The 288,358-nt window shown below is 45.2% G+C and overlaps 2 protein-coding genes across 2 annotated transcripts; both read left to right on the forward strand.

Annotated features, from left to right (window-relative positions):
* Window positions 1–30,807: 30,807 nt before the first annotated feature.
* LOC115911152 (protoheme IX farnesyltransferase, mitochondrial) lies at window positions 30,808–127,241 on the forward strand. Its single transcript, XM_030961893.1, is given in 8 exon segments — window positions 30,808–30,850; window positions 32,056–32,165; window positions 32,167–32,181; window positions 33,651–33,975; window positions 40,958–41,082; window positions 93,268–93,338; window positions 111,512–111,744; window positions 124,955–127,241. Coding segments are annotated over 8 exon segments (1,365 nt in total). The 3' UTR covers window positions 125,398–127,241.
* A 9,359-nt stretch (window positions 127,242–136,600) lies between these two features.
* Window positions 136,601–162,587, forward strand: LOC115911306 (heparan sulfate glucosamine 3-O-sulfotransferase 3B1-like). The gene is made up of 2 exons (XM_030962188.1): window positions 136,601–137,184; window positions 161,582–162,587. The coding sequence occupies exons 1-2, from the start codon at window positions 136,742–136,744 to the stop codon at window positions 162,198–162,200; spliced, it is 1,062 nt and encodes a 353-aa protein (XP_030818048.1). The 5' UTR covers window positions 136,601–136,741; the 3' UTR covers window positions 162,201–162,587.
* The last annotated feature ends 125,771 nt before the right edge of the window (window positions 162,588–288,358 follow it).

The raw sequence follows: 288,358 nt of genomic DNA on the forward strand, positions 1-288,358 counted from the left end.
GTGAACAAGGAGGGTGTGATGCACACGGCTTGTCAGATCTCTGAATCCTTTAAAAGAAAATTATAGCAAACAGATGGGGAAGCTCCACTAGGTCCCCTGCAGACAGCACCTCTGGTGAGATCCTCTGTGAAGGGGCAGCTTCAATCCACACCCTGCCAACAGGCCCTTAGTGCCCCTGGTGACTGAAGTGACCTCTTCTTTCTCCATGCATACTTTTGAAGTCCTGCTAGGGGATGAAATGTACTGCTATGCAGAAGGGGTGCACAGCGGGGGGGTGTCTAGGAGCTATAGTTTGTAGGTGAGATGAACGTTGTCTCTACCCAAAGGTGCTGCTATGGTGAACATCCTTTGGGCTTTGGTGCAGTCATTTTTGCAGGGCTGAGTTGAGATTTTTCAGGTCCCAGCTGAGATAGCAGGCACTGTTGTATTCTCTATCTGAGTGGTATTTTGCTAAATCAAGGCCAGCTGTGAGGATGTGGGGCAGGGAGGTGGAGGGGGAGGCGCAAGGGAAGGATGCACAGGATGCATGTAACAGTTTCAGAGCATGGCTGCATGCAACGGGCATATCCACGTTTGTGTCCTGTTTCTGAGTCCCTGGCTCAGTTGGACTGTAACAGTGTCGTGACAGAAGGGGTACAAAGGCCTTCATATTCCAGGGTCCCAGGGAGATTGTGGTGTGAGCAGTAGGATAAAATGGAGAAGGTGAAATGGGACATGTACCAGTGTTCAGACAGCAGAGAAATGACCAGAACTGGGGCAGAACCTGGATGTTCTGTGGTTCCTGTCCCACTTTTGTGCAAATGTGGGGTTTTTTCCCTAACAAATGACTTATATTCATTTTCCACAAAGCAGCCTGGTCTATGTGTGCTGATAACTGGCCCAGGAAAATAAACTCCAAATAAGCAGTCACAGATCCCCTTAACCCTGAGAAAAGATCCCTTGACCTTGCCTGGTAGATAAATGTTTAGTCCAGAAGGAGAGGGGTCCCATCTCCCTTCCGCCAGGTGTGTTTGAGGTGTTTAGTTCTTGGAGCTATGGATGCTCCTTGCAAATATACAGGATTGAAGCTCTTGGAGTGTGATGAGGATTTGGCCTAGCTTATGCATGTTGACATGCTGGGAAATGGTCAGCTTTCCCAATCTTGCTGCTGGTGGACAGGAGCTCTGTGCTGAAGCTGTGTGCTGGGACTGCCAGGGTCAAGGGTGTGCCTGGCTGTGCAGACCAGGGCATAAGCAGGGCAAGACAGATGGAAATTAGGGAATGGCACAGCAGTGAGGTGTTTGTAGGCACATATGACTGCAGTCAACAGGCTTGAAATACTGACATTGGTGCTTAGTTGTGACAGAAAAGGGTCAAACAAGTGGTCATACATGTAGGTTGCCTCTCAATCCCTGTTTGGCTTGGAGCAAAGGAAGCTGGAGGGTCAAGGTGGGCTGAGAGTCACTGCTTGGCATTTGTTGCCACCAGTTAATAACACTGTTTCCTGGCAAAAAAATCCCTCTAGCAGGCAGAGTGCCTGGAAGTGCCTCCATGGCTCCCCTCCAATGGACGTGAGCCAGAACAATAGGCATTGCTCCCAAAATAAATAAGTTCCTTGGGATACCCACTGCACCTGTGTCAGTGCAAAGGGAAGTTGCTCTCAGTGCAGGAGCACAGAAAGAACAGCAAACGTGATGGAAAACACAAGAAACAGCCCAAGTTAATGAGACAGACCACTGGGGATTAGCATAACTATGTTGCTTTAATAAAAACAGTTTAAATGCCAACATCAGTTGCTGAGCATCTCTTCCCTCCCCACCCTTGCATCAAATAAGCTCCCATTTTCCAGCTCAGTGGATACGCTTTGCAAAGACTAGATGAAATTATGGACTTAGGCCTCCTAACTAACCTTAGAGGAGAGTAAAATATAATTTACTGGTATTTAGCAGCAGCTGTTTTGATGGTGCATAATAAAGTGATCGGCAAATATGAAAGCAATTTATCCAAAGTAGTAACTGTGAGCTGCTATTTTAAGTTCATAAAAATGTAGTTGCAAAATATGATAGCACACCGAATGCAACTATTTTATGATCTCATAAAAATAACACTGAGATGTGTTGTCCCACGGTGCACGAGGGCTGCTGGCGGAGCTGGGGGGGGCTGTGTCTGTGGGAGCAGGAGTCCGAGCAGGCACCACTGCCCTCAATTGCAGCTTATTCCAAACTGCCTTCCCGTAATTGCAGGGCAGGTTACATGTCATGGCTCAGCATCACATGGCTTCCAGCACCATGGTCAGACAAGGGGGTTGGATTCCCCAGACCTAAATTGGAACAACCAGTGGCCCTGGTCACGTAGTACAAAGGATGAATCTTGGGAGATTGCTGCCAAGAAACATTTTTCTCCTCTCTCTTAAGTTAAAAATACACTGAAGGTAGTGTAACCCTTTGGGTATAGGTAGTAGCAGCAGCAGCAAGAGTCATGTTTGAAGGGCTGGGGACCTTCCTTAAAACTAACAAAAACTTTGGCTTGAGCCTGACCTAGAATTTCAAAATACCTCTCTTCAGTGCTTCCAGCCAGCAGCATCAGCCCCAGCATCATCAGCAACAGCCACCTGCCTGTACAACTGGTAATTACCCCAGGCTGCCGTGTCTGCAGGCAGTGGTCTGTCAGCTAAGTACCTCCTCCAGAGGCTGTGTCCAGTACAAATACATGCTTTCCTTTCCATATTCAATTTAGTGTTTAATATAGCCCCAAAGAAAATGCTCATCCTTGTGCTGCTGGGCTTGTGGCTTAATTGTATTTAGACAAAACTCTGAGCAGGACAGACCTCATTAGAAATATTCCCTACCAGCTGGAAACCCTTGTCTGAGGTAGAACTAAGAGCACTGACATGCAGCTGGGATGGCTGGGAGCTTCAGGCATTACCTTGCAGTTTGGGAAAGAAAGACATTAAAACCAGCAGCTCTTTCACTGGATGTACCTGGGAGTGACACAGTATTATTTTAGGTGCAGTATTATCTTTGCAGCTAACCCTTCCCAAGAACCTGTTCCCCACTGCCCATGCTTCAGGATGAAAAATTTGGCCCAGAGAGGAGTCAGGTCTTGATGGGTGGAGGGGCCTTTGATTCAGCCATAGTCTGGGGCTCTGACCAGATCCCAAAGCTGCTTACACCTCTGGGCAGACCATGGCACCTTCCAGTATGGCTCCAGGATCCACCCATGGGAGAGCAGCTCCTCCAGGAGAGGACACGCTTTTTGCCATAAGGCAAAAACACCCGAGGGCAAATCCATCAGAAAAAAGCTGCATTACCTCCAGAGATATTTCATCCAAGTCTGTGTGGAGTGAATTTCACTGAGCATAAGATCAAATGGCACACGAGTTAAATAAATGGGGATCTGGGGATTGCCTGACTTTCAGGGGATGCAAACAAGAAGATGAAGCAGTAAATATGTTGTTTGGGAAAATTTCTGAGCCTTTGTCTTGTTGCTGTCTCAATTCCTGAACAAATCCATGAATCATCTCCTGTTTAAGGAGCCCTACTGACCAGCCCTAAAGTATCAGGATTAATGTCAGCCTTAATTTTCAATTGCCACTTGCAGGGAAATATCATCCCTCCATATTTCATAAATACAGGCTGAATTTTGAAATCCTGGAGAAAAGAAAACACTCTCAGCTTTTCATAACATTCAGGAAGGCTCATGAAAAGCAGTAACTTCTCCAGCAGAAGGCAGGATGGCCTCCTTCACAACTGGTTTGCTGTCATTTATCCAGCAAAAGCTGTCCCACAGATAGGGAATAAATTGTGCAATGCGCTCTGTTTCTTGACATCCTGATAATGAAAATCTAATTAGTGTGAAAGTGTAGTTTGTTGGATCAGCTGGTTCAACAAACATCTTCCCCTCCAGTTGTACTTGAAATTAGGAGCAGGAGTGAGGATGAGAAACTCTCTCTGTGGCATTTCCCACTGGAGCAAGAAAATATACAGCCAGATCTCTGCATTAAGGCTGTTGCTTACAAGATTGCCAGCTCATTTCTGCAAAGTACCTAAACAGCAGCTGCACATCCCAGCTGAGGAGCCAGCTTTAACATACTCCAGGATGTTTAGGAGTGGTTGGGACCCGGGGGTTTTGGCCATGTCTATCTCTTGGTCCTGCAGGATCCTCCCATGCCCATGTTCATTGGGGTTTTGATTTAAGTCTCCGTATAATGAGTCCCAAGCAAGGATGGAAGAAATGACAGTCTCCTTTTTAATGAGTGATGGACCTCAAATTAATATCAGAGTATGAAAAGGAAGGACTCTTGAAAGAGTGTCTCATTATTTTTGATGTCAAATGCTTTACAGGGGAACCCAAAATCACAGAAGATTTGGGGAGAGTGAGTGTGAAGTTGGGTTTGTGGGTCCTTCATCAGTGGTCTGAGTGGGGAGGTGATTAGCTGAGAGTGCACAGTGATCTATCTGGGCTTTGACTAATTTGTTGATGAGCTAATGATAGCCAACACCATGTCTATCTCACATGTCACCCTTGCTATGTGTAATTTATCCCTTGAAATTTAAATCAAGCATAGATGCATTTTAACATAATTTTGGACTTGGTGTGGCAACTGTGGAAACAGTTAATTATCACTGATTTTCACTGAAATTCTGAACTGATTCAAAGTTCAGGATCCTCCTACAAAACTAGAAAAATACTTGAAGCACCACCCTATTATTTCTAGTTGTCAGATTTTGATAGAACTGGACAGTTAATAAATGCAAGAACCTAAACTCAGCAGCCTGTAAAACCAAAAGCTACTGAAAGTTCACAAGCCTTGAAGAAGAAAGTTTGATTTGGAAAGTTTTGATAAAGAAATGATTGAACTGATTCTTGCCTGGACAAAAAGCATTCCTGTGGTGCACATTTCACATGAGAAACAGTGAGGGTATCTGAGCTACCTGGCCCTGGAGCTGCAGTGATGTCGAGCTGCCCACATCCAAAAAGCATCACCTTTCTGCTCATTGGTCATTTTCTAAATATGAAATTTTCTGTTGAGGCAGATTTAAGCCAAAAATATTTCTCTGACAATATGCATCAGATTTGGCAAAAAATACTTCTGGCCAAATGCAAAGGAAAAGCAAAAATCTTCCATTTGGAAACTAAATACTCCAAATCTTCATTTGGCAAAGATTTTTAATACTTGAACTTACTTCCATTTACGTTTCTTTTAACAAAATCATTTCAGGTTGGGCAAAATGACCCAAATTGATGTCTCTTTCTGGTATTTCATTTCTGAGCATCTATAATACCATTATCTGAGAAAGGATTTGTTTAATACACTGAAACAGAAGTCATACTCTCAGAGCTCTCTTTTGTGTCACAATGTTAGTGTTCGGAAACATATAACCACGAAAATGATCATATGTCAGTGCTTGTATTAAGAGCTCTGGGTGTCAGGGGTATTTCAACCCAAATCTGACTCCGACCATACATTCGAGATGAACATGTTTTTATATTCTGTCGTTATATAACTTTCATGTTAATTATTAAACTTATATTGTTCTATTGTATACATAGATTTCATCCAAGCATGGCTTCTCATGGTTCCCTTAACATAGTTTCTCATGATTCTTCTTATGATTATACAATAATTATATTTAATTACTAACCAATCATCACATCTAACAATTATATCATTTATCATACTGCTTACGCAGGTGCAATGATCTGGCAAAACACAAAGCCTAACATTTTCAGAGTCTATATTAAACATTTTACAGGGCCCCACTATCAACAAGATGGACTATAATAACCCATCATCCAGTAAAATGTCTGTAATTCACATCAGCACTAACAAAGTCAGGAGGTTCTTGATGTCTCTAACAAACCTGTGCATTTCCCAGTAACTCTTCCTGCCTGGAAAGAAGTTACCAGCCTCAAAATTGCACTACTCATCCTTTTCACTTACTTGTCAGAACATGATGGTCTTGGCATAAAACCCAGGACTCAAACCTCTGGTAACAGTGTGAGATTTCAAGACATCTCCCTGAGGCCAGGGAAGCTAACAAACTTTGCCAAGGCAATGGCTAAAAAACTTTGCCAAGTGCCAGAGCAGAGGACTATGTATCTACATTTGCTATGGCATGGAGCGGGCGGTGGGGAGCACTGGTTATCCCAGTCTGATTCCTCCCTGCAGCGGTGGCAGAGGGGCTGCCCATGGCAGTGATGGGTTTTCTGCAGCCCCCCGGGCAGAAATCCCCCATGGCTCTGTGGAATGACACAGCAGTTTGGGAAGGCACATCTGGAGTTTTGTTACATACTAAATCAAGGTCATGGCAGGTGTGTAAAGCTGAGATTTCAGAGCCATTCAGACAGCTAATATATGTGGCAGTTGTTTATGCAAAGGAGTGACTGCTGAAATGAGGTCTGGAATGATTTGTTTTGGTTTTTAAATCCCCTTCTCTGAATTCATGTGATATTTGCGCAGCCACGAGGGAACAATCTAGTAGAATTTTCTGAGATGTGCCATCTCACTACAGGAAAGTTGCTCTACAAATTCTTCTCTGAAGGCAGAAATGGTCTCAGTTTCTTCTCAAAGCCAGGTCACTCCATCATGGTCTTCAAGATCCAGAAAGAAATTGCAAAGGGACTGAAATATTTTGAGGCAGAATTCTGGTAATGCATTCCTTTAGAAAAGAAATATTATGTATTTGCAGTTTGAACAGCCCATAGTCAGGCTGTCCTCAGTCACAGTCCCTGTTCCATTCCCTAATGCCACTTCAGTTATTCTACGTGTTCTCCAGTGACAGAAGCATTTTTGTGGTTGTTTTAAAAGCTGAGCAGACCAAGATGATGTCCTAGAGGATGATAATCCTCTCTAGGAAGAGATCTCAACTCATATAGTGGTTGTTTGTCTTCAAGGAACATGAGTTGGGGCTGAGGGAGATTTTGATGAGTGATCTAATGGGACCACATGTCTGAGGATTTGTTTGGCAGCTGCCTGGAGGCATCTGCTTTCTTGGCAAACCACACTTAATAGCATTTTCTGTGTTTTCCTTTTAAGAAGAAGCAACTGAGACCTGCACAAACCAGTGACATTTGTGCTTTCCAGAGTCTGGTCCTGTGTCTGTGTCAGCGATGCTGTAGAAACAATGACAAGTTCTTGGCTTCACCAGTGTGGCCCTTACAAACCTGGAGAATGAGTGTCACTGTAAAGATAAGTGCAGCCATGAAAGAAAGCAAACTAGGAACAACACAATTTAATAGTGCATGCTCCTTTCCAACACCCCGACTTGTTTTCCTTTCCACAGCAGTAGCAAGTGCTCCTATACTATTGCTTTGCTGTCTTTGTTCCCCTCACTGCCTTAATGTGTGAAACCCACAGGGGGTGAACCACTAGCTGTGCTAAACTGGTGATTAGGAAGAAAACTAATTATTTCAAAAACTGTTACAGTGCAAAAGCTATTGCTGGGTGACATCCTTGAAGCAGGCACATCTTATGATGACCAAGACATTCACCTGAATAGGTGTGTGCTGGAGACTGTCTGTGGGGTCACACCTCAGTAGTGATGTGCAGAAGGGTGGTGGGAGTGTGGGTGTCCAGGGTGAGCTGCTCAGAAATGCCCCCTCTGTTGACAGCCTTCACTTCTGTGACCTACTTGTATCGCACTCTGTGGGCATTAACAAACTGAATTTTAGAAAATTCAAGAGGTAAAGACCACTGTCCCTGCTCTAAATTGAAGCTGTAAAAGCAGACTGAAGTGCACATCAGCCACTTCCAGACACAGAAATTCCCTGTCCGTACTTTTGTAATAGCCTGGGGAATGCCATTCATTCTGTGAAAGTGTGTGATTATTTGCGGAAAGAAAAGCTATCGAAGACTTACTGCCAGCACTGGCTTTATTACAAATGCAGAAAGGAAACTGTCAAATAACTGTGTTTTCAGATGAACCACATGTGACTGAGGCCATGTTAGAAAACATGATCCATCCCATGTAAATCATGAACCACTGAACAAAAGTCCTATTTGTAAATTTGAATATTGGCAGCCAGCTTTCAAACTCTGTCTTGAAAATAGTTCTGTGATACTTTGAGCAAGCACAGAAATGCAGTGGGACTTCGCCAGATTGCCTGGACCTTGCCAAATTTTGACTCAAACCTTCTTTGCCTGAATAAACTAGGAGAAAGACCAGAGTAAGGACCCCAGACTTGGCTTGACATACACATGAAGCAAAATCTGGCTGTAGGAAAATTTATTCCAAACAATATTATCTGTCAGTTGACTGTATACTGTAATTCGACGAGTCAGTCTATCACTTTTGTAAATTATTCCTGTTAATTTGCCCATTTTGAGAACACATAAAAGAGAGAAATCCCATAAGTGAATTGAATCACAGTTTTTATTATGAGGGTTTTGAAAACCTCGGAACTCATTAGGCTTCTTATTGTGGGCAAAAGGCTTAAGCAAAAAGGCTTGAAGCCAGAATACCATGCCCTGAGATACCATGACATCTAAGGAAACAATTTTTTATTTAGTGTTCCAAGAGCATACAAACTGAGCATTCAAACTGAAAGAAGAGAAATTTAGGTCAGATACAGGGAAGAAATTCTTCTCTATGAGGATGATGAGGACCTGGCACAGGTTGCCCAGAGAGACTGTGGCTGCCCCATCCTGGAAGGGTCCCAAACCAGGTTGGACAGGGCTTGGAGAAACCTGTGTAGTGGAAAGTGTCCTTGCCCATGGCAGGGGGTGAAACTGGATGAGCTTTAAGGTTTCTTCCAACCCAAACCATTCTGTGTTTCTGATTCGGATTTGAACCCAGTGATTTCCCCATCCACCTGCCATTGCAGACCTCTCATGAAGGTTTGGTTTTACTCTAGAAAGGAACAGAAGCAAATTTTTATTCTTCAACCAGCTGTCATCCTCTGGGAAGAGCTACTCATCAAAAGGAGGATTAATACGGGCAAGCCAGCACTGAGCCATGAAAGTGTCACATCGTCAGCTCCAAGGATGAAAAGAATCCTTCCTGAACACTAAACCTCTTTCTAAAAATACAACTGAAGTAGAGATCAGTGCTTTTTTCAGAGAGGCCTGTGATCTTGGAGTCAGATTGCAGTGTGAAAGGTATAAGAATGCTGGGTCATCACCCAAATTGCACCTTGCATGTAAACTTAAGCAAGTTATTTTTTCCTCTCCATGCTGGTATTTATGCATGGAACTCTTGAAAGGTGATAAAGTTTTCTACTTATATGCAAAACCCATTTATTCCAAATTAAAAATAATGTAATTTTTGGAGATTTATATTTTAACTTCAAAGAAGCATTGCACAAACTTCAGCCAGGAGGGGGTTATTTCCAAAATGCATCCAGTAGCACCTAGGGGCTCCAGTGGCACTTGCTGAAAGAGTCCAGTTTTCTTTAGTGTATGGTGGTAGGGCTGGGCTTGAGACCCTGAATGCTGGGAGATTTGTTCTCTTCAGTCATTATTTGAGGTGTTTCTCTGGTTTTGTTTTTGAGTCTCTGGAGAGCTTTTGAATAACGAAGTAATTAAAAATCAATTTTGAAATATCTTAAGCTGACTTGATGGGCTCTTTATTTAACAAACTGCTTAAACAGATCATTGAGTAAGTTATCTACTCCAAGTTTCTTCCCCTTTCCTTTGGAGAATGTCACTACGGCCAAGGGCAGGGAGCATGATGAACCCACGGTTTGTCCTGTCCTGGTAATGCCTTGACTTCCAGATAACACAATATTCATTTTATATTACAGAAATTCTTTTTATGGTCAGACTTTGCCAGGATAAATATTTAGTTCCTGGTAAACTTGCCAAGATCCGGAGGCAAGTGTGCTTTTATGTCTTTTTGCATGTGTAATAGAGTCTGTGTAAAAAACGTGGATTATATTTTACTACTGTGTTGGAAGTGGCAATGATAACACCAGCAAGGCAGCCAATACACCACTTCTCACCTGTTTTCAGTAGCAGCCTTCTCTCTCAGGCAGGTAATGGTTTCCCTGATGTTATAAAGTCCCATAAGGCAAAAGAAACCATCCCCAAAAACCCCCCACCAGTCACTTTGAGATAAAGCTGAATTGAATAACTAAGCTTTTCATCTGACATGAAAAGACCAGAAGCTACATTTGAAACAAAAGCTAAAAGTTTAACAAGTTACATTGATCAAAGAGTTTTCAAAGGAACATTCAATTTTATCTGCAACACTTAAATGCAAGAGTTGTTCTTTTACTTATTTATTTTTTGATAAAGAGGGTTATTAGGTCTTATTATCTCTCTTCATTTTAATGCATTCTGCTGAAGCTCTCAGCAAAAAAAAAAAAGCTTTGTGAACAGCAAAGTGACAAGTGAAAATTAGTTCAAGGATAAAAAAGAGTATATATTTTACAGTCAAAATCTCCTGGTCTAAGCATTGATGCATGCAAATGAAGAGAACAGATCTTAATTATGATGCCACTCCACCTTGCTGCACTGAGTGCCAGGCTGTGATCTTGCTGCAGACAACTAAAATGGCTTCAGAACTCAGAATTTGGGGAAAAAAACCCCCAAACAACCCAGACCATACAAAAAGAGCTTACTGCTTCTGGAGTCATCATGTGCATCACAGGAAAACTGAGAAGGTTGTGCCTGCTGGAACAAAACTGACAAGGGGAAACTGGGATTTTCATTCCTGGGAAGATGCTGTATCCAGATGCCAGGTTATGGTTTAAAGTTACTGAGCAGTTGTGGTGAGAAGGCTCTCAAGTTTTACAGCCCTTGGTCATAATCCTTTCCTACCTCCAACCTCCATATCTTTTTTTCCATGGACTCGTCTTATTAATCACGGTTTTTCACTCTTAGAGCCTGATGCAAAGCCCAGGAAAATCAATGGAAAATTTTTGGTTAACTTAGCTGATCTGTAGTTTAGGCTCCAATAAGCTTTTAGTCTTTGACTCAGATGATACTTGCATGTTTTGCTAACACAATTGTGAAAGAAATTCCTTCCCTAAATAGATATGTGAATCTTAAGTTTGTTCTTTGTCTCTTTGCTTTGAAGCCTGAAAAGAAAAAAATTCTCTGACTCCAAACCAGAGGTTCATATTCTGTTTTGCAGAGCCAAGTCTTCTCATACAACAGAGTTTAGAGCAGTGGTACAGGCACACAGCACCTATAGCAATTCTATAGCTGCTTTCTACCAGCCTTTGTGATTTCCTTGGGCTCCTCCAGGTGCCAGGAATACCTAAGCATGAACAACACAGCTGGTGAAGAGTCTGGAGCAGGAGTCTCATGAGGAGCAACTGAAGGATGGCTGGGGGCCTCAGCCTGAAGAAAGGAAGGCTCAGGGGAACCTTCTCACACTCCACAACTCCCTGACAGGAGGGTGCAGCCAGGTAGGGTTGGAGGTCTGCTCCCACAAAACTAGGGACAGAACAAAAAGAAACAGCCGTGAGTTGTGCTAGGGGAGATTTACATGGGACATTAGGGATTTTTTTTTACTGAAAGAGTGGTCAGATAGTGACACAGGCTGCCCAGCACAGTGGTAGAATCACCATTCCAAAAAGTGATGAAGAAAAATTTAAATGTGGCACTTGGATGTGCAATACAACACTTGGGGACATGGTTCAGTGGTGGACTTGGCAGTGCTGGGTCAGGGGTTGGATTCAGTGGTCTTAGACAACTTTTCCAACCTAAACGATTCCATGGCTCTTTCCTGGAGGCTGAAATCCTCCAGGTGCTGGTCCTCTACCATTGCCAGTGGTGCAGAAGCACCCAAGATGTTCACGGAACCTCTCCTCCTGTATGTGTAAGAGCAAATGTTCACAGGGCACAAATACTGACTTGCTACTATTTTTGGTGCTAGGTGAGGACAGCAGGTTTCTGGAGGCAAAACATTCCTCCAAAGCTCTATGACATTTCAGGGAGCAGAAGAGTGCTTCCCATACAACGTTGTCCTTGCTTGGTGAGGACACTGCATCCTGTGAGATGATAAGCTCTCATGGTTTGGACTGTCCTCCCAGCTCACCAGAGGCCATGGCAGGTGGAAATATCACCCTTCAGATCACACATAGTCACAGCAACGTGGTTGCTGTTGTCAGTGTGAGCTTGGGAGGAGACAACATTGAGACATGGGAATAATGGCTGCATTAACAGGGAAAAAATGCTGCTCACTGCATTGATAGTTACACTTGATTTACCTACTGAAAGAAGAAGGAGAAGCCATGAAGACATTAAACCTCTTATCATCCTGATGGAATGAAATTGAAAAGAAAAAGAACCTCAGTTTCTTGGCAGCAAATGGGTTTATTAACTTTTAAAATGGTGTGTGTTTGAATGTGATAGGGAAAGCAGCATTTGTCAGTGTTCCCCACATCAAAAGACAAATTAATCCTTTGAAGAAAAGTAGCTTTTAAAAATCTCCCTCATTAAACAATCTATTAGGAGACTGAGCTGTGGAGCTAGGCACTGGTTCCTGTGCAGGAAAAGGACCTACAGGTGACACATATGGCTGTCCTCCTGTGTCAGGGTTTTCTAGCTGAACCTTACAAGCCACAATGCCGGTCCCATTTACAGGCTGTGTTTTCCCTTCCAGCTCTATCTTAACTCCTTTCCTGCTACAGCACCCACAGGGCCTAGGCAGTAGAGTCTAGCTGATGTGGCATGCGGCATTTTGATGGTTTCCTCCCACCCCACCACCTCCCCATCACAGTCCCACCAGATGTCTCATGTCTCTGCCACCTTCTCCCTTTGGCAGCTGATCAGAAATAACTGTTGGTGGCTTTGTAAATATTCTTTGAAATACTTCAGTGAGTCACGTGTTGTAAAGGACTCTCAATTTCTTCTAATAATAATGTTCAACAAGACTAACTCAATTTTCTGTCATGGAAACTGGTGTTCTGGTTTCAGATTTTTTTAGCTAGGATGCTCTGTTTTTCCAGTTTGCTGCTTCCTGTGAGATGCCTTCTCCCCTCTGGAGCATCCTCTGAAAGGCAGCCTTTGAGCTGCAGTGGCACAACACCCTCTGTCACACTAAAAATTAAATACATGAGTGGCGTCTCTCCAGATGGGAAAGTAACATCAGATATTGTGTTAAGAGGGATGATGCAGAAACTAAAGATTTTGCTACCTACTTCCTCTTGCGTCCTGGAAATCTCATAGATGCTTTCAGGCATCTTTCTATGCACTTATTGAGCTCCTCAGCTACCTTAACAGCTGCACTTTGTCTAATACAGAGTAGTGACAGATAACACTAAAATCTCCACACCACAAAATGAGCTCATGCAACCACTACTTTGCTGGCAGGTAAACCAGGCAAACGTGTGAGATCCTGGTGTATGTCCACAGTTTGCTGCAATTCCTGGTTGTTTCAAGGTATCTACACCTCTTAAATCCCTTCAGGAATCGTGACTCCACCTCTTCCCTGGGCAGCCTGTTCCAATGCCTGACAACCCTTTTGGTGAAGGTGTTCTTTGTAATATATAATGTAAACTGCCCCTGGCACAACTTGAGACCCTTTCCTCTTGTCCCATTGCCTGTTACTTGGGAGCAAAAAAATGCCCTAGAGCCTTTGGTGGTGCTGGGACACCCTACTGAGGCAAAGATTGTGTCCCTGGTGGAGATACATGTCCTCTGTTTGGACAGGTACAGAGCAACCTCTTACAGCTCAGGGTATCCTCATACCTTGTTCAGTTGTATCTGACATTTGTCTGTAATTAGCACTCAGGTTTCAGATGATGAATGAACAGTGTTTTGTCCAAAGGGCCAGCAATGAGGACAGAGATACTACCGGACTCTTTTTTTCAGCGCCAAATCTAAAGCTTGGCAAGGGTAAAATTATTCATTGTTCATTAGCTAAGCTTCCCTTTAGGTTGGAGGACAGGCAGTGGCTTCTCTTCCCATTTTACACATGTGCAGACAGGATGCACTGGAAAAGGGAGAGGCAGAATTATATCCCAATCCCATGAATTCCAGGCTTCAACTTCCAGACAGCTTTGCCAGGCATGGATAACAGGATAAGACCACCCTTTTAGAAGAACTGCTGGGAGAAACAGATTTATCAGTTTTCTTTCTTTCTTAAGATAATGTTCCAAACATGTTAAATCAGCTTTCCTTCTTTTGAGTGGGGGCTATTACAAAAAATGAGGTCGAAACTGAAGCGTGTCCCCTTCCCCTATTTCTCACTTACTATGCATTGGAATGGCATAGGAAAAAAAACCCCAGAGTTAGTGTCTCCAGCCTGGAAAGACTAGGAGCCCTTGAAGCCCTGGCCGTGCCAGAAGAGATTTGGGCACCATGTCTTTCCTGAGTCCATCCAGGCACACAAACAGTTCTGCAGGAGCTCAGCAGTGTCTGGTTTCTGGGGTTTGAAATATTCTTCCCCTGCTGCCAAGGAAGAGAAGAAAACAGCTCTTTGAAGAGGCTCTGAAACCCAAGTAGAGCGAGAGGGGGAGCATTTACTTTAAAGCACAATAATGTTTAGGTTACAGACCCTAATTCCTGAGCCCTGTCCCAGCAGGGTGTCTCAAGGAAAAGGGCTTTCAGAGCAGGGCTGGTTGCAAGTGTGACATATGCAAAAGGCTCCCAGGGAAATGCTCTCACATTTTTCTGTACAAAGTTATTTTAAAAGCAAGAGCGAGATGTCCTGGGTGGGAAATACATCCTAACAGATGTGTAAGATCACTAAAGCTGATTCTAATATAATCTAAGCTTCAGTTTGGTGTATTAATGCTTTGTTTCTCTTTAAGCACAGATGGATATTTTAATTAGCATTACTTTGTTGAAGCAGCTTCTAGAAAGGCTAGTCCTGAGGACAGATGTTTGTGTATAGACAAAGTATTTATGCTGGGGCAACTGATCAGAAAGGTGCAGCTTTTCTATGAAATTTCAATTAGAAAATTAAACCTTGTAAGCACAGGCAACTGGGAACCGCTGTTCAGTCCACATGGCCAATTAGAATGAGTCACAAAAGCCCCTCCTCCACAAACCTATGCTTTGGGTTGGGTATCCTGGTCACCCTTGAGCTCTTCTGGGATTAACTCTGTGTCCCTGCTGTGAGAGGAAGGCTGGCAGTGAAATGGGGTGCTGAAGGTGCTGGGGAGCCAGGGAAGAACAGCAGATACTGGCAAAGAGGATGGGTGCCCAGGGTCTTGGGTTTTTGGGACCTGTGATGTTATAATCAGCTATGTAATAGTTGGCTTTCGCTATAATGTATTTGCTTTTGCAAGATATTATAAATTGTAATTGCTTGTAGATGATTATTATTCATTGTAACTGGTTTTAGATATATAGAATATATTGATATTTAGAATATAATTTGTAATCACTTTTGTGGGTAGTGTAACTAAAGGTATGCATGAAGCAAGGCGATCACAAGATGTAAATGGGCTTGCAAAAGATGTATTGCAAGATGGGACTGCTTTGGCAAAGTGCTATTGGGGGCTGTACATTTTGCAAGAGCAGTCATTTCATAAGGTATGGCTGGTCTTGTGAAGTATATAACCAAGATAGCACAAGTGGAGAAAAAAATACCATAAAAGTAAAATACCAAGTCTAAAGTGGCATCAGAGGATCATCAGAAGACTATCCTGGACTGTCCCCCTGACGGATCCTTGGACACTGCAACTGTGGACTTATGCAATGCTGTGGCAACCTGAGGTAGAGTTGGGGTAAACCAGCTTTGAAAATATGCTAAGTAATTCAGGGAAATGATGCTACTGCAACAGTAAAAGTAAATGATGCTACTGCAACTGCTCGCTAAAGAAGGGGGTGTGGGGTGTGCCTCTGGCTGCTGCCATGCACCCAGCACTGTTTTTTGCTTTATTGATTTGTCCTTTATTATCTTGTACTAAACTCTTAAAATTTTAAAGGAGTGGGGTTTGTTTCTCACATGTGATTTTAGGAATGAACACAGCTGATGCACGGTCCTGTGATGTGATGGGACTGAGACTACAGAGATGAAGGGACTTAGTTGAATGTTCACACTGGAAAGAAATAGTAAAACAGCTCTTAAATACAGGGCAAATTGGCTTTTCACACCCACTGGTCTCTTCTGGAAGTAGAACTCAAAATAAAATGTGCTGAAGGCACCTGTATTAGATCCAGACTCAGATGACTCACTTTGCCAAGCATGGATAGCAGTGTCCAGACCCATTTAAGTCTGAGGTGGCTGCTTATTAAATTAGATCCTCAGCTAGGGACTGCTGCTAGTTTCCTCAGAGATTTCATTGTCCCTGTCTGAAGAGGTAATACCCGCTCCAACCAGAGCAGTGGGAGACCCCCTGAGCTTTCTCCAAGCCCTTGAAAAAGCCCCTAGTGCTGGTGATGGAGGAGCACAATGCTGATTTTGGCTACTCTTAGTGTGGCTTTCTCCTCTGCAGTGTCCATGGGAGCTAGGAAGTGCCACAGCACTACCACATCTTCTCCTGTACACTGGGACAGGAGGCAGTAACTCAGGTAGAAGGGAAGGAAGAAGTCTAAGCTCTGGTTGTGTCATTTCAATGTCTGAAGGAAAAGGCAGCTATCGCCCATTCTCAAGAGATTTTCCATTTTATTTTAATTTTCTTTTCTTTTGCAACAATCTGTTGGGGTTTGAGGAGACATGGCAGAAGGGAGAGGGAGAAACTCCTCAATAATGGATGATTTTGAAGTCTGGGGAAGCTCAGTGAGAGAGAGGAAGTAGGAAGTTGGGGGAAATCAATGAGCAAGAGTTAGAATATTTTGCCTGGCAGTCACTCATCACTCAAGCCAGGTGATTATTAATTATCTCCATGCATTCACACAAGTTGTTAGTTTTCTGGGTAGGTGGGTCCTGTGCTCAGTCATCTTGGCATTTTTAAAGATGAATGAAGAATTACCCAGGATGAAGGGTCAGGAGTGGAAAAGATAACACCAAGAAACTGATCGCTGCCCATCTGTTATAAAATTTCATTAGTTTTGACAGTCTGTACATAAGCAATGAATGATTGCTAACTACACTTCCTTTGCATCTGCTTTCACTCATATTGCTTACCCTGGAAAAAGAGCTGGCCAGACAAGCCTTGAGGATGTAAGGAGGTGCTGGATGATTCAACTGAATCAGGATGATTAGGGATGAACAGGGATAGCAAGGCTATTATTTATTAGGCAATTTATTAGGCTTACTTTGCCAAGGGCATTTTTCACTGGGCACCACTAGAAACAACAGATATTGGTCTGTGGAGGTATCCCAGAGGATGGTTCTCCTCACAGTCCTGCAGGAGAATGAAGGAGCTGAGACTGTTTGTCATCTCAAAGCCAGATCTTTTGCTGCAGTAACACTTCCCTCCGATTGAAAACTTTGGGAAAACAAAGTCAGAGAGAAGGCAAACAGGACCCCAGCCATATCCAGGTTTCATGATAGTGTGTTTCTATGTTCTTGGTCCATGCAACAGCAGCTGGCCTGAAGCCCTGGCCTTTATCATCTATGCTTCAGGTGAAAAGTAACAATAGATACCTGAGACTTCACTGAAATATCCATCAGCCCCTCCTGTCAGAACTTCTCTTTATTTTGGGGCATGGAGACATATGAGACAAGTGAGGATTCTCCCAGCAGCTGTATGTAAGACCTGCTGCTATCCCGTGCATCTTTGAAGTCGTTAATAATTAAATAAATATTACAATGTCTATAATAATGACATGAAATTAGATTTTTTGATCATATTAATTGCTCAGGCTGTTGCAATACAGGATCACAAATCAATGTTTCTCCTGTGACTGGCTCAGCCTCCCCATGCACGTTTAAGCAGATGTGACCTTGTTGAGCATAAATATGGGGGCTTGAGGAGAGCTTGCACGACAAATGAATGTGCTCTGGCAGATTCATGAGAAGTTATTCTTCAGTGTAGGAAAGTCTATCCACTTTCACTTAACTGCTCCTCCAAAAGTGACTTTTCCCATGTACAAAACATGAGCAATCTGCAGAACTAGAGAAAATGTCAAGAGGTCTTTAAGGAAAAATGTTTCCAGGGGCCTGGAGCAGAGAGGCAGCAAAGTGGAAGCAGAGATGTGATTCATGGAGAACAAGGTGTCCTCATTCATTTATGGCAGTTTGCTCTCCCCATAAATGATATCCTGCTCGGACAATATGGGTTCTTTCTTTTAATTTGTCTCTGCATCTGAAGAGATCTTGCAACTGAGACTCTTTCATTTCATGTCACATTCCATCATGCCAAGAATACCTGCAGGTTGAAAGGGGTGTTTGTAAACACTTGTTTACTGAAACTACAGGTAAACCAGCCCCTGAGGAATCCCCTCCCACAGCTCTGTGTTTCAATTCTTCCTATTCTTAGGCAATAACGTTAGGCTTTCACTATGTCTTGATGGAACTAGCAACAAGAAACCCAAGCACTGTGGGTATGTATGAGAGAGAGCAAGACCTGCTTGGGACCAGGAAGAAAATGCTTTGCCTCTTTAACCTCCTGAAAAAAAAAAAGCTGAAGTAAATCAGTAAATACAAATGATAGATAGGCCTAAGAATGAGAGGCTTGTTGGCATATTTAAAAACTCTAATTAGCATCACTGCTGCTGGCATGTGGGTATTCCAGGGACCCATCTGGTTCTAAAGGTCTGGAGAAACCCTCATAGACTTATGAAGGTCCAAACATTCAACAGAGCATGTTCTTCTGCCATGTTTCCCCTGGGGCCCCTATCTCTGTAAGCCTCATGCAGCAGCATCTCACAACTTCAGAGCCCATCTTTCGGAGTCAAATCCAGACTGGTATATCCTCCTAAAGGTCAGCACTCATATGGTCTCATAACCATTAAGGGGCCATTGGGATTATCCAGGACTTCTCTGGACTCATCATGTCAGAACCACAGTATGGAAAAGCATACCACCTGGACCTCAGAAATTCCAGTGATGGGAAAATCCATCTTAACTTTTGAAAATTCTTCCAATAATTAATTACAGTCATGGCTAGAGATATTTAAAAAAAAAAATCTTGATTATGGTCTATTTTTTTTTTTCGTTTCAGCTTTCAGGTCATCTGAGGAAAGTATTGGTAAATGTCTCAGGATAACTCTGGTTGAGAAGCTTTTTTACCACTACCAGGTCTGAGAGGTTGAAACAAGTCCTATTGGTCAGGTAACCCCTCCTTGAGAGGCCTAATTAAGATGATGGATGGTGTTATAAAAGGTTAAATCTCTGCAGGAGAAGACAGCCATCCTGGAGAGGGAAGCAGGGATTCCCTAGCTTGAGGGACTCTGGCACACAGCTTTGAATGGAGGGTGGCTGAGGTGTAGTTATGAAAGAAGGGGTCAGAACTGGATATCTCTCTGAGGGGATGCAGTGAGGGCTTGTGCTAACACACTGTGTTGTCAGCAGAGAGAGAGTAATAGAAGAAATTGGGCTGGGATTCAGCAAATGGGGTTGCCTGTGTTCCTAATTCATGGTGAGTCCTGCCTGCAGCTGCTGGGTAAAGGTGTTTCTACCTCAGCACCTGAAAGCAGGGTATCTATGGCCAAGAGCAGCAGAAGGACCCCCATCTGCTCCCCATCCCAGCTAGAGCACTCGCAGGGACACCAAGTGCTTCAGAGAGGGATGCAAGGACACAGAGAGATTCCAGGTTGTTGATCACACAGAGGTAGAAAACTCCCAACGTTTGTAGACTGGGAACAAGACTGAAAAGAGCTACACTGATCTCATAAGGAAGGTGGGAGCAGCAGTTTTCCACTGCGTATGGTTTCTGCGGACTCTTGGTTCATGCTAACAAGTACCTGAACACAAGCTGGGCTGGCCCCAATCTCACTCTGCCAAGGCAGAGTAACAAAGGCAAGAGCAGAAAGGGAACTTCTTGCACTTCTTCTTGAGTGCAAAATAGGCTTGGGTCCTATGATAATAGACATGGATTCTGTCTGCAATTGTTGTATCCAGGTGTCTGGACCAGAAGGGAAGTTCTTTCCAAACACTTCTGTAATTTATTAACATATACTTTACCACTGCAAGAAGCAACATCCCTTCTAAATCCTAGTTTTCCCTACTCTTTACTGTACTATCTCAGGAAGGCTGATGTTAATTCACCCCACCTTTGATCTGAATCCTGAACAGTTCATTTCCTTCATCTTGTGGAAGACTTCCCCATGCACTAACTCTACCATGTTACCTTATCCAGTGTAAGAAACAGCTGATTCTGATTATCAAAAAAAGTAGCCCAGCACAAGTCAAAACAAGGTAGCACATTAGACAAGGCGGATTCATTAATTACCCAGTTTTTTCTTTAAACTGAAAATATCCCTAATTAACACTTTTCCACTCATGATAAATATCTTTCCCCCAACAGGCTGCAAGTTCATCAAGTAGGGGTAGAGACAGAGTCTTTCCTTATGATCACTGTGACTTCCATGAGCAAATGTTTAATTATCAAAACAGTAAGTTGTCAAATGTTGAAAAACTGAAAGGAAAGACAGAAAATATATTTACGTTTGACCTTGGTCAATACATTTGACCTTGCTTCTGGGAGAGAAACTCCTGGTAGCCATTACAAGTCAGCTGTGGAAGTAGCAACACACTGATTTTAATGGATGTGTCTTAAACAAATTCTTTCCAAGAGCCAACATTCTTCTGTCCTTCAACCCACACCTAAAGAAACAGGGAATGGAGGTTGTCTGCCACAGCAAAAGTCCTTTGCTTCCTTGGTTGTCTGAGAAAAGAGCAGAAGGATAAGTGGAAAGCAATTTATCAGACCTGCAGGGAAACAAAGTTCATCAGGATTTCCTTGCAGTTGCAAAGACAGCAGCAATATATTCAAATGTGGTTAAATGACACACTCATTTTTCTCACTTAGGTCGTGGTTCTGGAAAACATCTTGGAAAAGAATTTCAGTATGTGCTGATGTTTAAACCTGGATGTGAATCCCATGCAGACTACTGAAACTCAAGCATGTGCTTCACACATAAGTATGGATCCACTCAAGTGCTGTCCTCATTAGAGGTGGTGTTTAAGTGGCTCCTTGAGCTAGAGCCTCCAGTTTCAAAAAGGCTCTGCTATTCTTTGTGTGCAATGCAGAGAGAGCTAACTAAATACTTGCTTGTTTTCTATAGCACTGACCAGAACCACCTCAAGTGCCAGGGCAGCAGACACAAGCAGGAAAATTTACTCCGATCATCCCTGGAGTCATTTAACTAAAACACACATTTCAGTGGAGCCAAGTGTTCAGTGGAGCCAAGTGCTTTTCAACTCCCATAGTGTCAAAATAATTAGCAGATCACAGTACCACTGATTCACTGGTGCTCCAAGAAAAGCATCTGGCCAACATATGGAAATTTAACACAAGCACTGAATAACCTCCTCCTTGCACCGTCAGCTGCCTGCAGGACAGAACCATTAGGATGATTCTTATATCATAGGTTTTGCAATTCAAGTTATCCTTCTGAAAAGACATCACTGCAGAATTCCAATTACATATTTATATCATAAGCCCGCTTTCCATGCATTACCCCTGTTAGAATTCAGAGAATATAAAATAGCCTGAGATGGAAGGAACCCAAGAGGATAATCAAATCAAATTTATTTAGCAAGTTGGGGATTTTGACTTAGATTAGATGTTTGGAAGAAATTCTCCCCTGTGAGGGAGCCCTGGCACAGGCTGCCCAGAGAAGCTGTGGCTGCCCCATTCCTGGAAGTGCTCAAGGCCAGGTTGGATGGGACTTGGACCAACCTGGAATAGTGGAAGGTGTCCCTGCCTATGCCAGGGGTTGGAACGAGATGATTTTCTAGGTCTCTTCCAACCCAAAACATTCTGTGATGTTTCTAAATTCAAGAGCTTCTGTTAATTTGCTATTGGTTACATCCCTATCCCACCTTGACAATTCCAGAAAGTATAATTTGGTACTAAAGCAATTAATACTCTTGCTGACTGGTGGATGAGATCATGGCTGTCAAATTGGAAAAAAGCTGTAACACAATAATGAGCCTGATCATTTAAAAGGCAAAGGCAAGGAAGCAATCTCTGTATGGATAGTAGGTAGCTTTGAGACAGTTATGCATCTGATATTATCATACAGAAACAGAAAAAAAAATGGGGATGTGGAGGATGCTTAGTGTTCTTGAGGGTCTTTCATTAGGGAGGACTACAAACCCTGATGGCAACATGGTCAGTGTGTTTCCAGTTAATGCACTTGTCCCCTTCAGTGGAACTACCATGTGTTCATCAAAGAGATCCAAGGACCCCAGTGCTGCTACACAGGGGAGTTACCCCAGAGTTCCCTGTGTTTCCAGCAAAAGGTGTCAGACAGGGTAAATGGCAGCACCAAATATGTTCCGTGTCTGGTTCTGTGAATACTATTCCCTCACAACGAAAAGCAAAATGTATCTCATCTATTTTGGTGTAGTGTCTATTTCTTCTGATGCTCAAATTATTATTCTAGCATGGGTGGAGCAAACTCTCTGCAGACCTTGCATCAACTGCTGGGTGACTTACTATGCTGTTCCCATCTCCAAAGAGGATGAAAGGCTGCAAGTGACCTCCAACATCTCCCATCAAGCCACTTATGAAAAAGGCCAACCAGAGAGCAGATCTTGTCAGACACGTCCTAAAAAGCTGAGCTGCAAATGCTTGCCCATCAGGAGTAGGACACAGATGGATTTTCAGATGCCTATAAAAGTCCCATTCAGTCAGAAATGGATTTCATTAACCAAATGCATTTTTTACATAGCTTCAGACCTGGCTGAAAATGTTCCTTCTGATTTTATTTATTGGCATTTATTAACACAGCTATTAGCTATGTTAATGCAACCTCAGTGGTATTTTCATTGACTCCTAACAGACAGTTTTTGCATATACCACATAGCAAATGTGACCAGAAGGAATTTGACACAACCAATCCCCTTCCTTTGGAATCAATGTGGGATCCAAAACAAACTTCTGGTGATCTCAACATCACTGCCCAAGGAACCAGGCATTCTACAAATAAATACTGAATTTCAAACTTGTGGCTAATTGAGAATAAATCTGCTTCACTGGAAGTGGAAGACAAAGCAGAGTTCAAGGCTGCTACTAAATTGGTGGCCAAATGCCAATACCATTCACTTTAGGGCAGTATAAAATCGTTCATCTGACAGGCTGACCCTCCAGGCTGGGAAAATAAAGCCATGTAACTACCCTCTAAGTTTGACAACAGTGTTTCTATGCCCTGTTGAAAGGCAGACATCTCTTTCCATGGGCTATTCACTCACGCAGAGCCCATGCAGGACCTCAGCAATACTTCTGCAGCCCCATGGTGGCACATTTTTGTTGGTCCCTGCAAGACAGGCACAGGGATGGTTGGGCACAAATGTCTCCTGAGCCTTTTGGGATCTGCAGTTGAACAAGGACCCTGTCTTCCATCCCCCTCCCATGCCAGGCCCTTGCACCTTTGAAGATGCCCTGTCACGTGCCCAGAGAATCCATCCTTTACAGCTCCCTGGGCCTGCTGTATTGATTTCATCATTACACCTCTGAAATACACTCCAGATTTTGACACTCTCACTGTTCTTTACAATTCCCTTCTGCTTCTATTTCTACATTTACAGTTGAAGGTTTTGCTGTTAATTTTTTAATTAACCTGGCACCAGGTCAGATTTATCCCTAACAGAAGGTGTTTGTTCCTGATCTGGCCTTACGGCTCCTCTGTGCCCTGCCTGAATTCAGGTCTTACTTTGCTGTTTTTCAGATGTGCAACTGTTACTGTGTTGGATCAGACTGGAATCTGTCTAGCCCTAGCATCCTGTCTGTCACTGAAGGCTTTGGAGTTGCAAGAAACCCCCAAATCAACATTTATAGGCCATCAACTCTCATCCCCCCAGTCTTGCCAGCAATAAGAACACATTCAGTGGCTCTGTCCCACTGCACTGCTATTTTTGCTCTGCAGTTCACACTGGCTCCAGTTCAATTTTAAATTCTAATCCTTTCAAAGAGAAGTACAGATGCAGTACTTCTCTTTGAAAAGATTTACTATTAATCTCTCTGGTGTCTGTGACAAAGGACAGTTTCTCAGCATTACCTCAAATGTTAAAATATTAATGAGGGAAGAATCTGGTGTCTGGCAAAGGTTGTCTGCTAGCACTGGAGATGGACTTAATGATCTCATTGCCTTTGCTACTGAAAAATGAACATCTTACACAGGAGAGATTAGACAGACCTGACACCTTTAATAAAATAGGGCCTCTATTTCTACAGATGTATTTAAAGTCATTTTAATCCTTTCATGTTTTATGAAATAGCAAAGCTTTGAGTGAATCTATTTAGAATGGCCTCTAAGCAGTGTAGTAGGGTTTTTTTGACCCATCTCCCATTTGTAATGTGCTTACTCTTTATATCATGTTTATATATATATATATATATATATATATATATATATATATATATATATATATATAATTCTTTTCTACCTAGATGACTTTTTGAAATGAATGGCCATAAAAAGCACATGGTTGATAGTGCAACACACCAAGAGTTTGGAAACAGGCTGCCTGTGGGCATCTTCAATCTCCACTTATGAGCGGAAACAAGCAGCCTGGTTTTCCTGTACTCTTGGCATCAGCGATCCCACTGAGCCCCGTCTCTGCTAAGTGTCACCTTGTACCAGGACACAGCCACTGTGAGCACAGACATCTTTGAAGAGACACTGGCCACCTCCAGACAGTGCTTGGTGACCACTCTCAGCCTGAGTCAGTACCCAGAATGGTCCACGGGAGAGCCTGGAGGCCTTGCCTGAGTATCTGTACTGGTTTCCCTAGTTAGGGATGAGAACAAACCTGCTGTTGTTGAAAACTCTGAACATTCCATCTATTTCAAAGGGGGAAGGCAAGGCAAGGTAAGCTCTAGGTTCCTTCTGGCATCTCCCTGCCAATCCTACAGTCAAAACACACTTTTGGTGGCACTGGGCTTCCACTGCTTCTGCTACAGTGTAATATGCCAGTAAGGTGGATCCTGCCCCTTGGGGAACACTGCCAAACTGCTCTTGAACAGAATATAAACATTTCAGCCACTCACATAGAAAGTTGTGGCTCTGAAATGTCTCAACAAGCAAAGATAGGTCTGGAGCAGAGAACCCGTCAACCACCTCCCTATCCACAGGTCTCAATCATCTCCATGCTGTGGGAAGAGAACAGAGAGAGCACTGGTGAGAAGTATGCTCATGTAAGCTCTCTGAGCTCACTGCAGAGAGGTCATGGCTTTTTAATTCAAGGGCTTTCCTTGTCCCTGCTGGGGTCCTGGTACAGTTTTCAACTGAAGAAGTGGAAGAGCCCACGCTTAGGGACAGGGAATGGAGGGGAAGGCATTTACCTAGCATGCATTAAGGATAAGAGAGGTAAGAGTGAGGTCCTCACCCAGGAGATGGTTTGACCTCTCCCTCGAGGAGGCAGGGGCTGTGTTGTCCCCACAGTGCAGAGTCGTCCTGCATGGACACCCAGGGCTCAGCTCCATGGGCTGGCCTCAGTGAAAAAAACACTGACTGTGTAACCCCACTGTGTATCACCAGGGGCTGCCTGTCCTCAGCCCTGAATCAAACACTCCTCAACCCTCTGCCCATGCAATACTGGGCCAGGTGGATGTCTGTGAATAACTGATCTTTTAGTTAATGGCTAATTCTCAAAAAATCTAAAAGCTCTGTGGCTTCAGCTGTGTTCCTAGAATTTAAATATTTTTTTCATAGAAAAGGAATATAATGTGCCCGAAAACCTACGTGAAGGATGGGGACTCTCCCATTTCCCTGCAGCAGGTTAGGAACATGGGAGATTAAGTTCAGTTCCCACAACTGCCTGGTTACAATTTGAACTCTTTTCTCCCACAAAATAACTCCAAGAAGCAGACCATTTATATGCGTTCAGGCAAGCTCCATCCATCCCATCAGTGGCACCAGTTTCACTTAGCGCAAACTATTTACCTGGTCACAGGGACAAGGACTGACCTCATGGGTATCATGTTTTAGACTTTCCTGGGAGGAAGTTACACAGCACATGTTCCCCCTGACACACAGGACACATGAGCTAGGGCTGCTCACATCCCTTGTGAGCAGTCCCAAAATTCAAGATGCTGGTAAACCAATTCTCAGTTTCCCACCCTCCTTTGAAGTTTGATTTCCATTTCACTTGCTTTTGTTACAGTGCCTAAAGTGAGCTTTCTATTTCCTAGAAGAAGGTGAATGAAGCATTGCACAGTCACACAGTTTTGGTGGACTGGCTGAGAAGAGCAAGCTATAAACTTGGGCTTTGATTACCTCCAGCCAAGAGCTTGGGTTTTGAGAGCTGTGAGCTGGAGCTGTGCCTGTGTGTAGTCATACAGGCATGTGGAGCACTGGGTTTCAGTCCTAGACAGAAATGAGCCCCCTTGCACATGATTTGGTCAAACCTTCTGTCTTTTCCCCCAGAAGAAACACAGAATCACAGAATAGTTTGGGTTGGAAAGGAAAATAAAGATCATCCCATTCCAAACCCTCTGTCATGGACAAGGACACCTTCCACTAATTCTGGTTGCTCCAAGCCCTGTCAAACCTGGCTTGGGACACTTTTAGGGATTGGACAGTCACAGTCTCTCTGGGCAACCTGTGTAAGGGCCTCACCACCCTCCCAGTGAAGAATTTCTTCCTAATACTCATTTAAATTTCTCCTCTTTTAGTTTAAAACTCTTCCCCCTTGCCCTATCACTAAAACAGAAGTGACATCTGATCTGCAAACACAGATGACTTTTTTAAAAGAGCAGCTCCTGCCAGCAACAGCACTCTTGTTTCTATAGTTTGTTGCAACATCATAGGATAAAAAAAATATATATTTGCAGGTGACCTTATAGAGAGCTGCTTCATGTAGGCACAGCTTTGGTCTTTCATGTCTTTTAGGCACAGTCCATGTGTTATAAACACCAGGGCAACAGGTTAGCAGCTTTCCTCATAAAATGAGCTCAAAGCCTTTCCCTGTTGCTATGCTTTTATTTTCCATTAATTTCCACCATCCATTCAGAGCCTGGTGGAAATTAATGGAAAGGTGACCTGCACATGGAAACTTTCAATTAAACTACTAATACAGTGTTGAATCATTTCTTTTGGAGGTTATAAGCAGCCTGTGGAAGAAGCAATGAGTTCTGGGAGAGGAAGACAGTGTTTGTCTCCAGCCCTGGAATTTGTCCATTCATCAGTCATCCCAGGACTTGTAGATGATCTGACTGCATATTAACAACATTGGCCATTCCTCACTAGAAATCAGTTGTAAGAAGTTCTTTAAAAGAACATTAATTCATCTTTCTCTTCCCTGCCCCCCCACCCCTTTGCTGCAGATTTTTATCACCCCTAGTGAGAATTTTAGGGGAAATTGTTTTGGAATGGCTGTTTTCCAGGGGAAGAAAGTCAGGCTCCCAAACTCACAGCCTAATTTGCAAGTTGAACAACAAAAGGACACACAAGGAGCTCAGGAAATCCAAATATCCCCCGGTTCTTGATGTACATTACCATGAACTCTGGAGTTCCCTGTTTTTATCACTCCAGCTTAGCCTCGACAATGCAATAAACCATTGACAAATAGCTCCAGTCAGAGTTTCTGAATTTTCTTTGTGACACTGATTCTACTGCAGACAGTATATCAGGTTACCACTTGGGATTGGTGCTGTTTTACTTTATCTTCCTTATGCACATATAAATGGATGCATCAACCCTAAGGAACTGAAGGGTATATTTGCAGGGAAATCTTTCACATACCTTCTCATCCCTGTGCAAATGACTGTGTGGGCCTCACACTGGTGGCTTTTCCTCACTGCAGCTCCACTGACCTCAGCAAAAGTGTCTTCTAACTTACATTATGGAGATCAGACCCAGCCTAAGTTCACTGGCATTTTATGCCCCTATTAGTTGCTCATGCTCATCCAAGGGGACATGAATCCCCCTTGTACATGAGGACCTCAGAGAACCAGATACTCCCCACAACAGGGGTTTGCATGTTCCTGGAGGTGCCAGCAAGCACCTGAGCACTTCCTGAGACTTCTGAATTCGTATCTCTTTTCTATTGGGCTGCAATGGAAGCTTTCCTAACACTTTGTATGGAAGTGGGAGCCATCTTCATCCCAGCCCACTCTACAGTGGGGAAGCAGGGAGTGGTCCCTCTCTGCCATACACCAGAAGAGTTCTCCAGCCAGGAGGCAGGACCCTTTATCTATCTCCCATAGAAGCACTACCATAAAAAAATTCTCACTCACAAAGGCATGGAAGAAATCAAATGTCACACACAGTCACTGTTTCCCAGTGTTGGCTCCTGGCCACGGGCATTCACGTGGGGATGTGCTGTGTGAGACTATGAGTGATGAAGAGGTACTCACCTATTACTGGGAGGTACTGAACAATTACTTACCATTCTTTGTTCCTGTTCATATTCAAAAACCTCATAGCATTATTTTGTTAAATGAGTAGTTGCTGCTCCTCAAAGAAAATACTTAATTTTCTATAGCAAGTGCGTGCTTCTAACACATCCAGCCCATCTGGTCACACACTCATATGTTTGAACCCATTTTAACTCAGCTAAGAAACAACATTCTGTTCCTTCTCGAGCAAGTACTAATATTCTCTGGCTCTGGCTTGCAACTTACCTTTGCACAGTAAAGAGAAATTCAGCAACTATCAGTTTGCTACTGGGATTTCCAAGCAGGTGTAAATTTAAGGGTAGAAAAAAGGGCAAAAAGTAGAGATGCAAATAGGAACTGCGAAGTAATATATGCTCGGTGATGAGAACTTGAAGTAAAACCGGATATTAACTGTAAGAAATGTGAAGTCCTAATTTCTCCCTAGCTCCCCAAATAGAAGGAAATAAATGCTTTGAAATAGGATATTCTCAGTGAATTAGAGTGAGTGTTTTCATTTTATCTTCCTAATAATGATTTAAGATGACTTTTGCATGAATTTAAGCACTATAAAGAAATGAAAGCCTGGGAGGAAGATGGTTCTGAGGAATATTTCCATGAGAAAATATTGAGAATGACTTTCAAAAGCATTTAAGTGACTTATAGCCTACATCTTCTGAACTTAAACTCTTTGGAGAAAACACTTTAAAGATGCCTGGGGGTGCAATTATGCCTTACAGCTGGAGCAGTCCTAACCATTCCCTTCTCTTTTTGTTCAGACGCTGGTCCAAGGCCCTTTCTCTTTGCCCTGCTTTAGCTTTTCAACTTTTACAACGGTGCCTGTGCAGGACCAGTTCAATCAGTATAACCAGCAGAATTAGCAATTTCTCCCTTTCAGTTTAGCAAGTTGAATCAGCTTAGCAAAGGATCCAGCCACCCCCAGAACATGTATGAGGGCATGGTGCAACAGGACAGCTGCAACAGCTCTTCAATATGACCCCCTGAAATGCATATTTTACCCAAGGAGTATAGAAACCAAACCTTCCATTTCAAAAATGACTTTAGAGACTAAACACTTTTTTTTTTTTTTTTTTACCAAGAATTTGGCTCGTTAAAGCTCAGGTTCTTTTGGGAACGAGACTCCATAGAATTACAGCAGTGATTCATTTTTTATTAGCCCTCTCTTGGCTGTTTTACAAGGATTTTGCAATGTCCCAATGCACTCCTGGTCACCCTCTTGCTGTGCTAGACTCCACATCCTGGCCACAACTTTTCCTTGGGGATGAGCATGAGGATGCACAAAGAGAGAACAGCCCCCATGCCTGGCAGAGAGGAGGCTCCAGGCACTTCCTCATGGGAAAAGTGACTGAGATCTCCCATCTGGCCCTAGCTCCCACTGAAAGCTGTCCCCTGTTGCTGTACCCCAAAAATGACACCCTGGTTCTTCACTCAGGCTCACTGGCTGGTTCACTGGGTGAGAAACTGCTCTGGCACTTGTTCTGCAGGAGCAATCTCACCCACATCTCCCTCCAAGAACTGTTTTTCTTTGCCATAACAACTTTTTATAATAAAAAGTCCTTAATTCAGTTTTGAAACTTTTTGTTTCATTGCAGTGTGCTGACCACATAAACTGTATAATGGTCATTTACATTTTCATCTCAGTATTGATGACACATCTCATGCTTTGGACTTGCACAACTGATCTTGTTTGTACATCTAAATTTTCTTCCTTATTATCTGGAGTCTTGTGTCCAGTTCTGCGCTCCTCAGAAGAAAAAAGACAAACTGCTGGAGAGGGTCCAGTGGAGGCCACAAAGACGATGAAGAGTCTGGAGCATCTCCATATGAGGAGAGACTATGGGAGCTGAGCCTGTTTAGTTTGGGGAGGACTGAGGGGAAAATCTCATTAATGCATATAAATAGCTCCAAGGATGCCAAGAGGATGTTGCCAGACTCTTCTCAGTGGTGCCCAGTGACAGGACAAGGAGCAGTAGCCATGAACCAGAACATATTTAATTCCACCTCAACATGAAGAACTTCTTTCCATGGAGGGTGGCAGAGCCCTGGAACAGCTGCCCAGGGAGAGCGTGGAGTGTCCCTGTCTGGAGACATTCCAGTGCCACCTGGATGTGTTTCTGTGTCACCTGCTCCGGGTGGCCCTGCCTGGGCAGGGGGCATTGGGCCGGGCGATCTCCAGAGGTCCCTTCCAACACAAACGATTCTGTGATTCTGTTATTTTAGGTCGTTTATTTTGTACCTGTAGAGAAAAGCCTTTTGACTCATTCCACGCCGCTTTTATATATTGGCCTGGGGAATTTCAAACTTCGGTATAAAAAAAACTCCCACGCCCTCGGGACACAGCCACCCGCCCTCGGCGACCAGCCCAGGCAAACCTCCAGGACGGCCAGGACACGACCGGCCCCCGGGTCGGGACAGCCCCGGAGCGGCCGCTCCGCCTCCACGGCAGCGCCGACCCGGAAAGCGTTTGGAGGTCGCGCCGGGAAGATGGCGGCGCCCCGGCGGTGAGAGGAGAGCGGCGCAGCAGCCGCGGCCATGAGTGCCGCCCGCAGCTGCCGCCCGCCCCGGGCGTTCGCAGGTACCGCGGAGCCGTAGGGCGAGAGGGCCGGTGTGCGGGCAGGGCCGGGGCGGCCCGGGGCTGCTCTGTGGAGCGGTCCCCGGAGCCTGCAAGGCTATGCGTGTGGGTGTTCCCGTGAGCGGGTGTCCCCGTGAGCGGGGTGTCTCCGTTTGCGGGTGTCCCCGTGTGCGGGGCGTCTCCGTGTGCTACACTGCGCTGTGTGTCCTCCACACGTGTTTGACTTTAGGGCTCTCCTATGGCAGCTGCTTCCTCTCAGTGCTTCTTTGCCAAGATAATCTTGTCGATAGTGTATATAGATGTGGGACAATATTATATTGTATGATGCTCCATCACCAAGGCTGCCTGAGCTCAAGCAGGGATTAGACAACCCTTTCCAGGTCAGGGTGGGATTGTTGGGGTGTCCTGTGAAAGGCCAGGAATTGAATTCGATGATCCTTGTGGGTCTTTTCCAGCTCAGGATATTCTGTGAAAATACGTCTTACTGGTGCTCAGAAATTTGGAAGAAACACCCAAAACCATTGGGGCTTCCCTACAGTTTAGTTTTGGGCCCCTTGGGATAAGAAAGAAAATGAGGGGTTGGAATGTGTCCAGGGAAGAGAATGGAGCTCAGGAAGGGTCTGGAGCACCAGAGGCAGCTGAGGAGACTGGGGGACCTCAGCTTGAAGAAAAGGAGCCTCAGGGGAACTTCCCATTCTCCACAATTCCCTAACAGGAGGGTGCAGCTAGGTGGAGATTGAGCTCTGCTCCCAGGAAGCAAGGGACAGGATAAGAGGAAGCAGCCAAAAGTTGGGCTAGGGGAAGTTTGTGTTGGATATTAGGCAAAATTTCTTCTCTGAATGGGTGGTTAGGCACTGGCACAAGCTGCCCAGGGCAGTGATAGAGTTACCATCCCTGTAAGGGTTAAAAAGCCATGTAGATGTAATACTTAGGGACATGGTTCTGTAGTGGACCTGGCTGTGCTGGGTTAATACTGAGATTTGATCTTAAAGGTATTTTCCATCTTTAACGATTCCATGATTTTGCAGTGTCATGTCTTTCACCTGGAGAAACAAACATTTTCCGTTACCTGACCCTGGTTCCCAGTTGTGGGGGTGTCCTGTGTCACAGCTGAAAATAGGCACTGTAGTCTCAATTAGAAGCAAACTCAGTGGCAGAGAAGAAACTGGAATCTGCTGTTATTTTTTTTTTTGTTTTCCGTTAAACAGGGTTATTTGTGTGGCGTCTGAGGAACACTGGTGCGCGGCAGATATCATGCCGGTTTGTGCACCTTTACCATGTGGCCAGCAACAGGTTGATTACTTTTCAGTACTTCAACTTTCCTCAAACGAATGGTAAGTCAAGGAGTGTATCTATCCCCTAATTCTCATTCATCCCATGTGATAAGTCAAAATGGAGGTAGTTGATAAGAGTAATTTTTCTCATCAGCCAAACTCAGCTTTAAGCATCTCCATTTTTCACTAAATCAGAGTCAAAGCACTTGGTATCCTAAAACGTCTCCGGCTGGAGGAAACCTTTTGTAGCAAGGACAGTGCCTTGTGTTGCAAAGTCTCCTCTGCTTGACAGGAGGCTTCTGTACACTTGAAATAGGGCACTCACCTCCTGTTGAGAAACTTGACATAAAATTATTTTTAAATCATTATTTATAAAAAAGTAATTTTTTATAGTAAAGTCGCATCTTGGCTAGCAGTCATACAAGTAGTAGATAGAACTCACTTGTGGAAGTGGTGTGTTTTCAGTTAATTGGTTTATTTGAGTCAAAATTCCTGAGCTCATTAAGTTAATGGGTTACATTTACAGTATGCTGTTAGTTTTAGGTATTAAATAAGCTGTAATTATCATTAAGGCCCTTGAAATTACATCTTCTTCTTTGACCAGTTGTATCATATGCTGGTGGATGGTAGCAATCTTTTGAAATTGTGCTGCTGGTTTGAAGTGTATTCACATTGCTCATTCAGAGTTGCAGACCACTCTTCCTCATTGTAATTATTACTGTGTACTTGAAATCAGGATTGGTTGAAAATTCTTTATTTCTATGCTTCTGGTGCTTGAAATAGAAATATTTGGGGGAAGAAAATATGAGAAGAGAATATAAATGCTCTTTTTCTTATTCTGTGTTTATTCTGTGAGCTCTAAAGAGAGCAAACAACTCTATTCTAATTTATTGTTCAATATATGTTCCTTTGAAATTTGTTGTCTAATTAATTAACAAAAAGTTTGGCATAAATAATAATAGACTAATATGGGAGATGATTTTATATCATAGGTAGTAGATTGTCTTTTTTTGGAATATTTTTAATTTTTTCATTTAATAAATATGCATAAGTTTAGTACTTATGTTTGGAAACTGAAGTTGTGTGGGCATTTGTATATTTCTCTGTTTAAAGGTGAATTTTGTTTGGTCAAAGGTTGGGCTCAATGACCTTGGAGGTCATTCCAACCTTTATTATTCTGTGAAATTGATCAGTTGTAAGTTACGTTGTATTACCTGGTGGTTTTGAATATGAACAAAGAGTTTGCTGTTGTAGCTATTGGGGGGGAAGTAAGCATTCAAATGCAATTTTCTGAGCTTACATAAACATTGATTCAGCTGTGAGTTGTAAAGCTGCTTTTGTAATAACTAAGCCAACTTCAGAAGTCTTTCTGTGTGTGAAATAAGTCTGAAATTCAGACTAACTCAGTTGTGTCATAGAAGTAATTCTCCTAACAAGAATAAAATAGTAATAATATTCTTGGTGTTAATAAAGTGAAATGGACAGAAATATCTTTATCTATTTGTTTTAACATTTCTCATTGTATTTAGTATGTAACACAGTGCAACAAAGACCTCAGTCAACGAGCCAAACCCAAGTCCGATTCAATTGTGTCTCCTTTTCATGAGCTTCAGCAATTGGATCAGGAAAAAAAGATTGTACACAAAATCAGCTCAGTTTCACCTGTTTATCAGTCGTGGTCTGAGATGTCAAGCAGAAATGAGTTGAGAGAAATTAAATCAGCTGCAGAAACTGAAGACTCGGTCATACCAGGGGGAGCTGAATCCAAGGAAGACAGACAATGGAAAGAAATGAAGCTACGGCTGGATGATTTGCCAGGAATTTTGGCACGCTTGTCCAAAATCAAGCTTACAGGTATTACTGGTCATTTTTTCTCATTTCTCTGCATTCTGCTTGAAGCAGAATTCTTTGGGATGTTACTGGTATGGTTTAGTTTTGCATGTGATAATTCCCACTTTATTGATGCTAAGTTGGGTCAATTTCAATCAAGTATGTGCTAGGAAAATTGTTTTATGGAAGCATTTAGTAGTTTTCCCATTAATTTTGTTTAAAAACAATGAGAGTCAGCTAGTTTCTGGGAAATAAGCAAGTGTTGGTAGACAGACTACAGTGAAACTGGGTAAGGAAGTGAATTTACAAATAATGTGTTCAGTATTTGAAGTTGTCTTGCTTAAGTTTTCCAGTGTTTTGTCTTATTTATATACCTTTCACTGTAGTACTGCTGGTTGTGAAATTAGCACTAGAAGTCCCAATATAAGATAATCCAAGTGGTTTCCTATATTAGAGAGGAAAATGTTTGAATCTGACGAATTGAGTTTTGTAAAAGAAGATCTGATTTACTTTTCAGTCATTGATAGTGTTGTCTTTTCAAACCGGCAATTTGTTAAGCAATTGCCTTGCAGCCTTAACTGCATTTTGTCTTGTTCAAATAATAATACTTAATGACTTTATGTAACTCCTTTGCCAATAGGGACAATTATAAATTACCCCTTTGCCAATAGGTAGTGCTATGTATACATTTATTTCTAAGGAGGCTCTAATTATCTGACCAAAGCCTTACATCTTGTCTATGATATAAAGTCCAAGAACAGAAATGTAATTTCCTAAGTCCTTGCCTGGGTGCTCTCCAGTCGGTCAAGTGAATTCCTCATAACAAGACTGCTCCTTGCCCTAAAAATTTGTTATAATGAATGTCCTGAATTCAGTTTACTTTTAAAAACTTTTTTGTCTTGCAATATATGAGTTTTCATTGTTTGTTTTTCTATGGAAAAATCTTGCTGACCACATAGAGTGTGTAATGGTAATTTGCATTTTCATCTGTGTTCCTCTGATACATCTTGTGTTTTGTGTTTGGCACAACTGATCTTGTTTGCATATCCTAATTTTTTTCCTCATCGTTTTTAGAAAGCCTTAGGTCATTTATTTTGTGCTGATTAAGGGACCAGAGAGAGAGAAAATTGACTATTGTTGAAAGCACTTGAGGGTTTTTTTTATGTTTGCTGATGGGTAAGCTCAGTGCTTGTACCACATCTCAGTGTTACTGGTGCTTCTTGAAATGGGAGTTTCGACAACTTCAGCAAGATGGGAGAGTGTCATTTGCAAGAGAAAACAATTTCATGAGATACATTTCTATGTGGCCTCAGAGTTGCTGCAAAACTCTTCAACAGTTCCTGGTAGCCTCTTTTAACTATGCAAGCACCACTCTGGATTTAAAATAGGGTATAGAAGGCAAAGGTTAAGGAATTTCATTCCCTTCAGGACTATTGTTTTCTAAGACAGTGCCTTTTGAAGTGTAAGCTTGACTGCTAATTTCTGAACAGCTGTACAATTTTTAATCAAGCTTGCAAGCCTGTTGGGAAAGGGACTGTGATTTTAGTTTAACTTCGTCTTCTCATGTGCTTGGAGGAGTTCTTGATCCTGGGTAAATGTAGTAAACTTCATCTATTGAGAATGTATAGAGAGATACAGGAAAAAACTTACCCTCTTTTCTCGTTGTGATCTTTAAGTGTTTGGTGTGCAGATTTTTTGTAAGTGGAAAGTGTAAAAGAGTAAGTTGGATGAAGACGATTTTGTAGAAAGAGAGTTCTATTGTTGTTCTTTATTGGTCATGGGATAGGATAGGACATAAGCAGGAATAAGACTGCGTGTAATATGTAGAGCAAGGAAAATTTCTAACAACTTGTATAATCATTTAGACAAATTATATATTCTGTAAAGACTGTAGTGTTGTAGTTCTTTGATTTTTTTTTTAAGAAGAATAAATTCTCTGAGGTCAGTTTTTAAGTTGCAAATGTCATACAACTCAGTTCCTTTCACCCGTGAAGTTGTGATAGATCTCATATCCTGTGTGGTTTTTTTGGCAGACACTCTATTTATACTTTTTAGAGTATGAAATAACAAAAAAACAAACTCTGCATGATGCCAAAATGGGACTGCCTTATGCTCTGTTCTTTTCCTGCTGCTGCTGGAAAGAGATTTTTTGTTTGTAGTATGAACTGTACTTCACCTTGGAAAGGAAATGAGTTTTGCTATTTCCATGCTTCATGTAAACTGCAGCTTTTGTGACTCTGCCATTAGAAACTCTGCCTTAAAAACAGGAATAGATTTTTGTTTATATTCTTTTGCCATAGAAAACAATTAGGGAACTTTTCATTAAATGTCACATAATCTACCTTTTTGGGTTCAATTTCCATCCATTCCCATCTCTGTGGTGTTTTATGTTGGCTGCTCTCTGAACAGCTGTATCCTACCACCCAGGCACTTGGAAAGCTAATGCATCTGTCTGATAGATTTTCAGAATTATAAATGCATTGTTTTTAACATGATCCTAAAGCTGCTGTGTAACTGAAAATAGGAGAGAGACAAGGGAAGGTGTGGGAATAAGAGGAAATTCCAGCGATTTATAATGCATGCACACACTAGGAATTTCAGGTCGTCTCGTCTTCTTAAATTTAACTTCAAGTTTAGATTTAAGTACTGTTTCCTCCAGGGATTACAGATGAAAACTCAGATGAACTGTATGTAAAACCACAGGAAAATCAAAGTTCAGTTTTTAGTTTGGGCAAACCGAGGAAAGCATGATATGAAAAATTATGAGTATTCCCTTAGATAACGCTCTAGGGTTTGTGAACATTTCCTTGTTGTTGCTCCTGTAGCGTGTTGGTCTTTCTGTGAGGACAAGCAGCTAAATTGGAACAGGCTGTTCCATCCCTGGAAGTGTTCGAGGCCAGGTTTGATGGGGCTTGGAGCAACCTGGGATAGATTCCACACCCCCCCCGCCCCCCCAGTAGGGGGTTGGAAATAGATGATCTTCAAGGTCCCTTGCAACCCAAACCATTCAGTGATTCCATGATTCTGTAATGTATAGCACCTGGTGTCTTTGAGAAAAGACTGAACATGGTGCCTGGTGCGAATGGCAGGGTGGTGATCAGTCAAAGGCTGGACTTGATGATCTTGGAGGTCTTTTCCAACCTACTTGAATCTGACTACATAGCACCTGTCTGACATGTGGATCAACATGTGCAGACAAATATGCTGATTTCTGAGCATTTTCAGTTTTGAAGAATAGACTGGAAATTTTTGTCATATATCTTGTTATAAGAAAATAATTTTGTTGTGCGTATGAGCAAAGAGCTGGAATTTTTTGGATGTATTGCTTCTGTATGGATTTCTGTCTGTGGAATAGTGATCCTCTAGCACAAATGTGCTGAACCTGAAACCAGAAGCCTGAGATATTTGGTACTGATTAAAGGTGTGATTGTGAACATCCTACTTCATCTCTTGTCTGTTGTGTATTGGTGACACGATGATGAAGATCCGGTTTTGCAGACTGACTCTTGACGCTTACCAAACTGCAACAATGACTAAATAAGGGGTCTGTGTTGTGTTTGTAGGCTGAAAGTCTGGTAATAGATGCTATAGTAAAAAAATGCATTTACTTTAGTGGAGGTCTTCTATGTTCCCAGTTGATTCTGGAATAATAGCATTTATTCTTTAAATGAAGCCTTCAGTATAGCCAGAAACTTTGAAAAATATTTACTGGTTGTTACTGTTCTGATTATTGCTAGTTTGCCTTTATTAACAGTTCTAAATACATTTAATATACTTGTCACAGTAGTCCTTTTGTGATTATTAAACCAGTAACTATTATCCCATCAAAGAAACTAAAGCATTCTGGCAATTGGTTTTCTGTGCTACAAGAAAAGTAAATGAAATTAAAATAAACCATTATTACAGTTCATTTTTAGCAAAGTATTTTAAAATTGTTTGATGGTAAGAGGTTATCTGCTCTGTTTGTAATATTGCACTTGAATTTTGCATGATTTGGTGCAGACTTGTTTCAAATGATTGTCCCAGGTTTAAATTTGCTTCAGGAGCGTGGCCTTTATTAATGTGCAGGTTGTAATCTGTATCAAAACTTTGATGTGCCCAAACAAACCTGGGTTTACAAAGGACATGTTGGTAGGGTGGGGATCTCTAAATACTGCTGCTACAGTTGGCTTTCCAGAAACCGAAGTGTGAAAACTCAGGAAGGAATATTTCTTCAGCTTTTGGGAAGCAACTTTCTTTTAAGGGCTATAGAAACTTTTGCAGTAGAGCAGTGAAATTGTTTGTTGAAAAAAAAGTAAAACTGCATTTGCTTTTCTCCTTCTTTATGTACTGATATATCACCAGTACAGGAGTAGAAGGGAATTCCAGAGCAGGATTGATTTGCTTTGGCTTTCTGTGCTTTTATTTTGCCTTGGCTACTTTTTAATAGTAGGTAAACAAAATATGGCATAATGATTCACATGCTATAAATACAAAGGATTTATATAGGCAGAGCACATTGTGATGAAGTGGAAAAGGAATGTAAAGAACACACTAAACTTTTGGACTGTGTTTTTATGCCAGAAACATTATAATTCACTCTTTGTCACCAGTCCATTAGCATTTTCTTTTTCATCTACATTGATGTGGGAGACAAATGTCCGCTGTTAATTTTTGTTAAAGCTAAAAATGTTTAAAAGACTGAAAATAAGGCTTAGGCTGAGATCATAAGTTTAAATCTTGGCTTCTTTTTGAAGAGCGTGTATAATGCCATCTCCCATCAACAAGTCTTGAAAGGATCGATTCCATCTATTATGCAATAAGGTGAAATTAATTTGGCCCCTAATGCACTAAACTAACAGGGATTAAAAAACACAGAGTCAGTGACCTCATTCCCTTGATGTGATCTCAATTAAATACACTTTTCCTCCATGAGGGAAGTTGAAGAGTAAATTATTGCTTCCACAGTTAAAGAAAATAAACTTTCCAATCCAAAGGGAGCATTTTCCTATTTACTGCTAATGTGTTGTATTGGAATATCTTGGCGATGAGGAAAGCAGGGGATGCCTGGTGTGCAAACCCTGCCCAAACAAGAAAAAGTACCTGCTTTAATGAGATATGGGAGAGGATGTACTGCAGCCTTTTTAAATGAGATCCTGATAAGTCATGCTCAAATGACTGGCTAAAATTAATCTGGAGAAATCAATGGGGACTTTAATTAGTGTTGTAACTGTACAGTGTTGGAATTTCTTTGGGGTCAGGGTAGTGGTAATGTTACGCTGACTGTTTGCCAATCCATTCTACCTTTCTTCTCCAGTAAATGAGTTGGTGTTTTCCCCTAATAAATTGGTGTAAAGTGCTCTCTAAGATAAGTTTTAATTAAATTCTTGTCTAGAAGCGAGCGTGTGATTTATTATGCAAAAAAAAAAAAAAAAAGAATGTAATCACTCTTGGAAATGCAAATGCCGCTGTTCACTGTCATTTTCAGTGCATTTTTTGAACTTTCTCAGTTGTACCAATGCATTTTGTGGTTTTTTGTGCATTCCTAAGGAGGATTCAAGAGTTTGGAAATTAACATAGTGTTGTAATTATATAATAAATAAGATATAGTCTTTCTGAATGATCAGTACCTTCATGTTCATTTGTCTGGTGAGGTAGCAGAGTCTGTGATTCTTTCAGAGCTGCTCAGAAGGGTGAAGTTCTGTCATAGATCCACTGTATTGTAGAAGTAGCCTGTGAATCCGTAACAAGGCTATATAATTAATACTTATTATAATATGCATATTATTATAATAATATTCAGCCATCAGTGGATTTTAATACTTGGAGAAAAGTTTTGATGAACAGCCAGTTTTCTCCACTGTGTTTTGAGGATTAAATCCTAAGGTTCTTAGGCAGGCACAGTTCTTGAAATGAGCACTTTGCATGTGCATCCTTACTGGCAGGTCTCTGCCATGACATTTGTTATTTCATCCCAAGTAGTGCTGCTTAATAGATAATCCAGGTATTTTCAGTCAGCAAGATTATTTATTTGTCATTTAACTTCAGACAAAAAGGAGACTTCATAGGAATCAGGAAGATAAGAAAATTTTTTTGCTTTGATTTAAAATAGCTGAAGTCTGAAGCATGCAACTACATCAGAACATACTTTAAATACCTTTTGTTTAATAACTAATAATTTCAGATTGTAAGGTTCAAGGTTACGAGCGAGATGTTCCATAAGTGTGCTGACTTTCATAGTATTTGTCATATCATACTATTTCTTGCCAAAAGTGAGGCTTTTGAGACCTATTATTTGGCTAATTACAATATTGGGATTAAAGCTTGGGTAATTTTTATTTTAAGGATGTGATTTGCAGTACTGTACTAAAGTTACAATGTTGCATGAAAAAACTGAAATGGATTTTTTATGAATCAACTCTAATTTTGAGGCCATTAAGTCTTGTTGGGTCTCTGTGATGATATAATTGTTCTTTCAGCCCAAAGTGGGCATGTCAAATAGAAGCAGTGGGAACAGAGATTGTGCAGTGAAACTACTGCAGCTACATGCCCCAAATCTCTTTTTGACTCTGCACTGCTTAAATTCCTGCTATAATTTGATACAAAGCATGTACCTCAGTGTGGGATTTTTTTTTTTACTCTTTTTTCTTCTGTATTAGACTTTGCAGTCATGTGTGAGTTACTGGAACAAATATCTGTCCTGTGCATGTTGTGTAGGGCAGTTTGGTCCCGTAGCAAATCCATAAAATTGGGAATACAGAGACACAAGTTGTATCCTCACATCTTCTGTTAATGTGCTGCTGCTTTTGGGTTTCTTATTTCATTTCTGGCAGTTCATTTTTGATTTCTTTATGTACAGTGTTTGTATTAATTGTACCCAGTTCCTGGAGCTAGTGTGAACCATAAAGATAGCAAAAAGTTAATCTGCACAAGAGTTTTTTCAGGGTTTGAAAGCCATAACTCTAGTGTTATGTACAAAGATGGTTTCTTGTTGATGCTTTGAACTGTGCTCTCACTTGCGTTGCAGCTCTGGTTGTCAGCACCGCGTCCGCTGGCTTTGCCATGGCCCCAGTCCCTTTTGAGCTCACCTGTTTCCTGCTTGCCTCCCTTGGAACCGGCCTGGCATCCTGTGCTGCCAACTCCATCAATCAGGTCAGTCCATCTCTTCATCTCTACAGCAAACTGGTGTCATCCTGGCTTCTGAAACGCTGCCAGAAGTGTGACTGGGTGGCCGGGAGTGCTGTGCCTTCAGCTGCTGCCTGAGCTCTGAGCTGCTAAAACTGACACCATAAAAGTAATATATGCCTGAGAATTCAAGTAGAGTTGCTAGGCACAGTTTGTTTATACAGAATGGAGTTGATGAGGTTTTAAGCCTCACAATAATAATGTTTATCTTGGTAATACCCGAGCCTGGGTCCCTGGAAATGACTGGAAGAACTGGGTAATTGGAGTGTAAGAATAGCCAGTGGGGCTCCAGCCTTATGGGCTAGATTCTTCAGTTGTGTTACTGTATGACCTTATTGGATCTGTCTTAAGAGTGGCTCAGATCCACTTAAAACATCTATAATGGGACTTCAGTGGGATTTTGTCCAGGCTGGGATCATGGTATCTCCGGCACATCTGCAAAATGAACTGGGAACCTCCATTTTGTGGAAGTTGTCCCATGCCAGAGATGTTCCAGGTGCCTGAACTTGAGCTTCCCTGTGTGTGTCAACATGCCTGTGGAGCTTGATGTTGATCTTGGCTCTCCTGCATTCAGTTGTGAAGCACAGTGGCTCTTAGGCTCTCCCAAAGGAAAGCCTAATTAGTGAACAGGTTGTAAAACTTGTGGTGCTGAACCATGTTTCAAAGTGTAGTAGCTATGGTCACTTTCAGTTGTAAATGTGGCCTGGAAAAAGAAGGAGCAGCAGCAGTGCCACTATAGACAGCACTTCATGGTTTCAGCAACCACTTGTGATTCCTGGAACTCCAGTAATGGAGGTTTCCTGGGATCCACACTCTGGAGTCAACTTGGTTGGGTTGGGCTCTTTGATGTTTACACCTTGTAACACCTCAGTTGTAGACATGTGGTGTGTTTTTCAGGATTGCACCCATCAGCACACATTTTGCTCAGCCTGGAGTAAGTCCTATTTACTGTTTTTACAGGTTTTATTGTTTCTTTCACTGAGCTTAAAACTGGGGCAGGCAGCTAACTCTGTTTTCTCTGCAAAATGGGAAGGACGATGCATGATGTTTAATTGCTTGGAAATGTTTATGTAGCTTGCCTAATTTGGAAACCCATAAATATCCTTGAAAAATAATTTTAAATAAGTCACGCTATTTTCTGAAGAATACATTTAGTTATCATGTACATATTTTTCACACAAAGGCTGGGAAGAAAGGCTGTCATAACTAAGGTGAAGTTTTGCTGGGTTTTGATATAATTTTGGATGTACCCTTTTTTCCTCCCTTTTTTCCTTTACTACCTTTTTAATATTAAAAAATAAATTTATGGGTTATCCTTTGAAATATTTACTGTCATATGTGCCTTCACTTTTGATGTGGATACTACTGGATGAAGAGAATTAATGATGGCTTATCTAGAGACTCCTGTGCAACTTGTCTTGAGGTTTTCCTAGATCTTCTGAGAGGTGACATCCCCACACAAGTAACTGATTTTCTTTGTCTTCAGCTTCCATGTATTGCTCATTGTATTTTGTCCCAAAAGCAGGCACTTTTTAAACTCTTGGAAGCCATTTCTTAAACTCTTGAAATACTCAGAAGTACAGGAATTCTGTGCTGTAATTTGGAATTGGACGCTTGGGATAGTAAAGGGAAGTTAAGGGGATGTTAAGAGGAGTTAAGAGGAGTGCAATAACTTTGTACTGGGTCTTGTAATTCACTCTTTACTCACTGCAAGTTACTCCAGCCTCACGGTGTGTCAAACTGCCTTTCACAATTTCAGCTGAACATTTTAAATTTTCACACTCGTTCATATTGACCCACTTTCCTGTGCAGAGAGACCTTGAAGGCAGATTACTCCTACTAAAAAAAAAAAAAGGTGCAGAGTTGGTAAGGCAGCAAAAGGAAAGAGCTGTGCTTGGTGATCTGTTTATCAATGGATCCTTTCGGTCATTGAGTGTCTTTTTCCCGGTGTTACTGTGTCTGAATTGGCTGGGAATTTAATTTTCCGTAAATACTTAAAGCTTGGGTAATCCATCTTGACCGTTGGGAAGGAGCACATTTGACTTGGAACTTCCTTTATTGCTACTTTGCTCTGTCCATTGCTCCCCATACGCATCTACTTCTCTGGCAGCTCATGACTCATGTTTCCCCTGTTGCTCCTCTCTGTCCCTTAAGGACCTTTTTATATGATAACCGTCTTTCCGCTTCCCAAATTGCTATAAATCTGTACATCTTTAAGGGCAACTCATCTTTCCCACTCCTCATTTCTCTGATAAATCTATGTGCACAATTTACAGTCCCCTCATATGTCGTGGGAAGGTGAAGTGTGAATTGTGTAAGATTCTTCCCTGTGATTTAGGACAGGATATGAGGGGCCTGGTCCCGTGACAATGTACTGAAGATTCTGTAAAATTCATAGAAGTATTGATAGAAACTTGTAAGTGGTCAGGTTCTGAAGTTTGAGGGAGTTTTGTTGTTTTTTTTTTTTTCTTTTCTCAACTACTTGATTTTAGCAATCTCGTAGGAGCTGAGACAGTTTTACCCCCAGTGCCTTAAGCTGAATTAACTAAGTTGAGTTAAGTTCTGGGGTTGGAGCTAGGCCTGTGGTAAGTCATACACAGACACCAAAACATTGTGTTTTATTTCTTTACAAAGTTGGTCTGAAACAATCTTCTAATTATCACTTCCTCCTTGTTTTCAGATGATTGAATGCCATACTTTAAAATTACTTTTTCCTGCCTGCAAGAGACAGAAAGTTACAAAAAATGTGCTTAAGTGGAGATCCTTGCCCCACTTTCACTTTTTTTAACAAGAAAAAACAGATCGACGGTGCAGATCAACAACTTTATATTTTTTCATTGTTTATAGAAAGACAGTCTGAATATTTATCCAGCTGTGTGTTTAGAAAAAAGTTTCACAATTCACAAATTATAAATTGTGGCATTACTTTCCAAGAAAAATAGAAAGAATGCATTTTGATGGTGGTTCTGTGAAATCGGACGATGATTTTTAAGGAGCTTGTGATTTATTGTTTTGTGACTTGAGAGTGAAAAAGTTGTATTGGAAAATACAGACAAAAAATAAAAAAGGGAGGTGTGGTGCCTGCAATACAGCAAGGTCATTCTAGAGACATTTGTTTAGAAAATGTCAAGAAAAGTATCTTGGTATAATTTATGACAGACAGAAGAGAAACAGAGAAACAGTAGAGAAACAGACTCGGGCTGGTGGAAAATGCTATGAATTCTGGGGATCTGGATAAACATCAGAGGGTCCTTGAGTTTTCCCTTGGAGTGTGTTGGGTCTGTGGGCTGTGAGGCAGGAATCTCCTATGGGAAGGTGCCAGAGAACAGATAGTGTTTTATTTCTCTTGTCCTCCACCGGTGTCTCTGCCTCTGCCTCACTCCTTCCTATGACAATACTTCAGAGTCGTACCTCACACCTAATCCAGCATTGCAGTGGCTCCCAGAGCCGGTGCTCCCTGGTTCTCTTCCGTATCATCCAACACCACGTTATGTCCTCCGGCCCTTCGGAACTGTACTACAACATGTCACCACTTCTCAGTCCCACCTGCTAAAAAGCCTTTTGTCTTTTTTCCCTCTCGTTCTAACAGCATTCTTTATTTTTTCCATTATTGAAGTAACTTAAAATTATTTCAGACAGGTGTTCTTTATTGGTATTCTGTCTTTTAAAAATAACCGTTATTTTACAGTAGGTTTTGATTTAAAAAAATCACTTGATGTATTTACCAAGGAGTGGATTGAGATACATTGTGTCTGTAACATTACTAAGCTAGCCAAAACCTCCAGAAAATCTCATAAGGAATCAGTCTTATTAGTTGCAGTTATGGTAAGAAAATAGAAATATATTCTGGGGTTTCATCTTGTAAACACTGCATATTAATCTTGAATCAAACAAATAAATGCTTTAGTGTTGTTGCTTATAAGTTACAAATAAATTAAGTAAACCCTTGGCTTTCTGAGTAGTGAAGACTAATTTTGTAACTTCTTTTTTTGCCATACTCCAGGCTGTCGTAGAAATGGAGTGGGAGAAATTTATATTAAGTTAGTTAATAATATTTTGCTTTTTCATAGCTCTCTTTTTTGATTTTTGAAAGCTCACTCAAGATTCAAGGAGTAGAGGCTTACATTTATATTAGGGAGAAAACATGTCATTTTTGAGACTTCTAAGATAGTCACCTCTGATTTATGGAGAAGGAGATAAAACATGAAGAGATGTTTACAACACAATACACAGCATTAAAATGTTAAGGAAATCACATGCACATTTTATATGTCAAGTACATTCTTCTGTAACTGCAGCATGGTTAAAAAGTGGGAGAGAACTATAAAGATGAAAGCAGGATGTTTAAAATGGCTTGAATTTAGTAACCAAGAGATAAAATTATGTGCTTGGGTTTGACTGATGGTGCCTTGACAAGGAAGTACACTGGGCTGAATATCTTAGCTGAAGTTAAAGAGCTGAAAATGAGGAATACTGTAAATATGTTATCCAGCATGAGAGAACGAATGTAAGTTAACATCCCTGTCCCTTCAGGGTCTGATCTGATGGCTGTTCTCCTGACAGTGGTGATTCCTTAGAAGTGTAGCTGTAAGGAGTGAGAAGGATGGGTTGTTGTTAGAATAGTGGAGTGAAATTTGGGGTTTGAGTTCGTTACCAGCCCAGGGAACCTGTATGCGATCTTTGGTGTAAGACAAACTAAGAAGGTCATTTGGATGTTGCACAAGGCTGAATAAAGTAAAAATAGAGCAGCCTTTCCTCCAGCTGTCAAGCCACTCACTGGATTATCCTCATTGAAAAAAAAAAATAAAGTCAGGTCTTCTTTTATCTAGTCTAAATCTATTGTCTTTTGAGTTTTGAAACCGTCACCTCTTGTCCTGTCAGAACAGGCCTTGCTAAAAACATCTGTCCTCATCTTACCCATCTTCTTTAAGAAAGACTGCAATGAGGATGGAAATTTGTAAGTGGTCAGGTGAACACTTCTCCAAGTGAACACTCTCACCTTTCCTAGCCTGTCTCCATGTCTCCAGAGCAGAGGTGCTCCAGCCCTTGGAGCATCTCCACGGGCTCCTCTGGACTTGCTCCAGCAGCAGCTCCACATCTTTCTTGTACTGGGGCCCCAGAGCCAGAGACAGCTTGCCAGGTGGTGTCTCACCTCAGCAGAGCAGAAGGGCAGAATACCTCCCCTTGACCTGCTGCCCAATTAAAAAAAAAAAAAAAAAAAAAAGAAACAAAAAGTTTTAAGAACTCCTTTACAAGAAAAAACCCACCACCCCAAGGGTTATAGTAATACATAGAAAGTGGTGGCTAGTGATAGATGCCTGGATTATTGATGAAGTGGAAAATAAAAATAGCATGATTCTGATCCCTCTGTTCCCTTTCTTTTTAATCCCAGTAAAGAAATTCAACACAAAAGAGAGCAGCAATAGTTCTGTTCCCCAAAACCAGCTGTGTTTTTGGCATTATCTCTGTGCCAAACTTCTCTTACCAAAGAAGTATTTTATTGAATATCCATGGAGTGAGAACTTTTTATTCTGATGCTAATGCTATTAATATGCTCTGCTCCAAGTTGGAGGAGCTGACCTTTGTCAGATCATGCAACCCACCTCCACTGAGTGCAGGAGGTTTTTGCTAAGTTAACTCCTCAAAGTTCTTTCTTGCCCAATGTTGAAATCTCTGAAAATTTATTTTTTTGCTCCTTCCCCTCACAGATAACTGCACTGTCATGTTGGAATGAGAGAACTCATTTTAAATGCCAACGAGATTTTCTCCATACAATGTATGTAAAAATGATATAGTTGAATGATAGAAGTGATTTACAAATAGTCCAAAATTACTTTCCAAGGTTTTTGCTTTAGCACATTTCCCCTCCTGCCTCTGGAATGATCCCACTGGCAGGCACTTACCCTTTTCCTGGGAATGACACTCGCAGTGTCAGTCAACTCAGTCAGGCCACACTCCCACACTCCCAGTTGCTCATTTGGGATTCACACCTGATGGAGCTCTGTCTCTCTCTGAAGTCCCTTTGTTTTGACTGAACTGATAGCCTGCGGGAGCTGCCTGGCCTTTCATCTGCGCCCCCTCCCCATTCCCACCAGTGATCAAACAACTGGCAGGAGGGGTTATTAAAACCTGGTGTTGAACTCTACACTTCAGGACTGTCAGTGGCAGAGGCAGCCTGGGATGTAATTTACAGTGGATAATAAATGTAGGAAAAGTCCAACACGGAAAGTATATCTCATTCTCTAAAGTGTGTTGATATATGCTGCTTTGATATTTTAACTGCTAGGCAGTCTTCATTAGTGGTCATTGAAGATCATAACTTACAGCTCCAACAGAGGATTCATAATTGCAACGGTTGGATCAAGTTAGTATGGTGGAATCATTGATATGGAGTAGGACTAACTCAGCTTGTGAGGATGTATTTCATGAGCAGTGAGAATGATGAGCACTAATGAGAATCAACCTCTGAAGAACTGATAAATTTTAAATGCAAAGATTATCTTTGCAAAGCATGAATCATTTGACCTACAACTGAAGCATGATAGAAGATCTTAAAAATATTATAAATTAATGCATATCACTGTTGAAAGAAATTCTCTTTGCTCACATGCATATTGTGTGAGTATGGTAGGCAAAGAGTCTTAAAGTGGATGGATTCACATGATCCTTAAGGACTTAGACCCCAGTCACTTCTGTGATGTTCAGCAAAGACAATGAAAATGAGTATAATGACACCTTTGTTACTACTTTTCTGCCCTCTGTGGCTCTCTTTATTAGCATAAAGCTTTGTATTTTAGTAGAGTTTGATTCTTACTCCTGTGTTGCCTCTCATATATATTAAAATCCAACAATGACATAAACAGTGGATAAAAAAATGAATTTAGTGTTGTGCCCCCTTTTTTATGGACCATCCTGCTCCTGATTTGATAAAGACAATTTTTGGTGAATGCACGAAGTATGTGCTCCCCCTGGTTGCATTTCTGATGAGCAGTTGATTTCCTAAATGAACACTGGCAAGGTGGTAGGGTGGTAAAGGGGAATTTTTGGAGATGTCAGTGCAGGGACTGCGGTCCCCTTTGTCCTGCTGGAACAGAGCAAGGGAAATGGCCTCCTGGTCCTCTGTTTTCTCTCCATCTGAAACCGTCCTTTCATCTGCACAGGTGTTGATGATAGACATGGGCTGGGAATGAACAGACTCCTGTTATTCTGAAATACCAATGTGATGGACTGGAACTTTTGGGTGCCAGCTTCAGAATCCTGTTAACTTCTGTGCATCCAGAGATCCTCAAGATGATGCATTTGGGTGCAATGGGATCATTTGCACCACACTCACAGGTTCTGTGGAAATACTGGGTGCAAGCAAGGTAGGGGGTAAGAAAGAAATAATTGATCAAGTGATGAATTGTCAGGAATATTTCAGTGGCATGGGGTTCCCTTTACATCCAATGCCAGATTTTCCCTGGAAATCCTGATCACATGCAGAACAAAGGAATTTCAAAGGGCTGAAATGAGGGAATGTGAAGAGAGGACTAGACAAAAGGGAAAACCTAATGCTTAATGAGATTTATCCGGCCTTTTGATCTATAGGGGTATTGCCTTTATAAGCTTAGAAGAGTGAAAATAACTATTCTTTTTTGCCAGTCTATAAGTACATGTTTTGACATTTCCAAATAGTTCAGAATTCCTTTAGCAGTGCAAGTACTAAATTCTAACCTTATTAGATAAGTAGTGAAATGTAATTTTCTTTTTGTAATTTAAATGGTGCCGTATTCAACCTGTATATTCCCTTGAATTAGACTCCTGACAGTTTCAGAAACAGAAATACAGGACCTAGTGTACGTGCTGTAGGAAAGGTAGCATCAATGACTCAGAAGGGTTAAGGAAAATTATTTCCTGATCCCTGAAACAGCCTACTGATACCATTTCTTTGGGGAATAGCTCATTGAAACACAAATCCAGAGCATTCTTGTAGTCCTTTTCCTTTTGAACTATTTTAGGGTTCTCTTCAATTTCCATAGTTAAAAAATATTACATAAATACCATGAGTTCAGATTCTACTTTGTCTTTTTAGGAAAGGACTTATGTGCAGTAAAACTCAGTAAAAGTCCTCTTGCTTTAATTTTCCATGACTGTTGTCTCTCTTAATTTTGAGTTTCACTCTGCTTTGACTTTTAACTTTGTTCCACACTCTACTTGGAAGAGTTGACCTGTCTAGGAGAGAGTTGATCATGCTTTGCTGCAAGCCTGGGCTGGAGCAAGCACTCAAATGCTCATTTATATGGGCTGCAAGAAATTTAGTGGTCCCTGTGTGGCTTTTGACTTATTTTTTCTAAAGCTGCAAGGCCTTACAGGAAGGTGTAGTGCAATGTTTGCTTTTCTGACCTGATCTGCCACAGCTTGGGACAGGCAGGTGTCCCAATCATCCCTTTCTCTGCTGTAGCTTGTAACAGAGAGAAGTTAAAAGAGGTACCTGTAGGATATCAGAAAAGGGACAGGGAGGGTCTTGGCACACCATGTCATAGGAAAGAGGGATTATAACACTGGTATGAAAGGAAAGCTGAAGTAAATTGTTTTTTAGAAGATTTTTATTTGTAGTGTTGAATAGCCATTTGCCGCTAAGTGGCTTTTTAAGAGGATTCTAAGCATAAGCTCTTTAATGAACAAGTGTACCACAGCTCTGGGCAGTAATCCATTTCTTCTGGCTTTTATGAGATCTGTATGGAAACTGAAGGAGGAGGTTAGTTTTCAATACCAAAATCATTAGGTACATCATCCAGATTGAAAAGCTCAGGATATGTTGGAAGTATCATTGAACTAGGACAAGAAATAAAATGGGACATGTGGATGGAGAGTTATAGCAGTTTAATAATATAAGCTTTGACTTTAAACCAGACATGTCTGCAAATCTCGGAGGTTTGGTATTCTTGGGTCACTAAAGGCTAACTCTGCCTGGATCTGTATAGATTATGTAAATTTTTGAAGTAAACCAGACTTCTAGAAGATGAAAATATGTCCGTATAGTTCTCCTTTTAAGACTTCTTATTACAGTCAAGATTTATGTTGGTGCTCCCAACAGAGACATGACAATCTGTTGTAACTTCAGAGAGTACTATAAAGGTGCTGGCATTTGAGAGCAGGCTGGATAGTTCAGCCTGAAACTAATTTTTATGTTCTGAAGTTAGATACTTTTAAAAATAATAACCTTTTACAAGCTGCTTAAAGGCTTGGAATGCCTTTTGTTTATTAAAGGGCATTAAAAGCAAAATATTATCTTTGAAGGGCATCCATTATAAAAGTGTTTATCTGAAATGGCTTTAGGCAGCAAGGGAGCAGAATTGGGAATAGAAAATAAAGTTACAATGAAGGGAAGTCTGTGCTGTGTTTCTCTTGCTGCTTGTGCTGGTTACAGCCTGACTGCCAAAGTTTTGTTACCATGATTCTTGGCCTCTTCCTGGCAGCAGGAGTGTGCAGCAGAGCCAGCCCTGCTTCAGGCAGTCTCCTTCTTCTCAGCTGAGTTTTCCTCAGTGAGGAAGGTTCCTGTTGGTGTGAGGGTAAGTAGCAGAGCTGTGTTTGGAAGGGACAAATGGAGAATATCACCTGGCAGAGTTCCAGCTGTAATGGGGAGATGTTGGACTGTGATCTTTGTGTTGAGTTCACGTTCTTCATCCCTGATTAAAGTCTTCAGGGCAAGGACCACTCCTTGTGGAAATCATTCTTGTCTCCCCTGTAAAATGACAGTTGACTTCAACTCCCTACTGATCTGGATGTTTCTAAAGTTTCTTTTGAAGTGGGGCCAAGAGGTGATGGAGAGGCTTATAAGCAGTGCAAGTTTTGTAGGGAGATTTCAAGCATTTTATTAGAGTTACTGCTGGAGTCAGAGAAAATTAATAACCTGTAAAGCACAAACTTTGTTAAAGTCATCATGCAGATGTGATTCCATAGCTCTGGTCATATCTGGAATTAACTTGGACTAGGGTTGAAGTAGAGCTGGTTTTGTGCCAGGACTGTGCAAGAATAAATCAATAGTATTATTACAATGTCATAATTATTACAATGTCATAATTCTGAGTCGCATGAAGTAGGTGACAGTGGGGCAGTGTCATGAAGGGCTGTAAAAACACAACTGGTTGGGAGAAGATGTTTAGGAGATGGTTATTTAGTGTCTCTTGAAAACAAGAATGAGAAAATTTAGGAAAAGGCAAGTTAGAAATGAACAGGCTTCCCGGGGAATGGTCATGGCCCCAAGACTGCCAGAGCTCCAGGAGTGTTAGGACAACATCTCAGGCATGGAGTGGGATTGTTGGGGTGTTTGTGCAGGGCCAGGGCTCCATGATTCTTGTGTCTCCCTTTCAACTCAGGATATTCTGTGACTGTGATTCTTCAAACAGTGCAGTTACAGTGCAGCTCCTCGCTCCAAGAGGTTTGGATGTCAAGGTTTTGGTGATGGTGCTTATGTCTCATTTGATATCTTTGTGATTTGCTTTGTTTATTTTTCAGTTTCAGTTTTGCTACTGACCACTTGAATTACATTGAGACATAAAAACTGAACACAAGTTATAGAAAAAAAAAATCCCTAACAACCAGAAACTGAAACCCTCAACAAATCCCATCCCTAACAAAGTGCTACTGAAAATTAAAGGTAATAGACAGCAAATAGCTTTTCTATCCAAACGTCCAGCCACTGCAGTTGCTTGACTCTCAAAATCTTTACTTCTGCTGCTGTCACTGCTAACCTTTTGTTAGGTTAGCTTGGAAAACTAAGTTTTTAAGTCTGGATTTTGCTGCAAGGGCTTGGGTGGCTTTTTTGTGTCTTCTATTACAGGTTGTGCAACTTTTTGTTGTTTTTTTTTTTTGTGGTTAAAAAGAGAGGTAGGAAAGGCTTATTAGAAAAGGCTGATTTGTCCCAAAGAGAGAAATAGAATAAAGAGCCAAGTGCTTAGTTGCTTTGAAATGAAACATCACAAATGGCTCTTTATGTTGCTGGAGAATGTGAAGAAGTGGTGCTTGGGGATGCTTTTGGAAGATCTGCCCTATTCAGTGAGATCTAGAGTAGAAGGATGAGTAGAAATTATTAGTTACATCTAAAAGTAGGCTTTGTCTCTGTTTCACATTTAATTCTCTGTTACTGCTGAGAATATAAACTTTTAACGTGCTTCAGGCAGTCATGGTAAAAGCTTACTATTTGCCACTCTTTCCAAGAAGATCTGTCCATAGGGGCCAAAATTGCAGAGTATTTCTTTAAGGCACTCTCTCCATGGATCAGTCTGTTCTGGTGCTGCTTTGGAGATAGAGATTCTGTGTATAATTGTGCCTGCCTGCAACACTTTCAAAGAAACCCCTCAAATAAGTTATCCCATGACCTATTAATTGTATAATTTTGCTGACTTTAAATTTGCAGCTCAAGTGCAGAAGACTTTTTTTTTCTATGTCTCCAGACATTGGAGATATACTGGACAGATATTCTTGGATATATTTTTTTAAATGCCTGTGAGTTCTGTGTGAGCATTCTTTCTGCAGGCAACAATCATTGTATTTCAGAAAGTGGCATTAATTGTGATTATGTAGCATGGAGCTCCTCTTTGTGAAATTCAAGTCTTTTTAACATCACCACCTTCAAAGACAATAAAAATTCCAGTCTACATTTATCTATTCCCATGTGAGGAGTTACTGCACTGTATATTGTATCATTCCATATGAAATTCTTCTGCTTAATAGTCTCATTTATACACAGTTGTCTGAGGTCAGTTTTCCATTTTGCAGTTGTCAAACAGCTGTCAAATTAAGAGACCAGATCCCAAAGTTCATTTACATTTTATGCCATTCTTTGGGTGCCTGTTTCATGTCTTAATATAACTAATGATTTATCTACATATCTTAGTCTTCTCTCTGCACTTGTTCTTCACAGATGTTCACATCCTCTCTTTCTTCAAGAGCAGCCCTTAAAATAAAACTTGTGTAACATTTCATTTGGTGAAGCTTAGTTATACAGCAAAAGGAGGACGGTTCTGCATCTTCAGTGTAGTCAATGAAAATGAAAACAGTTTAAATTCTGCCTTGTATTACCGATAATTTGAATTCTGAACTGAGAAATGGAACAATAAAAAGAAAGTTTTGAAATGTGCTGCTAGAAATTACAAAAGAGAAAAATCTCCGTTTCATTCATTTATTGTTGGTTTTGGCTAATAATTAGCCCAGCTATTGATTTCCTCCTTTAACTTTAGATTTCTTGTTCTTCAGTAGGAAACCAAAATAAAAAGGGCTTTGTTCAGAAATCATCTTTGTAGTAAAATGTATTCATTTTTCATCATGGGGAATATCAAAGCCTATCACATGAGTGAGAACATAGAGACTGAATTGAATACTATTTGTGGTTTTGTGGTATGATGATTCTTACGTTAGTGAGTTCCAAGCATAAATTTTTATGGTGAAGATTTAGGGGTTGTTTTCTTATTTATTTCCAGTGGTGTAATGATCAAAGGAATATCTCTATACATGCCATTGATGTCTTACTACAAAGTACTTAAACAGCCCGAGGTAGCCATCTACTTTATAAAAATTCCTTAAAGACAGGTAGGACTCTTGGGTGTTAAACGTATACTTTTGAGCTCGGTGTGTTGTCAGGGGAGGAAGGCAAGAGAGGTTGTGTTACAAGTCTCAGCAGTTCTCTGTAGTGCTGAGATTTAAAGAGCTGTTTTAAAACGTTGCCTTAAATTATGGTCACTGGGGGAAGTTTGTCTGGGATATGCCGGGCTAGAGAATGTTCCTGTGCCATTTCAACATCATTCACTAATGTATTCAAGAAGTGTAACTTGATTAACTCTTTCCAGGTTTGGGGGGAAATCATTTCTGGTCCACACATGTGTATTTGTAGCTGCTTTCCATTCTGGAAACAGACTGTTTCAAGGCTGTCGATCCTCCTTTGTGCCAGTCGCCTCAAGATGCTGTGCTTTGCTAAGGGAAAGGGAAACAATATCCACACTATTTGCTGCATTTCATAGGCATTTCATAGGCAATTATTAGTCTTTTCAGTTGATGGGATCCGCATTGGGATTGTAATAAAACACAAGTCAATGTGAAATTGGATGCAGACTAGGAGCGAAGATAAAACCAAGTGAAAATTGATGACAGATGTGAAAGATATTGGTCATAACGTAGTCATCTTCTTACAATCTTTTTCCAAACTATATTTTTATTTCAGCAGATGTCACTTGAAATCTTCAGAGTAAATAATCTCTTTGATTTTGATTATGATCTTCAATAATGAAAGTAGCTTAATTGTGATGTTTCTGACTTATTTATGAACAGGTTTTTGCATTTGAGGGCAGCTGCTGAGTTGTTCTGAATGGCTGGATGCAGAGTGCTCCAGAAAGTAAGTCTCTTTTAATGGCTTCAGGTACCCCTAGTGTAAACTCCAGAGTCTAGAGAGCATCTCTGAAGCTGGGGATCTGTAATTGTCACGGCTGGGACGTGGGGAGTGGTAGGGCTGATTTGCCTAATGTTCTCTAAGAAAATTTGGGAAAGCTCAACTTTTTGGTACTTGTTCAGCACTAAGCATAAACAGCACTTCTATAGGTGACTGCAAAAAGCCTTCCCCACTTGTTTTAAATAATTAGCAAGCTTTGTTTTCTTAGTTTCTCACATAAGAAAGACCATCCCTGGGATGGTCAAGCCAAAGGCTGTCTGGTGCAAGGATTCTCTATTCGGCAGGATTCATGGATGACCCTCAGTCTCAGACCCCTTAGGTCTTCTCATTAATCTCTTCCTGGCCCTGTTGCCTGTTGGCAACAATGGAATGAAGATGCTGGACATGGGAGTTCCTAGAAGCTGACAATTTCTTCTTGTCCTCCATGAAGCATAACTGGGCAGGTCCCAACCACTCCCCTGCGTGCCTGCAGGGATAGTGGGAATTCTTGGGGAGTGAGAGCCTGGAAAAGTCTGGTTGGTGCCTCCAGCTGTTTTCTGCTTCTGCACTCTTGAGGTTCCTTCTCCTTTTCATTGTCCCTTGAGCTTACCCTGCAACACTTGTTTGGAGTGGAGATGGAAAAGGGTATTTTTCTTTAGAAGGTGAAATTCCATAACAAAATTGTATGGTAGTGGATACTTAAGATGTGTATAGACATGAGGGGATAAGTCTCCATCCAGAAGACTTTCCAGCAGGTCTTTTGTCAGAGACAACGATGGTGTCTGTATGTGTAAAAACTTCCCTCCATGGATTTGTCCAATTCCCCTTTTTAGCACTGGGAAGGGCAATGGCCAGTCACGTCCCAGTTGGTTCTCCATGCCTTTTATGATTTTGTGGATATCTCTTGTATTCTTCCTCTCTTGTCCTTTTCCAGGCTGAGGAAAGCTTCTCCCTCCTGGTTGTCCTATATGGAGCTGTTCTGTACCTGTGCTTGTCTTCCTTGCTTGGTTTTTGAGTTTCTCTTTGGGAAAGGTGGACCCGAACTGCATTCCCAGAGGGTGGAGGCTCAGATACAGGATGGTGCAGGAGGGAAAAATAGCATATCCATTGGTGACCTCGCTGACAGAGCAAAAAAGTGTAAACATCAAAAAAGCTTAGACGTGTTAGATAGACTGGCTCTATTTGTTACGGTTAATTACTGAAATTTAAGGTATTAGAGAGGCAGGAACATTTTTCTCTCATGATTCATTTGGTTTGGCCCTGAAAATCCATGCTACTAACTGGATGCTGATAAATTTTTTTTGCACAGATCATAAAATTAACAGTAAATTTATATGAAAATGGTAAAAATGTATAAATTAGAGTGTTCAAATGTTATTTTTATGGCATATTAGGTTGAATTATTTTAATGTAAATGGTTTATTTCAAGGAAACTGTGAAATTGATAAATAAATCTACTCTGTTCCAGTGCTAAACATGTGAAATGTAATCTTCTTGAGTCTTACATCTCCAGGCCCACATCCTTGTGTTTGGATTGGATGTAGGTGCTACTAATGTGTGCAACAGGTGCATGTAATTTAGCTGTGGAACTAGTCAAAATACCTTTAATCAGTTAATGTTAAGTCAAACCATATGTGTCCAGGCTGTTTTTCTCATGTTCTCCTGTCAATGCTTTTGTGGCTCAGTGTCCTGCATCATCCAGCAGTGGGATGGACGAAGGACCTGGTTGCTGAAATTTTAATCTTTGTGCTCCAAAGTAACAGCTGTAGATTCTAGGAGTGCACAGTGATCTGTTTCAACTTTTCTGCTTTTATGTAGGCACTGGTTTGGGAAACTGCAGGGTTGTTAGTGATGCCCTGAGGAGCACAAAGACCAGCGTGTTCCTGGGACTGGGGAGCTGTTAAAGATGCGTCAGCATCAGTCTGTATGAGAAACATAGCTGAAACTTGAATGTGGAGAGAACAGGATGTTTGTATGGTCAATTGCTTTCAACACCAAGTTTCTGGAATATTTTAAAACAGATGCAGTGAAAACAAAGCATAAATATCATGGAGGATGGGACCACTCACCAAAAAGGCTTTTCCTGCACTGGAACTCCGTAGTAACCAGAAGAAAGCTTCAAATGCTTATCCAAGGCATGGATATGTTTTTATGCATGTAAAAGGCAAGTTGCTTTCTCAGTGTGGAATATTAGTTTTGCCAAAGACCATTTCAACTGGGACAGAAACAGATTTGCAGGTGGACTGGGGTAGTGTGAACATCCGACAGCACTGAGAAGTAAGTGGGTCTAGTTTGTCCTTTTTGCAATAGGTGCATTTCTGCTTGAAATTATTTGCGAGGATTTAATTTTTCAGGCAGTGTATTTGGTGTGTGTGTTCCCTGTTAGCTGGTACTACTGGAGGAGAGGTGTTCAGTGGAGTTGTCTTTCTGGGTGGTCCTTCCAAAGCCGTAATCAACGTATGCACGGCGGGTCTTGTCAGCGTGGGGCTCAGCGCCACAGATTTGTCATGTAAGATAGCACCAGCCAGAGCATGTGGCCAAGGAGCTGTTCAAGGATCCTGTATATAATTAATAAAACTAACTTTTGAAGTGGCCTTTTTCTTTCGTTTTATTGAAACAATTGGGAACATCAGGTTTTCCCTTTGAAGTTTAATTTCATCGGCTGTGCTAGTGGCCTTTATTTCTGTGGATCACAGATTCAAATAAATCAGATGATAAATTTACTCCTGAAATGTTTGTAGAATTTGTTTTCTGGAAAGCTAACCTTAATTAATGTTTAGGTTCATCTTTAGAGTCTCCTCAGCGACTAGGTGCAAGCAAATGCACACAAATAAAATGTTCCTTTTACAGGTATTTAAAATAGCCATGGTAGTAAGTACACCATTAAACATAAAAATACTGTCAAAAAACTTTTAGAGGCCATTTTTATACTTTTTTTTAAATCCTTTTACTTACAGTATTTTCAAGTCATTAATTTCATGACTTACTCTTTTTTTTCTGTTAATACAGTCTAAAAAGCAAATGTTGGTTACTGTTATTAAACTATTTTTCGGAAAACTAACTTGGGAAGCTGGAGAAAATATATTAGATGGCATACTTAGGCAGGATCAGAGAGACACAAAATCATAAAATAACTTTGATTAAACAATTACGGGAAAATAGCTTTTGTTGCTGGTTATAGTAAAGAAAAAAACAAGCCAACCCAGCAGAAACAAGGCAGAGCTGTACTACAGGGTGTGTGTGCAAGAATATTGGCATTTCTTTTATGCCCCTTGTGAAAAGATTTCATCTTTATTCTCTGCCCTCTGAGAAGACTTGAGCTCTAGTGTTCTGTGTAGCAGAAGACATCTGCTCTACTTTCAGCTTTTAAAGCATGCTCAGCACTTAAGTTGGGTAGACAGCAGCACTAATCACGTTAAGCACCGTCTCCAAAGGCCAGGCGAATGCAGAATTAATGCATTGTTTTAGGGTGCGGGGCTGGGGCGCAGGGCAGAGTGTGCAGCTCTCTGCCAGCGCTGGCCCAGCCTGGAGCTCCCTAAATCTTGTTGGTTACACCTCGAGCAGGAGCCAAGCCGTCAAGGAGCCCCCAGTCGAGTGTTTGCCACACCGGGCTCTGGGGTAGTAAATGCTAATTTGGTGTCAGTTAGAAAAATGCCAGTGACGGGGGGCGCTGCAGTTAATCAGAGGTGCTTCTTTTAATTCCTGGCTAGATGGGTTTATTCCCACTCCCTGTGTTTAGTGCATCTCTCACCACTTTGCTTTTTCAGTTTTAGGCAACATCAGTGCATTTTGCTATTTCATCTCTGTTGTAGACATTACTCCAGGTTTACTTTATGCAGTATGTCCTTTAGTCTCCTGATGCAATAAATGGTTGTATGCCCTCCGTTTAACCATTACATGGCAGTATAACCCTTGTATCTGAGGGCTGTTCATGGTTGTTTTTTGAAATCAATTACAGGATTGAGTGTTAAAAATGCGTGGCAGACTGTGCTACATGAACGTGTGGGTACTTTGCTGATAAATTTACTCCAAAGTGAATCCTGGTTTAAACTTTTATCCCCACCTTAACTTTAAAAAGGTGTAAAATATATGTTGCAGATACATGGTTGCAGTCTGGTGGTTTTGATTTTCTTTTTTTTTTTTTTTAACATTCCTGTGACAACATTGTTTCTCCAAGTTAGCCAAGTGTTAACCTCAAAAATGTTAGTTTTATGGGCAGTGTTGCCCTCATAAAACAGAAATGAATGGTTAACACTTTTAAGAAAAGTCTGCAGAGGAGAAGGAGTTTGAAATAACATTCAGCTCTGGATTTCTTGACTAATTTAAACTACTGTTATATTTTTGGTTAAAGGTTAATGTTCCTTTAATTGGCCTTTTAATCGGACATCTGTGTTTGGCTGGGGGGGATCACATTGAACAACGTGCCCTTACCATTCCCATTTCTCCCTCGAAATCTCGAGGGATTCTCCAGCCTTTCTGAAGAGTGCTAACAGAATTAATTGCCTCCATGCCTGGAACAGCTTTCTGCCAACAAATAGGATAATATTTTAGAAACTAGATAAATTCTAGCATTGACTAGAGTTTGAATAGCATATGTCTGATCTTTCAGATGCTCTTTATGATGACTTAGAGAAGGGGAATATAGAGGAAACTACTTTTAGTTAGCAAAATAAGATTTTAATTAAAAAAGTAACCTATGTATTTGTTTGTATCATATGAAAGGTCTGAGAATTTTTTTTTTATATTTGAAGTTTATTTATGTCTTGTGTAGTTCTCTATTCTCTTGCTCAGAGTAGTGTGTTAGTTCATTGTATTTGCATTTGCTTTAGTCAAAGTGTATTTGGACAGAAATCAGTGAAAGATTTATGCTGCATTTAACAGGCATTGATCCCACAGAGCTAAATAGGAATATTTTTATGTGCTGCTTGAAAACAGGAGGGCAGTGAACCTCAAAAGGAGACGTCTCATAGTGAAAGCATATTTAATTCATCCACCCATTGGCATCACTGCAAACATGCGAATGGCTTTGATTTTATAATTGGAGTAATCAAAAGTGCTAGGAGACAGTCAACTTAATTTAATTTTTAAAATTTTTTTTAGATCTCTGAATACTGATGTGCTTGGTGCGTAGCCAATTTCAGTTTCCTGTTGAGAAGTATGTACTGTATTTTCCATTTGATTGTGTAGGCCTTTCTTACATTAATAGAGGACAGAGAAAAGTTGGAAAAGGAATGAAACATGTTAGCAGGGAGTCTCAGTAATTTTGCAATGCCTGAAATAACTTCTAACTGACTTAATGCTATTTATCTGTTACAGAATAATAATCTCTCTGTAGCATAACTAAAATGTGAATTAAATCATCGCTTGTCCAAAAAGATGGAAAACTTGTGAAAACTCTGTGGTAATTGCTAGAAACAGAGCTTTTAGTTATAAAAAATATTTTGGGGTGCCTGTGTTTTTATGCCTGGTAAACACCAGGGGCTTTTTGGTTTTGAAAACCTGAATGGTTCTGCTTTGTCTCACAGATTTATGACTTGCATTACGCCTATGTTCTGCATTTCTTATCGGAATAATGATTTGTTTCTTCTAGTGAATATGGGGGCCTGTAAAATAAAAAGTTATCTTCAGTGTACTAAATAATAATAGGGAGAAAGATGCAAATCAAAGACCTGGTCTAAAGCTCTTAAAATTTTCTTCCCCACTAACATCAACAAATACAGCTGTATGTGAGTGTTTTTGCCCACACTGAAAATTTGCTTTGTGCCATGCGGGGCTGTGATTTCATCCTACATGTTTTTTCTGTCCATGGCACTACGTGCCCGACAGTGGCTGGAAGTCCTGCTCTGGGTTAGTTTATTACCAGTCTACTACTGTGCAGTGTCTGATTTTTTGCCAGTGCCAGAACAGCCTCCAGGAAGCCACATAAAAGTTCAGTTCCCCTTCCCACGAGTGTTCTTAATATATTCCTAAGTCACATTTCTAATAGTGGTCTAAAGATCCGACGCTGTGTGTGGTTTTGGAATTACAACAGCAAACCACAAAGACAAAAAGCTCCCAGCCCAGATCCTGCCGTTCCTGGATGTAAAGCTGACTGGCTTCCCTCCTTTTCTACAGTGGAGAACTTTAAAAAGATTCTGTCAAAATAACTTAGGATCACAATCTAGGTTGTGGAGTGTGGTGGAGGAAGAAGTGATTTCCTGAATAGTTTGGAAAACTTGGTTAAATAATTGCTGTAAGTCGCTGGGGTGTGTTGTGCTCTATTACCTGCGCTGTAAGTGTGCAGAGGCTTGTGGAGGTGCCCACACACCTGTTGCTGTCTGGAGCTGGGGGGGTGCATGTTGTGCTTGCACAAGTTGGATCCAGGCTAGAGCTTACTTCAAACTGAGAAAACTGCCCTGGATCCAAAATCCAGGGATTTTGGAGAAAAGTCAGGGCTTCTAGCAGTGTTTTCCCTATTTGTGTTAAAATACCCAAACACATTCTGCACACACTGCCAGAAACACTATGTTGTGTATTTAATGTCTGGGGTTTCTCAATACATTTTAAAACTTAAGGTACATTTCAAAATTTTTTTTTGAAATTAACACTTGCGCCTTCTGGGAAAGTGTGCATCTACTGCTTAAACTTCATCCTGTGCTGCTAGAAAGCTTCTTCTGGAAAAGGTAGCATGGCTTTACTATTTCAGCAGTAAGAAGCACAAGTTGTTATCTGATCAGGAGAACTTGGCATGTAGGATACTACACATTTAGAAAACTCTTATGAAGATTTTTTTTAAGTACTTTATTTTTATTAATAAATTCATTTTAGAAGTGGGTTTTTATCATGTATATAGTGGCTTGTTAAGACTATGACAGAGCTGTACTTTGCGGATGAAATTTGTTTTCTCTTGCCATGGTACCTCAAGTTGGCACTGCTGTGATCCCCACGGAGCCCACACTGAGGGGAAAGATGCAGTATCCAGTCCTTGAAATTTGTCCTCTCCCATCCCAGATGTCTCTTGCCGAGCTTGCAGCAGGGCAGACACCAGTGTCAGGATGGGTTCAGGGATATTTTGCTCTAGCAATGTGAGATCTTGAATCCATTCTTGTATGTTTTTCTTTGGCAGCCCCATCGCCTTTTGTGGTGACACTGACAACTGTGCAAACCAGCCTTTCTTGTGTGCACTTTGATACCAGTCACTGATTTAAATCTCTGAGTGAGCACTGGAGGATGAAAATCATGAGCTGGCTGGGTTAGAATACCAAAGCTGTTGCCCTACAGGGTGATGATGCCTGTGTCCTACGCCGCCGGTGTTGTGGCAGGGCTGGGGGCCCGGGCCCAGGGAATGAGTGCCGGGGAACGTGAGTGAGACACGCTGCTGTGGGCAATTATCCTGCTGTTGGGTGGTGTCAGCTTTTAATTCAAGTTAACAGGGTTCTTGCATGACAGTTGCAAAGTTATATTTAGACCACACTGGTGTATATTGCTCACAGGACTTCATTTTTCTATTTTAATTTATAGAAGTTCTCATCTTCACATATGGTAACATTTTCTCATTTTCCAGCAATATAGCAGTTTTGACTATTACATTATACAGGATATTATGGATTATGTACTTTTAGTTGGTACTTCTCAGAAGAGCCAGGATTTCTGCACTGACTGACTATTTTGAATGGTTAATTTGTGTGTGTTTTTGAGGCTGCTGGGAGGGACAGATTACAGCCAACCCTTAAATCATAGGTAGCTCCATACAGAATGAAGTGCACAGCTTCAAATTAACCATGTTAATTATCAGCTTCAGAAGAGAAAGTTCTTTCGTCTGTGATCTGACTTCTTTTATAAAGTCTGTTTTCTTATGTGAGAGGTAGTATTTTAATGGATAAAAGATGCACCAAAGTATTTACCATTCGGGCTTCTGTGGTTTTGCTTCACTGGCTGCTCGCTGAAACAGGACTGAATTTTAGATGAGAGCTGGGTACTCACCCAGATTTCTTTACAACAGCCATGGTGTAGGATTAAAAACAGACCACCTTGTTTATATCCTTATATCAGCTCGGTTTATTGAATCCTTATGAGTTTTAATTTACAAATATTTAGGAATTCCATCATTTAATCACAGAGGATGAAAGGAGAAATTCTGAAAATGGTTTAAAGGAGATTTTAAGGGAGCAGGATGCATCTGTGTAAATACTTGGATATATCTCATTGGAGGTCCATGCATGTGGGATACAGGACGAGGTTTCCCTTTGGCTTCAGGTGAACACACATTCACCTGCCTACTGAAGGACCAGAATGCTGTTCATCCTCTTTCTTTCATATCAACTCTTCTAAGGGATTGTCTGGACTGGGAAACTGAATCCCAGCTGGAAAATATTCTAGATTTGAGGGCTTCACAGGCAGAGTCACTCATGATGGACCACTGGAAGGACAGTGGTTGCAGGAGTTGAGGTCCTGCAGCATGTCTTCCCTGGAGCCTGTCCCAACTTCTCATGTGTTGTGCCAGCATTAACTTTACCCACCTATTTTACAAAGGGAGAATATTAAATAACTTGGGGTTCATTGCAAACTTTTCAAAGCAGCCTTGAAGTTTCATGGGTGTGGTTCAACACTGAGGTCCTGGATGTCCAGTGACAATTTTGAAATAAATCCTTTAGAAAAGTTTTCCATTTTAAGTAACTTCTACTGAATTTTTGCTCTTTCCCTTAAATCTGTTTCACATCCTGACTTGATGTCTCTGGGTTGTGGACAATGAAACCTCTATCTCTACTCCATGTAATTTGTAGTGAGAAAAGGAATCTATTTATGGAAAAACTCTGCAGAGAGAATGTGTAGGGATTGGTGAAGTTAATGTTTATTTAGTTTGCACTTTAATAATTGCTTTAAGAATGAATTTGCTTCAGATTTTAAAGAACTTTATAAACTAAGCTAACATCTTCTTGGCAAGGAGGCAGTTATCTAGATTTTGTTACTCATCGCAGAGTGGGTTTTTTTCCTTGGTGATTTTTTTCCCTCATTTGGGAAGAATTATTTGTTAAGCATGAAATTGCATTTAAGCTGAGAAATGTTTCTTAGAATTAGCTTAAAAATGTGTGAATATGTTAATGTTTTTTAAAGGATGGCATTATAGCATTTTTAATTAATGTAAAAGATGCATCCTATTACTCAGAATGCTGTATGGAGACTTCAGGTTCTGACATCTGTAAAATATACAGAAATGACATTTAATCAACCTCAGCTCTATTCTATATGAACATCTATCAGGAAAACAGGTTTTGTTCTTCTGCAGCCATAGGCTGGGAGGTGGTGTTGTTTATGCATTCTCCTGCTAAAAGTTTATAAGAAGTAAGATTTGAACATGAGGGGCCTTACTTGGAGCAGTCCTATGGTGAGCAACCACAGGTCTTGTATTTCCTCTTGATTAAGTAGCGTCAAGATCAGTTAAGCAGAACAACTTCTGAATTTTCAGAGTGCTGACCTAGCATTGGATGCCTAACTTCCACACTTCCACCAGACAGGAGCCTTTTTCATACTTGGTCTGTAGTCCATTGAAAATTGGGGATGGAAATCCTGCTGGGCTTCGGGGAGCTTGGAGGGCATCTCCTTTGTCATGCCGCATCATGTGTGTGCCAGCAAGTGTGAGCTGAAGGTTTCTGAGAGGGAGTGGTGTGGAAAAAGTGTTTCTTGGCTGTCCAGCAATGGAGATGAAAAGCCAGTTTCTCTCCCAGACATGGTTTCTGAGCACCTTGGGGCTCTGCAGGGAGCCTGGGTTTGGTTTCTGTGTGTCACAGACGCATTCAGCCCTGGAAAAGGAATGCAGCTGTACCTAGGACGGCATCAAGTTTGTGGAACTTGTAGGCACTGTACCTAGGGATGGGTTTAAAAAACTCAACAAGCTTAAAGCTCTGAAAACCAGCTCTGAATGTAATAACCTGCAGCTTAAGCATGGAAAAGTAAGTTCTCAGTGCCAATTTGATGGCTAAAGTAATTTTGCATCCCTGGGGTGTGAAATGTGCAGTGCTAAGGGACCTGCGCTGCTCTGCAGAGGAAGGAAAAGTGGCTTTTTTATCATTCAGGAGGAAAAGATGTGTCTAAAATCCAGATAATCATGTTCAAAGCTACTAGCATTTCTTAATTTAAAAGTTTAACCCTATAGCTGTGACCTGGGTAAAAGAGAAGCGTTTGAGTCTCAGAGCTGCTGTGGCAGCCCTGGTTTGTCAGACCAGATGTGTTTGTCACACTTGGAGTAACGCACGGCTGTGCCTGAGCTTCTCTGCAGTTTTAGGTACAAGTATTTTAATCACAGCTAATATGCTATTGTGCTTCAATTACTCTCCTTGGAATCTTTTGTTACTGCTCTGGAGTAATAAGGAATTTTTATCTCCATTCCTGAAGTAATGCATTTATGACATTAAATGGAGGCATTTGAGTAATTCAGCTATTCAACAATATTTTTTAATCACTGAAATCTCAGTTTTTGCAATCAGTCCTCTTACCCTTGCTTTCTGTTGGATTGATGTAGCTGTTACTTTGGTGGAAGCAGAGGAGTTATCTTTTGGGTAGACAAATGATTGATTTTACCACGAAGTTATAAATATTTACCTCTTCCTACTTCTACTTCAAAGTGACCAAGAGGCTTTCCCAAGCAGGTTAGTTGCCTCAAAAAACTACTAAAACCATCTTTATACTTTCTTTGCCATTATATTTTTGAAGCAGGTGGCTGGGCCGTTGGCTGTGTGGAGTAACTTTTCCTCTTCACCATATGTGCATAACTCTCATTATACTCATAGGAGAACTACATGTGCATTGAGGAGAAAAATAGGTCCCAAGTGTCAGCGCTGTCAGGAATTTTTTCTTCCACTACATTGCTTTGCTTTCTTTCTACCTACAGGAACTTCGCAGCTTTTGCACCTTGTTATCCGCTGCCAGTCAAATGTCATGTTTCCTAATTCCTTATTCTGATCTACCATGGTGCTATAAAGGTTTCAGGAGAATTTCTCAGCAATGTGTATGTTGCTCTGAAAATCCTGCACCACAACACAGAATTTCAGCTGTAATAGGAGAGAGAGAAGTCAGAAACACAGCAAATACAACATTATAATTTGGTCTTTCCTATTCTGATATGATGCACCTTTCTGATGCCCGCCTGCCTGACACCAAATGTGAACAGCAGAGCTTTGCTCCCTTTTCCGCTTTGTTTAAAAATGTGACACATGAAAATCTAAGCTATAAATAAACATCATCTCTCCTACAATGTTTAAGAGCTATTTTAAACATTCATATAAATAAAAACCAATCTGGTGTTTATTCAGCATCTTTACCCTCATAAGAACATTGGGGTCTTTTCAGAGAATCAGGCATTTGTGGAGGCAAGTAGAGATAAGTTTCAGAAAAATATTTGGCTTAGTGAGGATTGAAATTCAGTAGGAAAACTGAAGCTTGACAGAAGAGGAGAAATACATTTCTGTGATTGAAGGTTCAGTAAGAGCATTTTGTAATGCACCAAGTTCTAAATATTTTTTTCAATAGATGTGGATTAGTTTTTTAAAAGAAATGTGAGTTGTGAAAATCAGAGCTTTCCTTCTGTTGTCAGTTTGCTCCATTCTGCTTCAAAATTTTGTTAATATGTCCGACACAACTTTCATATTTTTCTCTCTTGCTTTCTTTGTTTCCTCTCGCTTTTCTTTGAGAAAGGTAAGATAGGATTGGTTAAGAAAATACATAATATTGATAACTGTTCACATTGCTCAGGAGAGTTCAATAACTTTGGTGGTTGTGCTGTTTGCTCTGGTGACCTTGGTAGACAAAAATGCAGTGGTTACTTTTAAAATGTCTTCATCTGGTTTTGCTGATTTGCCTTTGGAGTTTTGGGACTTAGGTGATGGACATGAAAGCTTTCTCTTTCTTTTGTTCACCAGTAGCTGTGATTGCCTGTGGAGACATGAAACCACCATATTTTCAGATAAATGCACTATGTGGCTTGTAAAAGAATTCCTCTCATTTGGAAATCGAGAAAAAAATCAGTTCTTTGTGGTTATCCAGGGCTTGGACTCAGTTAGGGATGGGGCATAAGGTGTTGTTTATCAAATGCCTGCTGGGTTTTGAGCTCTGCATTAGTATGACTTAATCTTGCCTTTTGTCTAATTTAACACTAAGCTTTTACACTGACCGCTTAGCTTCCAAATCAGTTCTAAAATGTGGCTGTAATTTTACTGGGGAGAGAAGTGAAGGTCCTGCTTTGGATGGCAAGATTTTCTAGACCTGCCTATGTGTGTGCTGCTGACAGTGTTGGTGCCCATTTTTAGCAATAAACACCTAAATAAGCAGTGTAAATTTAAATTCTGGATTTCTGCAAGGAATCAATGGTAGCACAGCTTTGTGTTGTATAAACAAGTATTCCTGGGGAAGCTGAGGTTCCTTGGGTGGTAAGCAGGGTAAGGAGCACCATTCTTCAGGGTGAGATAGCTGCAGGCAATTGAGCTAACAGAAAAATCAATACAATTTCTGGCCCTTAATGATGGTTGGTGAGGATGAGAGGTGCCCCCCTGTGTAATTGTATTAATTGCTGCAGAGAGAGCCTGCATTAACGTTTTGCAAGTAAGCTTTATTGAGAGGGGAGTAAATCTGACAGGAGGTTTTATGGAAACGCAGCAATTTCATATGTATAAAATGTTAGGATTTTTTTTTTTTTGTGTATGATAGTGTTGCAAGACTATCTTTTCAGTGCTGAGGATTTGTCAGGAAGGTCATGGCAGAGGGTAACCCTGCCTGCAGAGAACAGCTCTGTTTGCTCATCCCTGAGTGCTTACAGGATAGAGCTCCACAAATGTAATATCTTTAAGCCACTGTTAGATCCCACAAAGTTTTGGTGGTTTTATTTAGAAGTTAAATATGTGTGTTGCTCACATGTGCTCTTATATGTGAGATTTCCTTTAGGGTTTACTACCCATTGTTTATTCTGATGTTTTGCGAACACCTAGGAAACACAAATACATCTTTTCATGTTTGATTCCCAAAAGTTTGCATAAGAAACCAGATAATGAATAAAATGGCTTAAGCTACCTTCCCAGTCTGGCTAATATGAGCTTTTTTCTATTGGTTTTTCACTAACACAAAACTTGAAAAGTGTAGGTTCTTAGAGCAAAAAAGCTGATAGTGTAACTTCAGCAGAACCTTTCCTGTCATCTGTCTTTTTTTTCTACTTCTCTCTTTTCTATGAAGGCATGGCTTAAGAAATTCCAGGAAGAAAGCATGGATGTGAAGGGGCATAAAAATGTTTGCTATGTCCGTGATATCTGTAAAATTTATAATCTTGAAAAATCAATGAAATTCAGCCCAGAGATATTAGCAGATTACAAGCTAAGTGATTTTACTGAGGGGAAGATCACTACTACTACCTCTTCTAGGCAGTGATTGAAAACTGTGAGCAAAGTTTTATTTTAAGGCTTGGGTTCTTAGAGTGTACAAAGCTCTTGAAATCAAGAGTTTTTGTTGCCTGCATTCGAATCATCTGTCATGCAGCTTTAGATGAGTTAAATCAATAGTCAAAATCCTATATTGTGGTGTTATTTAATTAGAATTGTAAATAATTTGGTCAAAATCATAATTCATTATCAGCTCATTAGTGTATGTGCTTGTATGAAAAATGTCTTTAACTAAAGTTTTTTTAAATAAACCAAACTCTTTCTGTTGAGCAAGAGCTCTGGGAATTCCATTAGCCAACAGGAGAATCTTGTTCTGTATCTTCTCTGTCAGCAACTTGCAGCGTTTCTCAAAAATATGTGAAAATCTACTGTTCCTGTTAACATCTGCTACTTAATGTTTCACATGTTCTGCTGTGTTATAAATAATTTATTATATCTGTATATTTTTATTTCACTGTAATGATTGTATGCAGGGCATTATACTGTGAAGGTGCTATGTGGTGCAGTAGTGGAGGGGGTTTGGGTTTCAAGGATTTGTAATAGTATTGTAGGGCATAAATTCCAATCCAAGTGGAGTCCAGAGTGATCTTTTAATTTACTTTTGAACTGATATTTTAATTGCCTCCTGTTAGCTTTGAATTATTTTATAAAAGATCATATATTATTGATAACTCTTTGTTCTACATAATTTCCTTGTCAGTCTGTAACTGTTTCCAGCTGACTACAAGAAAGAATTGCTTAATATGTAAGCAGATGTCGTTCTCCCATATTATTTGTTGCAGTTTTTTCTTTGGGGTGTGTCATGTTGAACATAATTCCTTTTTAGCCTGAAACCTAGGTTTAAAACTATTGCAGTACCTACAACTGAAAAATTTCATTCATCCTTTTCCCTCTCCTCATAAAACTATTTAAGAAACCACAAAGACTTGACCAAGAACTTTAAAATTATAAAATTCATTGCAAGATTAGTGAATTTATACAAATCTGCATGTTGATTTTTAATACTCTTAAATTAGATCCATCTCCTTTTATTTACAAAGAGAAATCTCCTTCTTCACCAAAGCCTTGGCTGTAAATCTCTTTCTGTCTGTGTGACCATAACTTGATTGCACATGCCATCACCAGGAAGATTTCAGCACTGTTCTTCATTATTTAATGATTGAAATACTTTTTTTTTATCTGCTCCCAAGGGCCAGAAGATTTATAATCCTCCAGGGACCTCTGGAATGACAATATTTCCTTTCACAGTTCCTCCTACTCCGATTGTGAATGGTACTTGCAGGGTAACTCATAGTATTTCTTCCTCCTACACTTTCCTTTTCCTGAAGCCATCAGATTTGTTTGTTTACTCCTATATGCTCTTGCAAGGCACTCTACAGCTCTGGTTTGTTGACAGACCAGATTTCAGTACTTCCAGTTTGAGGGTTTACAGACAGTGATCCTTCTTTATCCTAAAATCTTTGTTTCCTTTGTGTGCCGCCTTCTGTTGCAATGGATGTGTAGGAAACAGCTGTCCAAAGTATCTTAGAAAAATGTCATGGAGTAAAACAAAAATCACTAGCAAATTGTCCTTATATATGAGATCTTTTAGTATCTTGTATGTGATACTGGAAATTTTATGAGTCTTTCTCCACTGCAGTTGAAAATTGGGAATCTGATGAGCACAATAATAATTGTATTTTATGATTGTCTTTAATGAAATACCTACATAGCTTTGCATTAAGTAATCTTCAGCACTTGAATCAAATAACAGTGCTTTTTACTCACTACAGTACCTGCGAATAATATACTAAAAATATTTGTAGCAGCTTCTGGACACAGTCATCAAATATTTTAGCAATCCTCTGAGGATTCCTGTTCCTTTACATCATGTGCTCTTTGTGTTTTTCTAAAGTCTTTCAAAATGAGAATGAGAAAAAAGAAAATGGAGAAAGTATGAAGAAAAGTAATAGAAAGTATTATGTTCAAGTTGGAGATTATCTCTGGGAGTGAAGTATCACCTCTTGGAAAACTTCATGAGATCCATGAAATTATGCAGAATTGAACATCTTAGGTGAAGCATTTTAGGAAAATAAGTGCCAAAGAAGTCTTTGTTTTGGCTGAACAACCAATGAGATGTCCTTTAAAGTATCTGTAATCGTCATCTCAATGGTTGAGCACCAAAATATGTTATCCATAAGCTGAGATTGTTTTGAATGCGCAGGAGTGGATTTAAGAGTGTGTGGTACTTAATTTCAGGACCTGGGAAATCATGTGTAATAAGGAAAAAAATTCAACATCATGTTTTGTATATCATAAACATATCATGTTTTCTTGAAGAAAGAGCTCTCACAAAAAAGCATTGTGAATTCAATCACTTTTCCCTTCTGCATCATCAAGAAACATTATTGTTAGAATCTTGAATCTTGTATATTTGTCTGGTGCTGTTTTACTCTTCTTTTTAGTTCACTTCTCAACTTGAGTGGTAGTGCATATAAATTTCATTTATTTTTAGTATTTTATCACTCTCAAAATCTGTTCTCCTTCCTTCCTTCCACATTGTGACACTGATCCAACCTAAACCTTGCTCTTGCGGGTTTTTTTATTTGATTTGGATTTGAAAAACTGGAGTCCTAAATATTATTTTGGGTAACTGGATGGCATAAAAAGCGTAACTTATTGAGCACTTCCCTTCCTTAAATTTTTACACTAATATATAGGATTTAATGTGTTTTTTCCTGTGTATTTTTTCCACTGCTTGTAAATTTAAGCATTAGTATGTGATACAGACTCCATTTGCTCATAACTTTTATGGATTTAATTACATGTGGGCTTAATTTGGTTTAAAAACCTCTGGTTTCCTCACTTGTGGAAACAGAGGATAATCAGTTTTTCACAGTTGCTGCTCCTTGTCCAAACTGTCATGGTACACAAGGAGACTTCCTAAAATCCCACTGAACCTTTAACCTGGTGCTTTTGAGTGTCTTCATTGTAGCAGAGGATAGGGGCAGAGACGTGGCGGTGTGTAACCAGAGCACAAGGGTGCACGTGGCTGAGAGTAGCTGGTCCCCAAATTTTTCAGAAGATGATTTGCTTTATTTGGGAATGGCAGGGGAAGGGCTGCTGCAACTTGGTTGAGGCTGTTGGATTGGGATGGGCAAATGCAGTACTCCCCTTGAGAAGCTGAATTCAATTTTGTTTGTTTGATTTGGTTTTTTATTTAAGTTCTGTTCCATTCCATTATGTGAATCTGAAAAGCTTTATATTTTTCTATTGGTTTTGCTCAGATCCCAAGCTGTCTATGAAAAGTCACAGATTCTTGAAGTTGTTTTGGATATTAGATTTCAGGCAGTAAGCTGCTGGCTGTTGCTGATAATTCTGTTGGTTGTTTTGAGTTTGTATTTTAACTTTTATACATGGTATTAAATAAAAAGTGGCTATGCCGTATTTTGAGGCACTAAAAAGCTCAGCAGGTGACCCCAAGATCTGTTCCATGCCAGTGGCATCAGGACTGGTGCATCCCTTCCTTGGGCAGGTCCCACTGCAGATGGGACAACCTTCCCCTGCCTTCACTCTTCTTTTCCCATTATTCTGGAAGATTGCAACATACAACCGACTCTTTAAAAACACAGAACCTGTTGTGATACCACATCATAGAATTTCACAGGGATTTTTTTCCTTCTTCTTTTCCTCCTTTTTTTGAGAAGTAGGCATCAAGTAGTACACAGGGCAACTGAAATACTGGGAAAATACTCAGCATCCTATTCATTATGCATGGCAAGTGTCCTTCATGCTGTGGGATATATCAGCAATTTCAGACCTTTCAGCAGCTCCTCCTGTGGTCCCAGTCCTGCCCGTCTGTCATGCAGGCTGCCAAGGTTGCCCCATCTCTCTATCATTTGATATGGGCTGAGAATGACAGGCAGGGGAGCGAGGGCGGCCAGAGGCGGGCGGTGGGACTCTGAGTACAGCTGCCGAAAGCTGTCAGGATCTTGCCAGCTCATCCCCTAAATCAAGATCTTCCATTATGGTCTTTCTCTGTGGCTAGAGACTTTTCCAAACCCACTAGGTGCTTTTCCAGAAGCCCTGAACAGAAGTTGCTGTTTGTAGGGATGAAAAGCATGTCAGAGATTTTCCCTTTTGTACCTTCAGCATTCAGAGGCATCTTAGCTGTCTCATCCTCACACACCTTGGCCTTGTTCAAAGCCACCTTTGTGTGTCCCTTTACATCATGTTACCACAGTTTGCTTTTCTGTTGTTTATTTCATGGCATCTCTTACATTCCGGAAAGCTTCCCCAGTGCTGTTGGACAGCCATACCCTTTCTCTTTTCCCCCATCTCCCCTCATCTCCCCAGACTCCCTTTTCTCAAAGTGCAATTTCAAGTGAGCTATAACATTCCCCCATATCCCGCTCCCATTTTGGCTTATCCTGTTTTGCCTGTTTGGGCAAAGCCCTCCTCCTCCTTTTTAATAACAAGCAGAATGCTGTCAATTACAAACCTTTCCATGTTGCCAAGAGTCACAGGATTACTTTATAAACCACTCTGTCAAAAAATAAAAATAAAAAAGTGGTTTGTGTTGATGTAGCATTAGAAATATATATTATTATTTATGTCATAATCCAAGGCAGTAGTAGCTGGCTCCCAGTGTGCAGTTTCTTTTTAAGCTTATGATATAGACACAGGACTTTTGAGCTGGAAAAAAAGCTTTAGGAAAGGCTCCCAAAATACCCAGCCTATGTGGTGTGCTGGAAGTGTTAATGGGGCACCCCTTAACAGCTTGTCAGGGTGAACCCAAACCTCACATATCCATAGAAAGAAATATCTCGTCCCAAAACATTTATTCATTAAACTGTGTTTATCCTGCCTCCCCTACTCACCCTGCAGACTAAGCTACTACACATGTAGTCCTATTTTTAATAGGAACATTCATAAATAAATTAGCCTCAGGGGAGGCCAGGAAGAGGTTACATCTGCGGTTATAGATGGAACAGCTCCGCAAGGCCAGGATGATATTATTTACTGCTTGGTTCTGTATTTCTGCTTACTGCTTTGAAGTGCACAAGTCACAACGACTTCAGCATTAAGGGTGGCTTGTTTTGCAGCTGGAAATCCTGATTTAAAATAACATCAGTACAAGTCCTGCATTTTGCTGGAAAATGGGCACTTGGTTGAGCCATTTTCTTCCCTGGGTGCCCCAAGGAGGTAATGCATGTGCTGATGATAAACCCAACAGGTGCCAGGGTTGGTGGGTACTGGAGCCAGTTGGCTTTGTGCCGGCAGCGCACAGTGGCTATATTGTGTCTCTAGGTTTTTGTGTGCTTCCATGTCCTTGTGAGGGATGGTATAACCCAGTTGAAATACATACTTAAACTCCTGAGGGATTAAGTGTGTTTCCTTTGCTTTACAGTTCAGAATTTTACAGTTTCTTTGTTTGGCGGTTCTCAGATTGCTTAATGATTTTTTTTCCTCGGTTTTGCCCAGATGTGTATAATAGCAGTATTTGAACCTTACTAGGTTTGCCAATTTTATTACTCAACATATGGTATATCCTTTTATTTTTGTCTAGTATATCATTCTTCTGCTGAGAAATCCCTTGGTACAGGCTTTTTCCTTACTATTCTTCAATGGTTCAGTTTGCAACTTGTCTGTACTCCAAAATTCAGCTTTTTGCTAATTATTCAGGGAGGCAAAATGTCAGATGTTTTGCTTCTGTCTGAAAAGTATTGTTTAAGCTGTCACATACTAGAAATACCACGGTCAATTATTGTTAAAAAAGCCCTTTTTCCCACCTCCCTGGGAAGCTGTTGCTCTCTGATATAGAAGCACCAGGAGAAGGCCTGAGAAGATGTGAGTGCTGCGGTGCTGCATCAGCCCAGCAGCCCAGCTTGCATCCCAAGCCCACAAGTGGCTCCTCTGTGGGTCTCCTATTGGCTGTGCTGGAGAGCCCAAACTTCCTACTGAGGAGGATGAGCCCACATGGGTCTGCTCAGCCAAGGTTGCTGGTGTTTCAGATGCACCATCAGCCCCAGCCTGGATTCTTGCAGAGGTTTGGGAAATCAGTGTTTATTTCCACTTTTAAAGTGTTCCCAAGCCCCGACTCTTATCTGTTCTTCTCTTGACCTTATGGGGAGGTTAGAAATGCAACTGACACGGGCAAGTTGGTTTCCCATGGTACAAAGATACATTCATTGCTCCAAGCATTATATCTGTACTTATGAGCACATTATAGTCCATCCAAATCCCTGCATCTGTGGCTCATCCTTACATATTTATTCTGTATTTATAGTCACCAGCATTTGCAGAGAATGTGAGATGGGATTGTTTTCCTAGTAGGCTTGGGAGCAGATTCTTTTGCAGTTTACATCTCTATAACTCAATTAAATGGCATTAGGATATTCTTACATCAGCTGAGTACTCTGCCCGGAGTCAAAGTATAATTCTTAATAATGATTTTTAAAAAAGTTTTATTAGTGTTTTCTTCTGAGCAGTTTCTTAAGCTTTTCTTCCTTTATAGCAAAGTCTGTGTGTAAGAGACTTCAGACTATTTTGTTTGAGAGTCAGAGACTCAATAATTTGTGATCTGCTGAAACTATCCCCAATATCCTATTTGCATAACTCTTGTATAAGCTTCCCAATTCAGTTGTAAAGACACAGATCAGTTGAATTCTAGAATTTGTTTCCTGTGCAATAGAAATAACACATGGCTTTCTCTTGGCAAATTGTTAAAGTTTGTATCTGAGTTTGAAAATTATAAATTGCTGTCTGGTGCTAATTGCTAACTGCCAGTAATAATAACAATAACAATAACAATAATAATAATAATAATAATAATAATAATAATAATAATAGCAACTGCTCAAGTAATCTTCCATATAATGAGAAATAAAAATTATTTCCTTAAGTCATGCCTGATATTCACAGTGGAGTGGTATATGCCTTTTGAGAAAAGGAATAAAATTCTGCAGCTACCAATTATGTCAGTCATGTATCAGACAGGAAGACCCAGTTAGAAAAATCCTTTTCTTTTAAATTTCTTTAAAGAACAGGCAGAATAAGTTGTGTTTTGTCATTAAATTATATATTTTGCAAAGCACTAATAATATCTGGCCTTCCCTTGTCTGGAACTCAACTGTTGACTTCCCAATAAGTCCAGTTGTTTGGAAGCTGATGCCCAAACCACTGAGCTGTCATTCCAGCATAATTAATTCCTAACCTTTCACCATGATTAGGTTGGCTGAGCTTTTGGTTGCTGTACTGGGGTTATCCTACTAGTGATACCTACTGGGACGTCTGCTGGCTCTTTCTGCAGTTGTTCTCACAGCAGACACTTGGGGTTAGGTTTTTTGCCAGACTTTTCTTTCCTACAGGCATTTAAATTAGTAACTGTGAATGAGGGTGAATACTGAATATGAGACATAGAGATAAGTGGTAAGGAGCCGGACAGCTCTTTTTTTAAGACATATTTCAGGGCAATATGTTGTTAAGGCAGACAACTGGAGTCCAGAGTGTATTTTAAAATCAAATAGGTCTTTCACAAAGGCACCAAGCTGGGGCAGTGTGACTGTGAAATATGGGGTTTGTAGGAGTGATAAGTAAGAAGGATCAGGATCAGCCGTTTCCTTCACTAAAACCTTACATTGAAATTTCTCCTTAAGCTTCTTTCTCGATGTTCCTGCCATCCTGAGAAGGTTTGTTTTGCCATTAGAAAGACACCCAGCATGTGTTGCAGTTGTAGCGGGCACTGTGCTGCTGGAGCTGGGCAGAGCTGCTGGCACCTCATGCTGCTCCCACCAGGAATTCCTCGGCATCTCCAGTGTGCCTTGGGCTGAGGATGGGATTGAACCTCTGTTACAGCTGAAGCAGCCTGGCGTGAATAGCACACAGGATACACTTTTGCTCCAATGATACGATTAAAAAATCTTTTAATATGTGTTCTGTTTTTAATGTGTCATTTGGAAATCCTCCTGCCCAGCTCTCTGAGTGGGGAAGGTTTTTCCAGCTCAGATTCTTGGGAAGGCTCATCTTCAGGTGCTGGTACAAGTGCCAGCAAAATCTTGGGTAATCCCACAGTTCCTTGCTGTCTATTGCTACTCAACTTGTGTTTTCAATGACTTAAAACAAAAAACCTCAATGTATTAGCTCTTAAAACTTTATATTCAGAAGTGCTTCTATTTAGTATAATTATACATCTCATACTATTATATTTTTAATTAGCAGTATTAGAGGCTGCATTTGGTGGAGACCTATTTTGGGTTTCAGTTGTCTGAATTCTGGGGATTTGTGTGTTGTGGCTAAATTACAACCTATATGAGTGATGGTAGTGCTGCACTCTCCTAGGAGACATTAAATTCCCATCTGGATATTGGTTGGTAGAACATAATTTGTCTCTGATAAACTGTTCAAGGCCAGGCTGGGTGGAGCTCTGGGCAGCCTGGTCTAGTGGAAGGTGTTGGCATGAGATGATTTTTAAGTTTCCTTCTAACCCAAACCATTCTGGGATTCTGCAATTGCTAATAATGCTTAGATCTCCCATGCCCTATGGCAAGTTCAGAAAGATTGGTTTCCTCTCCTCAATATATGTTTGGATGAGGGTTTTTTCTAGTGCCAAGGGTTTTTTTAACTTTATACATATTTTGTTGTGATGACTGTTAACTTGTATAATTTGTAAAAATTTCTGAAGAATATCCAAGAAGATCATCCTCTCTTCATAATTTGATTTTTATGGTGAGACAGCATGCTGGGAGCCTGGAGTAATCCTGACCAACACTGTCCCTATCTCTTCTGGTTTTACAGCAGACATTGCAAAGTGCTCAGTGGATTTTTATCTTTCCAAATCCAGCTTGCCTTCTGATTTTCAGTAAATCTCACAGCCACTGTAGTTCCCCAAAGGTTGCTCAGTAATGGACATTTATGGAAACATTATCAATAACAGCAGAAAACTTGCAAGGTCCTGGAAGTGCCTTTGAATTTTGCTGTAATTTGGGGAGCCATTAGCAGCTTGCTTTTTATTTACTAATACCACCCTATTTACATATACTTGTGTGGCTGTGCCTTAAAATACATGTCTTTCCAAACAATGACAAATCAGGAAAATAATTGAGAGCTAGATTCTTGAAACTTTCGAGCTTGGGAGGCATGAGGATTTTTTCCAGCCACAGGCAGAAGTGGTTTAAGGCACTGGGGTAATTTAGATTACAAGGTGATGCTTGGCCTCAATGAGTTCTGCATTTAAGTAGGTAAGTGTAGGAATGAAAAAATAACAACATGAAATTACTTCTTCAGGATCACTCTGTGGGTATTAACACATGACCTGGGTTAAAAGCCAGGTTTTTACTTTTTAGTTCAGAGTTTTATCTACTCTTGGATCAAGCCTGAAGGTTTCTCAGGCAGAAGGAACAGAAAAGGAAAAAAAAAAATCTCCTTTTCTTACAGCATGACTGTGCAATAGTGCGAAAAAGGCAAATGCAATCTTGACTCAAGCAAAGCATTTCTATGGAGGCTGGGAACCATTAATGCCATTAGCGGATAACCATCTGTAAAACTGCACTATTCTGGTCTCCTATATGCAAGAAAAATTAATTCAAATGGGGACAGGGGCTGAAAAGTACTTGCTGGGATGTGGGAGAGAACAAGGAGACAGAAGAGGCGACTGAAAGAGCTTGGCTTGTGTGGCCTGGCAGGACTAAAGCTGCTCTGGATCTGAGTGCTCCATAAATATATCCAGGGGTACGTACTAGGAGGAAAAGGACCTTGCTGTGGATGAAGAACAGTGTTGGCAAAAGAATTAGTGGGTTGAAATTAGCTGTGTGTAAATTTAAGCTGGAAATGGGATGTTGGTTTCCAGTTATCATAAACTTCTCTAGCTATTTATGAACCAGATCCCTTCTGTATCACGTAGTTCCTTGTGTTCCCGAGGCAGTGCAGCCCCATCCCCTTATTTAGCACTTTGTTCAGCCTCCACAGCAGGGTTGAGTAACCTGCTCAAGCTTTACACCTAGCTGTTTAAAAGAAAAAAACAAAACTCCCATAAAAGTGTAGATTATTGTCTTGAATTTGATGAAATTACTAAAAAAGTATGAAAGTTGTTTAATAGGTCCATTATTTGCCTGTTTATTCCTCTAATAAGGACTCATTCCATTTGGAAATCTAGTTTCTGGGGATTTTTTTCCCTATGAGTGGTCCTAGACTGAGTTTAAAATGTGATCTATTTGCATCATGCAGAGCAATAGCTATTCCAAACAGCTGAAATCTGTCATGTTTCTTCAGTCCAAAGAGCTGATGCACCTGCCTGGACCAAGATAATTAACTAGATAAAAACTGGGAGCTTGGGAAAGCTTCCCTTGAGCAGCTTTCTTGCGCTTCAGGTGTAGGGGTTTGCACATCTTCCAGATCATCACAACTGCCGTGTGTGAGGAGCCCTGCTCCCTGGCAGAGCTCGGAGCTACCGTCTCATCCATCCCCAGGGTATCCCTGGTGCCTCCTCCACAGGCGCCACGGCTGCTGCTTGCAGAGACCCGAGTGACTGATGGTGCCACCTAATTTTAAATTGCAATTGAAGACTTCTTTTGTTGGCTTTTATTACTCATTCCACTTTGTCCATATTAGTTACAGACATAATGTGATTTCTACTCTGCTTTGCTGATGCAGGACATTCCCAAGGGGTCCCCTTCACTAAAATCTAGATTTCTCTTTACAGCTTGACAAGTTACTGTTACAGCCACAGAATGCTTTTCAATACTTTATAGCTCTCAATGCAAAGAAACTTTATGTTGTGTTCATAGGTGAGGGTGGCATAAATGTTGAAGTGCCTCCTGTTGCTTGATATTTAATTATGGAAGCATCCACTGGAAAAATAGTATGAGCCTGGTGTAATCAGCACTGGGGTAGCCCTGCTAATCTTTTCATTTGGTTTAGACATCAAGGATGCTTTGTACTAGTCTGGCTGTAGCCTGATAATCTAAGACCTTCTGGACTAAATGTTTTGGTACTCTTTATGAAGGGAAAAACTCCTCCATAAAACCCCCTAGGTTTGCCTGTTCCTCGGGCTGATAAATGCCTGTTTGATTAGTTCATGGAAAAGTTATTTGGATGAACCTGACCATGGAGGCAGCTTGGCTCTGTGTTAGTGCCTTGATGTCTGGGAGGGCAGCAGCCCCTGGCTGTCAGGACAAGGGTGCTGCTCCTGCTTCTCATGGCTCTTTGAACTCAGATAATTCTGACTAGACATCATTTCCACGTTACTTAGAAAATATTTTTGTAATTAGTTACATTCCTAAAGAGATCCACAGTTCCTGACAATTGTTTGGAAGTGACAAATGGGTTTCCTTGCTCTTTTCTTCCCTTTCTGTTGTTAAGTAGCAACAGTTCTTCTTCTTACCTATTTTAAACCAATTCAGAGATTCTAAATAAACACCAAAATAATTGCCAACAGTCTGTTTTCCAAAACCTATCCACATGTCCACATTCTTATGTATCAAAGTCCAGTTTTAATCTGTAACATGGTTTATGTCAGACCTCTGCATCTTTAATTAAGGAATGGGTGGGAGGGCAGCAGCTGGAACCCCCTTCACCTGTAAGATGCATTGGGAAAGTCATTCAGGGTCAAAACAAAGAAATGCTGTCTCAACAGTGGCCAAAACTGAATGCCCGAGGAGGAGTATCATAACAGAAATGAGGTCCTGTGTTTTTGATGCGTATTTTAGTTCTTTGCATGGAAAATTTTAGATTTTATCTAGCCTGGAACAATTCCAGTACTGTTGAAAGAAAACTCGCTGTCTGAATAAAACCACTGTCTGGTCTGGCACAGTGCTGGGAAGAGCTGGTGTGGCTCCTCCTTGGGGAAGTGGTGATGATGTGAGTGCTGGGATGGGTGAAACACGATGTGCCAGAACTCGCCTTTGCTGGGCAGGAGCAGGAGCAGCTCCCGGTGTGCCCGTGCCAGTTGTGCTGACCTGCCCCCGCCAGTTTGTATTGAGATAAAACCCAAGTCCCTTGTAGTCTGATGTTACCCTAGAAATAGATATGTGTGACATTAAGGAAATACAAACTGGGAATGCATAGTGGAATTACTTTTTGTCCTCTGGATAGGAAGGCAAAGCCTGGCTGTGGCATTTCTGCAAATCTATCACCATGGACTGTGCCCAGTGTGGAAACCCAGGCGAGGAAAGAGTTGGAACCCCACAGGGGTGAGACGGAGCTGCATTGCCAACTTTGCTGGTTCATACTTGGTTTGATTTTGTGCTGCTTTCCTGTAGTACTGTGGCTTGGTGATGGTGGAAATACCAGTGTTCTGTGTTCAGAGAGTTCTGTGTTCATTTTTCTTTGTTCAGAGAGTTTCAGGGAAGGTGCAGATACACATCTGCACTCCTGGTCCCACTTGCCTTTTTTCCTCTCCTAAAAGGGTATCTTCTGTACAATGCAGATCATAATCTACTTATTTTTGGGGAGGAAAGACAAGAGGATACAGCAAAATTAAATAATGGTGGCTTTTTGTCTTTGCCTTATTTTGAACAGTGAAGCAGGAGAAACAGCCCTTCTAAAATATATAGAGATGGTGAGGCTCTTGGACTCTGGAAGTGTCCAAGGCTGGGTTGGTTGAGGCTTGGAGCAACCTTGTCTAGAGGTAGGTGCCCATGGTGGAGTGTTGGAACCAGATGGGCTTTAAGGTTCTTCCTAAACCATGCTATGAGTCTACAATTCTGTATCTGTAAATGTGGTTTGTTTTCCAGTCTATAACTTCTTGGAGCAACGTTATCTTTCTTTAATCAAAAGCTGTGTTTGCTTAGACCCAAGTGGTGTTGGGCAAGGGGATGGTTGACTAAGGTGAGGTTTGACTGAAGTGCTCTGGAATGAGAGGAGAAACACCTCAAGCAAGGGCTCAGAGCTTGACTAGGTCTTTCTGTGGCATCTCAGGATTTGCAGGTCATCCTGCCTCTCCCTCTCCTCTTTCTCTCCTCTCTTTTCCTCTTCTCTCTTATCAGATCTCAGTGCCAGATTATCTCTCTGCCAGCTTTTAGAAGTTCGGCTTAGTTGTCAGCAGTTTGTCTGCTAATAGGCACAACTGTTCTCCATCAGGGCTGTCTGACCAAAACATCTGGAAATGTGGAAATTCAAAAGAAATATCGCTGATGAAACCCAACAGAGAAAACCTGTGCAGGTTTGGAGAGGAAGCTGCCAAACTATAAATATTTATATACTAAACGCATATGCTGGTGTGTAAATGAAGTGCTTGTAAAGCCTGTGAGCCTATGAGCAATCTTCTAAACCTGCCTTGGGTATGGTTTAGTTTAGAAAATATATTTTAAACCTTTTTTTGTATGAGCATATGTTTAGACAGACACTGCCCAGGAGTGTGACAGCAGTGGGTGCCCAGCGTTCCCCTGGGACAAGACATGTGGTGCAAAGTTCCTTTTACCTCATGGCAGTTTTTGATTTTCTAGTTGCTGGTCCTGGGATCACAATTGGAGGTATTTTGTAATTTCTGATTGTTTTTCAAAACTGGAATTTTTTTACATAGTCAAAGTGAGTTTACCCCAACTTTTCAGAAAAGCACCTAAGGATAGAGCTAATAAAAAAATCGTATTTACTAAATCACACAATTCTGTCAGTTGTTTTCATTATTTGTTCAGTGTTTAAATGATTTGTAAAATGCGCTTAGATGTCTTTCTAATTTTAATACTTTAGTTAAATAAGTAGGTGGGCTTAGCATTACCTTCTGCAGCAGTTTTGGTAATATAAATAGCTGTGTCCAGATATTTATAATTTTCAATGATTATTTTATTTTTTTCTCCAGTATAACATACAGATATAGTAGCCATGTGCTTTGATCATTTTATTTCATGCTTCCTCGATAAATCATAGTTCATAAGGAGCATTACTGAATGTTGCAATTCATTTCACCACTTCATATTTAATGATTATCATGTAAGAGCATCTTGGGACATGTCTACACAGGAACTACAACTTAATTAAATGGGGGAATACATTTAAGGACTTGCCTACATAGGGAAATTCATTTGAATTTTAATATGATGTGAATTTTTAAGCATATTGTTTTTTTCTTGGGATGTATTTTATGGGTATTCTTATTTTGGCGTAAGAACTTCTTGTTACAAGCTTGTTTTATAATTGCAAAGCTAGTGTTTCTCACACACTTTCCTCACTGAGGAACTTGAAATCTGGTCAAAAGTAGATGTTTCGCCATGTATTTTTGGTCGTAGAAGTATGGCAATATTTATTTGAGTTTCAGTCTGTAATGTTGGTGGTTTTTTTTTTAATTTTGAGAGTTTCCGTTGGAGCAAACAATTTGATTTTGCAGTTCTTTTTTCAGAGGACCTAATAGATTTTTATATTTTTATTTTTGTAAATTTTCCTTTTTCATAGGTGCATATATGTGTTAGGTGGCACCATATATGGATCTGAGCTTAGGGATAAGCAAATTAAATTCTTTATTTTTTTGTCTACTTGCCAGCAATGTTCAGTGTAACCTTGATGCTGAACTGCCAGTACTTTGTTTTCTTCTTCTTATGCAGAATCTCAGGATAGTTTGGGCTGGAATGCACCATAAAGCTCATCCAGTTTTACCCCCTGCCATGGTGGGGGACACCTTCCACTGTCCCAGGTTGCTCCAAGCCCCATCCAACCTGGCCTTGGACACTTTCAGGCTTGGGGTAGCTACAACTTCTCTGGGCAACCTGTGCCAGGGCCTCTTCACCCTCACAGAGAAGGATTTTTTCCTAATATCCCAGGTGAGCCTGCCCTCTGGCAGTGGGAAGCCATTTCCCCTTGTCCTGTCACTCCATGTCCTTGGATGAAGTCCCTGTCTTTCTTTATGGATGTATCCTTACTTGCCTAAATAAAAAGTCTGATCCAGGGTGAGATACTATAATGCACTTCCATTACCACAAAAAGATTTTTCATGATTCTGGGTTTAGTTTCATGGAAAGTGAACACAATGTCCAAAACGCCCATGGTGCAGTCTGGCTTTAATGCCTTGCACAAAGTGCCTCAGTAAAGTGTCCTGCTGAATCCAGAAGATTTTTTTCCTTTTTTTCTTGTGATTGAACAAAGCACTAGTCCCAACCATTCAGCTTTAGCAAGACCTGTGTAGTCAAAGCTTCTGCATGCCTGTGGTGGCACCAACAGGAAGGAGTTGGAAATACTCCCCCCAGAAGCTCTTGGATGGGTGGATACTGGCACCCAGGGGAAATCAGCCACTGAGGTGCAAGGTTGGTTGGTTTTTTTCCCAATAGATACTCAGAAAACTTCATATTGGGCTAACACTTAGCAAACAGAGGTGACATTTGAGGCACCTGGAAGACAAACCTGACAAGAGTGGCATTTCTGTGTCAATATTAAAAACTGCCGGGAGTTCACTGCTCTGGTAATATCCATGGCATGAGCTTCAGGAGCTTGAGCCCTTTGGCTGGGCAGGGAGTTCCTGCTTTAATAACCCTTTTCTTGTGTGCAGTTTTGGACACTTGCTTTGATGTGGAAAAGTGCTGCTCTAACAGCACTCGTGAGCAAGAAGCTGCAGTGAGGCTGAAGGGAGCAAAAGCTACCCCCGGTTCATGTGAAAAGCACTAATTTATTCCAACATATTGATGCTCATGCAGTGCTTAGGACAAGTCTTGCTTATATGTCATTATGTTTCTTATTATGCTTATATTTTAAGAATGACCTTCTAAGATAGAGAGAGTTATCCTATTTTGTCCATATCTTTGACTGCCTTTTGGCAAAAATCCTCGTGTTGCCAGAAGTCAGATTAAAACTAATGATGTTTAAATTTGTAAGGCTTTTGAAAGGATCACTGGCACAAAATAAATGAATTTACGCAAGTGGATAGGTCATTGTACCTTAAAAAGAGGGGAGGTAATTTGATTTGGTTTCTTAATTGGTTTCCAAGCTAAAATTAATAGTGTGTGGAATCCCTCTTAGTAACACGACTCAGAACTATTTATTTTTCAACTCCTCTTTTCAGATTGATGGGTGTGTTATCTTAGCATTTGAGAGATGCAAGCAGTACTGGAATGACAAACATTTCTCGACAGCTTTAGAAAGATGGATGGTGTGATGACCCTGCAGCAGGTTTGGGTGTTTGTGCTTTCCAGTGGATCATTGTGAGACTCTTGCTTCACTTTCATTCTTAATGAGGGGGGAAGGAAAGGTGAGATCTAATTATGGGTTTGAGATGTCTTTTGTAATCTGACTTCTCTGTGTACATGTTTGTCATTCAGCCCTCAACAGAAGAGCATAGTGATGGTCATCCCCAGTTCATGGTCCCAGTTGGTGAATTTTGCTTTTAGAAAAGAAGATAGTTACTGGATTTTACTGCAAAGCTGGTGCCAAGTGATTAGCTACACCTTAGGTATCTGTTATTGTATTGTTATTGCATTGCTTCTTTATTTGGCAGTTCTACACGTTCTGCATAAAATCATTACCAAAACTAACCTATTACAGGTAAAATCCTTAGGCTTGACCGGGATCTTTATATCTCTTCCATGTCTTATGATCTGCAGAGTTGTGATAGGCTTAGGAGGAGAGAGAATGCCTTGAAAATACAACACGTGGTCTGCCACATCAAATATCTGTGAAAGAGATTGTAAGAGAAAAAATATATTATTAATATACTGATAGCTTTCTGATAAGTTCTATACAGATGGAAGAGAGTGATTTCCTTTAATTTGCTTTACTGCCAAGATTTAAAACTAAATGAAACCATTGTCATACAAATGAAGTTACAACATTGCACTCATCAATGTGCCTGTGATATTCTCCCCTAACAACTAAAACTCTCCAGTGTATTAGAAACTGGTCTCCTTTTGGATCTGGGAGCACACATTGCAGGGAAGCAATGAGGCCAGTGCAGTGTAAATCCTGAAATGCCCCTCAGAGTTCCTTTGCTCTCTTTTTAGATCAGACAGCAGATCAGATTTAGAGCAACAGGAGAAAGTTTGGTTTAAATTTTGTTGTAAACTCTCTCCTATAGGCTTGATTGATTCCTTAAGTGTGCTGTATATAAAAATATGACTTGAAGTTCTCCTTGATATCATCTCCTAATATTTAAAAGTAGTAATTACTGAGGAATTATTTTATTAGTAGGTTTGTGCTGTGGGTAAGTGGAGCAGGTCAGCTCTGTGACATTTGGACAATGTTGCCGTGCTGCATTGCTCAGGCACATCAGTAAAGGTCTATGCTACTTCACACCCTGGTTCACATTTAAACTTTTTTACTGATTCTGTTGCAGCATTCCTTCATTTCATCCATTGTGTGGTTTGGGGCTTTGAGGTTTTTAATATTTTGGCCAGAAGGAGCTGTAGATTTTCATTTTGCTAAATATGGCCAGGCCAAAGCAAATTCTCTTTCACTGATGCCAGGAACTTCAAGTATAAAAATTAATTTATTTCTGAAATGAAAAGATATTTTGAACAAGCAGTTTATGTGTTTGCATCTACTGAAATAATCTCTGCCTCCCCAAAAGCAGGCAAGCCTGCTGCTGTATGTACAATGCTACTTTTGTCTGTCTTGTAAGAGGAAAAGCCTCACTAATAGGATGTGTCAGCCATGAGCAGTTAAAACCGACACATCTCCATGTCATATAAGAGAGAAGTTTATGGGTTAATATTCAGGTTCCTGACAGGAAGCACATTGTGATGGATTAGTATTCTTATCATTTGAGTGACAATTTTTAAAAAGCTACTTAAAATGACCTGGATCTGGGACACATGGGTTGGAGCCAGGAGATGTGTGGAAGTGATTTAAATCTCACCTTCCCACTTCCCTGCTCTAATCTCCTGGGCAAGAGCAGAGCACAGTGTGGCTGCTTGATTTTATAGCTCTCTAGTAGTCGCAGGGGACTGGAAGCAGCTGATACTGATGGTCTGGAGGACTCGAGTGATCTGCTCCTTCTACATCTGCCCTGCCTAAATCCAGAAGCTCAGGATCCTACTGTAGTTACTAGCAGAAATAAAGTCTTTGCAGCTCCTGACTCTGTTCCTATTCCTCTGGAGGAGATTTGTGTCTCCTGGTTGACTCGGGATCTCCTGGTTGACTTAAACACTGCATTGAGCAGCAGAAATGCTTCCCCAAGAGTTCCTCAGTAACAACTTTATTCCGCCACAGGAATTTGTCTAAGCCATCTTCAGTATCAGATTTTATCTGCAGTGTTGCTCAAAGCAGCTGCACTGTATCCAGAGGACCTGGCCTGGTGTATTTTAGGACATACAGTAACTTAAACCAGATACTGACCTTGTGCAATACCTATCTTCAGCAAAGAGATTGTTATTTGAAGTTTTGTTTGTTTTTTAAATTATACGTTGCACTTGTGGCATGCAGACATTGTGACTAATATGATTTAATGCAAAAGAATCTCTTGAAGAAAATGTCTTTGCAAAGTGATTCAGGGGGATATTTTGGTAAGGCATAAAGGTGGTATTTTGTTTTTTGACCCTAATAATGGTTCCTAAAGTACATAGTAATAAAATAGTTCCTGAAGACAGCACATTACAGATGTCACATGCTTCTGACATCTATTTAGTGATAATAATTCTTCATTAAAAACTTGCAGGGGTAGGCAACAGATGTGGGGTGATCAGAGCTCAGTTGTGGAAGTGTTTGTGGGGAGGTGAAGTTTTCCATTTTATTCCAAGGCAGCACAACACAGATAAATGTTGAAACCCATTTTTTAGCACTTTTCCTTTTAAGTTGAAAAGGGAGAGCCCGACAGCAACAAAATCTGAAATGATGGGAAGATATTCAGTGCAACGCGTCCTGCACTTGGAAATTGCCTCCTTTGATCAAGAAGGCAAAAAGCATTGATGGTCAAGTGTCCTCCTGGAAGAGGGGCTCAAGAAATGCTTGGAGAAAGGAGCTTTGTTTGTGGATCCATTAATTGTGTGCTAAATAAAAAGGACTTGATGGTGGTAAATGTAAAATATTATTAGGCTTTAGCAGCTGGCCAGAAAGCGGTATTCCTTCCCATGGAGGTTATTTCTCCAATGTGGATCACATGAGGTGAAGCCTGTCTGTGTATCCAGCTTTCATTTCCCCTGAAGCCATGGCTGACCTCCGTGAGGCCTTGGGAATACACTAGTTAGGTGGCTCACAAAGTCAGCAGTTTTCAAGATGGAACGGCTTATAAAGGCCTGCTTTTATTTTTAATATTTCATTTTTGTTACGCTATCTTCCTGGCAAAATACGATTTTAATGAGAAGAGCCAGGCTCATCGGTGGTCACCTGACCTGCTTCTCATTTACTAAACCAGGAGATTCATGTCTTTTCTGCCATTTCAAGCTTTGGGCATCAGGTGCATTGAAAAAATTAGGTTAAATGAGCTAGTTTTTCATGCACTGGTACTAGAAAACTTGATTCGAAGATGAAGACAAGAAAAATTTATTATGCGGAGTAAAGCAGATAAGGAATTTTGGTACAAATGCCACGTTATTTAACGTAATTACTGTTAATTTCTAGCTCCTTGCGGTAGGCTTGGACAGCAGGCCCGGGGTCTTTCCTTCTATCCTCACTGCTCTTCCTCAAGTGAGTACTACAGGCACATCCACACCTGCAGCGCTCCTGGTTTATGCAGCTGGGCTTCCCTGGTTACCAGCAGTGTATTTCAGGATGTGTCCGTCATCCTGTCCTCTGTCCTGACCCCTCATCACTGTGACAAGCCCCACAGATGCAGCAGTGTTAGGAACACGTTGCTGTGACACTCCGCATTATCACAGCCGTGAGCTTTTCAAGCTCCCTGTAATGGCACTTGTGGTATCAGCAAAGGATGTTGTTTGGCCAAAGTGCTGAGGAAGAGGCCTAAGCTGCAAGAGCTCAGTGACCGCTTTTTTTGTTGGTCAGAGCCACTAAAAGGATTTGGATGAGCTGAAAACAAACATGGAGCACTGTGTCAGGCATGTGGCAGCTCCAGCCGCTGTTGCCAGTTAAGGGTACTGAAATACTAAATGCCATGGAAAGCCTAAAATGCCCAATTCTGGGTACAGTGTCTCTGGGAATCCTTGGAAAGCCACACTTGTGAGTGGTCAAGAGGATAACAGCATCACCTCTTGAGCACTCAAAAGCAGAGCTGGCATGACCGGTTGTTTGTTAGTCCAACAGGTCAGACAGGTGTATACCAGAGAGTCTGCCTTCTCCATCCTGAAAAATCTCAAAAGTCACAAGTATCAACATTTTCTTAGCAATTTCCTCCTGTTGTATTCCCTGTACAGAGCAACAGGCTTTTAAATGCTGGATAATAATGGGAATGTGTCTTTTGTGTGGAGAAAAGAAAAAAGAAACTGTCAGATCGTTTATGTGGCAGACCTTTCCAGTTTTGTGGGACATGACAGTCTGGGGTTTAGCTGCCCTCCTCTGTGAGTAAGATTGTTCAGGCTTGCATTGATCTCGTTTTTAATTAGAATCCTCTTTGAGATGGAAAATATCAGAGCAGATCTATAGTAAGACTAGGAACTTCACTGCCAGAGGGTTTTCAGATACAGCCGTAAAAAAAAAAAAAAAAAAGCTATTTCTAATCCTTAAAATATTTGCCTTGCTTTATTTTCATATCTTGAAGACAAACAGGTGCTGTGTGCCCTTTATGATTCTCAAATATACAATCTCCAAGCCAGCAGTCTCCAAAGCCTTCCCTTGTTTGTACAATTAGGGTGGGATTTTCAGAATCACTCAGTGTTGGTCTGTCTCTGCTCTCATTGAAGTCAAACTGCCATTGACTTCAGTGAGAATCGTGTTAGATCAGCACGAGTGCTTTTGAAAATCCTTCCTTCCACTTTTTTTTTAGTCACATCTGTGTACAATTGAGTAAAAAGACTTTTGTAATATGCTTTAATTATTCTTTGTTGTTTTCATATAAAAGTGATTGAAAAGAAACCAGAAGGAAACCTATAATAATCTTGACTTTGATCTTATTTACCATGAATTATATGTTATGTGTTTCTTCTCCATTTATGTAATTATACATTACTTTATGACAATGTAAGATAAATCACTGAAAACATGAGGAATAGGAATAATTAGGTAATACAGAGAGGAAGAACAGTCTCAGAGGAAAGTACTTGACGCTTCGTGGTCTGGTGGGTTTCCAGTGTTGCTTGAAGCTACTTTCTTTTGGCTGAATGGGAAAAGCAGGAGACTTCATGTGAAAGGCTGGTGCTGAAACCTGCTGAATTTGGAGGCTGCATGGCCAGCTTCGAGGAATGACTTTCTGGATGTCACCTTCCCAGGAAACTACAGGTTATTGCCCAGGTGTCCACGGTCTGCTCTGCCACTGTGCTTTCCACACAGTTTTGGTCCACCTGCTTCTCCTTGGTTCATTCACCTTTGTTTCCAGCATGTGTTTCAGTGGTGTTTCTGGTTAACTGTTTGCTCTTGGGAAATACCAAAGAAAACCATAGAGAATCAGAGCTTTCGGTAGCTCAGGGGAATTGGGAGAACCGCAGAAACACCTAATTCAACAAGATCAATATTTGCAAGATTTGCCCTGTACAGCCTGGCTTCTACCTCTGGCTGTAGATATTCATTGGAAGTGCTCTAGTGGGGCATCCAGTTGTAGTGCTTTTTATTTGTATCATATTACTGTTTGCTTAGGTCCATAGCAAGAGTTTTTAGCTGAGGAGGAGCTTTGGCCATCACCTATAGCTCATCTCCACCTCCCCATGTGGTACAAATCAGGGGGGATTTTGGAGACCAGCGGGAGGAGGTGACTGCTTCACTCATTAGTGCTGAAAATTTATCTGAACTGCCCTGCTGGGAGACTTTGAAGAGAAATATGTAGATCCAGAGGGCAATTCTGTTGGCAAAGAACACATGGAAGCCTCCTTGGATTCAGGAGTGGATTTACAGTGGGAGAACCTCAGAGTTACATTGAATTAAATTGTCTTCTAATAGCAAGGTTCCATTCCATCTTTAGACTTCTGGGATTATCAGTTCTGCTGTAAATACGTGTTTAGCATTAGAGTAAAATGTTATGTCAGTACATGGCATGCTGGTTGCCTGTTTCAGTTGCCGCTGTTTTCACCACATGTCATTGATTAGAGCTGGGCCAGCAGCCAGGCTGGTCCTTGATACACTTGAAATCCAAAGTAGTCTATGAAAGATGTTTATTAGCTGAAGTGTGGCAGATCTGTTTGATAAACTCTATGGCATATTGTTCCTCTTAGTGCGCTCTGTTGGTATTTTCATGTGAACAGGAGTAAAGGTGTTGGACTGTTGTAATTCAATAGATGTGATGTCTCTTGCAGGACCATGGGTTGCAAATGCAGCATGTGCTCAGGGTTCCACTGGCCTAATTAACTGAAAATTGTCAGGCCACTGTCTGGGAAACTAAATTGGTGGTCTTGGTCTTCAACACGCAGAGGGAGACTCCCCAAGGAATGGTGACAGCCCAAGGCTGCCATAGCTCAAGGAGTGTTAGGACAACAATCTCAGGCACAGAGAAGGGTTCTTGGGATGTCTGTGCAGAGGCAGCAGTTGGACTTGATAATCGTTGTGGGTCCCTTCCCACTCAGGACAGTTTGTGATTCTGTGAACTGATGGAAGGAGCAGAAGTCGCCTGCAGAGGCACTGCACACACTGTCCTCTTTCACTGTCAATAGTCCTGAAAGTGCCACCATCATGTAATCTGCACCTGCAAGGTGTTGTTATAGAAATCTTGGCATAGTCTTAATAAAATTATTAGTCCGTGAGCCCTCTGGAAGGTGTGAGTGCTCAGCCACCCTCTGCAGGCACTGCTGGTTCCAAGAGGTAGTTTGAAATTAGGCATTCTTTAACATTTCACATATAAACAAAGTGGAAACCAGTCTAAAGAAGCTGAAGGACAGAAAGGCTGTGGGAGTAAACAGCTCTGAGCAGTAATGTGACAGCTATGCTAGGAATTGTGAGATGCTTAAGATATAATTACTCTATATTAATGAGATGAGATCTGCACAAAAAGCATGATGAACCTGCCAGAGAAATAAACCACAGAGTACTGGCTAGCCTGATTTTTTTTTTTGCCATTGTCATGTTTTAAATGTTCATGCATGCTGATTAAAATTTAGGTTAGGTTCTTGAGAGCTGTTGCCAAGTTTTGTCACTCAGGGCTTTTTAGATGGTGTAGATTTGACCCTCAGTCTGCCCTTTTGGTGGCCAGTTTCCCAGATACTGAGGGCAGATAATATTCTGCCATGTCCAACTGAACTGGTGCATTCAGACTTCCTGGGGAAAAAGCCTCTTGAGTGCTTCTAAAGTATTTATTTATCTAGGCTTCATCTTACTGAATTTACTGTTTGCTGAAATAGGCAGGACTCTGTTGTCCTGACATGAGATAATATGTTTGACTTCACTCTTTCATTCTTATGGAATGATATTTGAGATGCGTGGCTTTTTTCATTTTTTCAAGAATATCAGGGGAAAATAATTTCAAATGGAGAGTGAATTTTGCTCAACATCTGGGAGCAAAATGAGGAAAGTTTGATAAATGACATCTTGCTGACATGGAATAGCAGCTAGCTCAGTGAAGGAATCTAGGGCATTGCAAGTAAAAGGATTTTTTAAAGTTTAGTTCCATTGGAAGTATAGCGCCATGCTGTATACATGCGCTTGACAGTAACAGATTATTCAAATTGTCAGATTTAAAAAAGAAAAAAAATTCAGTCTGAAGTCATGCAGTAGTCTTAATTTCAGGAGCAGCCGTGTCTGTATACAATAGACACAGACAGTTTTTGACTACTTAAGTCAGCAGAGGAAATTCTTGTTCAAAATTTATATTCCGTTCAGAGGTTGATTGCTGTATTAAATATATGGAAATATTTGATACACTAAGCATGGCATCATCAGCTTATATTGATAACCCAACTGCATAAGTTTAAATTCTTACAGGTTTTGACTGTTCAACTGTTCTTCATTTTAGCCATTTTGTGTCTGAGACACATTGAATTTAAAACCTGTATGTTATTTTGATTTTTTCCATTGCACACAGATACCTTTATGTATAAGCTTAAATACTGTCAAAAAAGCTCTTCGCCTGCACCGTTTTAAACTGGAAGTAACTCAAGGCAGTCAGACCTTTGCAAGTAGAAATAAAACCTGTGACCTACAAAAAAAAGTAATCGTAGCCCAGATATTTTCTGGTGAACAGACTTCAGCCCTATAGAGGTTTTTTTTCCCCTTATATTGCTCTACCAGTCTGATGTCAAATGTCTTTTTTTCCTCCATTTGCCATAATTGCCTCTGAAATACAACAATGAAACAAACCATTAGCAAAACACTGAGCTGTCAGAAGCAATCACTTGTTTCAGATCCAAGTGAGGTACTTTACTTGATCCGAAGAAACTTGTGTCTGTATCCTATAAAGGTTCTTTGTGAAACATCCAACATTTCCAGGTTAGTGTTGAAGTTGAGAAGATCTGACCTGTCCTTCCAGCATGAGTTTTCCCATAGGCCATGTTTAAAGTCAAATTGGGTAGTGACATTAAATAACACTGTATGGTGTGTTCACTCCCTCCTGCTCCAACTGGACGCTCAGAGCAGTTCCAGTAGCGTTTCACAAGAGTTTGATTGATTTTGGGGTGGGTTATAGGTTCTGGCAAGGTAGGTGATACTGGAACAACCTTATTATTTGTCTTTTAAAGACCAGAAGGTCTTTAAAGAACATTTGCAAGGACAATTTGTATTAATATAGAACTGCGATCTATATCATCATTTTCTGGAGAAAATGAGTCTCAGGGGGACCTTCTGGCTTTGCACAACTCCCTGACAGGAGGGTGCAGCCAGGTGGGGATTTGGCTCTGCTCTCAGGGAACAAGGAACAGGGTGAGAGGAAATGGCCTCAACTGGTGCCAGGGGAGGTTCCAGTTGGGCATTAGGGAAAACGTCTTCATTGAAAGGCTTGTCAGGCTTTGGAAGGGGCTGCCCAGGGAAGGTGGTGGAGTCACCATACCTGGAAGTGTTCAGGAACCCTGTGGATGTGACATTTGAGAATGTGGTTTAATGGTGAACATAGTGGTGGTGCTGGTTGGACTGGATGATCCTAAAGGTCTGTTCCAACTGTAACAATTCCATGATTTTCATGTGTGTATGTAAATGTATATCTAAAAGATGTGTCAGACCTGTTGAGAAAAGAACTTGGAATCAAACCGTACTTCAAATTATGAACTTTTGGGGTCTTGTGCAAACTATTTTTGTCCTCTGGGTGATTTTCTTTCTAAGGGGATGCCAAAAGAATCAATGAGAACTCCATAAAACCCATTTACCCTTTTCCTTGTATCCTTGAACCTTCAAAAGGAGAGACTAAAGCACCTGCAGATGCAGACAGGACATTCCATGCATGGCATGTTTTCCGGTATCCTTTCATTCTGATTCTTCCTTTCTTTTTTTTAATTACAGTTCTTTGAGGTTCCGTTTGACTCGAATATGAACAGGACTAAAAACAGACCACTGGTGCGAGGACAGATCAGGTAAGGCAATGCACACCTGCTCTGGCTAAGGAGGAATAAACCTTTTATCTATTTCCAAGTTTCTCTCCCTCTTCAGATGATGAAAAGTAGCACTTTGAGACAAAACATTTAAGAGAAATGCACTTCTTTGTTCCTTGCTATTTCTTCATGTTTATAACTTCCATGTGAGCAGTTTGGGCACTCACAGCTGTAAAATACTGAATTTCTCAATATAGTAGAATTTCCCTTCATGTTACATATTTCTTCATGTGTAATGACTCTGTGTACGGTGTGGCAGCACGCAGTTATGTTACACTGAACTTTTGTTTTGTAATAATAAATCCTAAAATTTTCCTATCTAAGAACAAACACAAAAAATGTGTGTTGCTTCTACGTCTTTAGTTGGTTGAAAACTCATTGTGGCATCTTAGGAAATTGATTTAAAAATTTGTTACCATAAAGTTTATCATCATCTACAAGGAAATTCCTCCCCCCACCAAAAAAGTCCTTCATTAGCATAGGAATTTCCTTTAAAAAAAGTCCTCAATTCCCTCTGTTTTCTGGATAATGTATCAGTTTAGTTTCTCAAAGGCTGTTTGGCAACTAAAAAAGCAAAGTGAAAAAGAACATCAATAAAAATCCTCTAACTTAGTTGCAAACTGAAACTGAAGGCTCAATTCATAAATGATTCAACAAACAATTTTAGTATTACATTTCCATGATTTGTGCCAAAGAGTATTTATAACAAAATTATGTTTTCCCTTAGGCTTCTGTGAACAGTTGGTCCTATTTATTTCTGTGTTTTATCCATCACCTTTGGAGGACTGAAAAAAACCATGATAGATGAAACTACAAGAAAATTGAGACAAAATACTGAAGTGAACCTTGGGGGTAAATTCACTCTTGTGGTAAATAGTTAGAGTGCTTCAATAAACTTGTTCTGATTTGTTCATAAAGGTGGTGCTAATTGCAGATTTCCAAGTTAATTTTACTTAAAAAATATTTTAGGGACCACTGCAGTGAGGGCATCTTTTGGATATACAGTAAGTCAGGCTTAATTGTGTGGTTCAGGGGACTTGCACTTCTGCCTCCCTTGTATGTGGTCCTTACACTCTGGGAGAAGGAACACTTATTAGGAAGAAAAATGATGGGGGGATTTTCTTTTTATTATTATTATTTTATTTTTATCATGGTCTGCTAGAATGACTTGCACTGCTTCTGGAGTCAAAAATATAACTCAGAAACTTTCTGTCAACTTCTGATTCAGAGAAAGCAATTTATTTTATGTTTCCAGTGTCCTTAAGTGAACTTCACTGTCATCTGAATGCACCACAAATTGGCAAAACCGTATTTCATGGATTTTCTTACTTCCCCCCCCTTTCATATTTGCTTTCACCACAAAATGGTAATGTTGGGGACATTGGGCAATCACTCATCAATCTATCTACCTGCCTGTCAACAGCTAATTTAAAGTTCTTTAGTGTCACTTCCCTTGAGTAATGCTGCTCTTGCTCCCTGCAGACCGTGGAGTACTCAGACCTTGACTGGGGTTTTTTCTTCTGTAGTGTGTCAGAGGAGAATAAACCAATGCACGTAATCTAACCTTGTTGTATTTTGCCACATATTTCTTGGTGTTCCTTGAACTCTAACGTTCCCGGCTGATAAAATAAAACCTGTAAATGGTTATGCTAAAACCAGTCAAAACCAGACAAGAGAGGGATGGAGATACAGTACATAAGAGACTGGTGTCTTGGCTCTGGGAAACAATTCAGAGAGTTTGGGGAGTTCTTGCCCAAAATTTGTCTGACATTTCAGTGCTGACATTTTCTTCTCTTTAGCTGCTTCATTTAATGAAACATTTGCTGCTTTTTAAATTCTGCTGTGTTACAACATCTGTGCTATCCAGTGCAAACAAGACATCATTTTCTAGTCCATCTTCATTTGCACTCTTTGTAAATATATTCTCTTTTTTCCTTGCTTTCCTTGCTTTTTATTTATTTGGCATAGTTGTTGTTACAGAACTGGACAGTATGGGTAGTAGTTTTTGCCCTGAGCTTAAGATCCTTTTTTAAGAGAGAAGGTTGTTAACTCTCCATCGTGTTGGCTCTGCACCTCCTTGGAAAGTCTTTCAGTGGTGGCTTTGATGTGACTCCTGCGCACAGAAAACTGCACTGAGGCCAGTGAGAGTTTTTCTAGAGGTTGTGTCGTCACAAAGAGAATTCTTACATGCTTTGTATGTACTACAATCAAACTGGTAGCCCCAGTGAAGTTCTTGGAATTACTGAGCCATGCGGTCCCTGGATGAGCTGGTGTCTCCATTTTAAGTAAGACAATTCACAGAGGGGGCTCATTAGGAAATGTTAAGCTTTTGTAGAGAAACTATTCCCATATGTTCTGCTTTGTGGCCTCCACTTGCAGCTTCAGCCCCCAGTTTCTTCAGGGTTAAGACCAGCTGTCTATTCTAAGTGATCTTGCTTCCAACAACATTTCTCCCCTTCCCTTCTGCCGGCGGCCTTCACTTTGAGAAAACACAAGTCCCTCTCAGGGGTTAATTGCTCTGCATACACATTCATGTGGTTCCCAAACCCCCACGTTGCCCTTTTCTGTGAATTGCTGAGGACTGGAAGTTTCTTTTGGCATTGATGAGGAACATCAGTAGCTTTCAGAGAAAGGCTCTGTGGCCCAGGCTGCACTTTGAGGTGTGGACATCTGGCTGGAGACAGTATTGTTCTCTTACTGGTGATGTTCAAGAAGTGTCTCAGTTGGGCAGCTTTGGCCTGTCCATCATTCCCTGTGAGCCAGGAGCCAGTTTTGCAAAGATCTCTGGAAGGATGAGGCTTTTCCTCCATCCTTTGTGAAGTCTCCGTATTGCATCGTCTTGATGGCCAAGAATTACTTAGTGGCTCAGTGTGCCCCTGCTTTATATTTTATATGTTTGGGCTGGACAATCCAAAAAGGCAATGGCACAGATTGCACAGGTTTCTGCAGAGCTGGGGCTGCTGAATGTAGGGACAAGAGCACATTTACCTTATTTGCCAGTCCCCACCTCTGGTGCCTCCAGGGAATCTTCTGACACTGTTGGGAGATCTGTGACAAACAACACAGATAGTTCATTGACTCCTTGCTTTACAATGTTCTGTTTAATTTGTAAGACTGAAAAAAATGTTCCCTTTGACCAATGAGATGTAACCATCCTTATTCTCTATTCAGAGAGTAATCAGAGGCATCCTGTTGCAAAAACAACAAGAGTAGACCCAAACACAGCGTGCCACTGAGTGCCATCCATCATCCTGCCTGCCCACATCTTCCTCCCTCCTCTGACCCTTCAAGTCTTGTTTGGAAATGTGAACAGCTTGAAATGTTCTTTATACTTGGACTGCAGTGTTAAACTCATTGAACATATTTGTGTTCTGCATTATAATAACAGCTGATACTGTTTCCTTCTATGAATTTATTTTGTGTCATTGATGAGGAAAAATTTCACATGCTCACACAATCTTAGATTTGTCTGAAGTGGCAGCAGCTTTTCATGATTTCCTGTTGGGTGTGATTTATTCTCTTACTTTTTAAGGTAATGGATTTAAATTTCTTGCAGATTAATTTTAACAAATCTCTGGTATGAGCTGCAGTAGCTGAGTGAGATCAACCTCAAGGGTGACAAGTGTCTTGCTCTGTTATATTGTGCAAAGGGACAGGTTTGATCACCCTTTACCTGCACACACGCCGTCTGAATATTGGCAGTTATATGAACTTAGAGTACTGCTGGATCCACTGTGCTAATCACTCGTAAAGACTTCATAGTTGTACAAGGATAGTTTCTCATCTTAAGAAAAAAAGACCTTGAACAGTATGTTCTAAATAACCAATTCACGGCCGTGTAGACATTGTTCAATTCTGCTCCTGCACTACTTTGCAACTTAGAGCTGTTTTGTGTACCCAGTCCTTTGGCTTTGGATTCAGCAGTGGCTGCATGGAAGTGGGCCTGGGGCTTCTCCTTTGCTTACCTGGACTATGAAGCATTATACAGGTAGCTTTAGAGGGTGGTCCAGGCTGAAAGAGGCCTTAGGAGAGATGAAGACCCATCTCTTGCTCACAGCTGTCTCAGCTCTGAGGTCAGATCTGGTTCCTCCAGGTCTTGTCTCAAAACCCTTCAATATAATGGCTTCAAACTGCAAAAGAGTAAATTTAGATTAGATCTTAGGAAGAAATTCTTCCCTGTGGGGGTGGGGAGGCCCAGGTCCAGGTTGCCTAGAGAAGCTGTGGCTGCCCCAGCCCTGGCAGTGTCCAAGGCCGGGTTGGACAGGGCTGGGAGCACCCTGGGACAGTGGAAGGTGTCCCTGCCTATGGCAGGGTTTTGGAAAGAGATGAGCTTTTTGGTCCCTTCCAATCCAAACTATTTTGGGATTCTATGACAAAACTAACATGCTGTGGAATTTATTGCTGTTCTCCTTATGCAGATTATTTGTACTCAAGCTACTTTTCTATGCCCGTGTAAGATGTTTAAGTCTATTAAAATGTCAGCAGGCAGCACAACACAGCTAATGCCTTGAATGCTTCAAGAGAAATAAATCTTTGTGTTGTTTGATGAATATTTTTTCCAAGAATTCCATTAACCTTTTCCCTTAGCAATGCCCAAGGACCTGTGCTCTGTCTGTGAGCTTTCCACTTCTCATGTTCACAGTTGATGTTTACTGGGGTTAATGGAGACAGTAACACTTCTACTTATTGATATTTTTGAGTGGAGTGTTGACTTGGCTCAGTTTGAGCAATAAGCCAGACTCTTGAAGAATCAGACCAAAAAGGGTTCCTGTGCTAGTACTGTTTCTCACCAATGGCTTATATTTGTGAATTATAGTCACAATTGCGGATATGAAAGTTGGATGTTTGTAAACTAGTAGAAAACTGCAACACGTGAAATTTTATTTATTCAGAAGCACATTGTGACTCTAGACTATTTCTATGTAACGCTGAGTTTTTCACTCTGCTGCCTGTAGCCGACCTACTATTACAAGTGTAACAAAACCAGTTCACACTGAAAAAATGTGTGCATTTTAAAACAAAATTTCTCCTGTAATCACTGTGGATAACGCAGGGTAATTAGCTTGTTTATTTGCTTAACATTAATGTAAATCAGGAATGTTCCTACTGATGTTAGTGGAGCTGCATGGATGTAAAGTGAAGGAAAATCCATGTCCTAGGCTCATGCAGAGACCTGCATTAAGGGTTTTGCTAGCTGTGGTTAAGCCAGAGATTTAAAACCTCCCCAGGGGTCTTGGTACAACTTTGGGTCCCCTTTAGAGCTCAGCCCCTGCTTAGCTGGTGGCTCTGCTCCCTTGGGTGGTCATTTCAGACAGGTTTCATTCTACTTAAGTTAAAACAAATAAAACAAAAACTCCATAAATCTACAAGTTCAAGAATAATAATTTTTAAGAGATCAGATACTTATTCCCTGCAGGGGAACATTTCTGATGCTTTGTTTAGAAAATACCTCATTTTAAAGGGACTGCCCTGAGATCTTTTTGAATGATAAAAATGTTTCTTTTTTCAGTGGGAGGCTTTCCTCTTGTTTAAACAGGGCACAATTCAAAGCAGACACCATCACAGCAGCCTTTTCAAGAATTTCTTATCCTGCTTGTATTCAGGCTTTATTATTTAAAAACAAGTAAATGCATTCCTTCCCCACCACCACCCTCCTGCCTTCATTTTCTTTTTTCCACCCTGTGTTTTCCAGGAGCTGTTATTGACTGTGTTTGGTAAACAAGAAATTAAAAAGGCAGCTTTATATTTTTGACATGTACAATTGCTTGTAAAAATGTACTTCTTGCCTTTTGAACAGCGGGATATTTAAAATTCTTTTTTCTGGCATGGTCATGTCACAGAGAAGTTTGGAGGGAGAAACCTTGGGGCTAAAACATAGTTTAATGAGAATAAAACCCACATCAAAGGATGGTCTAATGCAATGATATAATGCTTACTATGTCTCTTTCCCAAAGGGGGTATGGATGACAGTACTTATATTTCAATTATCTATTCACTGCCTGCATGGGATGTTGATTAAATGGTTCTAAGGTATTAGACGCCTTTTGTAGAATGCACAGAAAAATGGTGATACTGCACATTCTCCTCAGATCAAAATGTGTGTTAGGAGGAAATTATATGGCTCTAACTGCATATATATTTTGTTTCTTAGGGCTATAAAGAGGGTTGTTTTATTAACTCCACATTTAAATTTGTTTCAGTTGAAATGAAGCAATTGCTGGTTCTCCAGCTCACTCCTGCCGAGGCCTCATTCTGCCACAGCTCAACCCAGACATTCCTTTGCACGCAGCTCTGTTTGGTAAATATAAATCCTGCAGAAACACTTGACCCCTCATGCCTTGCTGCTTTTCAGCTCACTCGATGGGTCTTTACCCCCAAATTATTTATCTGAATCTTTAATTGCGTGCGGGACAGTTGATAAATCGGAGTACATTGTGCCTTGCCCCCATTAGGAAACGTCCCACATGCTCATCTATAAAGCTGGAGTCACGGTGCATTTGGCTAAATAGCTGCTCCATCTGCTTGTGGAGAACACTGTGGAGAAGTGATATGGGCTCCTAATGGAGTTGTCTTATCCTCCGATGTCAGCTCCTCACCAGGGGGCAAGAGCCGCAGGAGCTGGAGGGAGCGTTGTGCACTAATTCCGCCATCTCTGTGTCTAATATGAATGGGCCTCTTGGACACTGATTGCAACCATTACCACTTCTCTTCTTTAATTGACTAGCAATGAGTAATTTTCTCCAAAGGTGATGTTAAAGTGAGTTTTTACAAACAAACAATATTTAAACTTGAAGCCCATGCTCCTTTCCCCATCTTGGACGCAATGTTCTCCTGATGGCTTTTCTTCCAATATCTGTCAAACGTTTCAGGTTCATGTTTGTAAATTCTGGCTTAATGCAGTCAAAACCCCAACACTTTGTTCCTTGTATTAGTATTGAACCTTGTCTGGTTTAACCACAACAGCATCATCATTCACCCTGTGCCAAGTGGTGTAGGAAATGTCACTGCTCAACAAGTCTATTATGGAGCTGCCTCTGATTAGAAGCTGCTATGCCCTGAGATCTGTGTACAGTGAGTCATGTTGGAAGTGTATTTCCCTCTGTGAAGGACAGAGTTTTTCATGTCTCATACAAGTTATAACTTCCCTATTATCAGCTTCGCAAGTCAGATATAAAAGAGGTTTTTCTTGCACTTTAATTAGCTGTGTGAACACAGATGCTTGGTCTCTGGTCTCTGTGACTAGAACAGCTGCATTCCTGAGGTTGAGATATGTGGAGAACTGCTTTGATATGTTTTATTTAGTTATTTTTTTGCTAGGGATGTAAAATCACATGGAATATAAAATTATAAATCATGCTGGAAAGGAGCCACAGGGACTCCTATTGCTGCCTGCGTGACAGTAATTATGTTCTATTTGTGCACTTTGATGGTATATGAAGGGGTTTTCATTTTGTTTTTCCACTAAAAAATGCCATAATTCCAGATGGTAACTGTAGATAATCTACCTAGATGGTAATACAGGAATCCCAAAATACAGCCATCCTCATCCTCTTCGCCTCTGAGATGAGACTTGGCAGTTAAGACTTCTCGACAGAGTGTTCTCATGCTATGGGTGTCAAAGGCATGTTTGCAGTGGTGCAGGGGAATCTGCAGATGGGCAGAAAGGATCCGACTGAACTTGAAATTTGTCAGGTTCAATCTGCTTCATTGCTCTTCCACTGGTTGGTGTCTAGAGACTGATCCTCTTCCCATGGCAGACCTTTGCTTCTTGTCCTGCTCTGTTTTGCTGTAGGGAATAACTTAATTCTTTCATTTTCATTGCTCCTGCAAAATGTATTTAGAAGCAGTGTTTAGAACCTGTGCTGAGATGACTGAACTATCTTCTCTCTTCTGTTTTTTGAAGAGCAGGTTGATAAAAATACCCTAGAACATCAGTTTTCTCTGTCTGAATGGGATTGAGATCTCACCTGTGACTTCTTTACCACGGCTTTCCAAATCTTGGCTGAGGGCTCAGCAGAAGCACATGTTATATTTAATCATTCTAAATCAGAAAAATATTTCTGGAGAAACCAAATTATCCATCCTGTTAGTTAGGTGGTGTCTGGCTCTAAAAGAGAGGACTGAGATTTTGAAGTAGAATAAATGGATTACTTAACTGCCACACTCTAAGGTTAGATCAAAGAGGAGGATTTAGTTTAAATATTATGGGGGACGTTTTTCAGATTTACTGTAGGTTTGTCTTGTAAGCGCTTAAAAACATATTTACATTTTCATGACTGTGGAGAAGCTGTGAATATTATTATTCACCCTTTCACTCCTACCTAACAAAGCCATATACCAAAAGCCTGTTGACGCTCCACAGGGTTGCTCAGGGTTGTTATTAACATTCTGGTGTGGATATCAAGTGTTAATAAAAGCATAAACATTTTGTAAGTATAGGTCCTTTTCATTTGTAATTCTTTATTTCCAAGTGAAGTGATGAGGCCCAATTTGAATGTCTGCTTAATAACAAAGGGAAACATAAAAGTTCTACTTTTGTCTGAACTACAAGTCTCCCTAGGGTGCACTGAGCTATCTCATCCCAGACCTGGGCTCAGACCTCAGGGCAGGCTCATGAAAGCATGAAAAAACAGATCCTTGTATCATTTGCAGAGAGTTAAACTGGTTAAACTGAGAGCAGATGTATAGGAGAAAGCTCGATGCTGAGAGTGGGACTCTTGATCACCTTCTTTGCCTGAGTTAAAATTTTTGCATCACCTTAGCAAAACCTTCAGCAAAATCAATCAAGCCAATTTTTATTTACTCAAGCATAAAAAAGAGAGATGTGTCCCTTTCAGGATGAAATGATTATTTTAAATCAGCCATGTTTGTTTATGATAGTTTTAAAGCACCTTGATCCAGCAGGGGAGACAGAACATCTGCAGCTTGGGTTCTTGAGGAGTGAGGGGAGCATTGCCCCCACTTTGTGTAAATTACAGTGTTGATCATGCTTTTGTACAATGATACACACCTGTGGCAGGGTGGCCTAGGCTATGTGCTTGGTCTTCTTTGGGAGAGAAATGAATTGACGCAGACGGGCAGTATGTTATCCTAGTCTGTGTTTATTTACACTAAATGCACTTCTGAGTAAGTATATTTGATGGCAAAGCCAGATCTGGTGGCAATTGAGAGGCAAAACTCAAAAAGGCAACTCCGTGATGAGACTTAGCCAGCAATACATGTTTATCCATCACTGAACTCCGTTTTTGCCAAGTTCTCACTGTATGATATTCCTTGGGAGATTTAGACATCACTGACTGAATCCTTCCCTGTTTCCCTGTGGATGGTCCAGCTGTCATTCGAAATCACGTCCAGGTTGGTTCTGATCGGCCTGGCTGGGCCCTGTGGACAAAGGAAAGGTATTAGGGGTGGTTCCTTTCAGAGAGATTTGAATTTTAAAGAGGTTTACTTGAGGATTGTGTCTGTAAACTCTTTTTCTGCAGACATAATTGTTGTGGTGTTTAAGTGGGCTTAAATGCTACCGGTTAACCCAGCTCCTTAGATTTTTGGGGAGCGTCTGCCACTCTCATACTTCCTCTTAACACTGAATTCTTCCTCAGCTCAGATTTTATGTTACAAGTTAGGTTTAGAACTTTTTCATTATTTTCCTTGGTTTTATTTTTTTTCCCATTTGGGGAAAAATACTGTCCAGTCTGAGATTAGCAACATCTTTATCATAGTCATTACCAGAAATCAGATTACAAAAAAGACACTTACAAAAACACGGTTTGGCAGAATTGCAACAAGTGTTTTCTGGCAGTCTTAAAAGTCGTGGTACACCCAGTTAAAGGGGATTTGATATAAATTTGATATAAAATTCAATACTCATAGTACTTGTAGACCACAGCAACATGTTTTTGGAGATGAAATACCAGACACTGACAGAATGTAGATACTACTTCTTAACCTATGAAGACAATATTGAATAATTAACTAAGAAAAAAAAGAACTTGACAAGGCTCCCCATTTGTTTGTCTGTCTTCAACGTTAAATGATAGACAAGCTGTATTCTGATATTTGCAGTTGATGGAGAAAAATTGAATTCCGGTTTAAAGTGCAGTTTACTCTCATGCTTTAGTTTTAAACTGCATCATCCTTCATCCCTTGTCATGACTCATAAACTTTCTTGCATGACTGAAAGAGAATAAATTAATATCTGTTAAGCTCTTCCTCAACATTTTCTCCCTTAAAATAGTACCATTTTAGCTCATTGATATATATTGCTCTGTTTAATATAACTCTGATTGTTCTGTTTAATACAACTCTGGTACTTTGCTAGTTTAAGCTTCAAATCAGCAGGTTCTTGAGCTTTTCATAACATTCAGCCACATCGTACCTATATAAGAGAATATCAAAAGTGGGAGCATGAATTGCCTGTGTTCAGTTAAGCTTGTGACTGGTGCTGAATTGGAACTACATGGAAGAAATAAAGGTCTGGCAGTATGTCCATTCTGCCAGTATTACAGCTATCGTTTTTTTTTTTTAATTGGAAAGAAATCATTCCTTGAGACTAATCCAATCTATAATTGAAAGTTCTAGTTGAATGTAAAAATATTTTGCTTTGACTCCTTAAAAACCTCCGCCTCAAAACTGTACTAATTAGAGGTCATAATGTATTACAGAATCCCAGAATAGTTTCTGTTGGGAGGGACCTTAAAGACCATCTAATTCCAACCCCTCTGCCATGGACAGGGATGCCACCCACTAGATCAGGTCATCGTGTAAACACTTTGATTCAGAATCTTACATCTGAATGTGGATGTTTTTTCTATCAGGTACGTCCTCAGTTTGTAGAGCTCTTTGAGAGTTTTATCTAATTTTTTTTGTAAAAAAAATTTAGAATTATTTTAGTAAAGTCATCAGCAATGAAGCTACTGATCCCGGTAAGTTAGTAGTGTTGTTACTATGATAGAACTGTTAGTAGGGTCATTGCTATGATAGAACTTTTACAGCTGATAGTGGTCATGGATATATTTTTTATCACTAAATATATAAATAGACAGCCTGAAAGGATTTGTGTGGAAAGTTAAAACTTAATTTCAGAGTTGGTAGATTGCCACCTTTCAGCATTCTGCCATGATTACTGATTTCTTTTGAATGCCCTGGGCCTTACCTCAAATGTAAAAATTGTGTGAGGCAATTTTTTACCTTTCCATCAAAAATAATTTCAGGGATGCTGTCATTGCTATTTGGGGCAAAATGTCCTTTTCCAGCCTTCTGGCTCCTTTCTTGCAGTCAGCTGAGTTGTTGGCACTCATGCCAGCAGAAGACCCCATTGCCAGTTCCAGGCATCTGTCCATCAGGGGAGGCAGGGCTGGGAATGACACTAATGCAATCCAGATGTGTGCTTGAAGGAGGTGGGCCTGCATCCCCGTTACCTCAGCTGTGGGAGCATGAAGGCTTCTGACAGTCTTCTTAATACCCTCGACTCTTTTCTGTCTTCTCCAGGTGGGATGGGGTTGCCTGCTCTAACTCCTGTTGTTGATGGCCTTTTCCAATTTTTCTGGTGGATCTCTAAAAGCTGCTGAGCAGAGTTCAGCGGTTCTTGGGTGCTGATATTAAAGAAAATAAATTTAAGTTTAAAAAAAATACTTTTGGCTGATGCTCCTCCCACTGAGGTAGGTGACCAAGCCATAGCCCAGTACTCTAGGACAGTCATGCTGACTACAGGTGCAGCTCCTGCCCTGGGACTTGTTTTCAGCAACTCTTAGTCTTGCCTGGCTGCAGGAATTGAGAAGATGCCAGGAGATGAGCAAAACTAAATCAGCAGCTAAGGGGGAGTATGGTTTTCTGCATGGATGTAGGTAGGTGTCTCCATGGACATCCTTTCCCCTTCATGACTGTGGGCTTCTGCAGCCGCAGAAACCATCAAAGGGTGGCACTTGAACTTCTGTTTGTGTAACCTCTCATTGCTGTTGGAAGAGGGTGAAATCTTCAGACTGTTGCTTTTGTCTGAATTTGTAAGTGGCTTCAGAAGCCTTAAAAACTTATTGCTGACCTGGAAAAAAATAGGGAAAAGAGGAGGGGGCTTTCTCCAGCAGCTTTGTACTGACGAGTAGTCTGGGGACATTTTTAGTACCTAGAAATTCCAGAAATAATAAGCAACTTATGATGCTTCCTCCTGAAATCTGATTTTAATTATGGTTTTGGAACAGCACTGGACTCGTATCTCAGCTTGTGATGGTGAAATGTAGTTGCAGATGAGGGTCACACTTGTGTTCTTTGTCTGCCAAAATACCTTCTCTTGAGCTCCTGCTATTTTCAGCCCATCTGTGCAGGAACCTGGTTCAGGCTGTCCCTCTTCTTATTACAACAAATTGTTTTGACACTATATGCAGATAGAATTTGGGCCCAGAGTAGCAATATTGAAATTAATTTAAGCCATCAGTCTCACCTCTGTTGTCTCAGCATTGTTTCCCTGCCACCATGGAAGATGCTGAAGTCAGGGATAATTTAGTACCATTTCTGTGGGTGAGCAAGGGGAAGAAGCACAGTGGTCTTACTGAACCTGTGTCTTGGATGACACAGAAAACTCACCAAAACCCAAACCCAATTTTTGTCTCATCAACAAGTAGGTAAATTGCAGTTTATTTAAAGGGCAGAGCCTGTGCAGAGTATTTGCCGTTACTAAAAACCCACACAGAGGAACACAAGGGTATGTATTTGGTTTCATTGGGATATGGAAATTACTCTAAATAAGGTTTCTTCTCTTTCCACCCTCCTTGTTTCACAAGCCCATGCCTGGATTCTTCCTTCGCCACCCCTGCTCTGCTTATTTTAGAGCATCACCCTGCATTTGGCAGAACGGATCCACGGTCTTGTGGCATGAGGGACAGTTGTCAATACTGATGAGATCTAATTCAGAATAATTGACTGGGAATTTAAATGTTCCAAATCCATTAAGGTACTCCGGTCATGCTGCAACTAAATAAAAGAGCATTGTTGTTTGGGTTTTTTTTAGTTTACCCTTTTAGAAGTAGGTGACACATCTATGAAGGATTTTTGACAGACAGGGAGAAGACAGGATTTATTACCTTTTGTATTAGGCTTTGAATCTAATTTTAAAATATATGCACTTATACTTCACCTGTTTTTTATGCATGTTTGTTGTGCCCAGTTTCCCATTGACACATGGTCACAAATTGAGTTTCTTATATATTTACATAACATCTGAATTTGAATCCCGTAGAACTGCCAATTGAATGTGTGCACCTATTCAGGATTCATACGTGCTTTGTGTCTGCACTTGTATGGGAGTGTCAGTCTATTCACAGGAATAGGTTAAAGCATTAGATGCTGATACAGGAATTTTCCATAATTTCAAGTACTCATAGGTTTTGAGAGAGAATTGTGTTTTGCTCTTTGTTTTTTTTTTTTTAATTTTTTAAAAAATTCATTAAACTTTTGCCCCATTTTTAACACTGTATTTCAGATTGTAGTTCAAACTGTATTTTGACAGTCACCTTTACAAAATGTTTTGGCAAAGACAGCACAGAAATGCCTGTGTAAGTAGTCCCACTGTTGATCATTATAGACATGAAGCTTGCTGATGCTGCTGTGAAATAGGTAAAATACTACATTAATTTTATAGACGGGCAAATGCTTTCATTTGTTTTCACCTCCTAATTTTTCCAAATAAGTCTGTGAGTCAGTAAGTACTATTATCCATGGTTCCGGATCCTGTTAAATAAATTTATTTCCTGCACATGTGTGTAAGCTCATTATTTGAGTGTAACCAGAATATCTGTAAGTGGCGACTAGTTTAGGGATTATATTATTGCACATTAATTAAAATACGCTGCTGCATCATCCAAAGCCTCCTCACTCCCCTGGATGAGGGTTCACGTGGATGTCTCATGATCATGTGTGTAGGAGATACCTGAAGAGCACCCATGTGGAATTCCACCTGCCTGTACCCATTCCCCCCAGCAGCCCTGGGCTGTCCTTGAGCAATCCTCCCCAGCCCAACCAACAGCATGTCTCCAGAGTTGAATGAGGAGAATGTGGGCCCCATCTTCCTCCTGCTTCTCATTCTCCTCTTGGATGCCCTCAGTGGAGTGTGACTGGGGTGGGGCCATCTTGGGTGAACTCCCTAGGAAAAGAAATGACAACACATTTCCTTTGCATCAGGAGAAGTTTGATTATTCACTAGTCAAGCTGAAATTCTAAAAAGCTTTTCTTTGAAGGTGGATGTCTTTTAGCACTTTTATTAGGTAGATTTTAGTGTATTTGTTGTCAGTAGAAGAGAGAAGAGGGACATGGCACAGCTACTAGGTTTTGGTTTGCCTTTAGGAGGTGCCCTATGTGGTGACATACTGGGTATTTTAGAGTTGAAATTTGAAGAGAACTCCTTTGGCACTTGCAGTATTTTTCCAGAGCCTGATTTTAATCAGCCAAATAACTGAAACCAACTCCTCCCAAGAATCCATCATAAAACCTAGTTTCTTACTCAAGATGTTTGCTTTCTCAGCTAGCTCCTTGGCCAGTTTTCCAATGGAAGATTGCCTTTTTTCCCGTGGGAGTGATTCCCTCAGCAAACATGAACGCCCAAATGAAATGAGTGTCTATCACCAGCCTGCACTTACTGCATGGGTTGGTTTAAGGATGAAGAAAACCATCAGAGACCCCTCAGCCCCTTTTGAGCACCATGTAAGAATTCTGTGGCATTGGGTTGCCCAAGGCTGACATGGGCAGCATGGTGGCATGAGGCTGTACTGAGAGGAGGTGTGTGAACCTCAGGTGGTGGGGTAAATTCAGTGACAACTCAGTGTCTCAGTCTTTCTCTTGCTCCAGGACGAGATGCTGATCTCCTATGGTCCCTTGATGAGATGTGGGGCAGCCTGGCAATGGAGACTGCATCAAATCAGCCTGGCAATGGAGAGTGCGCCCCCCGTACCTGAGTACTAACAAGCAATGTGAGCATGGACATGCACACTGGTCCCTAGAAGACATAAACTAGTAGAAATCAGAATACCCTTTAAACTGCTGTGATTTAAACCTAGGCTCAGTCTTGTCTTAAAATCTGCAGTGTCACTGAAGCAGAAGGAGCATTGCCAGTGACTGAAATCTCTCTACATTTTCCTCAAATACTTTCTCACAGTGAGGAATTGCTTATACAAGTTTCCATGAGAGTGAGTTGAATTCTCTTCTACCTCATTTTCCACCATTAAAATCCTGATTTCTCATTGCAGTGTCTATGTGATGCCAAATAGTATTTTAAGAGGCAGAAATAGCAAAGCTGAGTCATCAGATCACAGTATGACTTTCTAATCTCAGTTGGAGTTTTAGGAACAGGCCTTTGTAAGTCAAACAATTACTCTTCTTTGTTGAGGAAACACTAGAGAGAAATAGAAAATGTGATGCTCCCAGGATGTCTGAGAGTAAAGTAGTTCAGCTGCTTAAGAGGAACCACCCCATTGACTTTATGCCCTCCCCTGAGAGCAGCAGGACAACTATAGACACTGTTGTAGACACTGATCAAACTGCCTCAAATTGCCCAGAGAAGTTGTGGCTGCCCCACTCCTGGAAGTGTTCAAGGCCAGGCTGGATGGGTCTTTGAGCAACCTGGTTTACTGGAAGATGTCCTTGCCTTTCAGAGAGGGGTTGAAACAAGGTGGGCTTTAATGTCCCTCTCAACACAAACTTCTGTGATTCTGTGGTTACATACTGTGCCTCCAGGAGCTCCCCTTAAAGAGGCAAAAAGGAAAAAACTGAAAAACAAAAACATGGTCTCATCTACCAGGATCACAGCAAATCTTTTGAAGGTCTCAGCCACCTAACTTCACCCATCCCTTTTGATAAAGCCATATTTTTAAAGGTATTTTTCTGATCCGTTGGTTGGAAATGAAGGCAGCAGACTCCTGGGATCAGGGCTGGCACCGAGGGCTGTTGGTGCTGCAGGGACACAGTGAGGCAAAACAGGGTTCATCCATGCAGGAGGGCTTTACACTCCCACCCTTTGCCTTCCTGTCTGAGAAGAGACATGAAGGGCTGTTGCCTGCTCATGGAGGGTAGTGTTCATTTAAACTGGAGACATGTAGATAAGTCTTCACTCCTTATTAGTGAGAAAAGTGCTTGTTGCATTAGATCAAACCGTGCCCTCATTTATGTCTGTGAGCCCTGCAGGATAGATGTGGGGAACCCAGCCTCATAGAATCACACTGGTCTTTTGTTGCCTCGAGAGTATTGTGTGAATCTGGTGTTTACTGTCTGACTGTATTTTATTCAAGAATCAGTCAAGATAGATTTGTTTGACCAGACCCGGTCAGACTTTCACTACAAAGGGGCAACATCTACAAAGTACCCTGGCGTTTGTGGTCAGTATTGGGACCACTGGCAGTACAGATTGTGTTTTGCACAGGAGCAAAGGAGCTCCTGCACAGGAGCACCACAGGCTGCAGAACCAGAGAGCACAGCTCCATATGGCTCCTTTCCTGAAAACAGCCTCAAATTGTATACATCTTATTGTCAGTGAAAGGCAGTGACATACCCTCCCTCAACTCCTGCTGTATTGGTAACACCAGGGGTGGTAATGCTGAGTAGAAATGTGTTCTCTACACACTGCATTGCCTAAAATCTCTTGATGGTTTAGAAAAGCTGGATAAAATTACTTAGTCAATTTAAATTGAAGGCAGATCTTTAGCATAAGATTTGCTCATTTTAGTTCTTCCAGTTATTCAGGATCTCTCTACTGTATTGGTCTAACAAATATCTTAAATATAAAAATTTGAGTGGTAGGAATTTTTGCTGATAAAACTCCCATAAAATTCATCCCCACCAGCAAATTTTTCTTACTTTCTTATGAGGCTTGGAGCAGTGCTTGCAACACCTATTTTAGGGTTAAGGATTTGACCAGAGGGCAGAGTAGATTGTAGAATACAAAGGCTTCATGGTTTTCAAGTAGACAAAAGGTGTAAAGCTAAACTCCATGCAGAGACCTTCGTTGCAAGCACACATATTTTCTGGCTTTACATGGATGACTGTAAGTGTGTAGTCAGCCACATGGGTTACTAAATACAACTAATGTAATGGCATTTTCCTCCTTTCCAGAGCTTACCCACACCACATTATTTCTTAGGGGCTTTTAGTTCTCTCTTCCTGTTATACCAAATACGTCAAACACGCACACAAGAGGAGATCCCCACCAGCAGCAAACATGTTGATCTGGCGCAAGGAGCCACAGCTAAAGCTTCCTTAGTGTTGTGGCATCATGCTGCCTTTCAGGTGTGGTTCTGGTAGCCAAACAAAAAATCCTTGTTCATCCTATTTGAATGTTTGTTGTGGAATTTGTTAACAAAACTTTACATAGCTCTAGCCACTTTCTGACAGATTTTAATATGAGTTTCCAACCTACTCTGAGCTCTCAGCTGATGCACAGTAGAAATGCACAGAGTTAATTTGTTCCACTGTTGTTTGCTGCTTTTGACCAAACCTAAAATATCTTCAGTTAATTTCAGTCATGCTTACAAGATAGCCACTTTTGATTCTGCTGCCAGCTTTGTTTTGTTGTGCTTCCTCTTCTTAGTACAGTGCATCAGATAAATGGGGGTGTAGAATGTTCAGACTTTTTTCAGTAAAGTCAAAGAATACGTTATACCTATTGATGTAATTTCAAAATGATTGAATGTACTCCTTTTCTCATAAATGCTTATTAATTTTGTGTCTAACCCTGTTGCGTTTTGAAGGATCCGTTGCATAACTGCAATCAATTAAAAATCTGACAAACTGCAACCATTTTAATTTACTCTAAATTCCGAGTGCTTTTTCCAGTGGTTTAAATTCACTAAAATTAAAATAAAGGAGGAAGATGTGCTGAAAGCAGCAGTTCTCCATAAGGGAGAACAGTTCTCCATTACTTGCAGAGCTTGAGTTTATTTGGTGACCACAGCGATCACAAGATTAAGAATCACCTCCATTGGAGAGCTGTAGCAAGATTGTCTTCACATTTTGGAAAGGCCTTTGTTAGGATGGGGGCTCAAACAGGAAAATTTAGGATGGCTGAGTAGAACAATAACAAAAATTCAATCTTAATTTTGGGGGGGAGACCGAAGGGAAGGGACGGCAGCCATTCTCTAAGGCCATCTCCTGCTTAGCATGTGCCACATGTCTCCCCACAGCCCCCTGCTCGCTGTCTGCTTTGCTGCCTCCTGTGGAATCCCGGGAATTGCCCTGCTCACACTGGGAGTGAACCCTCTCACCGGGGCCCTGGGCGCCTTCAACATCTTCCTCTACACGTGCTGTTACACACCCCTGAAGAGAATGAGCATTGCCAACACGTGGGTGGGAGCTGTTGTCGGGGCCATTCCCCCCGTCATGGGCTGGACTGCAGCTACTGGGAGTCTGGATGCTGGTGAGTATAAAACCCTTTCATTGGGTGAGTGGTTGTCAGGATAACGAACCTACTCAAAAGGCAGTAAACTTTGTTCTTTATGTTCTTGACCTGACCAGGCCAGGTTGGACACAGCTTGCAGCAGCCTGGTTTAGTTGAAGTTGTCCCTGGCCATGGCAGAGGGTGAAAAGAGATGATCTTTAAGGTCCCTTCCAACCTAAACCATTCTGTTATCCTGTGGTAAGGCTTTGAAAGCAGCTAATTTTGGTAACATTCTCCTTACACAGGTATTTCAGGGCAAAACAGAGCTGATAAAGCAGCATGACCTATTTAATATGTGTTCTGACCATCTTAAAAAAATCCAGAAGGAAAATAGCATATTTGATGTTCACATAGGAGAAAATGTTACATAATTTCAGGATTCAAATCGTGTTCAGGATTAAAACCATATCCAGTAAGATCCAACTTGCAAGAGACTTGCAGTTGGAAAATTCCTAGATGTGTTTTACTGCCTTTCCATAAGCCAGAAAATATCCTGGGAAGATTAATTTATTGGTGTATTTCTTAATTACCCATTGCTAAACTCTAAGTTACAAATGCTCCTTCCCTCCTCCTTGAAAAGCAAACGAAGATTTCTATTTTAGTAGCTGTGAACCACTTTTACATCCCTTGTAAAACACTGATCTCTTCAGCAGCTCAACTCTGACACAATCAGGCCTTGTTTTTCCTGCCAGCTAGAAACTTAAGAATCAAAGTGGCTCCACAAACTTATAGTCTGAAGCAACTAATGAAGTGCAATTAATAGGTCTGTTAAGAGTTGGTTTAGCACACACTCATCCCACAGGGGGGCATATTTAAGGCTTGAATAATACTTTCAACAACAAGGCTTTTAACCAAAAATTATCAGAATTTTTGCAAAATCTGTTCTTTATGACTTCCTAGTAAAAGTCAGTCTGAGTTGCCTTTGTGTCCACATGTTCCCACACAGATCTAAGCCAGAGCAAGGATGGAAGGTGTTGTGGGTTTTTTTTTTCATTGTGTGCTGCTTCTATACAAATATTTTCTTCTCTGAAAGTTACTTAGACCTAGAAATTTTATGTAAGAGTATGTACAGTGTCTTGTGTTAGGACTGCATAACAGACATAGTTAACAGCTCTTGACTTTAGAAGAGAAGAGGGAACATGACAAAAAAGGCATTGAGGGGCTGGAGCTTGTCCAGGAAAGGGAACAGAGCTGGGGAAGGGGCTGAAGCAGCTGAGGGAGCTAGGTGGGGGGGCTCAGCCTGGAGAAAAGGAGGCTCAGGAGGGACCTTCTGGCTCTGCACAACTCCCTGACAGGAGAGGGCAGCAAGGTTGGGGTCAGGCTCTGCCCCCAGGAAACAAGGGACAGGATGAGAGGAAATAATTTCATATCATTCTGGCTGCAGATACTTAGACCTTAACATTGTTTGGGGATTTCTGTGATGGTTTTACCACTTCATTGCAGAGTCAGTGTCCAAAGATAACTCTCATATGCCTGTGCTTCACCTGCACAGTTCAGCCTGGAGGAGCTGGAGTGCAGAGCTCCATGTCTCCAAAAGCCTTTGCTGTAGAGGCCAGTGAAAGCCCAGCAGGTTAAACCGGCACTGATTGTCATTATCTTTGTCAACTTGCTCTTTGAGATCTATTTCGCAAAGAGCAAAGCTGTCCCTGTACAGCAGCAGAGAGGGCAGCAGGGAACCCCACTGGTGGCCAGGTAAGCTCTTCCTCTCTAACTTGCAGCTAAAATGTGGTTATGTGTCCCTGTGCCAGCTCTGCTATGAAGGCAATGATGCCACCTGTGGAAGATGCTAACTTTAAACCACCCAAGCAGAATTTGTCAGAACACAATAATCTGATGCATAGTGTGTTATGTATAGCTAAAACTTTCAAAATCACCTCCCAGTCTGTGTCAGGGACGCAGGCAGCTTATTTACTAGAGAAAGAAATGTTATTGAGTTGATACTGGTATTTGTAATGAAGCGCACCTGGGTAGAGTCCTGAAAACAGGGACTGGAATGTAGTATTTTAGTGCATTTCAGTATCAATGGAAAACAAAAAAAAACAACACAACACAAACCCTACAAACACTTTTACAGAGAAAAGAAATAATTAGAAGAAAATGATGGCATTGTAGACTATGATTTTCAGTTTTAAACATTCTACTTTTGCCATAAGAGAGTTCAGCCCCTGGCAGCATCGTATCCATGCGGAATACAGGCGTGCATCCATACACAATACGCAGACCCGTGTGCCTTCCCTAACCAGCCTAGTCTCAGTTGTTGAATTCATTAATAATATGTAATTAGTGTGGAGACTTAACCTAGTTCTAGGTAGAGGTGTGAAAATGCCTTTGCACCTCATTTTAAAAAAATCATTCTACTCAATAACAAAGAGGAATGTGAAGGAAGGGAGGCAGGAAACTAATGAGAAGGAAAATTCTCACCACTGAAGTGGTGGGTTTTTGAGTTTACATTTTCCTGTGGATTTTCTCTCCTTGTAATCTTCTCACAGCAGCCACATTGTTCTACATGTTGCTGGTTATAGGGAAAACAATATTTAAGTGTAGCCCTTTCATTACCATTTGTGGGGAACTAAGTGTTAAACTTTGTTTGTAGCTGTTAGGACAGCCATGTCTGCTTCCTTCAGGAGTTCCATGACATGGATGCTGTGAGATATTTTGTCCTTTGGGAGAGTTGGAGATGGTGCCTTAGAGAGTTGAAGTTGGTTCCTTGTTTCCAATTCCAGAGCTAATAACAAAGTATCTCAGAGTGGAGCAGCCTTGTTTGAATTTGTACTCATTTTGTTTATGACTTTTAAAGATGAGTACCTTAGCAGTTTCTTGCACCAGAAAAAAATACTGTGTATTTACAGATAGTAATCTGGGACCCTCATATTTCCAGTGATGTAAACACTTGCTGTAATTTATAGAATACTCATAGAATCATAGAATGACTTGGGCTCGTAAGGAACCTTAAGGACCATCCAACCCCCTGCCACGGGCAGGGGCACCTTCCACTAGACCAGGATGCTCCAAGACTCATCCAACCTGGCCTTGGACACTTCCAGTGATGGGGTAGCCACAGCTTCTCTGGGCAGCCTGTGCCAGAGCCTCACTGCTCTCTGAGCAATTTCTTACACTATGCATTTTTGCTGATCAATTACCTGGTACTTCCCAGGAATGTTTGGTTCCATTTCTGCCCAAATAGGTAACTTCAACTGTATGCTCCTAAGCCTGATTGAACATCCCGCCCCCATCCCTAGATTTTGTGCCAAAGTAATTTAGGGAAAACCTCCCGTTTCAAAAGCAAAAGATAAGATTATCTCTGGGAAGATGTGGAATTCTTTGTTGTGGGTTTGGGGGGGGGTGTGTTTTTTTAATGGCAGCTGTTTGAAACTGATGAAAGATGGGGAATGTTAACATTTCCTCGCTGGGGGAGTGAGTGCAGGTGAGACGGTCAGAAGTGCATGATAAATGTAATTTATCACGAGGATATCACTGCCACATATCTGGGGTATTTATGCAGAACTTAACTGCCAGCCTGTGATCTGCAGTAACATGTTTGCTTCCTTGAAAGCAGATTTCATTGCTCTTTCTTGGTACTATTTGTTTCTGAAGAGATTTGTTTTTCTAGCAAATCAAAATACTTTGAAATTATTTTGCAAGGGAAGGACTAACAGGAAAATAATGACATTCACTTAAAACCTTAAGTGATAGCAGAGAGACAGGAAGGTAAGTCAAATTTGGCAGTGTCCCCTGTTCTGTGCCAGATCCCCCTCCTGCATGGGATCCACAAACGGAAGAGCTCCTGGCTGTGCTGCAATGCTGCTGAGCTTGTGAGCAGAAAGAAAGAAACAGAGCTGTTTATTCTGGTGTGTAAGAGTGCATACATGCTTTAAATTATCCTCACTCTGCTGTTCTTTCTCCCTTGACTAATGTCCATTTAAACTTGTTATTTTTAGTTAACAGAACACTGAAACTGGAGTAGATTCAAATGGCACCGCCAGGAATTTCTTCCTAATATCAAATCTAAATTTCCCTCTCTCAGTTTGAATCCGTTCCCCCTTGTCCTGTCACTAGATTTCCTGATGCAGAGTTGTTCTCAGGCTTCCTTGCTGCTCCTTCAGATTCTGGAAGCTGCTGTGATGTCTCCATACAACTTTCTCTTCCCCAGGGTGAACAGTCCCAGTTCTCTCAGCCTGTCCCCATAGGGACAGATGCTTCAGTCTCCTTATCAACTTTGTGGACTTCTTGGGTCTTGCTCCAAAGGACATGGTCCCATGTCCTTGTTATGCTGGGGGCCCAGGAACTTTTGTACTTCTTCAACTGACCGTGCTCTGCTCAGGCTGGATCCCGCCAGCGAGCAGGATCAGTGTCACGGAGCAGAGCAGTTTGGTGCCACGGAGTTCATACAAACCACCCAGTGAGATGGAAGTGACAAGCAGGGCTCCTCTACCTAATGTGCTTATCAGCTAAAGAGATTTATTCTGAGTAGGTGGTGGCAGAGCAGATAAGGGCCCTGACAGTGCAGCAGACATTGCAGAGCCACAGTGGCCCAGGAGCCATAGGTATTACTGCACCAAAGAATGTTTATCTAAAGAGACTGTTTAGTTTATCAGATGCTCCACTCCTGATCTCGTTCCCCTGAAAGACATCTTGTACTGATTTTCATTCATTTTCAGAAATCTAAATAATTCCTCGGGGTATGGAATTTATAGACTCAGTATCAATTGTAATCATGTGGAGGCTGATTTTTAAATTGCCTTTACTTTGTAATTCAAATTGTGTTGTATGGTAGACATTAATTATGTCAGCCAGCATCTATTTACAAAAGGGGATTTAAAAATGGGCAGTTCTTATCAGCTAGTGACATTTGGCAGATGGATGGTTTCAGTAACAAAAAAAGGAGAATAGGAAAGAGGGGGGCCTGTGCCCAACCTGCCAAAGGCTGGAGTCTCTCATACTTTCCCTGGTGTAGCACTTGTCTGCCAGTAGGAAGGAGAGCAAAACAACAGCTTAATTGCATGCAAAATTAGCTTGAAGATCTTTGTGTCCCTTCCAGTTAAGCACTTGGAGCTTTCAAAGCCCCTTGATGTGGGAGCAGGTCTGGGAGCCAGCCGCCAGAGCAGGGCAGCTCCAGCATCCCACTGCCGGAGGAGAGGAGGCTCCGGCTATAAACCCCCACTGGTAAACTCAGCTTTTCAGGGTTTCACTTCCCCAGATGAAAGGGTAGAATTTGTGGTCTGTTCCAGAGGAAACAGAGATATTCATGTCACTGACATATGAGACTTGGAGCTAGGGGCCCAGGAGTATGCTTTGTGGGGGTAAAAACTGTAAAAATGAGGCAGAGGGACAACACTAGTGAGCAGCTGGTCTGAATTTAGGACAAAAGCCAGTGGGCTATTTTTTTTCTTCCTTTCCATCTTCATAAGAGACAAAAGAAATGGCAGCTCCACTGCCGGGGCACCTGGGGACCGACCCCACAAGTACACAGGCAGTATGCCCTTTGCCTGGTTCTCTACCCTGTGTGTGGCTGATAGGATAGCCCTGAGCCCCTGGGTGTGAAACACAGCACCCACAGAGAAAACAGGATGGGGGGATCTGCAGGAGGGACTTGGAGGAAAGAGGTGGCTGATGAGGAGCGTGGCTCTGCAGATTTGCAATCCTCTGCTGAGTCTGGTCCTTTGGTAAATGCTTCCTCAACATATTTGCAAAAGACTGTATTTTCATCTTACCCAACAGGCTCTTCTTTTATGGCATCTATTGCTGGGGTTAGCTAAGGTGAGTTATGTATGGTGTTGTTTTCTCAGCCTTGCCTGTGTAATGAAAGGTGTTTCCCTGTGAGGCTTTTGGCTGCAATAACCTGTTGTGTGTCACACAAGAAGTGCACATGCCTGTGTGTGTCCATACACACACAGCTTTTTTCTATGTGGCGAGCATACCTGAGGACATCTGGCTTCCTTCTGTTAAAGGCAGAAGCCAGAAACACTCTCTCAAGGTGAAAAATCCCACAGCCAACTTCATTTCCTATTCCTGGTGGATGCTGAGGATCCTTTTGTTTTGCAGACAAGTCAAACACACGGCCAGCACCCCCTTCCCTTTCAGTGCTGCTGCAGAGGAGTCTATTGCAGCCCCTAGATGCTCCTGCTCCACAGGCCTTTTGTGCCATCCTTCAAAAGAAACAGCTATTGAAACCCCTGACCATGAAGCTTTTGAGTTTTCCAGTGTTTTCCTCGTCGCCCTTGGTTTCCACGATGGTGTAACCTTGGAGGGGCACAATGCAGGCTGGGCTGTGCATCCCACAGTGACAGCCAGGACCATTGTCCCAGCCCAGGGACCTTGTGTGCAGCTTTAGAAGTGACACTCTCTTTCTCCTCTCAAGGCTGCTTCGCCACGCTCGTGCCATCCAGCACAAGCAGTAGCATCTACTTTTGTTTTCCAGTGGAAGCAGAAGTGCTGATTGTTGTCTTGCTGTGGTGCTGATGTGGGTAAAGTAGAGGGAAATTGCATCAGTTTGGTTAGGGTTAGTGTCTAGGTAATTCCTGAATGTCTTTATGTTTGAGAAGGCTGCATAATTGCAAATTAGGATGTAAATTTTGGCAAGATAATCCTGTTCGTAATTCTAAAGACAGTGGGAAGAATTAAGTAGCTGGTAACATTTCTCTTCAGAAGGGATGATATCAGGACAGCATCTTGAACACTTGTAACTGGAGGTCACTTGATTTAACAATCATTTGCCATCACCAAAACAAGCTGAAGCGCAGGCAGTAATGATTGTACCTTCCAGCTCCCCTTCACAAACAGAAAATGCAACCAAGAGCTGGACAAACCAGTTCTTCTGGATCAGGACATCACAGTGTGTTCTGGCCATGACTCTCCAAACCACTGTGCATCTTTGTACCAATACTCCCAAATAATCCTGTAAAATTGTGTTGAACCTGAAGTGGGCAACTAGGCTTTGACAAGATTTTAAAATCTTTCTTTACTCCCAGAATTGCTCACAGTTACAAATCTCCAGGGAAGACTACGGTGTTAAACTTCTGGATGAGCACAGAAGAAAAGACAGAAAATAAAGGGTTTGGACATGTATTCTCTACATTTCTTGTCAATTTAACATCCTGTGAAACTTATATAGGACCATGGTAAAGAGTTTGGGACTGGTTATGTTAAAATTTCTTGTAGAAAAGGTGGAAAAGGCCGCCTGAGACAGCACGGGTGCTCACAGGCAGGTGGATACAGCTGGAGCAAGTCAAATCTCTGAGCTCTAATCTACCTTGTCTGAGTTAAAGAGGAGTAATTTGTTCAACATCTTTTAAGGGAAGAGAGCCAGTTGTGTGCTATCAAGTAAAACGGTGTGTGGTTGTTTCCTGACTATGATCCATTAAGAGGCTGAGCTTACACTGCCAAAGCCTTCGCCTCCCTACAGCAGCCAAACCCATACCCGTTTTCTAGAGACAAAAGGCCAGTGCTTTCCTCTCTTAAGTCACAGCTACCAATGTCTGGAAATAATTTTAAAATTCCTTCACATTATTCAAGGCAGAAGAATTACTAAAATTGTGCTTTAAGCAAAACAGCATTCTTAGGTTGCCAAGGCAGTAAACACCAGCTTTGGGAAATGCAGTTAAGATTTCAACATCTGTTTTGGAGCTGATATTTCACTATTCCATGTTTATTTTAATGCCTTGTTGGCCACTTTCCTGTTATACATATGCAGCACCAGAGCAAAGACAGAAGGAGCAAGTCTGTTCTTGAAATGATGCTACAGGTAGCTCCCATTCCGTATTTTTTTGTTTTATTGATTAAGTGCATAGGTGTTTGTCCTGTCTATAGCCTGAACATGATCTGAGATGTTTGCAGAACCCTGTGCAGTGGGAAAGCACTGTGTGTTCTTTACAGTACAATGAGAAGGGCAAGAGAGCACATGTTGTTCCTCTGCAGTGTGTTTTCAGGAACATGGTGTTGATACAGCAGTCCCTGCAGATAATCTGGGACGTTTGTCCTGACTTGTGTGGACAGCCTATGTTCACCTGCTTTTCCAGGCTGGCCAGACTCTAGCTGATCTTGCTCCTGAGTCTGGATCTTCCACAAAAACACACTGTGCTCCAGCCTGTGCCCCTCTGTAGTTCAAGGACTTTTCTTTGCTGGAAAAACCTGTCTTCAGAAATTTTTTGAGAGTTTCGGCTGGACCATCGCAAAGTGTTGTGCCTCATTTAAGCTGAAATAATCCATCTCTGCGTGAAGCCATCACTGTGGCTCCATGTGCCAACTGGACAGTTATAAAGCTCTTTGATGATGAAAGATATTGCCAGCATGAAAGAGGCATATTTCAAATTGTTACTTAAGAGAGTGCCATTCTCAACACAAGACAGGCAGAATTCAAACATTATTTCTGCCCTTTAGTGGTTAAGAAGGTAGGTTTGCAGTCCTCAGGTTGCTCAGTTTGGTCAGAGTTATGTTGGCACTAATAACTCAGCAGCTGTATGTACTTATTCTTTCTTGAGTAAATGTTGTATGAACTTGAACACTATCCTTTATGGGACATGAGAAGTTTGGGCAACTGGCATTTGATCTGGAGCATTTAATCACTGTGTCACTGATGTTGGTGTGAGCTCAGGGTGGGCAGGACAAGGAGCTGTTGATGCCTGAATGCTCTACTCTCCTCTCCAGATGTTAGCCAGTAGTCAGAGCCCATAGCCTGCAAGGACTTACACCCAAAAACATTTTTCCAGCCTCCTTCTCTTAGGGGCTCTTCCTGCCCAAGGACTTAGTCTGGCTCCTGCACTGACATTGCTCTCTCATCTGAGATTTGGACCATCCAGCAAATGGGATCATCATAAATTGCTCTAGAAGGAACAAACCATGAAGTTTGAATCACGATTTATGAAGAGCCGCATGGCCTTCTTAACACCTTAAAGAGCAGAACTTTAGAAGGGTGTGCTTCTTGCTCTTGTAATTCTGAAAATTAGACTGTCAGCTGCTGCAGTTTGCAAACCCAAAGTCCTTTTGGAAGTCTGATCTCACAATTTTTTCGAAATCTTATCCAAATTTATTGAACTATAAAACATCCAAGCAGTTGCTGAATGACTGTGAAATTTAGTGTCCTGTTTGTTTTAGAAAAAGTGCAATTTATAAAACTTCAGTATTTCACTAGATGAAAATATATTTACGGAGAGAAAGAACCATTTTCTACCTTCTTCAATGCCAGCTGACATTTTTGCTTTATCTTACATGTTAAAATAAAATAAAAATCTCAGCTTGTTCTTGTTTATTATAAAGGAGATCTATTACTATTTAAATAAGTCACAAAGAAAAATTTAAGAAAAGAAATAATAGCTTAACCTTAAAATTCATGAGGAATAATAAAACCTGTTATTTATCCTGAGTTCTTTGTGTGCTTTAGGACCTACCTGGTTCTCTGCGATCCTGGAACTTTTGAGATGATTTAAGACAGTGAAAAGAGATGAAAGAATAAGAACTCAGGAAGAAGATATTTTATTCCTATTTTGCACACAAGAGTGAAAGAGTTCTGGAGACCTGGGCCTTGTTTTCTTTAGGTGGCCATTTTTTTCCAAAATCAAACAGGACTGATCTGACAACTTACTGGGATTTCTAAGTGTCTGCTGCATCTGTCCCAGGTTCTCACACTCAGAGAGAAGAATTTGTCATAAATGGGCTCAATTTTAGCAATTAAAAATTTGGCCAAAAAGACTAGGGAGTTTGGGATACCAACAAGCCAGCCAGGTACTTGTGGTCCTGGAATTTATGAACCATTGCAGAAAAGCAGACAGATCTGAGTTCCTGTCAGTCTGCCTGTTCTCAGATTTCCACAAGCTGTGGAGGAACCAAGAGACCCCAAGGTGCTGGATGTCTCTGCATGTCCCTGGGTGTCCCTGGGTGCTGGCTGTCTCCTGCTGCCCAAGCAATGACTCTGGTCCAACAACCAGCTTTGCTTTTGTGAACCCTGTGCCAGGTCCATGTGTTCCAGTTGGGAACAACCTTGTCTTATGTTCATTTAATTATAAACTCTGTAGAGAAAAGTGAGATTTGCAATGATTAAACTGAGTTCCCAAACTGTTGGGAACAGCACAGAGGCCATAGAGTAGATCAGTTCTGTTTAGAATCAGATTAGTCTCCAGAGTTTGTCTCACTGTAATATTGCTTAAAAACACTGATGACTTAATTATGACATAGTTAACATTCATCTAGTAATTAAGGAGTATTACAGTGTCTGCTCTGGGCTTGACAGGATTCCTACTGTGAACTCATTTGATGCTGAGTTGTACTGTACCATGTGTCGTGCTTTGCAAGTCATCAGTCTTTCGTGACACTTAAAAATCTCTGACAACCCGACAATCTCCGCCTAAGTCAAGGAAATTACAGGATGTCCCAGCACATGGGAACCAAACAAAAAGATTGGGTCAGTTAAAGTCCTCATAATGGGCTATTAAATTGTTTCACTGTTCAACCTCTCTGTAAAATATCAATTATCTCAGTGGTTGTAATGTAATCAAAGTAATTGAATTCCAAAGGCTTGCATGTAAAAACCAGAGCTTTGTAAATGGGAATCCAGCCTCAAGTATTTCAGTTGGTCTGTTTGTGTTTAAAAGTTTCTCCAGATGACTTTTTTTAATGGTGTCATAGTTAGGGAACTGTTAAAGGGCTTTGTGTGTTTGAGGTTTAGGGTGTGTTTTGAGTTTGGCTGCGCACAACATTTGAAAAACTGAATAAGCAAAATCTGCATTAGAGCCGAAACACAGGGACACAGACACAGGTCTGGAGTTGTGTGAAGCAGGGACAGCCTCTGCTCCATGTCTTAGGCCCTGGCTTCATCTGCTTAAGAGTCGTTAGCTGATGGATAATTGTAGCTTACCTTTACCTAAGTTCTGAACAATGACAAGCTAGTGTCTCTAAAGCACTTCAGATGTGATACTTGAAAAATACTGCTCTCTTAGGTGTAGCACATTCAGGATCTTGCCTCCATTAATGTGTTTTACAAGAATAAGAAAAATCTACAGAGTGACTTATGACAAGAACATTTTCCCTATTGTGTGATGTAGGGAGAACTGCTCCTTCAGTAAGTTTAATTCTGGTTTATTTCAGCAGAACTGCTCCCTCAGGTTTCAGCAGAACTGAATCAAATACTGTTCTCTTAGGGCCAAATTGACTTTTCTGGCTATGAAATTCTGAAATTATTGGTAATTTTGGGGTACATCACTTTCAGCTGTCTTAAAAGGTTCCAATTGAGAAAAGGTGCTAACATCCACATCAAAAAAAAAAAATCTACTTTAGAAGGATTGTGTAGCTGGATTTGAAGCATTTTGGGCAATAGACCAGGAGGAAATGGAGTAACCTAATTGTGGCCTTCCAGTACCAGACAGGGCCTAAAAGAAACATGGAGAGAGACTATTTACACAGGTCTGGAGTCACAAGGGGAAATGGCTTCACACTGACAGAGACTAGGTTTAGATTAGATGTGAGAAAGAAATTCTTCCCTGTGAGGGTGGGCAGGCCCTGTCAGAGGGTGCCCAGAGAAGCTGTGGCTGCCCCATCCCTGGAAATATCCAAGGCCAGGATGGAAAGGGCTTGAAGCACCCTGGTCTAGAGGAAGGTGTCCCTGCTCATGGCAGGGAGTGCAATGAGATGATCTTTAAGTTCCCTTCCCTGTGATTCCCTGGAATTTGTGGCAGACAATGTTGTTCTGAAAGCTGCACACCCAAGGTATGTGTGTCTGTCTCTGTGCTTCATGTAATTAGTTTCCAGAGGTACATACTCACTTCAAGGAGTATTTGTTACTCGTTCGAAAAGCAGTGAGATGCGTCTTTTGCATCACTTCTGCATTTATAAGCTACTGGTAACCTGCATGAAGTCTAATGGAGAGTTCCTTCACGAGTGATAAGGTAGGGGGAAAAAAAAAAAGGCAATTTTGCAAACCAAGATTATTGCTATTTGCATGACAACACCAGTGCGAGTTGTGCTATTAGAGACAAGAGCTAGGCATGCACAGCTCCAAGAAATAGATGGAGAGGAAATCTGAACCATGAAGCTGTTCAGAGGACACAGTGACTTGGGCTTTGTCAGAATTGCTGGAGAAGAATTTGCTGCTTCTCTCAGGTCATTAAGATAACGCTTGATGCATGGCTCCATTTGGAGAAGAAGTTTCCATAGAGAATGAGTTCATGGAGGCAGGCAGATACAAAGAAAGCATTTTAATGTGAGAGCAGAGGCTTTGAGAGCTGGGTAAACAAGAGGAAAACCCGGAATGCCTATAACATTGCAACAGCCTTGGGGGATTTTTTTGTGTCTTCAAATAAAATTAGTGAAGAGAGCTTGGTCTGAGGGCCTCCTGGAGGCTCATTAAAATTAGCACATGAGTTGCTTCTGCTTCAATAAACCGCGTACTGTGTCCCAGGAAGAGCTGTGGAAATGTGGTGCTTCCATAGCTCCTTTTTAAATGTGAAAGTAGTTAATTGGTGTGAATAGAGTTACTTGATCAAACTGATTAGAAGTTTCTGCAGTTGGTTTGAAGGAGTCAGTTCTCCATCTCCTGTTAGTTCATTAACAGCTTCTGCCAGTTCTGCCCCTTGCCCAGGTCCATGATGGAGCTTGTGCTGTGCCAGGAGCAGTTCCCTCCCTCATCCAGTGGGCAGACAGAGGGCTTGGCCTAGCTCCAGCCTTCCAGGGTGTGGTGTTCCCCAGGTCTCAGGAGCAGCAGTTTGTCCTCCTTGTCCTCTGTCACTGAGCTGGGCTCCCTGTGTCTGGTTGATGCAACCACTGCTTTGCCCACTAGCTGTTTTCTTCTCTGGACACACCAATTCAGGAATCTGAGAGTAGAATCTAGAGGCTCCCAGGAATACAGTCTCTTGCTCAGTTTCGCTTCATTCCCACCAATCTTCCCTCAGGTAGAGACAGTTGGTGCAGGAACCAATTAGCAGTAGTTCTTTAGAAGGAAGTGACTTGCTGAAATGCTTTTCAAATTAAGTGCTCCAAAACTAGATAAACCACCATGCTCCAACCCTGTGTGAATGCCATGAAAACCAGAGGTTCCTTATCTCATGGGTCTGCCCTGTCCCTGTACAGAGCAGTGCCACCAGTGTGCAGTGTCACTGGTGTCACAGGTGAGTAGCACTGCCCTCTTGCAAACAGGGTGTGACATCTGAGGTCTGTGTGTGGCACTTCCTGCAGGGACCATCTAACACTCTCTCTCCCACTGCAGGTGCATTACTGTTAGGAGGGATCCTCTATTCCTGGCAGTTCCCTCACTTCAATGCCCTCAGCTGGGGTCTGCGGGAAGATTACTCCCGAGGAGGATACTGCATGATGTCCGTCACTCACCCAGGGCTGTGCAGGCGGGTGGCTCTGCGGCACTGCTTGGCCTTAATTGGACTCTCAACAGTGGCTCCTGTCCTCAACATCACCACGTGGACTTTCCCCATGATTTCGCTCCCTATCAACCTCTACATCTCCTACCTCGGCTTTCGGTTCTACAGGGATGCTGACCGCAGCAGCTCCAGGAAGCTCTTCTTCTGCAGTTTGTGGCACTTGCCAATGCTGCTGCTTGTCATGTTCACCTGCAAGAAGTCGGTCCTGGAGAAGGAAGACAAAGGCGAACTACACAGGGGAAGTCATGAGATGACTGTGGAAATTAGATTGCCTTAAATGTCAATACCTGTCATTCTCATGACACATCAGGTAGTATATTTTAGTGATTGCAAGGGGGAATCCTGTGGGAATCTGTTTGAAGAAGAATCATTGTGCCTAGTGACCACTTCATGTGATAATTTTGGGGTTTTTTTTTGAAAGTGAATAGTCAGGAGAGCTTAAAGCATTCAGGGTCTTAAGCCCCTTAATTCATCACAGGTTATGATTTAGTCTATGCCAGAAGCACATCACTTTGGGATGACTTTCCTAAGTCCCTGTGAGTCGTGGTCTCTGTCCTCATGGGTAGTTGAGGTAGTTAAGTTAGGAAGTCACACGCGCACACGTGCTGCCTTTAGCACTGGCAACCTTGGTGAAGCCATCAGGAAGTGACCAAGGAATGATTTCTCACCCTTCTCCCCAGGCACCCTTTAACTTAGGCTTTGAAGAATATGAGAGGGTGAACTCTGCTTCTCTGAATCTGTGCCATCCCTGCACCGGTATTACACCAAAGCCTCAGTTTTGGGGTTTTTTTTCAATCAGCTGCTCCTCCCAAGATTCCCACTCACCTCAGTAGATTTTTAGCTCTCATACACCTGGCACAGTGCTAAAGGAGTGACGAAAACTGTCTTTCAGCACAACACACACAAGCATTTGAACAGCTCTCCTGTAGCGTATCCCTTGGACACCCTGAGCCATTCCACTGTATCTCCATCACAGGGAACTTCTGACTCCCATGTGGTTTTATGTCATTAGTGTTTGAGCCCTGTGTTTCAGATCTTCAGCTGGTAAAAACCACCATCACTGTTTATGGCAGAGAGGCTGTGAGTTGTGGAGGAGGTGAGAAGCGTATCCCAGAGCTGGGTGGTTGTAAGGCTTTTCCATGCTAAGGTGTCTTATGCCAGCCCATTGAATCTCAGCATCCTTAGACGTGCTCTGGACTGGCACCAAGAGCTTGAGCTGTGTTTGATGTCACAGTGTGGGTGGTGGCTCAGAAGAGCTTCACTTTGGGGGTGATTAATAGGTAAAGAAACACATTTTACAGAAAAAGGGCTGGGGATTTTAATCTAACAGAATGTTCACTTGCTGATGCAGCCAGTGTCTCGCTGAAGCAATTATTGTGGATGGTCTCCCAAGAAGAGTGCATTATCCCTGTTAAATGATACACTGAAGAACATTTCTGGTCACAGTTTAACATGCTTTTGATCCTGCTGCTCAGCTGTGGCTCACCCTCATCTTGCCTGGAGCTGACCGTGACCTCCTGGTGTGCTCCCAAACACAGCAACATCGGGGCAGACAGAGGCAGTGGTGATAGTTTATTGTGGTAGTGCCTGTTATGACTTGATGTATTTTCATGCCAAGATTTCTTTCCCATGTGGAGAGGGACTGGGCAGCAGGATGAGCACTGATCCAAAGATACAGCAATACCTGAAAAGGAAGACACTGTCTCGAGCTTGTTCTCAAATAAAGCCCTTCAGGAAATGTCACAAATCTTTCACCACAGGTGTGTCACACTGACATAAAACCTTCCCTGGCTGCTCTCATGGACCAAGCCTGGCTCTTGGTCTCAGTTATGCTGGTGTAACTCAGGAGTGACACAGTTTAACCTCTGTTTTCTGGCAGAGGTGCTTGCAGGAGCAGGGCCACCTGTTTTCATGGCTCTTAAACAATTGCCTGCAAGATTTGGTGACTTGAGTGATTGCAGGTGAGAAGATGGAGCTCCCTCACTGTCTGACAGCCTCCATTGTGCTCTACTTACTGTGGGGCACACTTTGTGGAACTGTATGGAAACTGTGCAACTCCTGAATTTGTTTTAAAAATGCATCCAGTCTTCTCTGCAATAAAGTGCATACTGTCCAAAAAGAGATGAGTGCTCCAAATCTGTTACAAACTATTCACTTATTGTTGAAACTCCGGTCGAGTTCAGTTAATTGCAAAGGTATTTGGTAGTTTTGGGGCGCTTCTCACAGCAGCAATGTTCTTGACCACTGTAAGAGTAAGGACAGCTTGTGAAATACAGATTTATTGTGCAAGCAGCACACTGAAAATAGATCACATGTGAGTGGAAGGGGTTTGTGTGAAACCAAATAATTTGGTCAACCTTTAGGTGGGAGACGAACCTGAAAAGAGCAGATGGCTCACAAAAAATCACAGATTTTCCTCCCTGAGGCAGAAAGTGGTGCTGAGGCAGGAGGGTTGTGGGTTTCTCCTAAGTCATAGAGCCAGGCTTCAGATGGCCTGCAATTCCCGGGTGCTGCTGAGGAATTCCATTCTGATTAAAGGTCTCAAGGACATGCCTGTGGTTGTGTTCTGAAGAGAGTCATCTTCATTTCTTGGGCCGAAATGTGTAACATTCACAGGGTTCAGGGCTGGACAGGAGCTTGGTAATAATCACTGAATGAATGTAAAATGCAGGTCACTGAGTTGCACCAAGATCTCCACACCCAGTGAGTCTGGCCTTGAGGGAAAACATGGCTTTAGAATCAGTGTAACTGGGATTTAAATGTAAGATAATATCTTATTCAAATTTCTTATTTAAAAAGAAATGCTTTCTTTACCTGAGAAAGTGTTCTCAGCCCTGCTGCACATTGGCCATGTGTCAGGTGTCCATATGCTGCCATTTTACTGCCTTTAGGAAATTTTGCTGTTGCATGTGCTTTGCAAACAGACACCTTGCCAAAGTGAAGACTTAGCAGGAGATGGATATTGCAGTAGGTGCTCTCAGGTCTCTTTTTCGGTATTGCTGGTGCCACTATGGAAAATGAAAAATCCTGAACTGTCTGCCATCACCCAAGGGTGTTTGTGGTCCCTGTGATCCCCCAGGAAGGACTCATGTCAGCCATTCCCTCTCCAGCACTGCTGATATTGCTGCCCAAATTCTGCAGGGAAGGAGGCAGGTGAGGTGCATGAGGTGCCTTGCTGGGATGGCTTTGCACAGGAGGTAAACCTGGGCTTTCTACATTTCTATGCTGGGCTGTGCAAACATCAGGCTTTGAGGACTCCTTGAACCCGGAACAGCAGTGGAAATGCAATGTTGTTTTTCCCTTATCCCATCTGGATAATTTCAATATGGTTGTTTGTCACTCTTAATCCTGATTACTCAGGAACGCCCTGTGAACTGGTCCTGCAGAATCACAGAATGGTTTGGGTTGAAAGGAGCCCTAAAGATCATCTTGTTCCAACCCCCAGCCATGGAATACCCATTCTTTATGTGGTAGTAAAAAAAATAGCAGTAGTGTGCTGTATCCCTCCTAGCCCTTGATCTACTGGTAGCTGACAAGGTCCCATCTTGGTGTTGCTGTCACAGGAGGCAACTCTGCACCACCAGAAGCCTGTACTGAAGCTGATGGAGGAATCTGAACCAGTGACTCAAGAGGATGAAACTGGGTTTTGTCTATTTGGACTTTAAATATTTTGTGTGGTTTTGTAGATAAAACAGTAGCCCTGAGGCTCAGGAGATCTTCATTCTTTCCAGATCTCTGTAGAAGAAATGCACTCCAGCTGTAAAATAGGGATGGAGATACCTCTTGTTGGAGGAGGGAACAGCTCATGTCTCTGTCAGCCCACACCCATTGCTCTGAACAGCCCTGCAAGGCGAGTGCTGGGTAAGGCTGTGAGGAGTTGCAGGGAGACTGGGTCCCCTCCTCTCTCCTTTGCCCTGACGTTCAGCAGATCACAGAGCACAGCACTGGCCTGGCAGGGTGGTGTGGGGAGCTGAGCTATGTGACTGGGAGTTGCCCTGTGCTCTCAGGTTCACAAGGAGCCCCAGGCTTTGTGTGAGCTGTGTATGGTACCCCAGCAGAGCAGGTATCCTGGTACCCTGCCAGGGAGGCATCCCAGCACAGCAGGCATCCCAGCACAGTCGGCAGTTGCTGGGACAAAATGCTCTGCTCTTTGTTCCAGCATGAGTGAAGAAACCCAATCCCTGTGCTCACAGCACTTTTCCTTCTCATTTTCCCCACTGGGCTTTTTTTTCTCACTTCCTGTATCAATCTCCAATATAATCTGCCCCAGCAGAGTCACACATTCACACTCTCCTGGCTCCAGCAGCATTTCCCACTCAGCCAGGCCATGGCATTTCAAGACTTACACAAAACACATGTCCTTTTCAGTTCTGACAGTCCCAGAAGAGTAGGAATGGAAGGAGTGATACTGTTAGAAATCACCATTACAGACAGAAAGCATGTTGTCCTGGTTGCTCTCCAGAGTTGATTAGATATTCCCTCTTCCTGGGAAATGCAGGATGTCTACAGAACACTTTGCTATTAAAACAGAGATATCAGTACTGTTTCCCTGCAAGCAGCTCTGCTGGAGGTGGTAATTCTATAAGTTCAATTGCAGGCTGTCCCCGATGGCATTTTGAGTCATGGAATTTCTTAACCAGGCAAGGAGCCAGTCCCAGTGAGGGCACATGGGATGCAGGATGTCACTTGTGCTGTCCGTGGGACCTTGAGTCAATTTTCCTCTTGGTGCTGCAATTCCTTCTTCCCATCATGGCAAGGTCAGTGCTGCAGGGCAGGGCTTGTCCCCCAGGGGAACGTGTCCAGTACTTGGCCTCGCCCAAGGAATTCAGAAGTGTCATCAGTGATGACCCTCCTCCCTGAGATCCCTCAGACTGTGTACCCTTCTGGATGATTCCATCGATGTTTTTTAGTCCCCTCTGAAATAAAAGTACTACAGGATTCTATGTCTCCAACAGGAGGTCTAGTGACCTTCAGAGCTGCCTTCTGAACCCTTCTGTTCACAGAATCCCAGGGGTTGGAAGGGACCTCTGGAGATCATCTCATCCAATGCCCTGCCAAGACAGGGCCACCCAGAGCAGGTGACACAGAAATGTGACCAGGTGGAATTGGAATGTCTCCAGATAAGGACACTCCACACCTTCCCTGGGAGTTCCAGTGCTCTGCCACCCTCAGTGGAAGTAAGTTCTTTCTCATATTGAAGTGGAACTTCTTGTGTTTTAGTTTATGGCCACTGCTCCTTGTTCTGTCACTGGGCTCTGCTGAACAGTCTGACACCATCATCCGTCACCTCTGTTTTTTCTGCTTCCAGACTTTACCTGTTTGCGCTGAAGATTTTCCAGCTTGGATCAGCACTTCGGGCTGCTTTCCAGTATTTCAGAAAAGTACAGTTCATCTGTTTCACAGAACAGAGTTGGCAAAACAAGCTGTTTTCCCACAATGTGGAGATGTTTTCCTACCGTTCCTAACCAGTTCTGGCACCCCCAGGTCTTGGAGCGAGAGCTGACGGTTTGGCAGCGGGCTCAGGTTGGCACATTAAACCATTCTGGGAAGGTGCTGGGTGTTTTTCCTGGTGCCTGAAAGGCTGTAGCTCCCAAATGCTTGTTTGAACATTGCTCACCCTTCCTAAGAGATGCTTTGCATGTGGTGGGCATGGATTGTACTGGGGAGCTGGTGAGGAGCTGCTGCCATGGTGCATGTGCTTTGGGAGAGCACAAGGACTCAGGAAAAGGTGTTAGAAAGGAGAGCGCCTGACCCTCACCACTAGTGCTGGAACAGCTCTAAATTCATGCCTGTATTCTCATTTTTGTAGGACACGTGACTCAGCCTTGCCCACTGAGTGAGGGGGGTACCCAGAGAGGTTTCCACGTGTCTCCAAAGTGTGGGCAGACCTCAGGATTGGGGCTATTTGGCGTTTGAGGTTCTTCCCCTGGTTTTGCTGTCCCAGATGCATCCCATGGTCCTTTCTGCCCCCTGTTCCCCTTTTTAACACTTTCTATTGTAATTACATATTCCTTTTCATACATTTTTTTCATGGAATGTGTGCTGTAACACACATTGTCTGTGCCCCTGAAAACTAGTTGTAGTCGGAGACAGACTCTCTGTTCTTCAAGAGAAATGCAGACTTTGGGGAATTGTCCTGGGTAATTTGAAAGAGCAGGAATCTGATCTCCCACGCTGACCAAACTGTCCCTAACTGGGATGACTGCGAGTAAGATGCACAGAGACCAGACCTTGCTGCCGGGGGATCTCCCAGCATGGCAGGACAGGCTCCAGCACTGAACTTCTTCAGGTGCAGGATGGGCATGGCACTCAAAGCTCATTTGCAAAGACGTGTCTGGCCCAGAGATCCATATTTTAGTTTTTTAACCAAGGAGAAAGATCAAGATTTTTGCTGCTGAGAAAGACTGGGAGATGTTTGGGGTTTTTCTTTTCTTTTTTTTTTTTTTTTTTTTAGGAGACACTGTATCAAATTAAAATTGAAACAGAGATGCAAATAAAGTAATTAAGGCATTTCTGCAGTGCTTCCAGGGAAGCTGCTGGACAGCATCCCGACTGGGGAAAGGAACAGCCTTTCAGTTTATCAGCTGAATTCCAAGGTTTGGATGGATATTCCTGCTGCAAAGGTGCCAAGGCCATCCCTGCACTGATGAAGGAAATTCAGGCATGCCAGGGATAAGCAGGATGGCTGGGACCACACAGTCACCCACCGACAGAGAGGAATATTATTTAGGTCTCTTCTCCCTCATCTGATTGCTCTGGCCTGGTTGTTGCCTTGCACTTGGCTTTCAGCGGGGGCAAGGACTGGCAGGAGCTGTCAATATGTTGGGAGTGAGGCTGATTAACCCTCCTCACTTCAAAAATGGGGATTGGGAAGAGCGTAGTGGAAGCATCTGCAGGCAGACGTTCCATGCCATCTCTTCCCTATGCTGCTCAGACCCCAGGGACCTTGGCCGGGCCAGGCAGTGCCTCCAGGGCTGCCAACTGACAAACGCGTCTGTTTTGGGGTGGGAGGGAGTGTGTCCCCCGCGGTGTCACTGCTGCCCGCGGGTCTGGTCCCCGGGAGCCATCAGGAACAAGCGCAGCTGAACGAGGTACCTGCAGAGCTGAGCCTTGGAGCCGTGACAATGCCAGAGCCGCCGTCGGACTGCAGAGCTCAGAGCTCTGGAGACGGTCAGAGCCGCCCGCCGCTCGTGTGCCTTTCTCACCGTGGGGATGCAGGAGGGCCGCGCTGGACAGACGGACAGAGGGACGGGGATTGCTCCGCGCGGCTGCCGGGATGTGCGGCCGAGTCTCGCTGGCCACGGTGGCGGGCACTCCCTCTGTTGACTTCTCCCGAAGTTGCATCTCTTCATCCAGCAGTGTCCCTGGCTCTGGTAATAAATAGCACCTTCCGTAATGTCTGTAGCCCTCACTAAACCACAGACCAGACTGATTATTGCTGCTTTTTTAGCCTTTGCAGAGCTGTTTTTATTTATAATTGCACCCCGCTGGTCTGTTCATAATGGTTTTCCCGGCTGCATCCCATGAGGTCCACTGCTGCAAAGCCACATTTTCATAGTAGCTGTTGTTGGTTTTAATCACTTGTTATTTGGATGATATATTAATAGCAGTATCTCTGTGAAGCTTTAGAGTGTTTTCTTTTCCAAAACATTTACAATAAAAGCTAAGTGTTAGCCCTAATAACACATGTGTTTCCTTTGGCTACCTCCTCCAGCGATGAATCCAATTAACTGTGTGCTCAGTGGAGAGCCTGTCTCACCCTGTCCTGTCCCGCCTCGTCCCCAGAGCCTCTCCTGAACCTCTGATTAAAAGGTGTTTGGGACCCCAGTGGGAATAAGGGTGCTCGGAAAGCACTGTGTGGTTGGAGGGGCGTGAACTTGTAATTGCCCATGTGCAGACTGTAGGAGGCTATAATAATCCCAACTGTACTTTGCAGATGTTCATTTGTGTTTTGTGTTCTCCTAAACCCCAAATAACCCATCACACTTTATATCCCAGAGAGGAAGGGTGATGAGGCTGGGTGGTTTGATGCTCTTGGGATGAGAAAGCACTAGTGAAAACAGAAATAAAACCAGAGCTGTTACCTCCCGAGTATCCTGAGTCTGTGGGTGGGGAGGAGTGGGGTGATGCTCTTTATTTTAGCCATTTATGCAGGAAACCACCCCCCCCCCAGAAAAACCTGTCTTTGTTGGAAGTGATTTAAATGGAACACTTAACTCATTGGGACTGGTGCCTTTAATTTCATTCAGAAGGCGACTGAATGGATTCTTCACCCACTTCAAAAGGCCGTGGCCGTGTGTCCACTGTGGTGCAGGTCATTCATGGACACTACAGGAGATGTGAAAACATCTGCTAGGTCCATGCCTGCTCCTTTCAGTACTGTTACTCCCCTTGCTAATAATTGTCTGTGTTCTGTCATCTAGAAAGGGACCTTGTGTTCCTCCCAGGTATTCTAATGCTAATTTGTTTAGTTAAAAAGAAGAGGCTAAACAGATGAGAACCATTTGGTTAGGTTGTAGTTCATTTGTTAGGAAGTGCAAAGGATTCTTGGCAGGATATTAAATATTACCTTGGCTGATCACAAACACTTCATATTTCAAGAGAGGAAGGGAGGTAGGGACTCCACTCCATAAATCAGCCTTTTCAAAGAGACAGAAAAAGCCAAACATTTGATAAATCTGTGTCATTATACTTAGAGATCAAAGGGGGTTTTACATATGTATTTTTGCAACTGGCAACCCAGGAGACAATAATAACAAACACAGATCTCTGACAGCTTTACAAAAATAAAAATTAGCCAGTTCTAATCTGTAATTATCTGGGAACTGTGTGAGGTAGGAGGTTGCTCGCACTAGAGCTTTGCTGAGACTGTGAGCAAATGTTAAGTCATTCATAAATACATTAGGAAGTTCCGTGGGCAAGAGATTGCCAGAGCCACTGGGTGGTAGCAGGGCACAGCCACTGCATCTGCAGCCCTGGTTTTATCCACAGAGCCCAAATTAGGCAGGCAGGGGCTACCAGAGCCAGAGGTCACCAGGGAAAGCAGCATTTCCCTCTGTGCCTTGATGAAAATCATTCCTTTATAATGAAAATACAGAATGATGAAAATCTGTAGAGATGGAAATATGTAGTGATGAAAATCATTCCTTGATGATTTTCCAGCAAATTATCTACAAGGAATTTACCTGAAGAATCCCTGAAGGCAGGAGAATTTCCATCTGTGGGGTCTCTTCTGCTTGGCAGGAGCACGGAGTTAGAGCTCCATGTCTGGTACCTTCCATAGCCTCACATGGCCTGGATGAGCCCTCACACTATTCCCAATGGCTGGTCCACTCTGTACAGTTCCATAAGTACAGGACTGGAGCCAGAGGCTCAGGTAAGTCAGGGAAGAAGCCTGAGAAGACCCCAGAAGGGGTTTACAAGCAGCAGAATAAGAGAAAGGCTAATGGGGGCTGCAGTGGGTATTGCTTTAATCCAGGGCAGAATTTAATCCAGGGCAGAGGAACTGAAACTTCTCCAAAGCAGCAAGGGCCATCACATCACCCAAAAGAAGGCAAAATCCAGTTGCGTTAAAATAATTTCATGGACAAAGCAATGCAGCCACAGAAATTAGAGACGGAGAAGTAGCATGATGTCATCCCTCCTTCCTTCTGGCCAGTTACCGGGCTGATTTCCTATTCTCTTGTTCTGGTTTAAAATGACTTCAGCAACTTGGTTTCTGCCCATTCCCATGGGACACTTCCACAGTCTATAGATTTCACTGGTAGGAAACTCTTCTTGACAGTCAGACTATATTTTCCTTTACTCAATTCCATCACATCACTCCTACTTATGCCTCCTTGGAGCACCCTAAACGCTCTTCTCCATTGAAGTCAGTGCAGTTATGTGAGCAGTAAATTTGGCTTATGGCACTTGGAGAAATAGATATTAAAACCCCAGGGACAAATTAGGGAGTGAGGGGAGGGAGGGCAGTGGGGGAAAGGAAATGGTTTCAGGTTAAGAGAAACAAGATCTCCTCTTACATCTGTATAGCAGTGCTGCCCATGGCCCTGGTGGGAGCATGCCCAGGACAATACAGCAGGACACTGTGAGAGGCAGTGATGTCCCTGGGGTCTCCCTAGGTTGTTCCTGGGATGTCCCTGTTCAGTGGTGGGGTTACAAAGCCACAGCTGAGGGCTCTAAGGCATTATGTGGCACTTGGACTTGGGTGCAGAGAGGTTGCTTAAAGCCCTGGGCACTTGCCAGTGGCTGAGCTGTTTTGAGTCCCAGTGATGACACCCCGTGGCCTGTCTTCCCCAGCTGGGATGGCCACTGCCTGCTGGTCCAGCAATCCTGGTCCAAGAACACTCACTGCAAGCTGCACCTCTATGGGTTATATTTATGCATCTTTTAATAATAAATAAATAAAAAAAAAAAACAGAAAAGAAAACCTGTCCAAATGCATTGGAGCTGTAAGTTACATGATTGCTGGGAGAATACTGGCTAAAGCACTTCCATGGAATGTGCAAAATCCCCATCCCTGGAGAACGCTGGAGCAATCTGGTCCTGGAAAGGAGGGTCCCACAGCTAATGGTATTGTGGCAAGGATCTCCTCAGACAGGTTCTCTAAGTCTGCCTTGCAGGACCTATTGTGTTGGGTTTGGTTTCTGTGTGTTACTCCTATAATGTTGACTGTGGCAAATCTCACCAAGAATTTTTAGGGGCCAGGATTTCAGAAAATACAGCACAACAGAAGGTGCACCAGATTGAAAAGCCAACTCATCAACAAAAAAGGCAAATCATAGTATCACAGCACAGCTTGGGTTGGAAGGGACCATTAAAGGTGATATAGTCCAGCCCCCTGCCATAGGCAGAGACACCTTCTCCTAGACCAGGTTACTCCAAACCCCGTCCACCCTGGCCTTAAATATTTGCAAGGATGGGCCACCCACAGCTTTTCTGGGCAACCTCATACAGTGTTCTATCACCCTCATTGTAATAAAATTCTCCCTAATATCTGATCTAACCCTGCCCTCTATCACTTTAAAACCTTTATCCCTTGACTGTGCTAAAAGGCTTGTCCCCACCTTTTTTATAATCCCCACTTAGATACTGAAAGACCACTATAAAGTCACCCTGGAAACCTTGCTATCCACGTATCTGGGGACAAGGAGGAGAAAACAATGACTGAGATGCCCCCAACACCATGATGCCCCCAGTGCCTGGCGTCTCCCTGCGGCCGCGGGGGCACAGGGCACGGGAGATCCCAGCCCGGCAGCCGCACGGAGCCCCCGGAGCCGCCCGGGGGTGCCCACCGGGCCCGCGGCCCCGACGGGGCGGCCCCTCCTCCCGCCAGCCAATCAACGCGTCCTCCGCTCCTCTCGCCCCGCCCCTCCTTATTATGCGAGAACCCGCGGCTGTGATTGGCCGAGGGCGCCGCCCGTCCCCCGGGCCCGCGCCCCGCCCCCGCCGCTCTGCCTGCGCTCCCGGCGGCGGGCGCGGAGCGGGCCGGGCGGCAGCGCCGGGCGGCGGCGGCGGCGATGGGGCCGTGCTGAGCCTCCGCGGGTGCCCATGAGGCGCCGGGCAGAGCCGAGCCAAGCCGGGCGGGCTCCAGCCATGCATCCCGGTGCGCCCGCGGGCACATGGGGCAGCGCTTGAACCGCTGCCTCGATGTCCCCGTCGCGTTGCCGCCGCTGAGGCGGAGGCTGCTGCTGCTCTTCATCATGCTCTTCCTCTGGCTCTACATGTTCTACTCGTGCGCCGGCTCCTGCGCCGGGCTGACGACCCGCGGGTCACCCGCGCCGCCCCGCGCCGCCCCGCCGCTGCCCCCGCTGCTGCCGGGAGAGCCGGGCGAGGAGAGCAGCCTGGAGGAGCAGCGGGCAGCGCCCGACGCCGGCAGCCCCATCTCCAGCTTCTTCAACGGCTCCGGTACCAAGCGGCTGCCGCAGGCCATCATCATCGGAGTGAAGAAGGGCGGGACGCGGGCGCTGCTGGAGTTCCTGCGGGTGCACCCCGACGTGCGCGCCGTCGGTGCCGAGCCGCACTTCTTCGACCGCAACTACGAGCGGGGACTCGCCTGGTACAGGTACGGGCCGGGCCGGGCCAGGGGCGGCCCCGCGGCGGGACGGGGCTGAGCGGGGTCCCAGCCGTCCTGCGCTCGCCGCCCCGGTGCGGGGATGCGGCCGCCCCGGGCTCCGGAACAGGCTGGGGAGCGCCCGAGGCAAAGAGTAAATGCTCAGCTAAATGCTTTCCCCCGAAAAAACAACCCCTAAAAATATAATAAACCCAGAGTGCAACTTGCGGTCCCCGTTAGCCCAGGCGGCGGCGGAGCGTCTGCAGGTTTTGCGCGAGCCAAACTCCATTTAATTTTTTTATCAAGGTTACATATTAATTTAATATTTTTAAACACTCTTATTGCGCTGTGCTTCCCGGTCTTTTTTTGGAGCGTACTTTTCCTCCAGCTCAGGGTGTTGCTGAGGGATGATTGGTGTGTCTTCCGGGTCTGCACGGGCTGGCGGGCGGTGCGCTCAGCGACCTCGTGTTTGCGGGGTTTTTGACCCGTTTGGGTTCGGGGTTTTTTTTTGGTTTTGTTTTTTTGGGTTTTTTTTGGGGTTTTTTTGGTACCCATTGGGGTGGGACTTGACCCGTTTTCTCTTTTTCACTTTTTTTGTGGGGGAGGCGAGGTGAGGAGGATTTACCCATTTGGGATTTTTTTCGCACGTTTGGAGAGGATTTGACCCGTTCCGGGAGCGCTGCCTGGGACTGGCAGGCGGCAGCTCCACGTTCCAGGTAAAACTTCCTCGCTCGCTGCCTGCATTCAGTCTCCGTTAACTTTCTCCTTCCCCGTAATCGTCTGTGGAGCTGATCGATTGCCCGAGGTCGCGATCGCCAGCCCGGCGCTGGACTGCGGGAGCGGTGTGGGGTGTAGCGGGTAACGGGCGCGTCGGGAACGGGATGAACCCTTTGCACTGGGAGAAAATTATAATTTTGTGGCTTGCATCCTGTAAGGATGGATGTAATTGTAAGTGATTTTGCGAGGAGCAGCCCGGCCCGGGATGTCTGTGTGCGGGTGGGCTCGGCGGAGAGGGCGGCGGTGGCTGCGGAGAACAAGCGCGATCTGACACCGAACGAGGGGCGACCCCCGTTTCGGTGCCTTTCTCACCCTTTTCCGATTGAAGTTTCTTTATCAGGGGTGTTTTGAATACGTCTTTCTACTAAGTGTTTACAGGAATGCCAAAGAAGCCGAGATGGAAACTTTGAAGCTAAATGGGAGCTGTGAAGTTACGATTTGTAACCTCTTTGTAGTCTTGAAACTCCCACCCGACAAGTCCGCTTAGGTTTGTCTTTTTTTTTTTTTTTTTTAATGTTGCCATCTCCCAGCAGTTAGTGAAATGAGTGAAGGATAAGATCTAACGAGGAGGAAGTATTTGAAAGCCGTTTCGTTTTAGGAAATTCTGTCATCTCGGTGGAGGCTGTAGCGTGTTGTCCCACGTCAGCCCAAATGAAACCTTTGTAAATTCAGCTGAGTTTAAAAATCTCCCATTTTGAAGGAGAACTTGTATATAACAGAGCAGAAAACCTGTCAGGATTTGTCAGCAAAATGGTGTTGTATGTGTTGAACTCTGTTTTTAATTAGGCACCTAAATTAGACCATAAAATGGTTGATTAATCTTTTACAAGTAGGAGGTGGAAGGGGAGAAGGAAAGAATAATCTTTATGATTGAGTTCATCTGTTATCCCAGATGTAGTGGGTGAAAGCCAGTATTTAAAGGATATACATTATTTTTAAATTTGGAGAACAGGTATTGTGTTTAACTTCCTAAAGCTTCACCTTATCAGCTGCTGAATTTTAAGCAGCGTGGGCCCTATCCCTGCAAATATACTGTAGTTTTTCATTAGTATCTTTGCAAAAGGGCTGTTTTAGCTGAGATCTGACAATAGTTGGGGTCTGAATGGTGATACTCTCAAGCAGCAAGAGATGCTGGAAGTCTTGTAATCAGTTGTGTGTGATTTACCCCGAAGACGGGAGTGTGTCTGGCTGTCTGTGGGACTGGGGCCTCAGTCAGCTGGGGGGGAACTAATTAATGCAAAATGCTTGGGAGAGGATGAAAACCAGCAGACAAGTTGTTATATATTGTGCATTATTTCTAACTTAATTAGAATTATATACAGAAGTTTGTTCCTATAAATTTAGTCATTAAAAGTCAGATCCTATAGAGTAGTAACTCCAAGCTCTTGCTGACTTCAGTGAATCTTGGCTTCCCAGTACTCCTCAAGAAAACGTTTATTTCTCCCAGACCTAATGAGGCTTTTATTTATTATCTTAGTATCAATAAGGAGATGTGTTTGTATCTTCTTGTTGGTGTTTCAATACAGTTGGATTAAAGATGCTGTAGAAGGTGTGTGGTGTCAGCATGGTGCAGTGAGCTGGGCAAGCCTTGTCTTTATTTTTCAGATGCTTTTGCTCAAATCTACTCAACTTTGGAACTGGGGAGTTACTGTGTCCTCAGTACTCAGAGTGCAGTGCAAATCCACTTGTCTGGCTTTGAAAAGATGAAGATAGAATTTTTGACCCATGTCTCATTTGAAGTGTATTTTAGCTAACTGACTAAATATGTTTATGTTTGTTAGGAGTTTTTGTTTATTTAAGTTGTTCCTGCCATCCAAAAGCTTTTTCAGATTTTCAAGACGGAGGGGCGTGAGACTTACTTGTTTAGCTTGTTGGATTCTTATTTTTGGAGGTGATTGTGATTAATCCTGTTTAACTACTTGTTTCTGCCTGAAGTTTTCATCTATTGAAAATAACTTTAGAAAGAGGAAACACAAACTTGTTCCTTGCTCCGTTTTCTGTCAAGTGAAATGAAATCTGTTGGTTTGTTTCCATAGTCTGGAATGCAGAACACCATCGAGTGGTGCTGAGTATCGTTCCTGAAAAGCAGGGGGAAACAGGACAAATTAAATGTTTTTTTTCAATAGTGAGATAACTAAAATTTGGTGGAAATAACTTTTGTATGCGCATTGCAAGATTCCCCCCCCCTCCTCCCCCGTAATGAATACAGCATGTTAACTGCTTCTAGTGAAAATATGTATTGTGACAGGGGAGGAATGGGATCCAGCCACTATTGCAAACTAATTTTATGAAGTGCCTTGAATTTTTGGATAGTAGAGAAGGTCCCTCTTTGTGGCAGTAGGGAGTTCAGCTCCACAGCCTGTGTGCATGTGTCTGGCTGAGCAGCCTCAGGGATGTCGTTGCTCTCTTTGAGGTTTACTGTACAACTTGGTGGAAGTGTTTCTTCCAAGCCTAGAAAATCAGTTGTTGAATTTCTTTTATGATTTTCTTCATTTGATTCAACAATGATGCATTTTGAAATGTCCTATGGACTTGAAAGCCTGTTGTCCTCTAATTATTGTAAGAAAAAATTATTGTCATTAGTGTTACATGTTTTGCTTTTTTTCTTTTTTTGTTATTATTTTCAGCCCAGTGGGCTGTAATGCCCAGTCCCTCCTGCCTTGGGCTGGGTGTTGTCAGCCCTACTCAGCATCACTGATTTATATTTCTGCTAGGAACCTCTCTGCCGTGGCTGTGCTGGCTGTAACTGCGATAGCAGGACTAGGCTGTGCTCCTCTCCTTCCAGCAATGCACCAGGGAGACCTCTTGTCCTTTTTTCTTCTTTCCTCTTATGGAAAATTCTTAAAATGCTGGTGCTTTGTCTTCCCACTCCTCCTAGGTTGCCTTAATTCATTGTCCTTGCTGTGACTGGGTGATTTGGATCAGCAGGATCAGGCCCTGTGGTCTGGTGGTGTGTGATAAACTGTTTCAAATATGCATTTCTTAGACTCTGAAATTGTTTGGACTTTAGGGTGCAAAGTGCTGCTTGAAAGCAATTCCTGAATTGTGAGAAACTTCCTTATTTTTTATATTTTTTCCCATGAGCCTGCTTTTTTTCCCCCCCAAGGAATGTGTGAGGGTACAAGCTGGTGCTTGCAATTGGCCAGGCTGTGAGCTAGGGAAGAATAAGGTTAAAAGTTTGGGGTGAAAGCCCTGATGAACAAAATCTTGAGCAAGGCAGAATTTTGCCCCTGTGTTTGGCCATTGTCTATAATCTCTGCTTTAATGAAGGTTTAATACCTGCTGCTTAATTGCCTTCCCAGTGATGCATGGACCCAGCAGCACAGACAGAACCGTGGTTGGTTTCCACTGAGTGTCACACGGTTTATTGGCCCCAGGAAGTTTGGGAACAGTCCTGATACTCCCAGCTGGATTTTGGGTGCAAATTACTTCATCTGAGCAAAGACTGGTTCCTCCACTGCATTCCTGTGAGTTGCACTGGGTCAGAACAAGCATCTCCTAAAGGACAGTTGTGTTCTCTGGGAAGGTTTTGCCAAAAATTTTGGTATTGAGATTTTAATTTCTTGATGTGAAAAAAAAATTAAAACTCAACTGTTTACCTTGCATTGTGTTGTGCTTAAGCAAGTGGGGACTTTTAGTGGCCCCTCAGAATGTGCATGGAGTTCAGTGCCCCCTTGGCCACTGCAGCGGCTCCCCATGACACGTCCTGAGCTGCTGTGTAACGTTGGGAGGAAAATGGCCCCCAAAAGAAGGGCTGGACTGCTATAATCAGTCAGCAAGGCCCTTGTGTTTGCATGGGATCATTCCTTTAGATCTGAGGAGGGTTGAGTTGTTCAAACAGATGGCGAAGATTATTCGTGTTGCTGGGGTTTCAGTGCACTGCTCTGTTTCAAGCATGTTGCCCGATATGACGCACGTGACAAGTTCTTCCCAGCACGACGCTGGGGGGATGACATTGTCTGTTGTGATCGGGTTTCATGGCCTCACCTGTTGAGCTGCTGAACTTTTCAAAGTTGACCAAGCGTTGGGGGTGACGGATGCGGATGGTGGATCTGCCTGGCTAATCGTGTTAGCGCAGGACCCCGTGGCCTGCCGGGAGCATTGTGCTCCTTGGCATGAAAATGATGGGAATGAAAACCCACGGGCTCAGCTCTGAGTTTGGGATTTATTACTTTTTTCTTTTCAAGTGGGTCATGGCAGGTGTCTGTAACACACCCCGAGCGTTGGATATCTCAAGGCACTTCCAGGCAAGTCTTTGTTTTTAAAAGCATCCAGCAAGCCCTGCGTGCAGTGGCTTTAGAAACTCTACCCGGACTACTGTTCTTTGGAGCTATATTTCCAATCTGCTGATGATAAGAATGTCCTGTATTCGGGCCTCTCTTGCTGCTGCTCTGTTCACTTCAGCTTGGGTTTGGGGCTATTTAATTAGGAAGAAGTCTAATTTAGTGACCATTCAGCACAGGATTCATGTCTCCTGGTGGTATGACCATGGGTGACCAATGGGTTTAGGTGATAATGAATGGGCCAGGGCCATGTGGGATGGGTAACATATAGGTTCAAAGAACAACAAATAGTGGGGCACGTTGTCTCAGTGGTGTAATTAGTGGGTCAAGGGCTATCAGCTATTACCTGTTGTCACCATGTGGTTCTTGAGGACAGGCTGGAGAGGCTTCTTCCTTGGTTTGTGGGAAATGACTAAGTGCTTGCTGGGTCCTGACTTGCTGCTGGTGACTGTACTGGGGCTTGCCCTAACCATTGCAATTCCAGGTCTTTCAGCAGCTTGCTGTATGTTTAATTAGCTTTCCAGAAACACCATGTACTTTTTAAAGGTACTCAACCCAGCAGCAGCCAGAAGGCAATGGAGTAAATGGACCTTATCTTAGCTTTCTTAATGGAAACAAGGGGTCCTGTGACAAAACATATTGATTATCAGCAGGCTCAGAGGAAAGGAGGGGTGAATTCAGGACAGGCGTTTGTGGTGGTGTAACTTTGCCTTCAAGGAGTTGCTCCCAGTCTGAAGGTGGTGGGAAGGAGTGCAGAGACAAGTGGGAAAGGGCATCACATTGTGTCATGGGTCAGGTGAGGGGAAGAAATGGAGGTCAGGAGCACAGTCCCTCTGTCTCCACCTAGGGAGAGCAGGGTCTGCTTGGCTGGGATGTGCAGTGTACCTTAGTCCATTCATAACAGTGATCCAGTGGGGACAATCTCTGCTGGTGCCATGCTGGCTTTGAGTATTCCCTGTGGTGGTTTTGCTCCTAGGAATAGCCATGAAGGAGGAGGAAATGAACTCAGTGATGATGATTTAGCATGTGGTGCCCCTGTACTGGGAAGGTCCAGAGATGAGGAGGGACTTTTGGGAGCTGGCTTGCTTGGCTGCCTGACCTTTCTTCCTGGCCCTGTGGCCTCAGGAATCATTCAGACAAGACCAGAAACTTTGGTATTTCGGACTTTAGATGATGTTGGTGGGAATGTTAGAGAAAAATAGGTGTACAGGTGCTGCTGGCAGATCTCACACTGATTTCTGGTACATGAATAATTCCATTTTTAAAATATTTCTGTCAAGATATGTGAGCATGGCAGTGTCCTGCCACGTGGTGGCTAGAGAAACTTTATTTAGAGAAAAATAATTCCAGGTTCTGCTCAATGCTTTACATCTGTGTTAACCTCCTTGGAAACGCCCTGGAAGCAGCCTGCTTCTACAGCAGTTTTGTTTTCTTCTCTCCTCAGAGAAAAGGGAGGGAGGAAGAACATCTCTATAGAGGGATGGTGTGACCTAGCCCTGGCACCAAGGGAGTCATGGCTCTGTTTGGCAGCAGGTCTGACCCAGAGTTTAATTTGCAGCCTGTCTGGGACACAGAGCAGCGTGGCTGACCCTGCCCTCCATGTGGCTTGTAAGGTGTCACACAGGGAGCCTGGCTTTGCTATCCCTGTGCTGGTGAGTGTCATCCTCCCTTGTCCTGGTCTTATTGTGAGTGTTTTGCTGATAAAATTCCATAGGTCAGAGCTGTAATTTGGCCAGTTTTCTCTGCTGGTACAGGGGATTTCTACGAATTCACCAAAGTGTCTGGTTTGTAATAAAAGTGAGCAGTTGTAACCTTTCTCTGGAACTGACACAGACTTTGCATTCCTGTCAATGCAGCAGGCAGCTCTTCCACAAGAGAGGGAGAATTATTGTGCACGGGCTTTCGTTTCATATGCCAATGTACAATATTATAGCTGGATGTGTGCATTTGACAGATCCTTCCTAAAAGTGAACACAAGGCCAAATCCTGCATTGCCACAAACGTGGTCCAACAGTACTGAGTATGACTGTATTCTGCTACACTAATTCCCTTTAAAAATACACTTTTTCATGTGGGAAGTTGACTCTGATGAGGAGAAGAGTCTTCAGCAGCATGTGGTGACAGAGACTGAACCAGGTTCCCAAACATGACTGTGTCTAAGGCAGTCCAGAACTCTGCCTAGGGATGGGCTCCAAGACCAAACCCTTAGTGTGTATCCATGTCACTGTGCAGAAAATATCCCCACAGAAACCAAAATCTGTTACAATTATTAACTTCAAAAAAGTATCTTGACAAGCTTTATATTAAAGCCCCAAGGTTTCAGCCTCTTTTGATTATCAAACGCAAACTTGCGTTAAAGCTTGAAAGTCTTGAAACTTGAAAACTTGAACTTCAAGTGTGGGTGAATGGCACAGGGAGGCATAGGAAATCTTTGGAAAAGTGCTCATTCAGTGAAAGGGCAATTGTGCTGGGGTTATGCTCCAGTAGTATTTTTGATTTGGAATGGGGTCCAGAGGCTGAGCAGGCTCAGAGCATGGATCCTCCTGTCTCTAGGGGGAGGATGAAACCCCAGCGTCTTCCTAATAAAGTGCTTTGCTTCTTCACTGAGCTATGAAATATTAAAAAAAACCCCAAAAACTGGCAAGGCCTGCAGCTTTGGCATGCCTTCCGTTTGTTTTTTTAAAGATGTATTAGACTTGGAAGGAAATCAGGAGGTGTTGGAGTAAACAGGAGGTGTGTCCCAGCCCTTCGGTCCCGGAGTGGCTGTACACGGTCCTCAGCTGTTTGTACACAGGGCCATGAATGCTGTTGCTAAACATGAATTGCAGAGTGACCCCGTGACTGTGCTGTGCCCCGTGTCTCTGTGTGTGGGAAGAAAGGTGCTGCCTGCCACTGAGGTGCTCTGCCTCTGCTCTGAACCCCTGCACACACCTCTGGTGCCATGTTCAGTGAATTGTGCTAGATCCAAGCCAGTGTCCCGAGTGCTGGGGGTTCCATCTTACACAAGTGGGTTGGAATGGAGCAAGCTCATGAAGGGCTCACCTGTGACCAGTGGGGCGGTGGTAGATGTCTGGGTGGCTCTGAGCATTCCTGGACTCCTGCTCTGACTTTACTACGGCTGGACCAACCAAAGCGAGCTACAAAAAGCCAGGCAGCCTGGGCATTGCCCCTTGTTGAGGACAAGCTTAACAAAGCCCATTTTCCCTTTCCCTGCAGTGCACTGACTTACTGCAACTTAACACAAAACTTGTAACACCTTTTTTTCCTCCCCTTTTAATTTTCCTCTTGAGCTGGTCTGGTAACTAATGAGCCTTGGGCTGTCTGCATGGCATTTGGAAAAGCAGAGGGAATAGCTAATACAGGGTGTTGAGCAGGGAAGGAAGCCTTTAGAGGAGATATCAGCCTTGCCGAAGCAGAAGTGGAATAGCCAGTTAGGATTTCAGCCTGGGTTTGCTGCAAGCCCAAAGGGGCCAGGAGCTGCTGTGTGCCCTGGTAATTGCAGAGGACAGGCACACACCGGAGCCTTGGCCAGCTGCCCTGGCTGCGCTGCCACTGCTGCCTCCCCCTGGAGATGATTCCAAGGTCAAACTGCTCAATGGAGTGTAATAATTAATTGGGCTATATATAAACAGAAAGCTCATGTGGTCCTAAAGTAGCTTAAGAGCCTGTGGGTTTCCTCTTCTCCTCCTTCCTCCCCACAGTCTTCCTCTTCCGGGGCTCCTCTGTGGGCGAGCCCTGCAGTTGTCGCAGGCTCGGCTGTTCCAGCAGCGCTCACCAGTTGGGTTAAGCAGCTGCACAGCTGGGTCAGAGCCCAGAAATGATGGGGGCAGAGCAATGCCTGCTCCAAAGCTCCTCTTGCTTTGAGACTCAGTATAGCAAGAGCTAAGCTGGACAGCTTGTTCCCAACATGGGGAACATAGGGAAGCTACAGTGTGGGGTCCAAAACCTCCCTGAAGGCATATTTGTGTGGCATTTGCAGAATGGAGGGGAAGAATAAGATGGGCTAGGTTTCCTGGAAGAGCTACAAAAACTTAAGTTTGTAATGAGGCTTGAAGCTAAACCCAGACAATTGCTTGTCTTGTGACTCCTGGGGAGCTGAGGCTTGTATGGTATCAAAATTGATAATGCTCTTTTATTCATTTTCTCACGTGTTGATATAAAACTGGTTGAAGCTCTCTCCAAACTCCAAATGTAAAAATTTAGGGATAACATTTGTTTAAGCTCTATGTTATTTTCAATGTATCTGCAGAAACATCTTAGTGAAAATTAAAAATCAGATTTCTTAATCAAGCATTAGTGATTATATGCTGTCAAGGCAGTTGGAGAAGGGCAGAGCAGCTTCCAGCTCTTCCAGATCAGCCCAGGTTTTACAGCAGGGGTATATACATGCCCTGAACCCATCAGCAAAGTCTGGCCCTTGGTTTTGCACAGGGAAATTCTTGAAAACCAAAGAGACCCCATGTCTGGCTCCAGGAGTGGGGCAATGAGCATCGTCACTGCCCATGTTTGCTCTGGACCCTCCTCTGCTGCTTCCTAGGACATTTCCTGATGCACATCTAGGAGACTGAGGGCCACCACCAGGGTGGGGACTGGTGGAGGAGATGCTCGGGGTGATGGGCTCCATGTGAGAGGCTGTGTTTTGGTGGTGTAGGTTGTTCATCTCCAGCTCCCCGGCTCTCCAAGGCAGAGCTGACTTCTGTCACTTTTCAAGCACTAGACTGCATCTACATCCTGGAGATGGAGGCAGAGAGAAAGGACTTTGTGAGGCTCACAATGGAATCCCAGAGCAGTTCAGCCGGGTCAGAGGGGGTTGTGCTGTCTCTTTAAGAACCCAAGGGTGTAGAGATCAAAGGTGTGGGTGAGTCAATTACAATTCACATTTGGTTCATCCATATGTTTGGGTATTTGAAAAGCTTCAATAGTCACCCATTTTATATCTCTTATGCCCATTGATTTGTTAATCTGACACTTGGTTTCATCTGAATAATAATAGCTGTCATTCAGAGTCCTCAGTGTTCAGGGAAAAGTCATTTCACTTGGGTTGTGCTCTAAGGCCTTGGCAGACTGGTCCACGGTGCTCTTTATGTACGAGGGCTTGAAAGACCTGTAGATAATTCAGCCCCATGGCTGGCTCTGGAAGGAAATTGGCTCTGAATGAAAGCAGGGTGGGATGCTGGAGGTTGCTGGAGAGCTTTGGCACGTGTAGTTTTACTCGTAAAGTCCTTCCTGGTTGTCACCATAGCCATGGACCTGCCATGGCAGTGCATGGGGTGTGAGGAGATGGCAGGGTTACACACAAAGACAGCCCAAGCCATCAGAAATGGCAAGCAGGCCCTCTTAAGTAGCGCCTGAGTGCTCTGGACTAGATCAAATCACTGGTATGGCCATGTGAAGTCTCTAATTATGTGAATACCTTTTTAATGAGAAGCAGTGCTTTGCATCTGTTGTACTTGCAGCAGAGCATTCCACCAGCTGAGCCTGCTCTTTAAAGAGCTCTTGGCTGGGTGTCATTGACTGTTTATGACCACGCCAAGATCTCAGGTAATGACTGAGCAGAAAGGCAGTCTGCAGACAGACCTGCTCCTTCATGTTTCCCTAATTGGCACCTGTCTCCCTCCTTCACTGGGAATTTCTCTCCTTCCCAAGGCTGGTTTGGTTCCTTCTGCTTTACCTTGAGTCCTGCAGTGTCATTGGGGATGCAGGGATCTGGTGGCACCACAAACCTGCAGCCTGATTGCCTCAATGGACATGCTGGATTTTAGTCCTGGAAATTAACTGTATTTTCTCTCTTGGATGCTTGATGTGAGGTTTCAAAGGGAGGGGAGAGGGTTCATCCTGGCCTGACTAGAGATGTTGGTAGAATAAATCTTATTTTGGACAGATGTCTCACTGCCCTGGTCTGTTTGTCACAGAGAGATCTTGATTTCCAGCACTACTCCTTTATGAGAGCGAATCACAAATCCATTAACAAATGAGTTGAGGTGACAATCCCATTTGTGCTAAAATGCATTTAGGGATCAGTACTGAGAGGATCACCGGTGTATTAATTTGCCAAGTCTTTTGTTCCAGTGGGTGGCAAAATTAGCTTATCCCAATGAGGGTCACACTGACCTGGCCAGTGCCCAGATTAGTGATGGCTGGGGTTGGTGCCACCCCTCCCTTCTGAGAATGAAGCAGGAGACTTTCAGAAGTTAATTAGGTGTTTCAACTGAGAATAAAGTCTAAACCAATTTTAAATACTTGACCCACTCAATGAGATGCTAAGGGTAGTGAGCAGCTGGTGAGTACAGGACATGCTTGGTTGGTTGAGCACCCTCCTGGTTTTCCTCTGATGGATTTGTTCTTCCCTGCTGTTACTGGCCACGGGAAAGGTCCTCTGATGGTCGGAGGGGCACCCCCTTTCCTCTCCCACAGCTGAGGAGAAGCCTCAGTGCTGCACAGTTTCAAGGTTGGTTTGGGTGTTGCTGAAGAGGCAGGTGGAGTCATGCAGCTGAGGGTTGACAGAACCTTGTTGGCATTACTTGGCCTGTGAACATATGTAGATGATCAGAAAGGGCAGGAAAAACCATAACTTTCTTTCTTCATAATGAAAATGGAAAGCTGACTGTTTTCTGTGCTGTTGTTTTGAAGGTCTTTGCTGTTCAGGTGGTGCTGGATGCCCGTTGGATCCCTTTTGGTGCAGAAAGTGAATTCCTGGAGATTCTGCATGGCTTTTTCATAAAACTGTAGATGTAAATGTGTCAAGATTTGTTTCAAGCCTGGTCTGGCCCTGGCACCCTGTGAGATCCCTTCCCACATGCTGTGGAAGAGCTAGTGGTCTCTGGTTCAGATGTGATCTGGAAGTTGTTCCAGAGCATGTCAATGCACAGAGAAAAGTGCTGCTGGGTGAATAAAGTGTCCCTGCTCCCCCTCCCTGCTTTGTTGTGTCCATGGTGAGGAAGAGGAGCAGGAGCAGAGCTGCCACCAGTCCCTTTTTGGGGCTCTGACTCAGCACAGTGTTTCAAGCCTGACTTTGGCATGTCTTACTGCAAGGGTAGACAAATCACAGGGGATACTCCCCCAGCATGAGTTATGATCCAAAGGGTGAGAGCTGGGGTGTCACTCAGGTCTCCAGAGTCTATCAGGAGGCTTTTTTCTCTAATCATGGCTGTAAAGACCCAGAGTAGGAAGGCTGGGCTTAATTAGGAAAGATGTGTGTCAAGGTGGCAAACAAAGTCCTCCCTGTGCAAATGCTGGGCCACTCGTGCAGGTGTTTTACAAAAGGCAACATTATCAGTGTAACTCCTTACCTGCCCATGCAGGCACTCAGATTAGGGCATTTGTTTCTGTGTTGGGGAAAATACAAAAGACCTTCCAGCAGGGCTGTGATTTATGAACATTGCATTAGGGGAACATGGTCTTACCTGTATCTTGCTGGAGTGGCTGTTGACTTGTATTTCCTTTTGGAGTTGGCTCTTTGCTGTGTGGGTTGAGGTTTTTTTCCCTCTTTCTAGCAGAGTTGGAGCAGGTGAAATGTGGTGGCTTGGCAGCGCCCCAGAGGAGAGGCAAAGCCTGGGAAGTTCATCTCCTTGTAGTGCTCTCCTGGGTAGAAATTTGTCAGGTGTTTCTGAGTGTCAGCAGGGGTGGACCAGGGTTGGCCACTCACATTCAGCTGCTTTTTGGTGGCTGGAGAGAGGCTGCTGCCGTGGTCACTACAGGGTTACTTCACCAGAAAGTTGATTTATGAGTGTGTGCCTGGCCCAAACCAGAGGTTGTTTCTGTTGAACCAGCTCCTTTTCTGGGAAACTGGCAAAGTTCCCTATTGCAGCACAGCTACAGAAGCAGTGTGGCAGTGTGTTGCTGCCGTACAGATGACTGGGGGGTAGGAGATGTGACCATCTCCCCTGCATTCGTTACACCAGGTGTGCTCTCTGGGTCCAGATCGAGGTGTACCCTGCTCACTGGGCTCCCCACCTCCAGCATGCAGCAAAATGAGTCACTGGAACAGGGCCTGGAACAGGAGGTGCTGTAGGGACGAGGCTGGTGGGATAACCTCCTGGGGGCTACCTGGATTGGGAATACCTGCAGGTGTCCTAGCCAGGGGCAGGAGCCTCAGGGTGCTCAGGTGCAATGAGCCAGGAGGATGTTCTGGTCCACGTGCAGTGGTGGGTAGTTCGACCCTTGGATGAGTTCTGGTGCCACTTGGTTTGGGCATCTAATTCCTGAAACACCTGGTGCTCCTGGGACAGCAGCAGAATGCCAACAGGCTGTACTCTTTCTGCAGTGCCAACTCTGTGTGCCTCAGTACCCACTTCTGCCTCCCCCAAATCCCAGATCCTCACATCTCTGGGGCTTAACGTGATTATATTGCTCCCTTAACTGCAAGAAATTATTTTCCCAATACCTAGCAGGAAGAGAGATGTCTTGAAGACCTGTAAGGAGCAGTGCCCCGGGTGGTTTAAGTCTTTGAGAGGATTAGTGCTGTTGCTACAATTAAGAGAGCAAATTGGTGGGTGTGGGAACTGTTTGGGGCTGTGGACTCGATGGCTGAATGTACCACCAATACTGGCTGGTGCTTCTTCCACACTGGGGATTTGTGCCTGAGCCTTGGTGGCAGGGAAGGGGTGAGAGGGAAGAAGCTGTGGTGTGAGCAGTGGGCATTGGTGCCTCTTGGACATGTCTGAGTGGCTGCTGTGGGGCAAGAAAGCTGGCAGCGAGGTGTGGGCTTTGGCTGGGACTTGTGGGGACAGCCCAGTTATTCTCCTGATGGCGTTGAAGCCAAACCCCTGAGATCAGAGTCTGTGTTCATGTGGACTGTCTTAGTCCCACAGCCTCTGCTGCAGGAGACCTTCCTGTCACCTGGGTACCATGGATGTGTTTTGGATATCCCACCCTTATGATTTCTTCGTATGCTTTTAAGCCTCTTCCAAGACAGGCTTCCTTTGCTTCCTTTGCACAGGCCTACTCTGAGCGAGCAAACTCCTTGCAAGATCTGTGGGATTTTTGGTTTTTTTTTGTCTCCACAATTAAGCCAATAACTCCAGACCCTGATTCTCTTACTTTGCTGGCTTTTCTCTGGACAAGGACATTCTGTGCTTGCAGGTGCTTACCCAGTCCAGATGCTGGCTTCAGCTTCTCATGAGGGCAGGACTGGTGCCACTTAAGTAAAGCTGAGTTCAAGAATTCATGTCTCTGCTGCAAGGATGTGTTGAACTAGCACTCTTCAAGAGCAGAACTTTGTCTTGCAATGAGTCTGTAAGTGGATCTATCAAATCTTTACATAGTAGGAGGTTAGTACACATAATGTTAACTCTAGGGTATAAATTCTGGAGGGAGGAGAAGGTGCTGGTCTTTCTGGTTGCAAAAGTGTGAGAGGCAGAGGCAGTCCAGAGAATTTATTTTTTACCAGGAATGAGTTGTAAGCACTGAAATCTCTCTGGATGCCTAAAATTCTTCCTCTTTCCTCCCTTTCAGGCTGTTGTCTGTTTACTTTATTGAGAAAAATGTTTCTGCAGCTTTGCAATAAACTCTCACACACGGTGACAGTAATCTTGGCTTGTTTCAAGCCTGCAGCTGGCGCAGCTCTGGAGCAGTTGCTGATTTCCCAGAGCGAGCAGAGCTGAGCTGCCTGCTTCTGGTGCAGGGCCTGGGGACTCACACTGGTGGCCTCCAGGTGCCAGAAGAGAGGGAAGAGGATTACACCGGTGCAACTGAGGCGCTCCTGCAGGGATAAATTGCAGTTAAACACTCCAACGGGGTGTATGAAGAGCTGACGTGAAGCAGGAATAAAACACACCGTTTGGTGTAGACAGTTGGTGCTGCGATCTGCTGATAAAGGGGCTTTAGTCCCAGTTTGTCAGTTAGCTCAGTCATATTTCCTGCTGAGTTCAGGGGATTTTTCCCCCTTAAATCATGAGTTTCACAGAACTTCCCTCTCCCTGCTCTGCTTTTAAACAAAACCAGTCTTTTTGTCCTTTTTGGGGGAAATGGAGACAGATTAGAGTTATCTCACATGACTTGACCGGTGGGCAGCACAGCCCGGTGATGCTGGGCAATATTCTAAAGAACTCACCCATGAACAGCAATTAGCTTTTAATTGTGGCACTGCCGCCTGCCCGGGGCTGCCGGAACAGCACCGGGAGCTCTTTGTGGCCGGAGCGGCACCAGGGGGACCCTCGGCCATGAAAGGGGAGCGGCGGTGACCGAAAGGGATAAGATGCTCATTTCAGCCCCACCCCCTTACTGCGCTCAAAAGCTCTTATTTTCAGAGCAAAGCACTATTGAAGCATCGGGACAATGGAGCCCAAATCCTGCTGGGGGAAGGGAGATGCTGGCAATTGCATCTTTTGTTGCTTTTCCTTCTTTATTTGCCTATGGCCTCCCCCATCCCACCCCTCCAAGAAATCCACATAGACGCTCGCTAGATGATAATGAAATCACTTTCTTGGGACCTTGCTAATAGGATTATAATTATTACTGGAGATGAACTGGAGTGAATAGAATATTTACCATTTCATCTTAAATTATTGTAAATCCCTCCAAAGCAGCCCTTTGATATGTAAAGTGCTGCTCCTCTCCCCCCGGTGAAGATAATTATTTAGTGGAAGTTCAGAGCTTTTAAGTATGGTGGGGAGTAGAAAGAGGCTTCCATGTTTACATAAAGAGAAGAGGAGGGCCTGTGTAATGAACTGGGGATGTTGATGAATATCTTGCCTGGCTCCAGCAAAGGAGGAGGGAAAGTTCTTGCTTAGCAGTTGTAACATCTTGCGCTGTTATTTGGGCCAGAGGTAAAAAAATAATTGGAAATTTAGGTCTTCCTAATCCACATCCCTGCAGCCTGTGTTCAGTTGGTGCTTGACCTACCCAGTGACAGTGGCAACATTCTGAGTTTGTTCTGTAGAGCTGGAGGAATTTCTATTGGAGGAATGACCAGGTAGCCTGGGCATCCTCAGCCTGGCAGAGAGATTTCTTGGGGGAAGGTATGGTGCTTGCCAGACTTGGAGCTAGGCTGCAGATGGAGGGAGGGGTGGACTGGTGAGATGGTGCAAGGACTGGGGCTATGATGTGAGGGCAGGAGCTGGTGGAAATGGGCAAAGCAAGGAGCCTTGCCTTGGATGGGCTGTGCATGCAGAGGTTCAGGAGAAATCATAGAAGGTCCTGGGTTGGAAGGGAACTTGAATATCCCCTCATGTCATTCCCCTGCAGGGATACCACCCACTAGACCAGATTTCTCAGGGCCGCATCCAACCTGGCCTTGAGCACTTACACGAATGGGGCAGCCACCTAGACAAGCGTTTGGAAGAGATCAATTGAGGATTGTTAGGTAGACGAAGTGCCTCAGGCAAAAGAAGGCCTCTGGAGCTGAATTTGGATGGAGGCTGAGAAAGCAGTAGGGGACAGCATGCTGCTTGCCCCATTCCTGCTCTGCCCTTTCCCTCCTCTGGCTGGGGCTGGAGATCCCCAGGCCACAGGAGAGAGGGCCACAAGGAGAGCACTGCACCCTGTGGGCACATTCATGTTAGTGTCTGCAAGGAGAGTGCCCTTCTCTCGGCTTTCCAGGGTGGTCTCCGCTCCTTGAACCCTTCCTCCCAGAGGCTGCCCTGCATGGAGCATGAGCTCAGGTAGGATAGGGGATTGCTCCAATCAGCCACCTCCAAGGCCACCTTCATGCCCTTGCATCCTTTGCCAAGGAATAGGCATATCCCAGGAGCGATGGTGACATCACCCATCAATGGCCCAGGAATCCTTGTGGAACCTGGGCTTCTCTATTGTGCTTCCTGGGAAAGCACAAGCCTCCTCTGTGCAGACAAGACTCCCACCAGGTGTTTCGGCTGATCTAAGTTATTACTGCTCTGTAGGTTGCAGCTGTATGGTACACCATATGTGACACTTTGATATAGAAGGCAGCAGCCCTGCAAGGGATGGCATGTCATATCTTGGTTATGAGACTGCTTCTAATTAACCCATTTCATCTCGTGCAGTAGGGGAGGCATGTGGGTGAGAGTTGTGTTTCGTCTGGCACAGGGTGGGAGGCTGCCTTTGCAGCAGAGGCTGGTGGAGCTTGTTGTACCCATCGCTGTTCCCAGAGGCACAAACCCTCCATGGATCAGGCCCTGCTTTGTCCAGGTTGGTGCTCAGATGCTGCTGCCAACTGTCTGTTCAGCTCTGTGGCTGGGTTAGCTCCCCATGTCCCAGCATAGAGAGGGTCAAGCCTCTGTGGTGGCTCCTAGGTCTGATTTGAAGGTAGTGACTTTTGAAGAGGTGTGTAAAGTCTTTTATTAAAAAAAAAAAAAAACAAACAAACCTAAACCCCAAAAATATCCTAAACCATGATATTTGCTGTGGTGTGTTGCCCCCTCCTTGGGGCACTTCTTGCTTTGATTTGCCAGGGCCGTTTGGTGCGTCCTGGCTGTGCCACGTGCAGTGGGGACAAAAGGGCCATCTGCCACTGCCCTGCACCTCCCCACTCCCCAGACCTTTGATGGAGTTTTTCATCAGCATCAAAGGAGCTTAGATCAGGCTCCAGAGCCAGACCAGAGCCTGTTTCTGTGGGGCACATGGTGATGCCACCCATGGCCACCAGCTCTTTGGTCCCATTGAAGTCCCAGAGCACTTTCATCACGGGTGCTCTTCACACACAATTACTGTCCTCTCCCTTCTTTAATCCCCAAAATTCCCCAACAAGTGAAGGGCACCTAGCAGATCTGGGGGCAGGGAGCATGGAGGGTGAGAAGAACATTAATTTCAGGCAGACGTATTTTTTCCTCCTTTCCCTCCTTCTTCACCTACTCCTTCCTCACCCCCAAACTTCATTAATTCCCATCATCTGGTTTGTGTAATCATCGTGGCGAGTGTTTGATGGAGCTGGATAGGGTTACATCCATTTCAAAAAGGCCGAGGCTGGTTCCCAGCCGTTCCCTTTTATTGTTGTATAATTTGCCAACCCAAACAACAGACTCCTGCTTGAGACAAAAGCACACATGTTGCTCTTACCACTGGTCATAAAAAAAGCGAGAGACTGCCTGCTACTGTACAGGTCTGTGGTGCAACAGCAGCTGAAGTCAAGGAAAATTTTTTGGTAAGATGATGTATCAAATAATAAAGCAGCAAGCACTTACACCCCCAAAGAAGAATTTGCTATTGCTTCTCTCTCTACTTCTTCCTCTTCCTCCATCTCCCTCATTGCCCTTTCCCATTGCTGTCACCAGAAAGCAGAGTCAAAGCCAAGCAGGTAATTTTGAAGCCAGTTGGCCTGTGTGCTGGTGGCAGGGTTTGTGATGCAATTAAAATGATTTTATTTTATATTTATTTTATTTTATTTTAATTTAATTTATTTTATTATTTATTTGTTTTCTTTCTATTACTTTAACAGTCTTTCCCAGAGCTGGTTATGTCCTTGCTTTTAAGGAGTATTGCTGGGATCCAATGGCTTTGTGATCAGCCGTGCAGGCAAGGGGACCTGACAGGGTCAGGAGGGGACCAGCGTTGTGGCCTCAGGAGCTGAGCTGGTGATGCTTTGGGGTTTTGATTGATGAGCATCTGAGCTCTTGCTTGTGCTCAGGTGCCAGTATGTGCTACAGCTGTGTGGTTTTGATCCAGCCCCTGGCTGCTCTTGCCAGCACTGTACGTTTTTCCTGCTTTCTGACAGCAACATGCTGCCTTGCAAACTGGGAGCAACTGGGTATCACCTAGGCAGAGGGGATGAGCTGTAAGGCAAAGCTACCACCAATGGAGGTACCACCCCATCCTTCTCTGGGTGTCTACAGCTCTTTTCCAAGATATTAGAATTAACCTGCTCTGCCTTAATTTATTTATTGATATGGGGAGGAGAGAAAAGGCAGAGAAGCAGCAGGAACTAGAGTGAGAATTAGGTGTTGCAGTAAAGCCCTCCTTAAAAATGTTTCACTTAAGATGACAGATGGACAGATAGACTGAAATGAGCCCTTTGGCTTGGTGGGATCCTGACCAGAGCAAAGCTGACCAGGACCATGCTGAGATGGGAACAGGGTACCACACTGCCCCTGAGCTGGAGACAAGGCAGAGGGAGATGCAGCATACTGGAAAGAATCAGCTTCTGAGGGGATGCAGCTTTAATCTCCCTCATCTTCTGCACTTGGCTCCTCAGAGATGTTCCAAGACTGAACAGGCCACTGCTGGACCTGTTTTTTTCCAACCTGTAAATTAAAATGCAGAAAAATCTTAAATTCATCACGTGCATTAAGTTCTACCATGTTCTGGGTTGTTCTGTTACTGGCTGTACTTTAGCTTGGTGTTACTCGAATTTGTTGGAGCAGGGGGAACATCTCCCAGAGTGGTGCTGGGTAGCTCTAGGGGCTGGATAGAAATCTACCCAGCATGAAACCTTCCTCAGAAAGAAAAGCCCATCGCTCAGCTCTGGAGCTCCTGTTGGGCAGCAGGACACCTGAGTGAGCTGGGCCTTGGCTGGGCAGCCTGGTGGTGACCCCAGGGGCAGACGGTCCTGGCTGCAGCCCGGGTTAGCCCTGCTCCAGCAGAGCAGGCGGGTTTATCCCAGCAGGTGCTGGCCGTGGCAGGAGGTGCATGGGGGGACCAACAGCCGTCCCCAGGGATAAAACCAGACACCACAGCTGTGCTCTGCCCTGCACTGGTCTGTCCTACCTGTGGCAAATAATGCAGCAACAGGTTGTGGGGGTCCTCTCACCCCCCTGGCATGTTCCTCCTTGAGAAGCAGCAGCAGATTAGCCTGGAGCCCCTCTGTGCGGACAAAAGCTGCCACAAAGGGCATTAGGCTTCAGGATTGGATTACCATGTGGCCACCTGTCATCCCCACTTTGTAAATTTATCTCACTCTGGGTCTGATTTTCACATTGGAGAAGTTTGCACTTAAAAAACCCCCCACAAAATCCCCTGCCCAGTGCCTTTCCAAGCAACAGCCTGGCTGAGTTCATCTTAGTATCCCTTCTTATTCTGGGCTTCAGAGCTGTGTGGGGCTGGGGATTAGGGCTGTTTGAATGAAGAGAGCCTTTATTACATTAGTTTAAGTGGTTAATAGGTAAAGTAGGCCAATCCATCTTTAGACTAAGCCTATCACTTCGCCTACGAAGGGTGCAGGCCTCACCGAGGAAATGTTCATTAAAGGAAAAGCTTTTCCTCTGTCCCTCTTGACATGTTAATAGCTCAGGGTTAGGGGCTTGCTCTTTGCCTGTGCAAAATTCATGGCTGTGCAGAATTCATAGCTGTGCTCATGCAGCAGCTCCCTTCCCTTGCTGGGACCCAGCTGCTGGCAGCTCTGCCCTAGTCAGCAGTGCTGAGCCCCACCAGTGCTTGCTGGCTGGGCTGGGTGGGGCATGAAGGATGCTGGGAGTCTGCTGGTGCTCCTCATCCTCATTTCCTTCTTCCATGCTCAATAAGCAGGTGCCTCGTCCCTTCCCAAGCAGGGAAGTGGGGATGGAGTTCAAATGACAGGTAGAGGCAGTGCTTTTGTGCTGGGACTCTCTGCTGTGGGATGTTCTCAAGGCCAGAAGTATTTGTGGGTTTGAAAGGATTAGACAGTTCATAGTCACTATGAAATAGGATGATTTGGATGCAGATGCTGTCTCCAGAGGTCTTTGAACTCCAGGTTGCCAGAAGGCAGGAGGATAACAAGGAGGGATGGCTTGCCAAGGTTTTCATGCTGTATTTTCTACTACAGTTTCCACTATGGCCCTCAGTGGTGTCTCTGTCCAGCCCTGGGGCCCAGTTGAGCTCTCTATTTCCCACAGCCTGGCTCCCTCTCTCATTTCCCTTTGCTCTCCTGTATGGACAGCAGTGGTAGCTGCACCTCTGCCTTTCTCACCTTGTGTCAGGCAGTGCTGGCAGGAGCTGCCCATGTCTCCATGGTGCCTGAGAATCCTCCACGGAAACAGAGGCTCCACAGTGGTCACAAGCTGCCGGGGGTGATCTGTATCCACCTGAGCTGAATGCAGGTTTCTGCTGGACCCCACTCCTTTCTCCCAAGGGGCTGCACCCCGTCAGGGCACCATGGCTCCTCACCATCACAGCTCCTCTTTCCCCTCCCAAAGCAGCAGCTGTAGTTTAGCATGGCCCTTGCTGTCTTGGAGCCCCAGGAGCAGATATGCTCAGCTCTGGATCTGGTCCTCCTCCCACCAAAGTGTATGTCCACTGTGTTCTGTTGGAGCTGCAGTGCTCTGCTGGGCCAAGTTGCCCTTCTCCAGCTGTGGCTTGAATGGGAATAAATTCTTCTTCTTCTTTCCATCACTATGAGTTCAGACCAGCCAACGTATCAGTTCCTTCTGTCCCTGAGGCTCTGCTGTCTCTGGCTGCCAGGATGATGGATGGTGCCTCTGTGGGAGATTATGGAAACCATGGGAAAGCTCCCACAACTGACATGCCCATGCAGTAAAACTTTGCTTTCCTGGACGTGGTGTTGTCAGAGGTTCAAATGACCTCTATGGGCCACAATATTTGGCTTCTCTTGCAGCTGTGTTTCTTTCATGCAGCCACTTTACAAACAAAGCAGAGTCTGAGACAATCTTGAGGGTCTCAGTTTTGGGCTGTGCCTGGCACCCATGTGATACAATGAAGGGAGAGCATGAGCAGGGGCCCAAGGGCTGTTTTTGGTGGATCCAGGCCTTGCACATGGGATGAAGGTTCTATTTCTACCTCTGCTCACCTCAGCCTGTGTTGGCCAACCTGAGGGCAGTAGGTGTGTCAATGTGCCTTGTTCTGCTTTGCTTGCTGTGATGGGTCACCAGCAAAATGTTCTTAAATTGCCAGGAATTTAGGCCCTCTCCAAAAATAACAATCTGGGAGGTTTAGGCTTGCCCAGAACTGAATACTTTCAGCCACAAGTGCAGTGTGGGCCCAGGAGATGAGCTGCTCTGCAAAGGGGCTGATGCCAGGCCAATGGATGCCTCTTAGGTAAAGAGTTACTCCCTGCTTTCTTCCACTTAGGGTGAGCTCCTCTGTATTTGCTGAAATGCTAATTAAGAACCTGTGTTTCCCAACTGAATCAACTGACTTGGCACTGCATCCCCAGCAATTTCCTCCTGTTTCACAGCCCTGCCCAATGCCTTTCTTGTGCAAGGAGGGGAAAAATAAACCTTGCATCATTCCCATGAGACTGATAAATACTGACTGTAGTAGTCCTGGAGGAGAAATCAGTCCCAAAATGCAGGGCCCCATACAACCAGCAATCCAATGAACCTGACCTAAAGCTGAAGGGCTTCAGTGGAACATGGGCAACCTGAGAATGTTTTGGGAAGCTTTTTCCTCTCTAGGCAGGTCCCAGGCCATTAAGGACTTCATGGGTGGAAAACAACCTCTTAAATCAAGCTGAAAAGCAGTTGGTGGCCAGTGCAGGATGTAGAACTTGGGTGTAATGTGGCCATAAAAGGGGACACCACTTAATGAGCAAATGTTGAAATCTACCTCAGCCCACGACAAATTTAAGAGTTGCTCTGAGTGTTATTGACTGGCCCTATTCTGTGACAGCATTATGGGGTTGCAGAGTTGGCCAGAAAGGCGAAGGATTAGTCAGAGTTTTATTCTGGTTGCTGGTTTTGGCACACATACTAGCTTCTGCCTTCCAGAAGCTCTCACATCCCAGGTATCTGGTAGACCAGCGTGATTTTTATCTGCATGTGAAACTCCACTTGTGTGGACTTGAAATCCCAGCCTTCAGGGTTGCCACCACCTCTGGCCATGACTGGAGGTTCCACAAGCTGATATCCCCTTCCTCCACAGTCCACTTTGTCCATTACCACTCCTATCTGAGTGCCATGCAGGTCTGGCACAGGGATTGTCTCCCACCTTGGGACTGTGGAGAACGGGCTTTATGGGCACAGCTCACAGGGAGGATGGAGGTGCAGCCCCTGGGTGCCCCTTGCCAGTAAACACATTGCACAAAGGCAATGCCAGAGGCTGGTGAAGTAAAATACCAGGTACAGTGTGAGCTCACCAATGGTTGCATAAACAGCTACTGACCAAATTTCATAGACATGGGATGATTTTTCATGCAAACAGACCTCTCATTCCTGGATCCCCTGTTATTTGCCCTCGGAACAGACTGGTCAGCTTTCTTCCCTTGCATTCTTAATAAGGGCAACCATTGGCTTTAGCACAAATTATCAGTGGCTGTTTTAATTGCAAGAGCCCTGGTGATCTTTGCTGTGGAAGCATGAAAGCAGTCAGGGAGGAGGTGGCTGTGGGAGCAGCCTCTGTGTGATGTCCTATGGCTGAGGGAAGCACAGCTTCAGGCTTGCAGATCACACGCTGGCTGCTTATTTCTCTGTGCTGGGTGGATGCTTTGAAAACTTAATCAAGTTTTATAACTTTAATTTCGTACTTGACTCCCCTTTTGCCTTTTCAGCTGTCTCTCAACCCAGAGCAAATGAATCCATTAGGGCTATAAAGGGAAAGAACTGGCAAACGGTCTAAAATATTTTAGCTTGCTTAGTGAATAATAGGAAAAAATTACTCTTCCTGCTTCATGCCACTTCCATCAGTTCTGAAAGCTCCCTACTCTTTCCCCATGTGGTTAATTAGGAATAGGTAGGGAGTAAGGTGGAATTGCTGGAAGCTTTAAGTTTTAAAAGTACTTTATGAAGGTATGTCCTGCCCATGTACTGAGGTTGTGTTCTCCACAGTTGTACCCCATATCCTCACCTGCTGTAACCCGTGGGGCAGTGCTGGGGTGGGGTTGTCCTCATTGTCTCTTGGACTGGGATGTGCTGAAGATGCCACGGGCAGCTGTTGATGCCCTTTCTTGCTCATGTGAGGAAACAAGTGATAGGGAATAGTAAAGCAGGGGGAGAAACTGGATACAAGAGGACACCTGTGAGTGAAGTCCTGCTGTTGGCAAGCCAGAGAAAAATTGTGCCCTCTTGCCTGAATTGGGAAAAGTTTTGCATTTGGAATGCTGAGGGAAAATGAGGTGGACATACTCTAGTGATCTCCTGCTTTTCTGCTGTACCATCCTCTCATTCCCACGGAGAAATGAGCTCTGGATTGGGGCTGAGGTCTCAGTGGTGTAGCCATGAGCCAAAACAGCCACCTCAGGTGCAGCTCAGGACCCATCCTGACCAGTCTAGAGCTGGTGTGGTACATTCAGCCATGCTCCAAGCACAGAGTGTAGCTCAGCTAATCCACTCATGAATAACTGGGGGATTACTCAACTGGACTTCTAATACAGTGGCCTTTAATAATAATCCTCCCTTAATCCCTAAATCAATGGGAAATGGATTTGTCTGTATGATCCAAATGGCCTGTGAAGGCATTCTAGGGAGAAGAATTCTTGTGTATCTATGTGTGAACATACCTGTAAATGCATATGGATATTTTTGTTCCTCTTCCTTGTCCTTCTGACCCATGTCTGTGTGTTTTGCTGGCAGGGAGCTGATGCCCAGGACACTGGAGGGGCAGATCACCATGGAGAAGACCCCCAGCTACTTTGTCACCAAGGAGGCCCCAGCCCGCATCTCCTCCATGAGCAGGGGCACCAAGCTGATCGTGGTGGTGCGGGACCCCGTGACCAGAGCCATCTCGGACTACACCCAGACCCTCTCCAAGAAGCCTGACATCCCCACCTTTGAGAGCCTGACCTTCAAAAACAGGACTACAGGCCTCATAGACACCTCGTGGAGCGCCATCCAGATTGGCATCTACGCCAAGCACCTGGAGAACTGGCTGCTGCACTTCCCCATCGGGCAGATCCTCTTTGTCAGCGGGGAGAGGCTGATCAGGGACCCCGCGGGCGAGCTGGGCAGGGTCCAGGACTTTCTGGGCCTCAAGAGGATCATCACGGACAAACACTTCTACTTCAACAAAACCAAGGGCTTCCCGTGCCTGAAGAAGGCGGAGGGCAGCAGCAAACCCCACTGCCTGGGCAAGACCAAAGGCAGGACCCACCCTGACATCGACCAGGAGGTGGTGCAGAGGCTGAGGGACTTCTACAGGCCCTTCAACATGAAGTTCTACCAGATGACAGGGCAGGACTTCGGCTGGGACTGAGCCTGGCATGGGAAAGTCCCCTGTTATTACTTGCCCAGCACGGTTTGCTTATATAAAGAGATATATATGTATGTAAAATGTACAGAAATCTATTTTATAATAATTTATTTTTAATTCCTAAGCAATTAATTCACTAAGCTGCCTAACCGCACTGGCTAGAACAGTAGCCTGTAACCTGTTTAACATTCCACAGTGTTTAATTCTAATGTCTCTCCTTTCTTTGTTTTTTTGCCCTTCTTCTTTCTCTTTGGTTTGGTTTGTAACAGACAGTGCTTCCACTTTTCCTAAACAAAATTTGTATTTAAAAATCAAAAGGAGGGAGGGAGGGAAAGCACAAGTTTATTTTTGTTACGGGTATCTGGCCTTTATAAATGGTTGCTTTCCCTATTCCAGTGTCCCAGTCTCTGCTCCACTGTTGTGCTCCCTCACCCCACATTTTTCTGGCTGGTTCCATGGCCCGGGGGGGTGTTTCTCTGGGGTGGGTGGGAGGAAGGCTGGGCATCCCTGCACCGCACATACCTCTGCTGAGCAGCAGCATGTTTTCCCAGTGGCCTTAGCCTGGGAACCCCAAGCCAAGGGCTCCTGCTCAGGATTGCCAGGAGGGCAATGTGCTCTTTTTCCAGCAGAGAAGCTGCAGAGCTGGTTGCATAGGCAAAGCTCTCAGTACAGTTTTCCCTCCTGCTTTTTGTCCAGGGGGTTCTTTCCCACAATCCCTCTATGCATTTAAAATGTTTACTGCAGGACAAATGTAAAATGCTGTGTCTGTGTGTGACATGTGTGGTGCTGGTCAGAGCGACTAGCAGAAAGTGTTGCTCCAGGGACATCCATGCACGCCAGGCACTGCTGGGAAATGGCAGTGCCTGCAGCACGTGGAGCACCCTCCACCCACCAAAGACACCAGCAGAACCACTGGGAAAACCTCAGGTGCCTGCCTGGCATCATGCCCAGCATGGAGTGTGTCCCAGGACTGGCACAGGCGCTGTTACCTCCAGCCCCACGGCCACCGCAGCGCATCCCAGTACGTGAGACTGGGGAACATCACCCTTAGCCCTCTTAATTCCATCTTCATTCTGTCTGTGGTCTCTCCCAAGGAGCATTGTTTGCTTAGAGCCAGGGAGAAGCGCTGCTTTACCAACAAGGGTGAATCTGTAGGAAGGCAGGGGGGAATCTGGGCACGCTGGGGTTGGGGTACTCCTGGCAGTCCCTGGGTGCCCTGGCTGAGCAGCCAGGCAGGACAGGAGGCTCCAAACATGCAACCATTAACCTGAATGAAATCCTTCTCGGATGTAAGCACTTGCTGTGGGACTCCAGGACAGGTTAGGTGGGCTGTCCTGAGAGCTCTGCCAGTGTTCTGTGAGCCCAGAAGGTCCTGATAAGCGCTGTGTGTGTCCGATGCCTTATCACTGCTGTCAGAGGGTCTGCCAGCTTGACTGCAGCACTTCCAGGGCAATGTGGCAGCAGAAGTGATCTTCTCTTTGAATGTTTAACAGAAGGAGAGCTCTGATGTCTCTGGGCAGCAGAACTCCCCACACCTCATCTGCAGCCCTGAAATGATGCACTGCACTGAGCATCACCTGGTGTTGCTGTGGGAGCACTTCCAGAGCCAGTGTGAGCGAAACTGGAAACAACAGAAGCACCAATGGGCAGAACATCTAATTTCATATGCATTGCCTATAGAAATCCCTGCCCTGCACCTCTCCATAATTACCTGTAGCTCCTCCTTAGAGCTGCCCATTGTAGCTGTGCCCAGCTGTGGTGGGGCCCATTCAGTGGTGTTTCCCAAATGTTTGTTTTACTTTTGCAGCCTTTTCGCTCTAGCCTGCCCCTTCCATCTCTCTGCTGGGGCTGTTGGGTGATGAAAATGTTCCTCAGAGCCTGGGCTGCTCTGTCTGGGTCTCGAGCTAGTCCTGCTCCAGCAGACAGAGCAAAGAGCAGACTTGGCTCTGGGTCTGCTGCAGGTGCCAGGGAGCTGCCCTTCAGAGCTCTGTATAAACCTGAGGGCTTCTGGCCTGTTCAGCAGTGTCACACCTCCAAAGGGATTTAGGGACTTGCACGCCATGTGTGGGTTCACCCCTGAGGTGCGTGCATGTAGGTGACCTCAAGGAAAGGGAGATTTTAGGCATAACAGCATCAGGCTGAGATGCCTACAAAACTGCTGTGAGCAGGATCCAAATCCCTCCTTGGGGTTTGCCTCCGAACACATCTTCCCACAAACAGGGAAGTTCTCCTTCTTGCCCTGAGCCATTTCTAGTGAAGAAATGACACTTTGGGCCAATGCAGTCTAACTTCAGAGGGTTCAGGTGGGATGAGGGACCTGCTGGGCTCTGCAGGCTGACAGCCCCTGCTTTCCCTCTGTCCTGCAAAATCCAGCTGCAGGCCTGAGCAGCTGGGTGGATCTATGCACTTTTGAGGGGCTTGGCTTCAGCTCCAGCCAGATCCCTGGCTCTGTTTCCTGCTGCTAGGACAGGTGATGAGTGCAGGAGTGTGTCTGCTTTATCCCAGACCCTGCCACTGTTGGGTGACTGAGGGGAAGGAGCTGCAGGCACTAAGAAAATACTTCCTGGAGGAAAAACAAGTGATTTTTGGTTCTCAAAACCACAGTCTTCCTTCTAGCAGCTTATGCAATGCATGGAAAGAAGCTTGACCTCTCCACCTGGCCCTTGGGTGAGCTCCCACCTCCCCGTGTCTCACTGGTGGAGCCTCCAGGACCTGTGTGCTGGCGTGGGCTCCTTTCCAGGCGCTTCCCTCTGGAGTCTCTGCCGGCTGCTCAATGCCTGAAGAGTTCTGCATCCCCCTGCAAGTCTTCCTTGCTTTCCTGGAAACAAGTTTTTAATATCCCAATGCCTTCCTCAGCTGTACAGCAGAGTGTGGGCTTAATTTGAATAATCAAGCCCGGCTGCAAAGAACGCTTGTGGAGCAAACTTGTTGGAGAGTGGAAATACAGAGAGTGAGGAATAACACTTCTAACCATAAGCAAATTGTCTCAATATCCCTCATAATGAAGTCTAAGTAGACTTTTAATGTAAAAAAGCCTTACCTAACAAATATGACAATGAAGGTGAATTCTCTGTGGTGTTCATCTGGTTGCTAATATTGGAATCGGTGCATTTTTTTTTAAATACCCCCCTTATTTCTTTTAAATTAAGCTTGGAGGTGTGATTAGAAGTTTGATTGGTTGGTATTTTTTTCACATTGTAACTTTAATTTATGGCTGAGTTTCATTCAGTCCTGTATTCAGAAGTGCAGTATAGCTATTAGTGATGTGTTGTCTGTAACATGGTTCTATAGTCCAGTAGCCAATTTGTAAAAAAAAAAAAAGTACAAAATAGAAAGGAAAACAAACAAAAAAAGCCACAAAGAAGAAAATATAAAAAAAAAGTATATGGAGTATTTTGTGGTATGTACAACACAAATTAATTTTACACAGAGAAAGATGTTTCTAGGAAAATGAAATTCTGATAATTCATACTATTTGTATGAACAAATAAAAGCTCTATTTTCCGAAGCGACAGGCACGGCTGTGTTCATTCGGGAGGGTTGGATGTGCTGTCCCTGCCAGGACTGTCCGTGCAGCCGTGCTGGCCCAGGGGCCACTGGTGAGCCTGGGGAGAAGGACACGGTCCTGGGCCAGGGCTCCCTGGAGCTGCTCTGGAGCCAGAGGCTGTCCTGGGGCACACAGAGGTGTCCCAGTGCTGCCCAGGCAGGGGTCTGGGGCTGCCCTGCCCCGCTGGACACACTGAGCTGGGCATCCCCTGCTGCACCCAGTGCCCTCTCAGGGGCTCAGGGACTGCCCCTGGCCCTGCTGCAAGCACTGCATGGACTCAGGGATGCTCCAGGACAAACTCAGTCCTTCACAGCTGCAATGGGGAACCTCTCCAGTGCCAAGTTCCTTTTCCAAAGCTTTACTCTCACTGTAGTCATGCTGATCCAGCCTCTGGGGTCAGTGGTTGCTGCTGCTCCCTCAGCATTGTTCGGCATAAATCTTCATTACCACAAAATGCAGAAGAGTCCCAGGCCAGTGCTATACCATGCAACACCTGAAGAATTAGATTTATATAATGTACCAAATGCCACTAAAAATGAATTTCAATAATTTCATTTTTCTTTGCAAGCCTTGGATCTGGTGCAGAGTAATTGATGGTACTCTTTCAGATTGTTCATTTTTCAGAAACCTTCTAGAGAAGGAGTCAGAACAGAGCACAAGATTTAATTTAGCCATTTAGGAAGAATTTAACCTGGAAACCTCCAGCTGGTCAGGGCTGTAATTAGTTGTTCCCAAACTCTGGCAATGCTTAAATTCTATAGGTGTCTCATTTTTAAAACATGTAGATTTTACTTTAACATTCCCATGTAACTTTCAAGCAGCACAGCTGGATGACCTCAGCTTGATGGATTTGAGCTGTTCCTTACCTCATTCTCACCTCCCCTTGATTTCATTCCAAGCCAGGTGTGAATGCCCCAGCAGATGTCAGTTCTGGAGGCAGCCTGGATCTGAGTTCACCCTGATTTTACAGCAGCTCATGGACCCCTGCCCCTCATTTCTGTATTTTATGTGAGCTGCTCAGTTCTGGGATGGAAAGCATGTGGGTGCTGTTCCTTCACAGGTAGATTGGTGCTGCAGAGGAAAGGGAAGGGGATTCCTAGAGTCCTTGTGGGGTTCAGCATCTGCCCTGTCCTCTGTATATCCCTGAAAACTGTTCCCAGTTGTACCTGGGCTTGTGGATATTGTGGATTCATTTCCCAGTTTGGTTTGGGGACCATTCTCAGGTGCTGTTTTGGCAAGAGCATCCAGAGGACAAGGATAAGGATGTCTGTAGCTCATGGGGGCCTGGATACACAGAAGGGTTTGCTCTGAAGAAGATGGGCTGAAGGGTCTCCTTGTAGATCTGGAACCTCAGCTGAAGGAGGAAGTTCCTGAAGGCAAATGGATTGATGAAGAGGTAGGTGAGACTGTTGTAACATTGCTGCTAAGCATGGTGAATGCCAAGGTGGATTTACTTTTTCGCTTGGTTGATACAAGAAAGGTGAGAAACAATTTCTTTAAGAGAGAAATCAAACAGGTCTCTAGGTTGTGCAAGTGAATGTGGCATTTCTAGGGGAGATGCTTGGGCTGATGGCAGCATCTCAGAGAAGCATCACCTTACAGGGTTGAGAATACACAGAGCAGGGAGGAATCCACCTGAAAGGGTACAGGCTGCTGCCAGGAACATCTCTGTGTGGCACTCAGGGAGTGTTGAGGCCTCCGTGAGGAAGGTGAGAAAGGGTCAAACGACAAAGGATAATCTGGAGAGCATGTAAGCACTAGGGAAAGATCTGGGGATGATCTGCGAGGGCAAGAAATGCTGGTAAATCTTGGAGTTGAGTCCATGCTAACAAAGACATTGAAAAAGTTCATAGATTTCATAGGTAGAATCGCATTTATTGAGCTTTGGGCCAAAATGATTCATTTAAAAGCACCTTGAAGCTTGAGGCTTTCACTGGGGCCTGTTTTCTGGAAGATATCTTTATCGTATGTGTGTATTCTCCTTGTGCCCAGTGTTCAAATGTCTGGGAGTCTGTGCTGCTGGCAGTCCCAGATCCCCAACCACCAGGGCATTGAAGTTTTTGCTATTTTTTCCTCCTCTTCAAAAATATTACCTAGCCACTAAATCTGTCTGTAAATTGCTTTATTTGAAACTAAACTACTATCCTCCAATTTCTCTCTGTGGTTAACAATCATGGTGTTAAAACTTTTCCTAATGCATATATATTTAGAAAGGTAGTGGCTAATTGGTTATAAACCATTCAAACATTTCTGTGCAAGGCAGTTGTTCAGCACCGTGTTAAATGGCTTGTATTCGAGAGAGGAATTTCTGTGTCAAATGTTGGGGCTGGTACCTTCAGCTGGGGTAATACCATACGGCCGATGCAAGTCCTCAGACCTTCCTGTAAATCAGGATTCCCCCCACCCCTTTATTTACAGATTAAAATTAATATCTTTAAGACACCTGATTGTTTCAGGGTCCTACAGCCTAATTCACTGTGAGAGCAGGTGGTCCCAAACACTCAGTAGGTTGGCTGGTCTCATTGTCTCTGAGCCCTTCTCACCAAGCTGTTTACTTTCTTTTCCTCCTGCTGCTTTCCCTGATTTTCCAGCAGACCATGATTCAGTCCTGCTGGACTTTTAGATCTTGACTTCTGCTTCTGCAGTTTACTCTTTCCCCCTGAGAAGGGTCTTACAAATAGGATTGCAAGAATCAGCCACTCTCACTGGAGCAATTTGCTTAAGAACTGGAGAGCATCGTCCTCCAGGAATGCTATTTGCAACTATTTATACAGTCAGCTCTAAATGTGCAGCTTAATTCATGCTCATTAAGTCCTCTGAGATGCTTGATGAGCAGCACTGCAGCAGTGCTAAGGGTTCCTGGCTATTTGAGCTGCTCACAGCAGTGAAAGCATCACCGTTTTTCTTGCCTTGATCTTTTCCCCATCCCACCAGGGACTGGTAGGGAGAATATTGGTACCAGCTACCTCAGGAAAAATCTGGATATTGGTCTTTTGCCAGAAATTACAGGCCATGTGCTGGTAGCCACCAAAATCCTGAACAAAGGGATGAAGTTTTAAAATAATATGCTCCAAAAATGGCTTGGCAGAGAAGATCCAACTGGCTGCTTTGACATTGAGGTTATTTAGCTGGGAATTGATGTGTCAAAACCTTAAAAGCTACACCAAAGAAAATTTAAGAAAGTGCCATGATTCCAGCTAATTAAGTAATGTCAGCCAAATATAATTTATTTCTCACCATCACTCATGTCTACAACAGAATTATCTCATTTTTGTTTTCTAATGACTTACTCTCTGTCATTAATCTGGCCATGAATTATTTTTATATAACTTTTTGGCGTTGAAACAAAGAATTTTTTTTTCTTTTTAATAAAGAGAGAATCCCTAGATAATTCTGCATCACCCTTGAAAGGGGGCAGGGAGTGTAGCTTAGGTTTCATGGCACAACTCCAGCCTCCCTTCCCAGAAACTCTGGTAGGCTCTATCCCAGGTCTTACCCAGGACTTCTGCTTATCCTTGCTCCCTGTGAAATTCCTTTTAGTATCACACTGCATATTCAGGCTCTGGTTTGGGATTTTAGTCTACCAAAAAAGAGGCCTTTTCCTGCACTTCTCAGGGAATTTTTTTGAGTGCTTTTCACTGAGCATTTGTGGCTTTTCAGTTTCTCCCAGGATCCCTGGCTCTTCTCATAGGTACAGGCTGTTGCTGAGGTTTAAAATTTGGCCCCTTCACTTGGATCATGCACAGTTCTGTCCCAGGCATGTGTGTCCTGGTTATTGGAAGTGTTTGTATTCCTGCTTTACTGCTTTGGTTCGTGTGTTTGTTTTTCCTAATGGTTTGTTTCTTCAAGTTCAGCTTGTTTCCAGGTCCCTGGAGCAAGCCCCAAGGATGCTCCCAAGCAGGACTGTTTTTTTCATCCAGTACCCCACCTCTGATCCCAGATAGTTCCAAGGGCAAGGAGATGGACCTTTGTTTCCTGGTGCTCCTGGGTGAAGAGGGTGAATCTGTAATGTGGAGGTCTGTGCTCTGCTGGGGTTTCTGTTGCAGTGAAGCCCTTGAGCATAACCTAAAGACACCATCAAAGACCCTTCATGTGAAAGGGCCAGTCCCAGCTACAGAGCAAAGTAACTCAGGTGGTTTAGAAGGGCAAGAAAGTGTTGGATGCTTTACATACATTGGCCTGACCTCCAGAAAAGTCCCATTGTTTCCAAGCACTTGGGACGCAGAGCCTGCTCCCCTCAGCCAGCAAGAGCTCTGCATCTCCCACGGGAGGAGCTGCCACTCCAGCCAGCCCGGGCTGCTGCGAGGGACCTGGCTAGCAGGTGAGCCGGGCAGGCAGCCAGAGCTGCTCCAGCAGCTCCCTGGGGAGAGCAGCAGCCGGGAGTGCCAGGCAGGCAGAGAGCTGCTGCCTCCAAAGGGCGAGCTGGGAGGGAGCTGCAGGCAGTGAGCTGATGGCCGGAGGGAAGTGTGGACAGTGGGAAAGGGAGCACTGCACAGGGACAAACATGGCTTTTCTGTGTCCTCTGCCCGGGCTGGGGCTGCAACCTGGGCTCACATTCACGCGGGCAAGCGCAGAATGGCTTCAAAGTGAAGGAGGGCACATTTACACTAAGCATTAGGAGGAAATTCTTCCCTGTGAGAGTGGTGAGGCCCTGGCACACGGTGCCCAGAGAAGCTGCGGCTGCCCCATCCCTGGAAATGTCCAAGGCCAGGTTGGATGGGGCTCTGCACAAGCTGGTCTGGTGGAAGGTGTCTCTACCCATGGCAGGGAATTGGAACTAGGTGATCTTTGAGGTCCCTTCCAATCCAAACCATTTCATGATTCTACATGCTGCATCTCCATCTGCAGCATGGGCTGTGGTCTGCTCAGGTGACAGGGACATGGAACAATACTGTATTATTTTTCAAGCCTTTGTATCAAATTCCATTGTGGAGGGCCCAATCCTCAGTTTGGTATGAATCAGCCCCATTTCACATGCTGCAGCTGAAGTTGCCTGAGTAATTTCAGTGGTTCCTGTGGGGTTTATGGCATCTGGTGGGACCTGCATTTATGGAGCTTCTAAGCTCAAAACACAGCAGCAAAAAATACCTTATCCTGAATTAATTCTAAAGCAGCACTTGGATACTACAGATGGATCCATGCATATCTTTTTTTTGCTGTTCACCACTTTCACTCTCCTGTTTTAAAGTTTAAATAATTATGTAACCTGGGAATAAACAGTAAATTCAGGAACAGCTTATACTTTAGCAAAGATTGACTAATTCTTGTCAAGGGCAAGCTGGCATAGCTGTGTTGACTTCAAGGGAGCAGAATTGATTGATGTTAACAATGTGCCTGGCCCTGTTTCTCCAGATGTTCTGGTGAATGCCTGCAGATAATGAATCCTGTCTGGAAATCTGCTGAAATTTATGAATATTTGTGGGATAAAGATGTTGTTACATGGATTACTGTGACCTGCTCCAGGCATGGCTCGGTGCAGGGCAAGAAGCAGCCCTGCTTGCTGAGGCATAAATGCTGCCAGAGACCCCAGTTCAGCTGTGGAGGACAAAGCTGTTGCAAGCACTGCTGAAAGTGGATTTATCAAGTGAATGATCGTAGCTCGCTCTGTGTGCGTGCGCGTGTGTGTGACATAAACATCTATTATCTTCATTTGTAAAACTACTCCTTGGCTTACCTCAGGGCAGATACTTCTGAGAGCTCAGTTACAGGCAGTTATAGCTGCTTGACAACACTTCTGGCACAGTGCAGGGCTGTGTCCCTGTCAGGGGCAGATCTCTGTTTATCCATGTACTGACATCAAGCAGTGCCTAAAGTCAGCTGGGAAACGGCTGAGCTTCCCACAGGGATGGAAAGAGATGAAGCCTGGACTGTGAGGTCCTTGTGGCTGTTGTAGGAATTTCCAAGAGGTCTTTGGTCACCTTGAATCCCACTGGGATGGAAGGACAGCTTCCCTGTGGAATGGTCAGCGCCAGTCTCCAGAGGCATTGCCATTCAGACAGGAGAAATCCCATCCCTGCACCGCCAAAGGGATTTACCCAAGGATGGGCAGGGAGCCTGTGGCAGGGCTTGCAGTCAAAGGTGGATTCCTGGCTCTCAGCCCACAGCTCTTTAAAGCATTTAAGCAGATACAAATCCCATCTGAGGATTGTACCCCGGCTCTCTGGAGGGATTAGATAGCAGAAACTGCCCTGGTGTCAGAGCCACCCACTGAAACTGTCCCTGTGGAGCTTGAGGGGGTGATCCCTGCTGTACTTCAACAGTGTCTTCCCACCTGGAGGGACTCTAAGGTGAGGAAGGTTTACAGCACCCAAATGGTGCCTTTTGAAAGAGCTGTTCAGCAGTCTCCTGCTCTGCTAGCTGGCACAATCAGGGTAGGAAGGGGCTGGGAGTCTCCTGAGAGTGGCCTGGGATCTTTCAAAGGCTTATTTTTAAAAATACTTTCATTCTCCTTCTAAAAGCTGGTGGAAGGGGCTTGCATGGTCAAATGACAGCTCCAGAGATCAATCAGGTCTTTCTAATGACCAGCATCCTGCAGCAGTGAAGGTTCACAAGCAACCACAACCTATTATTACATGATCATCATCCATCATTACATGATGAAATTGTAATTATAGGAGGGAAACATGGCATAACACTTCCACATCAGACACCCCAGAGCTTCACACTTTGCTGGCAACTCTGACAAATTCACTGAAGTATTTAACGAAGATGCTTCCTTCCCCTCTTCCCTCCCTGCCAGCCCCCCTATCCTGATTCAACACAAGTAGGAACTCAGCAGGAAACCAGGAGAGGGGAAAATGCGAGAAGAGTTCATTGCACCAAAACTCCTCAGAGCAAATCCCTTGTGTCCTTACTGCTCCTGTGCACCTTCAAAACACCAATGACAGAGCCAGACGTAAATGTCTTCAGCTGTGGAGTCTCAAATCCATCTGTAGGCTCCCTCAGCAGCCAGCAGAAAACTGGGAATACTCCCAAACTGTGGCTGAGGTGAGCTGTCTCTGGGAGCAGAGCTCTCAATGTTGGCCCTGACACATTCAGGCCGGAGTTAATTATCTCTAAAAAAGTAATTCTGTTGGGTGTAAGTCATTTACTGTTTCACTTGCATGCTGTCTGAGATGATTTGTCAACAATCCTCTGTAATTTGATCTTGATTTAGGCTAATCAGGATATGTCTAACTCAAAGTGTGTATTTAAAATCCCATTGAACATAATAGAGCACAAGTGCATGCTGAGGAAATACTAAATATTTTCACAAAAAGACTGAACCGAAATACTCAGCCTTTTGTTGTTTCAACCATTCTTTCCACATGCAAGAAAAAAAAATCCATTATTCTAATATCATGAGCTGTCTCCAATTATTTTGCCAAGCTGGGAAATCTGTGAAAATTCCACTCTGGAAACTTGAAAGCAAAACACACGAGTACATTAAAGTGTTTTAACGCCACTGCTGAAAAAGTGGTGACATAGTGGCTTTGTTCCAATTTTCTATCTGTTTTTTGTTTTTCTGTGTCCCTGCAGAAATTTCAGGACTGAGTCAATTTTGTAAAAGTCACTTGGATTCCACGAGGACTGCATTCACAGCTGTGCTAATGTAATTAATGTCTATTAAGCAAGCACGTGCCCCAAGCAGCTTAATAGGAAAATCTAATAATGTTTCCTATTGGAATGTTCCCTGTTAAATTGTCAAAGTGCTTTGGTGTATGTTTTCTGTAGGCAGCACTGTATAATGGAAATGTTACACAAATTAGTATTAGGCCCTTGGTGAAATGGGATCTTTTATTTAATTTGATTTTACAGCCAGGATGCAGAGTGATTGCCGCTTTGGCCTCACCAGCACGTGGCCAGGCAGAGTCAGGTTTTGCTGGGACCACCTTTGGAATGACTCCTGCACAGCCCTTGCCTGGGGAGTGGCTGGGGCTTGTTTTTAGCCTGATCTCTAAATGGCATTAGTAATGTCCTTGTGGAGCAATAGCACGGCAGGACGGGCTCCATAAAAACAGGAATCCAGCACTGCCTGACCAGTGTTGTGTTTTATTTTTTTTTAAGGTGGGTAATAGAAGAAAATGGAAAGCTCGTGCCTTTGTTTCTGTCTGGTAGCAGAGCTGCAGTGTCTGAATGGAGCCCCCCTCGTCCCTCAGGCGTGGCTGCTGCCCCATTTGCTGGAGCCCCTCTGGGTTCCCTGAGGGGCTTAGCGGTGGTTGATGGAGCAGGGACGGGCAGAGCCTCATGCCAGGTTCTGTCCCTGACCTCTCCATGTGCTGGGATGGCAGAGACCAGCTGGGTCTCCCACTGGGAAGGGACGGGCACTGCTCTGCTGGTGGGGTGCCAGCCACGAGTGCCCACAGCTGGGCAAGGTCTCCGTCCTCCCTGTCCTGCTCCTGGGAGAGCTGACTCGTGAGGAGGGCAGTGCTCCCATCCCTGGGACCTGGGGAAACGGTGAAATCCCAAAGGAGATGCTTCTCTTCTCAGTAACTGCACAGTAACCTTGGTCAGTCAGCAGTAAATGTCCACATTAAATTCTTCCCTCCAAAATCCGAGTGGCAAACGTTCTTGCTGCATGAGGGAGATGCTGGGTTGGCTCAGTCTGGGCTGGTGCAGCTCTGAGAATTGAGTCTCAGCAAAATATTAACTGAAAATTAACTGAGATTTGCTCCTCTTTTAGTTGTTTCTGTTCTGGAGAGGAGAAGGGATGAACATCCCCCTGGTTTTTAGGGGAACAAAGAGGGCAATTTGTTGAGGAAACTGAGATGGGCAGTGCATCTGCTGTTAATATGTAAGGGGAAATGTTTGCCTCTCTCTTCAGGCTGCTGCTTTAACTCACCCCAGGAGGAAACCACCAGGCCAGGGGTTCTTTAATTTTTCATCAGGCAAAGCTGTTTCCTTCCCTAGAATGGAGAATTTCTTCTTCAGAGCAGACTGATTAATTCTGTCCTATGCTTGTACTTGGGGCTTGCAGCAGAGCTCCTGCAGCCCCTTCTGCAGCATCAGGCACTTCTCAGATACCTCTGAAGTCAGGATCTCCTCCAGGAGCAGCTCTGGGTGTAAGCTGGGCTGACTCTGCTTCAGGAATATCAAATTATGGAAGACTTTGCTGAGCAGCCCCCTTGAGCTCTGCCTCCCTTGGAGCCCCTGGGCTGCCCAGCCAGTGTCCCTGAGCCTGAAACAGCCAGCTTTGGTTTGGTTTGGATTTAATGGCAATTTTCCTCAAAACACTGCCCAGCAATTCACACATAAATTTTAGCAACCAGGTCTAGTGGAAGGTGTCCCTGCCTGTGGCAGAGAGTTGGAACGAGATGGTTGTTAAGGTTCCTTCCAAACCAAACCACGTTGGGGTTCTGTGTCTGAGGTTCACTGGGTCTCCCTGTCTTCCAGAAAAGCACTGTGACCATGGCAGAAGCTTCCCTGGGTACAAATCCTCTCCCAAGCGATGAACTGAGAGCTCAGGAGCAGCCCCAGGTGTCCCGGCTTGGTGAACTGTGAGCTGCTGTCCTGGTCCAAAAGAAAACAAGACAACTGGACTTTCCAAAAACACTGACAGACATCATTCTGACAGACAGAGTTTTGCTGCTGCCTTTCAATGGCATTTAAGCAAAGCTAGAGCTGAAGTGATAGTGCTGGTGTACAAGGGCTGGGGAACAGGGAAGGGGGATAGAGAGGGGAAATTGTCTGGGCAGTTCTCAACGGAAAATGATTTTAACAAAAACAAACCCATTCTGTCTGCTGTAAAACAATGAACTTAAAATCCTTATGTCCTCTAAGTGAAAAGTCCCTAGGCAGGGACAACTTTGACCAAAATCATTAAACAGGGAAACCTACACTTCTTGTGTCTTCCCATTACCAGCTGCAAGAGCCTGTGAGTGTCTTTATAGATTTCTGCTGTTGCAAAGGAAAAAAAGAGTTCTTGGTTCCTCATACTGATGAGTCTGTAAAACCTTTGCTTGGCTTTTTTGGCTTAGTTTTCTTTTTTGTTTGGGGGAGAGTTTAATGTTATTGGGTTTTTCTTTTATTTCCTCATGAGCATTAAAGCAGTTCTCAGAAGCTGGCTGGGTTCACTTTCACTTAGAATTAGAGAAACTGAGGCAAAAATGGGGCTGTACCTTGCCCAGAATCATAAAATGACAATTTTTGGGGTAGAACCCTAATTTTTCCTGGTTCCAGCCGGCTGTGAAGAGACGCAAGAGGGCTTCCCTGGACGCAGGTCAGAACTATTTCCCTCACCTGTGAGCCAGACTCTCTCCTAGCAGCAGAGCCATACACCCCACTTTGTACCATTTAGCTACTGATTTTTGTCATCACTAGAATGGCTTACACACAGGCAGAGCTGGCACTAATGGCACTTGACAAAATCCTTCCATTTTCTTGGTTTGGTAACTGATGTCAGGAGCTCCATGCCTGCATGAAGCATCAGCATGAACCATGTGGAAATGATTGATGAGATGTTTGGTCCATGGCAGGAGAAGGAGCAAAAGCTGCCTTTCTCTTGAAGCATTTGGCTTTTATTAGCTACCTGTAAATGCAAACAGCCATGTTGGGACTTCCCTGGCCAGGAACCACTTGGTTTAGGTACAGAATAGAGAGAGACCTTTTCTGTGTCTGTGGTGTTGCTGTCTTGGGTCCCCGGCGGTTATGATTTTCTTAGTTTAATATTGCTGCTCAGCTAAATTTTAATTAATTTCTATCTTATGGGGCACTGTATTCCCTGAGAGAAAGTTTGAGTGCTGGGTGAAACAGGGATGTGGGTCCAAGGAGAGGGCTGTGGCAGGGTGTGTGTGTGTGTCCTCCCTGGTGCCACCTGGGCCAACTTGTCCTGGCCTCATGTCTCCTGAAGGCAAGAGATGGCTACAGAAACATGACCTCTGTGAGACCTTGGAGCCTATTCCGCGCATTTGAGAGAAAAACATTGCTGTTCAGAAGGAAAAGTAACAGAAGCTGCTGTCTGGGCAGGTGGGACACAATGTCCCAGCAGATCCTGGCCATGGCTCATGTTGTGGCCGTGGGTCGGGCTCTCCAGGGAGGTGCTGGTGGTTTTTGTCCTTTGGAGCTGGCAGCTGAACTTCCTGAAGCTTTGGAAGCTTCCATGGTTTGAGTCTTCCTGTGGACTGGGGCAGTGAAACTGAATGCAGTGGAGTGGAAAAGAGGGATGAAAGGTGGAAAAGGAGAGACAAAGTGGAATATTGTGCTAGGTTTTGTCTGCAACCATCCCCCAGTCTGTGTGTGCTGTTTGACCTTGTCGGATGTTCTTGTCACAAAGACCATTTTCTGCAGGGACAGTATCTGGGTGATGCTGATATGAGCAGGAGTCTGGGATTTGTGATGGACTATCTGGTTTGAATCAAATAAAGAATCACTCTGAATCCCTGCCCAAAGCACAAATGAAGCCTGCAGCATGTTAACAAGATGAGAAAGTCTGGCCAACTCACTTAATCTATTCCAGGCTCCTCTTGGCTTCCAGGTGTTCGTCCTGGATCACAAGCCAAAACATCCTGGGAGAGGCTCTTGGCTGTCATATTTCCAGCCCATCTGATAAGGCTCTTGCCTTCAAGCCGGCATGCTGCTGCAGGATTCCCACTCTGCCCTAGCCGGGGATGTCAGCTGAGGGCTTTGAGGCCACATACAAACTGTAAAGGGAAAAATAGAGGATTTATTGTCCAAATGCCTCGCCAGCTGTACGCCTTTGACCTCAGAGCTCCCCTCTGGGACATGTGCTTATTTTCTTGTCCAGTGTCCTGTCAAATCCTCATGGCACTTTTCTCTGTTTTAAAGGGTGTGCAAGGGACTGGGCAATGATGGTTGATCTAAAGGAGGTCCAAGCTCACTTCTGTCCCCAGAAAAATCCACCTGACAGCCACATGCTACTTTGTTGACAGGACATGCTAGGACATGTTGGCAGTGCCTAGGCTTCTCGATGGGCTAAAGGAAGCAGGGAGAGCCCTGGATGGTCATGCATTTCATATACATTCACAATTCACAGCTCTAGACTCGGACTTCCTTGCTCTTCCTTGGCTCCCTGGGCTCTGACTTGCTTTGCAAAGAGCAGGGAAGGTTTTGACAGGACTCAGTGTCCCATGGTGGAAGGACAAAGCCCCTGAGCCGTGCCCATGACCAGCCTCCTCTGAGGAACCTGCTGAGTGCAGGGGGAGCAGGGGAAGAAAGAAAGGGGAAAGACTCATCCCTGATGATTTTCCCAAGCACTTGATGGGGTTGGGAAAGGCTAAAACTCAACCCAAGGACTTTGCCACAAACCCCTGGCTTTTCCATAGTTATATGAACGATGCTTCAGACTGACTTTTCGGTGTTTCTCTGAATTATCTGTGTGTTCTCCTACCAAACATTACAAGTACTTGCATTTTTTTCCCCCCAAAGAGCTGAATCTAGTCACTTTTTTCCTCTAGGCTTCAGAGGAAATGGAAAGGTACTTAACTTATGTTTTATTCATTGCAGTCACTATCTCTTGTTAATTTACTTACATTATTTACAGAATTTTAAAGTATTTTGTGTGTCAGGCAGCATCCCAGGTCCTATAAAATGCTAATTTGCAAACTGTATCAGAGGCAAACATCTTTCCTGGGCCTCTAGGTAGACAAAGGGTCATCCCCATTCCTAATTTATTTTTTATGATTCTATATTTAAATGCAATAAAGCCTGCTTGAATGGCAGATCTCAGGCAACCCACTTCTCTGTGTGGTTAAATTTTATGAAGATCCATTGTGGTTGTGCTACTGGTACAATAAATTTAATTTTTGATCTAGTGCCCTTAATTAGTAAGGATGACTGAACCTGGTTTAAGTACAGGAATAACTACCTTGGATCTTTGCCCTCAACGAGAATGAACATAAGGTTCCGAAAGTTCAAGTAACTTTCTGAAAAGAAACTAAGTTTTATTTCCACAATTGCTTCTTTGCACTTCCTGATTCCAATGAGGGAGGAAGTAGGGGAAAACTCAAACCCCAGAAGAGCCTTAATGTTTTAGGTTTTAATCTCATGTCTGTGAGCTCTCAGCAAATTGGTCTAGTTCCCAGCCTTGGGGTGTTGGAGTCTTCTGAAGTGCTGGAGCAGTTGACACCATAAAATTGGGCAACACATGAAGATTTAGGGACATTTCAAGATAGTCTAAATCACTGTGACATGCCTGAACTGTGTGTTTCCTGCTGCTCAGTTGCCTCTCAAGGTTTCAGTCCTGAGGAAGTTTTAGATGTAACTGGTAAAGTTCTCATGAGGCTGGTTGTTGCTCCAACACAGGATTTTGGAGGGAGCAGCCGTGGTGTTTCCAGCTGTTATGATATCTCTTTTGGAAAAATGACAGGTAGTTTTTTTGGAAATGACTGGCAAACCTTGGAGCTTTTCTACTGCTGGAAGCCAGGGTCTTGTGTGGCTGTTACACTCTTCCAGTGCTCACTATGAAAAGAAACAACTAAAGAAACACTGTCCACTAGACACCGTGGTCCTGGCCACCATCCTCAAGGGAGCACAAAATCCTTTTGTAACTTTGAAGTTCTCTAGTCCAGGTGTTCATGATGGACACTCACAGGACAAGCTGTTCCATCCTGCTGGACTCTAAGGGGAGCTGGGTGAAATGCAAGGCTGTGCAAGACTGAGGAGTCTGCTAACCACAGCTAGCTCAGGTTTTGGGTTGTGTCCTTGATGTTAGACTTTGTTTTGGGGGAAGGTATTTTCTAAGTCAGCAACCTGTACACATGGCATTATGCTGCTCAGAATTTCCTTGTGTGTGCACTGTAGCCAGAAGGAATACACTTAACATACAAAAGCTGTCATTCCACTGAGAGGAAAAAAAATCCCATTTACAAGCTTGTTTGAAAGATTTCCTCCCCCCTTCACCTTAACCAAGAAATTGGCATGTTAATAAATGCAAGCCCCAAGAATCTGAATGCTGCTCAGACACTGTGCACTGTGAGGCTCCCTGGCAGCCTGACTGATGCTCACCCAGCCCAGCAGCACACCCTGCTCCAGAGCTGGTTCTGCCACCTCCAGTCAAGTCAGGGACACAGCCCTGCCTTAGGATGTGTTAGATTTATGTGCAAAGCACAGCTGATAGTATATGAACTTTGATAGGAATTAAGAATATGATAATTTTGCAAGTCATCCTTTATGATGTCCTTATGAAGTGGGGAAAGGCATCAAAAGCTGCCCATTGTAAATTACTGGCAGCTAAATTTAAATATCTTCCTCTTCCATTCACAATCTTGTCCCCATCTTGCTGCTGTGTTCCAGTGGGCCCATGGGTCTAGATCACCTTCTTTCCACCATGAATAAGACCACAAATTTCTCCAAGCATTCTCTTCAAGTTGACTTGAATATGCATTGCTAAATATTCTTTCTTTTTCCAGACCCTGGTTAGTCTCACTATGAGGTGAGAAATTCCTTCCTGATAGTTTCGTAAGTACACATGATATGTCATTTACCAACATTGGTTAAATCTAAATAAATGCATTTGTTCCCCCCAAAAACCCATTTCTTCTGTGATGTCAAAGCCTGGCCTTGGTGACATCATTATTCATCACAGAAATTGCTGTGAAGCCCCAGGAAATTACTGGCTACAGCAGCCAGGAGCCAGTTACTGAATGCAGGAAGAAAAATATTCTCTTCAGATAAGAGCGTAGGAAAAGAAATAATGGAAATTTAGGACAGGTTAAAGGATCTTTTGATGTGCAGAATGTAATCTTCCCCTCTGTGTGGCAGAGATTAATTCTTTTTTTGCAAGGTAAAGAACCTCCAAGGAAACACATTCTAAATAGGCTGATGTATCCAGGTACAACAGGAAGAGAATGCTACAATTCTAAATCTGTGTACCTGGAGATAAATGAAAAGGGGCCGTTCTTCCTCTGAAGGCTACACTGGAATGCTTCCTGATCTCAGGAACCTCCTTCATGCACATGACAGCTAAGATATTCCAAGCTGGATCTTCCACTGATAATTTCCAGTGCATTTGCTGCCGTGCATTATACATCCAGGATGTAGTTTGCTTTAGTGAAATTGTCATTTTTAGTCCTAAATAGCTGATGACCAGTGGGCTAAAGACAACTCTCCAGAAGTGACCTTGAAGATCACACACCATTACTGACTCCTTGTTTAAATTGCAGAGAAATGCTGGGGCTGCATAATAAGATGTTGATTGTCAGGCTGAGCAAGCAAACTGAGGTGAAGATGATGTTGGGAAGAACTGCTGCTTTACATCTCTGCCTGCACTGTTCAAAATACTTTTCTTGATTCTCTGTTCATCCACTATCTTCCTTCAGCAAACTTCCTGGAGATAAATTTCTGCTCTTCTTGGACAAATATTTTTCAGAATAAACAGGGAGGCAGAGGGAAAGTGTTTGTTTTATACCTTGGTGAAGTGATAAAAAATCTCCATGTTCTGCAGCCCTTGAACCATTGTTCCTTTGTGCTTTTGGCAGAAATGTTTGGGCTGTATTGATTTCTTGTGAAATGAAATGTTAACAAATGTGTAGCAACAATGGAAGTTGTTTCCTTCTCTTTCTTGTGAATTTTCTGAGCCTGGAGGATTTTTTGACCTTTATTCCCTAAGCTCCTGGTTGGAAATTGAATGAGGTTCATGGGAAAACAGTAGAACAATTAGTGGTGTGTTCAGCTGGCTTCTTCTCCCTGTACTGTCTGTGTCACACGAACCTGCCTGAGATGTCAAAAAATAACAACAGTTAAATATCTATGAAACATTGGACATGAGGCAGCATACAAATAATGTTGCTAACTTCTTAAAATTATTATTTCATAATTTAATAATTAATGTTCTCTTGGAGGGGGAAGCTCCTTGTCAAAGAAATCTCATTCCTGGCTTAGCCCTGGGTTTCCTGCAGTGCTATAAGCCCATACAAGCTTTACAGTGCCCTACAAGCTGAGGCAGATGCTGACAACAGCCTGGGAGCAAAGCTGGTCCCACAACAGCTCCAGAGGTGCCAGCAGCTGTGGGGGAGAAAACCTGAACCTCACTGTACTATTTTCCATCTCTTAACAGAAAAAAAAAAAAGGCTACCAAGGGGAAATTAATGGGGATCAGCTCCTCCTGGAACTCCCACTGTACTGTTGGTTTTAAGCTGCAGATTTTATCTAAATCTCGTCAAGGCACATCCAAGCCCTGGGCTTTGTGTCGTAGCACCCTGAGCTGCCCTCCTGCACTGCTGGATGTTCCTGCTCTGATGAATCAATCCCACAATATCCCACTCCTCTGTGTGTGACCCCCCTGCACTGTAGGGCTGTTTGCAGGGTTATCCAGGTGCACTGCTCCGAGTACAAGCTCCCAACACTCTCTCCCTCCTGTAGTTTATAGCTCTCGCTGTTCTGGCAGGGAACAAAAGGATCTGACCTTCCTGAGGGCAAGCAGGGAAGCTACTAAATAACAGAGCTCTCCTTTCCCCAAAAGGCTGTAAATTGTGCTGAAATAGTGGTTTCACGATATGCCAGATGAGGAGCTGCTGTCGGCCACCAAATGATTTTTAATTGAACATGAACCAGAGGAAATGCTTTACCCTGGAAAACTCCCACGTTCTCTCCCTTGCAGAGCGCACATGTGCTGCCTGCCCTTGTCTCAACCTGATGGAAGCACTGGCAGCATCCCGTGGGTCAGGGGAGGTTCTAATCTACCCCCAGAAAGGACACAGAGGTACCACTCAGCTTTCAAACCACTGCTGGTGTCTCCTTGGAGTGCTCAGGGACAGCTCATGGCCTTTGGACTTGCTGAAGATTTGGACATGTGCTTGTCATCAGGCAGGGCAGTGCTGGGAAACCCACAGCCCTTTGTGGGTTTGGGTTTCTTGCTTTGTTTTGGGGACAGCCTGGAAGGGGCATTGAGCAGCCTGGGCTAGTGGGAGGCGTCCCCAGCCAAGACAGGGAGATGGAACAAGGTGCTCCTGCAGGCCCCTTCAAACTCAGACTTTTCTGGGATTGTGTGGCAGGTCCACTGTGCCAGAGGGGTGAGAAAAAAATAGTGGAAATGGTTCTGCTCTGTTGAGAAAACTTTCACTAATGGTGGAAAACAACATCCCAAAACCAGAAGGTGAATGAACTGGATTTGTGCCACCTGTCCTCCAGCTGCAACTTATATTTCTGAAGAAGGCAAGACAACAAGTGCCACAAGACACTTCTTTTTTCACCTGTGCAACTTCTATTGAGCACCCTAAAAGTATTCCCTTTTTAGAATTTAATCCTTAAAAAATGGCTCTTACACACTTTTTCTCCTCCTCTTGGTTATTTTCTTTCATGCTTTGATGTTATTATTCGAGGGACATTACTGAGCCACAAAATGTGGAAGAAATGGTTCAGAGCCAAAAATTTCTGCTGGAAAAAAATTTTAAAAAGTGTTTCCATGGCTCCTCTAAATGCAGCCAACTTGGTTTTCAGTGGCTCCAGTTTTATAGGAGAGATTTCTGAAGTTCTACCCTGAGGTCACCAACTTGTGGGAAAGTACTTGTGATTTCTCCCTCCCCAGCCAATAAGTATCAGTGCTACTTTTCACACTATTGCAGAATGACCCTAATTAGGCTTATTAAAGTTGGTTTTGTACTAATGTTGTGGCCACGATCCTGCAAACACCTCTGCATATGTACAGACATTATTGATGTTGAGTTCCTGCTAAAGGCAGTGAGGCTGGATCTGTGCTGAAAACTGCTTGTCAGGGATGGTGAGAACAAAAGCTGCAGCCAGATACTTACTGCATTTTGTTCTAAGAGAAGACTTTCTGATCCCTGCTGAAATGTTTAAGATAAGTTGTCTACAGATGGAAGCAAGAGTTTTACATAAAATAAGATCTGAACCAATCATTTCCTCAAATTAAAGCAGAATCCTGAGGGTTGGGTTTTTTTTCCTGTCAAGGAAAAGTTGAGTTTAACATTTTTATAGCATGCTATTGTGACTGAGCACTATACTGGCCTTGTCCTTCCTCCCTACCAAGTGTTGCTGCTGCTGCACCAGTTGCAGTTTCCTCATGAGCATCTTCCTCTCCAGGGCAGTTTCCCAGCCCAGGCAGGGGCAGCACTGCTCCCAGGGAGCCCACAAGCCCTGGGAGGGCTGGCTCATGCCTCGTGCAGCTTTACCACCCAGAAATGCTGTTCCTGCCCACCCTGGTACCCCCAAAGTGAGCAGTAGCTGCAGGAGGTGACCAGAGGGTTGAAGCTGTGCCAAGCCTGGGTGCATCCAGCTGACCTGTAAGAGACGCTGACCTTGCACCCTCCAGGGCTGGGTCTCTGTCTTGGCTTGGGATCAGCTGTCCCCAAGGATGACAGTAGCCCGTCCCTCACTCATGCTCCAGTAATACAGAGCACTTTTTTCTCATGTAATTTTGAGCATTCTCCTTATCAGGTCTCTGCTGCTGGGTTGTGATTTCCAGGAAAGGCCTCCTGGTGTCTGCCTCTGTTTTTTGGCTAATTGGTACCTCAGGAAGGAGATGTGCATGGTGGACACGAGCGTGATTTGTTGTAGCAGGTCCTATTGAGAAGTTCTCAAGCTTCACCACCGCCATGACTCACTGTGTGTTTTCTCCTCTGGGCTTTGGTTCATTAAGTAATGAAGCAAACTTACTGCGCCTTGGACAGAGGCTACATGGGAACTTCCCATTGAGTTTCTTAAGAATTCTTGGTTTTGGTGATTCTGAGCTATTCAGAAGCCTAGTGTTGAATGTGTTAGAATAGATGGAAAGAGTTCATTTGATTTTGGGGGAAGTTTGCTTTAGCCCATTTACAAAGAAGAAAGGACACCACCTAAAGATGTTCCCTCAAAGTATTTCTTCCTTCCCACTAATTCCCCAAGAGCTGAGGAAGTGGGCAGTCAATTATGCAGAAGAGCCACCACAGGTCAGGGGAAGCCCTCAGCCCTTGCCCAGACCCAGTGGGCAGCTGCATATGAACAGTGGCTGCTCTCACAAATCCATTGCTACCCTTTGCTGTGGAGATCCCTAATTAGACAGGAGCGCTGGAACCTTTCCAACACGTCTCCCCTGCTGGCTGCCCTCCCATTTGGTCATGCTAAACGAGTAGGTAAATAGGCCTTTCATGAAATCTAACACCCGCCCTACCTAATCCCCCCTGCCTTCAAACTGTGGGGCTAATCAGTTGTTTTGACATAACTGGGATCCAAATTCTATAAGGAATATTGCCAAGAAAAGTTCAAATCCAAGACCAAGATTAATGAGAACTTCAAAGAAATTTGCCACCAAATGTTACTAATTTAGTACACCCTCTGTTTGAAACCAATGACCTAATTGGAAACTATATTCTTTAAAAGCCTTTATGTTCCAGCTCTTTAGTATTCAGGAGGTGACTTCTGAGATCAGAGTGGGTTTATGTCATTCGGTGGGACAGGACTGTTGATTTCCACTCCCACCTCCCTAAAACTGGGATAAAATATCCAACATTAGGTGATTGTGCTCTTAATGCACAATAAATAACAGGTTTGTAATCAGACAAACAATTTCCTCCTGTTCTCCAATAACTGAGTATAATGTTACAAATCCCTTAAAGCTGGTTAGAGAATTGAAAGGTCTGACTGACTTTGCTCCTTCACATGTTGCCAAAAAATCAGCACATCAAAACAAATTTATACTTAGTGTAATAATGCACGTTGTTTCACAGAGCTGTTGGTACTACCTCTGCCTTCCCAGAGTTCACCAAGGTCTAAATGACTGTATACTCTGCACTTGGCTATGGATTTGGGAAGAAAACCTGAGGAGAACATCAGGTCATTGATGCCTTTAGCAAAGATCACTCAACCTGCTGTGGAGATCAGGCATGCTGTCATTACCTCAGGAGCTTCTCTGTGTCTTGTGTTCTCCCTAGAGCTCCACAGAGCTCCACGCTTTCCTGACAGGGTCCTGCTGTCACCTGTGATGGGGTTGTTTGTCCTTCATCTGACTGTGCTGATCCTCACCCCTGGGGCCAGGACAGAGGCAAACTCATCCTGGAGACCCTGCAGGGTTTTCCCAGCAAATGAACTTCAACAGAATGAGGTCAAGGTGGGACTTGTCATGCCTGCTGCTGCAGGTGAAGGTTTTGTGTAGATGTACATTCTATATCACCGCTTTCTGAATATTAGGAGGAGGAAAATTTCTCCACCTCAGCCCTCTGCTTTAGTGTGAACTGCACCGTCCTCTGGCACTGGCTGTTTGTCTGCTCTGATTGCAGGGAGACTGCATGACAGCTCAGGGTTTACCTTCATGTCCTGAGCTTCAGTGAATCACAGAATCCCAGAAGGGTTTGGGTTGGAAGGGACCTCAAAGCCCACCCAGTGCCACCCATGCCATGGCAGGGACACCTCCCACTGTCCCAGGGACACCTCCACTGTCCCAGGTGCTCCAGCCCCAGTGTCCAGCCTGGCCTTGGGCACTGCCAGGGATGCAGGGGCAGCCACAGCTGCTCTGGGCACCTGTGCCAAGGCATCCTCACCCTCACAGGGAAAAATGTCTTTCCAAAATCCCATCTAATCCTATTCTCTGTCAGTGTGAAGCCACCCCCCCTGTCCTGGCACTCCAGTTCCTTATAAACAGTCTCTCTCCATCTTTCCTGTTGGCTCCCTTCAGGTGCTGGAAGGCCACAATGAGGTCACCCCAAAGCCTTCTCTTCTGCAGGCTGAACAGTCCCAATCCTCCCAGCCTTTCGTCCCAGCAGAGCTGCTCCAACCCTCTGGGACAGGAAGCAGCTATAAAGCAAAGTCTTTTCAAAAAATCCTCATTGGTTTCTGGGCAGAACAACAGCTCTGGAAGGATCTGCAGAGAAGATTTTGGTCCACATCCCTGAATAACCTGTAAGTGAATTATTTGGGATGTACTGCAGCTCATTTCAGACACTAGAGGACCTGGGATGCCTAATTAGCCAACACTGCCATCTCCCATGGAGTCTGTACACAGCTTCCATGTGCTGAAGTGACAAACACACTGCAGAAGTAATGCCATATTTTGACATAAAACCAGGCTTGAGCTTCTTACCTGCCACTGCACAGTGGGCCGAGAACCTTTTCTGGAGCCAGGGGACACAGCATTCAGACCTGACACACTCTGAGGATTTTCTAGTAATTTGGACATACAAGTTATTTTTTAATGAAGGTTACATGATCTCTCAGGCTGAGAGCTGGTGTTTTCCATTCCTAAATCACAGTGGAATTCCCCCTTTCTGCATAAATTAAAATGCAGAGAGTAGTTACCAGTTTAAAAATGAATAGAGGAATAGTAAAAAAGAAAGGGCTGGAGCACTTTGGCTACATTCAACCTTTAAGAAAGATTCCTTGTTTTCACATCAGTGATATTTTGCCAATAATAGCTTAGTGAACATCAAGGAAGGTTTTTCTTGGGTTGTTTTCAGAAAACAGTTTAAAAAAAAATTAAAAAGCCTAAACCGGACAGGGTCCTTTGCTGGCTGAGGAGGTGATTCCTGCAGGCTGTGTTTTACCTGCTGCAGGCTGGACACTCAGCCTGCTGGTCATGGGTGAGCTGTGAGCAAGTCCAGCTCAGATTCTCCCCCACCAAAGGTGTTTCTGTGCCTGTCCAGTGCTGCCAAACTAATTTATTAGGCATTTATCAGTTTCTGCTCGCTAAGGATGCCTCCCCACTGCAGTGAGGGCAGTGCTCAGTGCTGTGTTAGCAATCCTGCATCTGCTGCGGGGAGCTGGAAATTGCAGTGATTTCCTCTTCAGCCCTTACAGGCCTTGCGGGGTTCGTGCCACCTCAGGAGTCTGGGCAGAGTTTGAAAGGCTTAAGTGCGGGACAGACCAAATTTCCCAGAAAAGGGAAATTTGTGTTTTATAAACCCCGCAGTACCCATTTTGCTCACATCCATTTTATGATTATAATTACTTTGATCACTTTTTAGATTAAGAAAAACAATAATGAAAGAGTAACTAAATAAAAAAGCTCAGAAAAAAAAAAAAGAAGGAAAACACCGTGGTTTCTGTTCAGAAATTTTAACCCTTCAGCAAGAAGGAAGGCTGGATTTTTAGAGGTGAGGGAAAAGGCTGGCTTGTAGCTACATATATTCCAGTATTTCAAACTGCTCTTCTCTTTATTCCTGCCCTTGAAGAAAGGGGAATCTCCCATGCTTTTTCTGTGCTTAAATGAGTTGTGACTCTCCAGATGTCTGCAACAAAATTGGGCGTTATAAATACATATACATATAATAAATATTAGATATGTGCACACACATGATAAATACACATGTATAATGCAGTTCAAGTGAGTTTAGGGGTCAGGTCCAAGCTCCAGAAGATCCTTTGTACCTTTACTTCTGTGTGATGGGCTCTAGAAAAAGTTTACCCATGGGCTCTGTCCTTCTGGTTGCTCCATCATGGGTGCATTAGTGGTGCACATAGCTGCTGCTGGGAATTTCCAGGAGGCTTGTGGGAATAAGCCCCAGAATTTCCTGTAATTCCCAGAGGAATTGCGAGACACCCACTGTGTCCATCCCTGCTGGGGTGCCCTGGAGGGGAGCACTGGAGCTCAGCCCGGGAGAAAGGGGACAGGGAAGGGGAGGGGAGCTGCAGCCCATCAGCTCTGTGGGTTGACAGAGCACTAATGCATCATGCCAAGAGTTGGAGCAGCTGAGTCCACCCCGGCTCATCTTGTCTGAATTTCTGCAGGGCTCGCTGACCAATGCTCCGTGCGTAGGGCAGCACCAAATATCTGTGACCCCCTGCCAGAGTTCCCTGCTGGGCTCTGAGTCTGAATGAGGTTTTCAGCCTCAAACAAGTGATTTTATGTGAACTAGGTAAATAATTAAGATAATACTCAGTCTGTTGGTGTTTCAGGCCCCATTTCAGATTCCAGCAGGGAGATTATAATCCTGTAAGTGCTTTGGAGTGTGATGATTTCCAAAATAAGTGAAATTTCAAACCAGGGACTGATGGTTGCTGGAGACCCTGTGTCCTCATAAAGACCTCTCATCCCTTTTCCTGTTCTCTCTGGTGGAAGCTGCTCTTCCTTCTTGTGTAATTCCTGAAACCCCACAGCATAAGGAGCTTGTTCTTTCCAGGGGCTTCCACTGCCCTGGGCTGTGCCTGACTGTTTGAGATGCCCAGAGGTCAGAACACCACAGGCATTGCCTGAGTCAGGTTTGCTGGATTTTATAGATTTTTTTCTGGGTGTTTAACCCAAAAAAAGGACACAGCATCCTTTTCTGGATCATGAGCTCTGGGAAGCACATGCCATGAACCTTTACACCCACTGCAAAGTGCATGGCAGGCTGCAAGGAAAGCAAGCACACGTATTGGTTTCTCTGCAGTGGCAATCAGGAAGGGAATTAAAATTATGACATGTTGCCATGGTAATGAAGTCCCAGGATTTGGCTAGGAGGAAAAGTGAGGTTGTAGTTAGTTGCTCATGAATTCCTCAGTAGGCTTTTCAATACTCTGTTTCCTTTAAATGAAATTGGAGAAAGACTTGCAGTTCATAGTGGGGATAAAAATTTTATGAAGCTAAATCTAGGCAGTGTTTTAGTGTCAGTCAGCATTAACCCACAGCATGAACACATAAATAATTGAAATTTCAAATACCCCTGGATTAGAGCACCGGCAGCACTTGAGGGCCGGTGTTCCATGGGTATCCCAGAACCTCTCCAGCCTCCTCCACAGCATCCTGGCATGAAAGCACCACTCCTGCCTCCTGCCCTGCCCACCCCTTACACCATGTCTTCCAGCACAGACTCCTGCGCTTGCTCACTCTGCCTGGGAATCAATGGTCTTCAGATGCTCAGGGATGCAAAAGGGGGCAAGGGTACTCAGTTAAAACAGCTTTTCTTTATACTGCCATGTTTGAATGACTTCTAGAGCTGGTAGGAAACAGAAAATCTCTATGAGGTGATCTGTGATGAAAATCTCCTGTGTAAATTTTTTATCTTCTGTAACCCTCCAAATTTGGCTTGTTTTATTTAAATTTAAAAATAATAAATGCCCCCATGAACCTGCTTTCCTTTTTCCCCATTGTTTTTAAATAATATTTCTCAATAACAGCGTAGATACAGTTTCCATTTTCAGTACAAACTTGAATATCAGAATAAATTTGAACAGTACAAACAGAATCAGTTGTGACAGGCAAATTTACAAGGTGCTGATCCTGGACAGAGATTTTTGAAAACTCTTTCATTTGAAAGGTTTGTCATTCAAATGCTGCTAAGTCAAAGCTGACAGTCATAAATCTCTAGAAGCATGTTCAAGAAAGGTGTGTTATTAAATCTGAGGTTGGGATTGCCTCCAATTTCCTGCCAGCAACCATGTTGCAGAAACTAAATAAAATAAACAGAGAGAAGTTATATCTGAGCAGGACTATAGTGTTATTTAAGAGCAATTTTTACTTAGGCATAAGTCTTCCAAAACTTTTAATGGCCCTTTGTGATAAAAGCTCCCATTTAGATAAGTTCCTCTCGAACGTTTTTTCAAAACAGTAAAATTACACTGTTAAAACCCCAGAGGTAACAACGTGCCACTTCAGCCAAAACAACTAAAGCTTCCAGCTTAAAAACAAACTGTATTTTACAGGGAGAATGAAAACTTCCAAAGGAAATATGAACTGCTTCTTCAGGAAAAGTGGGAAATGGGAAGACCCCCCACTTGCTGAATGTGTTCTTCCAGCAAAAGCACTCATTTCCCATGAGAAATGTGCACATCTCCTATCAGCTGAAAAACATTGTGTTTTGGCATTAAAAGTAGTTGCTAAAAGATCTAACCAGAAACAGGAGGTGGCTTGGATCAAGGGGAACCTGCATGGGATGTGTGTGGCTTCCCACTTGCTGGAGTGACCAGAAAGGTCTGAGGGGGTGGAGGGCTGCAGTGCTGGGCCTAATGAGCAAAGCTGGTACACAAACACAGGTCTCTCATGGCAAGCCTGCAAGCGTCACATCTTATTACACTGATCTCAGGGGTGCTCATTTTAATCGGTGCCTGGATGGTCAGATTAGGTCTGTTCGCTCTCTTTTGTGAAATCTCTGCAATTCAGCATTAGTGCAGGTCTAATTTTAGTGTTATTGTTACAGAAGGTAATACAAGCCCCAGAATACTGGCAAGGTAATAAACTTTTGAGGTCTATGCCAGTGGTCAGTTTTCTGAACTAGTTCATTTACTAACTGGTAAATGAGATCAAACAAAACTTTGACTTTCAGCTCAAACAGAGCCATCACCCATTTCCATGAAGTCCTCCCCAATGCTTTTTAATTATACTTCTGTTCTTCACAGTTCTCTGGCAAGAGGAGATGGACCACAGCTCATTGTGGGACCATCAGCGCTGATTAGACCTGGGAAGCAGCAGAAACTTCTTGAAAATTTTCTTCATGATGTGCTTGCATCTCTTTATTTCTTCTCCAAGTCTGTCCTTATTTTAAGAGGAGGTACCAAGGTGAATCCAGGCATAATATCCTGGGCATACTGTTTCTTCAGAGCCCACTGTGTGTTTGATTTGGCTAATGTTTCTTTCTCAAGATCGATGAATGCCCATCCTGTTTGCGTTTCTCTGAAGAAAAAACAGATAAAATAACCTCCCTCCCAGTCCTCCTGGGATTAGATTCCAGATCTGGGCAGCCCAGCTGTGACAAAGGACACGTGTGGTTCTGCAGGCAGGACAGGGCACCGGGGTGTCCCTGCGAGTGCTGCTCTTGCAAGATGAACTGTCTTCCTGACCATTCCAATTAGGAAGGACCTCTGCTCCCTGTCCTGATCAGCAGGCTCTGTGTGTCCGTGGAGAAAAGTTAGAGGAGGGGTTGAAAGGCATTACTGTTTGGGGGAAGTGTGGAGGGGAGAGTAATAGATGTGAGGAAGGAGGGGAAAAAGACAAGAAAATATTCCAACAGTTGCATTAGGAATGGACAAACTGATAGTGTGCAGTGTGAGGCTGTGCTGTGCTTATTTCTCTAAACTCCCTGATTCCTCTTGCTTGTGTTCAGTCCTGTGCCGGTTGGGAAGGGTCTGGGAAGCAGAGGATGCCCATGGCTCTGCAGCGTCCCTGGGAAGCCGAGCAAACTCCCTGGGGCTGAGTAAGTAGCAGAGTTACCCCATGGAGCAGCCATGGTCCAACAGGTACAGCCTGGCACAGACCTGGCCTCACCCTTCACTCATCCAGGCTGAGACAAAGCCCAGCACTGCTCGTTGTAGCCAGGGAAAAATCCAGAGCTGAGCTGGGACCAGCTCTTCTTGCAGCTGTGTGCAGCAGGATGCTTTCATGCACTCTAATGCCAAAATGAATCTCTGCTCCCAGCGCCAGCGCAGACTCTTGCAACAAGGCTGAGCACAAACCCCACACTGAAAGATTTTGGTGCAGCAGATGTGACTTGTTTTTCCTGCACTGCTGCTTAGTTTACGTGCCATTATAGATGTCCCTGCTGTGGTCTAACACCAACAACGCTGTGAAGACAAAAAAACCCAAAAATGTAAATTTCCTTGACCAGTTATGTTTGGAGGAAGGCAGAGAAAGCAGAGAGAAACTGCAGAACTTAACCTAGGTTAACTAAACAGACTCTTAAACTCTGTTTCAACATAAGGCTTCTAACATTACCTGCTTGGCATGTCACAGACAGGAATAAGAGCCACCACCCTGTGCACAGCTAATCACAGAGCCAGCTGCCCCCAGATTCTCAGGGATATAAAGGTTGTGAGGCAGAAAGGGGGGAGCTCTTTCTCTGACATCATGACACAAGGAGAAAAATGAATAAAGGATGGGAAATCTCACATGACAAGGCGGGCACCAGTCACTGAATGGAGCTGAAGTGCAAATCCTTCTACAGAATGTCTTGTGCCATAAAGTCTGGTGGGGTTTTTTCCCCCTTTGTTTTTTTTTCTCCGACTTTGTATAGCAGTGTAAAGGGTAGCCATGAACTTGGTTCTTCACTTCTTTCAATTCTGCACAAAATAGGTCCCACTGTCTTTTTAATGTGTCAGTCTTTATTGGGAATGTGGAACTAAACCAGGCGTATCCTTGTGCTATCACTGGCACACCAAAGGCAGATCAATTTTAACTCCTGCATCATCTCATCCTGCCCTACATTTTTCTTGCTCTTATTTCTTGGAGAGTGACGTCTTGACCACCAGTTCCCATTTTTTTCTGTTAATATGGGCACTGAGGAGCAGCTCTGGGGCTGCTTTTCTTGACTTGTCGGTTCTGAGCAGTGGAGTCCAGACTTGCCAGTTTGGGTCTCTGCTTTGGGCCTCGGCTTTGGTGAAACTTCTGCTGTTTTTGCCACATCCCTTTCAGAGGTTCCTCTTGGAAACCAAGCCTCTCTGAATGTCTGCACTGATTCTTTACAACCTCCTTTTCTGGGCATCTCTGCAGGGACTTAAATGAAATGCTGGAGGAAATACAGGCTTTTTTTGGACAGCTTCATGGTTAAAGACACTTGACAGAGACTTGAGAGTGTTTTTTCCCCAGCTCTGTGTCACTGACCTCCAGCAAACCATTTTATCTCCCCGTTTCCTATCTGTGACGATGATAGAAATGTTCCCTTTCTTTCTCCCTTTGTCTGTCTTATCTATTTATATTTTAAGGTCTTTGGGGCAAGGACTGTCTCTTGACTGTACAAAGGCTGACAGACAAAGGCATTGACCTTGCTTGGGATCTCTAAGTGTTAATGTGATAACAGTACCAGAGCAGTGGATGAATGCTAAATAGTAGCACAGCCTATTTTGGAAAAGAAAGAAAAGTATTTTCCCTTCCTTCTAATAGCTTTTCTAATGGCAATAATTAAGGCATCAAATAGAAAGTACATTGGGCTACATGAAAAACTGCACGTTCTACAAAACGCTCTGAATGAAACAGTTTTGTCAACATTGAGGTTATCTTCTTCAGTTTTCTAGGGGGGATGTTTGTTTGTTTGTTTGTTTAGTTGGTTTTGTTTTTTACAGCAAAATCCCCTCTCTGAGAAGGGGAACACTTGTAGCTTGCTGAAGATTTCAGGTCACTTTGGGCATTGCAGACTCTGAGACAGCAGCTTTGTTCATCACTGAAGAAAGCTTTTGGGAGTCCACAACCCCTCGCTGAGCAGGTGCAGGTGTGCGTGGTGGCTGCTTCCTGGCACTGCAGAAATGGCTCACACCATTTTCAACCATATAAACATGTTTTGGAACTTACTCATAGAGGACGTTCTTCGTCTGTTGCAATGCTGAGAAAAAAACTTCCAAATCTTTCTAGAAAATGGAGTTCTTCCCCTCGAGAAGGAAAATGTCCTCTCATCTCCACAGGTACCCTGTATTTTCATGCCATCAGGAGAAAAGTGTTAATGCACTGCTCATTAGGAATCGAAAATTTCTGCTATCCTCTCCTGCATCCTAATCTAAACACATTTCATCTCTTTCTTAAACAGAGATCCAAACAAAAATTAAAATGTTGGTGTTGAAAGTAAACTCAGCAGGAAATCCAGTTTCTCTCTTCAGCAGTAGATGTGGTTTTGACCTCTTAAAATGTGACTTTTTGTGTTAATTTAATACTAAATTCCCATCAGATTAAGCACAATCTGAAGACACAACAGGAGAATGGCAGAGGAGGGGAAGCCAAGCAGCACTTAATGTCATCTTTACTTGTGTTTCCTGCTGAAAGACCAGATCAGGTAGTGAATTATTAATGCTGCAGTCTGGCACAATCCTGGGCGTGCAGCCTGCCAAAATGTAAGAAGTCCATTGCAAAGGCAGGATATGGGATCCCATCGGTGCAAACAGGCATGCTTCCATGTTTGAAAGTTCACAGTGGGAGAATTCAAATCAACCTCTGGGGTTGGCTGCAGATTAAACTCCTCTATTTTTAATTAGATGCCATGCAAAGGACCTCAAGTCAGGAAAAAAGTAACACTAAACCCTTGGAAATATCCGTAATAATTGTCCTACACACTCAGTCATTGTCGGTGGGGTGAAACATTAACATCCTTTATCGTGCTTAAGCATTTGCTTGGTTTGGGTGTTTTTTTCTGCAGTCCAACAACTTTAAAGCCTAACGAGTTAAGAATTGCCCAGGATAATAATGGGGCTGCTCAGAGACTTTAATAATTGGCATGGCTCAGGAAGGGGAGAAACAAAACTGGAGGAGGCTCCCTGGGGAAGGGGGTAAGACCCACAAAGGGTTGAGTGGGCAGCATGGAGAAAAGGGCTATTGCTTTCACACTACTTGATGCTTAAAGGAAGACAAACCCTGGGCACAGCTGACTAATTTTAGCTAATTGGAACCTGCCTAGAGGCCTTGCTCCTGTTAGGTCAGGGCAGCATCCATCCCTGGGCTCTCCACAGCCTGTGACAGCAGTCATGAGATGGCAAAAGGGTGGAAAATTATTCCTTGAGGAAGATCCTGTTCCACCCATTTGTCTTTGCTTTCCCATAGCTGGGATGGACCAAACTCGTGGGCTTTTACAGGGCCATGTAGTGACACGATGAGGGATTCATACCTGAACTGAGAGCAGGTTTAGATTGGATATTATGAAAAATTCTTTCCTGTGAGAGTGGGCAGGCACAGGTGCCCAGAGCAGCTGGGGCTGCCCCTGGATCCCTGGCAGTGCCCAAGGCCAGGCTGGATGGGGCTTGGGGCAGGCTGGGACAGTGGAAGGAGTCCCTGCCATGGCAGTGGGCAGAACAAGATGCTGCTAAGTTCCCTTCCAAAGCCATTCGATGATTCCTGCTGCTCAGGGCCAGCAGGTCGCTGTGGAGCCTTCCTTCTCTGATGATTAATCAGTTGCCACTCACCCACTGCTCCTCTGCTGCTGAAATCCTCATTAAAACTTTCAGGTGATGCTGGTGGGTTTTGGTCCTTGACAGGGGTTGCCCCAATACAGGGCTTCATCTTGGGAGTGGAGCTGAGTGACTCAAATTGCCTGTTTGCATTTTTGCTTCCAAACTGTGAGTAAAAGAGCCTTTCCTATGTAACAGCACTTCCGTAAATATGGACTCCCCCTACAAAAGGGTGGAGGCTGTGTGGGGTCAGCTATGGGGAGAGCTGGGTGCGTGCCTGCTCACTCCTGCAGTGTGAAGACTGGCCTGGTTTGGGGCCAAGATTTCCACTCAAATACATTAATCCTAAAATATCTCTGGGAAAAATATAGTTTTGATGATATCTCTGCTCAGTCACCTTTTCACTGCCAAAAACTTATCACACTGTGCACTTACTTGGTAGAATTCATGTTTCTGGTAAACACAATGAACTTAGACACATTAAAGCCTGTTATGTGTTATAATTAATAACAACATTTTCACTGAGGTGCAGGACAGAGGAGGAAGGATTGTTCAGGCATTTCCAATCTAAATTTCATGGTGACCTGAGAATTATGGCTAACAAAGAGCTTCCCTCTGTCTTTTTAAATGCTACTGAAGTATTAGTTTAGGGAGATTTTGACATTGTTAGTAGGGATTTTGTACTTGTTTTGGTTTTTTAAAGGAAACACCAGATGGACCTGTGAATCTTTCTAACAAACTTTAAATCAAATCCACTTCCGTGCTCCATTTTTTGTATAAGTCAAGACAAGGGGGAGGCTGTCAGATAGTCTGGGGTGTCAAAAGAGTAGATTTTTGAAAAGTCTCTATGTTAATGTTTCCACCAGCCACTTGCTGGTATCCAGTACTTCAAGGGATTGGGCAGTGACACTAAATCAGAGCTTTTCTTCAAAGTAACCATGAATATGAAGTAAAGCTAGAAGAATTTGGATGGGGGATGTAGAACCATTTCAGATGTTATTGGTCCCTGCTGTTTCCCTTTTCAGCACTCAGTTTCTGCTACAATGTTGTTGCCCTTTGACATTTGCTCAAACCAGCAAGCGGAGGAAATGGCGCTGCGGTATTTATTAACCTGCAGATGCTGAACAGAGGAGGTGTCCCTGCGAGCAGGATGGAGCTGCTCTGTGAGAAGCAGTCCTTTAGAGCTTACCTGGACAGCAAATACAACAAAACAGCCTCATTATGAAAACAGTACGGGGCTGCACCGGAGCTGTGCTTGCAGCACATTGCAGCAGCTGTCCCCTGAGCCCCTCGCCCAGCGCTGAGGATGTGCCAGCACAGTCCTTGTGTCCCCTTGGCAGCACACGCGGCCAAATTGCACTTTGACCACTCATCTTCTAAAACTAGCTCCGCAACAAGGTAAAATTAATCCTGCAAAGACCATGGTGTACCTGGAGAAGGCGCTGTAGTAAAATGGGGATGGAAAACTTGCGTCCTGTGGCTATGAGTTCAGTTTGCAGAGGAGAATGCTGAAATGCAGTATGGGAGAGGCTTGCAAGGTGATGAGGGTGGCAAATCAGCAGATCCAAAGGGGCATTTCTAGAAGTCATGCAGGAGTGGTCAGGCTCGTTTCTCTGAACAGCATCTCCTGCTGCCACTGTTGGACCAATGATTGTCCAGGGCAAGGGAGTTTGAGCCAGTACAGCATTTTTATGTGATATAAAGCAGCTTTAGGAATTGTGGAGTAGTGAAACAAATCTGTGTTTAGGACCTGTGCTAAAGGCAAAGATTTGCTGGCAAATCTAGTTTAGCTCAGCCCAAACTCCTTTGCTACAGAGCAGCTCAGAGATGGCAAGTAGATCTCTTTTCCATATGGAAAGCTGGAGGGAAAGGGCAGATGTCAGGCTGGTGTCAAGTGTTTTATACATTTGGAAGCATTCAGGTTTTATATTGAATCCCAACTTTAATTGGCTGGGTTTTAATCACGTTGAACACTTGGAAAGAAATGCCTTTTTATTAGATTGGCTTTTTGTAATTTCTCAGCCCTACTTGAAGCAGGGAAACCTGCAACATTGCTTTAGTCTTTCAAATCCACCAGCTCTCCTTACTCAGCCAGAAAATCTGTGCTGTGTATTCACTGATTCAGGAGCTGAAGTAGCTAAAAGAGGAAAAGAGTGAAGCAGAACCTTAAGGTTTGTCATTTATCTGAGGAGATGCACATTTCTCTGCTCTCTAGAAGTAGCAGTATTTTAAAAGACTCTAAGCATGAAATGATTAATCAAACAGAAAGAAAAGGGTGTTTCAGAGAATTTTGGCAAGGCATACTTGAGAAACTATTTTCCATCCATTGAAATGTAAATACTCAGAAGCACAGTCCCTTTAAAAGCCCAGCTTTTTTTCCTGGAGATCCTTGTTATGTGGTTATTACCCTTTTTTCTGTGATCACAGGCTAGGTAGGGAGTGTTTCTGTCTAAGCATGGCAGCAAGAGAACTAAATTGATGTCACACCACCAGAGACACTATGGCCCAATTTAAAAATTATTTGGCTACTTATCATGAAGGTTTGCATGTTATGTCTCTTTTTGCAGACCCAGCCATTGTCTGTGACCCCAATCTGGGTTTTGGTTTTAGTGGGATTTACTAAAGCTGAATTGGGTTGGTGTGAACTTTTTTTGGGTATGGAAAGAGGGAGATTATTGCAAAGAGTTTGATTTTTAATTTTTTTTTTTTCATTTGACCATCTGATTATGAGTAACCCAGTAAATATTCTGTTGGGTTTAAGTTTTCCATTCTTTCAAATTCTTTCTATAAATAAAGATTGTTCTCACTTCAAAAACACAGGCACCATTTCAAAAGAAAACTGAAGTATTTTGCTTTACAAACACCAATAATTTTATTTTATGGATTTTTTTTTCCTCAAGCAAGATATATTTCAAATATAAACAATTTGATTTTGCAGAAAAGTGTGCTTTTTTGATGGATAATACATTCATTGGGAATGCTTGCCCAGCTCCAGATGGCAAATAACACCTCTGGGAGGTAGCTGGGATGATATACCCTGAAATCACCCTCAGCTGGCACAGGGAGCTGGGGCATTCAGGGCTGGGCTCCCCAGGCCTGCTGAGCAGCACTGAGGGCTGACATATGGCCAGGGGACCAGAGGGGCCAGATGTGGGCACTCGTGATTTACTGCCTTGCCTGGGGAGATGGGCCCAACCGGGGCTGTGCTTCTGCAGCAGGGGCCAAATTCAAATCTTTTGTCATGAGGACTCTGAGTTTGCTGCCAGGCAGCAGCAGATCCCCATTTTTGCCTCTGACTCTGAGCTGCCTTTTCCCCCCACCACTGAATTTTGGAGCCTTTCTACATGTGGGTAGGCTTTAGTCCCAAACAAGCTTTTATTTCTCTGGGTAAAAAGCCAAAATTAATACAGTTTTGCAATAATTTACAGTGGCCCAGGGAGGTCCATCATGCCAAAGGCAACATTCACCCACTAAGCAATCTCAAGTGAGAGCCTGGTCCCACTGCTGGGAGTGGCTGTGGTCCTGTAGCTTTATGGGGTCGTGTGTTCACCCTGCTGCTCCATGAATGAAACTGGGGATCGGCAAAGGAGCCAGTTCTGGGATTAGCAGTTAGACCTTTGGGTGCTCCTCCCTGTACTGTTTAGGAAGCTTTGATTTGTAAGTTTTTCAATGACTGTTCTTAGCACAAACACAAACTTTGTGTTTTATTGCCAGCTGAAATGGTAGGTGGCTCCTTTATTCTTTCTTTTTTTTTTTTTTTTTTTCCTTTTTCTTTCTTAGAAAAAAAATGCAACTGTGTAAATTCTGCTTGCTTAGAAATCTTCCTGCAAGCAAAACCCTGAGGTGGACTGTAGGGTTTTGATCAAGAATAAATTGCATATAAAAAGGCTGGTAATCCAAAGATCGGGGTGACAATCCTAACTCTCGTAGGATTTCTGTGGGATATTAGGTAAAGCACTGAAGGACTGTCTCCCTCTCTTTCCACAGAAACCGTGACGGATAATGCTCAGCCCGTCCCCACAAGGGATCTGAGGCTGGATTGTACAATGTTCACAAAGCTCCTGGAAATCCTTGGGTGTGGGCTGGTCCGTGGGTGCTCCTGTACCAGTGAGCCTGGGCCAGAGCTGTCTCTGGGATGCTGCCTAAGGCAGATGCTCACACTGAGCTGGCTGCAGGGGCGAGGAAGAGGAGGAGGAGGAGAAGAGGCCGGGGCTTTCTGGCAGCATGGGGCTGTGAAATTGCAATTTGAGGACTTGTTTCAATGGACTCGTGTTCAGCTTTGTCTGGAGGGCGCTTCTGCCTCTTGTCCTGCCCAGCAGCAGCGCATGCTGCCTTCCTCTGGAGGGAGATGCTTGGAGGAGAGGTGACGCTGGCAAATTCTGTCCTGCTGTGCAGGCACGGAGCTCATGTCCATAGTCTCACTTTCACATCAATGCTGGGTCCTTGCAAACAGAGCTGGGGATGCAATAACAGCAAAACATGCTCCTTTAACCTCCTCAGCACCAGCGTGTGAAATAATACCCCAGACAGGTACCCTGAATGCTTTTATAATTTATTCATTCAACAATTTCTTTTGATGTAGTTAATGTTGTATTTCCCTGGCCAGGGCTGGCACATGAAGCGTGAGAAATCCTTATGGACAGATTGCTTTGCCTTTCAGAAAACAAACTCATGTTATCTGCCGAGTGGCCTAAATGAGCCAATTCCTCTGGGATGTGCTGCCAGGCCAGGGGGAGGCACGGGGGTGTTCAGGCTCACCCTGAACCAGGGAATGGGCAAAAGAGACCAGCTTCCTGGGAATTCTGATCCGTTTCATCCACTCTGGTCAGCACCTGAGCTGTTTCTTCTCTCCTCCAGAATTTTAAATTTATGTAAATACCAATAAATGGGAAAAAGCATAGTCCATGTCCCCAGTGTACAAATGTGCACCAGCTTCTATCCATGAAAATCTTCATTTTCTCCCATTTCTTTTCCTCACTAAGAGACTTCCTTGTACAAAACTGCACCTTTATCCTTGTTTAATCCTTATTCTTCTTTCATGTTTTGTGTTGCCTTGGTCCTCCTGCAGCAGTGAGTGGTTTACTCCTCTTGAATCTGAGGAAGTGGATTTCCATGGCCTAATCTTTAAAATGCCAAGGCAGAGGAATCAAAGAAGATGAATGTATGTCAGTGGTTTTCTTTTAAAGGGAGATTTTTTTTTTTTACTTTTCACAGCCTGTCCATCCTAGTCTACTGAAGAAACTGGAGGTATTTTTAAACAGAGGGGTCCCTGAAGCTGTATTTTACCCCCAGAGCGAGAACTCCAAGGCTAAGTGTTAATCTCAATCTGATTTCATGTGCAAAACAGCTGCTTGTATCTCTTGCCCTTCATCTGTCTCAGATGGGGCTGGTTTCAACCACAATGGTTACTGCAGCCAGAAAGTTAATTTAGTGCATATTGGGAAATTCCTCAAACACCATGAGACTTAACACCATTTTTTCCATCAAACCCTTGAAGTTTGTGTTGATATTTAGAGGTGTGAGACTGCAGGGCTGGGGAGTGGAATGTTTCACTAATTTATTGGAGGGAGTTGATCTGGGGTGTTATCTCCACAGACCAAGCTGTTATTGTTTCACTTACCAGCTAAGTGCAATATAACTCAAAGTCACAAAGTGTTCCCTGTAATGCAAGCCCTGTAACACTCTCCTGCGGCTGACACCTGAGGTAAAGAATGTGTCTGCCAACCTCCTTGAATAGCTTGCCAGTGTATTCTAATTGGGTTTACACGAGGCCCAAGTTTATTTATAGATGTGCTTTCGAGCGCATTATCCAGTGGTGAGGGTGCTGCTTTGGGAATCGTGAGATGGGAGCTCTTGTGTTGGCTTTGCTCCTGCCTCTGCTGTGATTTTGGGTGGCTGTTTGATGGCAGATATGTCTGTGGACCTTTCCTGAGTCTCACAGCATGACCCAGCACAGTGCCCAGTGCAGACAGTGGGAAATGCCAGGAGCATAATCAGAGTTACAGAAACCTCAGTGTTCCTTCAAGGGAGAGGCCTGACAAGTCTGCTTATGAGAGAAGCACTCTGCAGCTCACAAGAGGAAACAAGGGTCAGAAAGCACAGGGCTGCTGCTTTGGAGCTCCCAGGGCTCTGTGCAGGGGAGGTTTCCAGGAGCTTGGCGGAAGGGAGAGAGGACCCATCTGGCTCTGTATGAAAACAAGGCTTGTCTGGAGACCCTGAAAACAGCTCAGCGCCGCACAAGAGCAGGAGCTGGGTCATTGTGGTCCCCCGACCAGCTCTTCAGGGAGACAGAACTCAAGCTCAGGTCACCTGTGGCAGTGCCAGGGCTCCCCATGTCAGTCAGTTTTCAGGCACTGGCTGGCTCTGTGTGAGGAAGGGCTGCAGAGAACGAGCAGCAGTCCAGGGAGGGATGGAGGGCACCAGTGGTTGTGGCACATCAGTGTCTCTGCTATGGCTAATCCCTAAAAATCATGGTTATTACAGAGAGGAAGAGCATGGCAGGATGTGGCCTGGAGGAGACAGCAGATGGGAAAGCAGCAGGAGAAGGAGCAGCTGTGCCCCATGAGGGGCTGCTGGACAGGGGCAGACTGTGCTACTGCAGCAGTGCAGGGTCCTCTGCAGTGGGTTCACAGTGATTGGGAAACGTTCCTGTGACAAACAGGCACATCAGGGGTGTGCTTGGGGCATGGCAGAGGGCAGGGATGGGCTGGGAGGTTATGTACACCTTCCCACCCTGCTGCTGGCCCAGTCAGCAGCTGCACAGTGCCTCATTATCACCCAGATCATCAAACCCATCCAACCACCGGGGCTGGGAGGAGCTCTGACCTCAGGGTTGTTAGCTGGGATACCTTGTGCCAGCAGCAGGACTGCATGTGTACATGTGTTGTTATTTTCTCCTTCCCTCTCCACTTCTCTCTCTTCAGGGCAGTTCTGCTTTTGTTTGGAGAAAACCCCAAACCAACCCTGACTTGTTTTCCCATTTTCCAGGCAGCATGGAGCAGGTTTAACACACCCAAAGATGGGTGGGCTTGGGTGTTTCAGGGGCACTTTTACTCCTGCCCAGTACAGCACAATCTCAGCTCCCTTTATCTTGGGACCCAAAAGCTGCTTTGGAGCTCAGTCCTACCAAAACCCTGCTCTGAGGATAGCTGATAGGCTGAGAACAAGCAAGCTGTGGAGACACAAAACGGAGCCTCAAGATTCTGGCTTGCATAGTTTATATGCAGATTTAAAAAAAAAAAGAAGAAAAAAGCTCAATCTCACTCACAGCTTTTTATGGGGACGGAGGAGGTTATTCAGTAACCCGCATGTTCACAAAGGCACTTTTGTTCCTAATAGGGCCTGAAATGTTACGACCTAATGTGTAACTTCCCCCTTTACTCATGTAGCAGCACCAGGGTTACTCTGCAAGGACACGGAAGAGCTGCTCCTAAGGGCCCTGCCGAGCAGCACCTGCCTGGGGACGGGGCCGTGCCACCCTGGGCATGGCAGCAGCAGCTCCCCCGAGCCCGGGCAGGGCACAGCCGTGGCCATCATCATCCTCCTCAAGGGGGCTGGCTGCTCAGAAACCTGCTCTGGGCACGGGCTGGGGCGGAGGAGCTCAGCACCCAAAAAGCTGGGATGTGAAGCCACCTGGCCGTGCCTGGCAGTTGTGATAAATGGGAACTGGCCTCTCCCTGCAGCCAGAGGTGGTGGCTTGCTCAGGAAAATGCAAGCTCCTTGCACTTCTAAGGTGCTTTAGATTTTTCAGCAGTTGGCTTTAAGGAAAAGTTAGGCATCCCCATTAGAGACAGGAGAAAAGAGTCTGGGATAACCAAAGTGGTCCATTGGAGAAGTGAGTGCAAAACTAATGCTTTATCTCCTTCCCCAGCCCATGCCTGAGCCCTCCTTATTACCTGAAGTTGTGACTGTCACTGAAATAGAGATATTGTTTGCTTTTCTAATCCCAGCAGGGGATTAGTTTGAATCACAGGGACCAGGAGCCTTCATAATACGAGACCTAGGCAGCGAAACTGCAGCTGATGCTGTTATTCAACTCAGTAACTGGGTCTTTGAGGAATTATTCTGCATTATTTGCTTCTCTTGTATCGCATGGCAGGAAGCGCCACAGGATAATTACTCACATTAGAAATGCTTCCTTTGGTCTGTTTTGAGCATTTCATGTCTCGTCTTCCCGGGTGCCCTGTGTCAGAGAAGGGTTCCAGGGGCTGCAGGGCTCTTCTGGGGTTACCATGGAGGGGCTTCTGGTCTGTTGCTGGATTTTGCACTTGCTTGGATTTTACTGATAATGTCTGATAATAGACACAGCTTTTCACACCTTTATGGGGGAAAATTACTTTGTTAGAGAAAGTGAACTGGGAAATGAAATGGGGCAGGAGGGCACAAAACTGCAGAAAAAATTAATTTTGAGGGCTTTGTTTTCTGTCCTTTCCTGGGCATATTATCAGTGGCTTTTATCAGGATGCCTCATCCCTGAAAGTGCCCAAGGCTGGGTTGGATGGGTGTTGGAGTAGCCTGGCCTAGTGGAAGCTGTCCTTGCCCACAGCAGGATGTGGAACAGGATGAGTTTTAAATCCTTTCCTCTAACTCTTCTATCATTTTATTTTATCAAATCCAAGTTTAGAGGAAAAGCAAATTTTCTTAGGTAATTTGTACTGCCCAAGGGCCTGTCAAGGACCTCTGGGGCACCATCTGCAGTGTGTGGTCCCCTCTGTGGCCCTGGGTGTCTGGAAATGTGTCATCAGTTCCACAAAGCCTGCTCATCCCTAAGGCAAATTCCTGAATAGCTGCAAGCATCAACTTACCCCAAAGTGCAAACTACGGCCAGTGGGAGAGGTGAACATCCCCTTCCTGGCAGCAGCAGCAGCAGTTTCCAGTCCCACATCCATGGATTTGCTTCATACAGACACTCTGACCTTGTTTACTCTTTCCTTTATCTGCCTGGCCTTTCTAAAATATTATTGCATTCGTTGGAAGAGACCAATTAAGTGGCCAGAACCCTTAATGAAAACCTTGACTTTTCTTTAACCTTCCTGAGGAATTGCTCATTAGTGGGAAATGTTGCTGCTGGTTTGTACAGCAGAGAATTCTCCAAACCCTTCTCCAGGTGGGATGGTGCCAGCTCCCACCAGTGGGAATCCCAGTTGTCCCATTCTTATGGATGCTGATAGCATAGAAATGGCAAAAATAGACTTTTGGTGCACTGCCAAAGATGTGCACCTGCGAGATCTTTTGAAAGAAACAGCTGAAATAAGTGCTTTGCAGAATGATGGCATCTCTGGTTTCAGGTCTTTAGCTGAAAAGGGATCCCACTGATGCACAGGGAGGGGAAAAGCTATTCTGCTTCTCCCCGTTCTTCCTCCTTTGCACCTCAGTGAGAAAATGGGTCATTTTGTCCTGTGCCAAAAGCAAAATGATAAGAAAAGCTTTTTTTTTTTTTTATTCTGCCCTAATTTTAGACTCTTGAGTGCTTTGAAAAGTTGGACTCCTAACAGAGAGCACAAGTTTCCTTTGCTCACTGCATCTCCAGCTACTCTGATTTCTCATGCAAGCAAAGGACTCCTGCTCTCTACCCTCTCCCCAAACGAAGAATCAGACCCCCTGTATGCATATTTCACCAGAGTCCAAGCACCTGTGTGAAGATCCTGAAATACTTCTGTCAGAGAACTGTTCATAGTAGTAAATTTTTAAAATTAAACTTCTTCTATTAAAAAATCATTAATCCTTGAGAAAACATTTCTCATCTTCCAACTTGTTTTGATATTACTTGGAATCAACTAGTTTAGCAAAGCTATTAGAGACAGATCTTGGAATAATTAGAATCAGTGCAACTGAAACACAATTTCTCAAGGCTGATGTTTGTCCCTTCCTTTCTCTCCTAATGCTCCACACAGCAATTGTTCCAGTGGGAAACAGGTGGAAAGGAAATTGAGGTTTCATTGCATTCATTTCTAATTATTGCTTTTTATCTCTAATGGGCGTGGAATGCTTAATCTTTGAACTACAATGTCAAAACATATTTGCTAGCTAGATCAAATTAAAATAATCCCTCACTTTATTTCTTCCAGCATAGTAATTGCTCTGTTTTATTTATATGCCATGGACAGATTAACATTTAATCCCTCTTGTTGTGTTCATATCCCAAATGACCATGCCCTGGCTAGGAGAGGAGGAAGTGGAGCAGGTGTGTTACAGTTCTGGGATGGGTGATGTTCTCCTGTACCTGCCACGGTGACTGAGTGACACCAGGCCAGGTTACTGTGAGGAGGTATCAGAACCCCAGAATGGGTTTGGGTTTGGGTTGGGAGGGACTCCAAAGATCATCTCCTCCCACCCCCCTGCCATGGCAGGGACACCTCCCACTGTCCCAGGGACACCTCCCACTGTCCCAGGCTGCTCCCAGCCCCAATGTCCAGCCTGGCCTTGGGCACTGCCAGGGATCCAGGGGCAGCCCCAGCTGCTCTGGGCACCTGTGCTAGGGGCTGCCCACCCTTATCCCATCTAATCCTACTCTCTGTCAGTGTGAAGCCATCCCCCTTGTCCTGGCACTCCAGTTCCTTATAAACAGTCTCTCTCCTTTCCTGTTGGCTCCCTTCAGGTGCTGGAAGGCCACAATGAGGTCACCCCAAAGCTTTCTCTTCTCCAGGCTGAACAGACCCAATCCTCTCAGCCTTTCCTCCCAGCAGAGCTGCTCCATCCCTCTTCTCATCCTGGTGCCTCCTCTGGGCTCCCTGCAGCAGCTCCAGCTCCTCCCTGGGCTGGGCCAGGGCTGGAGGCAGCTTTGCGGGTCGGTGTCCTGAGATCAAGATATTCTCTTGTACTGAGGGATGGAACAAAAACCAGTATGTGGTAACCTCTGAGCCTGTTTTGTTCATATTTATATCTGGGATCTTGGTTCAAATTTATGGTAACAAACCAAAGCCGAATCTAGATGTGGTCTTGAGCCGGGCCTTGGTTAGACCAAAGTTAGAGACAAGTGTCTGGATGGGCAACCTGGTCACCTCAGAAGGTGTCCCTGCCCAGGGCAGGGCTTTGGAATGAGATGAGCTCTAAGGTCCCTTTGAACCCGAGCCATCCTCTGAGGGCACAGGGCTAAAATGTGGCTCTAGTGAAGGGTGGAGGTTGGAGAGGTTTGTCTGTAAGACAGACACAGTCCTGACCATGTGCCCTTCCCAAGAGCCCAGTGGCCAAGGCAGGACACAGCTGTGGAAATCAAACTATATTTCCATGCAAGATGGGGTCTCTGTTGAGGGACAGTAGATCTCCTTTGACCTTGATTTTCTATCTGTAGATGTGAAGAGCCCCTTTTCCAATTCTGCTTCCTGGAGTTTTTTGGGTTTTTGTTTCTACGTCCCCTGGAGGGGGATTGAGGCTGAATTTGGGAAGTCTCTTAGTTATTTCTCTGAAATTATTTCTTTCCTGTTTCCTGGTCTAGCCCAAGAGGGAGCATTTGGTCAGTGCACCCAAGCAGTGTCCATCCTTTGTTACTTCTGCCCTCCAAGGCCCCTCAGCAACCACTGCCAGAGAAAGCTGGCCCCCAAGGCTTGAATTACAGTGAAGCCATGGATAGAAAATACACCATGAAATTTTATGGCTCCTGCAAAGGGGCTGCCATCTGCTTTTTCTGCCCCCCCGCCTTTCTTTTTTTATAGCCATTCCACAGTCTATTAAACCATTACTGTCTGCTCCCCCACTTCCCGCCAAGATCTGTGTCCATTTCAAAATACAACACTTTCAAAGTAGCCCTTGGGAATTCCCCAGGTCATTCACACTGAACAGACCTTTACCGATCCTTTATTTAAATTGGAATCTATTTGTTCACATGCATAGGTATATATTGTTCTGAGCCCCTTGCCCCTCCACCTTCTCTTTCTTCACACAAACCAGAAAAAATCTTGCTGTGATGAGCCTGAGCAAGAATTGTTGAATCTGGTTGTGCTTTGCTGATCCTGCACGGAGGGGTACTCTGAATTTCCAGCCAGAATGATGCTTGTTAGGCTCCTCCTGTGATGGGAGACAAAGGCTACAGGTACGGGGCTGCTTTGCAAAATTATCTGTAGTCCTACAAGTTTCAGGGCTATGAGTACTTTCTTCCTGAAGACATATCTGTCTCCACGCATCAAGCATGATCCCAAGAGCTGCGTCTCCTCTTGCTTTCCTGTGCTGCTCCTATTCCATCCCTTTCCTCACTGTTGCTTTATGAAGAGGGAACTGGATTCCACTTGTTTCTGAAAATCACTTTTGCACGTGGTGAGCTTTGCTATTTCTTGTGATGGGAGGGTTTTCCTTTCCTATAAACAGTTGGGTAGGTTTCATATCTCCTTCGTCTGAGTTTTTCATTCTGGAAGGTGGAACAAAACGTCTTCAGCTGTGACAGGTGGGCCCAGGAGGGAACATGCAGACCCTGCCGGGCGCCGGCGTCGCTCTGCAGGAACTCGGGAGGTTGGACACTTGTGCAAGGCATTCCAGCCAGCTCCCTCCTCACACTGACTCAGCTCTAAACCAAACCAGATTTCCATAGCAAATGTGCCTTTGCGACTTATGCATCTATTGGAAGGGGATTGCAGGTGCCAGGGGTGTGATTTGCCTTGGATTACCAAATTGCTCCCTTGTGGGCCCCAGAAAAAAGCACAGGTTTTTCTGAAGGTGGTTTTCCACCCCATCCTTGTCTCCTTTCCTGGCTGGTTCTCCAGGGACCTGGGCAGCCTGGAACACCCCGGCAGAGCAATGCCCAGCAATGCCCTGACTCCTCTGTAGAGCAGATGGCTCAGATGTATCAGTGATTTGTGCTCCACAGTCATTTGGAGATGCTGTGAGATGGTTTAGGGCCACCTGCAGCATCCTGGCGAGGGGGAGAATCTCGGTGTTTCCCCAGCCACATGGATAGGTTTTCTTTAATCTCCAAGCTGTGCAAACAGGGTTCTGGACAGGCAGCTTGGTGCACACTCTGCTTTCCCCGTGGCTCCTGCTCTCCACCACGATCCTGCTGCACAGGCACAGCTGTCTGTCTGCAGCTCAGATCCCTGCCGGCCCCGGGGAGCTGGGGACCACTAGAGGGAGATGGGAATGACTCCTGATATCTGTAATTCTCATGTTCTCTCTAATAATTAACAATTGACTTTTGCAGCTCCAGTTGCTCTCCAGGACCTTCTGTACCTGGAAGGAGGAGCTCAGCCAGGCCTGCTGGGTCCTTGTTTTGGGAAATATCTTTGGTTTTTTCCTTAATATAAATCACACAGCCTCACTTTGTGCTTGCATTCTGAACCCAAAACTTGGTTGGATGCTTCCATTTATGCTAACTAGGAGTTATTCATGTTCTCTGGGAAGTTTTATGTGGGGCTAATTTGCTCTTCAGTTTTTTACCTGGGATAAAAAGTGTTTGGGGGCATCTGTAGCTGCAGGCAGAGTACAAGGTTGCCTGCATTTCCCCATCCCTGATTTAACTCGGAATACAGGGTTTGTTTTTAAGGTTAAGGTTAGTTAATGCTGCCAGAGGTTCACCAGCAATTTGAAAAAATGAAACTAGAACGTTAAATACTTTCCATCCCAAAATGTGGATCTTTCTTGATAATACATGGAAGCACACAAAAACATTGGTTTGAAGTAAGTTCATATGACTAAAATGAAGAAAATAATTGTTTTCAGTGTGTTTCTCTCAAACATAGATTTTCGTTTCTTCCCCCTTTTTCATCTATATACTGTGACTAAAAAAATCTAAAGAGACAGGAAAAAAGCTAAAAGCAGCAGTGTGTGAGTGTGTGAGAGAGAAAGATTGTTGAAAACTGAGACACAGTTTCTTGGTTTGAAACAATGTGAGAATTTTCATTACTTGCATTTGGAAAAAAACGCAACGAAACCCTGAGCAAACTGAAACCTCATGTGCAAACTGTCAGATTCTTTCAGAAGCTATTTTTCACTTGAAAGCACTTGCTCATAGAAAACATCTTGCCCAGCCTTATTATGGACACAAAAGCTGCACCTAATTGGTTTATATGTTGACAGGCATCTTATTAGGGAGAATAACAGTGCGTGCGCTCCCCCCTCGCCACGCGGGATCACGGCTGGACCCTGTCATCCACCAGCCTGGGATTTGCTGCCGCAAGGGGAGGCAGCACTTTGGCACCTTCATTTCTCCCTTTTCCATTGCAAATCAGCTCTGCAAATGTAACCTGGGTGCTGGCAATTGCACGTGTCTGCTGGCTGGTGTGTGGTGTCTGCGCAGTCAGGGTCCATTGGTCCATTGCGCTCCAGCTGGGACATCAGGTGTCCAGCTGGGACATCAGGTGTCTGCTGGGATGTCAGGTGTCTGCTGGGACATCAGGTGTCTGCTGGGATGTCAGGTGTCTGCCAGGATGTCAGGTGTCCTGCTGGGACATCTCTCAGGTAAAGGCTAGTCTGTGCCGCCGGTGGCAAACCAGCAATCTGAAATCTGAAATTAGGATGATAAACACTTCCCAATGACATTGCTATGGCTGAGGTTTTACCTGGGGATCTCAGGAGACACCAGAGGAAGGTTCACACACTAATTACACACTATGTGGGATTTTCAGAAGTGCCTGCATGAGGAAGGTAGCTGAGACCTCAACAGCCTTGGTGTTTTCAAAAGCATCTTTGCCTCTCCAAATTTTTGTTCTCTGCTGGGGACTGGCAACCCCCACTTGGTGGCAACCTGATGGCCCAAAACAACTTCCTGCTCAGAGTAAATTAGGAGCTGTAGTGTAAGCCATGCCACAGGTTAAACTCATCTCGAAGTGGTGCACAGAGAAGTTCAGAGACTCTTCATTAGCTACAGAGCTAAACAAAACCCACAGGTTACAGTGCTCATTACCTCTCAGGCACCATGGTGAGAATCTTGGGGGTCACGTGCAGTGCCAGGAGCTGGACTCAATGATCCTTTTGGGGCCTTCCAACTCAGGATATTCTGGGATTGCAGGAATTGGGTGTTTTTAATTCAAATCTACTGCCTGATGTGAGACAAAGTCTTTGCTTGGTTGGAGGGGTCAGTGCCTGGCCCAGATGGTCAGCGAGGGTGAGTGGGTGACCAGCAGTGCCTGTGCTGCCCAAGGGGACAGCCACCAAACCCCACGGCTGGGACAGAGCCAGCTGCCAAACACGGATGAGTTTCTGCACCTCAGTGAAGACTGACACTGCCCCAAGAGCCAAAACACACCCAGGGAACTTGTGAGCCTTCAGCCACTTCGACTGTCTGCAGCAGAGACCCTTTTTGTGCAAAAATCATGTCTGTGCTGTAAAATAGGTATATTTTCTGGCATATGCTTGACTGCACAATGAAGATGTGCTGTGCTACTTCTGTCTCTCATCCTTTGAGCCCCTGAGCATGGCCACTGCCAGCCAGAGGCATCCCTGAGCAGGGCTGGCAGGCACACTGAATAAACAATGGATTTCACACCAGGCTCACAGGCCCTTGTCAGCCTTGCCCCAGGGCTGGAGAACGGGTGGTGCTGGGAATACCATGTGGTGTTCCCAAGGCTGTGGCATCTTTTAAAATCAGTCAAATGTGGACTTGATATAACAGCAGTGACGCTCGCCAAGGATTTACTGCTGGGTGGGTTTCAGCATGCTTTCCACGAAACTAGAACTTTGATTAAAAACCAGATTCCCATCAGGAAAAACGTGCCAGTGTCTTTCACTCAGGGTTTGCTGAAATGTTTCATTTCTCAAATGGAATGGAAAAATTTCAGTTCAAGACTAATTCATGTTTAGTGCCTGCAAGCCACCTCCTGACCTGAAGTATGTCCCTGAGGACATGTCTGGGCTTTGCTGCTGTGAGAGCAGCTGGCTCACAGCCTGGGCAGGACACCTGGTTCCAGGAGGACACAAACAGGAGGCATCCTTATCTGGGTGCAATTTGGGGCGGAACTGACCAAAACAGGCATTGAAACAGAAATTCTAATTTTTGAGCGATTTGGGTGTTGGTAAAGCCACAAACACATTTACAGAATAGTCATAATTTCAACCTCCCAGGCAGAGAAACTGGGGTTTAAATGGAATTATTTGCTTGCAGAGATAGGGGGGATGGGCATGAGTTTATAGTGAGAAATCCTCCACACAAGGACCTCATGTCTGTGGTAGGATTTCTCATCTAATGCCAGCCTCAGCACTGAAACCAGAGGACGTTTTCCTTTGAGCTGCTGAGGGAAATGCTACCCAGGAAAATTTTTAATTTTAAGTGTTGAAATTCAGCTATTTCCTGTGCTATACATTTGTGTGACACATACATGACATAATTGAAACTTCTGGAAACTCTTAGAAAATTAACCCCCTGTCTCGACATCATATAAACTGGAAAGCTGTTTGGAAAGTTGAAATAGTGTGTGGGATGTGAAATTAATGCATGTGTGTAGAAAATCCTTGTTGGTGAAGGGGAAGGGTTTGGTTTTCCTCAGCCTGTCTATTTCTTGTGGTGGCCAAACTCTGCTTTAGGCCAAGGCTCTGTGCATGGGGCTGAGATCTTGTGTGGAACTCAGCCATCAAACACTGGTGCAAACAACAATTCTTCTTTGCTCACTCCACTGATAAAATATTCTTGCCTGAGTACATGCCTAACCATGCTCTCCAATTAGCCTGCTAATTAGACCCCCAGTATCTGTTTAGCTTATTAATGGAGCTGAAAGACTTCTTAAAGCAACATTAGATATAGCTGAAGAGATTGCTGCGGGCGGTGCAGATCCTGCAGTGTGGGTCCTGTTTGTTCTGCTTTGCTGTGCTGAGTCGGGGGGATGTTTGTTCAAACACTGTGGGGTGAAAGGGCTCCCCAAGTCCATGGTACGGGTGCTCTGGGAAAGGTTTTTGATGGGAGGAGTAGTTTCTAAAGGGATCAGTCCTGGCTTGAAAATACGTGCATGCAGGAGAAGGAACTTTCCATTATGTTTTTAGAGTGCCATTTTAAAATAGAATATTTCAAGTAACTCCAACAAAATGAAATATTCCTTCTTGGCTTAAGCTTGTCCGAAAAGAAATGTTTCATTCTGATTTTCCCAATGAAATATTAGTTTGGGGGAAAATAAAAAAAAATTTTAAAAAGAGTGTTTCTCATGACATAGTTTTACTTTGTAATAATGTAATTTTCTATGAGAAAAAAACAATTCCAGTAGAAAATTCCCTGCTGACTCCTGGTGCAACCTGTCCTGGCTGCTGGAGAGGAACTGGGGCTGACTTTTACAGCCTTCAAGGCTGACCCTTTCCCTTTGATCAGTGCTGATTCACTTCCCAGCAGTGGGTGCTCTGCTGCCCGGAACACTCCATTCTCATTGCTGCTCTTTGTTTGGGAAAGTTGCTATAAGCTTTTAGCATCCCAGTGGGCATGGAGAAAGGACCTTTATACAAGTTCCCACTCGGCCTGAAACAAGCCCAGCTCTTCTTTTACAGGGGCTCACCCCAAAGGAAAACCAGCTTTTTGTGACCTGCTGCCCCCAGAGCTACCTTTGTTTGCAGCACAGAGTGTCTTTATCAGCTCTGGCACACTGGGCCACCTTGGCTGGGCCAGCAGAAGGCACAGCCCATGCTGAGCAAGGACAAGCTGCCTGTTCATCACCAGCACAAAAAGGACCTTCCAGCCGCAGTGAGCCCCAAAGCCAGGCAGGGCTGGGCCGTGGCTCTGCCCTGGCACAGCTGCCTCAGCGGTGGCGCTTCCTGGGCTGCCCTGCGTTCAGAGAAAAACAGAATCATGATGATCTGGGGTGGAAGGGACTTTAAAGCCCATCTATCTCCAGCGGGGACACCTCCTACTGTCCCAGGGACACCTCCCACTGTCCCAGGTGCTCCCAGCCCCAGTGTCCAGCCTGGCCTTGGGCACTGCCAGGGATCCAGGGGCAGCCCCAGCTGCTCTGGGCACCTGTGCCAGGGCCTGCCCACCCTCACAGGGGAGAATTTCTTTCCCACACCTAATTTAAACCTACTCTCTGTCAGTTTGGAGCCATTCCCCCTTTTCCTGACACTCCAGTTCCTGATGAGGAATCCAGCTTCATCCTCTTTGTAATCCCTTCAGACACTGGAAAGGGCTGTGAGGTCTCCAGGTGGGTTTGGGTGGTGGACACCATGCTCACAAGCAGTAGAAGAAAGGTGTTGAACATCAACAGAAATTGTTGGAAAGCTTGACATTGGCTCCTCCCTTGTCTTGTTCTTGTCTCTTGAGCTTGATATGGATGAGAGCACCTCTACCTCAGACCCGGTGGATGCAGACAAAGTTAGCCTCATCATCAGGTCTACTGTCCATTTACACATAAATTATTATAATGTTTTAAATAAATGTACATATTTAGGCACAGACTGTAAATATTTAAGATCTGTAGGGTGCATGGGATGGGGATAATGGGGGGAGAGACTTGGGCACAGCTCTGGGCCACCCTTGGCAAACAATCTGTGGCTTTTCAATGGAGGGTTCCAAACTGTGTGGATGCCATCTGAAGTTTAGCAGCAGAGGAAAATGCAAAGTAGACTGGAAAGTTTCAATCCAACTTTGTTGGTTTATTACAGGAAAAAAAAATAAACCAAAAAGAACCCAAATCTTATCAACATGCTGCACATTTTCTTCCCAAACTTACATTTTTTATCTACAGTGATGAGGTTTTGTTAAAACAGAAAGAATCCATTTTTGGTTTGAGGCAATGAAGAACTGGGATTTTTGGGGGTTTTCTTTCTTTCTTTGCTTAAAATTGGACTATTCTAGGGCCCTGCTGCAAAGCAAGACCCAAATAGCACCAGATCTTGACAAGGTTTTTGGAGAGCTCCAATATCCCTGAGGGACCATGAAATATTCCAGCATTCAGATCTGAAGACAATTCCTGCCTTTCCTCCTCAGCCTTTACTTTTATTAGGTCAGTCTTTTTTGTGCTTATAATGAAGAAAAATTGAGCAGGTTTTGAGGTAGGGAGGGGCTGAAGATATTAACAGAAATACGGGTTTGGTGCGGCACAATGTGCTGGAGTCTACTGGCATATTGTGAGCTGTCTTAAGACTTAATAAGGAATAAATTGGTTTTGGGGCTCTGTGGAGGACTCACAGGAGGTCTGGCTGTTTGGGAGATCGATGGGACTGTCCCAAGGGCAGCTTTCATCACCAAGGGGAGGCTGTTACAGCAAACACTGGGCTTCTTGTCAGTCCAGAGTGCACATCTCTTGCAGCAAGATGAAGAGTACAAATTGTCCTGGTCATGCATTGAAGGACACTGACCTGGGAGTGGCGTTTGCAGTACCCAGCATCTCCCCAAGGTCTCCCTGATAGGGACATGGGGCTCGTTCTGTTTGTGACCAGCAGCTTCCTCCTCTCTGACCCTTTATCTGGCTCCAGCAGTTCACCCTGAAGTCTTCTCTTTGCCTGCATTTTCTCAGTTCAGAAATTCATCCCTCTGACCCTGTTTTATCAGACATAATTTTTCCTCTGTTGTTTGGGTTGGGCATGAACTGCACAACTCAGCCCTGCATCAGCATGACGGCCAAAACACTGATTTAGAGCCACATGTTTCCAAAACACCCTTTTTTGTTTATCTCACTACTGAGTTTGCCTGTGTTGCTCTGCTGTGCACAACTGGAAGGGCTCCTGCCAAAATACCTCGAGCAACTTGCTTTACAAAATGTTGCCTTTCAGAAGCCTTTCTTTAGTGATTTGCTGCCTACCCCTGCCAGATCTCAGGAAACATTTAGGCTTTTACTCTAAGTAGCATGAATAACATCTTGTAATAATAATCATTAATAAATAGCATCTTTCCTATAAATGACATGATTTTAAATTGAAATCAGTTTTGGTAAAAGGTTATTAGTAGCAAATTGAAAGAGATCAAGTTGAGTTTGAAAAAATCTCCGCAGCTGTGTTTGGCAGCGTCTAATCAAACCTGCACTTTGTCCCAGCTCTGCCAGGGCAGCCTGTGGATGGACTTCAACCTGCAAAGAAAATCCCATGGGCATCACTGCACGTTCCTATTTCTTAAACTTGAAAAATAGGAATTCAATTTGCAGAAAACCTGCCGACATTCCAACATTTTCTTCACTTGAAGGTGAGAAAGGTGTTGCTTTTGTCAGCGTTTGGGAGAATCCAGGCAGTGAATTGCAGTTTCAGTTGATCTCACAGAATCCCAGAGTGATTTAGCTTGGAAGGGACTTTAAGATCATCTCCTTCCATCCCCCTGCCATGGGCAGGGACACCTCCCGCTGCCCCAGGCTGCTCCAAGCCCTGTCCAGCCTGGCCTTGGGCACTGCCAGGGATCCAGGGGCAGCCACAGCTTCCCTGGGCACCCTGTGCCAGGGTCTGCCCACCCTCTGAGTAAATCTATATCTCTTCTCTTTTCATTTAAAACCATCCTCCCTTGTCCTATCACCATATTCCTTTGTAAAAAGTCATTTCTCTGACTTGCCCACGGCTGTGGTGTGATGTGTCGCCTTCTCAGGACTTGTGTCTCCAGGGCCGCGTGTGGAGCAGAGGGAGCAGGGCTGCTGTGGCTGATTCCCCTGGCTGAGGCAGTGCCCAGGTGTTTGTCCTCACTGTTGCTGGTGCACAGGAGCCTCAGAAGAAGCCGGGGGGCTGTGCTGGGGAGAGCTGCCCTCTGTGAGCCATGAGCACATCAGGCAGCCCTGGAGGTGCCACGTAAACCAGCCATGATTTATCTGCGATCTCCTGGCATCACTGGGCAGGGGCACCTGCTCCAGGCTGCCGTTCCCATGATGGATAGAGGGTTTGCAGCTCTTGGTGGCCATGATCAGATGGAGACCTGGTGGAAAAGTGCAGGGCTGCTGTGGTGAGGGCAGTTTGTTTACTGCGAGGCTGAACTCAGTCCTCAGCTTCTTGTTCCTCCTGTTGAACAGGATTGCAAAGCTCTCCCCAAACACTGTAACTAGGTCAGCCTGAGGAGAGGGCTTTGTTCAGCCCTTCAGATGTCTATCTGTCTATTTCTTTTCCCTTGCTGGTTTTAGTTTTTCCAAAGCAGAATCCTTTATTTAAGCTCTCCCTTGAAACCGGGCGAAAACAAAGACCTGGAAGTTTTATAAACGTTTGTCTTTTGCCTAAACACCTCTCAGCCACAAGTATAAATAGATCACCTCAGTGGTTAAACAGAGGTGTTTCTTTTCAGCATTGCCTTGAGCACAGACACTCACCAGGTGCTGTGGGTGAGCAGCCTGTAGTCCCATACGAGGGGACTGGCACAGGAAGGAGTTTCTTGCAAATCACCATAGATGCAGAAGCTCCCTTTGGAGGGTTCTTGGGCTCTGAATATGGGGATGGTCCCCCCATCCCAGCTCTTGTGTCTTCGCTGGAACTATGCCCGGTTGCTGCCTGGTGAGTGCAAAGGAAATAATTGGAGTGTAGAGACAGAACCTCAGTTCAAAACCTGACTTTGAATACATCTCTAAATGTAACTTCTCTGCCTATTCCCAAACTCCAAGTGCCTCTGGCTGCATGTTCTACCAATGAGAAAATCCTAAATCCCAGAGCAGGGCCTGACATAGGTGGAGGTCAGGGATGGAACTGGGTGGTGGTGGAGGATGAGCAAGGTTGTTATGAAGCATATTCTCAGAATGTAATCGGGGCAGTGAGAGGGAGAATGAATCAATGTCAACTTGAGTAAGCATGGAGATCAGCCTGGCCACATTCCTGAGATAGCTGTGTGAGATCTGACACTGGTATTCATGGGAGACTTAAAACAGAGTCCAGAACTAAGGGTGTAACCTAACCTTGGGAGCAGTGGGAACACGGAGAAGATCAAGGTAATCTCAGGAGGTTGCAAAAGAGAAGGTCAGATGTGGTTCAGCAAGGGCAGAGGGGCTCAGGTTCAATTCCTCTGTAATATCCGTGGCTGTGGAAGGAGCTGCCATGCTCAGCCCTGGCAGCACAGCCTGTCCTAAAGAGCAGTGTCCTGTTTTCCCCAGAGATCATCAGCTGGAAGATGGGCATGAGACAAGCAGGGCCTGCAGTGACTCCGGGAAAAGGGAAGTCTCTTTGTGCTCTTTGCAGAGTGCCAAGCCCTTCCTTTTCAGCTAAACCTTCATGGAGCTGTTTCAGAGAGCATTTTCTGCTTTAGTAAAGGGGACAGGGAGCAAAGGTTGGTACCTTCCACTGCCTTTTGGGAACTGTGTATTAGACAGCTTTGGGATGGAGCTCTCATGGCTCTAAAAGGATCAGGATTCACCCCATCCCTAAGAGGTGTCTAGGGAAGCACGAGCTGAATGGCCATGGGGACTGACCACTCTGCAATTTCCCAAATTTTTAATCTTTCTACCAGGAGGTGCCCGAGGGAGCTCCCTAAGCAGGGTCCTGGGAGCTTCCCTGGAGCTCACAAGACCTTTGGTCCTGCTTAAGACAGGAAGACTTGGGCAGGAACCTCCTTATGGGTCCCTCACACCACCTCCCACGAGGACAATCAGTTAAAGCTCCTGGTTGAGCTCCAGTTTACCTTTAGTTCTGCTAATACAGCACAGTCCTCCCAGCCCTACTAAAGGCTTCCAGGCTCCTTTGCTGCTTGTGGGGGCTGGGGGGAAATCCCTCCCATTTCTAATTGTCACATTCGAGTCCTGCGCAGGCAGATTCATTCCATATGGCAAAGGGATCTGAGCTGCTTGGCTTGGCACAAACAGGCACTTGATGGGAAAATGATACATTTAATTGCATGGACGCCACAGGACTGGGGTTGTTTGCTTAATCCTGGAGATGGAAATAAATACAGAAAATACTGAATATATCGTTGGCTAGGGATGATGGAGAGCATTCCAACTTTCCTTGTAGTGAGGAATTTGAGGGCATCATGTGAAGGAAATTCCCATTTTCAAGCTGCACAGGACATATCTGAGCTGTTTGTAAGTTTGCTGGGTCTGGCTTGTGGACATTTCAGCCAGCTGTAAATGCGGCCCCATGTTCTGAAATGAGTCAGATGAGAGTCTCTTCTGATTTTCAAGGAAGCACTTTTTGATGTGTTGAATTGGACCATAAAACCCAAGTGAGGGAGAGATGCCCTGGACCCATCGCTGATCCCTTCTGCTCATGGTCGACATAATGTCTTAAATTTCCCTGAAAATCCAATGTGTAGATCAGCTCCTCTGCCTGCTGGAAAAACCCACATAAGAGCCAAAATCTCCCTGTTTTACAATCTTCTCCTCCTGTATATCTGCATTTACTCCTCTCCCTTTCATTATTTGCTGGTGGTGATGATACTTGGAGGCAGAGAATGGCAGGGAAGTCTCTCCATGGACCATCCCAATCTACGGGTGGAAACCAAAGTCCACGTGGTAGGACAGGAATTCCTGTACCATGAAGCAGCACTTTGTGAGACCACAGAGAGGAGTTTAGGCATGGGAACAGAGCTGTCAAACCTGATGTTTTCCCTCTGGCTGCCAGTACCCAGCACTGCTGCTCCTTTGCTGAGGGTCTGCCAGGCAGATGTGAGCTGTGGGGCTCCTGTCCAGCCCCTCTGGAGGCTGACAGGCCCTTGTGGTGAGGTCAGCATTCACCAGAAGTGTTGGATCTACCCCATGACACAGCATTTGTGTCTTGCTAGTCATCAGCCTGGCTGAGAACACAGCACATCTGCTCTGATCAGGATACCTGGAAAAGGAGAAACACAGGAGTATCTCTCCCCCCTGCTAGAAAATCTCAGAAGGAATATAAAGGAAAACCGGAAAAAAAAATCTTTCTGGAACTGCTGCTTCTGCCAGGCAAAGATACAGAATGCCTGGAGAAGACAGAATGTGGTTATCAGTAACCCACAGTAAATTTGCCTTGGTTTCTAACAGCCATTAGTTTGAGCTCTGGAGTGTGAGGTTTAACTTCACTTCCAAACTGTTTATTCCACTGAATACTCCTGATAGTCATATCAACATCCTACTTGGGCTGCCTGAGTCTTGACACAATTAGCAAGCCCAGCTCTTGCCAGCAGAGATAAGGGAAATGGCTTGTTCTGACCTGAGGCTGGTCACTCTCAGGTCACTCCAAAGCATCCTCTCCATCAGGAGTGGATCAGGGTCTCCTGAAGGGATGGGAAGGGAGGCTGAACACACTTCTCAGCCTGTGCTGTTATCTCCATGAGTTGCACTCTTCATTATTCATTTCCAGCTGCAGATCTTGTAGCTCAGGAGGTGCTGTACTGTGCTCTGCTGTGCCTCCATGAAATTTGGGCTGAATTTGGCACAGGGAGCAAGGCAGTCACTGCTGGGAGGGATTTATCTCCTCAATTTGTGAGGGGTCAGGACTGCTGACAATAATATCAGTGACCCACCTTCGCTTCTGCTCCCAAGCACTTCATATTCATCCACCTGGATTCATTCTGCTCCAGATCCTTGGGGCTGTTTCCTGGGAATAGTGAATGACATGGCTCTCATTCCTTCCCTTCCAGTCCTTCCATTTGGTACCAGCTCTATTTAATATTTCATTTTGCATTTTCATAGCTAGGCACTTATAGACATAAATTATTTAATGGCCACATTTCTTGTATTAAATGTATAGATCAAGGCAGCTGCTGGTGTTTTCTAAAGAGGGTGTTCACTAATTGGGATCTGCTGCGATTCCAACTTTCAAATAAAAATCTCAAAGGTCCCTTTTTTTGTTCAGCATTTTCAAAGCCTCACTTTCTTGTTCAGTGCTGGATGGTACCTTCAAAAGCACTCAGTGTTGTTCTCACCACAGTCCCTAAGAAAATAGGGCTGGGCCATTTCAAAACCCTCTCCTCTCCCCCACCAAATCCAGCACTGTAGAAATATTCCCAAGCTTTTATCTGCAGTTACATCAGGGGTAAGCAAGCAGGAAAGGCTGGCTTTTTAGCCTCATTTCTGTTCTTTGGAGCAATCCCATAGCCTCAGAGGTGTTGCTCTGGAGGCATAACATGTGTGAGGCAAGGTGTGATTTTTCCATCTAACTAAAGATTTTTCTCCCCTGTCCCATCAGCTGGCCTGGGTCAGGTTTGGATGACTGAGGAGGGAGAGGGTGGTGGGACAAGACATGAAGGTGTGTGAGGGTCTGGTTTTCTTTTAGATGGAAGATAAGAGAATGGAGGAGATTAACCAGTGGCATGGGAATTCTCAGCGTGCCAACATCAAAAGGCAGCTGATCTGAATATTGCTCTCCAACATGAATTCCCCACTCACAGTTTGTGACTGTGTGATGCCTCTGTCCTGGGGGCTGGGTGACATTTGAGGCTCTGTATTGTCCAAGTAGCTGGGCCCTGCATCTCTCACAGTGGGAGCTGCCTGGGTGGGCACAGAACATGGTCTGGCACAGCCCACAGCTCCAGCTGAGCTGGAAATGCCACATTGAAACTGTTTTTCTTTGGAGAAGGGAACTTTGCTTCCTCTTGATGACTGATTTTACTCAGACCTTTGTGACTGAGAGAACACAGGGCAACCTTGTGAACCTGCCTCCTCTCCAAAATCAGCCTCCTCCTGGTGATGCTCCTTCTTGGTTCTCCATCCAGCCCCACTGGATTTTGGCTTTGGAACTGTGGAGACCGAGAATGTGCATCTTTTGAGGGAGTAATCCAGCCAGGTCTGGGTAGGGGAGACATCTCCAAAGCTTTCCTGGAATGCCAAGCTCACCATGAGCAGCCAGCCTCCCTTCATTAGTCCCAACATGATGGAGCAGGGCGGATTTGCTCATGGGTGGAGCTGGAGGAGAGTAATAAACTGCTCTTAATGAAGGCAGCACTTTGGTTTGCTGTGTCTGGCAGGCTGTTTCATCTTTTGTACTTCTGGCATTGGCATCCCGGGCAGGACGGAGGGACTGGGCTTTGGGAGGGGTTAGGCATGCACTCGATCTGCTGCCTACCCCTGGCACGGGATCAAGGCTGGAATTTTCATTACACTCGCTTTGCCTGCCGGAAAGAAGCACTTTGATTTAATTCTGGTGGCTTCTTCCTCAATGCCAAGCTTGGAATGTGATGCTCTGATGTCTTCCAGCTTCTTAAAGCAACCACAATGTCCCACCAAGGAAATGTATATTTATATAACAGAGGATCTGCATTGGAGGGTGGAATCACTTTATTAAGAGTGAGCCATATTAGAGGTGGATCCCATGGTTTGGAATATGAGACTAGCTCCTTTTGTGATCCTGTGCACCAAGCTCTGATATGATCAGAAATTCCTGATTCCCCAGTAACTATTCTTGGAGAGCTCATCTTGTTAAAAAGCAGCCACCGTGTCGCTCTCCCTGGGAGAGGATGAGGGATGTTACAGAGCTGGTGGAATATTTTCTGGCATGAATGTCCTTTGAGAAGGGAGACTGTGCTTTTGACAAGATGACATCTTTCAACAGAAAGCATCTGCTCACCTCAAAATGCTGTTTTCATGCCAGAAGAATACCTCAAAACTCAATTGTATTATTTTCTGAACAAAAATCCAAAAGCTTTGGGGCTTTGGCAGCAGATTTCAAGGATTCAAATGAAGAAAAAAGTATTTGTTTTTGGAAAATCAAGAGGCTAAAATATTTTTTTTCTTTTCAGTTCTATTCAAAAATTTAGGAAAAATGTGAACATATCTTCCATGTGATGGAAGGGACCCTCTTTCAAACCAGCTCTAAATCTTCATGCAAAATAAGTGTTAGTGGGTACTTCACTACAGCCAAATTCTGTCACAAATCATGATATGAGAGGATGTGTGGGAACCAGTACAACCTGTAAGATTTTTATTCCTTGTGCCTCTCTCTGCGGTTGTTTAAACTGATCCAAAGTGGGAAGAACAGATGAACTAAGAGGCAGAAACAAATTGTGAAAATGTTTGAGCCCATGAGAAATTTCAGTTTCTTTTGGACTCACACATTTAGTTGGTGCACTGTTATTTCCATTCATTTTGCATTGACTGTTACATTATCCCACAATATTAATGTATTAATATATTAATAGAATGTCAACATTTATATGTAATACAATTAGTGTTTTAATATAAAACTCGAAATGAAATGAATCAACATGACATTTGAAACAAAATCTTTTAAAATTCCATCTATTGAAATAAAACGGAAATAATATAGTACCCTGCACCCTATGGTACAGATTCCCACTTTGGAATTTCAGCAGCTGTAAAATCCCATGCCCCAGGCAACCCTTTAGCCCTGCCATGTCTTTCCTTTCTTTTATTTTCTACTCTACTTGGACCATGACCTGAAGTTTGTATTAATTTGTTCTGGTTAATACAAAATTGCATGCAATCCAAACATGATGTTATTTTCAAATGCTTCTTTCTGGGAAAAGCAAAACAGGAAAAGATAAAGACCTTTTTTTTTTTTTCTTTCCACCAAGAAGCCAGTATGGGATCTGGTAAAACCTAGTCATGCTGGATTCCCATCCAGCTAGGGAACACAGGCAAGGAATTAAAGAAAACTGCTTCACAGCAAAATAATAACATTCAGTTATTGAGATATTTATATACATAAGTTTATATGTATTTATGAATAAAATACACAACTTTCTTTTCATTTGCACTGGCTTTGTTTCACCACAAGAGCCCATGGAATGAATCTAGAGGTACCATGGCATACAGGAGAAACCCTTGGCACTTATTTATGCTGTCCATCCTGTAATTTCAACCATTCTTCAGCTTCCCCTTCATTTATTTAGGGATTTGGGAGCTGCAGCCCTGTCTGGGACATGCCACAGTAGGTTTGGGGTTATTACATTTCCACATGACAGCAAAGAGCCCCCACTGTCCCTACACAGCTGGCAGCTAGGAGAGCCCTTGAGAGCCAGAGCATCGCTCTCACCATGCTCTTGGTCCCTGTTTGCTTTATTTTCACCAAAACCCAGCCCAGCTGGGCCCACGCCTCACTGCACCCTGGCACAGAAGGCAGAGCCTTTCCCAGGGAGTGCGAGGGCAGCCACAGGGCTCCTGGTGGGCACGGAGCTGTGGCCACCCTGCCAGGCAGCTCTGAGGCCAGGCTGGGACTGCAGGGCTGCACCAGCCTCAGGGAGCCCCGAGATTTGGGAGCTGCACCCCACAGTGCCCGAGACGCGGCAGGAGTGTGTGTGTGTGTGTGTGTGTGTGTGTGTGTGTGTGTGTGTGTGTGCGTGCAAGGATTCCTGCAAGCAGGAAACAGTCTAATCCTCATTTCTGGATGGAGAGGCCACTGCCTTCAGCCAGGTGTCCTGAACAGGCCTTTTCTCTATGTCTGGGAACATCGGACCTTGGCTTGTGAGGCTCCTGAGCAAAGGAGCCACACAGCAGGAGCACCCAGAGAGCCCCAGAATCCCAGAATGGCTGGGCTTGGGTGGAACATTAAAGCCCATTTCATTCCAACCTCCTGACATGGCAGGGACACCTTCCCCCGTACCAGGCTGCTCCAAGCCTGGCCTTGGGCACTGCCAGGGATCCAGGGGCAGCCACAGCTGCTCTGGGCACCTGTGCTAGGGAAGGATTTCTCCCCAGTACTCCATCTAATCCTGCTCTCTGTCAGTGTGGAGCCTTTCCCCCTTGTCCTGGCACTCCAAGCTCCTGTAAATTGTCTCTCTCCATGTTCTTGGAGGCTTCTTCCAGTACTGAAGTGCCTCAATCAGGTCACCCCAAAGCTTCTCTTTTCCAGACTGAACAATCCCAAAACTGTCCCAGGCTTTCCTCCCAGCAGAGCTGCTCCATCCCTCTGATGATCCTGGTGCCCCTCTGGGCTCACTGAGCCATCCGCACATCCCTCCCGAGCTGGGCCCCATCCCGGGGAGCTGGAGCAGGGCTGTGCTGCTGCCCGGGGCTGTGGCACGCATTGCCTGCGAGCTGCAGGTGCAAGCACAGGCATTTCCAGCTGGGGAATCCCAGATAACACCGTGATAAAAGTGTTTGTCAGCAGCCCTTCTCTGCCCTGCGCCACGAGCAAAACCCCCTGGCACGAGCAGTCCTCACTGACCTGTCCTGTGTTTGTGTAACAGGAGCACAATTTCTTTTAAGTCAAAGGTATATGAGTGAGTCCCCAAATTCCTACCGCTCCCCCCTGCCAAGTGATTATAATTACATTTGCATATATGATATACAGATATAAAGAGATTTAATCAAAACGTAGCTGCCAAGGGGAGACCCAGTGAGTATACATTCATCAGAAAATCATTATTAAAGGCTTTCCAGGTTGGCAAACTTCAGTTCAAAATTAAAAGTGAGATTTTTTTTTTCATTACCCCTTTGAATATTTTCAGTTATTTCAAATGCAAGAGCCAAAAAAATAAATCAGTGCCATCTTGAAGAAATATGAGTTGATAGAATGGTTATTATTATTATTTATTGGATTGCAGAGAAGCATCTTGGGGGGATTTCTTGATGGGCGAGTTAGAGGAGTATTAGGTCTGTAATGGGAGGTGGAGGGAAAGGCATTTACATTCAAGACACTGCTCTGCTTTGCCCATATCAGATTTAATTTCTGTAGCAGACATAGGGAAAAAAACCTGAATAGATCTTTGAAACTGCAGCTGTAAACACAGAATTTTGGTTCAAATCACTGGAGGAAGGATGTGAGGAGGAGGAGGAGACAGGCACCTCGACATAATTGTAAAGAGAAAAAGTCGCAGTGTGTTTCTTGCACCTTGCTTTTGGTTCAGCTATTGGTAAAACGTGTGACAGCACTTCATGTCCTCATAGCTGGGGACATTTAGGGCAGAGGAGGTGTGGTGGTGTGGGAGAACTTTGGTGAGACTTCACCAAGACAAATCAAGGTTATGGTTCTACTTAAACCCTTGTCTGCCAAATCCTTCTCACCAGGGCTACACTCAGAGAGAGATGGGAAAGAAATCCAGCAAAATGAGTACAGGTCCCCATGAAGAGGGAGGCAAAGGGGTGAGGTTTGTACAGACTCTGACGTGGGTAAATCCATTTGTTAGAGCTCACTGTGCAGAGCTGAGGCCACAGTGGTGGCAGGACAGGTGGACAGCTGCATGGACAGATGTTTGTGCCTACCTGAACGCGTCAATGACACAAACTGCGCCCACAAACATGAGAGTGGAATTCAGCCATGGGAATGCTTAAACATAACAAATATTATTTCCCAGATGAGATAGGGATGGAGTCTGGAACAGGAGGTTGTTGATCCCCTTTGCAGAAGATAATGAAGGTCACAAGCACAGGAACAGCAGTATAAACAACAAATGTGTACATTTGGCTCCAAATGAGGTTGGGATAAAACTTTTTTGGTACAACAGACCTCACACAACCACCTGAAATGTCTGAGCAGCAAATATCTCTCCCTAGCAGTGGTAAATCTTGCAGCACCAGATATTATGGATATAAGAGGTCCATTCCAAGTAGCTCAGAAAATATCTCTCTGTAGGAAACATTTCAGTGGCACCTTTTATTAAGTGAGATCCAGGAGGAGTTCAACAGGAACAATAGATACTTGTCCTTCATTAAGAAGTTGTGTGAGCCAAAAGCCATGAAACTCCTGATTCTCAGTGCTGGGGGCTCTGCAGGGGTTGCTTCACTTTGCTTCTCCCACTGCTTTCCAATTTTCCCATTCCTTTACAATCCTTCCAGGGCCCTGCCTGGCCAACCTGAGACTATCTTGCCTTACTGATCTTAACAGTCGATCTTTAATTAAGGCATGGCCTGTTTTGGTCATTAATTTAATGTATCAGGCAGGGAATGAAACCTCATAAAAACTCCATCCTAGCTCTGATAGATCACACAGAACTTCAGGGGAACACCAGGGAAAGGGGTGCTCCATGGGAACACCCGTGGGAACAAAATTCCTCTGGAACCTGACCCACTTGTGGGTTTCCCACATCCCTCCTCAGGGAAGGTTTTCCTAGAGCTGGAGACCAGCTAGTTCGGTCAGTTTGTGATTATTGGAGGTTTGCTGGGCACTGGCCAAAAGCTGATTGAATAAGAACTGCCTCAGAGGGTTGTGGGGCAGACCCAAAGCTGAATGTAATTATCAGCTTAATTCTAAATTAATATTTTGTTAGGGAGTGGGATAGACTTTATTTTCCCCCACCCTTCCTCACAGCACACATCACTGATCTGGGTTTGTTGAGCCTTGCAGGGCACTCCAGGTTATACTGCCTGTGTCTGAGATTGTTAAAACCTGTGAGAGTTGGGACCGTTTAAAATCAGAGCAAAAAAAAGGGAGGAAAATAGCTGGGAATGGGTGAACGTCATATAAATAGCAGTAAAACTGTTAAATCTATTTGCATTTCACACCCAATAATTTTCAACTCCACCTCGAGAGCGCTGCTTGAAAGTCAGCACTTTTAATTGTCCAGTAAATTTCCTTTCAGGCAGCTGCTGCACAAACTGCCTCTGCCTGCAGTGAGGAAAAGCAGAGAACTGATTTATCTGAGCACGGAGACAAACATGGCCACTCGTGTGTCATGAGTTCCCCCTCTGTTTCACTTAATTCAGCGCCTGAGGGCACTTGGCTGTGGCTCTGCCATTTGTCCCCGGGCACCAGCAGCACCAGCCTGCACCTCTGACATGTCAAGGGCCACCTCAGCCTGGAACAGCCCTGGAAGGCGCCCAGCCCACCCTGCCCACCCACACCCGCGAGCTCACTGGGTCCGGCTGCACCAGGAAATCACCCTCTGCCAGGCAGGGAATAGCTGGGATTTGGAGCAAGCAGCTGCAAAGTCGTGGCTTATAATTCAATTAGAGCTCAGGATAATCAGCTGACTTGTGTCACATCTGTTTAGTTTGACATTCGTTTCTTGGAGGTCCAAGAACATGGCCAAAGGGGAACTGAGCTGCTTCTTTTGTTTGGGTGTTTGTTGGTTGGGATTTTGGTGCTTTTTGGGTTTTTTTTGGTGTTTTTTTGGGGTTTTTTTTTTTGAAGACTTTTTTTTATTTAAAAGAAAAAAAAAATCTGACCACACCTTTATATGGGATTATTTCAACAGTTGTGGAATTGTTCAATGTTCTTGGAAACGGGCACAGAAAGGACCAGACTTGTTTGATCTGTCAAACAGTTTCAAAGAAAGCTTTTGCCCCTGGTGTTTCTATGTCTCATCTGGGAGCCTTTATTTGTATCTCTTCATTTTTGAAAAGTTCAGTTCTTCCTCTTTCACTTCCCCTCCCTTTCCCATTGTCCTGCCTGTCTCTGCCATTGCTGCCTTTCCTCTGTCCCTGCTGGGGCAGACACTGCCCTGCCAAGCAGCCCAGGTACAAGGGCTTTTCCCAGCTTCTCCAGAGCCATTCAGTGATGAGCACGAACAACTGGATAGTCCAGCAGGGCAAAATCAGATCCCATCAGTAAAGACAACTGTGATCACATGTGGAAAACAACTTTTTAGCTACTTCAGTGGTAGAGGTTCCATCGGAAATCCATGAATCTCAGGAAGCTCCCTATCTCCGGAATCTGGGGCTGTGTTTAGGCTTCTGTGTAATTTTCCCAAACTTTGAAGAAATCCAAATGAATGAATGGAGCAGTAACTTTATGTCAGCTGTGGGATATGTTCCCTTGGTGCCAAGCCTTTACTCACCAAATTAGATAGGAAAGGAGGCATTAGGGGCTGAGGACACTGCTTGTGCCCCCATCCAGCTGCTCCGCCCTCATCTCTTCTCACCCAGTACCCAACCTAACCACAGCTACTGGGTTTATTCCAAGCTGATCTACCTTTGGGTGAGTGTGGGTCAAGGGTAAAACCAGGCACAGCAGATGTTTGTACACAGCTATGAGATGGGGGAAGGAGGGAGAGTCAAAGCCAGCACCAGTGCCCTCCAGCACCACTGAGAGTGAGAAGGTGAAGTAAAGAAAACCAGTGGGATTGGGAGGCCAAAGGCTGGGGAGGAGATCCTGCAAGACATCACAGTGAAGAGAAACTGGCTGGAGAAGGTGAGGAGAGGCCAAAGTGTCCCTGACCAGCTGAGAAAGACATGATTTAGGGATTCTGTCACTACTATGGATGTGCTCAAGGCGTTTTGTTGCTTTTTCTTCATTCACTGCAGGTGGGGCAAAAATATATACTAAAGAAAGGAAACCTTTATAGAGCATGATCATCCTGCTTCATCCCAGAGGCGGGTTGGGTGGGAAATCAGTTAAAAATTAAAAAGAGTAGAGAAAAAACATCTTGCATGGTCTCCTCTGGCACCTTTCCCTGCTGCTGAAGATAAGACCTTGCTCCCATGTGCACACACAAACCTGCACACACCTGGGAGAGGCCAGGGGCTCTGAGCACGTTTGGAGGCAGCTTGTTTGCAATCTGAGCATCTGACCCACCTCTGCCCTGCAGTCACAGCTGCAACAGCAAAACGTGCGTGTGTGCGCAGGGTGGTAATGCTGGCAAGCAATTCTTTTTTATATATCTGCTCAATAATTACTGCTTCCTTATTCCTCTGAAAAGGTCCTGTGTGATCACAAATAGATTCGTTTACGAGTTATTGTTTATATAGCTACAGTAAAGTAACCACCAGCCTCATCTATTGATGCCTGTGCTTTATCATGCATTTAATGGTCTTATTTCTCCATAATGAATGAGTTGTCCAGTGGGAAATAAATAGAGATGCCAGTCTGGGGATCAATCAGCGCACGCACACGGCCTCTGTAATGGGATGCTCATGATCTGTAGTGAAGGTATTTTTCTGGAATGTCCTAGCTGCTCATGGCAGGGGGGTGGAACTTTGAGGTCCCTCCTAGCCCAAACCATTCTGTAATTCTGTGATCAACAGACCAGAGAGAAATCCAGTGCGACTTTGGATGCTTCTGCCTTCTGTAGGGCAGGGACTGGTCCTTGCAGTAGGTTCATCTCATGGAACTAGTATGAGCTTTCCTGGGCTTCCTCTGGAGTCAATCAAGGCAGATGAACAAAAGGAGAGGGCAATTAATCTCTCCATATTACCCTAAATCCCTTCCACTGCCATGGGGGAGCTGCCAGCCCTCATCCAGTACTGTCCTTGCAGCTGGTGAGGAGCGGAGAAGTGTCAGCTGTGCATGTGATCTTAATACAAGGAGGGAAAGAACATGTTAAAAGTCAATTTGCCATAAAATATGTCCATGTCCTTTTTAGCTTTTCCAAGGGGTTTTTAAGTGGGTAGGTTGAAGAGGCTTGCAGCAACAGCAGGTCTGTCCTAGGGGTGATAGATTCCATTCCCTGATGGGAAAGCGATGTGAATCAGCCCTGTCTGGCAGCGCCATCTCCTCATTCAGGGGAGACTCAGCAAGGCCAGGCTGGTCACAGGAGGCTGGGGCTGATTCCTCCCCCAGCTCTGTCACTCAGCTCGCAGGGCGGGGAGGAGGATGTCAGGGGCTGTGGGGAGGAAAGGAGCTGTCCCAGCGTGGGCAAGCCTCCTTCCAGGGCTGAGGGGAGCGCCCCTGGGCAGCGTGCCTGGGGAGGGGAGGGCAGCAGGAGGATGGATGGGCAGAGCTCTTCTTGCGGCTTCAGTTTTATTGATCTGCTCATTAACAATGGGATGAACCTTAAGTGAATTTCAGGTGTCAGTGCCAAGGCAGGTTATTTCTGTCATAAATGGCATGTCAGGCAATCTGAGAACTCAGCTGTTCAGTGGGATGCAGAGGAGAAGGGGACAAGGACATGCTGCTTCTCGGGAGCCTGTGCTTTGCAGGTGCAAGAGAGCTGCTTTCATCTTGGGCCAGGGGGCCAGGGGAAGTTCCGTGCTTCTCCAAACTGGAGAACTCTCAGTGAAACACCCTACAAATTCACAAGTGCCCTCATTTTTCCCACGAAGTAACTGCAGCCTCTCCCAAGGCTGTGCATGAGCCTCTCTTCCCTCCCTTGCACCCAGGCCCTGTCTCGTGCAGCCTTTCTCACTTCTTTCCTTTGTCAATATTTCTCATTTTTAGTGTCATTTTCCTTGACTCCGGGGAGTTCTTTTCAAATACTACAAAATTATGATGCTTTTATTTTTGTCTGAAAAAATTCCAGGCTTCCTTCTCTCTTCAAAAAGAGCTGAACATTTCTTTTAAAAGCAGTAGTTTTTGCCAACATACTTCACTGCGTAGTAGACTGCTCTGGTCCCACAGTGCTGGATTGCATTTCTGCAGCCAGGAGCCTGAAAGTTTTCTTAAAAAATGGTGACTCCTAAATGGAGATGAGTCCTGTCTGCCTAGGAGGTCTTCAAGTCCTCCAGGTCCTCATGCCTGTTTGGATCACCAGGTAATGGTGAGTATCTCAAGAGTATCCTGGAATAGGGTCAAACTTGGGGTTGTCCAGTGAAAGCCTTAAAGATCTGCCCTCCCTGTGCCTACAAAACACAAATTGTCTTTCACTATTCATGTTTCAAATTCATGTTTTTCAGCTGTTTAATTTTAGGCTTTATTTGTGGAAGGGTGGAAGGTTTGGGAAGTGGACAATGCAATGTGTTATTGTATCTAACTGCTGTGCTGCATAATATTTTTGCTGATTTTGGGTGTCTTAAAACAAATTTGTGTAGTTCATAGCCAGCACCCAGCTGGGGATGTGACCTCAGGCTGTGGGATCTTTTCTGCATCTCCCTCTAAATTCTCACCAGCCTCCTCAGCATCCTGTTAGAATATTTATTGCCCTTCCCCTGGAAATCGAGCCCTGTTGGTCAGAAGATAAGGAGCTGGGGTGAGCAGCTGGGCAGTTCCAGGGTCCCCGAGGATTTGGGCTCTCAGGATCCGTGGGGCAGCGCTGCTTGCTGGAGGCCACTGAAGCCTTTCACGGCATTTTCCTGCTCACTGAAAAGCATGTACAGGTCACTGGCATTCCAGATCTTATGTTTAATCTCTTTTCCCATTGCAATCCTTCCTAAAAGCCTTGGCTGTGCAGCAGTTTGTCCTTCTTCTTAAAGTTTTTGGAAGACACGAGAGACCTCTAATATTTCCGATGATTTAAAAACATGCACTGGACCCTGCATATTATTGCCTTAAAGTTTCCTTCCTGGAGCAAATTTCTTCTCTTTTAGCCTTCAATGAATACTGAGGTTGCTTTTCTGGGGACTCGGGGAAATGCAGATATGTGCTCCAGATTAGATGCTGATACAATGCAAACACACTACAGAGGAAATCCTGGCAGGGTCAGGTTCCCTCCTCAGATTGTATCTTTGCAGCGGCTTACTCAGTGCAGTAACTCAATCTTATTTAAGAGTCCCCTTCAAACCAGGGTAATGCTGTTTCCCAAAGCATTAAAAAGCTGAAGCCAATTACATCTTTATTTCATTAAATATCCTGAACATTGCTCATATATTTCAGGGAATGGCATGACCTGATTTACAAACATATCGCCACATGTGCAGCGTCCATGAAAGCAATTTTATAAACATTCTTTTCCGCTTTCCAGCTTTCTGCCCATTTCCAGCAGGGTTTGGTGGAAAGATCCTTGGTGGAATGAACCTTGGGGTTTCTTTCCTCCAGGAAAGCCAAGCAGTCCTGGACATTCCTCTCCTGGATAAGGGGTCTCTTTGGAGAGCTTTGAGAGCAGCAACCCAGGAGAGGCTGGAGAATGTCTGCCAGTGAGGGGGAAACATCTCAGAAAGGGATCATTTCATAGCCAGATGTTGTCCTGTGGGATATGGACAGGGCAAGGGCAGCAATCCCCATGTTGCTGTTGGGCAGGGGAAATGTGGAGGTGTGGGAAGAGGGGAGAGCAGGGAGCTCCTCAAAATGAAGCTGGGATTCTTGGGCCATCCTGGATAGTGGGAGGGATTAACAATGTGATTGGGATTGAAGGTTTTTGAAAAAACAAAACAAAACAAAACAAAACCCAAAAAACCAAACCAAACCAAACCAAAACAAAACAAAAAAAACCAAAACAAAACCAAAAAATAACCCATCCAATATTACTAGAGTGAAGATAAAAGTCTGAGATGAGCTCATGCAAGTGTAGCAATTTTGCTGTTTTCCTCCAGTCTCCAGCTCCTGGAGTTTTGCCTTTAGGTGAAAGCACTGATTTTCATGGTTGTACTGAATATGTTTTTATCCCAACGGTGGGGACAAAGAGCATGTTCAGGGTAGGGCCAGCTGGTACCACCATCCATGCTAAAGCCTGTTGTCACCACAATCCATCCTGAGCCTGAAGCAAGTTAAGCAAGCCAATAACTTATATACTTGCTCAACCTCCCTGCTTAGAGTTTTTACAGCCCCTTTTACAGGCAGAGTCTGATTGCTCTGTGCTCTCAGTATTGGTCCTACTGCCCTAAACTCTGTGAGTCTCAGATTTGGTGCTGGTGCCCGGGTGGGATCTGGGCAGACACCCATCACAGCCCTTGCCTTGCCATGGGACAGGTGCTGGTGAGGTGCCTCTGTCTTCCTTCTCCTCATGGCAAGGATCCAGGGGCAGGGAGCTGGGGTTGCTCCAAAGCTTCCCTCAGAGTTGCGGTCATCAGCAGTAAAATCTACCCCCCACTAGAAGCAAAACCAAATATAACCAAATAAACATTATTCCCCTTCTCCCTCCCAAGCATTTTCTTACAAAAAAGTCATCACCTTTAACAAAGAAATTGAAAAATCAAATCAGCTGCCCTCTCCAAACAAATCTGAGTATGACAAAACCGTTCTCTTTTTTTAATCTCCAAGAAACATGCCCTTGCCCAGCCCACCAGCTCAGCCTCCCACCCATGACAGCCCTTTCCTCTCCCAAACAGGCAACAGATTTCAATTTAGCTTTGAGCGAGGGAAGCTCAATTGGGTTATTAAATTTCACACACTAATTGACACGCCTGCCGTAAAATATAACTTGCACAAACACAATTTATACTAATGACACAGGGAGGGGAAGCTCTCTGCTTGCAGTGCCCCTCTCCTTCCCTCTCCCCCTGCTCCCATGGGAACCCGCCTTAATTGCCCCTGCAGCGCAGGGAGGTGAGCAGGGCTGGGAGGTTAAAGAGAAATAAATACTGAAATGCTGATGGGATGTTTCCTGTTTCAGCAGGGCAGGTTTCAGAGCTCACTCCCCTTCCCAAGGCCTCCCCCAGGCTTTGACTTCTTCATCTGCGATGGCAGCAGAGCAACCTCAGCCCAAAGCCCTGGCACGAGTTCGCCAAGGATGTGTTACAGGGCGGCTGCTGAGACCTGCATTCCCTGGGACAGCCAGGCTGGCAGCTCCTGTCATCCACACCCTGTGCAGGCTCATCCTGCACCTCCTGCTGCTGCCAGGGAAAACCCTGCAGCAAACAATTCCCACCCGGGGCTCTTTGCTGCTCCACTGCAGAGCTCTGGACACAAAACTCACAGCAGGGTTTTTGGCCACTTTCCCTCCTGGTCAGCAGCCTGGACAGAGCTAAAGTGACAAAGTGCTCTGTTCAGGTGGGTGACGATCCCAAAGGATGGGGCAGATGCTGACCAAACTCCCAGGAACATCTCAGCTGCTTCCTCAAAAATTATTTTCCCAATAAAGTTAAAGCACAGCCACTTTTCTTCTGAAAGATGTTTCTATATAGTTGATGACAAAATCTTAGCATTGCCTGGCAGTTTAGCCAATTCTATTAGTTAATTGTTACTTTCCCTAACAATTTAAAATAGATCCTCTTTGTTAAGAAATAGAGAAATCATTTTTAAATTTTATTTTTTCCAAACGTGCACATGTTCTTGCATTTAAAATTCCACTCCCCAAGCCTAGGGTTTGCCTGGACAACAAGGAATGGAGTTGACATCCTTAGGAAGAGGATATCACCATAGTAAGGCCATTTTCCAGCAAGGCATGGAGCTGCACAGCTGGTACTGGAGAGCTGTTGGAGATGCATCTTCGTGCTGTAGCATGAGAGCTTTGCCTAAGTCATAGAATCCTCCTGAAGCAAAAATCAAGTGACTTGCAGAGCCATGGTCTAATTTTAGCTGTGTCTGAGTCACAATGACAGAATTTAAAATTGGTTACAGAGGCAGTGACTAGGGAAAAAACTGAGTCAGTTTAGCATCTTTCTCCTGCAGGTTTTATTCATGGGAAGACTTTTGTCAGTAGCATAGAGCCATGGAATCCCAGAGAGGTTTGGGCTGGAAGGGACCTCAGAGCCTACCCAGTGCCCATCCAGGTGTGCCATGGCAGGGACACCTCCCACTGTCCCAGGTGCTCCCAATGTCCAGCCTGGCCTTGGACACCTCCAGGGATCCAGGGGCAGCCCCAGCTGCTCTGGGCACCTCTGCCAGGACCTGCCCATCCTTACAGGGAACAATTCCTTCCATATACGGGAAGGATAGTATATCCTTATATATATTTACTATATAAATATATATATATAAATATATATATATATATAGAGTATATCCTTCTATATATATACTATATAGTATATATATAGAAGGATATAGTATATATATAGAAGGATATACTATATAGTATATCCTTATATATATATATATATATATATCCTTCTAAATTTCCCGTCTCTCAGTGTGAACCCTTTACTCCTTGTCCTGTCACCACAGCCCCTGTCCAAGTTCCTTGTGGGTCCTTTCAAACCCTGGAAGGTGCTCTGAGGTCTCCACACATCTAATATCTACCAGGGAGGTACAGGCATAACTCCAAACCCTTCATGCCTCCTGGTGTTTAAAGAAAATAAGCAGGAATTTATGGGGTATAACAAACCCAAAACTCTGTGGCCACTGAGTGCCCAGCCTGGGTATGGCCCCATTTTCTGGAGAGAATGAAGAATTCTTCTAGATTTCACCCCTTTTGCCCACCCTGGGAGAAGGGAAGGCTCAGCCTCTGCTGCCTTGGCCCCTCATTAATGCAGAGCATGGATTTCATTACACTGATTGTTCAATTCTGTTATTAACAAGACATAAATCTCTGCTCTGGTCACTCTCAGCCTTCGGGTCACAACCCCTGGGAGAGGTCAGCAGTGAGACCCAGCCCAGGTCATGGCCCTCAGCCCATTACCTGTCCCATTAGCTGGGGCTGCACTGGTGGGCTGGGGGCAAGTACAGGGCCTGGCTGCCCCCTTTACACCCATTTCCAGTTTTCACCTGTGCATTACTCTGCTGGAGCCTTTTAGATTTTCCCAGTCATGACTGGGACCTGGGAGTGTGCCATTGCAGACCTGAGCAGAGTCTGAGGGATGACTGCACAGAAATCAGTCTGTCCACCTTCACCAGAACGGTGCCTCCCACCCTCATGGCCGTGTCCCAGAAATAATGGGAATTCATATAAACAGAGAGAGACAAGAGACACCTGCCGCCAGCCTCTTTCTTCCTCCTGCTTTTCCTACCACCTTCCTTCTTCCCTGTTGTTTTTTCCCTTTCTTTTGCTCTGAACCCAGACCTGGAGCAAATTATTTGAGGTTCCCTACAGATTTTGTCATCAGAGCAATCAGCAAGCAGCTACTGAACTTCATGCACGGCTCATATCCCCCCTCCAGCCAGAGGCTGAAAGACCCAGCTCCCTGCACAGCCCATGTCACCTGCAGTCCCCATCCCCTCATGCCCTGCTCATTCCCTTCATTGGTGGGCGCTTCCCAACCCATTCCCGGATGGATGATGCACTGCAGACCTTGAGAGGGGAAATACTCAGGGCTGGAGGAGATGTCTGTGCTGCTGCATTGGCTGGGGATGTCTCTCAGCAGGTAGAGCCAGGTGTGCTGTGCCACTGGCCATGCCCTCAGCTGTCCCAGAGTGCAGGCAGGACAGGGACAGGACAGGGACAGGGACAGGGACAGGGACAGGGACAGGGACAGGGACAGGGGCAGGGACAGGGGCAAGGACATGGACAGGGACAGGGACAGGGACAGGGACAGGGACAGGGACAGGACAGGGGCAGGGACAGGGACATGGACAGGGACAGGGACAGAGACAGGGACAGGGACAGGGACAGGGACAGGGACAGGGACAGGGACAGGACAGGGGCAGGGACAGGGACATGGACAGGGACAGGGACAGGGACAGGGACAGGGACAGGACAGGGGCAGGGACAGGGACAGGGACAGGGGCAGGGACAGTGACATGGACAGGACAGGGACAGGGACAGGGACAGGGACAGGGACAGGGACAGGACAGGGGCAGGGACAGGGACATGGACAGGGACAGGGACAGGGACAGGGACAGGACAGGGACAGGGACAGGGCTGGGACAGGGACAGGGGCAGGGACAGGGACAGGGACAGGGACAGGACAGGGACAGGGACAGGGACAGGGGCAGGACAGGGACAGGGACAGGGCTGGGACAGGGACAGGGACAGGGGACAGGGACAGGGACAGGGACAGGGCTGGGACAGGGACAGGGCTGTGGGGCTGTGGGTCGCCATGGGATTGGAGTCCCCCTCAACACGGCTGCTTCCACTCAGCACAAAGTCCCACCCTGCAACAAATCCACTTTGTCTTGGCACGTTTTTTGTCACCCAGTGGGGGAGGAAGGGCCGGGGGACCAGGTGGCATCCATCCAAAATGGGCAAGCATTTCATTTTTGTCTTTATGGGCACTTTGTCAGGCAGAACTGCAGGCGGTAACTCCACAAACAGTAATTAACCACAAGCTGTGGGCAGTGTTAAAGTGCTTGCCCCCTAACTTGCTGGAACATAGGAAATCTGAGATGCTGCTAATAGGTTTTCAGCAGCTGAGTCCATTTCTGGCCCAAACCTATTTGATATGGCATTCAGATAACACTGTTGATTATTCTCCTGAGCACTCACTGGACCCTTCCTGTGTGAGTACCTTGACTGCAAGTGCAAACAAACAGAGGTGGCAGGGAGCTGGGGAAACCCACACCCCAGCCCATCAGCAGGAGCTGGTGTTAACCACAAATGCAGCTATGCAGCAGCATCATTAATTCCCTAAAATGCAAGGCAAGCTGACAGTCCTAATTAAGATGGGGACTGACAGTCTGGAGGTCCCTGGACTGCCCACTCCATTTTCTCAGGGCTTGTCAAATGTGGAGAGATCATCCCTCCTGCCCTCCAGGTGGCCAGATGGGAGAGGACAGGGCTCTCCCGGATCAATAGCTCATCCCAGCCATGCCGTGCAGCAGCTGCTCCGGGGAGGCAGAGGAAGGAGAGGCAGGCCTTGGTGGCTACAGCAATAACACCCTCCCTCCCTGCTCCATCCACAGGGAACTTTCCTCCTTCCTCCCCGGGGTGAAACTTTGATTCCAAAGCGAGAGCATCCAGCACCAAAGGGGCTGTTGAATGATCCCTCTCCAACTCTGGCTGCTCCAGTGACTCCTCTGAAGGACCATGTGATTTGTTCCACAGTGGTTTGGTTGTGCCTTGCAACAGGGACATCCACAGGGAAAATATTTCCTGGGAAATTGTTTGACTAACAGCTCACTCTTCACATTCAGACTCTTGATCCTCTCTGTGCTAGGATGAGCTCTGGAGGGTTATACCAGGCTATGGAACACCTGGGCCAGCTGCCTCCCTGTCCACAGGCAGAGTCTGCTGGGGCCAAAGGTGGGTCTGAACTGATGCCCTGCCCTTGCCCAAGTCTCTCGTGTCTCACCCTCCTGCCTGATTCTGCCCCACTAAAACTGCCCAGAGCATCCTGCCAGGAGCTCACAGCTGACTCCTTTGGGACAGGACCAATCCCCAGAGGGGGATGCTTCGTGTTTCTTCTGACAGTCAGATATGTTGTCTGTGCTGGTCCCGTTTGATGCCTTCCTTTTAAATCCTATTGTTAAGGTGATATTTTAAGGGATTACCCCGAGGAGCTGACAGACAGACAGGTCTGTCAGTCTGTCTGCTTAGCACTCTATCTTTTCTGCAAACACCCTTGCTCTCTAGCATGTGAGCCAAGGATTAAATGCACAGAAAGAAACAATTCACAGTGACTTGGCCTGCAAAGTCTTTTGAAAGTGAAGCTATGGCTGTTAAATGTTAACACCACATAATACCTGTCTTTATGGTATCTTTGCAATAAAGTGATGACATGGCTCCATTATGAGCTACTCACACAGGAGCTCCCAAACCTACAGTGCTGTAATGGCATTTAATCTCCTTCCCCAGTGCCTGAGGTTCTCACACAGGCTTTGTGCTCAGCGTTCCTCTGGGCTCACTGACACCGGGGCAGAGACATTTTACAGAGAAGAGATGAACTCTCCAGCCAGCCCCAGCTGGGCAAGGCCCGGGAAACCTCACACTTGCCCCATCACCACGGTGCTGCTGCCACACTACCTGTGCTGCTCCCAGCCCCAAGGACACTGCAAAGTTGCTTATCAGCCTGTAAATCAGCCGTGGCAATAAAACCTGGCATCCAGAGCAATAGCTTTTGTACTAATGTACTTCTTTGCAATTGCTGTGCAAATCCAACATATTAACGACACAAATTCATTACAATAAATGAAGACACCACTGGCCGGGGGCCAGAGGTTACTGAAGACCAAAAAAGAAAAAGAAAAAAAAAAGTTGGTTTTGCTCCTGGCAGTTGGCAAGTTGGTGTTGTGAAACTGGATGTGTTGGATATGGAGTGCTTTTGGTGAAGGATGGGAAGAAGTGACTGTTACTACTACTACTACTACTACTACTAATGGTGTCAGGGATTTGGGGAGTGCAAAGGGAGGCTGCTTCCCATGTGATCAGTGAGAGGAGGTGATTTCCTGGGGAAATTGAAGAGTCTTCATTACTGGAGTGATGGATTATGTGAGCCAGCTCACAATTTTTAGGTGAGAAAAGGTGTTCACTAATGTGAAGGACTCATTGCAGCCTGGAGAGGGTGATTTTGTCAATGAATTGATTTATCTATTGCTCCCCTTGTCTTTCTGCTTTTAGATCCATTTCTCTCCATTACAGATCCAGCTATAACTCCATGTGCTGCCTTTTCTATTGGTGGTCTATTGATCCATGTATTGACAGTGGATACAGAAATCATTGGAAATCTCAGATACTTTATTGTGAGAGATTTGAAAATCTTTATGTTTAGTTTAGCAGAGGAGATGTGGTGCAGTACGTACCACATCAAAGACAAGAGGACTGTTTAATTTAGTAACAAGAGCAAATGCCTTCTTAATTAAAATTAGAGCTATTCAAAAGAGAAATAAGGCATAAATGTTTAAGGATGAGGAAAATTAGCTATTGGAGCAAGTGATCAAGTGAACTGATGTATTCTGTTGTGTGCAAACAAAATCTTCATAATTCTGGAAGTGAAATTATAATCAGCTACTTATTACTAGGCTAAAATTTGAAATAACTTTATATTTATGACTTTTGTTCTACCAGAGTCTTACCAGCTGATAAAACTCTTTGGATGTGAGCTCTGCAGTCATGAGCATGGACTGGTGGTCCAGGCTGAGAATCTTTTTATCATCAGCATCAGGCCCAGTCATTTATTGAAAACTGAGCAACAGTGCAGGAGAGACTGGTTTAGAAATTACTGTGTGCAGGTAAAACCTGCCCTCGAGAACCTGCTGTGACACCAGCCAAGGGCACTGCAGGATGATGGAAGCACAAAAAGGAATTTGTTAGTAAAGACTGCAGGCAGCCCTGCCAAACTCCATGGCTGTTTTTGTTAGGAAACACCTTTTTTTACCATCCCCTGATTGAAGATTCCTTTTTTTTTCCTCCCAGGGTACACAAGTAACACATTCCACACCAGGGCAGATGTTGTGGATCCGTTTCTGGACCCAGCTCTGCTGGGGCTCCTCCAGCAGCTCCCAAGCCCCCATTCATTGCAGGAGACAGAAAGTTTCTGTTCAGACCAGCGAGGCACTGGAAGGCTTTCCCCACATGAAATGCCAATGTGCATTGGTGCTCCAGAGGAGCTCCAGGGTTTGCTACAAACACAGAGGCAAATTCAGCTCAAACGCCGCTGATGAAAGCTCCCTGATAAAGACTCGTTTAGCTGCAGAGCGTGTGCTCCAGGAGGAGTGCTGCACAGCTTTCTAAAGGCTGGAGAGCCCAGCCAGAGCTGCCAGGGCAGCTGCTGTGCCAAGTGGAGCAGTGCAATGATATCAGTAACAGGAATTGTACCCCGGCGAAGCAAACACTCAGCCCATACAACTGCAAATCTGCTCCAGCCCCGCGCCACCGTGCCCCTCTGCCTGTGCCTCCAAAGGGGGCTTGGCTGCGGCTGAATGTACAAGTGGAGGCTTTCTTAGGCTCCTGTGTTTGAGTTTATCCTTCCCTCCTCCCCTGCCCCTCTGTTATTTGCAGGAGGGTTTCCTGGTCGTGGTGTGAATGTCTCATTCTGCTGCAGGCAGCGAGGAGCTGAGTGTCTGTCCATGCTGGGTGCTTGGGAATTCAAGTGCTCATGTCCATGGGGGTGTGAGCCCTGGGATGTGAGCCCTGGGATGTGAGCCCTGGGATGCTGCTCCTGTGCTGGGTTAATTAATGAGGGAACAGCCTTTGCTGAGCCCATCACTCTGGGGCCCCTCAGCAAACATCACACAGATCTGGGAGGATGCTGAGGTGCCAGCCAGCATCCAGACCTACGAGGTGGGCTCAGGCCAAGGGTTTCTTGGACAAGGGAGGTCCATGCTGACATTTCAGCTACATCGTGAGGATCGCAGCAAGCAGGAGGTGACTCAGCTTTGTTTGCAGCTCAGGAGCTGTTTTGGCTGCATCTACAACCCAATTTACAGGTATTTTTGAAATAGTTTCTGCTGTGAGGTGCACAGCATCACTTGCACTGTTAGGGTGGTGCCCTCCTAGACAAGCAGCCACTCCAACAGCCTGTGTGTCTGCCACAGCTCAGGGTCTGGCTCCCAAATGCCAGGACAAACAGAGCCCAGCCAGGCTGCTGGCAGCACCCTCCCCAAACAGACCCCAAACAGACCCCATGGAGCACACAGGCTGCCATCCCAAAGGAAGAACTGCCCTGGCACTGTGGGATTAGGGTGGAGCAATCGTTTTAGGCACCATGTCATTATCTACAATTTCCAGGCCATCACAAATAGCACTTGGGGTCAGTTGTCCCCTATTATTGTGGAGGGGGATGGAGGGGGCTCAGCAGAGCTCAGAGAAGGGCTGACTCTATTAGCACACAAATTGCAGGCTTTCAGAAGCTGTCTTCTGAAGGGCTCCTAAATACACTCAACTCTAACTAGGAAGTTAAGAATGTTAATCTAATTGTCACCCAGACATGTTTGTATTATGTGAGTTTATCCACTCCTTCAGCCCCTTATTAGCCTAAAACATGAGCACAAGAGTCAGTTTTGACATTGTGTGTTGAGATGAGTGCTGCTATTTCATTTCTCTCTTGTCCCCTACCTCTCCCTCCAAGTTTGACTGATGAGGCCTTTAATGCCATGCCTGATGCACTGGGATATAAACGTCACTAAAATAAAAAACAGATAAAGTTTCTGGTTATAGGAAAATTACATAAATATTTCTGTTAAGATAATTTGTTCCATTAGGTAATTTGCTTCATTCATGGCCCGTTATTTTAAGAAGAGTGCTTGATGTAAGGGCGAAGTATCCTTTATCTGTGCTACTAAGGTGATGTATTATAAAAATACCTGAGATGAAGCAATGGAGTGAGAACTCAGTGATTTGGGTGTGCGGGGATCAAGTCCTGTGCTGAAAGTTTGCCTTTTCCCCCCCCAAGGAACTGGGTAGTTTCAGAGCTGAAATTCATATTTTTTGTAGTGTATAAATCCTTTACTAGAGAGTTTCAGCTCCCTTCCTTGGCTCTAGGAGCCTGGCAGAGTCAGCTAAAATTAAACAAAGTATTTTTGAGAGCTTCTCTGTTCAAGAAGGGGGCTGCAGTACAGACTGTGAGGTGCTTACAGGAGAAAAGAAAAGGGAGTGCCAGGTGAGCAGAGCTTCATTTTCAGCAGTCATTTAATCCAGTCACTGCTGAGCACAAACTTACAGTGTGAGTGGGAGATCTTTAATTTGGAAGAGGGAAAAGCCCAGAAAGGGGCAGGAGAGCTGCTGCTATCAGCAGAGCCCTGGCTGACTGAACTTCACTAATGACTGGTTTTTCCTTTCCAGAGGTTACTGGAGGCTCCTCAGTGAGGATTCTGTGCTTCCACTGGACCCAGAGCAGAGGGAGCCTTCCCCTCATGTGATGAGTGTTTACCCGGAGATGCTGATACTGCCAGAGTCTGTCACTGCAGGATCAAAACCAGGACTACACAGGCCCTGATAAAGGGGCCAGATGTGCCACTGTAATTAATGCAATTTGCTAAACACTGCAACAATTTAGTGCAAGGCGATAGCACAGCAATCCTTGGGGCCAGGAAGCGCCGTCCCCAAGGCATCCCCAGCTGCTCCAGCTTCCCCTTCCACTCTGCCCTTTTCATTCATTTAGAAACTTAAAAGAATTGGCAGCGGAGCCGCAACATCAAGGAAAGAAGGGAATGGAGGCATGTGGGCAAAAAATAACGAAGAGTGATGGTGAGGGATGTGCAGCCATGGGTGGGTTGGCTGGGGACAGTGAGAGCAGGGGACAGCACACACACACCCTGCAAAAACACAGCCCCAGGGGCACCAGGAGACACAAACAGAGGAGCTGGGACTCCCAGATCCCCCAGGCAGAGCAAACACCTGCAAGGGTGCTGCAAAAACAACAGAAACCTAACCTTAAACCAAAATCTAACCCTGCCCCTAAACCTAACCTAACCCTAAACCCAAACCTAATCCTAACCCAAACCATAACCATAACCCTGACCCTAACTCTAAGCCTAACCCTAACCCAAGCCCTAACCCTATCCCAAACCCTACCCCTAAGCCAGGAGGGCACCAATGCCAGGCTGGGCATGGCCCTTGATCCTCCCCTCCCAGACAGGGGCTCATCCCTCTGGCTCTGCTCCTGGCACTCCCTGTGAGTTCATGCAACACAAGAGCTCCAAAGTTTCTGGTTTAAATCCTCTGGGATTTTTCTACTTAAGAACTGGAGGAAGTCAAAAAGAAACAATAATGTGGGAAAAATTAAGAAATTTCTCTAAAAGCCCACACGTTTCACGGGAAGTGATGGGAAATTAGAGGCCTGTGATAGATGGGCTAATTTCCCTAACTGACAACCCAGACAGCTCCCTGCAAAAAACCCCCAGTGTTTGGGTTTGATTTGTGAATTTGTATGACTTACTTAGAAAAGTACCTACACTTCCTGCTTGTTTCTTTATTTTCTTCATCTTTTTTTTTAATCAGCATTTTAAAACAGAGGACAATTAAAAGGCAGAGGACAATTACAGAGTGAAGATGAGCAGGAACGTTGCCCTCTTCCAGTCTCCTCAGAATGGGAATGCTCTTGCTAACTTAAAAAAGTTTGACAACCTTTAAATATAAACAGCTGATGAGAACTGCTGAGAAATCTTTAAAAGAAGAAAATGAGAAAAAAAAAGTTTCTGAGAAGCTGAGTGAAGGAATATCAACCCTGTCACCCCTTTCAGCACTGGACAAATGAGAAGGATGAAGGGACATAATCCGGTATTGGGAAGCAGCGTGGGCTTGCAGGGGAGGAAGAGCCAGAACAGCATCAAGGTGAAACATTTCATGCAAAAATCGTATAAAAGTCCAAACATGTCTGGCTGCAGCTCCTGCCCTGCTGGGAGAGCAGCGTGGGAGGAGGGTGGTGCTGAGGGGAATCTCCTGTCCCAGCCCTGCCTGGCCCACAAGGACCTGTCACACCTCCCCGGGGGTGGCAGCAGCAGCTGAGGACTGGTTTGGGGCACGCCTGGCATCACCCCTGTGAGAAGAGAGGGAATGGTGGAGATTATCCTTCACTGGGGTCCTGCTGGGCACCAAAGGGCTGGGATGGATTTCAGTATGGAAATTCCTCTGAGGCACCTCAATCCTCCTCTGGATGCCTAGAAGCATCTTTGCAAATAGGAGGGAAGTTCCTGGGCCACTTGCTTACATTAAAAGGCCCTTTTTGGGCCATAATGCTTGTTTTTGTTGACAGAAATGATGCTTGTGAAGGCAGGACTGTGTGTGTGTGTGCTTTGCTGCATAACACAGAGTTGAGCCTCCAAGCTATAAAACTTTGAAAGCCCAAATCCACAAATCCTTTCCTACACCACCACACTGGTTTCAGAAAAATGCTACCTTTCAAGTAGGGATAGGAAATTAAAGGAAATTAATATGTTACTCAACAAGATTAATTAATTTGCTAATGTGAATACATTACTTAGGATCAGTAAAACCCCAGATAACTTTTTATGGTCTAACGTGGTTTGATTCCAACCCAGTAAAACCAGCGTTCATGAGGGAAGCTGATCCTGAGGGGAAGGTGCAGGGAGGGGCTGGGTGCTAGCAGCTACCTGGCAGTCACAGGATGGAACAGGAGGAAGGACTTGAGGTTACGAGATCATAAAACACAGGAGTCCATAAAGTTTCCGAGTTCTGAAGGCAGCCCTTAAAGTTAATATCATGCAGTATCCGAGCCATAACAACAAGTCACCTAGAGCCATTTATTATTCCTTGAGAGTCACCCCCACTACACATATTCCCAAAGTCCTTTAATGCCTCAGGAACATTCCTCTTATCTAAAGATTTATGACAATATTATTGCATCTTAAGGAAATACCAATCAATTACTTTAAGGCTAATTTCTGCCATTTTAATAACTCTCCCAAGGCACAGACTGACCATATTTGACAGTGTGGCTGTTAAGCTACAGGAGATGTGGATTCCCCTGGGTAATTGGACATTGTGCCAGTCCTGCTGTCGATAAGGGCTGCATTATACATCCATAGTTATGTGTTAAATTGCCATGTATTTCATATTATAGCCCTGTGTTATCCTCTAAACATCCTCTGGAAAACTTTTTACACGTTATTCTGTGCAGAGGAATGGTTTGACACCAAATTCATCGTGTTTGCATCTTAACTAAAGGGAATTAGGTGCTGACATTCCCCTGAAGTACAACAGAAGCTGGGTGCTTCACTGCATTCAGCTCTCTGAAAAATTACTCTCCTCTTCAAAATGGATATGTAGCCCTCAAAGCTTTTAAGGTACAGTTCACTGTTAGCTTGTCTAAAATGGATGGGTTTCTTTTTTTTTTTTTCAAGCAAACCAATACATTATATTAAAAACCCCGAAGAAATTACCTTTAGGTGACTTTGAAAATCCAAGCCCAAATATATCACAGTGATTCTTTAGGAGGCACCTTATGTCTGTGAGTTACACTTCACCATTTGAGGCTGAACAGCATCCATCTATCTCTGCATTTGCCTCATGCATCAATGGAACAGCTCTTTCCTTAACGACCCCTTCTGCAGGCTGCTCCCTCCAGCACCCCTCTGCAGCAGGGCCTTTTGCTTGTCATTCATTAACAAATTAATCCTCTTCTCCTGGACGGCTGGATTTCACTCCTGGCACCACTGACCAGATGGAAAGTGACAAGTGGAGTGAATGGTGGCACCTCTCCTTCTCCTAATGCATTAGGTGCCCTTCAGTGAAAATGCTCTTTAGAGCAATGAGCAGCTCCCTGCCCGCGCTGTGACACTGATCAATTTGGACCAGGGCACTCAGAGCTCTCTGTGCAGGAACACCAGGCTGGGACACAGCAGGTGCCAGCCTCAGAAAGGAGGCGGGGGCTCACTGATGTGAGAGACCACCCAGGATGGACTCTCTGCCTTCCTTGTCAGGTCCATGCTCCGCTCCCTTCCTGCTTATCCGGGCACTCGAACCTTGATCCTGGCTGAAATTCAAGGACACGGCTTTTCCCTTCCATGGACAGAGGATTTGAGGACTTGCTATGTCTTTTCCATTATTTTAGCACTGTTCTTTCTTGTCCAGGATTAATAACTGCAGACCCTTCTTGCAGCTGAGGATTTCTGGGCTCCTAATTGCATTTACTTGTTACCTTGAACTGTAACTCTTCCCCCATACCTTAGTTTTGGAATGAAGTGCCCCAAATTGGAGACACCCTAACAAACATTGAAAATAACCTGGAGAAGAGGGGTTGTGTGGAGAATTCAGAGCAGCCTCCCAGTATCTGAAGAGGCCTAAAAGGAAGCCAGAGAGGGACTTTTGACAAAATGTGGAGAATGGCTTCACACTGACAGAAATAGATGTTAGGGAGAAATTATTCCCTGTGAGGGTGGGCAGGCCCTGGCACAGGTGCCCAGGGCAGCTGGGGCTGCCCCTGGATCCCTGGCAGTGCCCAAGGCCAGGCTGGACACTGGGGCTGGGAGCACCTGGGACAGTAGGAGGTGTCCCTGCCCATGGCCAGCAATAGATGGTGTTTATTTTCCCTTCCAACCCAAACCATTCTGTGATCCCATAATTGAGCAGACTGGATGCAGGTACTGACTCTTTGTGTAAGGGATACAGCAGCTGGAATGGATGTGAACTCAGCACAACTCAGTCAGCAAACAGCACACAAACCTTTCCTGGTTCTTACCCATGGGATGGAAGGGTTTTATTTCCAGGTCAAGCTTTGCAAACCCGGAAAAATGCCATCAAAACACAGTGTAAAACCTGCCTCAAACTGTGCAGCTGACTGCATTTCACTGATACATTAAATGATTGCAGGAAATGAACCAACAGCTGCTTGCACTATTGTAGATAAGGTGTCACTGCCTCCCTTGGAAAGCAAAAGGTTCTTTTCCTGTGAGTTGTATCTAGGGAATCAAATTGTGTGAACAAGCACAAAGAGAGAGAGAGACATCTGCCTTGGGCAGCTGCAGCTCTCTGGGCTGGCTGCTTTGGACTGCAGAAAGTTCTGCTGCCTCATTGACAATAAAGGAGCAGACTGGAGTATCTGGCTGAGCTTTGTCCTGGAACATCCTCAGCGAGCAGGAGCTGCAGGCAGGGACAGGCAGTTTGCTTTCCTAGCTGAGATTTTGCTTTCCTAGCTGAGATTTTGCTTTTTTGGCTGGGATTTTGCTTTTCCAGCTGAGGTTTTGCAGTCTTTTCAGCCTGAGAGGAATTAAAGATGGACACCAAGGTCTTTCAAGTAAAAGCTGTCTGAGCACAGGTCTGGCAGGGCTTCCCTTTTGCAGCCAGCATTCCAAGTGTTTCCTATCGCACAGCCTTGCACCAACAGCAAAACCAGGAAGATGCTTCTACTCTTCAAAGGGCCTTTTTTCTCCTTGATTCAGGACTTTAAAGATGGTCATTATAGTGTATCTCTACAGGCACATTCTGCAAAGTGAGAATTTAATATTCAAAGGAGAAAGGATGCTGCCTCTGTCATCTTAATGCTGGAGAAGGCATTGGTCTTGCAAAACAGGGAAGGTGGAGGAAGGACAAATGGTTTTTGGAAATGCTTCCCTGCTTGTTTTTCTATTCAACCATTCTATATTTTGAAGGTAAAAAATAATAAAATCAGAAGAAAATAATAAAGGATTAGTCTTACAGGCAGTGGAGGAGAGGTGTAATATTGACTATCAAAATTTGGACTTTCAAAATGCTGATGTGGTGTAAAATATGTAACATACCTTCAACCAGTTCCTGAAATAGAAATAACAGTAACATTCCTTCTAGAAAAGGTGCACATTGTGTCTAACAGCTACAGGGACTGTTCTTATTCAGTGCCAAAAATGATTGGGATAAGAAGCTTTTCTTACTTTTGCTGGAGATAGACTTTTATCATTAGAATCCCACTTTAAATCATGAACATCCCATGATCCAAATGTCCTGGTTGAAGAAATAAGAACTGAATTTTGCTTCTGCCTGTCCCCAAGTCTCCGTTAAAATGGGCATATCAACTGAAATATCAAACCATCCAGAACCTGCCAAACCAGTGGAAATGTTGCCACTTCCCTCATTTTCAGTGAATTTAGTTATCCTCAGATTTCAGGAAAGCAGGGGACACCTCCAAGGCCTTTCAGCTTTATTGTGAAATTTGATCTACTTCTGAAACTAATCCTGTTGCGCTCTGCACATTGGCTACCAGGTACTTTCATGTACCTCTCTGTTTATTCCTGGAAAACTGGCAAAGGACATGGTGTTCTGAAAAGGCATTGCATTGCTGGAATGTTGCCAGGTGGGAAAAGTTTACTGGAGTGGGGCGATTCTGTAATATCTACAGTCAAACTGATGAACAGGCAGATTGACTCTGGGTAAACGTTTTTTGCTTTCCTTTCACTGCTCCTGGATTTGGAGCCTCTTTTTTCCTTGGTTTCAGTTAATGCATTGCAGCAGAGCTGTGGCTCGGACTAATTACGTTTCCATGTCAAGGATGCCAGTCCTTGGAGTCCTTGCTGCTCCTCGGGGAGGGCACTCAGCTGGCAGCACCAGAGTGCTGCCTTCACTGATAGAGCCAAGGTGCTGCAGCCACGCTGGCATTGCAGCACCCGAGGGGCTCACTCATGTGTGTGATGCTGTTGACTCACCCCACTGGCTGCACATCCTCTGGGGAGCTGGGCACAGATCTGGCTTTTGGTGAGCCAGCGTGGCTGGGTTGTCAGTGCAGCACCTTAACCAGCCCCACAGCCTTGCCAGAGCCTGCTCCATCATCATCCTGTGAATACTGGGAAGTGCCTTGGCCATTTAAAATGCAGATACTGCCTGTAAGCAGTCACATCTGTGCTTTATTTGAAGCATTTTTGCCCCTGTTTGCTCCAAGCTGGCCTTGATTCCCATCAGTGGATTGAACTCACCCTTTCAGGCTCCTGGATGAATGGGGGCAGATATCCTGGAGCAGACAGCGCTGGAAAAACGGGACCCTGCCTGGCCAAACTCTCTTTTTGGCACAGAATGTCCCATACAGCCCATCAGCCTGGCCTCAGCTGGGTCAGCCTGCAGTGCTGGTGTCACTGGGAGCAGAGTGTGGCCCAGAGCCAGCAGGGCATGATCAGCCAAGGGCATCCCTCAGCAGCAACTCTGCTGTGGGATTTCTCCTGCTTAGGGAGGCAGCCACGTGTAAGCACCAGCAATGAATCTCCTTATTCTTTAATCAAATTAGTGTCAAACAAATTGGGTTTTGGGGGCCCCCTCCCAAGGTTTGTGAACCCCCTCACCTCTGCCTTTGTTTAATACATCAAGGGCAGAAATAGGAGACCTGAAGAACAGAACATTTTAACTGCTTGCCCCTTCCCTCACTTTTCCTTTCTTCCCCCCAAGGACAGTGTGTGGGACACCCTCCTCCACACTGCTGTTTCACCTTCCCCTTTAGCCGTGGGAGGACAGATGCCCTTGGGAAGAATAAACAGGAAGGGCCAGGAAGGGCCAGGCTGCCTCTGCTGTTGGAGCTCTGCTGTTCCCTGGGGTCAACACGCACAGATCCTGCCCTGGCTCAGCTCAAGGGCCTTCAGGCAGAAGGAACAGCCCAAAGCTGGAACACGCTCTGACCAGCCTGGCTGCAGACCAGCAGGACAAGCCAAGGCATTTTGCTCTGAGAATGTTTTTCAGCTTTCCTGGGACCATGGGAAAAGGCCATCTCCTTCGGGCCAAACATGGGTGTCTTCTAGAGCCAGGGGCCATGAGAGTTCATTGTTCAGCCTTAACCTTCACTTTTTCATGATCCAAAACCCAACAAGACAAGAAATGGGCTTCCTTCCATCTGCCCAAATGCCAAGCACAGTCCAGGTGAAGTGCACTGAGCAAGGTGCTGGTGCTGAGTGGTGAGACCACGCAGCAGCCAGCCAGGAGAAGGGACCATCCTCCCACAGCCAGGATGAGAATTTCACTTTACAGCCCGGCAGCAGTGAGAGCTGAGCCCAGAGGTACCAGCTGCTGAGGTCTCTTGTGTAGACACCAGTGTTACGTCAGAAAATTGTTCTGCTTTGCAAAGTTAGGAATGTTTTCCAATGGATCTAGGGCAGATTGAGGGTTCTGGTCTAAATTTATGTCTCTGAGCCATTTTAAGCAGCAGCTATTTTGGATTTTCCTCCTTGCAGCTCAGCTGGAGGTGTTGGTTGAGCCCTGTTGCACCAGGTGCCATCAAACAAACAGGAAGAGCTGTCTCTTTTGGAAATGTGTGATCTGAGCTGAGCAGATCCTGGCTTGAGAGGATTCTGTGACTCACCAGCAGCCCTGGGGGTATAAGACATGTCTTACACCATTTCATGTCCATGTCCACCCACATGGAGCAGCCCTTCCCAAGCTTCTGACAGCTGATCAAACCCCAAGGCCTTTGCAAACACAGGCAAAGCAGCTGCAGAGGCTGCAAGCTGGTGTGTGCTCACACTGCTCTGAGTTCTAGTGACAGCAGGAGTGCCCAGGAAACACAGAGCAGCTCCTGGGGAGCGGCAGATGTGCCCCAGCTCAGAGAACCAGCTGAGATCAAACCTCTCTGGGCCCAATGGCTGCCCAGCTCTGTTGGTGGGAGACCCCACTGTCCTGGATGTGGTGAGCAGGGCTGTGAGCAGCAGGTGCATGTGCAGGGCTCCCAAACCTGAGAGTGCTCAGGTGTGTGTGCAGGGCTCCTTGCTCTCTCTCACTGCCCCAGCCTGCAGTGAAAGTTACCAGGGCTGGGCCTGCTATTAACATTTAGAGGGTAATCTCCCCTAACACCATAAATGCTAACTGCTCTGGCATGCCCTTGACAGCTGTAATTGTCTGTAGCCCTGTAAAAAATAACAACCATCTGGCAGAAAGTGCTGCTGCTGGGGCAGGAGGAGGGAGACAGGCACCAGCAAGAGCCCAAAGCAAATCCCCCAGAACAGGTTACCTCGGGGTTCTCTGACTGCCTGACAATCTGCCCTGACCCCCTTTTCAGCTGCTTTCAATGCCACGGCAGGAGCATCTTTCTGTTTCAGCCTTACAGGCAGCACAAGACCAATCGGAATTTATGACAGACAAGCAAGCAGAAATACTCCTGCTTCACTGGAACTGACAAACTGATAAAAGGAGCTGGCCTGGTGGAGATCAAACCCATGGGCTACATAAGAAACCTTGCTCAGTGTATAAGAGAAATGTATTGCCCTGATAATAGTGCGTTGTAGATCACCTGGGACTTGCAAGGAATGATCTGCCTGTTCCTCAGCACCTCTGTCTCTCCTCATCATTACAGCCCTTGGAAAAAGTGGCATATTAAGTGCAAAGACCAACAATTCTGGAAAGGAAACAATCTCTATTATTCACAGAGCCAGAGCACTACAGGCAGCACTCCAGGAGCATCTCTTGGCTTTAACCTCATCCACAGAGCTCCTTCCTGGGGCAAAGAGAGAATCCAGCTCAGGCAGGGCGTTTATTCACTGCCCTTTCTGATAAGGCTGCTGAAAAAGCCTGTGGAAAATGTGGGAACCAGGAAAGCAGGATCATTTTCCATCAGGATCCGTCCACAGCCTCACCTTTGGCCAGCCTCAGGAGCACCCCTTAGGGCAGAGCCCTTACTTAGGTGCACCGACCTCCTTCTGCAAGTAAAGTCACCCTGGCAGCAGCAAAAATGGCGTTTTCATCCCTTCCTGTCCTTCCAGGCCCCCCCACTCGCAGCCTATGATTTCTTCCAGAAGCTGGTGGCCCATACATGTGATTCCTGGAATGAGAGCACCCAGCCTTTGCGCTCCTCATCACAGCCACTTCCCAAAGTATCTGTCTGCCAGCAAAAGAAACACTTTAACGTTTGCAATGTGAAGGAACTGTGTATTCTGGCGCTGGGTTTCTCTGGGCAGAGACAGCTCTGGGCAGAGACAGCTCTGGGCAGCAGGGGATTGGGGGCTCCATTGTGTCCCTTGCTGATGTTGCCCACCCCTGGCTGCCCCCTGCACCCATCCCAGGGGATTGGGGGCTCCATTGTGTCCCTTGCTGATGTTGCCCCCCCTGGCTGCCCCCTGTACCCGTCCCACACTCAGGGTCTCGGGGCATGGAATCAGCCCCCCGCCTGCTCCTGGGCTGGGCATCACCCACCAGGAGCTGCTTTTGGGGGACAGCTGAGCATGGGCAGAGGGGCTGAGTGCGTGTCTTCGTGGGGAAGGTAGGGCAGAGGGGGAGGAGGGAGGGAAACAAGAGTAAACATGAGTTGGGAGGGTTTTCAAAGCCGGCAGAGGGCCTGGAAAAGGACAGGCTTTGAATCCTGCATGTTCTTTTAACTTGGCCTCTGATTTGAAGAGGCCCCTGAAAGCCTGGTAAGCCTCATTGAACTTGAAAAGCTACAAGCTTCCTTTCTTCCCCATTTGCCTTGTCTTTCTTATCTCATTCATGTGAGGCATTGCTCCCACCCTGGCCCTTGCTGGAGAGAGGAGCTGCCCAGTCCCCAGCGCTGCTGAGCAGCAGCAGTGTCCCATGGAACATCAGCAATGTCCCAGGGAGCAGCAGCAGTGTCCCATGGAACATCACCAATGTCACATGGAGCAGCAGCAATGTCCCAGGGAGCAGCAGCAGTGTCCCATGGAACATCAGCAGAGCCCATCACCCCCAGAGAGCCCCCAGGAAGGGCACGAGTCATTGCTGAGGTGCTGCAGGGCCTTGGATCTGGGCTCCTCAGGAGGGCCCAGGGCTCTCCTGCCAGGCCTGGGCACTGGACCTGCTGCCAGGCCCCTGGGCTGGGACCCTCCCCGAGCCCCTCTGCAGGGTCAGGCTCTGGGCTCGGCTCTGCAGGGCACAGACACTGGTGCAGATGCTGAGCCTGTGCTGCCCCCTCAGTGGGAGCCCCAGGCAGCAAAGGCTCCTGGAGGGCAGGGAAAGCCTCACTGGAGCTCCCCCGGGCACTGGGGCCGGCTCCAGAGGGCACAGCCACAAACAGTCCCAGGGAACAGGCCCGGGTGCTGGGGAAATGCACACTCCCACCCTTCCTGTGGCTCTCCTGTGCGGTTTTGCACAACTTTGCCAGGATACCAAACCCCTGCTCCCACCCCACTCAAGGCAGCTCCCTGGGCTCTGAGGAGATCTCTGCAGGCTGTGCCCTGTGCTGAACCACACAAACCCAGGATCCAGGAGTGACTGCACTGCGTGTCCCTAAATGCTTTATGGGATTTATCAGCACCAGATCTAACTGTTCCTTCCAGTGAGGGCAAAGGCTCACCCACCATTTAACACTGCTTATCTCACTGGGAAGGGGAGATAAACCCCCAGGCGTCCCACCACACCACAGGGAGAATATTACACCACCATTTATAAAGAATCACCCTTGTCCATGCCATTCCTCGGTGCTGATTCCTCACAGCAGGTATTTGCAGCCAGATCTTCTCGTGCAAGCTGGAAATAAAGCTGAGAACTTCCAGGCAGGTGGGCCTTTTCTGGTGAGTACTGAGCTAAAAGGCAGCTTCCTGCAGCACTTCTCCCACCGTGAGAGGGGAGAGGCTGAGTGTTTGGAGACTCTTGATAAACAAGCAAAAGCTCAGATATCATGAGAAAACCTTTTGTGACATAAGGACCTCTGCATGTCGAGTAAATTCATTATACACCAGCTTGACTGGCAATCTCTGAGTGTCTGCTGCAATTACTCTGAGATGGGGAGATTGTACAGCTGTGCTTCCCTGCTCACAACACAGAGCCAGAGTCACAAAAAGGGGGTGACAAGAAGCTGAGCCCTTTCCACTGGGCAAGGCAGAGCCTGGTGGAGGGGGAGGGTTCATGAACACTGATTTTGGAGTTCATAGGGTTCTCAGTGCAGGCACCAAATGAGGTCTTGCAAAGAAAACTGCACAGGAAAAGACACTTCTCCATGTGCAAGAGGTCCTCTGTAATGATACCAAGCAGCAGGATGAAAAGATTGAATCCAAACTGCCTTTTCAGAGTTCCCTGTTAGGACGTTTCACACTAGTAGTGAATGCCTGAAGAGAAGTACATACTGGCATTGAATTTTCCATTCTTTTGAATTTTCATTGATAAATTGGAAAAAGTAGCACCATGGTTGCTATTTGCACCCAGCTATTTGTGCTGTATATTAGATTAGATGATAACCTGCTTCTACTGAAGTTATGGCAATAATTTAGAGCTCATCCAACTCAACAGGAAATTCCAAATGAAAAAAGAAGTTTCATTTTAACTGTGGATGAATTAATTGTGTTTGGCTCTGAAGGATTGACTGTCTTCATTATTTTAGTTTTGGCTGGATTAGATTAAATTAGATTAGATTGGGGGATGCGGGGAGGAATGCAAGGACAATATATTCCCTTTTTAAGAGTAATATGCAAAAAAATTGGAGCCAGAGGAATTTCACAAGAATATAAATCTGAATAAACTTAGACGACCACTGTGGACTCTAACCCTGAAATAGTTAGAGATTTATTTTCAGACATCTGTAATTACTTCTCCACACCATGTACTCCTTTACAATATTTCTATAGCACAAAATCATTCCTAATGAAAGATGTCTCAGTGGATCTCTTCCTGAAAAGTTCAAAGATTTTCCAAACAGCAGCATTTGGCAGCAAAACCCTCCTTGGCTCCGGAGATATCATTGCTTCACAGACTTTTTCTTTGCTATGCCTAAATTTCAAATGATTTTTTGCTAACTCAGAAATACATCTGTCTGCTCCTGCACAGAAGGGAAAAGGATTCTCTGCAGTGAGACAACACCTACAAGGCAATTCCGAGCTCCACCAAGTGCTTTTCCAGCCCTTCAGAACCAAGTGCTTGACTTGGCTTGGAAACTCAGCCAAATAAAATCTAGAATTCCATTCAGTTGACTACAATTGGGAGTTTATGAAAGAAAATCCATTCCTCTACCAAAACTGAGCAGTTTAGAAGCAGGAAACACCAGCTGGGATTTCAAAGCTTTGATATTTATTTCCTTTTTTTATTTTTTTCACTGTGCACACTAGAAAGATCTCCCTCTGTCCAGACTCATCTGAAAAACTATCTGCAATTCAAAAGGTGCTGAAAATTTAGTCCAGACCTGAATTATCAACACAGGCCCAGCTTCACGATCCCTTTATCTGATATTTAATCATGTCTGAGCACCAAGAGATGCATGCTACTGAAAGAGGAATGGTGTAACTAGTCCCAAGGCAGCCTTGCCTGGGGTTTTTGCCAGGCAGACATTGTTTAGCAAATGCTGAGCTATTTTCTGTCCCAGTTCAGCTGTTTCCTTTGTTAGTCACTTCTTTGGGCAGATGTAGCCATGGCCTCTCTGCTGTGAGCCAGCAATTCCATAAATTAATTAGAGCTGGGTTTTCTTACCCATCACCCTCCAAATACTTAATACAATACAATACCTAATCTTTCCTCCATTGAACCGTGTCTGAAGCCAGAAGATGAGATGGCATAAAACTCAATTCATTGGCTCTGAAGGGGGTTAGATTCTATTTTTAAAGATTATTAAAAAAGCATTTTCTCTAGAAGTGAGTTGCAGTTAACTCGCAGTGGCTGTGAATGGGTGCTTGGGCACAACTGGGAGCTCAGGAAGCCTTGAGGCCATGGCCAGAGCAAAAACACAGACACGGGCAGGGGATGGACTGGGAATGGGCTGGGATGGGCTGGGAATGAGCAGGGGATGGACTGGGGATGGACTGCTGTCTGGACAACATTTCCTTAATCTGAGTCACACTGGGCAAGGACTTGCGAGAAGTCTGTTTTGTGGCAGGACCCTCCGTTTGACAGAGGAAAATCCTGCAGGATTCATGGGAATTTCTGCTGAGCAGATGGAGGGAAATGCAGTGTGGATGGTCCTTAATTAAGATATTTTGTCTACTGTAAGTCAGGCTATCTGCAGAAGTACCCAGGGAGCAGATGTGTTTGATCTTATCACACTTGGATCTGCCACAGGCCTGTGTAAGGCTAATGAATAAAAAGATCGATTTCTTGGGATGAAATGAGGGAAGGAGGGATGACTTGAGGGGAAATACTGAGGATTATGACTCAAATACTGAGTTGTATGTGGTGTCATACCACTTGTCACACTACACAAATAAAATCCATACTTTTTATTTTAATGGGATTTCTGGGACTTTCACACTATCTGGTAGTCATGAAGAAAAAATGAGTTTCAGTGCATAAAGCACCAGCTAGGGTTTGTTTTCTCAGTGCTCAGAACTATGTCTTTAGTGTGATATAATTACATTAAAAAAATCATCCCTGCCCCTGGGAGAAGCATTATCTGGGAAAAGCACCAGCACAATTCAGCTGAGTCCTTTTCCATGCCTGGAATCACAGAATCACTGGGGCTGGAAAGCACCTCCAAGATGATCGGTTCTGGCCTTTGACCATCCCCACCTTGTCAGCCAGACCAGAGCACAGAAGACCCATCCAGTGGCTCCTGGGACTCCTCCTGCAGCTTCAGGGTGCAGCTGAAGCTCTCATGACCTCCTTCCTGTGTCCTTAGCACCAAGGAGGTGCCTCATCTCTGTCCCGTCTCTTGCCCAGCTGAAATGACCTCAGTGGATCCACTCTGTGCCTCCCCTGTTCTCGGGTCCCATTTTACACCCTGACTCAAGAACCCCTTTAGGCATGCAGGGAACTAAAAACAAAGCATCTCCTTCTTTTCAAGGAAATAATTTTGTCGACCCTGCTCTGCTGATCTTGCTCTGCTTATTAGAATGGCTAAAAAGCTGGAGAAAGTTTGGCAACCAGGAGAAAAGCTCTCAGAGGCCCGTCACGTAGTGAAGCAGGAGGTGAGCATCACAGAGCTGAGCGCCTCACAAACACAGGGGGAGGATGGGGAGAAGGGAGGGAGCGTCTCTCTGGTATGCCATAAGCCTCAGCACCCACAGGAGCATTGGCTTTGCTTTCTCAGCCTTGCAAATTTAATTCTTCAGAGCACAAGACTGCTCTGAATAGGAAGATTTGGTTTTTAATAGAATTATTTATCTTCCATGTTTTATTCTTTGGGGTCCAAAGCAGGGAAACCAAACATTAAAACATCTCTGTTCTGCCAGCCACGTTCTCTGGAGACCCCAAAAAGCTGTTGCTGATGTGTCCACCTTACCAGCAGTTATTTCTGGAAGCCCAGCACGTACATAAAGTGTTGCAGTGTGTATCAATTAAACCCGATCACGCAGCCCAAGCCCGATGTGAAACCACACAGGAAATGAAAAGTTAAGCTCCCTAACAGCTCCCACCCGCTCTCCTTTGCCCCGAGCCCCTGGAGCCACAACTAAAGCAGCCGCCACACGCTCCAGAGAGGCTGCAGCAGCTTTATCCCCCATTTTGGAGAGCCGTCAGCACCTCCCAGCCTCCCCGGAGCAGAGTTTGACAGAGCTGTGTGGTCTGGAGCCAAAGGGTCTGAGAATGGTGGGGCTGGGCTTGGAGGCGAGGAGGAGGTGGCAAACAGCACCTGTGGGGGTGATTTGCTCTGTTTTCATATCAAATAATTCTGGTTTTGTAAAAAAAGGTGAACTCAAATCTGTGTGTTCTGGTAGACACACAAACACCCACAGGGATGAAGAGATGGAAAACGTGAAGGGCAACATCTTCAAACTGGAGGAATTTGAAGTAGAAGCTGATGCTGCCAAAGCAGGAAAGGAAACAGGTTCATCCCATGCATCCAGTGCACACATACAGCCCCGTCTGCAGCAGCCAGGGACGCTTACTGAGGGTTTGACATCCTCTCTCCATCGCAGGAGACCTGTCGCCGTATCTTTCTTCAGGACAAACCCCTCCTGTCCCAGGTACGTGGAGCCAGGCCACGTGTGCCCACCTGTGGAGAGGACCCGTGCTGCCAGCTGTGCCTTCTCCTCCAAGGAGAGACCTTTGCTCCTCCAAAGGGCAGCAAGTGCTGCTCCTCACTGATACCTCCTCGACATCCATGCCCAGCAGGCAGGGAAATCTTGCCTTTGCCCTCTGGGCTGGGATCCTGCCTTCAGCCCCCACTCAACCCTCCTCAATAAAAACTGAGGTGCAGCTTGTCTGAAATCACCTATGGCTGGCACACAGCCAGCCAAACTCTGCGGAGATAAATTCTTGACTGCATTCCAGGGGACTGAAATTGGAAAGCAAGAGGCTGAATCCTAGTTTTTCCTCCAGGATGATAACACACCCTGCTCTCACTCCATGCCAGGCTGGTCTGCATTCCTGCAGCATCCTGGGGACAGGGACTGGCTCCTCTCAGCTTTTTGCCACCAAAAATCCCTTGTCTCATCTGGAGTCAGAGGGAAGAGCTGAGGCTCTGATAGGGAACAGTGAACTGCTCTGCTCTGGGAGGCTAAACAGCCAATTTAGACTTCAGAGAGTTGCCCATTTCTTCCTGAAATCAGGCAGAGATGTATCAAAATCTCATCAGGATATAAACCAAACCAAACTTCAGGTGCTGAGCAATCCATTTCCTATGAGGGCAACAACTGTTTTTACAGGTATAAGTGAGGCCAGATTTTCTACAGATGAGGGGAAATTCTTCATTTTGCGAGTTGGAATTGGTTTTTTCTTTTCAAGCAGGGAAGGGGGAGTGAAGGAGACAGGAAATGTAAAAGATTTTGGAAACATGAAATGAATAGGTCAAGACACATCATTTTGCTAAACCAAAGCAGGAGGCAACAGCTTGAAATTGAAATTAAATAGACCACCTGCAAGAAAAGGAGAGGAAGGAGAGATGGGGAAGAGGGGAGGGAGGGTCAGCACTGGCATGAATATAAACCACACATTTTTAAAAAGCATCCGTCAGTGAATTATTAAAGATGCTTGTTTCAGGTTTGGACATCTTGGCAGTTGTGATGGGAAACATGCCAAGGCACATGAGCAGGGCTTGAATACTTATTTTTGAATTCCTGGCAGGCACCTCTCCTCTACTCTAAAACACCAACCCCAGTGAGTGGTTGGAGGAAAAGCTCTCCCTCCAGGACCGGAAAAGAGCTCTGCTCCCACCCCCAAAGCCTGCAGTGAAGTGCAGGACGTGACAGGGGTGTTTATGCAGAGGGACAAGTGTGGATTTGAAGCGTTATAGACTCTTCTCCCCATTCTCAGTTTAGCCTGTCCAAATTATCAATTGAAAATTCCCCTTCCTCCCCGAGGTCCTCCTGCCTCTTGGCTCTCTGAGCTCCCACCATGCACCTCTCCTGACCCACATCTCACCAATCCTTTCTCCTTTGGGCTTCCTCAGCAGCCTTCTCTCCCAGGAGCATCTCCCTGGGAGAGAGCTCCTCCTTCAGCACGTCTTGCTGGAGCAGCCCCGTGCTGATTCCTGTCCTCCCTGACCAGACAGGATAATCCTGGGGCTCTGAGATAGGCTCAGAGCTGCTGCTGCAAAGCTGAGGCGCGTTCCTGGTGGCCTTGGCACTCCTGCCTATCTGTCTGGACCATTGAACCCCGGGCCTAAGGCTCCACATGCTGCTGTAAATCTCATTTGTGCAAATACCCCTCTCTCATTCCCCCTCCCAATTTGATCAGCGTTTTGCAATGGGGAATGAAGCAAAGCAAAGCTTGGTGGAGGGTAAATTTGATCCCGCCCCATGACAAAGCAAGGGAAACCACAGACTCTGGCCTGAGAACGTGTGGAGCAGACAGGAGAAAGTTACAGGCGTGAGGGACAGAGCAAATCCAAGAAATTGCCAGAATATTTGTAAATAAAATAATAACCAGTGAAGTGAAATAAGCTGACACGCGAAATGTGCATGTTGATTAAAACAGCCCTGGAGACCATTAAATGACAAAGTCTCTGTTGATGCCAACAAAACCCCAACCTGATGCATATTCATAACATGGGAACAGCTAACGAGGCTGGGCTTGGGAACAGCTCACATGGAGCCACGGGGAGACTGCTCGGTGCCTGACAAATTTGGGAAGGCTACAAGCCTTGAAATCTCTCTTTGTTACTTAACAAACATGGAAGTTGGGGAATGCCATACCTCTTGTTATGGAAATGGCACACAGTGCTGAGGATATATGATAAGTCTAGGGGAGAATTACAAACATTCAGGACTGATCCCTTTGAAATCTCTGGGAGTTTTGCCATTTATTTCAATGGGGGCTTTACCGAGTCCTTACAATGGACGCAGCCATTTATCTGCAGGCATTGATGCAGCTCCCTTGGCCTTGGCAGCCCTGCTCCTCACGGATACCTGGAAAGGGGGTTCATGTCCTGGGGGGCACACACAGAGTGTCGTCATCCCCTGAGCAAAGGGCAGTGCAGAGGTGAATCACAGGGACAGGTGCAGGGAGGGACATCACACCTTGTTCGGCTCCCTTTCTTCTCTGCGCCGCCCCCCCCTTTTTTTGGGGGGCCCCTTGTCCCTGCTCAGCCAGCCTTCCTTGGCAGCCCTGTCCCTGCTCAGCCAGCCCTTTCCACCTTGGGCAGCTCCTTCTGCTCTGCTCAGCCAGCCCTTTCCACCTTGGGCAGCCCTGTCCCTGCTCAGCCAGCCCTTTCCACCTTGGGCAGCTCCTTCTGCTCTGCTCAGCCAGCCCTTTCCACCTTGGGCAGCCCTGTCCCTGTCCTTGCAGCCAGAGTGTCCCAGGGCCAGCACGGCCACCAGGCAGGTGTTTGGTGTCTCCTCCAAAGGGCTCCAGGGCCTCAGTGAATGTCATCCCAAACTAGGCAAGGAGCAGGCAATGGGATTGAGATCCAGCAGGTTGTGTAAGGGCAGGGGGTGAGGGTTGAAGAGCTGCAAACAGACAAGATCTCTGAAAGTCTCCTCTGTGTGGACACTTGGTCAGGGCCCCCATGAGGGCAGGGGGCTGTGGTCCCTCAGCACTGGGGTTTTTTGTTGCAGCTGACTGAAAATTAAGTAAATTCCTCCCCGCACAACCTGTGCCAAGGCCCTGGTGCCTCCTATCTGACAGCAAAACCCCAAATGGAGGAAAGTCAGGCTTTGCTCCAGGTACTGAGATGTGACAAGCCAAAAGCTTGAACAGAGCAGCTGGGTGCTGTTTTCAGGGGTAACTTCTGGGTCCTCCACAACAACCTCACCAACAACACTGCTGTTTGTACCCTTGCAAAGCTCAGTCCCTGCTATTTCGTCACCAAATATGTTATATGACTTCCCTCCAATGCCCTCATTGCAATGCTTAAATCTAATCTACCTCTGGGATTGCTTGGCTTATTTAAGGTGCCCAGTTATTTACTAAAATCAAAGGGAACCAGTAAATTACAGAATTACAGTGGATATTAAAGGAACTTGTCCTAAAAAACTTGCTCTGTTGCTCAGGTTAAGGTTGGTATCTCCAGCTACAGCTCTGCTGTGGAGAAAGGCAGCAGAAGGTTACTTGGGTATTATCTTAATTGCAATTACTACCTCTGACCAACCTGACTATTACCAGGTGATTTGTTCAGCCAGATGCTTCTATTTCCCTTTATGACTGATTGAAAGACACCCAGGAAGAGGAAAGAATAAATCACTGGGGATGGAGGGAACAAAAAATAGCCATAAATCTGCCCTGTCACTTTAAGAAGGAGCAAGTGGGCCAAGAGCATTTAGGGAGTGGATTTATTCTGCCTGTATTTTCCACCTCGGGAAGTCAGAGCTCCCAGTGGGGCAGGCAAGAAGATGGAGAAAAAAGAGCTGAGGACTCACAGCAGAAGCTGCTGATGTGAATGACAGTGTGCTGGTGGGAATAAAATGTTTCTTGTTTGTTCCAAGACGGAGATAACAGAGTCAAGGGGTCAAGCGGTGTGGGAATGCAAAAGCCCTGTGGGTAATGTAGCATGATAAAAATGAGGGATCCAGGCACTGGACGTCACTGCTACAATAGACCAACTGGCAATTCAGAAAGAGCTCAGGTCTTGTCTGTATTTAAATATTGACTGATAATCTCACTCCATTACCTCGCTGACCAAAAGGTATGCAGATACCCCCAGCCCACTGTGGTACCCTCAGGGGCACGTCCTGTGTTTGATGAAGCACTAATTGGGGTGGGGGAGACTTGTTCTTCCTCATTCATCAATCTTTTAGTCACATGCACAATTAATGGAGCTATTTGGCTGCCCAGGAGTGACCAGCGCACAGGAACTGACCCGAAACCTGCAGAGTCCTGCGTGGCAGCAAGGGGAGAGACAGGACAGGGGGAGGGGTGCTCAGGGCCCTCCTAGCGTGGCCTGAGGCTGTGGACATGGGAACCCACGGAAAATCCATGCCCATGACACAAGAACCCACGGGGAGTCCGTGCCCAGGACGCAGGAACCCCCAGGGAACCCATGCCAATAACATCCCTCCCTCCCTCCCCTGCTTTTGAGCACAGGGCTCACTTCAGATGCACTGACAGAAAAGTGGAGCCAAACTAGATCCCAGTCAGAGTGGAGGATGGGGAGAGGAGGGTGAAACCAGCCAGGAGCTGTGGGAATCCATGGCAGGCGGAAAGTTATATAAAAAGTTATGTAAAAAATAAACGTTCTTTACTTACATTTCTCCCTTTTCTCCTGACTCAGTTTGCTAAGCAGGGCTCCACCAAAACTGCCTCCTCCTCCCCGTGCCTTTCCAAACACAGGAAATTTCCAGCTCTGGCCATGGAGAAGCCCATCAGTCCCAGGCACCCACCAGGAGCAGAAGTGTCTCAGTGTAAGCACAGCATCTCAGGGCTCCCACACGCCTCTGCTTTAATGTCCTGCAAAGTGCTGCAGCTGCTGGTCAATATTAATCACCTCAGATGTCTGGGATGATCTGAATTGCAGCCACAGGCTGGCACTGCCACTGCATTATGCCAGCAGGGCAGAGAGGCACAGAGAGCTGGGTCCTCCAGGGAGGTGTTAGTGAGTGCCATGTCCTTTTCCGTGGGACAGCAAGGAGCACCCCTCAGGAAAAGGAGGAGAAAATCTCTTTATGTGGCTGTAGCACAGTGGTGAGGAGGGTGAGGAGCACCTTCACCTGCATGGGCTTCTTCTCACGCCATGCTGGATCTGCAGGAGAAGATCACTGCATTTCACAGCAGGGAAACTGAGGCACAGAAGCGTTAAATAGCTGAAGTCCCAGGGCAAATCAGAGGGGAAAACTCAGGAGCTGAGCCTGCCTTCCCTCCTCTTTCTTTTCCAGTTTACATCCCCCATGGCTGAGTATTCATTTGCACCGCTGTCATGGGTCTGCAAACTGTGCAGGTTTACTTCATGGAGAAACCAGTTCTCCTGAATGCAGGCACAAAGTCACCTGGAGATGCTCTCAGAAAAGCCACTAAACCCACACCAGTATTTTTCCAGGTGGCTGGCAGCCCTCCCATCACAATGTGTCAGCAATAGAGTGATCAGCTGCCCCATGTAGTTTTTAGTGCTTGCTGTGTTCACCAGAATGGAAAACATGAGGCTGATGCCAAGCCTGGTGTTTAAATAAGGTGTCTCCTGCCATCAGACATCTGCCCAGCTGTGGCTGTGCTCTCTGTAAACTGCAGCAGCTTCCCTGACTTACTGAGGCCAGATTACCAGCATGGGAATGTTATCTGTTTAATTCTCAGTGTATGGAACCAGGAGGGAGTGTGGATCAGGCTGACAAAGCAAACTCGCTCCACAAACCCTGCTCCAACAGCACCTTTTTACTGAAAGAAGTGGGATGTGCCCTCAGCTGCCTTCCCTGGCCTTTCTCATTAGAACTACTGTGTAGGAGAGGAAAACCTGCCCAGCCCACGTGGGCTGAGCTCAGAGCCACTGGTGATGCACTCAGGTCACTGATGCAGAGCTGCATGTCCTGTAGCAGCCAGAGTGACAACATTGCCACGAAACATCTGACCAACAGAAGTAAACAAACCAAAACCCCCATTATTAACAGAGAACAGCAGGGCTGGGCTTCAATAATTGATGCACCAAAAGCATAGAAAAGAACCTCCAATGATACATTATTAAAACCAGCTATTTGTAAGGTGCTGTGAAAACAAATGTAGAGAGGGGAGCTGAGAGGGAGCCTGAGGAAAGTGATGGTGAGGCAGAAAAGGAAAGCAAAGGCAGCAGAGGTGGGGCAGTCTGTCCCACACCCAGCCTGGGGTCTCGCCTGAAGGACACCCAACCCACAACCAGGGAACGGGGATGGGCCCGCAACAGGGCACAAACAAAAGCTCTGTCTTGATTCAGCCAAATAAATTTAACCTTCCTACATATTCAGGAAAGGACAGCGTGATTTCTCCCTCCCCACTGACTGAGGAGGGTACCTGGGGGTTATTCTGCCTTTTACTTTACTTCCTAACTTAAGGGGGGCTGAATTCAGACTTCTGATCCAGCTTTTGATGAGATTATTTGGTAAGTCCCCAAATTAACACACACCCTTCATAAAGCCACCAAGACCATGAGGGTGTGACACTGGGGACAGCTGGAGGACATGAAGGCTTGAAGAGAGTGAGGAACATTTGAGGTGCTTCTGGGATTTTCCATTGAAGGATCACTCTGTCAAACTGCAGATTCATTTATGTCAAAACAATTTGTGGAAAATAGCTGGTTTTGACAAATTTCTTCTTCTCAAGCTTCTTTCAAAGAAAATTTTGCAGTCGTCTTCCTGACATGCTCAGGTTAAAACACCTGGCTCTTCAGTGCCAAACCAAGTTTTCCACTCTAACAGAGTTTCCTTTGGACAAGTGATGTCATGAAACCAGCCACAAAGACCTCGTTCAGGGAACTTTCTGGGCCCGGACAGACTAATGGGGATAAAGGCACAGAGGGATATTTTGTGTTGACAAAATAAGCACTTTCTTCCTTGAAAGTTGGCTGCATCATTTATTTAAGCATAGTCAATATTTAATGGAGTGCTAACATGCACATTAAATGTATTGTGAGCACTCTTGGCCTGAGCTGCACAGCAGCAGGAGCAGCTCTGGAGTAACCCACAGCAGCAGTTACATCAACTCCGTGCTGCTGCCCTTGGGAAGTGCCTGAGGACCATCCTGAAACACTTGTTATCTTGAGAGCAGACACTTGGGGCTGGGCAGCAGTGCAGGTGCCAGCAGGGCTGCCGTGATCAGTGGGCTGAGCCCATGGATGGGGTCCTGTGGGTCAGGATCACCTCGTGCTTCCAGAGCAGCCCCTGCTGAGGAAACCCGCCCTGGGCACTCCCCTTGCACCTGGGCACTCCCCTTGCACCTGGGCACTCCCCTCTGCACCTGGGCACTCACCTCTGCACCTGGGCACTCACCTCTGCTTGTAAGCCCTTGCTTTGACTCCCTGTAACCTCACCTATGGGCAGTCAAGGAGGATTGGGCCAAACCACACCATGGGCTGATGACCAGGTGCTCAACACCTCCCAGAACCCTCCTGCCTGCACAGCTCTGTCCTCCCTGCTGTGTTTCTCAGCACTGCTGGTTTCCCCTGCACTGGGACTCTGTGACAAGGAGCTGTTTTCTTTCTTCTCCAGCTGCTTCCTGCTGTGCCACGGCTGATGCACATCCCTGCTCCCCCTTTGCTGGGAAGTTTTCCTCCTGTCCCTCTTGGAAAGGCGTGTTTTGTTGGCTGAGCAGGAGGCAGAGCGCTCAGCCCTGTGGTTGCCTGCAGGGATGCTGAGGGCATCACTATGGGTGATGGGAGTGCTGAGAACTGCTGAGAGTCCAGGAGGGATTTTGGGGATCTTGTGTCACCTGTTTCACTCCAAATACACAGACACGTGCTATCTGCAGCCACCTCCTTTGTGCTTTATATGAACCCAGCAGCAGGGCACCACTTTAACACTCAGCCAGCAGGTTTGGAAATATTTGGCCCTTCAGCCGTGCTTTGGGCACATCTCCTTTGAGCAGAGCTGACACCACCCCCTTTACCCCCCTCCACCCCAGGAGCCAGCCCCTTGCTGCCCTGGCAGATGTTTGGGGGTCACAGGTGTGCCCACAGCTGGGCACTCCCAGGGAGCAGCCTGCTGAGTGCCAGCATGAGAAGTCCTGGGGAAGCCAGGGAATCCACCACAGGGATCAGCGAGCCTCAGAGACGCTGGGAACGTCCCGGCTGCTGCCCTGGAAACTCCTCTCTCCTCTCGTGGCTCACATCAGTAGAAGGGTCAAGCTCTGCTGACTTCCCTGTGGCCATCCAGCCAGTGACACCTAAATATTTTCCTCCTCCAGGAGACAAAGGGAAGGAGGGCGGCCTGGCTCTTGTCAAGAGTGGAGCTGACAGCTTTACAGCCTCGCTGGGGAGAGGAGCTGAAAGAAAGAGCGTTAGATTTAATCTGTGCTGACAGGGGTGGGTGATGGGTATTTTTATAGTGGAGGAAATGTATCGAACAGGGGAAATTAGACCAGAAGATGATAAGGATCTGAGCCTGACACAGCCAATTAATAGATGTTTACAAATGATTAAAGCCAATAGATCAAAGCAAATGCATTCCTTTTTGCCTCATGCCTCCAGATTGTTTGGAAGTGCCCCAACTGGTGGTGCCTGTCTTGTCCCCAAAGTCAGGGCCCTCTCCAGCCCATGGCCAGCCTGAGCAGCTGGGCAGTGCAGGTTTCTGCTGCAGCCAAGTGCTCCCAACAACTGCAGTGCCTCAGCACAGCATTTGGGAGGGAAAAGACTGCATGGAAAAATTCTCCATCTCCAAAGGCAGCTCAGGGAGTACCCCAGCTCAGGGCATGGAGCGGGCACAGCACTGTGCCCTGCGCCTGGGCCCTGCCAGGCTCCTCTGCTGTGCTTCCTCCTCTGCCTCTCACAAGTGGCACATCCAGCAGAGCCCAAAACGCTGGCTGGAGCTCAAGCAGCTGGAGGGGTGTTTGGGATAGAGCCCTTTACACCAACTGGCATGGAGGCACCACGGCTCAGCAGCTTCCAAACAGAGAGTCCAACACCGAGTTCACTGAGGTGAAGGGAGGAGACTTTGAGGTCATTTTAGGAGACATTGTGGTCATTTTAAGGTACTGTCCTGCCAGGGCCACACATTGGCTCCAATGTGGCCAAACCCCTTAGCACGTGGCTACATGAGTGCTCGAGGTGTCACCAGTCTCATCCCTGGAATTCAGCCCATCCCTCTCTGCCACCTCCACCTCTGGGTGCAGCCCAGACACCTGCACTGCACTGGGCTGGACATGCAGCTTGGAAAAAATGTGCTCTGAATCCCTAGTCTGAGCTTAGCAATACAGCTGGGCTAGTCTGCTTTACAGTGCTAAATTCATTGGAAACTGTATTTCCCACAGGCCCAGGTTGTATTTTCCAGGGTGCTCAGTGACTTAACAACTTACATCTCATACACTAACATTGAAATTTGGGCTTCAGCACCCAAAGACAGCCAGGAACATGTGTGCAGTATTAGTCTGAGCTCCTGACTCCCAGCTAGGAGCTGAAGCTTATGGCTGGATCTGGGCTGAAGCATCTAAGTTACTTAGGAAAGTCAGATTTTGGCTCCTAAGTCGCCTTGATGCTTTATTTATATTTAACCCTGACCAAGACTGTGGCCTGCCCACCGGTTCTCCTCCATATGAGAATCCTCAGCAGCATCAACATTTATTTTTAAAATCCAATCATTGGACAAGGCACAAACCCAGAATCCTGAACACTACAAATATTGAGTTCTGCTAACACTTTCCATGGAGGAGAGGTGCTAACCCCAGGACCCTGGTCGGGTTCCAACTCAAGCAATTGCTTTCAGCCTCTAACACTCCAAACTCCCTCTCCACTTTCTCTTTCATTGTATTTTGTCCCTCTTTGCTCTGCCTAAGCCCTGTGATTTTATTAAATCTCTCCTTTTCATTTACAAACTTATTCCAGCTCCACCAGTGGCAGAAGCAGCAGGACTTGCGTTGTTCCTCCCCCAGAAAAATAAATATAAAAATATAGATTTTTCCAGTTTATGTAATCATTTGATTGGCTCAGGTTTTACTTTTTCATTCAAGGTAGAGTTGAGATTAAAATATTATGCAAAAAAATACAAGTTCAGAGGAAGAGATCAGCAGAAAAAGAAGTTTGGTGCTTGTGAACCAGTCAAAATCATCAGCAAAAGGAGTTGATGATTTCAGACTCTGCTATGAGCTGTCCACCAAGGCAGCAGGAGATTTCTCACTTCAGTCTTGCCCGATAATTAATAATAATTGATAATTACAAGAAAAATTGAAATATTCCTGTAGGTAACCCTTTTCTTTTAAAAAGGGGCATTTTGCCCCTTTGTCTCTGTAGCTGTCTGTCCTTGCAGGACAGGACACACAGCCATCCCTCCCTGCAGGACACAGGACATCCAGTGATCTGTCCTTGCAGGACACACAGCCATCCCTGCCCGCAGGACACCCAGTGATCTGTCCCTGCAGGAAAGGACACCCAGCAATCTGTCCTTGCAGGACACACAGCCGTCCCTCCCTGCAGGACACACAGCAATCTGTCCTTGCAGGACACACAGCCGTCCCTCCCTGAAGGACACACAGCCATCGCTCCCCGCAGCACACCCACTGCTCTGTCCCTGCTCTCTGCAGGGCGCTGACTCTCCTGCAGTGCCTGGTGGCTGCTGGTGATGAAGGCTTTGAAGTGAGGTACTTGAGCAGTCTATTTTGACTTCCCCGGGTGACTCATGCTCAGCTCCCTATCTGAGATGCCTTTTCAGCTTCCTTTGACTGCTTTCCAGCAGCTCCCTGTTTGCTCAGCCTGCCCAGGGACTGTAACTTTTCTGTTCAACACTGGCCCTTCCTCCTGAGGGTGCATGAACAGCTTCCTAACTCCAAAGGGGTTCAATGGTTCAGGCAGTGTTTTTCAAGAATAGCTGTGCCTAAAGGCATTTTCCCATCAATGGGGCAAACCCTAACCCTCGGTGAGCCCATGCAGAGCTCAGGGAGGCAGCCTGGAAAGCTCAATGAGAGGCACTTGGCTGTGACCCTGCAGCTGATCACATGGCAGAAAATCATGGCATTTACTCAGAAAATCGGCAGCACGAGGGAGGTCTCTACACTTCTGTTGTGACACTTAGCATGAGGATATAATGAGGTGTCAGAAATAACTTACAAAGAACAGCAGAGAAGAGGATTTGTAGGAGTGATTCTAGACCTGCGTCTGTCACCCAAACACCTGAAACACCCCCACAGATGCTCTATTTTTATAGACTCATTCGTTTGAATATAATCCCATGTGGCTGTGCAGCCTGTCAGGACACACCCACAGTGTCCCATCCTAAAGGAGCAGGGTCCTGACTCTGCCCCAGAGGAGTCAGCTGAGGTCCCAAGGTCCAAGCTGAGAAGAAACACACACACATTCACAGGGACCTTCGTCTGGATGGTTTCTGCTGCCATCCACACACAGCCCACGCAAGACCATCTTCAAGGTCCTTCCAAACCAAACCATCCCACGATTCTGAGATGCCAGTGCCTACTCTCACACCTTATGCTTTGCTTAACTGCTCACAGTGGCTGTTCTGACAGGAGATATACAGCCTTTACACAGTGATAAACATTCACAGTTCACCATTCAGAGACATCTCCTCTGTGCTGATGTTACGAGCAAGGAGAAGTAGAGGGGATCTGGGTCAGTCTCATGCTCAAAGACAGTCTCAAAGGAGGCCCCAGCAGGCTGGCTGTGATCCCCTGTTCCTGCCCCCATTATCCCAAAGGATCCCCTGGGGCCCTGGTGATCCCCCTTCAGATTGTTGCTGCAGCTGTACCCCCAAATCCTCCTTCTCTCTGTCAGCTTGGATGTGACACTTCACACCACTGCATGCTGCAGTAATGGTACAGAGCTTTTCCCAGAACACGCTGATGGCAGAAATTAAATAATCAAATCTATTACAGTGAGACTGGGACGTGGGAAAGAAAGGAGCCAGGTATGATTAATGACCTTTATCATAGAGGCCTTAGAGGGAACCCCAGAACTGCCAAACTCGTGGCCAAAGTGTTCATCAGTTCATGCATCTACAACCTGGAGACATCCCAAATGGGTCATTCCCTAAAGCTGGCAGGGCACACGAAAGCCTCACTCACAGGCTTAGGCTGGGAGGCGCATGGCAGCTCTTGGAAGGGAAAGGTGTGATCCCCATGTGCACAGGGACTCACCAACCCCTCCCAAAGAGATCCCTCCAGCTCCAGAGCTTCACATCAGGGCTCACCTTGGCCTCCCTCTCTCTTCCCCCCTGATCTCCCACTCATCTGCTCCAGGCTTAGCAAAAGGAACATGCATCTCACAAGCAGGAGTCATGGGAGGGAAGGATCCAACCTGAACGACATTCCCGCATTTCCAGATTTCCAGATTTTGGGCTCTACACTGAGAGGGCGAACCCTCCTCCCCACCCTGCTCCTGTCCGGGTCCCTTTGGTGCAGGGTGGATTTGTTGCAGGACAATTCCCAGCAAGCATCTCCCCCCAACAAAGCTGCCCCCTTTGGATGTGGGCAGATGATATAGAAAATGGGTGGTTCAGGCCGATTTCATGAGGCCTAATAAATCTTCAGTAAATTAAAACTCATCCCCCTTTCCTCCCCTCTCTGGGCCTTTGTCTTGCTAATACACATTAAGCCCTGCCTGGCTACACACTTTGAGGCATTTCGGAGGTGAGGTCTGTACAAAGCTGCAGATGTGGGAGCTTTAAAGGACCTTTGGCCTCGGTGTTACCCATTAACATCAGCCATGCCAACACAAGAATCTCACCATGGTTCTCTCCCCTCAAAAGGGCTCCCAAGGAACAACCTCGCCTTTTGAGGGGGGGACAGAAATAAAAGAACAGAAGGAATGAGCAAGAAAGAATGAGAGAGGGACCTTCCAAAAGAGGTGTTCCCTGTAAGGCTAATTTTGTCCCTAAATCATTGTCTGGAACTGGTTGCTATTTAGAAATTGCTTAAGAAATGGGTGCACCTCTTTCAAGGCAGGCAATGCTGACACTCACAGCACTCACTGATATTTGATTCATTTCTCTCATCTCCACTGACCGTTTCCACTCTGACCTTCCTACTTTCAGACCTTGAAATAAAGAGCACTAATGCAGTCCCATATTCAAAGAGACACTTTTGTCCCATATTCAGGTTTTTATTCCTGTTCAGATTTTCTCTGTGCTTTCCACCCCTCTTTAGAAATCAAAATCAAGCTGCCCCCAGAGCTGGACACAAAGTGGCAGGCCAAAAATGTCCCTGTGAATGCAATGGCCCTTCTGGAGTGTCCCCCTTGCCCTGGCGTCTTCCGTGGTCCTTTCCCTTGGAGCAGGCTGGTGCCCCATGCACTCGCACTCCCCACCCCATACGAGGGAAAACGCTGCCAAAGGCATGCAGTTAATGAACCTGCCCATTTCCAGTGGGCAAGGATTTGAATAAAAGCTTCAAGGATGAGAACAATCCCCTCCTCTGTTCGGTGCCCTCACCGAGGTGCATTCAGGTGTGATTTAAACAAGAAGTAACAGCTCCCCTCCCCGGGTTTCTCGGCAGAGGCTTTGCCTTCCATCCCTCCAAGCACTTTGGCTAAAATGTAAAGAGAAACTTTGTGGCCCTATGTGGGTGCTTTAGAAGCTGTAAGGTGTGATGAATGAGCTCTAAAAAACACAGATCAAGAGGAAGATAGCGGGGATGAAAGGACAGGCAGTTAGATCAGACTAGACATCCTGGGATGAAAGGAAAGGTGAATGGGTAGCTAGATTAGACAGTTACCTAAGTGGAAGGCAGGAAATCCAAACTTGTGGGTGTTTATCCTAAACTCCAGATCTGCACCTGTAAAGGCTGCTCCCTCACTTCATTTTCATTCAGCCCTTTCATAAGCAAATTTCTCTGCTTAATCAGGAGGTGCTCCTGGCACAGGGGCCAAGAGCATCAAAGAGGAATGAAACAAACTGACCAACCAACCCCAGTTACAGATTCCTTTTTTTTTATTTTAATCTCAAAGGAGAGCTTAGATCTCCGTTCCTTTTACATTTTGGAGCCGAGGCACGGCTCAGTTCTCATTCTATCAGGCTGGCTTTGTGCATCCCAGCGAGAAGAGATGGTGCACTTTGAACAAGTGTCGGGGCTGGGAGGATTAGGATGGGGTTTATCTCTGGAGCGTGGAGCTTGTTAACTCCGGCCTGTGGCTGGAGGCAGTTTGGGAGCCCTCCCTGGCGATGGGATAACCGCCATCACCTCTCACTCAGCTCCCGGGAGTGCCAAACCTGGCAGGGTCACCCTGCATAAAGGAGCATTCCCTGCCAAATCCAACCCAGCGACACCCAAACCACTTCAGATGTTTATCTGGCGCTGCTCGTCTACTCCAAAAGCACAATGAGACTGATCATGTTTCTCTGCTCTCCTGGTGAGACTGTTGTACAACAAAGCACTTGTCCCTTGGGGATCACAGCACTGTTTCCATGTCCATTTCTCAGTGTTTCCCATCAGCAGCTGCCAGCCCCTCACACGGGACAGTCCTCAGCACTTTGGGCTGGGAAGCAGCATGGGACTCAGAAATCAGCAGGGGAGGCCCTGGGTATTTGCTGCTTCCCTTTGCAGGACAAAACTTCAGGGCAGCAGAGACGTGGATCAGCAGTGATGTGAAATCCACTCACTCAGTGGAATTTCACACCAACAGCTTCAATTGTCCCATGGTTTTGTGGTGGACCTGACAGTGCCGGGTTAATTGTTGGACTCAACCATCTTAGAAATTTTTTCTAACCTTAATGATTCTGTGATTCTCAGGTAAATTTGTGCATTACTTTCAATGTTAAACCTTGAATAACAGCTGAAGTTTTGTTTCCTCCTACATGAGGGACACAGGAAAATTAGCAGAACAGCAGTTTTTTTGCATGAAGACCTTAGTAAAAGTATTTTTCAATAGGTAGCTGAAGCATAACAAAAAATGTAATGTTCCATTTTTTGCCAGTAATTGGGTTGTGTGTCATCCCCCTACGGCTCCATCTACACATCAAAGATTCCTGCATTTATTTCTATGACATCGATTAGTTTTATTCCAAAATCACTACAAAGCCCAAAGTTGCTCAATACGGCTGTTAAGGCATAATAAAAAGTCATAATGAGAAGCAAAGCTGCTTTCCTCTGAAGCTTAATCATTTTAGCCTTGATCAATTAAGGTTTCTGCACAGCAAAAGAAAAGATCCTCCTAAAGTCTAAACAGCTCCTGGAGATATTTCTGCTTGTCACCATAAAGGGGGTGAAAACCAGTCAGATTTTCTTCATACTTCAGTTATGTGCCAGGTTTAGGTACAGAAAATCACCTTTAGGCTGTCTGGAATCAGTTACTGCCCTGACAGAGAGCAAACTCTTTACAGAATTTGGCTCCTCATCTTTGACCAAAGAGGAAAAATCATCTTGTTGCCAGTCAATAGTGGTTTTCACTCCATTAAACCAAACCAGGAAAGGATGATCCAGATTATATTTTAAGGGCATCCATAAAACCTCTGAGAGTAAAAAACTGAAAGAGGGGAAAGATGTGTTTAATTGTAAATATTGTAAATCTTGAGGTGTCTACAGAGCAGTGCCTCTTCTAAGAAGGAGGTGCTGAATTTGCTCTGAAAACAGGTGAACTCCATGCCTGACATCGACCTGGCCTGTCCAAAGAGAGCCAGGGCCTCATCCTGCTGGCATCTCCCCCTGGTTTGGAGCAGGACACACTTCCCTGGCACGAGAAGCAAACAGCCTTTGAACACCCTGGCAAAGCCCTTGGCTGCAGGGACGTGCTCCAACCTGCTCCACAAAACTATTACTGACTTCAAAGGCACTGGGACTCAGCCCCAGGGTGGAAATTAGCTTCGACATTAATTGAATTAAAAGAGGGGGATTCCCTTCAAAGAGCTGCCACTTCCTGGGCCACGGGATGAGATTTGTATTGAGCGCAGTTACAGCCAGGCCAAAGCACTGGGAGCAGGTGCTGAATGCAGGGCAGGACACCCCAAGGGGCAGTGCAGGAGAGCGAGCATGTCTAAGAGCTCAGGGCAGAGCTGGGTTTGCCTGGACCAGCCCTGCTGAAGGACAGAACTGGGCAGGGACTCCTGAGAAGCTCCACAGCTCCTGGGCTGGGAGTGGAGGCAGGGCCTCGGCTCCAGCAGGCAAAGGACTCGAGTGGTGCGCTCATTTCTGAGCCTTCATCGTGGACAGAGAAGGGGAAAAGGGAAAATGAACATCAACTCAGTACAGCTGACAGAAATGGCTGGCAAACCACAGCCCCCAGGGCTGGAAATGCCACTGGACTCAAGGCTTGAAATGCCCCTTTGTGAGGTGTCCAAGAGCCCAAAAACCTGAGTTCTGCCTTGTCTACATGTGCTACCAGCTCCAGGGATGTGTTGGGGCAGGCAGATTTTGGGTAGGACACATTCTCTATTGAACCTTACCCCTCCAGGATTAGAGTCCCTGATGTCTCTTGAGACATCTCTGCGTGTTTGGATGTGAACTCCAGATCTTTGTCGCTTTAATCCCCCATCCATACATACCAGGACCGGTGGGTTGGAGCATCCTTTCCCAGCCCTGAAAAAGCAGAAAATGGATTTGCCTCCACTTCACTCAAAAAATACCTAAGAAAAAATTGTTCACATCAAAAAACTGGAATAATTTCAACACCAAATGAGCCCCCAAATTCTCAGCACCCTCTGGCCTCAGGAAGGATGGAATTCCTGCAAGAACAATTCTCTTAAAACTAGCAGTAGCCTCTACTTCTGACTTAAAAGAAAAAAAAAAAGGGAGTGCATTTATGGTGAATAATCCCCCTGTATGAGCAGAGTTTTGCCATTTGCTTCCTCCTGCAGCACATCGGGTGCCTGCAGAGACAGCCCGACCTGCTGAAAGCATGGCTCTCCTGTCTCACTGAAACCTTCTCTATTTCCTCCCCTCCTGGAGAGAAAAAGGGTCAGAAACAGTGATTTGTGGCTCAGGGCAATGCTCAGAGCTGCCTTTCCCAGGCATTTCAGTAGTCCAGGAGGTGAAGGTGTCAGCATCAGATAAAGAGGAATTCACCCAGCTAACTTATCTGATCTCAGCTTAGGTTACCTGCTGAGCAAAGACCAGCGAGATGCCCCAGAGCAGCAAACCCCTGGAAAAGGTGAAGTTTGATGTGGTGAAATGTGTTCTTTGTTAGGTCAGAAAGAGAAGTGGTAAAGGCTTCAGAGAGCTGGGCAAAGCCTCTGCAGACCACAGGCCAGCTTGCTCTGGTGGAGCAGAGCAGCCCCAGGGAGCAGCAAACGGGGCCACAGAATTGCAGGCACCTGTTTGTGATACTGGTCTGCTTTAATTGGTGCAGAGAATGGAGCCAAAGAAGGGAAGGGAGTTTCATTCAGGCTCCCAGGAGGATTTGTTGTGTCTCACTGCTATGTCCCCTGCAGGCCAAGGGCTGGCAGGGCTTGCCCTTATCCCACACCCCTGTGGTGGCACCTGGGTCTATCTCCTTCTGCCTTACACCTTGGGCACTCACAGCACTGAGCAAATGCTCTTTCACTGTTGTACAGCTCTTTCCAGCAGCAGGTGCCACCCAGCCCTGCCACAAAGAGCAAGGTCCCTGCTGCCCCATCCATGAGGAATGCAAAGCAGGCAGACTTGACTGGGGGCCTTCACCAGGCCAGGGGCCAGGAGGGAGCAGCTCCCCCAGGTTTCTGTCATTGCTTTTACAGCACGCTTCTGCCAGCCTTCCCCTCACAGTGAAGGGAAACAAGTGCTTTTCTGTGATAGAAAGAGTGCTGCACGTGAATTACCATCAGTCAAAAAGGATGTGCTGTAAGGATGGGCCAGATGCCCAGCTTGGAGAAGAAAAGAACAGTGCTGTGACCCCAGCAAAGGGCAGGACCCCTGAGCTCCACCAGTGCCTGTGCTGCCAGGGCCTTCACCTCTGACACCCCCTGTGCCCTTTCTCTGGGCTCTTTCCACAGCCAGGGCTGCCAAACTCGCAGCAGCTCCTGGGGAAAGGCCACGAGTTCAGCTGAGCCATCCTGGCCTGCAGACAGGATCTAAGGCCAAGAGCCTCTTGGCCAGCAGCTCTGGGCCTTTGTGGTTCTGGCTGGGTACCAGAGGTGAATTTTGCCGTGTCAAGCAGGCCATGCACTCAGGATCTGCATGGCTGCCCTTGCATGAGGAGCCTGAGGTGCTGTGACAGCTGAGTGTCCTCAGAGCCTTGGTGTCAGGAGCTGCCCTGTCTCCACATGACCATTTCCATCTCCTCCCCTGCCCTGAGCCCTGCCAGGTCTCTGTTTGTGACACAAGGCAGTGTTCTGTGTCCTCTGGGTTCCCCATCCCTGTGCCTCCCAGCCTCCCCTGGGTACCTCTGCCCCAGCAGTGAGGAGCATCCCACCCATTTGGGGGTTTGGCTGACCTCAGAGACTTCTCCCAGGCAAGATTTCTGTGCTTTCCCAGGAGAACAGACCCAGGCAGAGAAATACCCCATGACTTAAGAATGAGTGAAACACAAGCTCTGTTATTTCCATCACTCATCCTGCAGCTTTTACCCAACCAGCAGTACCAGAGCACCTCCAGGGGACAACCTCTCCCTTCCTCCTCCCTCCCTCCAGGCATCATAAAGAGAAAGCACTCAGGTGAATGAACTGACACAGAAGCTCCCTGAGCCAACCTGAGAGAAAAAATCAGGCCTTAAAATTGACACAGAGAGAGACAACTTCTGCTCATTTGCTGCTGTGCTCCTGTGTCCCACTCGTGTACATCCAGATGTGCAGTGTCCCAGCTCTCCCTCAGCAGCAGCCCAGTTTCCTGTGTGCCTAGCTGAGCTCAGACTGACCCAAAGTCTTCAGCCACTCCCAGGAGTGTGACAAAAGTTCACCTTTTTCCAGGTATGGGATCATTTTGGAGCACACAGCCCACAGTCCATCCCCTGCATCATTCCCAGCATGCTGAGAGATGACAAGTGAGAGAGGTGCCCATGGATCCACTGGCACTAATCCCCTCTCAGGATGGTCTTTTAAACAGGAGAGGTTATAAATGTAAAAAGCAGAAAGGATCTCCAACCATCACCCATGAGCTGGCTCCTTCCCTCTTCCTTCCCCCAGCTCCTGCCCTCCCCTTTCCCAGCCATCCTCTGCATCACTGAGCGGGACCAGAAGGCAGCAAACTTCCACCTCCCCGCTCATGCGGAAAGAAATCGCCTTCCAGAGAGGCATGGCCTGCCTTTATTCCAGCCCTTCACATTGTTCTGCCTGGGGAGCAGGGGGAGGAGGCAGGGATGGGGCATTGTTTGCAATTCAAATGGCTGGACCTCAGGAAAAACCAATAAATTTAAGTCACTTGAGAATTTCAACAAGCAGGGCCACTTTCTCAAATAGGAAGCCTCCTCCCTGTTGGTGGGGGCTGTTGAGGAGCCACTAGACAAGAGAATAACCAAGCACTCGTGGGGCTGAGGGCTTTTCACGCAATGAAGTCCAAACCAAACAAATTCCCCCTTCAGGAGACGCCTTTATCCAAACACTCTGAGCACACAGGGAAAGGCGCTCGGTGCCTCTGGCTCTCAGAGCCTGCTAAGCCAGGCCTGATTCTCTGTGTTCGCTAAGCCAGGCCTGATTCTCTGTGTTTGCTAAGCCAGGCCTGTTTCTCTGTGTTTGCCTGTTTCTCCCTCCCCATTCCCTGCCCAAGGCAGGTGTGGGCTGTGGGCTGCAGGAGGTTTGGAAGTGCCCCCGTGGCACGGCACAGTTTGGAAGCCCCACGGGTGATGCTGGTGGGAACAAGAAGTGAAAATTCACTGGCCATAAATCCCCATCCATGCACCAAGTGTGGTGCAGGAAAAAATTTCAGCAGGACTGGATTTACAGGTGAGAGGCTTGTACCAGCTTAGTGTTTAATTTTCAGCTCAGCTTTGATTGCTCTTTCTTTGGAGGACTTGGGGATTCCCATAACTCATGCCAGCTGGTGCCCCACGGTGCAATCCTGTGCCTCCCCTCCCTCACAGGGGCTCCCTGGAGCTGGGGCAGATCTCCATGGGGTGAGGAAGAGGAAGGCTCCTGCTGCAGAAGGGAATCTGACACATCCTCTGGGACTTTATCTAGAGCTGCTCAAGAAGTCACTCATGCCCAGCCAGGAGTGCTCTTTGTCCCACACTGTGGTTCACACAAGTGGGGCAGAGATAAAAGCTGTGAACCAAGAGACCTTTTGACACCACTCCAGCGCTGGTGCTGAAGCATCTGATAAACCAGGCAAGCATGAGAGTGGCTATCAATGGCCCAACCTGGGGCAGAGCATTGCTGACACTGTGGAGAAGGAAACAAGGAGGCTGTGCTCCTCCCTGTCCCACCATCCCATTTTGGAGAGCCCTAATTTGGTGCTGGCTGTGAGAGCTGACATGACCAGCCTGAGCCAGGAAGGGCCCCAAAGCCCCTTCATTTCCCCTAATTCAGGCTCCATCCTAAACTAGCTGGAACTAAATATTGAGACTTGGGTTTTCCAGCCCTGCCTCATTACTCGTTTTCTTCCTCCTTTCTTATTACACAATTTCCTTTTCCCTCTGTTACCACCTCTCAAGAAACTGGTTTTTGTAGCCAAGGCTGCAGGTTCTGCAATGTTGCTATGAGCAGCCAAAACGTGCAACTTCTCCATCCTGCTGCAAGTGGAAGAGCCCAAGGCTGGCTTGGACAGGGCCTGGAGCAGCACAGTGTGGTGGAAGGTGTCCCTGTGTGACAGTGGTCACACTGGTCTTCCCTTATCCTGAAAACCCTTGTGACTGCTGTCACATCCCTGCCCATGGCTGGGAGCTGCAGTGAGAGGGTCTCTAGGTCCCTTTCAACCCAAAGCATTCTGTGATCCTGTGGAGTTCCCTGCTCCCTTAGAGCTGCTTTCCCATCAGATGTTGCTTACAGATGCCATATTTTCTCTCTTTAATTTCTCCTCTGCCCTCTTTTGTGCTAACATGTTCTGTGGCATCTTGAAGGAAACAGGACCAAATGTGATCTACCAACAAGCATAGCCAATATTCTTGGCCCTTTTTCAACTCTCTTATGCTGACAGAACAATTCTCATCAGCAAGTGAGGAGCACTCAGTGAGCACGGAGAGCTCCAAGAGTGACCTGCAGAATGTGGTGGATGAAGCCACACAACATCCAGGTTGTTTTCACACCTTTCTCGTGCCCACAATTCCACATCAGGTCATGGGAAGAGCTGTGGAAATCTCCCAGAATGACCCTTTGCATTGCTTGGCAGGGCTGGCCAGCAGCTCCAGAGGAAAAAATTCACATGCTCTTTTTTACCTGTTCCTCTGGTATCTCCATTCATGGCAGATGATGAAAAGCTGCCAGGGACTTTACAGTCAGTAATAAAATAGATTTATAGGAGGAATTCGATCTATAGTCATGGAGATGTTTGGTATGCAGCAACCACTTAACACCAAATGCTTAATTCCCCAAGGGTTTATGTATAGAGACAAAAGTTTGTCTGAATTAACTACAGAAGAACATTTAAGGCAAAGATGGTAAACTGAAATCAACTCCTGAGCAGATGCTTTTGTCTGGAAGTTAAATCATTATTATGGCTATAAGTTAATACAGTTTATTCCACATTGGAAAGAATCAACCCTGAATAAAAAGCACTTTAGTGATCCTGAAAAAAATCTGTGAAACAGATCTATATTATATGAAATATATATGTTATATGAAATATAATACTGGTGTGTATATATACAATCTTTTCCTCATACTAACATTTCTATGTGACTGGGGCACTCTGAGTTGCAAAGAGAAAGGCTCTCTCTGAGCAACACTTCCTTTAGCACCAGGCAAGCTGGGCTTATCACCCACCAGCCATCTCCAGGGCTATTCTGCTTCTGTTTCCTTCATTTTGCTGTTCCTGGACCTTATTAATGTAGGTGTGAGGGGGTGGGGGACGACAACTCAGCCCCCATTGTTTATGTCTTGCTGCTAGGATGGGGGACTGAGAAAAATAAAAGCCAACAATAAAGCAAAGCGTTAGCCCAAAGAATACTTTTATTGCCACCAGGAGTAATTCAAACCTTTTGTGGTGGTTTGGAGACAAACTTTATGGTGGTCAAGTCATACACTGCTGTTTGGATTTAAAAACCAGGCAGGATATTTTATGGCCATTAATAAATGTTTGTAGCCTGCCTACGAACACGGGAGAGGGACTTACAGCTCTGGGGCTGATCACCTGCAGTGGTCAGAGCAGGGAATTCCACTCGCAGCCTCCCTCCCCACAGGAATTCCTGCTGAAGGCATTAAGCAAAGAGTTGCTTTTACTCTGTTTACCCCTTCTCTGAAGGACCTGTGTTTGCTGGTTCAGCACACGAGATGCCAGGCCCAGGTGGGCCAGTTTAGGCCAGTTCAGAATCTTGCAGAGCTGCTCAGAATTAGTCTGGCTCAAACCTGCCCTCGCCCTGAGACTCCAGATAGGATGTGCTTAGATGCATGGAAATTACCTTGTCACCCAGTTAAGGCCCCTTGCCAGATTGCTATAAAATGGGGGCACTGACTCCTAAAGAATTGCACTTATTCATAGATTTTAGGGCCTTTGTGATGCTTTAACTTGACCTGCTCACAGCCCAGGTCAGGGGACCACCCCACGTTGATTCCTGCCTCAAGAGCGAGAGCTGTGGCAGAGGGAGAGCAGAGTAAAACCTCCTGTCCTGAGTCAACAATTCACTGCAATGAGGAAAAAATAATATATCTAGAGGATGTATCATAAATATACATCCCTTAATGCAACTCCCAGTGTTGAGGCAGCAGTTCTTCAGAACTGCCACCTCTCCCAAAACCAGGGTTCTCATTCCTCACTCTTCCCAGGGATTGTTCATACTTCTGTTGTGTTTGCAAGGGTGAGGTTTGCAGCATTCAAGTCCCAGAGCATGAATACCCCATCTGATTTTTCCCAAATACAGGACACACATACTGGCTGGATGCCTCTGGTTTCTGTGAATCACCACCCCAAATATAAAGATGTCAAAACCATTGGTAATTTCATATTTTTTCGTTTAAATACTGATGGAAATCACTCCCTTTTTGACACCACTAGCTATGAATTTACTCTGCTATACTTTTGCTCCCTTCATCAATTTTCCTGTGATTTTCAATTTCTAATTTATCCAGATTGATAAATGCCTCCCACTCCCTCTCCTTCATATTTCACTCCCTGGGAATGGCCTGCACTCTTCTTTCCCCCATCTCCAGCTTTCACCACAGCAAGCACATTGATTTTAATGGGATTTAATGCTGTCACAAAGCACTCCTGACTGCTCCACGCTCCTGCCTGATGTCTCCAGAAACCCTTCTGTCCTTTTCCAGGTCATTGAAGGAAATATTGGCCAGCACCAGCCCAGATCCCTTGGGACAGCAGCAGAGACACTCAGGGCTGGATACAAACCTCCAGCCTGGTGTCTGTCAGTGCCTAATCAGCCAAATGCCATGTGCAAAATCCCAGGGGGAGAGCCACGCTCTGATTTCAGCCCTGGGCAGGGGGGCTTTGGCCTGAGACCCATACCCTGATTTCAGCCCTGGGCAGGGGGGCTTTGGCCTGAGACCCACACCCTGATTTCAGCCCTGGGCAGGGGGGCTTTGGCCTGAGACCCACACCCTGATTTCAGCCCTGGGAAGGGGGGCTTTGGCCTGAGACCCACACCCTGATTTCAGCCCTGGGAAGGGGGGCTTTGGCCTGAGACCCACACCTGAGCAGCAGCAGCAGCAGGAGGAGGTTTCCCCCCGCCACAAGAGGAGGTTAAACCTGGAGGAGCTGGAGCTCTGTTCCCTGGCAGGACAGGGAAGGAGGAACACGTGGCCCAGAGGGGACTGCTCTGAGGAGCTCCAGCGCCCAGCACACACCTGCACAGCCTCTCCACCCCGCCTGGGAGCCTGCTCTCCAGGCTGCTGCCAGCAGCTGCTCTATGCCCTGTTGGGCGCTGGCACTGTTGCTCTGTGGGCTGTCCCCTGTGTCCCCTTGCTGTGCTCCCTGAGCCCGGTCAGCAGCCCGGGCAGGGGGAACAGAGAAGGGTGAGGAAAAAGGATCACAGATTCCCTCACCCCTAAGGACCAGGGCCAGGTGAGCACCTGGCAGGGCAAAACAGCCATTCCAAAGAGAGACTGGATGGGCTGCTCTTGTCCCTTCTGACTTCTTTACTTTCTGAGGGCTGCTGTCCATGTGCCAGATGGATCTCAGGTCAATGGCATCTCCTAGGCCCTCATTAACCCATCAATTGGGTCACTTCCTTAAAGCTGCCAGTGTCTAAAGAACAGATACTGCTATTCCCAGCCCATCTCCATTGCCCACTTTCTATTTCTAAAACAAATAATAATGAGTGATTTTAGCACTTGGGGTTTGTAATTCTCCCCATGACATGTTGGTGTTTCTAAGAAAATTCTGTTTCCCCCATCCTCTTTTCCAGACCCCTAACAGTGGGTTAGGAACAAATCAACAGTGCCTTTTCTTCAATACTTAGTGCTTTGATTAATAACAGTGCTGTTGTTGTAGCTGTGCTGGTTTAAGGATGTATTCATTAATTAACCTTGTCTCCTGATTAACTTTGTTCTTGACATCTTGATTTTGTGCTAAATTAATTCTCGTTTATTTCCCCCTTCCACCCTCCCCTTTCATAGATTGTGCTCCTCAGTTCTAATCAGGTTCCCCTTAAATTATCTCCCCCTCCACAGAAGCAGAAATCCCCCAGGCCGTGCAGCCACTGCACCCCCTCAGGGATGGATTTATGTCCCACAACACCCCCTCCCCACTCCCCTGGGACCTGCCCACTCCCACTCCCATCTTCTTTCCCCTGGAGCACGGAGAAGCCTCAGAACAGATCACATGGATCTCCCTGGGAATCTTCCCTCCAGCACAGACCAGGACCTTTTGTGTCTTCTCCTTCCACATTGCACACACTGCCTGCCTGAAAACAAGGCCACCCCTCTTCAAAGGTCCCCAGATGCCACCACAGGGCCACCACCAGCCCTGTCAGCCTGAACTGGGCAATGGAGGCTGAGCCAAAGCCCCGTCACATGGAGTCAAGAGCCACGAGCCAAATCCCTGAGGTTTAGCACAACCAGGTCCCTCTGCACTGAGCTGCTCCAGCTGAGGGACGCTGAGGGCAGTGGCACTTTCCCAGGCAAGCACGGGGAGAGCTGTGATGGGATTTCTGAGTGAGATGTGGGATTTGGGATGCACTCACACAGGAGGTGCCTGCTTTCACAAAAGCTCTCCTTCTCCTGCCCTGCCCCCAGACAAAACCAGTTAATCGAATGGGGTTTGCTGCTTGGAGACTGAAGGAGTGGAAATGTATCCCCTGGTCCTGAAAACGAGTGGAAATAGCCCGGTGCAAACTTAATTCTTATGTGTTGTGAATAGCAACACATCCCAGTTATTATAATCACTGTCCATCAGTTCACCATCCACCAAATGCAATGGTTGGTGAATTCCATTTTATGATGCAAATGTAGCCAACCAATAAAGGGATTTTGTTTGATCAGAGGCTCTTTTTCCTTTATTCCTGAGAAAAAAAACTCCCTATTTTGCATGTCCAGCCCCCTAGCTGGAATAGATCCCCATAACTCCACCCACACCAGTGAGTTTTTGCTCATTTACACTAGGTGAAAGACCAGCTAAAATAAAAAGGGGAGATATAACTCCCTGTGCAGTCAGAGCAGGACACTCTGCCCAAGTCAAATGGCTAAAGGAGAACTGGGCATAAACCCTGTGGGAAGACAGCAAGAAATCTGGGGTTTGTGTATGAACATGTTTGGGAATGAGACAGAAAAGTCTATACATTTTTAACCACAAAAGATTTCGCTGGACAACATGGTCTAGTAGGAGCTTTAAAGGGGAAAAGCAGTTCACAGACTCTTCTGAATGCATCTCCAGTAGCCGGGTTGTTAAGACATTCAGGGCTGTTAATGTGCACTGTCAGCCCATTGTAACCAAACCTTTAATCCTGGGCCCGTCAGACTTGAAGGAAAACTAAGGGCTGACAGTGCTGCAGCAAATGGATTTTCCTTCTCTGCTCTCATCGCCTCCCCCTCCTTCCATTTAAAGTTAGAATAACACTGAGTCTATTCCTTTCAGGCTTGCAAAGCAACTAGGAAAAAACGGGGGGGAAGTGCAGGGATGGAGGGATTTGTCCCAGCCTACATGGACAATCCTCCAAATCCCAGTCCCCAAACTGGGAGCTCAGCACAGCCTGATCAGATCCAGGTGTCCGAGACCTCTCCTTCCTTGGCCCCGGTTGTGAAGTTCTCACGTGGATCTGGTGGGTGTTCTCTAAAGCTGGGTTAATCAGAGACCCCGAGGATTTCAGGCCAGTGTTTAACAGGTGACAGTTTCTTCAGGTGTGGAGGCCTCGGTGAGCACAGGGTCTGTCTCGGGACAGGAGGGCTGGAAGGGAGGAGTGACTCCATCTCCCCTCTTCTCTCCTGCCCTGCAGATGAACCAGCCAAGGCCCAACGGGAAGGAGGGAGCATTTCTGCATGTGTCCAGGTCTGCTGGCGTCTCTAGAGCATCACCATAATGTCACTGGGTCAGTGAAGGGCTGGCTCCTCCCCTCCCTCACACAGAGCAGGGGGCAGCAGGTCTGTGCCCAGGGGCTCCTGCCTGCTACCTGCCCTGCAGGTGAGCCTGGGACTCATTCCTGGCTGGGAATGGATCCAAGGGGGTGAGACATAACACTGAGAATATTATTAAATGGAAATGAGCAAAAGCAGCAAAATCAATTTGAGAAGATAGTTCACGTTCCAAGGGGAAGAAACACTTCCAGAATTGGGTTAAGCAAAGCCCTACTGAGCCACTTATTGATTTCTTAATGAGCCTGGGGGGAGAAAAGGAAAAGAAAAGAGGACAGGGGAAAAAAAGAGATAAAAGAGCAGATTCCAGACAGAAATAGTCATGCAGTTTCCTTGTGGATGTAAAGAACAAGCCAGCAAGACTCCAGAGAGCAGTGCAGCATCAGAATCCTGTTTGAACAGCAGTGTGGCAGCAGAGAGGGGCTCGGGGTTTGGGGGAGGGCACGGGGGTGGAAAAGGCCCAGAAGAAGGAGGAGGTTTCACAGGGCAGCACCTTGGGAAGGTGCGCCAAAGGAGCCCAGGATGTGCACCTCCCCTGCCCCGTTCCCCAGGGGCTGGTTTGTGTGTGCAGGCACCTCCAGGGCTGCACTGCCAACCCTGCTGTGCATGAGCACTCGTGCAGACAGGAGCCCCCTTGTCTCCCCAGCTCAGGTGAGTTACTCCCGCTGCTGTGGCTGTGTGTGAGGCCAGGTTCAGCTCCAGACAAGGCTCTGGTCAGCACGGGGGCATTGTCACACGGACAAAAGCCTCCATCCAGCACGGAGCTGACCTCAGGCAGAGCCTTGGCAGCGGCAGGGATGGTCCCAGCCCTCCAGCAGCGTGCGGGTCACAGGTCGGGGCCAAAGGGAAGGTGTGCCACAGGTCAGAACAGCTCCTCACCTCACCTGAGCTCTGCCCCACCCAGCAGAGATCCCTGATAGCAGCCAAGCCCTGCTGGGAGGCAGGCACAGCCTTTACAGGCTGGGCAGAGACAGTGTGATGCTCCGGTGCTGCCACTTCAGAGGGGACAGAGGGCTGCAAAGGGACTGCCCTGACCCCAGGGCAGAGTCAGGCACAGGGAATAAAAGGGCTTTATACATGCACAGGGAAAGCAAAATATGAGGCAGCCCAACCACATATTTAACTAAATCCACACGAGGCACTGCAACTGTGCAGCTTTTCCAGGAAAAATAGGGGAAAAAAGAGAAACCTGGCTCCACTGTAAATAGCTGAGGTGGTAGAACATCTCCAGGTTAAGTGAGAGATCAGAGGGGATCAAACAGTGAGACTGGATCGCACCAGAGCTAGGAGAGGGGCTGAGACCCTGGTGCAAGGAGTCAGGAATCCTCTCCCACAGGGCCGTTATCCAGCAGGCACAGAGGATCCCATGGACACTTCAATGGTATGGTCAAATAGAGCCAGAGGGGAAACAGCAGGGCCCTGACTGGCAGACCAACACCTCAACATCATGGAATAACCTGGAATTCTGCTAAAGCTGCTAAAGCTCTGACATAGCCCAAGTTTGGGATAAGAAAAGAGGAGTGGGGAGCACATCTCCAACTCCAGGGGGAAAAATACAATTTTTCAGTGACCAGGCATTTTCCCAACCAAATCTAACACTTTAGAAAGGAAGTTCAATAGAAATGAATAGAACTTGCATCACATCTAACAAGAGCTGGCCCCCAAAGCAGCTCTTTCCCCGAGGGCCTGCTGGACCAGGAATGAAGCAGTGCCACCCTTGCTGCTGCCCACCTGGAGTCACAGTGAATCAGCACCAATTTGTCTGTGTGCCTGCAAAGCACTGAGTGTAAGGAAATGGCTGAGGGCGTTTGTCCTGTCCAGCTGTCCGTCCCTGACACAGCCAGCAGCGCTCTGCGCAGAGGAGCCATGGCAAACACAAACGGGAGCAGCTCCCCAGTGCTCCCTGCCTCCAAAACCCGGCAGAGCTGGGCATGGGGGAAGGGGGAGAGAGCATCTGTTTCCTTACTGAGTCGTGTTCTTTCTCTTTTCCTAATCCATGGAAAAATCTGGAGGCAGAGGAGGGCAGAGGGAGCCTTTCCTCGCAGCAGGGGATGCTGCCCGCTGCCCGCTGGGATGCTGCGAGCCCGGAGCTTCTCAGGGGGACTCAAACAAGGGACTCAAACCAGCTGCAGCAAGGCAGGGAGACCCGAGCAGCATCTCGAGGTTTAAAATGCAAATTCCTCCACTTTATTTTAGGTGGAGGGGTCAAGGTCTGCCCATTTCTTCCTCTGCCCCGCTCCCCCCGGCACTCCTTCCCCCTTGCTCGGGGAGTTTTGTTCAGGAAGGGGCTGTGGATGGGACGGGCTCTTTGTGCTGGCCATTCAGCCGAGTGAAAGGGCCGGGCAGCCCCAGCACAGGGAACAAACTTTTGGGGGTCAGCGCGGTCAGCCCCGATAAATGCGGGGCTTTGTTTGCATGAAGGACACGATCGCAGCGGGGCGCCCGCAGCCACCGCGCAGCCCCGGGACTATTGATGCAACGCTGCAGCAGCAGGGCACAGGCTGCTCTCCCAGGGAAATGGAACCGCCACTGCAAACGTGCCTGCCTGCCCCGTCCTGCAGCGAGACCTGCTGCAGCGGGCAAATAAAACTCGTTTTTTAAATGTGCATCATAAATAAGGATGGGTGGCAAGTGAGCTTGGCAAAAAATAATCCTGGTTAGAGGGCAGTGGTAGCGCAGCAAAGTGCCTTTTTATTGTTGCTTCTCTCCAAGAGATGGACAGTTCAGGTCATTAAAGGCCTAAGATAGAGACAGTTTCTCTTCACGCTGTTTGAAAACAGGCTTTGTTTCCACGGAAGCGCCCCAGCCCTTTCCTGGGTTGCTGCCTCCACCGCTGAAGTGGCCCTCGGCCTCGGGGTGGGAGCTGCTGGGGCGAGGGGAGCCCTGTGGCCAACAAACCCATGTGAAATCCAGCTGGAAAAGCAGCACAAGGGGCTGCAGAGAGGCTCCAGAGCCTGCCGTGCCCCTGGGAGGGCTCCACTGCAAGGAGGCAGCCAGCTGCCGAGGGGAGCACATCCTCCAAATGCTCCAAAACCCTCCTGAAGGGACTTCAGAGACTCCCCTGGCTGTTAAATGATCCCCCCCCTTCCATCTTTTTCAGTATTTTCTACAGAGGATCGTGTGCTCCCCTAGAAAATGTCTTTCCTCCCCTGCCCGACCTCGCTCCCTTGTTCACACAGGAAGGGGGAGTTTGGCTGGGGTGTTCATCCAGACATTGCAAACCAGGGTTTCATTCAACTGAAGGATTTACCCAGAGGAACAGAACCGTGGGACGATCTCCAGCAAACATGGTTTAATCATGGCCAGTCCACCACAGTGCACGTGGTCCAGGAAGATCAGATACCTAGAGATCCCGAAGGAAGCAGGATAATTTAACATATCCACGTGAACTCCAGTGTCCATCACAAATGGCAGCTTCAGCCCAGCCTCACTGGCAAAATAAAGGGAAAAGAAAAATGAGATTGTGAGAGTGGTGAGGTCCTGTCACAGGCTGGACAAGGACGTGGAGAGACAGCACAAGGGACAATGGCCTGGGGACAAAGGAGGGTAGATTTAGATTGGAGATTGGGAAGGGATTCTTCCATGTGAGGGTGGGCAGGCCCTGACAGGGTGCCCAGGAAAGCTGGGGCTGCCCCTGGATCCCTGGCAGTGCCCAAGGCCAGGCTGGACAGGGCTGGGAGCCCCTGGGACAGTGGGAGGTGTCCCTGCCATGGCAGGGGTGGAGTGGGATTAACTTTAAGGTCTCTTCCACCACAAAGCATTCCATGGTTCTCTGATAAGAAGAAAGGAAAGGTTTTAATCCTGCTGGTCCAAGGAGACCAGCAGAGACGTGAGAGCCCAGATGTTTGGGCACATAAGGTTTGATGCTGAATCTTACAGCAATCAACTGACCCGCAGACATCCACAGCTTCCTGGTGGGGTCCTGGCTAGAGCTGGGGACTCTTACTCTGTCCATGTAAACCTGACCTCCAAACAAACGTAATCGTTAAGAAACACAAGCAGCACCACCGGGTGAAAATCTGAAATTGAGACCGGCTGGAAACAGCCATTTTCACAGAGAGCTGCGGACAATCTCTGCTCGTGGGCCCGGCCCGGCTCTCCTGAAGTCCCAACGTGGGACACCTTGACTTCCACCCCCGCTGCGCCTCCTTTCCTTTCTGTGTCCAGCCCGCTGCCTTTTGTGCCCAAGTGACACAGACTGATGGGGATTATTTCCACGGCTTCCTCGGGGACAGGGGGGTTCCCTGCTGCCCTTGTTCAGGGACAATAGACCCATTAAGCGTCTTCCCAAGGCGAGGGGAGCGGGGCATACCTGGCCCCCAAAGTGGGAACGGCCACTGCCCCTGACAGCCATTAGCATCTGAATGAGAGCGGTGCCTGCAGAACAACAGGCAATTAT

The sequence above is a fragment of the Camarhynchus parvulus genome, chromosome 18, assembly GCF_901933205.1.
Source record: "Camarhynchus parvulus chromosome 18, STF_HiC, whole genome shotgun sequence".
Taxonomy (NCBI): Eukaryota; Metazoa; Chordata; class Aves; order Passeriformes; family Thraupidae; genus Camarhynchus; species Camarhynchus parvulus.

Coding starts and splice junctions, on each gene's coding strand:
- LOC115911306 (XM_030962188.1), top strand. CDS start 136,742: ATGGGGCAGCGCTTGAACCGCTGCCTCGATGTCCCCGTCGCGTTGCCG. Junction 137,185..161,581: donor CGGGGACTCGCCTGGTACAG/GTACGGGCCGGG, acceptor TTTTGCTGGCAG/GGAGCTGATGCCCAGGACAC.